Below are 288,358 nucleotides of genomic sequence, written 5' to 3'. Positions count from 1 at the left end.
TTTCTAAATTCAATTATAACAAGTTTATAAGACTATAGAACTAATCATGGGGAAAATCATTTAGGAAATATAAGCAGAAGAAAAGCTATGGTGCTTCTTGAAGTTCAAGTTCACTTTGCAAAGATTTCTGTTATTAAAAGTCATACAAACTGGGGAGAAAAAAAGAAAAACAGGCAAAGAAAAGGTAAGGGCAACTCACTTGCCATTCCCATTGGAGAATGGAAGCTATTTGCAAACTAAAATGTTGGGATGCTTTAATTTAGGCTGTGTTATCCTATTTCAATACATCATTAATGGACTAGATCCATTGAGCTCAGCACTTAGACTGTGTTTAATATTTCCCAATCAAATGCATTTTGGCCATAGTCATAGCTGCCAACTATGAAATAGATTACCTTGTTCTGTTTTGATAGCTGACATAACAGGAACGAAACATGAGCAATCCATAGTTATTTTGGTCATTTCATCAACCATGTGATTCCTCCATTGTGGAGCAATTGTCAATTATCGCAGCTGAAAGAAGACTGAAATCCTCATAGAATGGTTGCTTCCAAACTATCACATACAGCAAGTTCAATTTTTCTGTACCTGCTTTCTGTAAAATGTGAGGCACATAACATTACTTTCCATTGCTGGAGGCATATTAAGAGTGCCCTTTCATCAAGCTTTCTAACAGAATTTCTCAGAGCCTGCCCAGGGCTGTATCCAGTTCTCTTTTCATGATATAGAAAACGTTCTATTAGTAGAACAAAGATGATAAAATTTCTTGCACTTTTCCTAATTTTTGAGTAATAAGCATCTGTGTTATTAATTATTTTTCCGGTTCCCAAGTTTCAAGTCTCTTGCTTCATGATCCCTTTGTAAACTTGGGGTATGGCCAGCTCGTCTGCTAGATTATAGGAGTTCAGGGAACCAACCATTTCTCACATGTCTCCTATTGATCAGAGAGCCTGACACAGCACCTTGAACTCAGAGGACAGTCCAATTTTTGTTGGATGATTGGATGGACTTAAAACCTGGTCTGATTTTCACCAGAGAGTTCCAACTAATTGAAAAAGTAAGAATGATGATACTTGGCTAATTGAGTGACTATAGGATTATCTGGGATGAATAGCTTTGCTCAAATGAAATAACACCAGAGACCTCTCATTTCCCATCAGAATAGAGCACAAGACATTAAGGTACCCCAAACTACGATGGCTTATTATATTTATATGTATTAGGATAACCTGAGGACTCATTCTCTGTGTTTGGCTCTATAAACTAGGTTCTATTTGGGGAGGCCTTTTAATCAGGGATAAGAATTATGCTTAGAAGATTGTTTGACTCCTCATTTTAAACAATGTAAAAATATTCAGGTGACTACAGTGGTAACAAATCTCCATGATTATATTATGCACAATCAATTGTATAAACTCCAAGGATGTCAGTGAAGAGAATACCAAGTAACATCCTATAAACATACAGCTGCCTGCGTTGATGAGAAATTTGCCAGTTCCATTTTCTCACAGACTTTCATTTATGATTCTGCCTTATAGTATCTGCATCTAACACAAGCAGTCATAAACATTTTGGAATCTTGACATTATATTACATGTAACGTTTTTCCTATCAAGCTAGAACTTTAACATACTAAGGGTTCTGATAATTCCTGCAATTAAGAAAACTGTTTGCCTAGGTAACTTAATCCTCAAGTATATTCAACTTAGAAACCTTTTGTTTACTTTTTTTTTTTTTTTTTGCTGTACGCGGGCCTCTCACTGTAGTGGCCTCTCCCGTTGCGGAGCACAGGCTCCAGACGTGCAGGCTTAGCGGCCATGGCTCACGGGCCCAGCCGCTCCGCGGCATGTGGGATCTTCCCAGACCGGAGCACGAACCCGTATCCCCTGCATTGGCAGGCGGACTCTCAACCACTGCGCCACCAGGGAAGCCCTACTTTTTTTACATTTTTTAAAAAATAGCAGTTATGAAGTATTATTCTAGGAAATTTTGTGCAATGCCTATTCTATACCAAGCCCTGTACTCTGTGCTGGTGACACAGGATTGCATAAGATAGACAAGGTTCTGACAAGGTCTTACACTCCAGCAGGGAGAGCCAGACAATAAGAACACAAGAAAGTCCTGTTAAGGAAGTTCTCAATGCTACCCAGAGTGAAATGAGAAAGAGTGAAATGAGAAAGAGTGAAGGGGGAGTGGGACAGTGAAGACATATGTCTTCATTGGAAGACATCCTATGTCTTCATAGGAAGACACTATGTCTACCTTAGAAAAGGACTCTCTCAGGAAGCCACCTACCATTGAACAGACTTTGGGATAGATTTCCAGACAACCTACTGTTGAACTGAAAAAAAGAAAAGCACAATGTGAGAGTTGTGTGTTAAGTTTTATTGGGAGAAAAATGAGGATTATAGTCTAGGAGACAGCATTTCAGACAGCTCTGAGAAATTGCTTTGAAGAGGTAGGGGGTGGGGAGGTCAGTATATATGTGATTTTGGTGAAGGGGGGAGTCCATGCAATCAAGGACACATTTCTGCAGAAGGTTTCTGCTAGTCACAAGGAGCAGATGTTACTATGAAGGATTTTAGTGCTTTTCTAGATCCGAGGAGATGCAAGAGTTGGGCTCATAAAATCTTCTCCTGAAAATATCTAACTATCTGAAGGCCTGTTTTGCCAGTTTTCCCACAGCACGGAGTGCCTCATTCCTGGTCTCCACCCTGAACTCCTATCAGGGGGTGTTGAAGGTAAGTAGTTTCAGCAGCTTGTGATTTAATCCTTGTAGAGGTAGATGACCAGTGCCAAACTTTAGCTAGCACTACCTAAGGAAATGTTCCAGATGCATCTTTTAAAATAAAGTATAAACCTGGCTGCAAACCCCTGTAATTCATTGGAAGATAGCGAATGTTCTATATGAAGAATATACCAGGAGGAGTCCAATAATGTTAGGAATACTGTGTTCTGCGATAAAGGGCAGTGTTCGAACTTGCGTTTCCTGGAATTTTGTATGCCCCCCTTACCCGAAGGCCCTATGTGAAATGGCTTTCTTCCTTCCTCCACCCACTCAAATGCTTTAAAGCTTAAATGAGTTCCAACTCCCTTATTTATTTATTTTATTTTTATTTTTATTTTTTATTTTTTGGCTGCATTGGGTCTTCATTGCTGCGCGTGGGTTTTCTCTAGTTGCGGCAAGCGGGGTCTACTCTTCGTTGTGGTTCACAGGCTTCTCATTGTGATGGCTTCTCTTGTTGCAGAGCACAGGCTCTAGGCACGTGGGCTTCAGTAGTTGTGGCACGCAGACTCAGTAATTGTGTTTCGCAGGCTCTGGAGCACAGGATCAGTAGTTGTGGCACACAGGCTTAGTTGCTCTTCCACGGCATGTGGGATCTTCCTGGACCAGCGCTCGAACCCACATCCCCTGCATTGGCAGGTAGATTCTTAACCACCACACCACCAGGGAAGTCCCCAACTCCCTTATGATTTTCCAATTTTCTGTAGCATTTATAATGTGTGCTGTGTAATTTAAGGCTCAGTTAGTCTTACACTGTAGTTTGCCCTTGCTTTCGCAGCCAGTTTATAAACCTTTCTATAGACGTGCCTGCTGCATCTCCTAGCAGGATCAGCAAAATACTCGGTGAAGGACCAAATAGTAAACATTTAGGTTTAGCAGGCCACATACAGTCTCTGCTCCTTTTTTTTTTTTCTTTTTTCCTTTTTTAACAGCCCTTTAAAGATGTAAAAAAAAAATTATTCTTAGCTCACAGCCCACACAAAAAACAACCCATGGACTGGATTTGACTCACGGCCATTGTTTATTGACCACTGTCTAGATTATTCTAGAACATTCTCTAGAACAATTTCTGTGACAGTTTTCTAAGAGTAAGGCTTACTTAGGCAAAAATTCAGGACTTAGACATGCTCACATAGAGTTACACACACACACACACAAACAAGTACATACTCACACACCTGCCATAGAAGAATTCAACATGAAGAAACAGATGGCACAGTGGTTCTTAGCCTTGACTAGACATTAGAATCATCTGAGAAACTCTTTAAAAACACCCAGGCTCAGGACCCACCACAAACAAGTTGAATCAGAATGTCTGGATGGGAGCCCAGGCATCTGTATTTCTTGAAGTGCACCAGGTGATTCTATTTTGCAGCTTGGTTAAGAACCAGTGCTTTAGAGTTGTGACTCTCAAGCATTACCTTACATTAGTCACCTGTGCTTGGTAAAACTCAGGTTGGTACTCCACCCCCAGAGTTTCTGATTAGGTAGGTCTGGGGTGGGGTCCTAGGGTTTTTTTCTAATGATTTCCCAGGTGATCCTGATGTTTCTGGTCTGGTGTCTACATTTTGAGAACCATTGTCATAGAGAATGGAAAAGTGATCCAGGTGAAAGCTTTCCTATAGGTGGGATTTTTTTGGTTTGCTTTGTTGATTGGGCTGTTAGTGGGTATTTTAGTTCGTTTTTTTAATTTTTCCTCAGGTTTCTAGGGTTCGAGTAAAAGAAAGGTAAGCGAGCAATTTGGAGGCAGGGACCATGTGAAGGTGCAGAATAAATTCTTAATAAATATTTGTTTAATTTAGGACAAGGAAAGGGCTAATAAGAATAGGAGAGGGAAATAGCTTTGCTCTCTTAATGGAGAAAGAAGAAATCCTGAGTGAATGGCAATAACACTTCCAACCTGCTTTGAACATATCTCCCAATAACATAGAGAATGCCTACAATTGCAGTTGCAAGAAAACCAGGAAAGCCAACAATAGCAGTCAATTTAGTTGATCATATACCCTTGGGTGCAGTATTGTGGGGATCCCAACCAAAAGAGAAAATATACCAATCTTCAAGAAAGTCAATGCCATGAATACTGGCAAAAATGCATTCTCATTTGAAATGTTCAGGTGTGAGAGTCTTACATGCACATGCAGACTTCATTTAACAAGAAAAGAAGCCCAGAAATGATAAGTTTCAGATACTTCTCTCATCGTCCCCTGTAAGAGAACCTGATAAAATTGTGTTTCTCAAAGTGTGGTCCTTGCATCAGCTATGTTGCTATCATCTAGGAGCTGGTTAAAAACAAGGTTTTGTTATGACTTCAGTGGGCCATAGGTACCCTTGTCTTCATGGACCTCTTCCTCCATAATGAAAATTGAAAAATATATTTTTATGATTATGTTAATATAAAGACAGATATATTAATATTATATATGAAAATGTTTCTTCAACCTAAAAGTTCAATTTTTTCTTCTGATTTTTAAAGAAATTAAAACACTGTCTTGAGCCCCTAAGAATGTACCTAGTGGACTAGTGGCCATTGGTGAGAAACACAGAATCTTAGGCTCTAACCCAGAGTTACCAAATCAGAATCCACATTGTAACAAAATCCCCGAGTGACTCAGTAGCACATTAAAGCTTGAGAAGCATTGTTTGTAAAGTTCACCAAGGTTAACAAACAAACAAAGGAAAAGTAATTCTGAATTTTTTATATTTTCTGAATCCTAAAAATATGCTACCATGTGCTCTGTGCTACCACAGTCAGCTGTGCATCTCCAGAATTCCCATCAGCCTTGGGGCTGTGCTGTCTAAAATTATGCAGAGCTCTATATCAGGGCAGACACAAATAGTGTGAAGGGAATCATATCAAGGTTCTTATACTTTAAAATCACTGAGAAACTGCAGAAGTATGGGATTCTAACAGCCTCTCAATATTTCTGACTGCCCAAAATAGTTCACAGAAACCACTTGAAATCCTGACATTATTTGCTTATATTACTGATGATTATGGACATTATTGCATGATAATACACGTGATTATATATTTGTGTATGAGTTGAGGCACCCATTCCCCACTGGCCCTAGAATGGACTAGGGTTATATAATAGATCTAAGCATTTTCACACTATTTTTCCAATAACATTCATAAACACAATGGAAAAAAACAAAAAAAAACCAAAAGAAACACTACATTTGTGTTGAAATATAGCTTCACATCTGAGAGACAAAATAGCCACTCAGTAGTATGGAATTTATCACCAGTATTTGGGACAGCTATTCTAAAGTTCCTCTATCTTAATGATTCTCAAACACTTTTAGTGGTGAAATTCTTTTAAAATTTAAACATTAAAAAGTAAACAGAAATTAACTCGAAATAGGTTATAGACCTAAATGTAAAACACAAAGCTATAAAACATGTAGAAGATAGAATAGGAGTGAATCTAGGTGACTTGGATTCAGTGAGGGGTCTTTAGATACAACACCAAAAGCATGTACTAGGAAAGAATAAATTTATGTTAGACTTCATTAAAATTTAAAATGTCTGCTCTGTAAAAGACACTGTTAAAAAAACGAAAAGATAAGTCATGAACAGGGAGAAAATATTTGAAAAACACATCTCTGATAAAGGATTGTTATATGAAATACACGAAGAACTCAAAACTCAACATTAAGATAATAAACAATCTAATTTAAAAATGAGCAAAAAGTCTCAACAGGCACCTCACTGAAGAAGGTAGACAGATGGCAAATAAGTATATGAAAAAAATGCTTAACATCATATGTCATTAGGGAATTGCAAATTAGAACAGCAATTAGATACAACTATATTCCTATTAGAATGACTAAAACCCAAAACACTGGCAACACCAAGTGCTGACTAAGATGTAGAGCAACAGGAAGTCTCATTCCCTGCTGGTGGAAATGCAAATGGTACAGTCACTCTGGAAGAAAATTTGACAATCTCCTTCAAAGCTAACCACAGTCTTATGATACAATCCAGTAACAGCACTCCCAGGTATTTATTAAAATAAGTTGAAAACTTATGTTCACACAAAAATTTATACATGAATATTCACAGCAACATTATTCATAATCACCAAAAATTGGAGACCATTAAGATGTCCTTCAATAAGTAAATGGGTAAACTGTGATACATCTATACAATGGAATATTATTCAGTGTTAAAAAGAAATGAGCTACCAAGCCATACAAAATCATGGAGAAACCTTAAATGCATATTGCTAAGTGAAAGAAGCCAATGTGAAAAGGCTGTATACTTATGATTCTAACTATTTGATCTTCTGGAAAAGGTTTTACTGCTCGGTGAAAGATTATTGGTTGCCAGAGGTTTAAGGGGAGGACAGGAGGGATAGATAGGTGGAACTCAAGGAATTTTTAGAGCAGTACTACTATTCTATATGATACTGTAATGGTGGGTGCATTTGCATCCACCCTGAAAAATGACATTATACATTTGTCAAAATTCTTAGAACTATACAACAGGAAGAGTGAACTCTAATGTAAACTATGCATCTTAGTTAATATGTATCAATATTTGTTCATCAGTTTATAACAAATGTACCACACTAATGCTAATAATAGAGGAAGATGTTAATAATATAGAGATGTTAATAATAGGGGAAATTGTGTATAGGAGGAAAGAGAGTATATGGGGACTTTCTGTATTTTCTGCCCAATTTTTTATAAACCCAAAACAGCTCTAAAATATAAAGTCTACTCATTAAAAAAATAAAATAACACAGCACTGCTCTACAGGACAGGGGAACGGAAGGCTCAGAATCTTCCCCCATAATTTTTCACAGAAGCCATCACTCTATGCAGACTGCTGAACTCATCAAATTTTTTATAACAAACAAAAAAAAAAAAAGTGAAAATTACCTTAAGTGAATCCCAGACTTCAGTCTTGACAAGTTCTGGACCTGGACTGCATATACAACTGTTGTGCAAGAAACCTGGGTGAATGCTGCAAGAGTATCATAGCCACTACATACTAGGAAAAATATCAACCATTTTTCATTATTTAATCTTCACAATAATCTGTGAGTTGGGTTGTAATATATCCTCCCACAGGAAAAAAAAAAAACCTTCAGAGAGAGAATGTGATTTCCTCAAAGTTACATAGTAAATTATCCTGAGTCAAGTTTCAAACTGACTGATTGCATACCTCTACTTGGGCTCTTTCCATTGTGCAACATTCTTCTCAACTCTGTGAGAATTCTCTTTAGCCCTAACCCCTGATTTTTGGTGTGTGATATTTTACTTTGGTACAATGTACTCAAAACATTTTTCCAGCAAGATATTTACATGTCTTCTTCAAAAATTAGCATTCTCCTGACTGGCTTGTTTGTTGGTAATACATCCAAATGCCAACTTGACAACTTCCAAACATGCCCCTGCTGCAATCAAACATAACCTACATTTTGTTCTTTTAGGGTATGAGCAGCAGCAGGCCACACCTATCATGGGAACAAGATATGGTCAAGATTAAAACAAGTCAAAGATCTCTGTTGGGGATCCAAAATGGTAGCATACTTTCAAAGAAAGAAGTGAGTAAAGATATGAGCAGTAATATCCAGAAGACAAGCAAAAAAAAAAAACAACAAAACACCAGGAACCAAGAGATACACCCACAGCATGCGATGAACAATCCAGAAATATACAGAGATAAAGATGAAGATAGAACTCCAGTCAGTAGGAAGATACACTGAATTATTGTGAGATGCTGAGCTAGGCTGCCTCATCCCTGGAGCTTTTATTATGCTTCCTAAAATGAGTTAGTTTACAGGTTGAAATATATGGCTTTGTGCTAAGCACTATGCCATTTGACAGATGAGAAAAGTGTGACTCCAAAAGCTTACACAACTTTCTGATGATAAGTATGAGCAGAGACTCAAATGCAAATGATTCCCAAATTGGTGATCCCAGCCACTATAACATGCTACCTTGCTACTAAATATTAGGTGGTGATAAATTACTACTCTTGCATTTTTTAAAATATCTGTTTCATTCATTTTAGCAATATTATTGGCCATAGTTCATATGGAATGGCCCTTCAATGAAGCTTTAAGCATGAGAAAAGCATGGCAGGGTTGCATGGTGGTTCCAGGCTAGTCAAGCCTTTATTTGATGCATTAGAGACTTGCCAGCAAGGCCAACCACTCTGGCAGCCCTAATCTGTTCCCCTTTTGTGCCCCCAGCACCAAGTACTGGGGCTGCCTAGAACTTAGAAAGTGTTTAACAGATGCTTGATTAAGGAATGATAAAGTATATTATTAGCATTATAGATGAGAATGAACTCAAAGTCAAACATACTTGTGTTCAAACCTTGGTTCCACCTCAGTCAAGTTAGAGTCTCACTGAGCTTCAATTTCGTCATCCATAACATGGGCCATCATAATATCTACCTCACATTACTGGAATGATTAAAAAGAGATTAGACACTTAAAGCATTAAGTACGGTGCCTGCTGTATAGAAGATAATAAACAGTAACACTTGTTTCATCTTATTTCCTATGCATACCGCAAAAAAAAAAAAAAAAAGCAAACTTGCCCACTTAATAGCCTAGAGTTTACAGTAGTTTTAACCTTGAAATATATCCTTCTAAAGTTGATATTAATAGATCTATCTTATTTAGGGTATTAATTGTGAAATATAGGAGATGACTTTCTCAATGAATGGTAAACTAAGTAGCAAAAGTTATCTTCTTTGCAAATTAGAATCCCTATCTCACAAATCTGGTATCTGTTCATCCTTTGAATTCCGCTAATCCTCATTTCTTCAGGTTGTGGCCGTTTTATGAAAGTCACAGCAAAAAACAGAGCTCCGATTTGTCAGTTACACTTCATAGATATGAGGGCGCACAGATAAAATCTATTAGGTCAGCAGGGCACCCATTAATGCCCCAGGGGCAGTAATTAAATCCGGATGGAAAAATAACGACAAATATTTCCCCAAAACAGAACCAGATGTTTTGGCAACGGGATGAATGCTCAAACCTGAAAAACTCCACATGCCATGGACAAAGGCTCTTCAGAAGCAGCCCTTCTGTGAACCGTGAGCTGCACACCGTCTCAGCCTGCCGGCAATGTTAGATAACAGCAAAAAAGGCATCCCTCGTGCTTAACTTCAGTCCATCAGAGGCACAAACAGACAATTGGAAGAACCGTCAATTTATTAAAAGCACCTCTAATAATGAAGCCAAACGCAAACACATTTATATTTCCACCTGTGAGGCCACAATCAATTCACAGTGGCGATCCAACTTAGTCATGCTTCATATATCATCTTTCTAGGTAGCTTACACAGGATACAATTTCCGAATTAATAGGCAATAAAAATATCAATTATTGCCATATTCATTTAGTGTTCAATTAACAAATGAAAACTTAAAATGCATTTGCATGGCTGGCCAAAGGTGACCTGAGGGACCCCTAAATAACCAATATCATTTTAATTTTTATTTCTATCTTTATTTTTTTAATTTATTTCTTTTATTTCTTTTATTTTTGGCTGTGTTGGGTCTTTGTTCCTGCATGCAGGCTTTTCTCTTGCTGCAGTGAGCAGGGGCTTCTCTTCGTTGCGGTGCGTGGGCTTCTCACTGTGGTGGCTTCTCTTGTTGCGGAGCATGGGCTCTAGGCGCGGGTTTCGGTAGTTGTGGTGCACGGGCTTAGTGGCTCTGCGGCATGTGGGATCTTCCAGGACCAGGGCTGGAACCCGTGTTCCCTGCATTGGCAGGTGAATTCTTAACCACTGTGCCACCAGGGAAGCCCTATTTCTATCTTTAGAGTGTTGCTTTTTTTTTTTTTTTTTCCCTAGCTTGCTTCCCTTAAGAAGTCCACTCTGGCCTGTTTCCTCTCTCAGCACATCATTTAGATATGTTGACAAAATGTTTTCCAGTGAGGCAGAGCTCACTCTTGTCCTGGCATGTATATCTACTATGAAGTTATCATGATACCGTGTCATGAAATGAGATGAGAAAAGTTATTTGATCCGTGGAGACTTAATAATGGTGGCACTGGTTTCCATCAGCAAGGCCAGCAGCAGAGTGTAAGAGGAGACCACAATCAGCCAGACTTTAATTCAGTGCAGCGTGCCGCCTTGAACATCAAGAAGACAGAAATAAGAAGCTGGCTAGCCACTGAATCCGTGCAGTACTGTGGAGTATAGCAGAGTGACACCGACTACCATCTCCTTAGGCTGGTGAATTCCATTCTGTCAAGTCAATTGCTACCCTGGTACCTCTCTTATTAGCGTTAATTTATCTCCAGTGTTAAGGAGGTTAATGACACTATTATTTTCTCTGCTACTGAGCTTTACTGCATGTCTGCATGATGATATTCCGAGTAACCTCGCCAGAGGAAGGAATCACAGAGAAAAACCTATCTGAACAATAAATAACCTTTAAAAATAATGTGTCCTTCAGAGAGAGGAAATAAAGCAGTATAATGTTAATTGTGGAGACTACGGAGGAAACATTTTTCATTCGTCAAAAGAGACAGTATAATGGTCGCACACTCCCTAAACACAGTATCACACGAAATCCTACATTAAGAACTGAAGTTATACTTTCAAGAAGTTCCCATCAATTTGAACTGAAATTCACTAAGGTAAGAGTTAGAGATATTTTCTAATTCTTTTTGTTCTATTTTTCTGTCAAATACTCCTTCATAGACCTGAGCCTTCCATGGTGAAGAGGCACAGGTAGGAAACACACTGCCTTAACTCTCTTGCTACCAGCAAACCATATATTCTAAATGCTAGATTTCCTCCCGTGATCAGCTGAATGATACTTCTGCCTTCCCTCTCCCATCCCCACCCCCTACCCTCAGCTCATGATTTGTATTGTGATTTGCTGACCTGTTAATAGCTAACTTTCTAAAATGTATGTGTATAAGGGTCCACGGAATTATAAACACAATTTGGAATGTTAATTTAAAATTATCATCTAATATAATGAGAGCGATAGGTTGGAGTCCTCTGTGGCTCTGTGATTTGATGATTCTCATTGAAAACACTGTTCTTGAAATTCTGTGGGAGATAATCAGTTCATTATTATATAGTTAGACTTCTTTTTTTCCTTGTAAAACCCTGACCCTTTAGCATGATTTTAAATTCCACCCACAGAGAGAAAAATATCTGCTATTCATGAAATTTACCAACTGACAAGTTCCCAAGTACTACATAGCAAATGATTCCTAACATAAACAGCAGTAAAATGTGAATAAAAATGTTAAATCACCTCTCCGCCTTTTAATATTCTCTCACTTGAGGAGCAATGTTGAGCTAGCTGAAGCAAGTGTTTAAATGGTTACATGGAGGCTTATATGTGCTTGCCGATGGAGAATATACATGGGACTTCACCACGTCAGGTCTAAGCCATTGCTGAAGTCAGATTCAACTCTTTCAGATATCTGTTCTTTTAGAAAAAGCAGATCGCTTCTTTCTTGCACCTCTTCGCTCTCTCTTGCCTTGCATTACCTGTACTTCTTCTCTTTCAGAGGTCCTTTCCACTAAGAATCCATAGTTGAATCACCTTGTGAGCGTTACACTATAAAGTTAGTAGGAAAAAACAAAGATGAACTGAAATGCTGATGCTGAGAAGTCAGCTGGGTTTACTCACTACCCAAGTGATTTTCTCCTTTTCACCACCTTTGCAGAATACAATTCAAACTTACATATGCTTTCTCAACACTATAAAATATTTTATGTCACGGACTTCTGGGATTACTCTTAAATAGTCGAAGTTATAAATATTAGCTCTATGAATCAGTAGCCACATACAGACATACATATGTATATATAATTTTTCCCCTTTTGACAGACAACTCTTTGAGTCATCTATTTCTTATTATCTCTTCCTTATGGACAATTTTTCTCACCACATAAGGAAATTAACAGCAGTCATAATGGATGAGGAAAAGGCTTGGCCAATGTTAATTCAATATCTACCTGGTGCTTTAGACTCATGAACTCTTATGACAACGAGAAGAGTATATACACTCACCCCCTGTGACCACAAAAGGACACTAAAACTTAGAGAAGCTGGGTAATTGTAGGGATTGCACAGCTGTGAGTGCCAATGGAAATGACTTCAAGGCTTTTGTGTTCTTTTTACTACACCTCTCCGCCTCTCAATTTTGTGCATCTTGAATTGCTGTGCCCCAGCCTGGGAAATAACTAACATCTCCAGGCTAAACTTTAGTCTAGACAACAAGTATTTCATCCATTTTGACATTAACCCTGAGCACCTAAAGGAGTGTGTTTGGGTTGTGAATCAATGTGTTTTGAAAACTATTCACATGTCCCTAGTAAAAATTAGAGATACAAAGAGTAACTTAATCATGTCCATTAGTACTATGTTTTGTATGGTAGATTATTTCCTACTGGACTATTTCATAAATATGCTACTGGTTGCAACCACAGACAACCACTTGAGCTAATTTAAATCCTCATGACTTGGAAGGGTACTGCTAAACAAATTCAAAAGAGAAGCTAAAGAATCAGGATCAGGAAAGAGAAAGGAAGCGAGGGAGGCTGGAGATAAGAAATAATCTGGGAAGAGCCTTGTCACCACTCACTGCACAGCTCTGCCACCACCGAGTGCAGACCCCAAGGTGCCCACCACTCTGCTGGCTACGCTGTCTCTAAGCAAGCTCACCCAGTTGACATTCAGAGTTCTGGGTGAGGGAATCAGACTGGCTGAGCCTAGTCACCTGCCCCTCCTTCCATCTGGCCTCCATGGGATGGGGAGAAATTGCATACATTCTGTAGTAAAGTAGTGACCCAACCAGAGTCATGTAGCAGAGACTCACCAAAGCCAGAAAGGGGGTTCTTCTGCAAAGCAGGCAAAAAAAAAGCCAAAGCAAGTATCCACTTCAAGTAGCCTTGAAAGACTCTTCCAAATGGTTCTATTCACCATAAATTATATTCATTTATATGTATTTGAGTGACAACATAGGGAAATGAATAGTGCTTTCTTTAATTCCCGAGTCTCTGAGTTTTGTTTTTTTTCTTTGTTTTAAATATATCAATCAAATACTTGTTTTTCACCAATATTACAAGTGACCAGTGTGATATGAGAAAGAGTCTCATAAGAGTTCAATTTATACCTCTTTTCATTATTGCAACTTGGAAACATGAAAAAATATTGCTCTTGGAAAAATTAGTACCCAGGAGGGAGCTGTGATCTGATGCAGCTGAAGTTAAGAGTCCTGCTTTCCAACCCGTGTTCTAACACCTACTCTGTCTGAACTCTACTCCCATTACTGCTCTGAGCCCATCTCCCTCATTAGTGAATTTGGGCTAGTAATACCCTGGCAGGATGTCTCTGAGGATGAAATGGGGTAGAACCCAGCAGATAGTAAGCACTCAATGTTTATTAAATCTATGTTTATCTTTTTGCAGAATTGCATCCAATGGTTATAAGCTATTAATCATCAAAATTTCTTCCCATAACTACTTTATGCTCTAAAGAGCAACTCGATATCCTAAGTATTCTAAACTGGCAGTTCAGAATAGGGTTACCTTTACTGGGTTTTAGAACTTTTAAACCACAACTATAAATCACATTCATCTCAAACCTTTATATTATTGAGATTCTCTCTGAAGGAACTCATTTTGCCCTGGGGTTCTTCATCAATTGATAAACCATCCTGGTCAGAATTCCAAGTGTGTTTGTAGCATTTGAATAAGATAATGGAGAAGGGCTCAGGCACAGAGAAGTGTAAAGCATACTTCCTGCCCTCTTGGGAACTTATGATTTAGTTGAGAAGCAATGGACAAAAGCAGACATGTATACACCCACACCATTAGTAAGTTAGTTACACATTTGAGTACACTAACCAACAGGGCTATTTGAACTCAAGGACTCAATGATCATTAGTCTAGCATAAGCAGGAAAGAGGAAGGTTAGAATTTACAGAAAATGTTAATTCTTGAAAAGACAGTTAAAGGAAGAGTAAAATTTGAATCAGAGAAGAGAGAGAGTTTAGCCAAGTAATATAGGATAAGCTACAGTAGGATGGAATAGGAGTGTTTTAGTGTGTGCTAGAGAAAACTTTTTTTCAATTTATGGAGCTTTCAGTGAACCAGAGAAATCCATGGAGGTCCCCATTTCTCACTTCTGGAGTGAATTTCCCATCTTCTTCTTTTATACCTGAAAATTAGTTTGATGTGTCATCTGGTGCCATAACATTCTTGGTAACCTCTCTCATCTTGAATTAATATATTGATCATAACCATCAAACTATTTTTGAGTCATATTACTACACTTTATATAAATTCTCTATTCCTGTTCATGAATGTATGTCTTAAATTGTCCATTTTTTAAAAATTATTTCCCCCTTAATGGTTCTAGGGTCCCTGGAGACTTTCCATGCCTCCTTCCCCGAGGACTTTTCTAAGTCTCTGAGCTTCCTCATCAATATAGAGCAGAAAAAGAGTATTCCAAAGGGACACTTACATTTACAGTATTGAAAGCAGCTCAGGGACTTTAATTTAGATGCCAAGGGGTTCTTAACAAAATCATTTTGTGAGCCTCTGTTTGAAATGTTATTTTTATGATGCCAGCTATGGTAATTGTGCTGTCCCTGAAGTATTAGAACTAGGTGGTTAATTTCCACGGTGATTCAGGCCATCATTGTTAGACTAGGTGTTTATTGCCCTGATCGCATCAGACGACTGCTGATTGTTTTTCTCAGTAGAATCATAAATGTTTTTCCTTCTCTTGGGGCATTTTATTTTCCTCTCTTGGAATGTCTACTTATCTTTAGACTCATGGTACTTGAAGTCTACCTTTATCCTCAATCCTGCTGATAGTCCCACTGAATGGGCTTGGGATCCCTGGGTAGACTGACTTACTGAGTATTAATTCCAGATTTCTCAACATCTCAGTTGAGAATTTATCTTCATACTATTTACATCGCTTTACCTTTAAAAAATTGGTTTTGTGAAGTAATTTTGCCAGTACCACCCCTGGGGTTAATGAAATTATGCAACTTCTGTTCTAATGGATTTAATTAAGACTTTCTGGGAATTTGTTACAATAGCAAAGGAGCACTTAAAAAGACAGCCCAGACTTACTCTCCTGGTCACCGAGCAAATGTATATATGACAGTTGTCGGAGATGCTCTTAGATGAGACCAGATCTCCATCAAGGTTTACTGTGTTAATACTGGTGATGGATGCTCTGAGACTCAGACAGGTGGCCTTGTTCACTAACAATCTCATTTAATGAACCCGAAGGATACTGGAGTAAAAGTCCTATATTCATAATTCAATTTGCTCATGGCCTCCAATATGCATGGAACAATAACTGAAACGAGCAAAATAGACGTCACAGAAAGAAGAAAACGGGTTGCTTTTTTATGTTGTCTATCTATTATTAATTTTTATTGAAGTATAGTTGATTTACAATGTCATGTTAGTTTCAGGTATATAGCACAGTGATTCAGTTATACATATATATGTATATACATCTATTCTTTTTCAGATTCTATTCCCTTATAGGTTATTACAAAATATTGAGTATAGGTCCCTGTGCTATACAGTAGGTCCTTGTTGGTTATCTACTTTATGAATAGTAGTGTGTATATGTTAATCCTATCCTCCTAATTTATCCTTCCCACCCCTCTCCTTTGATAACCATAAGTTTGTTTTCTATGTCTGTGGGTCTATTTCTGTTTTTTAAATAAGTTCATTTGTATCTTTTTTTTTTTCAGATTCCACATATAAGTGATATCGTATGATATTTGTCTTTCTCTGTTGGCCTTACTTCACTTAAGTATGACAATCTCTAGTCCCATCCATGTTGCTGCAAATGGCATAATTTTTTAAATACCTTTCCACAGAATCCTGTGACCTTTTTTGTGGTTTATGCTAAAGAGCTAATCTCCTCAAAGACTGGCCATCAACCACATATGGGTGGAAGGAGGAAAGTCTTGCCTGCCTTATATTATTTTATTCATTGTTTTCACTTAGCAAGCATAAATTGAAGGCTTATTGTGGTTCAGTCAAGCTACATTCTGGCCTTTTCAAATTGTAGAAGAAAAATACAAATGAAGAGAAAGAGGGATGGAGTTTGGGGGAGACGCTTGCATATCAAATGCTTGCACATCAACACCCACCTCCTTAAAATTTTATTTAAATGACACTTTGAGTAGCCCAGGTGTATTAGTTCTCTATTGCTGTATAACAAATTACACCACAACTTATTTATCTCCCAGTCCCTGCATGTCAGGAATCCAGTTGAGGTTTAGCTGGGTGCCTCTGTCTCAAGGTGTCTCAAGAGGTTGCAGTCTTATCTAAGGTTTGACTTGGGGAGGATCTGCTCCAAGCTCACTCACCTGGTGTTGACAGTCCTCAGTTCTTTGCTAGCTGTTGGACTGAGGGCCTCAGTTTCTTGTTAGCTGTTGGCTAAAGACCCACCTCACTCAATTCCTTGTCATATATGCCTCTCCACAGCCATATCATAACGTGGCAGCTGGCTTCCTTCAGAGCAAGAATGCAAGAGAGAATGTTGAAGATGAAAGCCATGGTCTTTTTGTAACCTGACCTAGGAAATGACATCTCATCACTTTTGCCATATTCTGTTTGTTAGAGTCAATAGATCCAGCGCACACCCAAGGAGTCATGAATACTAGAGAGTGAGGATTATTGGGGCACATCTGAGAGGCTATCTGCCGCACCTACCTATAGGCCTGCAGATGTTAAGACCATTTTCTTGCCAATGAAGAGATAAAGATTAGAAGTAAAGTTCTCAAAGTGTTCAACTGGGTTGAGGTGTTCATATGTGGAAGTGTCCACTGTCCTGGTCTTCCCAAGATAGTCATGATTTAAGCCTGTTGTCCTGGTGTGACTATGAATAAATGCCCCATTCACTTTCAAAATTGCCCAAATTTGAAAGATAAATTATATCAGAGCTATTCAATTAAACTTTCTGTACTGATGAAAATATTCTATATCTGTGCTGCTCAATATGTAGAAATGTACAACTACTGAACACTTGAAATATATCTAGTACAATTGAGCAACTGAATTTTAAACTTTTATTTTATTTTAATTAATTTAAATGTAAATAGCCACATGTAGTTAGTGACTACTGTATTGGACAGTGTAATACTGTGTGGTTACTCCAAGGATAGCCCTCTTTAATGGGCTAGAGAATCTGAGATTGAAAACTGTTCAGTTTGATCCCCTTCTGCTCAATGCAGCAATCTAGAGCACATCACTTTAACTCTCTAGACATCAAATGAGGAACACTCATGTATAAAAGGAAGTCAAACTTCTCAGAAGCTTTGATTTCACCTCTTATCCTCACTTTCTCTCTTGCCATTTCAGTTACTCTGGTCAGGATGCTGTCCTCTGCCACTCTCTCTCCACAAACCTGCTCTTTTTAAATTTATGGATGACCTCTAATTTGACATATCCCATAGGTTTTTTTAAAATTTTTACTTTACATTGGATTATAGTTGATTTACAATGTTGTGTTAGCTTCAGGTGTACAGCAAAGTGATTCGGTTATACATATACATATATCTATTCTTTTTCAAATTCTTTTCCCATTTAGGTTACTACAGAAAATTGAGCAGTGCTATACATTAGGTCCTTGCTGGTTCCTTGCTGGTTAGCTTTTTTTTTTTTTTTTTTTTTTTTTGCGGTACATGGGCCTCTCACTGTTGTGCCCTCTCCCTTTGCGGAGCACAAGCTCCAGAGGCGCAGGCTCAGCGGCCATGGCTCACGGGCCCAGAAGCTCCGTGGCACATGGGATCTTCCTGGACTGGGGCACGAACCCGTGTCCCCTGCATCGGCAGGCGGACTCTCAACCACTGCGCCACCAGGGAAGCCCTGGTTATCTATTTTAAATATAGTAGCGTTGGGCTTCCCTGGTGGCGCAGTGGTTAAGAATCCGCCTGCCAATGCAAGGGACACAAGTTCCATGCCTGGCCCGGGAATATCCCCCTTGCCACATAGCAGCTAAGCCCATGAGCCACAGCTACTGAAGCCCATGTGCCTAGAGCCCATGCTCTGCAACAAGAGAAGCCACCACAATGAGAAGCCCGTGCACTGCAACGAAGAGTAGTCCCTGCTCGCTGCAACTAGAGAAAGCCCGTGCACAGCAACAAAGACCCAACACAGCCAAAAAATAAATAAATACAGTAGTGTTTATATGTCAATCCCAAACTCCCAATTAAGGTTTTTAAGTCTCATCTTTCTAAATTTCTGATTATTCCTGGTTTTTGAAGCATTTTTCTCATATCTATGACATCAATCTCTATTAGTTTTCTCATCTCTCTGGTTGGTATTTCTCAGTCTCCTTTATTTTATCTCTTCTTTTTCTTCCTATCCTCTAAATTCAGCAATCTGGAAGGATTATGTCAATTTTAACTTAAGGGCATATCTCAGATCAATTCAATTATTTCTGTCTCTACTACATTAAGCGTAATCCAAGCCATCATCAACTTATTCATCATTGGAATCATAATTGGTCTGGTGGCTTCTGGTCTTGCTTTTTCCCATTCAGCAGACAGTGATCTTTATAAAACACAAGTAAAATCACCTTCACTCCACTTCTTAAAACCATTAGAAATGGCCTGAAAACACCACATTATCCAGCTCCAGGCTTCCTAGACCTTTATCTCATGCCATTCTTCCTGACCTCCAGCCAAAGAGGACTTCTTTGAGTTCCTCAAATATACCAAACACTTCTCTGGACCAGTGTCTTTGCCTGGTCTGTTTCCTCTACTTGGAATATCATTCCTTGACTTGGGTAACTCCTCTTTTTTTCACTGTGCCAAGTCTTAACTTGTAAAATCACTCCTTATAAGATCATCCCAAACAAATTCAGAACATCCTTGTCTTTTCTTATATAACATTTATTGTAACTTAATAGGTTTATTCATTTAACGTATGAACTTCTAGACTATAAACTATTAGTTAAGGATTTTGTCTGTTTTGTTTCACATTGTACAAAATGTCGAACACAGTGCCTGGCACATACTAAGTACTCAATAAATATTTGTTGATTGAATAATTTCCTTCCATAACGTAGTGCATCATCTGGCATTTGTCTCAGCAACAGTTTGAAATTCCTCTGAGGCTAGTTTGATGTTAAATGCTCTTTGATGATTCATCTGGGTACTCAACTCAAGCCCTTTCTAATCTGTTTTAAATTTTTGGCAGTTCTTATGTTTGGAGAGTTGATGAAGTTTTTCTGGTGTCTAGGAGGATAAAAAGGACAGAACAAAGGAATTCGAACTGGGTATAGTCAGACTGTGTCCATGGTTTTGTGCTTTAAGATCATGTTCCCAGCTCCAAGAGTATAACCAAGCAGCTGATAAGAATAATGTGCTGAATACCTGGTGAGCTCTTAACTCAGCCTTCAAATCCAACTGTCTCTTGTTACATCCCTGGCCATCCCTTTCCAGGCTGGACTTCTGTCCTTGATGTTTTTGGCTTCCTGAACAGTTTTATTGATTGGCTTGAATATAGACCTTGCTCTTTTGTATTTCATATGTGGTTAATTTTAACCTAATAAAAGGATACACAGCCTACTTTGTCATCTTCTCTGCCTCTCTCCACCCTTCCTTGCCTCCCTCCCATCACATCCTAGTAGGTTGCTTTTGTGGGCAGCCTTGATTTGTTTTGGTATGACCAAGGCTTGCCTTCCCTCTCTCAATCTCAAAAGGTGATGTAATCAGTGCCTGCAGAATTCTTCCTTACTTATATAAGGCTTTTGGTTTCAATGATTCACAGAAAAAACTAATTCTGCTGCAAAATCTGAGTAATAAACCATCAATATTAGAGGTGTTGGGAAGGAGACTGATTCTGGCAGTTGATGGCACTCTCCAGAGAATCTGAGCCCTCTATATTTGTGGCATCCTCTGATCACTCTTAAACATTTGCTATAGTTCATGTCACATGAACTCAATGTTTCACTTTCTCAGAAAGTCTCTGAGATTCTTCTCTTAATCTTTCTGTCTGCAAAGGCTGACTCAAAGACTCTAAACAAGACAAGTCCACTGCTTTATTGTTATAATTTCTCATAGTTTAGAGGATGTTTCCAGAACAAATCTTCCATTCTCTTTTTATAATCTACTATTGTAAAACTACATTTCTGTAAAAACATATCCATATGCATATTCATTAAAAATTCCTTTAATACAAAAGTATACCAGGATACAGTCTCTCTTACTCAATACTACTATTAATGTGCTTTACAATTCCCTGCCCTTCTGAGGCCTCTGCCCTTTAGCAAACGCGACTATGTTGAGATGTCAAATATATTAGCGTGTGACCTTGAACAACTCATTAAACTTCCTGAATCTCAGTTTCTGTATCAATGAGGTGGACATAAATAGTACCAGCTGCCTTGATGTGTTATGTAACAGGACATGGGCACCAACTGAGAGAGAGATTGGAAAACTATGCCAGCTTCTCTTATGTCCAGGGATAGTGATCAAATCACCTTGGAGCAGACCTTGTTTATTCAAGGAAGAGTCTCCTAAATGTCTGATTTGTAGTTATACAAATGTAGGGTGAATAGATTCCTACTGTCTAAGACCAAAAGTGTAACAAAATCTTGACTCTGTCAAGACTGCATTTTCTGGAGACCTCTGATATGAAAAGCTGGTCATTGTGGAGAAGCAGAACAATTTGCATAAGGATTCTAGGGTCTTTGGGAAAGGATAATCCAAGACCCACAATCCATACTCATGGTGATGTGACATAAAAAAGATGTGTTGGGATGGACCAGGGTAGTACTCAAGAGTCAGGGTCAGGGAAGAGAGGATGTCAGGCTGACACAGTGGTGGACTTTGGGACACAAGAGCTAAGCAATGAAGTATGAGCTAAGGAGCTCCAAACTTGTACCCAAATTGGGTCACTGCTGTGTCCTGGGAAAGGACAGAGAGAGTCAACAGCTGAAGCAGGCAAGCCTTACCATGGATGTTCATGATGAGTCTTTAAAAGGAACACTCTGGGGCTCCAAGAAACAACAGATCTGGTTCTCATGTTCTCTTCCTCTCCTCTTCTTTTTCCTCCTCCTCCTCCTCCTTCTCTGCCTCCTACTCTCTTTGACACTGTAAAAAACATGAAATCGCTATCAAATAAATAGGCTACAGCATCCTTGGAAAATCCTGAGGTGGTCGGCTTCATAAAGAAAGTACTAGATTTTATATGCATAGTTCAGGTAAGCAAAGAAGCAAATGATTTAAAAACATATAGAGAGGACTATATTTATACCTTGAGCCAGTAGAGAAGATCATATTATTTATAACAGTGAAAGAGTTTTGTAAATAACAATACTCTGTAGAAAACATGAGTGTTTTCCCCAGCTTTTGCCTGTGACAGCTTCCTGAGGTCCAGTATATTCCAAAATTAGCCTAGATCATCTGAAGGGGCTGTCAGAAATCAACCAATATCTAAAATAAAAATGAGTCTTCAAAAAAGAAAAAAAAAAGAATCTTTCAAGAAGTATTTAGAGCTCTGCTTAACTCTGCAATAAGATGGTGTTAAGGGGATATTTGACACATCAACTTTAGACTAAAGGATACCATAAACTAACCAGCTCAGAATTTGCACAACAAAAGCTAAGGCAAGGCCTTTGTAATTTCCCAGTTCTCGTGTAAATAGTAGAAAATAGTAGAGAACAACCAAGATACCACTGACCCCTGGGTCCTGTACCTTACCTCTGTTGGGAAGTGGCTGCCATCTCCTATGTGTCCAGGAAAGAGATTCAACTTTGGGACCTGGGGATTTCCACTCTTAGCCAAGTTTTTGGCCTTCAGCTAGCTCCCCAGCTTTCTTCCCAAAACTGTACCACAGAGACCACCATCCTTAGCCAAGCTCCTCTGGCCACACTTCAGACGAGGTCTCTTCCTTAGGCATTCATTATGCAGCCCAGCCCATTCCTCTCCATACAGCAACATAACTTGTGTCTCCTTTTTATGTTGTGTTTTCATTGTTTCCTTTCCTTGCAAAACAACATAACGACCCAACTACTCTTCTCTACCATTTTCCACACCCATGGTCCTCTGTTATACCTACTCCCAAATTCCAGCTTCTAAAAGCAATTTCCTGTACCTACAAAGTGTTCTGAAATTGTCAACTTGGTCTTCTCACTATAGCCTATAAAAGTGCCTGGTATATATCATGGACTCCATAAATATTTTTTAAATTAACTATTTTTCTTAATGAACCCAGTGTCTAAGATGTTGAATTGTTTTAAGCCATTTAAGAATATTCAGCCTTGCTGTGATACCAGTCATCTTCTTCAGAAACATTTACTGACTTCATCCTTCTTACTTTTTAGCTGCACCTCATATTTCTATTATTATCAATAATAATGATTGCTAAATATTGTTCATTGATTTATTTATTTACATGCCACCTGGTTATTTGTTCCTACCAAAGAACGTAAGAAGACTTAACAAGAATATCTAAAATATAGCAATATGACATAAATTTAAATTAAGTGAAAAAAACAAGTCAAGAAAACAAGAGTACAGAAGTACTATGGGTTTTGAAATAAAGTGAATACAAAGCCATATCATAAGGACCTATCCAGCTGCTCTGGGTAAATCATTAATTTGACTTGCAAGTTCCTATCTACCAGCCCCAAAGGTAAACCCAATCACTTTAACAATTCATAGTGTTTTAAGAAGAAAACAAAGAAGTAACTCAGAAGAAACAATTGTTTGTTATGTTGAGATCAGAGACGAATGTCTCCCTTGGGAGCCATTGAAGAGTCCAGTGTCATGCAGTGAACCACATCCCCACAGCACGCTTAAAGGGGGTACACAGAAATTTAATAGGACTATTTGAACAGCATTCCCCAGTGAAAGCCCACAGCATCTTTCCCAAGGACAATGGAGTATAAACATCTTGACAAGCCCCAGTATAAATGATATGGTGCAGACACACAGATCTTGGGTGATCTAACTTAATCCAGAAGTAAATATAAATTTCTAGAAGAACATGCATAAAGATACAGTGCATCACTTCTGAGAAATGTTCCTTAGAGATTGCTTTTCTCAGCTGAGTTTTAATTTAGAATTGGGTGCCGACCGCTACCAAATGAGAAACCAGTCACTTGTCAGGTATTGTTTAGTTATACAGGATCCTCAGATTAACCCACATAGTGGTTTTTATTATTCATATTATGTTAATGAGGGACCTGAGGCTCTGAGAAGTTAAATAACTAGTCCAAGGCCACCATAGCTAGAGAGTAAGGTGATAGGGATTTGAAACCCAAGGCTTGGTTCCAAACTCAACTCACTTTTTTTTAATTATGAAAATTCTTAAACATTCATAAAGACATAGAGATTAATGTAACAAATGGCCATATATTCACCACTGAGATTTGACAGATATTAACATTTTCCCGCGGTCTAGCCAATACCCTGAGCTGCCTCCTCTGAGTGCCTCTTTGGTGTCTAAGAGACGGAAACAGACTAACCAAATGAACTATGGATTCTTTCTAACTGCACCAGCAGAGAGATTTTCTAGCTGCCTTCCCTTATAAATCTCTAACTACACCAAATGGCTTCGGCTGCATTATTTAAAACACATTATGCCTTTTTTCCTTTGGCTTACCTGCAAGCACAGTTGGGGACTAAAACATTAATACTGCCCTGGAGAAAAAAAGACTCAGCTTTTGGTTCATCTGCCAACTTCTGATGAGGGTAAGTATCCATTGCCCCACATCCACCCGCAAAGAATCCCTTGCAACTCAAAACAATGCATGATTGGCCATTTTTTCCCTTCAATTTGGCTGAAGGTGAATAAGACATGATGGGAGAATATCTATTACAAGGGTGTCATTTTCTAAGGAGGTGAATACTTTCATCTAAATCCAATAGTGAAATTTTTAATTTAAGAAGTTAGGTCCCAGAGGAAGATGGCGGAAGAGTAAGATGCGGAGATCACCTTCCTCCCCACAGATACATCAGAAATTCATCTACACGTGGAACAACTCCTACAGAACACCTACTGAACGCTGACAGAAGACCTCAGACCCCCCAAAAGGCAAGAAACTCCCCACATACCTGGGTAGGACAAAAGAAAAAAGAATAAACAGAGACAAAAGGATAGGGACGGGACCTGCACCAGTGGGAGGGAGCCGTGAAGGAGGAAAGGTTTCCACACACTACAAGCCCCTTCGCGGGCAGAGACTGCAGGTGGCGGAGGGGGAAAGCTTCGGAGTAGCGGAGGAGAGCACAGCAACAGGGGTGTGGAGGGCAAAGCGGAGAGATTCCGGCACAGAGGATGGGTGCCCTCAGGCACACACCAGCCCGAGAGGCTTGTCTGCTCGGCCGCCGGGGCGGGCGGGGCTGGGAGCTGAGGCTCGGGTATCTGGTTTCAGTCGGAGCGCAGGGAGAGGACTGGGGCTGGCGGCAGGAAGAGAGCCTGAAGGGGTTAGTGCACCACGGCTAGCCCGGAGGGAGTCCGGGGAAAGGGTCTGGAGCTGCCGAAGAGGCCAGAGGCTTTTTCTTCCCTTTTGTTTCCTGGTGCGCGAGGAGAGGGCATTAAGAGAGCTGCTTAAAGAAGCACCAGAGACGGGCGCGACCCGCGGCTAAAGGCGCGGACCCCGGAGACGGGCGTGGGACGCTGGGGCTGCTGCTGCCGCCAACACAAGGCCTGTGTGCGAGCGCAGGTCACTGTTCACCCCGCCACTGCTGGGTTCCAGGGACCCAGGGACGGCTTTCCCGGGAAAGCGCACGGAGTGCCTCGGTCTGGTGCAACGTCACGCCGGCCTCTGCCGCCGCAGGCCCGCCCCACACTGCGCGCCCCTCCCTCCCTTCTGCCTCAGTGAGCCAGAGCCCCCGAATCAGAGGCTCCTTTAAACCTGTCCTGTCTGAGCGAAGGACGGACGCCCTCCGGCGACCTACGCGCAGAGGCGGGGCCAGGTCCAAGGCTGAGACACGGGAGCTGTGAGAGCAGAGACGAGACAGGGAAATCTCTCCGTGCAGCCTCGGAGGCAGCGGATTAAAGCTCCACGGTCCACTTGATGTGCCCTGCGTCTGTGGAGTGCATGAATGGACAGCGAATCATCCCAAATTGAGGAAGTGGACCTTGAGGACAAGATTTAAGACTTTCCCCCCTTTTCCTCTTTTTACAACGAATTATCCCAAATTAAGGAGGTGGACTTAGCAAGATTTCAGACTTCTCGCCGTTTTCCTCTTTTTACAACCAAGTATCCCAAATTGAGGAGGTGGACTTGGAGAGCAAGATTTTTGATTTTTCCCCCTGCTCTCTTTTTGTGAATGTGTATGTGTATTCTTCTGGGTAAGATTCTCTCTGTACAGCTTTGCTTCCACCATATGTCCCAGGGTTCTATCTGTCCGTTTTTTTTTTCAAGAATTACATTTTAATTTTAATAACGCTACTATATTTCATACTTTATCCTATTTTACTTTACCTGCTCTTTCCTTTTTTCCTACCTTCCCTTCCTCCCTCCCTCCCTCCGCCCCTCCTTTCCTTCTTTCTCTCTTTCTTTCCTCCCTCCCTCCCTCCCTCCCTTCTTCCTTTCACTCTTTCTTTTTCTTTCCTTCCTCCCTCCCTCCCTCCCTCCCTCCTGTCTTTCTTTCCTTCCTCCCTCCCTCCCACCGCTCTTCCTTTCACTTTCTTTTTCTTTCTTTCCTCCCTCCCTCCCTCCTGTCTTTCTTTCTTTCTTTCTTTCTTTCTTTCCTTCCTCCCTCCCTCCCTCCCTTCTTCCATTCACTCTTCCTTTTTCTTTCATTCCTCCCTCCCTCCTTTCTTTCTTCCTTCCTTCCTTCCTTCCTTTCTTTCTCTTTTTCTTTTTTCTACTAATTCTTTCTTGCTACATTTTCTCCCTTTTATTCCGAGCTGGGTAGATGAAAGACTCTTGGTGCTACAGCCAGGAGTCAGTGCTGTGCCTCTGAAGTGGGAGAGCCAACTTCAGGACACGGGTCCAGAAGAGACCTCCCAGCTCCACATAATATCAAGCAGTGAAAATCTCCCAGAGATCTCCATCTCACCACCAGCACCCAGCTTCAGTCAACGACCAGCAAGCTAGAGTGCTGTTCACCCTATGCCAAGCAACTAGCAAGGCAGGAACACTACCCCACCCATTAGCAGAGAGGCTGCCTAAAAACATAATAAGGCCACAGGCACCCCAAAACCCACCACCAGACGTGGACCTGGCCACCAGAAAGACAAGATCGAGCCTCAACCATCAGAACACCGGCACTAGTCCCCCCAACCAGGAAGCCTACACAACCTACTGAAACAACCTTAGCCACTGGGCACAGACACCAAAAACAACAGGAACTACGAATCTGCAGCCTGCAAAAAGGAGACCCCAAACATAGTAACATAAGTAAAATGAGAAGACAGAAAAACACACAGCAGGTGAAGGAGCAAGATAAAAACCTACCAGACCTAACAAATGAAGAGGTAACAGGCAGTCTACCTGAAAAAGAATTCACAATAATGATAGTAAAGCTGATCCAAGATTCTATTTCCAAGATGCAAAATCTTGGAAATAGAATAGACAAAATGCAAGAAACAGTTAACAAGGACCTAGAAGAACTAAAGATGAATCAAGCATCGATTAAAAACACAATAAATGAAATGAAAAATACTCTAGATGGGATCAATAGCAGAATAACTGAGGCAGAAGAACGGATAAGTGAGGTGGAAGATAAAATAGTGGAAATAACTGATGCAGAGCAAAATAAAGAAAAAAGAATGAAAAGAACAGAGGACAGTCTCAGAGACCTCTGGGACAACATTAAACGCACCAACATTCGAATTATAGGGGTTCCAGAAGAAGAAGAGAAAAAGAAAGGGACTGAGAAAATATTTGAAGAGATTATAGTTGAAAACTTCCCTAATATGGGAAAGGAAATAGTTAATCAAGTCCAGGAGGCACAGAGAGTCCCATACAGAATAAATCCAAGGAGAAATACACCAAGACACATATTAATCAAACTGTCAAAAATTAAACACAAAGAAATCATATTAAAAGCAGCAATGGAAAAACAACAAATAACACACAAGGGAATCCCCATCAGGTTAACAGCTGACCTCTCAGCAGAAACTCTACAAGCCAGAAGGGAGTGGCAGGACATAATTAAAGTGATGAAGGAGAGAAACTTGCAACCAAGATTACTCTACCCAGCAAGGATCTCATTCAGATTTGATGGAGAAATTAAAACGTTTACAGACAAGCAAAAGCTGAGAGAGTTCAGCACCACCAAACCAGCTTTACAACAAATGCTAAAGGAACTTCTCTAGGCAAGAAACACAACAGAAGGAAAAGACCTACAATAATGAACCCAAAGCAATTAAGGAAATGGGAATAGGAACATACATATCAATAATTACCTTAAATGTAAATGGACTAAATGCTCCCACCAAAAGACACAGATTGGCTGAATGGATACAAAGACAAGACCCATATATATGCTGACAACAAGAGACTCACTTCAGACCTAGAGACACATACAGTTTGAAAGTAAGGGGATGCAAAAAGATATTCCATGCAAATGGAAATCAAAAGAAAGCTGGAGTAGCAATTCTCATATCAGACAAAATAGACTTTAAAATAAAGACGATTAGAAGAGACAAAGAAGGACACTACATAATGATCAAGGGATCGATCCAAGAAGAAGATATAACAATTGTAAATATTTATGCACCCAACATAGGAGCACCTCAATACATAAGGCAAATACTAACAGCCATAAAAGGGGAAATCGACAGTAACACACTCATAGGAGGGGACTTTAATACCCCACATTCACCAATGGACAGATCATCCAAAATGAAAATAAATAAGGAAACACAAGCTTTAAATGATACATTAAACAAGATGGACTTCATTGATATTTATAAGACATTCCATCCAAAAACAACAAAATACACAATTTTCTCAAGTGCTCATGGAACATTCTCCAGGATAGATCATATCTTGGGTCACAAATCAAGCCTTGGTAAATTTAAGAAAATTGAAATTGTATCAAGTATCTTTTCTGACCACAATGCTATGAGACTAGACATCAATTACAGGAAAAGATCTGTAAAAAATACAAACACATGGAGTCTAAACAATACACTACTCCATAACGAAGTGATCACTGAAGAAATCAAAGAGGAAATAAAAAAATACCTAGTAACAAATGACAATGTAGACACGACGACCCAAAATTTATAGGACACAGCAAAAGCAGTTCTAAGGAGGAAGTTTATAGCAATACAATCCCACCTTAAGAAACAGGAAACATCTCGAGCAAACAACCTGACCCTGCACCTAAAGCAATTAGAGAAAGAAGAACAAAAACCCCCAAAGTTAGCAGAACGAAAGAAATCATAGAGATCAGATCAGAAATAAATGAAAAAGAAATGAAGGAAACAATAGCAAAGATCAATAAAACTAAAAGCTGGTTCTTTGAGAAGATAAACAAAATTGACAAACCATTAGCAAGACTCATCAAGAAAAAAAGGGAGAAGACTCAAATCAATAGAGTTAGAAATGAGAAAGGGGAAGTAACAACGGACACTGCAGAAATACAAAAGATCATGAGAGATTACTACAAGCAACTCTATGCCAATAAAATGGACAACCTGGAAGAAATGGACAAATTCTTAGAAATGCACAACCTGCCAAGACTGAATCAGGAAGAAATAGAAAATATGAATAGACCAATCACAAGCACTGAAATTGAAACTGTGATTAAAAATCTTCCAACAAACAAAAGCCCAGGACCAGATGGCTTCAGAGGCGAATTCTATCAAACATTTAGAGAAGAGCTAACACCCATCCTTCTCAAACTCTTCCAAAATAGAGCAGAGGGAGGAGCACTCCCAAACTCATTGTACGAGGCCACCATCACCTTGATACCAAAACCAGGCAAGGATGTCACAAAGAAAGAAAACTACAGGCCAAAATCACTGATGAACATAGATGCAAAAATCCTCAACAAAATACTAGCAAACAGAATCCAACAGCACATTAAAAGGATCATACACCATGATCAAGTGGGGTTTATTCCAGGAATGCAAGGATTCTTCAATATACGCAAATCAATCAATGTGATACACCATATTAACAAATTGAAGGAGAAAAACCATATGATCATCTCAATAGATGCAGAGAAACCTTTCGACAAAATTCAACACCCATTTATGATAAAAACCCTGCAGAAAGTAGGCATAGAGGGAACTTTCCTCAACATAATAAAGGCCATATATGACAAACCCACAGCTAACATCGTCCTCAATGGTGAAAAACTGAAACCATTTCCACTAAGATCAGGAACAAGATAAGGCTGCCCACTCTCACCACTCTTATTCAACTTAGTTTTGGAAGTTTTAGCCACAGCAATCAGAGAAGAAAAGGAAATAAAAGGAATCCAAATTGGAGAAGAAGAAGTAAAGCTGTCACTGTTTGCAGATGACATGATACTATACATAGAGAATCCTAAAGATGCTACCAGAAAACTACTAGAGCTAATCAATGAATTTGGTAAAGTAGCAGAATACAAAATTAATGCACAGAAATCTCTGGCATTCCTGTACACTAATGATGAAAAATCTGAAAATGAAATCAAGAAAACACTCCTATTTACCATTGCAACAAAAAGAATAAAATATCTAGGAATAAAACTACCTAAGAAGACAAAAAACCTGTATGCAGAAAATTATAAGACACTGATGAAAGAAATTAAAGATGATACAAATAGATGGAGAGATATACCATGCTCCTGGATTGGAAGAATCAATATTGTCAAAATGACTCTACTACCCAAAGCAATCTACAGATTCAATGCAATCCCTATCAAACTACCACTGGCATTCTTCACAGAACTAGAAGAAAAAGTTTCAAAATTTGTTTGGAAAAACAAAGGACCCCGAATAGCCAAAGCAATCTTGAGAACGAAAAACGGAGCTGGAAGAATCAGGCTCCCTGACTTCAGACTATACTACAAAGCTACAGTAATCAAGACGGTGTGGTACTGGCACAAAAACAGAAAGATAGACCAATGGAACAGGATAGAAAGCCCAGAGATATACCCACGCACATATGGTCACCTTATCTTTGATAAAGGAGGCAGGAATGTACAGTGGAGAAAGGACAGCCTCTTCAATAAGTGGTGCTGGGAAAACTGGACAGGGACATGTAAAAGTATGAGATTAGATCACTCCCTAACACCATACACAAAAATAAGCTCCAAATGGATTAAAGACCAAAATGTAAGGCCAGTAACTATCAAACTCTTAGAGGAAAACATAGGCAGAACATTCTATGACATAAATCACAGCAAGATCCTTTTGGACCCACCTCCTAGAGAAATGGAAATAAAGACAAAGATAAAGAAATGGGACCTAATGAAACTTCAAAGCTTTTGCACAGCAAAGGAATCCATAAACAAGACCAAAAGACAACCCTCAGAATGGGAGAAAATATTTGCAAATGAAGCAACTGACAAAGGATTAATCTCCAAAATTTATAAACAGCTCATGCAGCTCAATAGCAAAAAAACAAACAACCCAATCCAAAAATGGGCAGAAGACTTAAATCGGCATTTCTCCAAAGAAGATATACAGACTGCCAACAAACACATGAAAGAATGCTCAACATCATTAATCATTAGAGAAATGCAAATCAAAACTACAATGAGATATCATCTCACACCAGTCAGAATGGCCATCATCAAAAAATCTAGAAACAATAAATGCTGGAGAGGGTGTGGAGAAAAGGGAACACTCTTGCACGGCTGGTGGGAATGTGAATTGGTACAGCCACTATGGAGAACAGTATGGAGGTTCCTTAAATATCTACAAATAGAACTACCATATGACACAGCAATCCCACTACTAGGCATATACCCTGAGAAAACCATAATTCAAAAAGAGACATGTACCAAAATATTCATTGCAGCTCTATTCACAATAGCCTGGAGATGGAAACAACCTAATTGTCCATCATCAGATGAATGGATAAAGAAGATGTGGCACATATATACAATGGAATATTACTCAGCCATAAAAAGAAACGAAACTGAGCTATTTGTAATGAGGTGGATAGACCTAGAGTCTGTCATACAGAGTGAAGTAAGTCAGAAAGAGAAAGACAAATACTGAATGCTAACACATATATATGGAATTTTTTAAAAAAGTCATGAAGAACCTAGGGGTAAAGCGGGAATAAAGACACAGACCTACTTGAGAATGGACTTGAGGATATGGGGAGGGGGAAGGGTAAGCTGTGACAAAGCGAAAGAGAGGCATGGACATATATACACTACCAAACGTAAGGTAGATAGATAGTGGGAAGCAGCCGCAGAGCACAGGGAGATCAGCTCGGTGCTTTGTGACTGCCTGGAGGGGTGGGATGGGGAGGGTGGGAGGGAGGGAGATGCATGAGGGAAGGGATGTGGGAACAGATGTATATGTATGACTGATTCACTTTGTTATAAAGCAGAAACTAATAAAAAGATTTAAAAAATAAAATAAAATAAAAAAAGAAAAATGGGGGAAATTTGTTCCTGGGAATCCTGCATTAGGTAAGAGAATAAAGATTGATTATCACCCAAAAAAAAAAATAAAGATGTTAAAGTAGGTAAGAGGAATTTTTCAATATAAAATTGTTACTATAGAAGAATGAAGTTGGACCTTTACCTAAAACTATATACAAAAATTAACTCAAAGTGGGTTAAAAACTTAAACATAAGAGTTTCAGTTTTGCAAGATGAGAAAGTTCTAGAGATCTGTTGCACAACAATGTGAATATATATAACACTGTTGAACTGTACACTAAAAGTGGTTAAGGTGGTAAATTCTATTAAAAAAATTTAAGTGTTGTAGCTAAGAAAAAAAGGACATTAAAGTGGATTCAAGATCTCACAGTCATGAGTTAAGTGCTGATTTGAAATACATTTCTCATCTTCTTCCACATCTTGTTTCGTGTAGACATTCTGGGCAGCCACAAAAAGTAAAAGAATTTTTCTATACCAAAAATGGCCAGAATTTGGGAAATAAGAGTGAAAATGGCTTTAGTTGGTAGACCCCTTAAGTCACTTTTTAATACTCTGCTGAGAGACTAAAGACTGTTCTAGTGAAGAGCAGTAGAAGACACTGACAAAAATACACATTTGTATACCTTCTCTTCAAATAGTTGGTATGAAACTGGACAAGTAACCTATTTATTTGTTACTACATTTAAAATTTTTTTTTTTACTTCTTTATTTTTTTTATTTTTTATTTTTTTTGCTTTATAACAAATTTAATGAGTTATACATATACATATGTTCCCATATCCCCTCCCTTTTGCGTCTCCCTCCCACCCTCCCTATCCCACCCCTCCAGGCGGTCACAAAGCACCGAGCTGATCTCCCTGTGCTATGCGGCTGCTTCCCACTAGCTATCTACCTTACGTTTGGTAGTGTATATATGTCCATGCCACTCTTTCACTTTGTCACAGCTTACCCTTCCCCCTCCCCATATCCTCAAGTCCATTCTCTAGTAGGTCTGTGTCTTTATTCCTGTCTTACCCCTATGTTCTTCATGACATTTTTTTTCTTAAATTCCATATATATGTGTCAGCATACGGTATTTGTCTTTCTCTTTCTGACTTACTTCACTCTGTATGACAGACTCTAGGTCTATCCACCTCATTACAAATAGCTCAGTTTCATTTCTTTTTATGGCTGAGTAATATTCCATTGTATATATGTGCCACATCTTCTTTATCCATTCATCCGATGATGGACACTTAGGTTGTTTCCAGCTCCGGGCTATTGTGAATAGAGCTGCAATGAACATTTTGGTACATGTCTCTTTCTGAATTATGGTTTTCTCAGGGTATATGCCCAGTAGTGGGATTGCTGGGTCATATGGTAGTTCTATTTGTAGTTTCTTAAGGAACCTCCATACCGTTCTCCACAGTGGCTGTACCAATTCACATTCCCACCAGCAGTGCAAGAGTGTTCCCTTTTTTCCACACCCTCTCCAGCATTTATTGTTTCTAGATTTTTTGATGATGGCCATTCTGACTGGTGTGAGATGATATCTCATTGTAGTTTTGATTTGCATTTCTCTAATGAGTAAAGATGTTGAGCATCCTTTCATGTGTTTGTTGGCAGTCTGTATATCTTCTGTGGAGAAATGTCTATTTAGGTCTTCTGCCCATTTTTGGATTGGGCTGTATGTTTTTTTGTTATTGAGCTGCATGAGCTGCTTATAAATTTTGGAGATTAATCCTTTGTCAGTTGCTTCATTTGCAAATATTTTCTCCCATTCTGAGGGTTGCCTTTTGGTCTTGTTTATGGTTTCCTTTGCTGTGCAAAAGCTTTTAAGTTTCATTAGGTCCCATGTGTTTATTTTTGTCTTTATTTCCATTTCTCTAGGAGGTGGGTCAAAAAGGATCTTGCTGTGATTTATGTCATAGAGTGTTCTGCCTATGTTTTCCTCTAAGAGTTTGATAGTGTCTGGCCTTACATTTAGGTCTTTAATCCATTTGGAGCTTATTTTTGTGTATGGTGTTAGGGAGTGATCTAATCTCATACTTTTACATGTCCCTATCCAGTTTTCCCAGCACCACTTATTGAAGAGACTATCCTTTCTCCACTGTACATTCCTGCCTCCTTTATCAAAGATAAGGTGACCATATGTCCGTGGGTTTATCTCTGGGCTTTCTATCCTGTTCCATTGATCTATCTTTCTGTTTTTGTGCCAGTACCATACTGTCTTGATTACTGTAGCCTTGTAGTATAGTCTGAAGTCAGGGAGCCTGATTCCTCCAGCTCCATTTTTCGTTCTCAAGATTGCTTTGGCTATTCGGGGTCTTTTGTGTTTCCATACAAATTGTGAAATTTTTTGCTCTAGTTCTGTGAAAAATGCCAGTGGTAGTTTGATAGGGATTGCATTGAATCTGTAGATTGCTTTGGGTAGTAGAGTCATTTTCACAATGTTGATTCTTCCAATCCAAGAACATGGTACATCTCTCCATCTATTTGTATCATCTTTAATTTCTTTCATCAGTGTCTTATAATTTTCTGCATACAGGTCTTTTGTCTCCTTAGGTAGGTTTATTCCTAGGTATTTTATTCTTTTTGTTGCAATGGCAAATGGGAGTGTTTCCTTGATTTCACTTTCAGATTTTTCATCATTAGTATATAGGAATGCCAGAGATTTCTGTGCATTAATTTTGTATCCTGCAACTTTACCAAATTCATTGATTAGCAATAGTAGTTTTCTGGTAGCATCTTTAGGATTCTCTATGTAGAGTATCATGTCATCTGCAAACAGTGACAGCTTTACTTCTTCTTTTCCGATTTGGATTCCTTTTATTTCCTTTTTTTCTCTGATTGCTGTGGCTAAAACTTCCAAAACTAGGTTGAATAAGAGTGGTGAGAGTGGGCAGCCTTATCTTGTTCCTGATCTTAGTGGAAATGGTTTCAGTTTTTCACCATTGAGGACGATGCTGGCTGTGGGTTTGTCATATATGGCCTTTATTATGTTGAGGAAAGTTCCCTCTATGCCTACTTTCTGCAGGGTTTTTATCATAAATGGGTGTTGAATTTTGTCTAAAGCTTTCTCTGCATCTATTGAGATGATCATATGGTTTTTCTCCTTCAATTTGTTAATATGGTGTATCACATTGATTGATTTGCGTATATTGAAGAATCCTTGCATTCCTGGAATAAACACCACTTGATCATGGTGTATGATCCTTTTAATGTGCTGTTGGATTCTGTTTGCTAGTATTTTGTTGAGGATTTTTGCATCTATGTTCATCAGTGATATTGGCCTGTAGTTTTCTTTCTTTGTGACATCCTTGTTTGGTTTTGGTATCAAGGTGATGGTGGCCTCGTACAATGAGTTTGGGAGTGTTCCTCCCTCTGCTATCTTTTGGAAGAGTTTGAGAAGGATAGGTGTTAACTCTTCTCTAAATGCTTGATAGAGTTCGCCTGTAAAGCCATCTGGTCCTGGGCTTTTGTTTGTTGGAAGATTTTTTATCACAGTTTCAATTTCAGTGCTTGTGATTGGTCTGTTCATATTTTCTATTTCTTCCTGATTCAGTCTTGGCAGGTTGTGCATTTCTAAGAATTTGTCCATTTCTTCCAGGTTGTCCATTTTATTGGCATAGAGTTGCTTGTAGTAATCTCTCATGATCTTTTGTATTTCTGCAGTGTCAGTTGTTACTTCTCCTTTTTCATTTCTAATTCTATTGATTTGAGTCTTCTCCCTTTTTTTCTTGATGAGTCTGGCTAATGGTTTGTCTATTTTGTTTATCTTCTCAAAGAACCAGCTTTTAGGTTTATTGATCTTTGCTATCATTTCCTTCATTTCTTTTTCATTTATTTCTGATCTGATTTTTATGATTTCTTTCCTTCTGCTAACTTTGGGATGTTTTTGTTCTTCTCTCTCTAATTGCTTTAGGTGCAAGGTTAGGTTGTTTATTCGAGATGTTTCCTGTTTCTTAAGGTGGGATTTTATTGCTATAAACTTCCCTCTTAGAACTGCTTTTGCTGCATCCCATAGTTTTGGGTCGTCGTGTCTCCATTGTCATTTGTTTCTAGGTATTTTTTAATTTCCTCTTTGATTTCTTCAGTGATCACTTCGTTATTAAGTAGTGTATTGTTTAGCCTCCATGTGTTTGTATTTTTTACAGCTCTTTTCCTGTAATTGATATCCAGTCTCATAGCATTGTGGTCGGAAAAGATACTTGATACAATTTCAATTTTCTTAAATTTACCAAGGCTTGATTTGTGACCCAAGATATGATCTATCCTGGAGAATGTTCCATGAGCACTTGAGAAAAATGTGTATTCTGTTGTTTTTGGATGGAATGTCCTATAAATATCAATGAAGTCCATCTTCTTTAATGTATCATTTAAAGCTTGTGTTTCCTTATTTATTTTCATTTTGGATGGTCTGTCCATTGGTGAAAGTGGGGTGTTAAAGTCCCCTACTATGATTGTGTTACTGTCGATTTCTCCTTTTATGGCTGTTAGTATTTGCCTTATGTATTGAGGTGCTCCTATGTTGGGTGCATAAATATTTACAATTGTTATAGCTTCTTCTTGGATCGACCCCTTGATCATTATGTAGTGTCCTTCTTTGTCTTTTCTAGTAGTCTTTATTTTAAAGTCTATTTTGTCTGATATGAGAATTGCTACTCCAGCTTTCTTTTGGTTTCCATTTGCATGGAATATCTTTTTCCATCCCCTTACTTTCAGTCTGTATGTGTCTCTAGGTCTGAAGTGGGTCTCTTGTAGACAGTATATATATGGGTCTTGTTTTTGTATCCATTCAGCCAATCTGTGTCTTTTGGTGGGAGCATTTAGTCCATTTACATTTAAGGTAATTATCGATATGTATGTTCCTATTCCCATTTTCTTAATTGTTTTGGGTTCGTTATTGTAGGTCTTTTCCTTCTGTTGTGTTTCTTGCTTAGAGAAGTTCCTTTAGCATTTGTTGTAAAGCTGGTTTGGTGGTGCTGAACTCTCTCAGCTTTTGCTTGTCTGTAAACGTTTTAATTTCTCCATCAAATCTGAATGAGATCCTTGCTGGGTAGAGTAGTCTTGGTTGCAGGTTTTTCTCCTTCATCACTTTAATTATGTCCTGCCACTCCCTTCTGGCTTGTAGAGTTTCTGCTGAGAGATCAGCTGTTATCCTGATGGGGATTCCCTTGTGTGTTACTTGTTGTTTTTGCCTTGCTGCTTTTAATATGATTTCTTTGTGTTTAATTTTTGACAGTTTGATTAATATGTGTCTTGGGGTATTTCTCCTTGGATTTATTCTGTATGGGACTCTCTGTGCCTCCTGGACTTGATTAACTATTTCCTTTCCCATATTAGGGGAGTTTTCAACTATAATCTCTTCAAATATTTTCTCAGTCCCTTTCTTTTTCTCTTCTTCTTCTGGAACCCCTATAATTCGAATGTTGGTGTGTTTAATGTTGTCCCAGAGGTCTCTGAGACTGTCCTCTGTTCTTTTCATTCTTTTTTCTTTATTTTGCTCTGCAGCAGTTATTTCCACTAGTTTATCTTCCACCTCACTTATCCGTTCTTCTGCCTCAGTTATTCTGCTATTGATCCCATCTAGAGTATTTTTTATTTCATTTATTGTGTTTTTAATCGATGCTTGATTCATCTTTAGTTCTTCAAGGTCCTTGTTAACTGTTTCTTGCATTTTGTCTATTCTATTTCCAAGATTTTGGATCTGGGAAATAGAATCTTGGATCATCTTTACCATCATTATTCTGAATTCTTTTTCAGGTAGACTGCCTATTACCTCTTCATTTGTTAGGTCTGGTGGGTTTTTATCTTGCTCCTTCTCCTGCTGTGTGTTTTTCTGTCTTCTCATTTTGCTTATGTTACTGTGTTTGGGGTCTCCTTTTTGCAGGCTGCAGATTCGTAGTTCCCGTTGTTTTTGGTGTCTGTCCCCAGTGGCTAAGGTTGGTTTAGTGGGTTGTGTGGGCTTCCTGGTGGAGGGGACTAGTGCCTGTGTTCTGGTGGATGAGGCTGGATCTTGTCTTTCTGGTGGGCAGGTCCATGTCTGGTGGTGTGTTTTGGGGTGTCTGCGGACTTTTTATGATTTTAGGCCACCTCTCTGCTAATGGGTGGCGTTGTGTTCCTGTCTTGCTAGTTGTTTGGCATAGGGTGTCCAGCACTGTAGCTTGCTGGTCGTTGAGTGAAGCTGGGTGCTGGTGTTGAGATGGAGATCTCTGGAAGATTTTCGCTGTTTGATATTATGTGGAGCTGGGAGGTCTCTTGTGGACCAGTGTCCTGAGGTTGGCTCTCCCACCTCAGAGGCACAGCACTGACTCCTGGCTCCTCAATTTGGGATGATTTGTTGTCTATTCATGTATTCCACAGATGCAGGGTACATCAAGTTGATTATGGAGCTTTAATCCGCTTCTTCTGAGGCTGCTGGGAGAGGTTTCCCTTTCTCTTCTTTGTTCTCACAGCTCCTGGGTCTCAGCTTTGGATTTGGCCCCGCCTCTGCGTGTAGGTCGCCGGAGGGCGTCTGTTCTTCGCTCAGACAGGAAAGGGTCAAAGGAGCAGCCTCTTCGGGGACTCTGGCTCACTCAGGCCGGGCGGGAGGGAGGGTCATGGAGTGCGGGGCGAGCCTGCAGCGGCAGAGGTCGGCGTGACATTGCACCAGCCCGAGGCGCGCCGTGCGTTCTCCCAGGGAAGCCGCCCCTGGATCCCGGGACCCCGGCAGTGGCGGGCTGCACAGGCTCCCGGAAGGGCGGTGTGGACAGTGACCTGTGCTCGCACACAGGCTTCTTGGCGGCGGCAGCAGCAGCCCCAGCGTCCCACGCCCGTCACTGGGCTCCGCGCTTTCAGTCGCGACTCGCGCCCGTCTGTGGAGCCCCTTTAAGGAGCGCTCTTAATCCGCTCTCCTTGCGCACCAGGAAACCAAGAGGGAAGAAAAAGTCTCTTGCCTCTTCGGCAGCTCCAGAGTTTTCCCGGACTCCCTTCCGGCTAGCTGTGGCACACTAGCCCCCCTCAGGCTGAGTTCTCGCCGCCAGCCCCAGTCCTCTCCCTGCGCTCTGACCGAAGCCCGAGCCTCAGCTTCCACCGCCGCCCGCCCCCGCGGGCGAGCAGACAAGCCTCTCGGGCTGTTGAGTGCCGCTCGGCACCGATCCTCTGTGCGGGAATCTCTCCGCTTTGCCCTACCCAGGTTTGTGGGGAGTTTCTTGCCTTTTGGGAGGTCTGGGGTCTTCTGCCAGCGTTCGGTAGGTGTTCTGTAGGAGTTGTTCCACGTGTAGCTGTATTTCTGGTGTATCCGTGGGGAGGAAGGTAATCTCCGCGTCTTACTCTTCCGCCATCTTACCCGGAAGTCCCTACATTTAAAATTTTTAAATGGTATAGCTTTATTCTCATAACTTTCATTTCGACTATTATGTCTAAGTCACCATAAAATTAAAAACTTGTGAATACAATTAAATTTGAGTTAGTGGTCCTGAGTTCCAAATTTCCTACTTTTGGCATCCAGATACTAACAAGAAATATCAACAGCAATCTCCGAACAAGTCAATTTGTTCATCAAGTTGTGTGTACTAACTTGTCTCAACAAATATTTGAAGTCTTTTTTTTCTTCAGCCAAATTTTAAAGACTGGCACTTAGTTCGAATTTTTAAAAGATTTTTAAAAGCTCTCCCAAAGTTTGCTTATGTGACCTTAAATAATTTTCTTTTAGACACTTTTTGCTTCCCAAGCAGGCAGTAACTGCTTAGACTTTGCACCTAGGAATGATATAGAGTGGCAGCCAGACATATCATGCCTGTGTCTACTGAACCAGAGACGTAAAACCATTATATTGATCACTTGGACAAAAAAAATCCACACTTCTTTGTGATCATGTGTTTCCTGAAAATGTCAATTAGGAATCATAAATATTTGCAATTAGGAAGCCCTTAGTGATCTTAAAGATTGATTTTCCTTCATTTTATTTTAGAATTGTACATTGAGGCCAGAAAGTTTAAGTGGTATGTACCAAATCCCATGACATGTCCATGGCAGTCAGCACTTAAAATAAGCCCCTTGACTCCACAATCACTCCACAGACCCTGCATTGGGTGTCTGAATTTCATAGATGATACTTCTGTTTTCCCCTTCTCCTCCCCCCATTCCTCTTTCTCGTCCTCTTCTTCTTCTTCTTAAATTTTGTACTTTACCCTGTGTATGGAGACAGAGCTTCAGCTCTGGTTTAACTCATTGAAATGACTTTTTGTAGCTGTTCAAAAAGAATAAATCTTCTATTTGTTTTAATAGTCAGGTTTGTTCCTCGCATTCTCACTGAAGCAGCCACTACTTTCCTTTCTTTCTTTGACCCAATAAAAAGATAGTAAAACCAAGCCAAATATTTTTAATACCTTCCCTCCCCAAAAGTACACATATGTACACACACACACACACACACACAAAACACCCACACTGGGGCAACAAAACCAATCACTGGAAGGCAATACAATAAAGGAGATAGAGAGAGTCTTCTGAGAAGGCTAGTAAAAGTCTTATTTCATCACCAAGTTCACACTCCTGAACTCTGGTTGATCTTGTCCTGAAATCCTCCTACCATTCCTTAGTGCCCCAGCTCTGACTGGACATTGGATATGGAGCAGGAATCTGTCCATTAAGGACACTGTGCCTGTAATCAAACACTAAGCCAATATTATCTCAGAGTGTACATAGGGTATCACTTTCTTGCTCTTCTTAAGTATTCATAGCTAAATGATTTATGGGCACACAAATGGATATAATGTCCCATAATATATAACAGGACTAATATTTAATGTGTTTCTTTTTTACTTTGTTTGAATAAAATCTCCCAAAATACTTTTAGCAAATGATCATTAATTACATGCATTGTCAAATGCTCCCGGGTTCTAATAAGCAGGCCTCAGAATTTACAGTCCCCAGCTCTCTGCTAGAGGCCATAAATCCGATGTGGGTGACAGTACTCAATAAAGTGGCACCATCACCGGAACAGAAGCCTCAAATAATTCACATTTGGATACACCATGAATTTTTTTGTCTTTCCAGTGCCTATAACCCAAGCAGAAAATATCCTTTCCAGGATGTTATTTCAAGGAACTTCCCAAATTATCTGAGTTGTCTTTTTTTTTTTTAATAGGACTTTATGGCCCACAAGGGCTAAATATGGCTATAAGCCTGTGGATTTTATCAACTGCATCTTTGGGATAGATGGACTGCCTGGGACAGAAATGAAAACCACAGTGGTTTTGGGGGGAATATTTATCAACAAATATATTTTCCAAAAAAATAAAGATTTTAAAGGGAAAATGTTTAAATAGAGTTGTGACTTCATAGTTAATTTACTTAATCTTCAATGTCTTTGCCAATCCATTATGCACTTGGGATGTCAGAGGGGGTCTACAAATTACCAAGTTGTTTGAAGTTTGCTGCTTTCTGAAGTGGCTTTGGTCATTTATTTTCATAGAAATGTTATTTCTTCAACTTACAAGGTATGTAATAGCAAGGTCTTTTGAGACAGCTGTCTGAAAAGAAAATGATTAGCCATGTTTCTGAAGAAAGATGACTTGTTCTTTGTATGAAGTCCTCCAAGGAACATTTAGCATTTTAAGAACATGAAAAAAACAAAGTTCAATGTTCAATGTCTGTAAGAGATGTCCAGGCAAAAAGAGAGAAATGCAGAGAAAAGAAATGGAAGGATGCACTGTTTTGATCTGAGGTAAGGAAGAAAAAATGCAGTTTACTTAGTCTGGAATTGTTTTTTATCTGAAGGTCTCCAAATACTTTAGATTAAAAAAGAGAGATGGAAGAAGGTGTTATTGTCTCATTATTTGAATATCAGACTGAGGATTAAAGAAGTATTTGGACCTTCAATTTAAGCTAGAATTAAAGATTGGGTGTAGCAATCTAGATACTAGGGTAAGTGAAGAATAATATCAATATTTTTTTCCTTCTGGAAAATCTGTCCTATAGAGGTTTAAAGTATCCAACTAAGAACAGGAAAAGTCCTATACTCCCCTGATTTTTAAATGTTGGGAAAATGCAGAACAGAAATTAACAGGTGAACATTACCTAGAGATTTCATCTAGAAGATACACATCTAGTCAACCTCCAGATCCAAACTAACACACAATGTAACACAGCCACAAAAAAGGGAAACACATGCAATGCAGCAAAAGGGGGGGAAAAAGGGGAAATTCCACCTGTCCAAAAACTTTAAAGAAAATGAATGCAATAAAGAGTAAGAGAAACAAATTTAAGAATCCTAGATCCAAATATCACAATTTGCAGTTGGGGAAACGGCACTCGTGGGGTACGGAACACAGGTTTCTTGATTCTCTGGCCATTATACAAAGCTAAACCTTCGTTAAGCTACACCTTCGTAAAGCTACATTGTACTGCAAACCAGAAATAATCTTGGTCCTTATGTCAAGACTGCCGACCTTTGGCTAGAACCCAGCCTTCCAGCTTCTCTTTCCTGAACAACAGGCCTTTCCTGGTTTCGTTCAGATATAGTTTTCTATGCTGGTATCAACTCCATCCTTAAAGAAGAGACTCTTATCCCTGAAACTGAAGAAGCCCATCTAACCGACAAGATACAGTTTATGCATATTTGCTGCAAAGACATGAAAAAACCTCCCCATTGTGACAAAGACAGGCTATTCCTCCCACCCCAGGAAAGCAGTCTGCTCTGGTTTCCAGGACAGACAAACCTCTTTCTTGCAGCAGGCAAGGCTGTATTACCATGGCCTCATCTTCAAGTCATTTGTCATTATCTGCTACTCCCTTTCTGTTTTTCTTACTAGAGATCAAAATAAGTCATTCTCTCATTCTTTGAAATTCCATCTATTGTTCAGCCTTCTCTGGGCCCATTCAGGGCAGCTTTGGGATCTTTTAAGGAACCTGCTTTTAGAGTCTGTCTCTGCTAATCTGTCTGCATCACTGTCTTAACATTTTGCTTGGTTTCAGAGGGATCGTGTTAAAGTTATTTGGTACAGTAAGTCTTAAGGCACTGCCACCATTGTTTTTCAAAAAACATTTTTTTTTTCTGAGCTCTTTGAAGGTAGAAGCTATTTATTTGGGTTTGAGGTTGTACTTTTAGAATGGGAAGAGGGGTTATGGGGGTCAGATGTCCCCATTAAGGAAGGAATTGCAACATTAAAAAAGAGCACCAGGGTAGAATTTATTATTTTCTGAGTGATTCACCTTTCAGGAAGGAAATATTTGCCTCTCCCCAGCAGAGAGAAATTGTTTCACAATGTTGACAATTGAAACTAAGGTAGAGAAACAAGATTAAAACTAGACATCTCTGAATTTAGATATCTCAAGTAGATTTTTTTCTTTTGATTCATACATTAACGATCAAGAGGTATATTGGGGCATGAGATGGGTCATAAATAACTTCTACAGAACAGAGGATAACCAATTGTGAAGGTGAGGAAGGTACTTTAAAATCAGGGTTTTCTCTACCTTACCTGTGAAGCAGAAAAAACCCCTTTTGGTATAAACTTCAAATAGTGATATCTGCCTGCAAAACCTGAAAATGTCAATTTGTTTAGAAGGATAAGATCAGAGCAATAATTCAGCCCCTATCATGTGCTCCCCTAAAGTAGGGACTCACTAACAGGAGCATCTCAATATTTTGGCAAGTAATCACATCTGGCAATTGCATTAAACTACGAGTTTTTCATTTGAAAATGGATCCAGATGTTTCAGGAGAATTTGTATTGGATCTGAAAGAATCTGGATTTTTTTTTGGCAAAGTGCTATTTTGTAGACTGCTATCAGATCCTTGAGCTCCATCTACATGAAAGGGCTCAGATTTTGTTTCTATGTGATTTAAACACATTGGCAAGGCAAAATGCTTTTGCAATGTATGTGCTCCATCCTGATGGGTCTGGAGACCGTTGCTCTGATGGCTCCTACAGGCCACCCATTAAAAAAAAGGGACCAAAAAAAAAAAGAAAGGGACCATCCCTAGAGTTAATGCCAAGTGTAAACTTTTACTACTTTATTAGATACTATGTCCTCACAAAAACTGGCTCTACCCCACTGAACTAAACCAAAAGACACTTAGATGAATCAGAAAGACCCAAGAAAGTGTTCTATTACATCCCACTTTTCATCTTGGGAACAGATTATACTACAATGACTCTAACCAATAAAATATCCAGTACTTTAAAAGCTCCCTAGTAAAGCAGATTATATAATCATTATTGTTAATCCAATCTAATTCTTACAAACCCTCAATGAAAAGGAAATTGGGTTTATTTGGAGTTACTGAGTATTAACAGCCCACCCTCCCTATACTATGGTTTCTGGCTTATTCCAGGAAACAAGGGAAGTACTTACGCTGCTCACACTTTATCTTTCCTAACCTTTAGGCCCAGGTGATCCTACAGCCCAAGACATATGGGTAGAGAAGCTGGTTCTGGGTTAATCTGATCTCATTGCCAGCCTGACTTCCATTCTACTTTTGATGGATCCAAATTAGACTCCCATTTACAAGGTGTGTGGCTTTGGGCAAATCATATAATCAATCATTGTTTCTTCATCTGGAAATGGTGATTATAATAGTGCATGCTCAATGGATTGTTTTTGGAAGCAAATGAGATTATTTATGTAAAGTTCTTACCATGGTAAGTGTTCCAAAATTGCCACCTGTAATTATGTGTGTGCTTAAAACTACCCTCACTTACTTTACCTTCCACTTCTGATACCTTTCACTCAGAGCTTTAGACTCTTGACCACAAAACAGAGATTCCCTATAAAGCCATTTCAGAATAAGTGATGCAGTCCCGGAATTAAGTCGTGGGAAACTTGACATGACCCTGTACCCAACCACATGGGGTTAACTTTTACATTCCGGATATCTCCCTTAGTTCTCAGAACAAATCTATAATGTGAACACGCACACCCACAGACTTGCAGGCAGCTGTACTTTAAATTAGACTGCGGATTGCTCAGAAGACTTTCGGGCCTATAGATCACTTTGAGAAACTCAAAGGAAAGCTCATGAGATTCAGCTCTACAAAGATGGGCATGATGGTCACGGCTGCAACCGGACATATTTGAAACATTAAGGGTTTTGGATGTGAACTGAATCAATTTTCTCTCTAATTGTATAATGCTGTAAAGGAGCAAAGTCTGTTACTATCTTCTGCACTATATTATCAGAGCCATATATCTTAGAAATAATAAAATAAAACTCCCCATTACCAATAGCAATAATTTAGGACCCGTCCAATGTTCCCTATAGATAATGCATCTGGTTTAAAATCACCTTAAGAAATAGCTGATGGCTGCTTCAACCCTGTCAGACGACTCTAATTTTCTTTTATGACAGTGTCAGACTTGTTATAATGCAGGAAAGTAATCTGTGTAATATAGATGCTTGATGCCTACACGTATTACATGATCAGCAAATTTAACGTGAAAAGGTAGTATCTCGAGTGGGTGCAGAAACAGCAGAAGGTAATTAGAATGCAGCCATCACCAAGAGAAACTAAGAAGAGAGAATTTACAATGTCCTAGGGCCGGAGCAGCCTCTGTTTCAGTGGGGGGAGTGGAAGTACATATATCAACAGGTACTGGAGAGTTCATTAAATATTCAAATATCTGCGCCCCAGTCCTCGAACCACTGAATCAAATGTCCCTAAGTGATTCTTATGCATACTCAAAATTGGGAATTACTACTATCGGGCTTTATTCCCTAGTGAGAAAAGTCTAAGAAATAGGGGATTTTAGCGTGTGCTGAGTTTAAACTAGAATGTACTTTACCTTTTCGTCAAGGGAGGAAGACATGGGAGACACCAAGGTTCTTCCAGAACACGAGGGAGCTACCTCCTGCCCATCTCTGCCCCTCTGCAACCTCGTCCTCTGAGGCTTGCCAGGCTCCGAGTTAGTGTGAGGAACAGGATTTTCAGGTATAATTTCAAGGCAGTGTAAAGTGATGGGAGAAGCTTTGGGCTCAGAGACACGGAGTCAGAGTGGAAGTTCCCATTCTTCTGTGTGGCCTTGGATAACTGATTGACTTATGAGCTTCAGTTTTCTCACTGATAATATATAAATAATCATAATGGTTTTTTTAAAAAAATATATTTTATTGAAGTATAGTTGATTTACAATGTTGTGTTAGAATTTCTACTGTACAGCAAAGTGATTCAGTTATACATATATATATATATATATATATTCTTTTTCATATTCTTTTCCATTATGGTTTATCACAGGATACTGAATACAGTTCCTTGTGCTATACAGTAGGACCTTGTTGTTTGTCCATTCTATATGTAATAGTTCGCATCTGCTAATCCCAGACTCCCAATCCATCCCCCCACCCCCCTTGGCACATATAGGTTCTTTCATTGTTTTATGTTCAGTTCACATCCAAAACCTTTAGTGTTTCAAATGTGTCTGGTTGCAGTCTTGACCATCATGCTTATCTTTGTAGAGTTGATTCTCATGAGCTTTCCTTTGAGTTTCTTAAAGTGACCTGTAGGCTCAAAAGTATTCTGGGCCACATGCAGTCTAATCTAAAGTACAGCTCCCTGTAAGTCTATATGAATACCTAATTTGGGTGTGTGTGTTTGTGTTTGTGTGTGTGTTAATATATTATAAAGCAATAAACAAACAAACAAACATTAAATTGTAACCACAAAAATATCTGGGAAAGTTTTCTGAGACTGTTTCTTATGAGAAATATAAATGGAATGCCTACATAATATAACACATAATGACATATATATATATATGTGTGTGTGAGATATATAGATATAGATTAAGATGTAGATATAGATACAGCTATAGCTATAGATATAGATATGCAGGTAGATGTTTAACTAGCTCTTTGGGGGGAAAAGCACTGGTTTGTAATGTTTGCCAATTTCCATGGTGTAAGTATTCCCACAAAGGCTGATTTAAATCTACCGATGTGACTGGATACACACAATCTGCTTTCCTGAGCTGGCAGGCTCTAACACATACGTGCTATATCTACTTCTCTCAGTTTTTCTTTGTCAAAGAGAAGGCTTTAGCTGACCTCAAAGGTGTTTCAACATTTAACATTATGCTTTCTCTATTTACATACATACACTATAATTAATTGATATAGCCTGAGTAGGAAAGTAGGTGGTCCACAGTGCTTTAATCCTACTGAACGTAAAAAGTTTATCAAAACAGAGATTTAAAGGCCACCACACCAATTTAGGGCTTTGGAATCCACTGCTTCTCCTAAGGTTTCTCATCTCATGTGCCTGCAGAAATGGATTATCTACTGGGATATTTATCATTGCAATCACTTATTCCCATAGGATCTGCATATTTTTACATAATTTTTTTCTTCAAAATGGTTTCCTTTGTTTCAGATGTTAAAATAAGACATTTTATTCCATGCCCCATCAAAAAGAAAAGGGGGAAAAAAGTTAATTGTACCTGAACTGAAGTGTAACTATGGCCTTATTAAAGAGGTGTAGTTATAGGCTATTGATCTCAGCACACAGGAAAAGCTTGTCATGTAAAGTCAAGGGGTTAATGTAATTACAAGAATGGGCAGCAGGATCAGCTGTAGCCAGAAGTGGCAAATAACTAAAAGCTACTTTAGAGACACATACTGTTGTCAAAGCATAAATAATTCATCCTAGCATTCGAGAAGAAATTACTCCTCTCTTCCAGCGTATTATTCAGCCATTAAAATCTTGTCTTCTAAAGACTTTTGATGTAGTCATATTTTCAGTTCTAAGTCATTCCGAGGCCTGCCGTCTTCATTAGGCCTCATACTGTGTAGTTTTCAAAGTATTAGAGAGGACGTGAAATAGATCCACGATTTGTTTAATAACCACAGCGCAGTTCAGATAAGAGGGAAGAAGCTGGGAGGATTTAGGCTGCACCTAGTAGCTAAGTAGGGATGACGATGAAGCAACGTGGGGTAGAATCCTTAATTCTTGAGCTGGACCATGTTCCATTCATTCTAGTTCCCGGCTGGAACCAAATCCTTGCTGATTCAATGCCTAAAACGTTTCTCTAGTGCCAAAGAAGTAAAAGAGGCATGAGAAGTAGCAGTGGGTCCTACACCCTTCTTGTAAGTATTCACACATCAACTTCTCACTTACTCTGTTAAAAGTACTCTGGTAATGTGGTTTGGAAATTGAATCTGCTTTTTTGTGTGTGCTTGTGATTGTTTTTCTTTCAATCTGTGTGATTAGAAACAAAGTTTTGCACCTCTATGGCCAATTGATACCTGCCGGCCTCTCAGAATCAATAGCCGACTGCCATCTATCTCTATAGTGATTACAACTGTTATTTCTACCTGTGTGCTCAGCATGTAAAAGGTGGTACATAAAACTAACAGAAGAAGGAATATAAACCTGAAATCATAGAACCAAAATTGACCTTAGAGAGACCAGTGTTAGTTTCACCCCCTAATCCATTCTCTACCTTTCTCTGCCCTGCCCTGGGCCCCAGGAGTATGAGGCCTGGATCCTTGACCTTCTGGCTCCTATTTGAGCATCAGCCAATGAGAGAACCTGCAGATCGAAGAACAGGAAGAGAAAGGTGGGAATATTTTTTCACTGCTTGCTCCCTCCCTGCTGGGGTTGGGATGTGGAGGTGGCCGTGGTCTCTATAGCTTCTTTTCAGTGACACTTTTTTCACATCTCTGATCCCTTTCAGGTTTGGTAGCAATTTTATCATCCCTTGCTCCCATAGACCATGAAGAGATTACCACCACTGAAAGTCTTGGGGTGTTTCAGCATCATTGGTTAGCTCTTTATCAATAGTACTTTTATTGAAGTCTTCAAATATTCCAGCTTAATGTGCTGTACATTTTCTTCAAGGAGCAAGAGGACATCTCCTTCTTAGTAGATTTCCTACAAGAAATCCCTTCTCTACAGTTCTTAAGGCATCATAACAGTGGCTAAAACCATGATAAAAAGACTTAGAGAAAGTCATGTCAAAATAAGACCCTGAAGCACTCAGCATCAGACGCTGAGAAAATGTCTTTTGGATATTCTAGGTCATACTACCAAACACTTGGTTATCCTCTAACCACTCCTGACATCAGACCAACTCCCTCCCCACCCATGTGAGAGCTAGACCTTGCCTCTGCTTAAATGCCAAGAAGCCTAATCTCCCCACCAGGGGAAATAACTGCATATCCCACCACTGGGTGAGCCCCACTAATGAGACCCAACTCACTGCATATTTCAACTCCTTGTATATGCCTCATTGTGCACACTGAATACTGTTTATTTCCACCATTAAGGGGTTTCTTTCTGCTTTTAAACTAAAACTATGTTCCTCTGGATTGTTTCTGACTTAAATTTGTAATGAAATAATATAATCTTTATTATAAGGAAGGAATATAAATTATTTATTTAAAATGGCTGAGACATTCCCATCCGTAGAGCTTACAAGTAGGGGTGTCCTGGGCAGTAAAGACTACAGCAGTAATGCTGAGGTTCACGTCAAACTCTGCCTAGCTACTCTCCATAGCACTAGCCAGTATTTCTACTTAGTATTGGCACATAGAAGTCATCCTTGATTTCATTTTTTCTCACCCCCATGCCAGATCCATAAGCCTATTATACCATTTTCACCTCAAAAATATATCCTAAATCTCTTTCTATTTCTGTCATCCTTAATATCTGATGAAACCTACCATCCTCTCTCACTGGGATTAATATTAATGTAATAACCTCACTTCCTCCATTCTTGCCTCCCACTAATCCCCTTTGTACATAGAGTAGCTAGTGTGACATTTCTAAAATATACATCAGATTGCATCATCCTTCCCCATTAAACCCTCCAATGGCTCCCATGATCTACAAGAATTCTATGTAAACTTGCAGTTTCCTTTCCTTGTTCCCCGACTCATGACATGCTAGTCTTGCCAGCCTTCTTTCTAAACCTCAAACGCAGTCCCTTCCCCCCTTACAGTCTTTTTGTCCCTCTGCCCAGAACAATCAGCCCGCAGTTTTACTAGGATGCCTATATCCTATGCAGATCTCGACTCAGATGTCACCCCCTTAGGGAGAACTTTGTAACCACACTCTAGTGCCCCACCTTTGAGCTGTGTTCCATCACATCGTACTATGTGATTTTCTGCCAATATTTATCACTGTCTGAAATATATCATTTGTTTATTTATACTGTTTTCACCTTGAGAATGTGAGCTCTGTGAGATCAGGAATCGTGTCTGTATTGTTTATTCCTTTCTCTGAAGTCCCTAGAACGACACCGACCCATAGCAAGGACTCAAAAAGCTTTTGTTGAATTTGATTCCCCTGTCTACTGCAATGGAGTAGTGAGGCAAAATGGTGTGGCCTCATGGTTAGTTTTTTCCAAATAGTATCAATTTGCTCTTCACCTTGTGCTCACATTATTTTGTGTCCCTCCTAGAAAACATCAGCCAATCCTTAACCTGCTCTGTTCACGGGTAGAAAATTCTAGAACTTGTGTAACATAAGATTGTTCTCATTTTCAATGAATGTTTCACAAGGGATTTTTAAAGTGTTGATTCTTATGTATATGACTAACCTACTTGCCAAGTAAAGAACACAGAATTTAAAAATACAGAAATGGCACAAAATAAAGGAGAGGTAATGAAAACCAAAAAAATAAATAAATAAAACAACCGAGATGCCAGTACTTCCCAGGATGAGCAAATCCACCAGTCCAGTGCAGAGGAGCTATAAGAGTGCTGCCTCTGTCTGAAAACTTCAAAACCAAAGGTTACTGTGTAAGATAAGACATCTTCTGAGCTTGCTCTCTACTCATACAAACTTTATCTCAGCAGCCAATGGGGGGAAGTTTTCTCTGAATCAGAGATGTATTTATTAGTCCTTGAGCAAGTTATGTAACCCGGCTGAGGCTCACTGCCCTTATCTGAAAATAAAAAGGGTGCTAATACTTGCCTCCCCTGTACAAGATTGAGGTGAGTCAGATGATCCAGTGTATGTATAAGTGCTTTGTGATGAATCAGTTGATGCACAAATGCTCACCATTGCAATCAGTGCTGCAATGAGAGAGAAAGAAAGGTGATTTACAGACACAAGTGGTAGAAAACTACACTGAGCATTACAAGGCATACAAAGAGTATTCCCCTAGTGCTGAACATATAGAGAGAAAACAGGGAGGAGAACATATCTTTGAGGAGGGGTAAGAGCTGGGAGAGCTTGGTCTAGAAGGTTTTCATAGAGAAGATGAGACTTGAACAAAGACCTGAGGAAGGAGGGAGTCCTCATGTAGCATACAGAAAGAAGAAAGGATGATTTGAGGGAAGTAACCACTACCAGAGGTCAGAGATTTTTCAAAAAGTGAAGCAGAAACAGGTATAGGGAAGTGCCAGGCAGGTTTGTCTGACAGGAGGATAAAAGCCGGGGGTGTAACAAGAGATGACAAAAATGAAATTAGAGAGGGACCAAATGGTGGGAGGGCTTAGAGATGGTGAGTAGGTCTGGAGGCAGGCAAGGGCATGATCAAAATAATATCTGAGACCACTGAGAGTCCTTCTCCCGTAGCAAATGAAAAAGTGTGCCTGAATTAAGGGAGCAGGGAGAGCCCCACTGTACTTTGTCAAGTCAGGTCACATCTGGAGAGCTGGGTTTTGTCCCCAGTGCCACATTTTTCAAAGGACATTGACTTGAAAACACCTAGAGGAGGCTGACCAGACTGGAGAAGTGAAGGAAACGTATATCCTGCAGGGAAGAATCAAAGGGTCTGGTTACATGTAAACCAGAAAAGTCAAGAAAAGAGAAGTAACCTTTTCTGTTTGGGTTGATCTCAGCTGACTTCAAGAGATTAAGGAAAATTTAAAACATAGGAGACACCACATGATTGAGAAGTCAGAGGTGCATGGGAATGTCCACTTACCTGGAAGCCAGAAGACTTGGATTTAGTTCCAACATTACCCCAACTTGTGGGTGCATTACTCACTTTCCAAGTCCTTAGTTAATTCATGTGTTTTTTAAAAATCTGATTAGACTAGAAAATCTCTAATATGTTCACCTAGCTGGCTAGGGCAGAGGCACAAGACATTGTCTATTGTGTTAAGTCTAGTAGTTACTTAAGTTCCCAGAAATATTGATTAATTTCCTGATCCTCATTTGGACTTACCTAAAAGAATGCAAACCAGAACACCAGAAATGGGAGGAGTTTGGAACTTCCCCATTGGTCCAGTGGTTAAGACTCCTCCTTCCAATGCAGGCAGCATGGGTTCAATCCCTGGTCAGGGAACTAAGATGCTGCATGCTACGTGGTGCAGGCAAAAAAATTTTTTAAAAGAAAGAAAGAAATGGAAGGAGTTTGTTCTAGTGCAAATTGGGCAAAATAATAAACAGAGTATTGAAATCCAATTACCCAAGAGATCCTACCAGAGTCATAGATAAGGAAAAACTCACTGAGAGTGTGGCTTAGAGGGAGGGTAGGTGAGAAGCCAGAGAAAGATGCCACTTCTGTTCAAGCTGTGTTCAAAGAAACTTTGTGTTCTGGACTGAAGTTTTTTGCTCCCTCCCTCCACAATTCATATGCGGAAACCCTACACCTGATGATGGTATTTGGAAGTGGGGCCTTTGGGAGGCAATTAGATTTAAATGAGGTCATGAGGGTGGGATTAGCAGCCTTAAAAGGAGAGGAAGAGAGACCAGAGCTGTCTTTCTCTCTCTCTGCCAGGTGAGGACATAGCGAGAAGCCTACGCTTTACAAGCCAGGAAGAGGGCTCTTTCTAAGAACCCATCCATGCTGGAACCCTGATCTTGGACTTCCAGCCTCCTGACCCGTGAGAAATAAATTTCTGCTGTTTAAGGCAGCCAGTCTGTAGTATTTTCTTAGAGCAGCTCGAGCTAAGACATCTAGTGTTTCTGGATGCTAAATGTCATTACTTCTCAGAAAAAATAAAAAATCAGAAGAGTTCCATGGCCAAATTAATCTGGGAAATGGCAGATTCAACAAAATAAAAGAGCTTTCTTTACTGAAGGATTTCTCAGCACCTTTAATTTGTTCAGGTGTCTGGTGATTCCACAAGGACATTGTGCAAAACAGTTTCTTTCTTTCTTTTATTTTTTTAAACCACAAAGGTGACCTTCCTCCTTACAACACCCACCACCTCTCCCTGCAAGCATTTTAGGGGAAGAAGTGTTTATCAAATTCCACTTTACAAAAACCCTGGAGAGCCCAGCCCCTGGGTTGGATGATATCCTGGAGTTCAACTCACCCGGTGGAAACAAAGATCCCTAAATCAATCCTTAAACACTAATTAAGCACCTGCTGTTTGTCACTTGCTGCATCGGATACAGAGACTAAAACCTACGGTCACTATTCCCAGAAATTTTCAAGATACTAAGAAAATAAAACTTGCACACATAAAAAGATAAATGCTCTGTAAGACTCATTTGCCAAGTGTCAAAAGGAGCAGACTGCTGTGGTCTCTGAGTCCTGCAGGAGCCCGGGAAGCTCTTCATAACTTGGGCAGCCAAGGGAGCGCTTCTCCAGGAGGGGATTTGGGTACCCTTCCTGGAAAGACGAGCAGAACCAGACTGGTTTATAAGAGTCAGGCATTCAGTAGAGAAAGTAGTATGATCAAAGGACCAGGCAAACACCAGGGATACGGGGGGGACATTAAAGAGATGAGTCCAAAGCTAAAAGTTCTGGAATAGAAGGGAATAATGCAGGGTGACAGGGGAGCTGATTAAAAAGAGACTCAAATACAAAATGCAGTGCATCCAGCCCCTGTCCTATAAGCAAAGGCAAGCTGCTAAAGTTCTATAGCAAGTGTGTGACAAGGTCAGAACACTCATGTCACCTTCAACTTCGCAGAAACAGACTGAAGGTGCCAACTCCTCATTAGTCCCCATTTCAAGGCAAAGAACTTTTATTTCTGGAGCAAAACATTCACTCGGTTTCAGAAGGAATTCAGGGAGAGGGGTGAAGATTGCGTTTCTGTTTTCTCTCTTCTTCTGGCAAATAAGCAATTCTTCTGGTGAAGGAAAGCATGCGGTGGACTATTTTTAGCCTCCTGCCAGTGGCCCCCCATGATAGAAGACATAGATGTGTTGTTCTATGCCAGCTCTGCACACTTTTTAAGTAAACATTCTAAAAACAATACAATAAACTTATAGAACCAGTAGAGACAAGCTGTGGATTACAAAGTGATATAAAGTTTTTCCTCATTCATTCTGGATGTTTCTTTGAATTTTAGCCAAGAAAAAGCCACCATTGTGTCTAAAGGAAGGAGCCATCTTCCAGGGTATGGGAACTGGATTGCAACACTCAGGACACTTTCCTTGCTCATCAAAGAGCAGGTCAGGGTGACCAGGAGTGGTGGTATTTCATGGACCCTCCTCGTGTTCAGCTCAGAGTTGAGGATGGGGATGGAAATGGAGCAGAGAGAGAAAGGTGTAGAGAGTATGGCCCTGCATCATCACTCCCCAGCCTTATTCTTCCTCATCCTGCCCCATCCCAGTTGGCCTCACCTACCACCTGTTCACTGATACCGTAGGACCATCAAGAAAGTAATCATGCCCCAAGGGGCTCTTTCTCCCACAAGTCTTTCTTAGGTGAGGGAGTGGAGGAGAGGGACCATCTAGGCTGTGAGATAATAGAAAATATATATTGGTCTCTGCTCCCTGTTCCTGACCCAGAACCCCTGAAACCCTTGTAATTTCCTGGGTGATAGGACTGTCTTTTGTTCTAATGAGGTGACTCTTAGTGGGCTACTGGTTGGCTCCTGGAGGAGGGCTGGTCACTGGAAAGAAACCATGATTAGAAGCTTGGAATTTTCAGCCCCTCCCCTCATTCCCTTGAGAAGGGAGAAGGGCTGAAAATGAAGTTAATTGTCCATCATGCCTACCTGATGAAGCCTCACGTAAAAATCTCCATCATATGGGGTCTGGGAGCCTCCCAGTTGGTGAACGTATTCACGTACTGGGAGAATGATGCACCCCAACTCCTTGTGGGCAGAAGCTCCTGCGCCTGGAACCCTCCCAGAGGGTCTATCTGGCTGTTTATCTGTATCCTTAATCATATCCTTTAATAAACTGGTAAACATAAATAAGCATTTCCCTGAGTTCTGTGAGCCTCTCTAGTAAATTAATCAAACCTGAGCAGGGGGTCATGGGAAACTGATTTGTAGCCAAGTTGGATAGCAGTTGTGGGTAACCTGGGGACCTACTGCTTGCGACTGGCATCTGGAGTGGGGAGCAGTCTTGTGGGACTGAGCCCTTAACCTGTGGGATCTGACGTTATCTCCAAGTAGATGGTGCCAGAAATGAATTAAATTGCAGGACACCCAGCTTATTGGTGGGAGAAAACCTCCACACATCCGGGGACCACAGGTATCAGAAGTGAAGGGTTCTATGTGAGCAGTAAAGGAGACACACAGGAAAGAAGGATACGGGAGGAAAGAACTAGGTTGCCCCCTACATAGTAGGGAAGAACTGGGTTTTTCCTGATACAGGTATCAAATCCTTACTCTTAAGACTAGATCCCTTGGTTACTAGTTCAGGTATGTTTTCAAGAGTTACTTTAGACATCTATTTTTCTTTTCCTATGAATATCTCTAAGTACTGCTTCAGATAAAATACCATGCATCCATATTGGGAAGATTTCTCTTTTTCAATTTATATTTTTTATTATGAAGATCTGCACTCCCTATATACTTTAGTTAACCTAAGATTTAGGAGATCTTTCTACTGGTATGTTTTGTCATAAATAAAAGACACAAAAACAAAGGACCAACATTGCTAGGCAAGTAAAATATCAGACATTCTGAAATTATTTTCCAGGCTTCAGTGCTGACCCCCTACAAAACCTACAGTTCTATTGAGTGCAAGTTAAAAACCACTGCTGCCTTAGCCTCTGACTACTCCTTCTTAGAAGTGTTGCCAGCCTCCCCACCCAGAGAGGAGAGCCGTCCTGGCAAAGGCATGTGCTTAGCATTGTGAATGAATGCAACTGGATGGAAAATAAGCAAAAATGATATCCCTCTAGAACAGAGAACAGACCATGGGTCGAACATTCAGTTGTCACTTCCCCCTTTTTAAATGAAACGGCCATCAGCTCTCCCCTTTGGAAGGAAAAGCCTGAGAGTCAAGCACTTCGCTTTTTTGGGTTTTGCTTACTCTAAATAATGCAATCAATCCAGCCTTTCCCTGGAAGAGGACATGGGAGGACAATATCCAATCTCATCACCAGTCCAGCGGGCTCTATCAAGCCAGAGCCTGACGCTCCCCTGAAAGCTCATTTATGGAAAAATACAATCAAGCCGGTCTCTAAGGGGCTGCCCACTGGGGAACTTCTGTGTCGTTGCCTTGAGGAGAAAGAAATTCACCTTGAGCTGCAATAAACTGACATTCTCTCCCTGATGTTATGCACCTGATTGAATGCAACAAAAAATAAATCCAAGCTGCCCAGAATCTATCCGCTGACGGTTACGTTGGAGCAAGGAGGTAGGCAAGATGATGTTATATCGTTATGACACATGGCAATCATCTTCCTAAGATGATGAATCAAGAGACACACTATTCAGGGCCTCCCTGGTGGCGCAGTGGTTGAGAGTCCGCCTGCCGATGCAGGGAACACGGGTTCGTGCCCCGGTCCGGGAAGATCCCACAAGCCGCGGAGCGGCTGGGCCCGTGAGCCATAGCTGCTGAGCCTGCGCATCCAGAGCCTGTGCTCCACAACGGGAGAGGCTCACGTACCGCAAAAAAAAAAAAAAAATAAAAGAGACACACTATTCAGCCTATGAGAAACAAGAGTCTATGAACCAGGGAAGGAAACCAGTGGCTCATTATCATTTCAAATCACATACTGAGCAGGGGTTTGAGGAGATGCAGCACAAGGATTCCTGCCCTCTCTATAAGGGCTTGACAGAGTGAAATAAATCTGCCCATTGAAGACACCAAGCAGTCCCCATGGGCAAGGGAGTGGGGGAGGGCACTTAGACCACCTGAAGTTCCTGAAGCATCTTCAAGGCTAGTCAACTACGGGAGAACCCACATGGAAGATGATAAAGATTGGAGTGGCTGCTGGTAACTGTGGTAAGCCCTCTTCCCTGTGAGCGCACAGGCAAGGTGTCAGCTGTGTGTTGAGTAGGCAGGACAATAGATACTGAGCCCCAGGTCCTGACGCTTCACAATTCTTTCTGACCATGGTTGGGCTCTGACCTCGCTCAAAGGTGGATTCGTAGGGCAGATGATTTGGGAACCTGCAGGAGTTGGCCACCATCTGGGAAAGCCAACATGTTAAAGCACAGAGAGCAAGTCACCAAAAATAAATGAGAAGGAAAGTGGAGAGTGGAGGCTAGCAGACCAGCTCCCAGCCACCTGGAACGGTTGTGGACAGAGTGACCAAGTGACGTAGAGCCCACACAGGGACCCTCACTATCAATAATTATACAACCAGAGAAAACTGAGACTGCTCTGACAAACCAGGATGGAGTGTCGCTCTAGTTGTGGGCAATATCAGGAGAGAAAATGAGAGTAACTTCATTTTAAATCTTCTCTCCCTGAGGAGTGTCTATGCCTATTTCCCCATCCAACTCTGGAGTCTGGGAAAAGAGTAGAAGATCCTACTCCAATTGGGCAGTGTCTCAGGTCAAGGTCAGCCCTACAGGGATGGCGACTCCTTAGCAAATGGTGTGACACCAAAGGCACTCCTAACTGGAGACAGAAAGATTGGGCCAGAAGGACCTGGGCTTGGGTCCAGATTCTGGCACTTCCTTAACTTCTTTAAGCCCCATCCAGTTTTCTCACATGTAAAATAAGAAGTAGAGACTTCTGTGTGGGGTGACTAGGAAGATTCAACAAGAGAATATAGGCTTAGAAATATCACTGCAGCTCACCAGGCATCAGGTACTCTTCTAACTCCATGTATGATTTACCTGTATTTATGTGTATTGTTCCTTTCAAGGCAGAGCGTCCAGCAGAGAAAAAGTTTTCAAAATGTACTAATTATTAACTTCTATGATTTTGTCACTTCTTTCTTGGCTTACAAATTACACTATTATGGGAAGCATGAAGAATAAAATTGGAGTAGGCACATGAAAAATACTCAACATCGCTAATTACTAGAGAAATACAAATCAAAACTACAGTGGGGTATCACCTCACATGGGTCAGAATGACCATCATTCAAAATTCTATAAACAATAACTGCTGGAGAGGGTGTAGAGAAAAGGGAACCCTCCTACGCTGTCGGTGGGAATGTAAATTGGTGCAGCAACTATGGAGAACAGTATGGAGGTTCCTTCAAAAACTAAAAATAGAGCTGCCATATGATCTAGCAATTCCACTCCTGAGCATATATCCAAAAAGATGAAAACACTTAAGTCAAAAAGATACGTAAACCCCAATGTCCCTAGTAGCACTATTTACAATAGCTAAGCCATCGAAGCAAACTAAATGTCCAGCAATGGATGAATGGATAAAGAAGATGTGGTATATATACACAATAGAATATTACTCAGCCATGAAAAAGAATGAAATAATGCTATTTGCAGCAACATGGATGGACCTAGAGATTATCATACTAAGAGAAGTAAGTCAGGTAGAGAAAGACAAATATTACATGATATCGCTTATGTGTGGAATCTAAAAAAAAAAAGATACAAATGAACTTATTTACAAAACAGATATAGACTCACAGACATAGAAAACAAACTTCTGGTTACCAAAGAGGAAGAGGAGGGGAGGTAGAGGGATAAATTAGGTGTTAGGGATTAGCAGATACAAACTACTATATATAAAATAGATAAACAACAAGGACCTACTGTATAACACAGGGAACTATATTCAGTATCCTGTGATAAACCATAATGGAAAAGAATCTGAAAAAGAATATATATATATATGTGTGTGTATATAATATATATATATATCTGAATCTTTTTGCTGTACACATGAAACTAACACAACTACACCTCAATCAAAAAACAAAAAAAAAGAAAGGATACAATTAGAGCCAAATATAGTTGACGTCACTGCCCTAGAGGCCTCCCAATTAGACAATAAATACAGACTCTGTTAAGTCACGTGGAGGAAAACAATGCAGGCAGTATGAGACAGGATCACAGAGTGAATCTACTTTAGATGATATGTTCAGGGAAGACCTCACGAGGAGGTAGCACCTCCCTGCTGGGTCCTGAATGGCAAGGAGGAAACAGCCCTCTGAGAGCAGGGCAAGGGCATTCCAGGGGCAGGGAAGGTGTGGGGGCAAAGCCCCTGACCCAGGCAAGGACTTGGCACATTTGGGGACCCTGGGGGAACGTGGAAGAGAAGGGAAGAAGAGGAGAAAGACAGAGGGCAAAAGACTGCCTTGAGTAAGGCTCCAACAGTGAGTAGTGGCCATGCCACGTAGGGCCTTGGTAACCATTCATTCAATAAATACTTATGTGTGCCTACTATGTGCTCTTCTAGGTACCAAATGTTTGAATTTAACAGAAGGGTAATGAAAAGCCATTGAAGAGTTTCAAGCCTGGAAGAAGCATGATCTAATTACATTTGAAAAGTATCATTCTGATTGCCCAGTGGAAAAATCAGTGAGGAAGGAGGGGAAAGCAGTTGAAGGGGGCAATTAGGAAGCTCATTCTGTAATTCAGGAAATGGTGGATGATGGCCTGGACTGGGGCCATCTTGATAGAGCTGCAAAGAAGTGGCTGAACTGATAACATACTTGGAGATGTGCTGATAGGACTTGGTGATACTGAGTGTGGAGAGAAAGAAGGATGGTATGAAGAATAATTCTACTCTGATACTTGGACCCTCTGGATGAATAAAGACTGGGAGAGGGCCAGGCTTGAGAAAAAAAGTAAAAATGCTGTTTGGATTTGTAAATTTTCAGATATTTGTCAGATATACTAGATAACTCAAGTAGGCAGGTCTCTGTATGGCTGTGAAGCCCAGCGGCGAGGTGTACATAATTAGGTGTAGTTGAAATATATATGATATTTAAAGATAAGGATAGATGCAATTATATGGAAAACTTGTAGAAAAAGAAAGGGCAAAATGTGTTAAAAACATTAATTTCCCCATCCCCTCACTGACCCTGAGAATTACTTTAAAAATAATGTTTGATCTTTGGCAAAAAGAAGGCATCTCATTATCAGCAACTTGATTTTTTATTACCTGCCTGTATAAGGTCTTCTCCCATATTTCTATTAAGAGAGTCATATTTTTGATTCATGAATATGCTTTTTATATTGAGGATATTTACTTTTACTACTTATGTTGCAAATCTCAGTTTGTCACTTGTCTTTTAAAATTCTTTTTGAGATTGAGTTTGTTTCCACCCTTTTTTCAGTAGTATAATTTTTGTGTTTTTGGTAGAGAAATTTAGACTTTTTCTTCATGGTTCTGCCTTTGGTATAATGTTTAGAAAGTCCTTGTTCACTACCAAGGTTTTAGAATAAAAATATAGAGCCATAGAAGTTTATTCCAGTGTTGTTTATAATAATATATTTTTAAAAACCAGAAAGCCTAAGAGTATATCAAAAATTGATTTGTTAAATATGTGACTTTACATAATAGAATGCTTTTCAGGTGTTAAAAATAATATGTGCCTCTATTTACTGACTATTCCGTCTACTAAATATTTAGTGAAAAAAATATAAAATATCATTGTAGAATGATTCCATTTTTGGAAAACATTTTGTATTAACCACTATATTTCTATCTACTACTGTTTCTATAATTTGAAAAGTAATCATTTTATTTATGTATATTTTTTCTCAATTAATTCTTGAGCTTGTATATTCTCTTTATATGTTACCTACTCAAAATCATAAATAATCTCTTACTGATGTGTATAAAATTTAATTAATTAACTGTAATTAGTCAAGTAATTGATTAATTTTATATACATTAATAAGAGATCATTTATAATTTTAAAAACATATTACTACTAATGATGCCCATCATTTATTTAGCATATAATATGTGCCAGAATTTGGCACACGCATACATCAGTTTAGAAGGATAGAGAACTAGCAACAAATATTTCAATGAACACAGAATGAAGTTATCACTGCCTTTCACCTAATTGGCAAGTCGGAAATTTGACTGTTGACTCTTTTTCATAAAACTCTTCCAGCTCTTTTCCTGGAAGTCATCAGGCTGGGAGCTTTCCTCCCTTCCATGGCCAGGGGCAAACATTTCAAATAATCCAGTATTGACCTTGACAGCCTCCTACCCGCCTTTTTTGCTCCACTCCACACACCTCTAGATACCCAGAACCAGCAAGCAACCCCCAGCCTCAGATTCTATTACCTACAGAGACCTCCTCTACCTTCCCTCCAGCCAGAGTTCTCTCCAACAAATCCCCTCCTTACCCTGCAGGGGTCTTATTTCTTTAGCACAGCTGGTTTTATCTAGGAATCATACGGAAGACAATCTGATTCAATTAGTTTACTCTGAAGTATTAATAACTGACAGTCTTTTGATCTTCCAGGAATTATTTGCATTGAAAATAAAATTAAGATGTAAAAGGGGAGGGAAGCCTACAACAAAAATGACTCTTAATGGTGGAATGTTAACTAGTATGGCCAATTAAAGGGAAGAAACCCAGGCAGATGCCTGTGGACTGTCCTGCTTTGGCTAAGGGTCTAGCAGGAGGGAAGGGCAAGAAGGCAAATGTGTGTGTATAGGGGGGAGGGTTGGGGGAGAGGGGATGGGAGGACCATTTTCTTTATGATGCTGTTGATTTTTGCAATGTCTTCCTTGTCTACCTACACTTTGAAACCTATAGATCCTCTAAAATCTCCACATTTGGTCTTGTCTTATTTTGTCATGTTTTTCTGTAGACCTCTTTTCCCACTTCAGTGGCAGTGAGATCTCTGGAAATAGAGAGGACCCACAAGGGGAGTGGGCTCCTGGTCCCTGATTGTGCTCCCATGGGGAAAGTCAAGGAGATGTACCCCAAACCATTTCACCCATTTGCACTCTACATCCAACCTCATATTTCCTGTCTCCAAAGAGTCTCACCAGATCCTAAGTAGGCCAGGCCTTGAGAAAACTGAGAAACCACACTGTCTTTGTCCAAAGAAATGGAGACCCAGGGCTGACATTTTTTCTTCCATTAACATTCAAGTATTTTAATGAACACCAGATTTTACTATTTGTTCCTAGGGGAGGATATTTGAGTTTTCTGTGGCTTACTTTATTTTTAATACTTAAAAATCTTTTCCCTCAATGAGGCATAACCATAATTGTGTTTGTAAGAAGTAGGCTGTATTCGGTTAGTGGAACTCTTTTATAAATGTGGTGACAAAAATTAACTTTATGTTCCTTTTGTAAAGTGCTTTTCTCTTTTTTTTCATTTAATTTATCAAGATCTGAAGGTTTTTAAAGACAACCCAGGTGCTGTAATGTGTGAATACCAATGCATAATAACTTATAAGAAGCCATCTAAGCAGGTATATATAAGGAAAAACTCATGTGCAATAGGAAGGGTATTCAAATTGCTCCATCTAACCACAAAGAAGAGCAAATCATCCCCAAAGCATAAAGTGGTTTAAAGAAAGGGAATTGAGAACTAAATTTGAAGCTGACATCTTGACAGTCTCATGACCTAGTTTCAGGCACAAAGCTATACAAGAGTGACAAATGAGGAAAAAGAAGAAGAGGCAGACAGAAGGAGCCAGAAAAAAAGAAGAAAAAGAAAAAAAAAGTGTGATGCCATGGAGGGAGGAGAAGAAAAGGCATCAGAAAACAATTAAGAATAAAGTATATTTTACATCAACTATACTTAAATTAAAAAAAAGAACGAAATACTATAACACAATATAGCAGACAGACTGACTGCCTTAAAGCTGTTCTTTGACAGGTGATCAAAACATGGAATAAAGATTACACATTTAAATATTTATAATATTTATTATTTATTATAATATTCAAATATTTATAATATTTATTATTATATTTATGAATAGAAATTTACACTTTTCAGTACACTAGTGTCCAATTCTCTGTCTGCCAAAACAGCAATCCAGTGAAAACTGCAGGAGGGGAGATAAGTTTTATCTCATCTACTTTTTCCAACTTTTTAGATGATTAATACCAGGCATCCCAAATATATGAAGATTTTTTTATGACGTATGGGTAGATATCCCATTGAAGAACATGAATTTCCCAGAACACTGATCCAGAATTTATGGTTGTTGGATCTTCTTAAATCTCTGCCTTTCTTTTGACAAGGAGATGATTTCCAAACTTTTCACTCTCACTACCTCTGGGTGTAAAAGACAACATAAGGACCGCAAAATAACCAGAGGAAAAAAGAAGACTACAGCACTGACTGGGGTTTGTAACAGTCTGTATCTCAGCTTTCAGCCCAAGCCCAGTCCCCCACTACTTTTAAGTACATAATGGTTTATCAGAAAAGTATTACTTTTAGTTCCATTTACTTTTGTAGGCAATCTTTTTGTGTGTCAGTGAGCCTTCTACTCAGTATCTATATGGCATCAACCAACTGGATGATGAAATCTGAAGAATGCTCTTTTAGGTGGGTATTTTTAAAACATTTAGATGTTTGTTGATATATGTCTGTATTGGGTTTCAATTTAAGATACTCCTTTTGGTGGGAATATTGCTAGAAGGAATGTTCCAAGATGGTCAAACTTAGCTCAGGACAGATCCCCTGGGGACATAGATTTATAGGAAATTAAAAGATTGATTGAAAAGAATCAGGTGCATGTTATAGAATTAATTATATGCAGTTTTCTAGCAAACATACATATGTATAGAAAATTGCTAATAATACATAGATATATCTACTGTGTACACTTGCTTGTTATTTACTGATATGTTTTCTCGTTAACAAGTTCCTAGGTCCCACCCTGGGTTATTAGGGAACATGGTGGTAATCAATATTTTCAGAATGCTCAGAAGATTCTATTGCAGATGGTGCTGAGACCACGTTTTGAACCCCCAACTTTGATAATTGCAAAGTTCAAAAGTGAACATATGCAGTTTTTTACCCCTACTACTTAGAGTTCAACAGCAGCATTTTTACTTCACCAGTGCTTGAATGGAGAAGCTATGAGGCTCAAACATGGTGGTAAAATAACTCAATGAAATCTCCTACCCTAAAGAACCCACTGGAGTTTAAGGCTTGGATTTTGATGAGAGTAGAATTGGTTGGATCCCTCTTCTCAAGAATCTGCTTGTTTCTAATTGACATAGATAAAAAGGAGATCCGCTGGGGGGAACCAAGATTACATTCTGTTCTTATTAGAGATTCAAACATGCATCCCTGATTCTTAGAATAACCCAGATTATAGGAAAGACAAGAAAAGTCGTGGAGGTGACCTCACAAGGATGAGAGTGCATATATCAGGCAGATAACATTAGGTCTGAGGGTCATAGAAGAGAGCAAAGAAATGCCCCTAGTAGAGTGTGCAGGTGGTCCTGAAGCCCAGCCTGGTATAGCCACCCAGCAGCGTGTGCATCATAGAATGGAGGAGGATGCATAGGCAGCTACCCTTCTATAAACAGAAGGGGTGGGTCTCCCAGACATCATGCATGGTACCACAGCAGCAACCAGATGACAGAAGGTAAGTCTTGCCTCAATGGGGCAAGTTCACAGCATCCTCCAGATTTGGGCTGTAGGGAATTGGCACTGGGTATTACAGCTTGTGGGGCAGCAACACCCAGGACTGAGGTATGGACTTTATAAACAATCCTGGGAAACCTTAGATATGTTAGGGGAGTGGGAGACTTACACAGACTGTATCTCTTGACATCAATCAGGTAAGGTTTTGGAGCCAATGAAAATTGGGGATTCAAATCAATATAACCCACTCATAATCCCACATAGAGAAGGAGAGAACGGTGGGTTAACTGGTTCCATTCGTACTGGTTGGTGCTTTTTTCTTTCTTTTTTTTTTTTTTTTTTTTTAGCTATTATACAAATCTGCCTAACAAAGGAAATCCTAAAGACAATTTTTCTGAGTGACGACTTTGAATGATCAAAATTCCTTCTGTTAATAGTCTCCAATTTATGCCTCAGAGATGGAAGGGTTGTTTTTTAAAAAAATATATGCTAAGACTTAGGGTGAAAAATATATATGTACCTTCCAGGTTAAGAGTTACCTAGCACACTGTCATTACTCAAATGCCCATTCTTCTGGTGATGCTTTCCCCATTGCTTTAGCAGGGCTAAGGATGGCAGGGACCTTTGACGTTTCAGGTTTGTGAACACTGCATGTGGATTTCATTGTGGAAACCCAGCTCTAGGCCTTCTACATTCAGGCTTTGAGAAGCAGCCTCTCAATGGATCAATCCAATGCTTAATTTCAAATTCCATTTAATGTCCTCCCAAGGTGTTTTCAAAATGAACGAACTGAGTTTTCATTTGTGTATAACTTGAGCTTTTTAAAAGGTTAAGATAAGATTTGTCATAACAAAAATGAAGCACTGGTTAAGATCAATATTCTGTCTGGGGCTCAACACACTTTTTCTGTAAAGAGCCAGTAAGTAAATATTTTGGGCTATGTGTGCCATACAGTTTCTGTCACAGCTACCCAACTCTACCATTGGACCATGAAATAAACAATGATGATATATAAACAAAGGGGTGTGGCAGTGTTCCAATAAAACTTTATTTACAAAAACAAGCAACCAGCCTACAGGTCACAGGTTGTTGACTCCTGTTCTAGGCTCTCATGTTCTGTCACAGATATCTTTGTTTTGCTTTGTTTTGTTGTGTTTAAAACAACAATAGCCGTCTTTAGACGTGAGTAGAGAAGAGACAATAGATTTCAGAAGATGGATACAGCCATTAGAACTGTGAAATGTCTAACTCTGTACAAAAGCATCAGATTGCTAAACAAACAACAAATTAAGTTAGTTTAGTAAACAAACACTTCCCCATGTTAAGAAAAAAATATCACAAAGGAGAAAACATATACCATGGTAAACTCTTGGTATGAAGAACCTACAATAAGGATCTGGTAAATGTGTAGCCTAATTTTAAGACCACATCCATGCACACAGTGAAAAGCATGATGCTGTATAAAAACCATAAAGGAATTACCTTACTATGTGGATTGATGAATATTTGAAATGTATCGCTACATAAAGTCCCAACTAGCCAGGTAAGCAACAAAGCTGTGTCTCTTGACTGCTGATTAAGCCCATAAATTCTTGGGAATGTTAGGCATAAACAGCAAAAGCCAAAGAGCGAAGCCAAAAAAAAAAAAAAAAAAACTGCAACCCTCTTACTTTGCTCTGGTCTCTTTCCATGGTAACCACTCTCAAAGCCATGAAAGGGCAGAAGAGAAACTTGCCTGTTAAAGAAGCCGATGGTTTTTCATTAGCAAATGTCATTTCCAAAGATAATATGTTGATTTAAACTTTCAACTTTCTTCAGGAAATATTTTTTATAGGTCTACATTTGAGTCAAGCCTCTCTTTCAAGAAATGAATAGCAAGCGGGGGGAGGGGATGTGACTGTTTTGTGGTTTCTATCATAATATAAACATAAATTCCTCTTGCAATTCTCCACTTTGTAGATCAGAAAACTAGCTTTATTCCAACTGGAAAAATAAAATCATGAATTCCTAGCAGCTTGTCTGGTAGGGATTCAGTAGTTTCTTTGACTTCTATGTGCAACTAGAAAGAAATCCCTTTGGCACTGGTTTCTTTTGTAAAAATTGTACTTAAATTTCAAAGAAAGAATGTTTGATATTCTTTTCTGTCCATCTTCCTACCTCTTTATTAAAGTTGAACTTATCATTAATATGCAGTAGAATTATCTTTTTCAGATGTACAGTTCTATGAATTTTAACACATGCGTACATTCAAGTAAACACTACAATAATCAGGATACAAAACAGCTCTTGCACACCCGAAAATTCCCTCATGCTGTTTCTTTACAATCACTCCTTCCTCCACCTCTACTCCCTGGCAACCTCTGATCTGTTCTCTGTCACTATAGTTTTAGCCTTTTGAGACTTCCTATAAAAAGAATCACTCAGTATGCAATCTTTTGAAATTGCTGTCTTTTTTCACTCATTATAGTGGTTTTGAGATCCAGCCAAGCTCTTCCATGTGTCAGCAGTCCATTCCTTTTTATTGCTGAGTAGTTTTCCATTATATTGATGTATCATGTATTGTTTACTCATGCATTGAAAGATAGTTGGAGTTTTTCTAGGGTTTGGTAATGATGAATAGAACTGCTGTAAACATTCACATATAGGTTTTTATAAGAACATAAATTTTCCTTTCACTTAGGTAAATTCCTAAGAATGGGATGCTGAATCATATGAGAACTGTATCTTTTGTTTCCAAAGTGGCTGTACCATTTTGCATCCCCAACAGCAATGTATGAGAGTTCCAGTTGCTCCGCATCCTCACCAGCATCTGGTGTTGTAGGTTTTTTTTTTTTTTTTTTTTTTTTTACGTCATTTGAATTGGTGTGTAGTAGTAGCTCATCATCTTTCTTTCAAAAAAATTAATTTTCTCTTTCTGGTCTTCTATCTTATACTCTCACTAAAAACCATATCTTCTAACTCCCATTCTGTTCTAGGTACTATAGAATCTATGCCCTAAGGAAGATCGCACTTACTCCTTCAACTTTCTTTTCTCTATCTTTGGTGACTCCAAGCTAACTGTAGATACAGTTTCTATTTTAGAAGAAACAAACTCATTTGATTAGGTCATTGTAGTAAGTTGTTAATAGAGAGTGAATCACCCACTTTGGAGCAACACTCCTACTTGCCAGGAGTAAGCCATGTTGATTCAGGTGTGTGTGGTGTATTTTAAGAGCAGAGCCGGATTGTTCCAGCAAGGTAATGCACCTACAAATTAAATTAAGGCTTGACATCTAAAGGAGATTCTTAACAAGTACAATGCATCTCCCTGTATGTTGACAATCTATATAATAATAGGGTTACACAAGTCCCTGAACATCAGAAGGGACAAACTTGTCTCTGCATATCTAATATTTGGGTGAAGATTCTGTGGGCTAATTAACAATGGTAATGATAAGAGGATGTAATTGGAGATTTCAGTGCAAGGATTCATTTTGAAAACTGCCAAGGCAGAGAGAGTGGAGAGAAAAGTGGTGAGAGGGATGGTGCTGAGTGACCAGACAGGAAATGATGCTAACCTTGGTCTGGATCCACTTCCTTGGTTATCCATTCTCTTAAAGTGGGTAGCACTAGGGGAGCCTACAAATGAACATAAAGTAATGGGGAAGAGAGGAGCTTTGCAGAAGTGTGGAGGTGAGAATGGGAAAACTGATGTTATGAGAACGTGCATGGGGTATTTTAAAGAAACTTTTCGCATTTTATTCATTTGAGGTTTTCAAGATTGTAAGTCACATATGATTTTAAAAAATAGTTTTAAAGAAGATCTCAAAGCTACTATACTGAATGAAAGCTTAAGATAACTTGGAGAAAGGAAGAAGGAAGAAGGGAAGCTTGTTGGAAGGCTCTTGAAATAATCTTGGCCTAAAATTGTGATGCAGCAGAATCTGCTTTGTCTCTCATGTCCAGTCAATCTCAAATTCCTCTCTATTCCCTTCTTTACGTTCATATGAGCCTTACTTTGAGCAGCACTCTGATTCTTCACTCTTAGGTTAATAATGGTTCCATACTGACTAAATTATTCTCTCCTGCAGAATGTTTGGAACAAGTATCTCCTGTAGACAGCATACATATGGATAACTTTTAGAAGGGCAGAGGCTTAAAAATTTTTATCAAGAATGTTTTCAGTGTAAACTTTTTGTTTCATACTTTATTATTTCCCATTAAAAGAGAGATTCAAGTTCAATGACATATGTGTCAGCAGAGCTCCTAAACTACTCTTCAATGAATATATTTCAACAGGCCCTCCCAAAACCCTTAGAATACACTAAAGACCTTTCTTGGGACTACTTTTTCTTGAATTTGAAGAGAGGGAGCAGCTAGAATCTGGACATTTCCAGGGTCAGAACCCCAAGAACTGCATAAATAAAGTCTGTGAAAATGGCTAAACTCAAACTTCAAGAATTTAGCACAGGCCTTGCAGGCGGTAGTTAAAGTATACTTAGTAAATTGAATTGCATCACACCATTTTATCTGACATAACATTTTTTTCTGCTCCACTTTCTTCCTTACTAGAAGACCAAGTAAAAATGAGCAGTTAGAGAGAAAAGGTTTTTGAAAGAGAAAAACACTAACCAACTAGATGTAGAAATTTTAAATGGCTATAAAACTCTTGACTTGTGGAGACATAATTTTTGTGGAATCTTATGATGAAGCACTGCATGGCATGTGTATAAAACTCTCTGGGTGGTAAGTTTGATGATACAAAATCAAGCTTACCTTTATTTAGAGTTCAGAGAGAAAGTTTCCATCAGAAAGTCTTCTGATTGGCTGCCACTGTCAATTTTTTGTTCACTCTTATTTTCTATCTCTAGCTAGAGGCAATACAGAAGGAGACAAATCTTTGAATCACCTTGTCTTCTGTAGGCCCTGCTTAATTGCATGCATTTGGCTAACAATTTACTATATAAAAGTACCAGAAAGTCCGATAAGGTTAATACTACTTTCTAAGTATTACTTGGCAGTACCAGCCTTCACCCATTCAATTATTCCATCAATCTGTAACTCAATCATTCTGCATTTTCTGAACAAATCTGCCTATCTAACTGATTAAAAACCAAGAAACCCAAAGTAATGTCTCTGATAAGAAATGTGTTAGCATGGCCTTTTAAAAAATATCTGAACATAAATCTAATCTCATCATTTTGGAGGTAGGATGGCAGGCTTAGATGTTTTTTTTTTAATAAAATATTCTAAGATGAGTGAGCAAGATACTACAGTAAGGCATACATAATATCCATCCACAGTTCATCTCTCCATCTGGAGCGGATATCACATGCAGGGCTTCCATACAAGATAACCTAACCAGTACCAGACTGACCTGACCAACCCCCATTGGTAATGATATCTAGTTTTCCTACTTACTGGGCAGTATGTTTTTAATTGACCACATTTTTAAAAGCTTCTACAGGATCAGTTCTATCATTTTCAGTGTTATGGCTACAAATTTTTTTTAAAAAAGCTCCTTTTTGGAAAATCACAGCATTTCTCATTATGTTTCTATTGTCAGAATCTGAGTTTGACATTTAAAAGAGTTACAGAAAACTATACCCACCTCATGCATTTTCCCCTTTTCCTTTTCCCATTTGTCTCATATAATCATACATCTGCATATAATCCATCAAAAAGATAATTAAATGTAACCCTGGGAAAAGCCAGGGTAAGTGTAATTTCACAAATATTTACAGGCTTTGTCTGAGGCTTTGCATATGGACATTTACCATTTTCATTTGTGCCAAGTTTTGGTTATATCTGGAGGATGACCGGATGCTAAAAGAAGAATTAAGGAGACACGGGTTCTAACTGAGCCTGCTACTCACTTGAGACGTGACCTTAGGCAGAAAACATCTTGAATCCCAGCTGCTATTTCTATAAATGTTAAGGTGAGAGGGAGACAACCCCTCCAGGTAATCGTCCATTCTCCTTCCACCAGCAGTAGTCTGAGACTCCAAAGATAAATTTCTTTTTGTTGTCACCAGTCAGCCTGTAATTATTTGCATGTTTAACAAACAAGTCAAGACAGTTAGAAGCACAGTTTCATGGCTCCATGTTTTCCCTTGTGCTCCAGCTCCTGCTGTGCCTGCATAATTTCCAAGCATAGTTTGTCAACCGTAGAGGGCTACCTATACGAAATCCCACACTTCGCTCTTTGAGGTTGCTGAGTTCATCCTTTTCCTTCCCCGCTGCCTCCATTTCATAACCTCTACAATAGCCAGGTGGCCTCGTCTAAATCACGTAGGGTTAATTAGTCGCTGTTTATTTGTAAGCTTCAGTACTCTCTGCTTCTAACCTCTGCTTCTTGTATTCAGTGTTTAGCATCAATCACTGCTCACCGTTGCCTCTGATGAGGTAGATTGGTCACTGCAGCAAGGTTTCAGGCAAATTTTAAGTCAGTTTTCTTCATTTTGTCACATTGAACAAAACTTTGTTGAATAATGACTGAATTTGGTTAGGGAGAATTTATAGGCTCATGTAAAGTCCATGGTTTCTACTAAATTTAGTGTTAAATTTTATCTCTTAATGTTATTTACTACCATTGCATGGACATAATAGTGGTAAAGAAAGACAATACAGTATTTTATAGAGTTCTTTTACTATCAGCTGCAATGAATGACTGCCTAATAATTGGGCCCTAAATTTTACCTTGGCATCTCCAACAGGAAAGAAAACTGTAAGATTGATCCTTAAAAGATTTTTATCATAGAAAAACAAACACATTTCACCCTTCTCCAAAGAGCTGTGAGGCATCTTGGCTGCACCCTGGATGGGGGAGGGTCTTGTCCAGTTTCCCAAGTGTAGTTTAGTTAAGGTGTATTCCAAGAGACACATGTAAAGATGAACCTCAAGAAACTTTAGTCCTGTCCATCATAAATGTGGCTCAGGGTGGCAATCCAAAAGGATCTCATTCTCTACTCCCAAGAAATATGGGGCTGGAGTCCTCCCAAAAGGAGAGAGTGGAAGAGAGAGAATAAATACTAGAGGTATTAGCTTGGCCAAAAAGTTCATTCGGATTTTTCCATAACGTCTTATGGGAAAACCCAAACGAGCATTTTCGCCACCCCAAATATTTCTAACACTACAAAAATGGCATTTAAATTGATGTCATTATCTGCCATTTCAATTTCAGACAATAGCTGAAAATATTTTCAGCTACCCCACCCACTACTCCCAGGTAAAACACCATTTTATCAAAAGTTGATGTATTTATTATTTGCTCTATGTCTTGTGTTACTAGAAAGAAGCTTGAACTCCAAAGAATCAGTTCTGAACTAGCAGCCAATAGTGATTCCATGCCTCCTTTCAGAGAGCCTCAGCCACAGCCCAGGAATTCAAACACAAGTGGAAGTAGGAACTCGGCTTGTCTCAACATCAATAAACATGTCTTTATAATGAAAGACAAGACTTGTTTGCCAGAACTGGAAGGAAAACATATCTGTTTTGTGTACTGCAGAAAACTGGTCCATGGACAGTGTCACGAAATGAAGGCAGAGGCCTTTCAAGCCAGAAAGAAAGGTCTAATGAGACCCGAGGTTGCTGGCGGTGCGAGGGTCGCCTGATTTTACCAAATGTTCTCAGATGCTGCCTTCAAAAGATTATCTGTTTTTTATCCACCCCTGATTGTCCCTTTTCAGCTCGTCCTGACACCTATTTAAATTTTGCCAGTCAAATTTCTGGGGATTGATACCAAATCAAGACAGACTGATTGACGCTGATTTGGAGTTTATAAAAGGCAGGAAGAGTGCATAAGTTTTCCATATGATTTTTTTTTTTTTTTTTTTTTTTTGCGGTACGTGGGCCTCTCACTGTTGTGGCCTCTCCCGTTGCGGAGCACAGGCTCCGGATGCATAGGCTCAGTGGCCATGGCTCACGGGCCCAGCTGCTCTGCAGCATGTGGGATCTTCCCGGACCGGGGCACGAACCCGTGTCCCCTGCATCGGCAGGTGGACTTTCCACCACTGCATCACCAGGGAAGCCCTCCATATGATCTTTTATAGAAAAAAATTTGAACCTGGATATGTTCATTGATAAGTGAAATCTTGAGGTATATTTATTTATGTTTGTCAGTTCCTTAAAGAGAAAGGAAGAGAGAGGGGAGAGAGAAAGAGAAGTTGATTGCCTTTGGAGCATGAGTTTCATAAAACCTCTCTAAAATGGGGCAAAATGAGTTGTTTCAAAAAACCAAAATGATAATGTCCCTAAACTATCTTGGTAAGCTTAGTTGGCTGGTATAAGAGAAAATAATTTAATTAGGAAAAGGAACTAGGAAATTGCATTAATTTAGTGAATTAAGTATGAAAATGAATGTGAAAAAAAAACCAAATGTACATCTGCCAGAGGCATTTTTCTATTCATTCTTTTTTCCCCTTTTGGCATTCTGGAGAGTTTACATGAGCTGAGTAGGAAGGGCTTGTCTTGTTAGAAACAAGAGCCTAAGCTACATAGCCACAGTGAGCTTATTCCTTTTGCCCCGTTGCTATAGACAGTCTCAACGTTAACATTCAACTATTCTGTATTACCCTCTTTTATTAGAAGCATGAAAAGCAGATGCCACATCCTGAACTCAAGAGAGCAATCATTTGAATGTCCCAGGGTGTGGAATAACTTGTCCTATAACAGGAACAAGTTATAGGACAGCAGGTGTAATGGTTAGAGCACAGGCTTTGGGAACACAACATCCTAATTTAAATTCTGGCTCAGGCACTACTCTCTGGTTGAACTTGGGGAAAATGTTTTCAGTTACATAATGGGAATAATAAGTCCCATCTCAGAAGGCCATTGGGAGGACTAAACCAAAATCAATTTGATCACTCGTAAGCTGTTACGTGGTATCTGGCACACGTGCTAGGCCCTGAGTTTGGTGATACTAGTGGGATGTGTATCATTTTATGTCATTTTAGACAGGGGAGGCAGTCAGAGATTCTACTCTAATCCTCTCATTTCCATCCTACTAGTATAATGATTGAATGCTTCTCTTCCAGCCATTGTTTAGAAGCAAACAGAGAAATCTTGCTCCCTTGGTCATGAAAAAAAAAAAAAGAACTGTTATTGGAGGTGCCCAGGAGAAGCAACAAGAATATAGTAAATATAATAATGACTGAAATAAGAGGAATCGAAACAGGAATAAAGTTTTTCCTTTGTTCTAACTTAAAATAATGAAAAATAAACACCAGAGGCAGATTTCTCTTGAAGACAAAGATAGTCAAATTTCTGAGCCCTCATTTCCTAAACACCTTCTAAAGTAATATTTACTTTCAGGTTGAATTTTGTATTATCTTCCCTAAGGAGGGTCCTCAGAATCATATCAGCTTCAAGCTGCATAAGACCTGGGTCCACCCTTGTGAAAGTGGTTTCTAGTTACATTTTCTCATATTCCTCCAGCTCTTCTTCCATACTAAACTTTTTATTTAAACTTTGAATGTGAAATTTGGAATCTGATGTGCAAAACAAACAGAAGGAAAGTGATCATCTTATTAACTGGCAAAACTCTCGCACTCCGAAAGCACTGACATATGTTCACTCAGCAGCAGAACAGTACATCACATTTGGGTAATGCTTGCTCAATTATAGAGCATCATTTGAAAACTTCTTAACTGATAAATAGCATATACATTAATGAGCAGACAAACCATAAGTGAATAGCGGGTGGATGATTAGAAATTGAAGACATCCTTGCAACAAGGATCCATGTCTAATTAAATAAGCAACATTACCAACTTCCCAGAAAGCCCCCTACGCTCTGTCATTCATTTATTTTCTCAATTTCTTTAATCTGAGAAACTTCAAACCTTCAAAGAAATGAAATAATACAATTACCAAGGCACACGTTTTAGCTAGATTCATCCACCTCAACCGTTAACATGTAGCCACATTCCTCTTGCTCCTGCAGTCTCCCTCCCATCACCTCTCTCATTTATCCATTTGAGAAACATCATACCAACTCACTCCTAAAAATTTCATGCATTCCCTAAGAGCAGGACATTCTCCTCTACAACCGCATTACCATTCTTACAATAAAATAAATGTTGATTCAGTGACACCATCTAATATCTAGTCCACATTCAAATTTCCCAATGTCCCCAAAGTTCCTTTTTAATTTTTTTCTCCATCCACGATATAATCACTGTTTCTGTATTGCTTCTGTTTGTCATGGCTCTTTGGTCTTCTTTACTCTTGAACAGTCTCAGAACTATTTCTGCCTTTGGGACGTTGAAAGCACAAAATACCTTACGAAGTGTCCTAGAGCTGAGTTTTGAAAGTGAGTCTCCTGACTTTACTCTTGTTCATGTTTATCATGTCTACTCTTAAGTGTGGCTACCTCAGATGTCCCAGGCAAGACCAGCTACATAATTTTGGAAACAGAGCAAAATTAAAATTCAAGACGTCTTGTTAAAAAGCAGGGGGAGAATGCTGTTTAAGATACTAAAATATAAAGCTTCTATCTTTTTTTTTATTAGTTTCTTCTTTATAACAAAGTGAATCAGTCATACATATATATCTGTTCCCACATCCCTTCCCTCATGCATTTCCCTCCCTCCCACCCTCCCCATCCCACCACTCTAGGCGGTCACATAGCACCGAGCTGATCTCCCTGTGCTCTGCGGCTGCTTCCCACTATCTATCTACCTTACGTTTGGTAGTGTATATATGTCCATGCCTCTCTTTCGCTTTGTCACAGCTTACCCTTCACCCTCCCCATATCCTCAAGTCCATTCTCAAGTAGGTCTGTGTCTTTATTCCCGTTTTACCCCTAGGTTCTTCATGACATTTTTTTTTTAATTCCATATATATGTGTTAGCATATGGTATTTGTCTTTCTCTTTCTGACTTACTTCACTCTGTATGACAGACTCTAGGTCTATCCACCTCATTACAAATAGCTCAGTTTCGTTTCTTTTTATGGCTGAGTAATATTCCATTGTATATATGTGCCACATCTTCTTTATCCATTCATCCAATGATGGACACTTAGGTTGTTTCCATCTCCGGGCTATTGTGAATAGAGCTGCAATGAACATTTTGGTACATGTCTCTTTTTGAATTATGGTTTTCTCAGGGTATATGACTAGTAGTGGGATTGCTGGGTCATATGGTAGTTCTATTTTTAGTTTTTTAAGGAACCTCCATACTGTTCTCCATAGTGGCTGTACCAATTCACATTCCCACCAGCAGTTCAAGAGTGTTCCCTTTTCTCCACACCCTCTCCAGCATTTATTGTTTCTAGATTTCTTGATGATGGCCATTCTGACTGGTGTGAGATGATATCTCATTGTAGTTTTGATTTGCATTTCTCTAATGATTAATGATGTTGAGCATTCTTTCATGTGTTTGTTGGCAGTCTGTATATCTTCTTTGGAGAAATGCCTATTGAAGTCTTCTGCCCATTTTTGGATTGGGTTGTTTGTTTTTTTGCTATTGAGCTGCATGAGCTGTTTATAAATTTTGGAGATTAATCCTTTGTCAGTTGCTTCATTTGCAAATAATTTCTCCCATTCTGAGGATTGTCTTTTGTTCTTCTTTATGGTTTCCTTTGCTGTGCAAAAGCTTTGAAGTTTCATTGGGTCCCATTTGTTTATCTTTGTTTTTAGTTCCATTTCTCTAGGAGGTGGGTCCAAAAGGATCTTGCTGTGATTTATGTCATAGAGTGTTCTGCCTATGTTTTCCTCTAAGAGTTTGATAGTGTCTGGCCTTACATTTAGGTCTTTAATCCATTTTGAGCTTATTTTTGTGTATGGTGTTAGGGAATGATCTAATCTCATACTTTTACATGTCCCTGTCCAGTTTTCCCAGCACCACTTATTGAAGAGGCTGTCCTTTCTCCACTGTACATTCCTGCCTCCTTTATCAAAGATAAGGTGACCATATGTGCGTGGGTTTATCTCTGGGCTTTCTATCCTGTTCCATTGATCTATCTTTCTGTTTTTGTGCCAGTACCATACTGTCTTGATTACTGTAGCTTTGTAGTAGAGTCTGAAGTCAGGGAGCCTGATTCCTCCAGCTCCGTTTTTCGTTCTCAAGATTGCTTTGGCTATTCAGGGTCCTTTGTTTTTCCAAACAAATTTTGAAATTTTTTGTTCTAGTTCTGTGAAAAATGCCAGTGGGAGTTTGATAGGGATTTCATTGAATCTGTAGATTGCTTTGGGTAGTAGAGTCATTTTGACAATATTGATTCTTCCAATCCAGGAGCATGGTATATCTCTCCATCTATTTGTATCCTCTTTAATTTCTTTCATCAGTGTCTTATAATTTTCTGCATACAGGTCTTTTGTCTCCTTAGGTAGGTTTATTCCTAGATATTTTATTCTTTTTGTTGCAATGGTAAATGGGAGTGTTTTCTTGATTTCATTTTCAGATTTTTCATCATTAGTGTACAGGAATGCCAGAGATTTCTGTGCATTAATTTTGTATCCGGCTACTTTACCAAATTCATTGATTAGCTCTAGTTGTTTTCTGGTAGCATCTTTAGGATTCTCTATGTATAGTATCATGTCATCTGCAAACAGTGACACCTTCACTTCTTCTTTTCTGATTTGGATTCCTTTTATTTCCTTTTCTACTCTGATTGCTGTGGCTAAAACTTCCAAAACTAAGTTGAATAAGAGTGGTGAGAGTGGGCAGCCTTGTCTTGTTCCTGATCTTAGTGGAAATGGTTTCAGTTTTTCACCATTGAGGACGATGTTGGCTGTGGGTTTGTCATATATGGCCTTTATTATGTTGAGGAAAGTTCCCTCTATGCCTTCTTAATGCAGGGTTTTTATCATAAATGGGTGTTGAATTTCTTCGAAAGCTTTCTCTGCATCTATTGAGATGATCATATGGATTTTCTCCTTCAACTCATTAATATGGTGTATCACACTGATTGATTTGCGTATATTGAAGAATCCTTGCATTCCTGGAATAAACACCACTTGATCATGGTGTATGATCCTTTTAATGTGCTGTTGGATTCTGTTTGCTAGTATTTTGTTGAGGATTTTTGCATCTATGTTCATCAGTGATTTTGGCCTGTAGTTTTCTTTCTTTGTGACATCCTTGCCTGGTTTTGGTATCAAGGTGATGGTGGCCTCGTACAATGATTTTGGGAGTGCTGCTCCCTCTGCTCTATTTTGGAAGAGTTTGAGAAGGATGGGTGTTAGCTCTTCTCTAAATGTTTGATAGAATTCGCCTGTGAAGCCATCTGGTCCTGGGCTTTTGTTTGATGGAAGATTTTTAATCACAGTTTCAATTTCAGTGCTTGTGATTGGTCTATTCATATTTGCTATTTCTTCGTGAGTCAGTCTTGGTACGTTGTGCATTTCTAAGAATTTGTCCATTTCTTCCAGGTTGTCCATTTTATTGGCATAGAGTTGCTTGTAGTAATCTCTCATGATCTTTTGTATTTCTGCAGTGTCAGTTGTTACTTCTCCTTTTTCATTTCTAATTCTATTGATTTGAGTCTTCTCCCTTTTTTTCTTGATGAGTCTGGCTAATGGTTTGTCTATTTTGTTTATCTTCTCAAAGAACCAGCTTTTAGGTTTATTGATCTTTGCTATCATTTCCTTCATTTCTTTTTCATTTATTTCTGATCTGATCTTTATAATTTCTTTCCTTCTGCTAACTTTGGGGTTTTTTGTTCTTTTTTCTCTAATTGCTTTAGGTGCAGGGTCAGGTTGTTTGCTCGAGATGTTTCCTGTTTCTTAAGGTGGGATTGTATTGCTATAAACTTCCCCCTTAGAACTGCTTTTTCTGTGTCCCATAGGTTTTGGGTCGTCGTGTTTCCATTGTCATTCGTTTCTAGGTATTTTTTTATTTCCTCTTTGATTTCTTCAGTGATCACTTCGTTATTGAGTAGTGTATTGTTTAGCCTCCATGTGTTTGTATTTTTTACAGATCTTTTCCTGTAATTGATGTCTAGTCTCATAGCATTGTGGTCGGAAAAGATACTTGATACAATTTCAATTTTCTTAAATTTACCAAGGTTTGATTTGTGACCCAAGATATGATCTATCCTGGAGAATGTTCCATGAGCACTTGAGAAAAATGTGTATTCTGTTGTTTTTGGATGGAATGTCCTATAAATATCAATTAAGTCCATCTTCTTTAATGTATCATTTAAAGCTTGTGTTTCCTTATTTATTTTCATTTTGGATGATCTGTCCATTGGTGAAAGTGGGGTGTTAAAGTCCCCTACTATGAGTGTGTTACTGTCGATTTCCCCTTTTATGGCTGTTAGTATTTGCCTTATGTATTGAGGTGCTCCTATGTTGGGTGCATAAATATTTACAATTGTTATAGCTTCTTCTTGGATCGATCCCTTGATCATTATGTCGTGTCCTTCTTTGTCTCTTCTAATCGTCTTTATTTTAAAGTCTATTTTGTCTGATATAAGAATTGCTATTCCAGCTTTCTTTTGGTTTCCATTTGCATGGAATATCTTTTTCCATCCCCTTACTTTCAATCTGTATGTGTCTCTAGGTCTGAAGTGGGTCTCTTGTAGACAGTATATATATGGGTTTGTTTTTGTATCCATTCAGCCAATCTGTGTCTTTTGGTGGGAGCATTTAGTCCATTTACATTTAAGGTAATTATTGATATGTATGTTCCTATTCCCATTTCCTTAATTGCTTTGGGTTCGTTATTGTAGGTATAGTCCTTCTGTTGTGTTTCTTGCCTAGAGAAGTTCCTTTAGCATTTGTTGTAAAGCTGGTTTGGTGGTGCTGAACTCTCTCAGCTTTTGCTTGTCTGTAAACGTTTTAATTTCTCCATCAAATCTGAATGAGATCCTTGCTGGGTAGAGTAATCTTGGTTGCAGGTTTCTCTCCTTCATCACTGTAATTATGTCCTGCCACTCCCTTCTGGCTTGTAGAGTTTCTGCTGAGAGATCAGCTGTTAACCTGATGGGGATTCCCTTGTGTGTTATTTGTTGTTTTTCCCTTGCTGCTTTTAATATGATTTCTTTGTGTTTAATTTTTGACAGTTTGATTAATATGTGTCTTGGCGTATTTCTCCTTGGATTTATTCTGTATGGGACTCTCTGTGCCTCCTGGACTTGATTAACTATTTCCTTTCCCATATTAGGGATGTTTTCAACTATAATCTCTTCAAATATTTTCTCAGTCCCTTTCTTTTTCTCTTCTTCTTCTGGAACCCCTATAATTCGAATGTTGGTGTGTTTAATGTTGTCCCAGAGGTCTCTGAGACTGTCCTCTGTTCTTTTCATTCTTTTTTCTTTATTTTGCTCTGCATCAGTTATTTCCACTCTTTTATCTTCCACCTCACTTATCCGTTCTTCTGCCTTTGTTATTCTGCTATTGATCCCATCTAGAGTATTTTTCATTTCATTTATTGTGCTTTTAATCGATGCTTGATTCATCTTTAGTTCTTCTAGGTCCTTGTTTCTTGCAATTTGTCTACTCTATTTCCAAGATTTTGGATCTTGGAAATAGAATCTTGGATCATCTTTACTACCATTATTCTGAATTCTTTTTCAGGTAGACTGCCTATTACCTCTTCATTTGTTAGGTCTGGTAGGTTTTTATCTTGCTCCTTCACCTGCTGTGTGTTTTTCTGTCTTCTCATTTTGCTTATGTTACTGTGTTTGGGGTCTCCTTTTTGCAGGCTGCAGATTCGTAGTTCCCGTTGTTTTTGGTGTCTGTCCCCAGTGGCTAAGGTTGTTTCAGTAGGTTGTGTAGGCTTCCTGGTGGGGGGGACTAGTGCCTGTGTTCTGGTGGTTGAGGCTCGATCTTGTCTTTCTGGTGGACAGGTCCACGTCTGGTGGTGTGTTTTGGGGTGCCTGTGGCCTTATTATGTTTTTAGGTAGCCTCTCTGCTAATGGGTTGGGTTGTGTTCCTGCCTTGCTAGTTGCTTGGCATAGGGTGACAAGCACTGTAGCTTGCTGGTCGTTGACTGAAGCTGGGTGCTGGTGTTGAGATGGAGTTCTCTGGGAGATTTTCGGTGCTTGATATTATGTGGAGCTGGGAGGTCTCTTGTGGACCCGTGTCCTGAAGTTGGCTCTCCCACTTCAGAGGCACAGCCGTGACTCCTGGATGCAGCACCAAGAGCCTTTCATCTACCCGGCTTAGAATAAAAGGGAGAAAAAGTAGAAAGAAAGAATTAGTAGAAGAAAGAAAGAGAGAGAGAAAGAAAGGAAGAAGGCAAGAAAGGAAGGAAACAAGGAAGTAAGAAAGAAAGAAAGGAGGGAGGGAGGGAAGGAGGATGGAAGGAAAGAAAGAAAGAAGGGAGAGAGGGAGGAATGAAAGAAAAAGGAAGAGTGAATGGAAGAAGGGAGGGAGGGAGGGAGGAAGGAAGGAAAGAAAGAAAGAAAGAAAGAAAGAAAGAAAGAAAGACAGACAGGAGGGAGGGAGGGAGGAAGGAATGAAAAAGAAAGTGAAAGGAAGAGGGGTGGGAGGGAGGGAGGAAGGAAAGAAAGACAGGAGGTAGGTAGGGAGGGAGTAAGGAAAGAAAAAGAAAGAGTGAAAGGAAGAAGGGAAGGAGCGAGGGAGGAAGGAAAGAAAGAGAGAAAGAAGGAAAGGAGGGGCAGAGGGAGGGAGGGAGGAAGGGAAAGTAGGAAAAAAAGAGCAGGTAAAGTAAAATAGAATAAAGTATGAAATATAGTAGCGTTATTAAAATTAAAAAGTAATTATTGAAAAAAAAACGGGGCTTCCCTGGTGGCGCAGTGGTTGAGAGTCCGCCTGCCGATGCAGGAGACATTGGTTCGTGCCCCGGTCCGGGAGGATCCCTTATGCCACGGAGCGGCTGGGCCCGTGAACCCTGGCCGCTGAGCCTGCACGTCCGGAGCCTGTGCTCCGCAACAGGAGAGTCCACAATAGTGAGAGGCCAGCATACCGCAAAAAGAAAAAAAAGAAAAAAAGAAAGAAAAACGGACAGATAGAACCCTGGGACATATGGTGGAAGCAAAGCTATACAGAGAGAATCTTACACAGAAGAATACACATACACATTCACAAAAAGAGAGCAGGGGGAAAAATCAAAAATCTTGCTCTCCAAGTCCACCTCCTCAATTTGGGATACTTCCTTGTAAAAAGAGGTAAAGGGCGAGAAGTCTGAAATCTTGCTAAGTCCACCTCCTTAATTTGGGATAATTCGTTGTAAAAAGAGGAAAAGGGGGGAAAGTCTTAAATCTTGTCCTCAAAGTCCACCTCCTCAATTTGGGATGATTCGCTGTCCATTCATGCACTCCACAGACGCAGGGCACATCAAGCGGACCGTGGAGCTTTAATCCGCTGCCTCCGAGGCTGCACAGAGAGATTTCCCTGTCTCTTCTCTGCTCTCACAGCTCCCGGGTCTCAGCCTTGGACCTGGTCCCGCCTCTGCGCGTAGGTCGCTGGAGGGCGTCCGTTCTTCGCTCAGACAGGACGGGTTTAAAGGAGCCGCTGATTCGGGGGCTCTGGCTCACTCAGGCAGAGGGGAGGGAGGGGCGCGCAGTGTGGGGCGGGCCTGCGGCGGCAGAGGCCAGCGTGACGTTGCACCAGCCCGAGGCGCTCCGTGCCCTTTCCCGGGAAAGCCGTCCCCGGTTTCCGGGACCCCGGCAGTGGCGGGGTGCACAGGACCCCCGGAAGGCGGGGCAGACAGTGACCCGCGCTCGCACACAGGCCCCGCGGCGGCGGCGGCAGCAGCAGCAGCCCCAGCGTCCCACGCCCGTCTCCGGGGTCCGCGCCTTTAGCCGCGGCTCGCGCCCGTCTCCGGCGCTTCCCAAAGCAGCCCTCTTAATGCCCTCTCCTCGCGCACCAGGAAACAAAAGGGAAGAAAAAGTCTCTTGCCTCTTCGGCAGCTCCAGACCCTTTCCCCGGACTCCCTCCTGGCTAGCCGTGGTGCACTAACCCCTTCAGGCTCTCTTCCTGCCGCCAGCCCCAGTCCTCTCCCTGCGCTCCGACTGAAACCCGATACCCGAGCCTCAGCTCTCAGCCCCGCCCACCCCGGCGGCCGAGCAGACAAGCCTCTCAGGCTGGTGTGTGCCTGAGGGCACCGATCCTCTGTGCCGGATTCTCTCCGCTTTGCCCTCCACACCCCTGTTGCTGTGCTCTCCTCCGCTACTCCGAAGCTTTCCCCCTCCGCCACCTGCAGTCTCTGCCCGCGAAGGGGCTTGTAGTGTGTGGAAACCTTTCCTCCTTCACGGCTCCCTCCCACTGGTGCAGGTCCCGTCCCTATCCTTTTGTCTCTGTTTATTCTTTTTTCTTTTGCCCTACCCAGGTATGTGGGTAGTCTCTTGCCTTTTGGGGGGTCTGAGGTCTTCTGTCAGCGTTCAGTAGGTGTTCTGTAGGAGTTGTTCCACGTGTAGACGAATTTCTGATGTATCTGTGGGGAGGAAGGTGATCTCCGCATCTTACTCTTCCGCCATCTTCCCAGGGTCTAAAGCTTCTATCTTTAAAAATATTTTATTACTATGAAATGTAATGGGGTAGCAGTAATACATAAAAAACAACATAAACTTATAAATTACAAAAATAAATTTTCATGTCATTTTTTTTGCAGTACACGGGCCTCTCACTGTTGTGGCCTCTCCCGTTGCCGGAGCACAGGCTCCGGACGCGCAGGCTCAGCAGCCATGGCTCACGGGCCCAGCCGCTCCGCGGCATGTGGGATCTTCCCGGACTGGGGCACAAACCCGCGTCCCCTGCATCGGCAGGTGGACTCTCAACCACTGCGCCACCAGGGAAGCCCTCATGTCATATTTTTATACAATAAATAATAATACTAATAAAGCCAATTCTTTATGAATAAGGACTACTATGGTATCTTGATCAATCATGAGATTTTTCTGGCTCTCTCTTCTGCCTATTCCTTTATTAGATCAATCAAATTTATAGTTTTAGCAACTTTGTTCTCAATCAGTATAATTGAAAGTAATCATTGTTGGCAGATGAAATGTAGCAAATGATTTTTTATAATTTTTAGCTTTGAGAAGGACTTTATGCCGATGCAACTGTTTCTATAGCTGTTGAGAGTATTTTATATGCTTCACAATACTGGGAGAAATTTTTGATAAGGCATTTTGAAATACAAATTTTAGAATATCTAGACTAATGATTCTTGAGAAACAATTTTTCTAAAAAGATTTAACTCTTTGTACAAATCCATTTGTGTAAGCCCGAATATAATTTTAAGTGTAAATTTATACGATGGCATTTAAATGTTTCCTCTGACATTTTATGTAACTTGCAGAGACAAGAAACTGAAAATGGCTTCATGGTGTGTATATAATTCAAATGCCTATTTATGCATTATACTGCTGTATCTTCAATTACAAGGAAACATTCATATAAAATTGTTTTCTTGCTAATAATTGGTTAATCCAAAGCTTCAAATGAAAGTAGCATTCTTTTCTATCAAATGTGATCATTTTAAAATTTAGTTTCTATTTCTAAGCTTCTGAATAGTTGCTTTGCAATGGTACAACTGTTTTCAAGCACAGAGATTCTAAAGTTTTTGAAGAATTCTAGTAACATCTTTATCTTTCTTTCTTTCTTTCTTTCTTTTTTTTTTTTTTTTTTTTGGCTGTGTTGGGTCTTCGTTGCTGCACGCGGGCTTTCTCTAGTTGCGGCGAGCAGGGGCTATTCTTCCTTGCAGTGCTCGGGCTTCTCACTGCGGTGGCTTCTCTTGTCGTGGAGCACGGGCTCAGTAGTTGTGGCTCACGGGCTTGTTGCTCTGCGGCATGTAGGATCTTCCCAGACCAGGGATATGAACCCGTGTTCCCTGCATTGCTAGGCAGATTCTTAACCACTGCGCCAACAGGGAAGTCTGCTAGTAACTTGTTAATATGCCTTATTGCAATGTCTATGCATACACTATTATTTTGTAGTAATTTACTGACGAAGTTTACTGCCTGAGTGCCAGTAGTTCCTGTGCTGGTTGTATATAGTCAGAAAGAATGTTCATCCCATCACTTCTTTGGGGACCCGTGGTGCCCTGGACTGCCCCAGGCATGCACGTGGACACTGGGCACCCAGGCCAATTGTACAGCACGCATGCTGCCCACTGCCTCTGTGTCCATCAGCCTAAGCCCATACATGCTGCCAACAGGTATATCTATTCTGCTCACAGGCATGCTCCATTGTCTCAACACACTTCACTTACAAAACACAAAATCAAAGATAAAAGGATTAAGAATTTCAAGACAGAATAGCAGAGCATTAAATCAAACTCAGGACTCTTCTGAGAGTGGGGCCCTGTGACTGCAGAGATCACAGACCCTTGAGGCTGGCTGGCCCCAGGGACTTGCTAGGAAATTGTTCCTAATAAGGTCAGAGGCAAGTGAGTATAGGCACACCCATCATTTCTACAACTGGGTCCACAGCCAGCCGGGCCATCAAAGACCAGTGAGAGATGTCTGCTTCCAGGAAACTCCAGCAGATTGCTGCCGTAGGGCAGAGGGTCTCACACTTGGTGTGCACCAGAGTGACATGGAGGGTGACTAAGATATGGGTTGCTGCGCCAAACCCCTGAGTTTCTGACTTCATAGGTCTGGGAGGGCCCATGAATTTGCATTTCTGGGTGATGCTGATGTAGCGACTGCACTTTGAGAACCACTGCCATAGGGTAGAGTGGCACTGGTTTGCTTGATACTCCATTTTTGCTAAGAGAGAGCCAAAACCCAGATTTTATGTAAAATCTTCCAATTCTTAAAAAATATTTGTTTGAAAGTTTTCAAACACCAAATGAAACATATGTGTATGTAGAATTTGACCTGAGTGTTCTTGGTTTATTACTCTCCTGCCAGAAATTATGCTAAATTAGATCGAAATAACACTCAAAATCTTAATGTTGAAAAGTCTAGTAGGAAACTGGGTCAGAGATACAATTTCTGAAGAACCATCACCAATGAAAGTAGACTGCATTATTTATTCTAGTAAGTTTTAGATAAAACTGCTATTATTTTCCCCCTGGACTCTAGTAAAAAAACAAAAAGTATGATGAGTAAAATGCATGGATACCTTCAGACTTATGTTATCAAAAGAAAAGGAAAACACATTACACAAATTAGGTAATGGATTTCCCACTGTGGGTAGGAGTTACAAGGTAAAATAGAGATATAGTGCCTGCCTCATTTTCGTCTGAAATGTCAAGTGCCTCTTTCACGTGAAGCCATCTCTCTCCAACACCTTCAACTCCCTTTCCTTCCAATCCCCAAACTTTCCTTTATCACAAATACCATACCATTGGCTGTGCAAATCCGATATTCAACCATTCTAATTAAGATGGGGGAGAAAGGAATGAAGGCACGTTTTTCATAAAGGGAAAAACTACAGCTGAATTCATTTTACTTAGCAGCAATTAAAACACATTTGTGAATTTATAAATATTTTGTAGCATGGTTCGGCAAGTGTTTCTAATTTGAGCGATGACAGGTGTTTGTTTAAAATAAATAGCGATCCTGGGGTCTTTTACTTAAGATTCAAAATATGTCACTGTGGAAGAATGAAATTGAATGTAAGCTATGTTTTCTCCAGAAACCAGTTGTGATAGGCCCTGTTTAGTTAACTTTGACATATGTCAGAGTAGCATGTGAAAAGCGCCTACTATGTGTCAGTGGCTAGTTCTCCTACTTGCATTTAACCTTCAGAACAATTCTGAGACATAGGTCTTTTAGCCTATGGATGAGGAAGCCGAGTTCGGAAAGGGTAAGTGACTTAGCCAAGCTCACATGTCCAAGAAGTAATAGAGATGAAATCTGAGCACAAAGCCTGGATCTTACCCATCGGGATAGTCACTGGTGATGATCCTTACCTTCGCCAACCCTAGCTCAGATGAATACCTGCAGGGGCTGTCCCATTAGAGCAATGTCAGTCTTACACGCAGCTTACAGGGATGGGTAGCTGAGGGCTTCAAGTGAACAGTGATCCAGGTGCCCTCCTGGATTTGTTTTGGGGAGATGATTGCAAGATTAAATCCTAGACTGTGAAGTCGGACTGTATTCAAATTTGATCTTTGTCACTTAGTAGTTTGTGACCTTTGGAAAGTTGCTTGGCTGCTCTAAGCCTCAGTTTCCCTCCTTGGTAAAATGAGGATGATAATAGCGCATACCCCAGGGACTGCACTGGGGATAAAATTAGATGATGAGTCGCTGGGCAGTCTACCTGGCACACTGTGGATGCTCAGTAAATCTGGGCTATTATGATGTTTCATTTAAAGGGATTTTGGGGAGCACCTCCACCTCCAAATACCTTATCTACCCAAGAGCCACTTCTGAAGTCACAACAGGATAAATTGAGCAGGTCACTGACTCCTACTCTTAAGAGTCAATTCAGGTGTCATTTCTCCCAGGAAACTTTCCCATACATTTTGTACACATTTGCCTAGCATTCTGCTTATCCGATTATACACTATAGTAAAATAAATTCTTTTCTATTATGAAGTTTACTGATTTGATGTTTGCTCTACTTAGGCTGCGCGTTCTCTGAGAACTGACCTTCTTTCTTTCTTACCCACCTAGGGGTAGATCTAGAAGCGCTGGCTCTTGCCCTAACCTGCTGGCACAGGGTCCTACCTCTGCAAAGCAGCCCCCTCTGCCTGCAAAGCATTTCTGCAAATCACCAATAACGTTGCTTTGTCTGGCAGGCACCATGGCCCTGCTGAGTTCCGTGAACTCACCTGCCTCTCCCTCTGGGTGTCACTTCCCCTGGTTCACCACAATCATCACCCCCCAAGCAGTGTAGGGACACCCTAAGTAACAAAACTGAGCAGTGATCTGTGAACAAGAGGAAAAGAATCTTCTTTGCTGTCTGGATTTTGCTTTTTCCTAGAATTTCCCTTAGTAATAGTGGAGTAGGAATGGTGGGAAAATGGGAGTGATTCACTTTAGGTAAAGGCAATACAGGGGGCATTGTCTGCAGACATTAAAAACTGGGACTCCCCTGCTGGCCCAGTGGTTAAGACTCTGCGCTCCCAATGCAGGGGGCCCAGGTTCAATCCCTAGTCAGGGAAGTAGATCCTGTATGCTTCAGTGAAGATCTAGCATGCTACAACTGAGAGCTGGTACAGCCAAATAAATAAATATTAAAAATAATAAAACTGGGCTTCCCTGGTGGCGCAGTGGTTGACAGTCCACCTGCCAATGCAGGGGACGTGGGTTCGTGCCCTAGTCCGGGAAGATCCCACATGACGCAGAGTGGCTGGGCCTGTGAGCCATGGCCGCTGAGCCTGCGCGTCTGGAGCCTGTGCTCCACAGCAGGAGAGGCCACAGCAGTGAGAGGCCCACGTACCGCAAAAAAAATAATAATAATAAAAGAAATAATAATAATAAAACCAACTAGAAGTCAATCTGCGGTTTTTTATTTTCTTTTTCTCTGGCCACACCACTCGGCTTGCAGGATCTCAGTTCCCCGACCAGGAATTGAACCCCTGGTTGAACCCAGGCCATGGGCAGTGAAAGCCCCAAATCTTAACCACGAGGCCACCAGGGAACTCCCTCAATCTGCTTTATTCTATCACTATGCACTGGCACTTCCAACAGTGCTAAACTAGTCCTTCCTGAAAAGCATCTTTAGTAGAGCTAAGTTCTAAACAACGGCTGCCGTCGTTGTAGAGTTTTAATAATAATAAAACAATGACTATTTTAAGAGGAGGTAAGGAAAAAGAAGCAGTTAAGTCTAAAATGTTGACTCAGTTTTCCTTCCTTACCAAGTGGTGACCGGGAGTGAAGCAACATTTTATAGACTCTACCATTTTGAATCCTAAGGGTATTTGGTGCTTTGATCTTTCAATAGGGCAGAAAGTTGAAACTCAGCAAACAAGAATTTAAGTAAGACTTCCAGAGTTCTATGGAGACTGCCAGCTGTGGGCCTCCCTGTTGTTTGGACTGTAGCACCACCCACTGCCTTCAGAGTGCCTCCTGACACCCCGCCGCACCCTCGGGAAATTCAGGGAGGCCCACGAAAATCCAAGGACTCCTGGTAAGATGGTCTTTGCTGCAGCCATGCCACCACCCACCTCACCCCTACCACCTGACCAAGAACAAGTCTAAGAAAAGGCTATGACAAGAGTTTAGTATTCACCTTCATCTAAAAGGCCATCATGATCAGTCAAGCCAATTATGCTTTTTTTTTTTTTTTTTTGCGGTACGCAGGCCCCTCACTGTTGTGGTCTCTCCCGTTGCGGAGCACAGGCTCCGGACGCGCAGGCTCAGCGGCCATGACTCACAGGCCCAGCCGCTCCACAGCATGTGGGATCTTCCCGGACTGGGTCACGAACCCGTGTCCCCTGCATCGGCAGTGAGACTCTCAACCACTGCGCCACCAGGGAAGCCCCAATTATGCTTTTAAATCAATCACTGCCAGAAGTCCAGGATTTCCAAGTTCCCATTATTACTCAGGCTTTATTCTCCTGTAGCCCTGTAATCCCCTAATCTGACCCAGTCTCCCATCACTTCTCTGCCTCACAAACCCTTTCACTCTTTGATCTGAGATTTAGAGTCTATTATCAGCCAAATTCCCATTATCTACAACACTTCCTCCAGGTGCGTCCTTTTCCTTCTTTCTCTAACAGCAGTCTGGCTGTTGTCTGACAGCACTACTGCCCCCAACAGCCTTCACCAGCAACGATGATGTTTTTCTCCTGCTCCCATGTACCCTAGGGCCTGGGCATCACGTGGTATCTTCCCAGCTCCTCTTGGCCACTTCTAAACAATTTCTCATCCCTTGTTCCTCAAACACGCAGGCCTCTTAGACCCACATCTGTCAGGCAGGACCACCAACTATCCCTCCTTGGTTTACTCAACTAACAAGTATGCAATTTGGCCTCCATATTCATTGAAAATATTAGCATCCAGCTCACTGCCTTTCTTGACAAAATTAACCCCATCCCTGTCATATTCTTGGCAGCTTCAACATCTAACAAAAGAATCTGCCCATCACTCTAGCCTCTCACTTCCAACAATCTATTCTTCAGTTCATCTTAGAGATTAACTCCTATGATCTTAACAACTTAGATTTTTATAATCCCACACCCATGGTTATGTTACTTCCACTATCTTGATTTTAAGCATTGTACACTCTGATCATCAGTTCTATCTCTCTAGCTCGCATAGTCTAACATCTGTCTCAATCCAACCATTCTTTGATCTTCATTGGAACTTCCAATCTATTGACTTTAATCTGCCTATCAGTCCCCCTAATGGGCTCATATCTTTCATTGCTCGACTTAGATTCTATGGATCACACAGTTTATATGGATCAAAATCAGAGAGAGGCTGGGTATTTCTGATTCAGAATCTCTGATGAAGTTGAAGTCAAGATGCCAGCTAGGATGATGGTTATCTAAAGGCTTGACTGGATCTGGAAGATATGCTTCTAAGTTGGGTCAGTCACATGGCTATTGGTAGGAGTCTTCAGTTCCTCACTAGGTGGACCTCTCTATAGGGCTGCTTGAGTATCTTTACAACATGGCAGCCAACTTCCCCCAGAGGAAAGGATCCAAGAATAAGCATAAACAGGAAGCCACAAGACCTTCTATAACCTCATCTTAGAAGCCACATGCCACTACGCCCACTCTATTCTGTTAGAAAACAAGCACTAAGTCCAGAGCACACCCAAAAGGAGGAAAATTATACTCCACCTCCTGAAGGGAGGAGTGTCTGTGAGTTTTGTGTACATATTTTAGAACTGCACACCACTTAACAGGTGAGGAAATTGATGTGTATAGAGGGCAAATAACTTACCTGTGGTCACATAGTCTCAAACATGATAGGATTCTACTTCTTGCTTATTTAAATTCCTGATCAGTGGATGCTTTGCCAAGTGCTAGTTCAAAGATCCAGTGTCCTTTCATTTTATGGCTCTACTATCTTCAGTGCATGGTTTCCAAGACTGGCATTTTTGTCTACATTAAGCCCTGGAAAGGGAAAGAAGATGGAGAATCAAACATGGGATGTTTTTATGGGTCAGTCTTAGGAATGACACAGCATCATTTCTGCTCACACTCCACTGGCTAGAACTCAGTCACATGGCCACAACTACCCTCAAGGAACTTGCAAAATGTAATCTAGCCATGTATTCGGGAAGAAGAGGAAATGGATTTGGTAAGAAGTTAGCCCCTGCCACACACAACCCCCATGCTCACGCTTGTAGTCACTGTGATGGGACAACATCCACATGCATGTGTTAGTAAGAAAACGATGGCAGATGGAGGAGCAGGTAGGATCATAAACTGCTTCCACAAATAGAAGTTTTGTGTCTTTTTAGGATAAAATGGCAAAACCACATGGTATACCTTCAAATTGTTTCCAATTTTCTTTTAAATGTTTGTTCAATTGTTTGTTGACTAAAACCACCACTGGACACATATATCCATTCCATTATTTGTCTAAAAATAAGTTATGTAGGCCATTCTATACATAAATATATAGTTGCAGGCAAAATATGTTCTCTTGTCTTCACAATATGGATATAAGACTCATTGGGGGCTTTATTTTGGAATTATCTAAAAAGTGAGGTTAATCTCCCACTTAATTTATGAAACAACACTATATAAAGGAAACAAATACAAATTAATCTGTACCAATGCCCCTGCTTGTTTAGAAGTTTAGCCCCACTGAAAGTCTCTCCCAGGTAGTTCTTAGATTCTCCAAGAGTAGTAGCATCTAGTGTGCACTCAGCAACAAAAACATGCCTGCTTCACTGCTCCAACGTCTTACCAAGGCACCTGGCCACTGACTATAGGCAAGAGGCCTCTGGAGAAATACTGTTCTACCATGTTCATCAATTCTCTGCTGGTGGCAACTCTAAACCCTGGGTGCCAAAGCTGCACTATGGTCTTTGGCACTGTTTGGACCAACACTCATGAATATTTCATGAACACATATCCTTACTTTCTGGCTTTACCACTTGCAGTAGATTATAATGTTGTTCAGGAAATATTTACTCACTTCCCCCTCCCTCACGACGGGAGAATGTGTCCTTCCCATGGATGTTGGTCTTAGGTATGTGATTTGTTTTAACCTCATGGTGGGTGAATGGACTTCCATACACTTTGGTCTTGAATTCAGCCATGTAACTTGTTTTTACTGAGGAGATATTAGTGTATAAGGTATATGCAGAAGTTTGAAATGTGCTTGGCATTTTAGGATAACTTGTATGCAGATTTTATGCATCCAGAGGCAAGTTTCATCCTCTTCTCTGGTCTCAAGATCAGTCCTTGAGGCTGAGCCAGGGGAGTAGACACCAATCCATCCATTACACTTTTTTTCCTCCTCCTCTGTTCCATTCAGACACTCCAGGATCAAACCAATCAAAATGAAACTGGGACCTAAATCCAGTTTGGGACTCAGCTGGGATCTCCTGGTACATTTGACCAACAGTGACCTGCCCATGTTCTTCATGAGTTAGCTTGTAGAATTTCTTAAAAATGGCATTTGGAAATAAAACTTTGGAATGAGTTTTCATTACCCCCTTAAAAATTCAGGCTTAACATTTCCTTTGAAAGAGAAGTTTACTGAAGTTTTCTCTAGGCTTTCATGAGTCATAGGTCTTTCACATAAGTGAACTCTCCCTGCAGGGTCGATGGAGTTTTTGGTGGCAAATATTTTATAAAGAAGGCATTTGTTTCAGAAATAAACATTTAATTTGGATGAATTTTAATAGCCACAGTGCTTGATTCTGATGAAAATGTTTACTAGCAGCATTTCTACTTTGGAACCATTTGTTTCTATTATTTTGACAGAAATAAAATTTGGTTGGTTGTTGTTTGAGATGTGAAATGGTTTTGTAAGCATTTCAGCTTGAGGCCCAGGCAGGCAGTCACAATAATTCTTCTCCAGATAAATGGGAACCACCATTTTTCTATTCATTACTTCAATAAGGAAGTTTAACCAGTGAAAGGATTTGCAAAACACTGCATCATAAAAACCCTAAAGAAAATTCAACAAAAGTTAGACACTGTAAATATTTTTGCAAAGGTCTGGGCAATCTTTTCTTTCTATAAATACTTGTCTGCACAGTAAGAGAAATGAAAAGTCAAAAGAGAAAACTGTGTTGTCTCATTTATAGTTTGGAACAGCAAATATTGAATTCAGCGGAGGGTTATTATATGCCTTATGAGTTGTACATAAGGTGGAAAAGTAGGGTAAATTTCCTGTCAGCATATTAAGCAACATAAAAGTGAATTCTGTAATTAAATCATTTTTTAATCATCAAAATTGAAAATAAGAGAAAACAACTTTTGAAGAAGTCCAGGGTCAATCGGCTAAATAAACTAAAGTCATTCAGTCAACTAGCATTGATTGGATTTTAGCAAGATGAAATTGACTTTGCTCCATCTCCACCCACTTCACAAACTAATTTAAAAAGCACATTAGTGACATCTTCAATCAACTAAGGAAGATAAGTGGGCTTCAAAGCAATCAACTACAAAACTCTGTCAAGAATAGCAATAGATCCTCAAAGAACTTTGGAGAGATTTCTGGAAGTTACTCACGTCAATCAGAAAAACAAAAACTCAGAGCCATGCGCTTGTATTTTGGGGGGACTTTTTTGGACAATGTGGCCGACTTATAAGAAAGAAAACCACACACCAGTAGGGCATATATTAGCTTCCAAGATCTCACTCAACTTCAGTCCACCTAAATTCCCATCAAGCAAGAGTAATAACAATGCTTGGATCAGAAGGGCTTGAAGGGTCATTGGGCAAATCATTTAAGATGTCTGGACATGTACAGGCTCGTATAGTCCTTAAATGGAATAGAGGATTATTAGATTACCTTTTGCAAGGAACAGTGACTGCAGGTCAGTAAAAGACCTTGCATTGTGAGTACCTCATTCTTTTTACCATTCAAAACACCACAGATCATTCTGCTCATTTTTTGAATAAAGGAATGAATAAAAGAAGCACTTTGAGCTTATTTAATAGCACAAGAAATGTTCTCTTCTCTCTATGTGCTTTCAGTCTCAAAGTACTGAAAGTTTAATTTTTTAATGAAAGATATCTACCTATTCAAAGCTCTGTGCTATTGACAATTCTAGGAAAAAAGATTCAGGAAATGTCTGAAAATAGAAATTTCTTTTCTTTAACTCTTGGATAATATAAAAAGAAGAAACAAAAGGAAAGGAGGGAAAAAAGAAAGAAAAGACAGAATGACACCAGAGACTATACATGTCTAATATAGTGTTAAGTTTTCATGTCATTCTTATTGATGTTTAGTGATAGCCATTGCATCTCTCTCTCTCTCTTCCTCTCTCTCTCTTTCTCTATCCTAGGTGTCTTTTTAAATTTATGTCTGCATACTCTATTTAGAGTTATTGTTATTTTATACATGTGAAAATATTTCTAAACCTCTCAAAAAATAATAAACTTCCATGAAATACCTTGACACAATGATTGTGGGGCTGCATAGGGGATAACGCATACAGCGAGGGTAATATGAGCCACTCAGGCTGCCTCAGAACAGAAGCCAGGTACCAACTAGCATGAAAGTACTTAAATATACAACTGCTACAGAAATACCAGTGCATATCTACTAAATAAAGGCAGTGCTGGCTGCCTTTCTTTTCTGTGTCTGTGTATAAACATTCCGGAATTCAGAAACTCATACACAGGAACCAAGAAATTTAAATTATACATTGAAATTTAGAGCAGAAAGACAGAGCTTAGGAAGCACAAATCCTGGTTTTAGAATAAGGAGTCATGAGTGACATACTTGCACTCATAAAGCTCTTTGTGTCAGAGTTCAGGCTAGATGGAATACCTTTTAAACTATACAGTATTCTTTTTCAACAGCTCAAGGAGAGAGTACCTATTACACTAAGTAGATTTTCTATCACATTGGTCAACAGCTTGGGGAAAATCAATTTCAGGCCATAGACCAGAGAATTAAAAGTCTTACTTAAGAAGTGAAATATTACCGGTTCTTACAAAAATTACAAATTTCCCCTACACCCCACTCCCCATCAAGACATTTGGACAGATAATAATGATAGGCAATTTATACCAAAAGAATGGTTGAAACAGATGGAAAGCAATACTTTCACAGGTTTGCTTTGTGGAAATACCACAGGAAATTAACCAGTGAGCCACGTTTCTCTTCACTTCTATTTCACTCCTTCAGGAGGCAGGCATGATGGTCTTATAGGAAGAACAGCATCTTCGGTGGCAGATGGATACGGCACAAATCTCAGTGTGGCCATTTCATAAGTAGGTAAAACCTGAATTAAATTCTTGGTATTATAGCTGTAAAATAGGAGTAATAATACTTGCAACCTGTTTGTTGTGGAAATTAAACAAGAAATCTATGTATAACTCATAAGTCATCAGCCTCACGTGCCTGTGGCTACAAAATGATGTTGCATTTTCTTCTCAAGCCCAGACTATTATGATCTGAACCCTTTACAGCTAACTCCTGGCACAGAAAACCTCCTCAAAGTTTTCTGGGTATTTCCCAGCATCCTACCTTCCACATGGTCTAGAACAAACCTGTCAGTTTCCTCCCCTTGCATCTTCTCCTGTGCTGCTGACAATCCTCATGATAACACTTCCCTTCTGGGCAGCTATTTTTGACCACAGGCCCCCACTGCTCCTCCCTGATTTGATCATGAGCTTACTGCTGAACCCAATTTCCCACATTACAACCGGGAAAGGATTAGGGAAGATGTGATTTACTCTCAACTAAGGTTTAGGGTTACAGGGAATAACTCACAACTGCTAGCATCCCACATGCCCAAAATCTACCTTAGCTCCACTTATTAGGTCAACACCCATTCTACCTTCCAGCCTGCCTCCTTGCACAAGGGCTCACTAATTCTCACCACTGGAAATGCTCCAAACACTCCCATATCTAGAGTCCGGGACAACCTTCACTTCCCCACCTGGGGACCCATAAAAGAAAAGTGTCCTCTCCACCAGTCCAAGGGCTAGCTCATGTCCAGCTCTAGAACTGCCTACTTCCAGGAAAATTGATAGTGATTAACCTTTCATCCAGGGCAAAATTACCACCCATCATGTGTGGTCTGGCCAGATGGCTCAACTATGACATTCCTTAGAGTCAACAGGATATTTTCCAAAGTCTGGTATATTCAGTCTCAAATAACAACACATGCAGGAGAAGAGTTACTCAGTCCAAGTTGCTAAGACACACCCAGCATTTAAAAAATTTTTTTCGAAGTATTTTTTCCAAAATGAAGTACAAAAACATGACAAAGTACACACCACTCTTGTCTTGGCCTGGTCTCACATTCTAATCTCATGTGAGCAAGGCTCAGTGACACACACACACACAGGATCTAATAAGAAAAATGAAATGGATTTAGAGATAAATCATAGCCCAAACCTAAAATAAGAAACTTCTTACAAACCCATAAGTAGTAGACTTTCAGTTTAAAAAGACTCCAGTCTCCTATGATATATAGTAATACTTGTGTCTATTGTTATTTATAATTATAATTAGTATTAGTAGGATGAAGTAGTAGTTTGTAATATCCAAACTAAGAAAATGAAGGTCAGACACTAAATCTTAGGTGATAGTACTGGGGGCATATATATTATATGACTAAGGTTGTAAGGCATGAAGGTAAGGAGTTACCATTTCTTAAGTGTCTATTACCACGTACCTGGCCACTTAACAACTATTTACTTTCACACAGCAACCTTAAATGTTAGATATCAGTCCCATTTTACAGATGAGGAAAGTATGCAAGTTACCTAAGATGACCCTGGTAGTGAATGGTGAGGCTAGAATTCATGTCCAGTCTATTTAACACAAAAGCCAATGATCTTTCTAATCTTCTCAACACATTATTCCATCTGTCCAATACCTACACAGACAATGCCTGATGATGAAAGATGGTGACACTGAACATGAGAAAAATGAAGACAAAGAGTTTTGATAGCTTTATGATGATTCGCATATTTAGTACAAGAATATGTATTAAGGGTAATGACAGAGGATTCTTTCTTTCCTTGAATTTCAAAGCAGCAAAAACACATCACGAAGTTTTATTCTTTCATTCATTCAAGTAATTCAACCAGCATTAATTAAACAGCTACCATGTGGAGAGTCATGGTAGCAGGCCTGAAGATATGGACAAGAAAAATTAAAGATTCCTAAGAATCTGTTCATCTTAGGGTCTAGTGGGGGAAACCAACAAGAAAATCAATAAGTACTTGGCATTGTTAAAAACACTGTCAGCAAGGTAGGCTCAAGGTGATGTGAGGAATCACACGGCTGAGACTGAGAGGATGAAGAAGACCTTCTGTGAGGCACTGACTCAGGATCTTGAAGGATGATGGGCATTAACCAGGTGGACATGGTCTATAAAAAGAATAGGCAGCACAGGGGAGGCACTAAGGCATGAAAACGCTTGGTGCATTTGGAAAACTGTAGTAGTCTCAAACTACTGTACTTTGAGAAACCTGTAGTAGGTCTCTTTGAAACTTGGACAAGTGGTGCTTGTACCCTGAGGCTTAGTTTCTTCATGTGTGAATCAGAAATAATAAAAGTACTTTTTTTTGTAGACCTGGATGTTTTATTTGAGCTAAAGTAAATTTGCACTTAGCACAGTTCTTGGGTCCTTAGTACAGGCTCCATAAATTTTAGCTCTTGTGATCACGGAGAACTTTGCAGGTCACGGAGGATATGCCTTTGGTTAATAGCACCCGAAAATCATCTGGGTCAAACTTACTTAACAATAAGGGGAGACTTTCTAGACTTCTGATATGAAAAGTGCAGGAGTCAGCCAAGGCTTCAGGCATGATTCAGTCAGAGGGCCAGCCAGTGGGAAGCTGGTAAGTGTTTAACAACCAGATCTGTAAGCTAGGAGGAGGAGAAGGAGGAAGAGGAAAAAGAAAGAGGAGGAAAAGGGGAAGGAGAAAAAGAAGAAGCAGCCCTGATTTTTAGTGTTTACAGATTTCCGTGGCATGAATACTTGCACTGTGGCCAATTTTAAGCTACCAACATGCTGACCGGCTCACAAGTTTCCTGAAAATTTAACAATTGGCTCTCGTGAGCTGGTTGGTGCTAGCCGGCTCCAGGAGACCACTGGATCCAGCTCTGTTTCTTTGAGATTCTTTTCACCTATGTGTGTCACTTTCATACCGAAGGTGACTTTTCTTATGATGCCAGAATGGCTGCCAGAGGAAATGGTACATTTTGTTCATGCAGGAGTGGGGTAGGGTTTCAGATAGGTGGTTTCCCACCCTATGGAAAAGGAGTCTCAAGTTTCACTTTGATTGGACCTCCTCTGAACCAATCCTTGTGTCAAGGGTTTATTGTGATTCAGACCCACTAGGGTAACTATAGCTGGGGATGGGTCAGTCCCACTCACATGACATAAAGAGAGGACATGTGTTGTCAAGTTAGGTGCTATTAGGAAGAGAACCAAGGGGGAGTGAATTCTGGTTGAACTACCAGCAAAAGCCCAAGACACAGCCTGGGGAGTTTATACCTTATTGCTAGGATGATGCAAAAATCCTGGGGAGACAAATCATTGGAAATGTAGTCTCCCAATATCAGATGCCAATCCTTATTTTAAAAACTTATCGAAAAAGCACTGTTTCTAGCATCATTATATCAGGGGAAAATGTGTATTACGTTAGCTCAGGTTTTCACATCAGATATTTTATAAACAGCCAGGACCTAAGCTTTAAAGAGGCAATTTACAAGGATCTTCTCATCTTACAAACGAGAATTTGTTTTAATTGTCCAAGTTTCTGACCATTTCGAGGGGGAAAAAAAGATGAACTCAATTAAACTTTAACTGAATAGTAAATGCTGGGTGATTCTATTGTGTCATCTACAAGATAATGCGTAAGCAAGAAGAACCTACAGGGCAATTAGCCCCCTGAGAGATTCTAATATTTCAATAAGTCATGGAAATAAATTCTGGGCAATTTAAAGAATAAAAACTCTATTAATTGTAATGTTCTCTTGCCCATATAAAAAACTGTGCATGTGTGTCTTCTTGCCTTTTTCTATCAAGTAGTTCCTGAACTTCTTTGCAACTTTCCAGCCCCTCACATTTGCCTCTGGCTGATTTTAAATTATGCTAATTGAAAGAGGGAAAAATGCTGGTAATGGAATAAAATAGAATGCTATTTCTTATAGCATCTGGTGCAATCTGAGCCATTTAAAAGTGCATCTTATGGAACAGAGATCTGAATAAGCAATGCCAGTCTGATTACAAACAACATGGGTTTCATTAGAATACGTCAATCTGATTGCTAGGTAGTGATACACTGCAGATTACTAAGCCGTAATTGCCTCTTACATATTATGGGTATAATATATAGTTTCTCTGGGTGCATGTTAAAGACACTTTCTCTCATGGCTATCTTTTCCAGCTCTACACAAAGCAATGTCTATGTTCTACTAAGTTGATTTTAACTAGGTCCTTAGGTCCTAATTCTATTTTCTTCTAAGCATTCATCAAGTTTTCCACAGCAGTGCTGTAAACAAAGAATTATATCTAGGACGATTGCCTGAAACAAGATATGTCAGGGGTCTATTACCCATTCAGCTGGGAGCAGTCAGTGGCTCAAGGCACTTCCTCCAAAGGGAAAGGGTAAAATCATTGAGGCCAAAGCCCATAATATAGCTACGAGTCCTAATTAGGTTGTTTATTTAAGTGTGTGGTACATTTTTTCATTGTCAAAATCCATTTGGTCCTTTACTATGACTAGGAGAATTCAGACATTAAGCCCAGGTCATGACTGCTTCACACTGGTCACTTCATGACTTAAAACCTCCTATATGGGCTCCGAAATCAGGACTCAACAGTCATACTCTCCAGTAGCACAGTCTCTCCAACCTATGCTCCTGCATCACATGCTCTACCCCAGCCAGTTCATTGCAGCCCCTAGACCACCAATGAACAAAAGGCAAATCTCCGTGCAGCTGCAAATCCAGGTAAGTCCTTGGACTCTGCCTTGGGGTGTGGAGGTAGATGCACCATGGGCTGGGAGTCAAGCAACAGGACATCAGAGTTGTGCAATGTGGTGTGCATCTGTGGGCCTCTCCCTCCTTCAGTTTTCTCATCTGAATCCCCAGAGAATAGATGTCCAAATTGTGTTGCAGAGAACTTTCATTCTGTGGAGATGTTAAAAGGGTTTCATTATCAAATGTATTTGGAAAATGCTCAAAGTAGCAAAATTGGTCCCTTTCCCACAGGACTTCTCAGAGCCTTTAATGTATTAATGTATTAAAATGTTTTATGAATCTCCAAAAGGGAGTAGTGAAATGTATCACTGTTTTCCAATCCTATTTGACCATAGAAACCTTCTGACCCCAACCTACCATCTATTCAATAATACTCATTAATATCTTATCAACCTAATGTTTTATCTAAATACCTACTCTCTATTGTGTCACATTTGGACAACATGGCTTATTCACGTGGTCTAACTGGCCTATGTAGACATCCATATTTGCAGCTCTGGTTTTCCTTAGAATTGATGACTCTGAATTCTCACAAGACCCTGACAAAGTAGGCTCCCATTTTAAAGATGAGTAAACTGAGTTTCAGGGCAGTTAAGTGATTTGCCCAAGGTCACAAAGGTAGTGAGTAGCCAAGGCAGGGTCCACATCAAATCTGTGCACGTTTTTATTCCATCATGCTTAGCCTTTACTTCGGTTAATTTTTCTCTCGTCTTTGGACCCTGTGAAGCAGTCATGACCTGGGCTTAATGTTTGAATTCTCCTAGTGATAGCAAAGGACCAAATGGATTTTGACAATGAAAAAATGTACCACACACTTAAATCAACAACCTAATTAAGACTCTTAGCTTTTTTTTTCTATTTGGTTAATAACTAGCCTCTTTGTCACAGGTCATCATCAAATGAAGAATGGCATTTGAGAAACGCTGTCCATGGTTTTTATGCTTAGAACATGAAAATGATAATTAAAGAAAATCACCCCTTCCCCCCCCACTATATATCTCAGGTGGTATCTTAGCAATAATAGCTTACACTCTGCTTTTAGTGAAAAGTAGACTTTGAAAATTAATTCTCACAAAACAAAGTGTGTAGGTGAACATTGTGCTTAAGGTATAGTTTGTTTCACTAGAGTTTATCAAAAATAATTAACATGACAAATCTGTCGAAAGTAAGCCATCTGGCACCAGAATAGGCAAGTGGTGTTTAGGGAAGAATGCACCGACGGATATACTGCTCACAATGGTCTGTAACATCATCATCAAACTGGAACATACCCATCGGACAAATTGATTAATAAGCTAGAAGGGAGCAAACCGGGTTCATCACATGGTATGGCAGTGGGAGTAGAGGCGACAAGCAATCTCTGGAGTCCAACTATTTGTCTTTAAATCCCAAATTCCAACACTTATTAGCAAGGTGGCCTTGGACTAGCTGTCTAATCAACTTATGCCTTAGTGTTTTCATCTATAAAATGGGTGTAAGGGTGCTTCTGTCATAGGCTGTTGTATTTAAATAAACAGAGTTTAGTACGTGGTTGGCACGCAGTTAAGTGTTTACAAATGTTTAAAGGAATGAAATCCTCTAAGCCTGCACTTTGTCTCTAATTCTGAAGATGTCTCAGAATAAGTCTTCAGGGTCATGTCCATCTGATAGGCATCAAGGGGTTAAGGTGGTGTGGTTTTACACACTCTAGTTGTGTCTTTATTTGGAGGAAAAAATAACACCTCAAATCTGTTGCTTACGTCAGGATTTATTCTATGCTCCCCACCCTCCTTTTCTCCTAGGGAAATTGAGTGGCTAAGGCAATTTAAACCCTAAGAGGCAGGTACTTTTGTGTATAAACCTAAGGTTGTGTGTAGCCAAAGTGTAGAGATCTGTGATGCAGAAAGGAAAATGCAATCCCTAAAGCATCTAGATAGACAAGGATGAGAAAGCAAACGTTGTAACAAGTCTGCTGATGCTTGTCTGCATCTCTGGGAAATGACCATGGGACACGTTTATGGGAGATCAGGCAAAGCTTACAGATGCACTTCACTTCTACAGGAAGTTTCCCTGACCTCCCCTAGGTGCATGGGGCTGCTGTACTTGTGATAGAGCCTGGCTAACTACTATAAGCATTTTAGTTCTTTTTCCTGTGCACACTTCCCAGCCTCCAAACAGGTTAGGCCTATGTGATTGGGTTCTGGTCAATGAAGAAGGGAAGTAGGAATATAATCTCTTTCCAAGCCTGGCCTTAAAGCCTCAAGACAATCTTCCACATTCTTTTCCCATTACACGTTGCCTTGGACACCACACGTGGCAGCCTCACAGGAGGGGAAGAGCTTGGATTCCTGAGTCACTGCTTGGAAAATTGCCAGGAAGATCCTCTGAATCTTCTCCAGGCTGTGATGTGAGCTGGAAATAAAACTTTAGTGTTTTCACCACTGAGAATATAGGGTCAGAAGCTAGCTTGCACTACACTGAAATAAATCTCATAATTATTAAGATTACATGTGGCAATTTTGACACCAGTCTATCAGCTCATTCTAGAAAATGTAGGGGAAAATACCGACAATGTGACAGTTAATTTTATGTGTCAAACTGATTGGCCATGGGGTGCCCAGGTTAAACATCATTTCTGGGTGTGCCTGTGAGGGTGTTTTCAGTTGAGATTAGCATTTGAATCAGTGGACTCAGCAGATTGCCCTCCCCACTGTGGGTCCGAATCATCCAGTATGTTAGGATATAAATGGAGGAACCCCCACCCTGCCCCTTTTTCCCTGCCTCACTGTTTGAGCTGAGACATTTCATCTCATTTTCTCCTGCCCTTGGATAAGGATTTACACCATTGGCTTGACTGGTTCTCAGGCCTTTGGACTTGGGCTGAATTACACCTCTGGCCTTCCTGGGTATCCAGTTTGCAGATTGTGGAACTTTTCATTCTCCATAATTTTGTGAGCCATTTCCTCATAAAGAGGGTCTTTATATACTTATATCTTTATATCTCCATATATAGATATACATCTCCTATTAGTTATTTCTCTGGAGAATCACAGTTGCTTTTCCATCTTGCTGAACAAATCTGGGAGAAAATGTCAAGCCTAGTCTCCTTCCAATCACAAATACGTTGTCAACTACTCTACATATCAATATAGCTGATTCTAGAGAGGTGTTTCAGTAAGAAATAAACACGAAATAACCAGACGTAACCCAGATTCTTTTCATTTCAAGGCCCATGTTTTAAAATGTCCCTGGTAACACTAAAAAGCATGCCCTACTCTCTGAAGCTAGCTGCACTTAAGTGCTTTAATTTATTATAGTAAGTCTTCAAGTCTGACTTCCAATTAACAAGGGCTTAGCCAATGGTAGTTTATTGAATGAAATAATATGTGGAGAGCATCCATTCTTAAAACTGTGGCCTTTAATATTTTCGTATCCTACACCAATTTAAGATTTGATAAAATTTATGAACTTTCTCCCCATCAAACCACACATATAACTATTAACAACTGCACCATGTTTTAGGAAAACTTTTTGACACCTTGGAGCTCCAGTGGTGTATCGTCAAGGGTCCGTGGATCCTGGATTAAAAGCTCATGGTAGGGACGCGTAGCTAGCCACTTGGATCAGTAGCAACGGTGTTAGAGAGGTGCAGAACTGGGAATGTTAAAGATAGCTTGTATCCTCAGAAGAGCTACTGTTTGTTGAGTTCTGGCTAGATGCTAGACATTGTGCTGACAGTTGAATATAGTCTTCATAAAAGCTCTTGGCATTGTAATTGCCATTCTACAAAGAAATGGGCACAGGGAAATTAAGAAACTTGCCCTAGATTGTATGATGAGTAAGAGGTGGAGACTGAATTCTAAGCAAAGTTCAGTCTTAATTACAGTGGGATACAGGATCTCACGGAATCTAAGTTAGATTTGCTAATACGTTGTTCTCAAGGGCGAGGACCATTTAGAAATCAATACTTTTTATTCTCTAAATAAGCAAAATTAGAATTGAAGATGTTGTGTTCTAACCAAATGACAACAAGTGATTAATTTAGAAACACCATGCATGTGGCAAAAGTTGTTGAAAAGAGACAACTAGATTCCACGTTTGTATACGGCAACTACTTTATTATTTTCAAATGCAAACTCTTTGCATTTAGTTTGCTATTTTACAATTTTACAAACTAGGTATAAAAGGCCATAAATAAATGACATAAGTTATGTGTACCTAAAATTCATGAAGGGAAAAAAAAATACCTTGACAAATTAAAACAAAATAGAAAAATCTAACTCAAGAGATCGCTCAAATTTTGGAACATGTCTGAACCAAGCATTGTTCTGTTAATTTCTTCTTCAGTATGAACTAAATTATAATATGCCTTATACATTCTAATTTTAACCACAATCCTTGCATATTCCAACATGCTTGGAATGATACAAAAAATAAATGCACTCTTCAGTGTGTACCAATGCTTGATGTTGTTTGGAGAATGTTAAAGAAGTGAAAATATTGCTTCTAGAACCTTCCTTTACTTGTCAGAATTTAAGTGTCTTCAGACAAATATTGAGGCTATAAGTGTGTATGGATTAATACACATATCCTTCACAGATTGAATACAAGAGGTCTCAAAAACACACACCAGCAGTGTAGTGAGCATAACTTTTCTTTAAAATAACTTTTTAAAACACACCGAAACATTTCATTCTTAAGATTGTTAAAAATAATTTGGGGCCAGCGAACACATGGTGAAGCTACTTGATTTGGTGCAGGGGAACAGCTTAATGCTGCCTAATGATTTAGCATCTGAGTATGACTTAGCATCTGAGCTCACTAGGGCAGCATTCATTCCTGGGGCTAAATACAGCACCTTAAGTTGGTCTCCTGCCCTGACCTCCAGGGAAAGAAAACCCACTCAGAGATTCAACCTCATTTCTTTATACATATTTTTTCAGGCATCAATGCATAGGCACATCCCTTTAGAAATACATTAAAGTCCCCAAAAAGGGGTGAATTAACTTTGTCACTCTGGCATAGTTATGAGAATACAATGCCATACACCCTGTCAGAATGTAATAAATATTTATTGATGATTTTCTCTACTTATCCAACAATATAAGGTTTGGAATCTTTTTTTCCCCCATTTTTCCCTGATTTGATGTTATAGCTTATATAAATGGCCACAGTTTCTGCAACCATAGCTTAGAATAAGCAAGGCAGCCACTCTGATTATGAAAAATGGCAGTATGTTGGCTGGATTTTGGTATACATTATCAGATCAAAACTGAATCTTCACACACTGGACCTCAGATTCCAGAGGGCTGATGCACTTTTGAGGGTCATAGAAGTTACCTGCATATTCATAACAGTCGAACTTTCCGTGTAAATTGGGAACCTGAAGTTGCTTGAGGCCATTTCATCCCTACTATGCTAACCTCAAGAGTCGCTGGCATGTATTTTTCTGTGATATTGGGAGACAAAGTATTAATCCAGGACACAACATCTCAAAGCCGACACACGCGTCTACGTTCATCTCCGAAAGTATATGAATTGCATATATTTGTTCGCATTCAACACGTCCATTTATGCAGGAAAACAAAGGCTACTTGTATTCCATTTGGGGTTACTAGACAAATTCCATCCCCTTCTCTCCCTCCACCAAGGAACTGGTGATCCAGGTGAGGAGTTCAATCAGAATTCGTGATTTTGATGATGGGTTGTCACCTGAATGGATTTATATTCTAAAATCACTCCACCGCTAAGGTGAAAATGCCTCTGTCCAAAGCTGTAGGATGACTTACTAAGGTTAGCGTGGCTGCTACAAAATACACTTATAGATACAGGACATTTAACACTTCCGGGTTGTCCTTCTAAGGGGATGGGGCATGGTTTCCAGGCCCACTATCTCACGTGGCTCTTCATCTCAGAACTGGTGGCAAACCAGACCTCTCCACATGTAGCATTCCGCAACATTCACAGGCAGTTCTAAGCATGAGGTTATATACTCACACACACGTACACACGCATACATACACACACACCTATGTACACACATCAAAAGAGATAGTCAGCTCATATTTAGTCTAGGAAAAAAATATATTTATATCACTGCGATGGCACACCCTGGGTAAAACGTTACTTTAGCAATGCATATCGTAGGCAGCTCACGGGAACTGGCTTTGTTTTGTGTGGTGGCACCGGACCTGGTGTCCATGGTAAAACCTGTAGCCTTCGGTCACTTGCTGCCACACCAATGCAGCAGGGACATACAGAAATGAGATATGGAAATACATATAAATAAAACCAAAGGAGTTGGGGAACAGGGGCTCTGCAGAGCTGGTGCTGCCAGACAGGACATTCCTCAGTGCAATTGGAGAACAGATGCTGAAGCTTGAATGTTTGCCATTTCTTTCACCGGGAAAGGGGATTTGAAAGTCAGAAATGTGTTCCTTTCAGGAATGAGTGTTGTTTCATCAGTGTCTTTGCTCCAGAACTGGCATAGTAGAAGCAGAAGAAACACGTTTAGAAGGAACTGAGGAGGGTGTGTTCTGTTTGCTTCTGTGGGCTTTGTAATCAAAAGGAAGGACTGTGAGGCCAAGATAGCAGAATGTACTCCCTGGAGAGAAAAGAACAAGACTTCAGACAAAACATCAACCTATCTCGCCAGCCAGTTGTCAACCCGTATAAGTACAGAGAAGGCAGGATGGCTCGGTATGGAGTCCAGGGAGAAGATCATAAATTCTTACTTTCCTCCTCTGAAAAAATGATAACTATAATAATAAAAATGTTTATTAACAGCTTCATTATTATAACTCAGAGTAAGATACTATTCGTATCCCTATTATATGGATGAGGATATGGAAATGGAGAGAGGTTAAAAAACCTGCTTGTGTTTGTACGTTCTGAAGTAGCAGAGCTGGGATTAGAATCCATACAGTCCAAGTGTACAGCCAAGCTTTACCCACTATGGAAACAGCCTTTCTTTGAAATAAAAATTCTGAACTGTTATGGTTCATTTGTGCAAGAAGGGCTTAGAGCTGCTGAAAGGATGCAGGTTGTACTACTCTAAAAAGTCAGTTGTTCCAAAGAGGGAAATTGTGTATTTTAGGGACACATCTGGAAACATCCCAATCCACCAATATTCAACAATATGATTGAAAAAATGCCAGCTATGAAATAAAAAGCATTGGATGTTTTTCGTAAAGAGAAAGTAACTTCTAACAAATGGGAGTATCTAATTAGTAAAGGATCCGTGCAATCTGCATATAACAGGTAGAGAGAGGAAACCCGGGGCCATGGGCACAGTGAGGGAGGTCTTGGGGACTGAAGTCCACCAAGAGACAGTTGCCGCCGCCCCATCAGCTTAGATTCTAACAAGGCTGGCACAATGCAATGGAACCATTGTCCTCTCATTCATCAAATAATCAACTCAGGCCAAAAGAAGCAACTCTTCTTCTTTCCTTTTGATAACTTTCCATCAAGATTGCTCTTGGACTATATCTTCCACCACAGTGTCCGTGTTTAGCAGTTGGTGGCCTCAAGCGTAGAGCAAAAATTCAGACCAAAGTGCATCTTATTACAGATAATTTTCCTTATTTTATCAAATCAATTTATCTGCTTGTTTTGTATATGTGCATTGTTTATTGTGTGAGGGAGATAAATCTAATTTAGTTTCTTGGAGGTAAATGACCATTACTTAAACCTGTAGAAAATACTTTAGTCTACTTGGAGAAAGTAATAAGGTTTTTGTATAAAATATTTGGATAGACATTACTTCTTAAGCAATTTAAAATTATAAATGTGGGTAAGGACATAACTACCAAGGTCTTCAGGTAGTCACTTGTCAACATCATTCATTTTTGACAATTATGAAAAAAAATTAAAGAAAAAGGATCAGATCTATTTTTCCAACTCTTTCTTCTCTGGAAATCAGTAACTCTATCGAACATAGTTTTTTAAACCTGAATGTGCAGGGCTTCCATCAGACAGACATGTATTTACATGAAGGACAAAGTGAACACAAACTTGACCTTAAAGACCCTGAAGGAGAATAACCAACTCCATATGGATATGCACACTTTTTGAAGGTGATTTTCTTTTGCTACTTAGAGGAGAAAGGGTCATCTCAAAAACACGTTTGCCCCGTTTGTGTCTGCCAACTCCCTTCTTCACTAAATGCCTGGATATAAATATATTTGTAATGTTCAGTGGCTATTTGGATACTCGGTGCATATATGAAAAAAGTGTGGGAATGTGGAGGCTTATATCTAGTTGATGTCAGAATAAAAGGGAGAAAAATAAACCTTTTCTTCCTTGAATTCAAGCAACCCCTTTATCGTGAGGAATTGCTTGAACAGAGACCAGACAAAGCATGTGGTCTGTGTGGGATCAGGAGTGAAAGATGTGACTTTCATGGTGACTAAATAAACAACAGCTTTGTTCCTTTGAGTCAGTCATGAAGACATCAAAGTGTTTTTATCATCCAGTTCTTTTCATTGCAATGGGGTCTTGTACATTTCACTCTTCCCAATTATAAAATAACAATGTCATACATTTCAAGGCTAGATAATACAGGAGTGATTTGATAGGTCTACCACCTTCTGTATAGATACACATCTATCCCCAAACCCTCATACATCCATTGAAAGTGAAGAAGCTTCATCTGGATGGTTCCCTACCACTGAACTTTTCATCCCGCTCTGGCCTGCTGCAATAAAACGTTTGGGTTCACAAGTGAAAGATGGGTGAATAACACTTGGGAAACCTTGGAGGAAGAGTACTCCTTTCTTCTGTGAAGTTCAGTGTGTTCTACATAGGAGTAGTTCATATACACAACAACACCATGTGTTAGGAAAGGTGTTATTGTTAAAGTGTCATTATCGCTGATTTACAGGTGGAGGAACTGAGTATAAAGAAACACAGAGTGAACTTCCCACTGTCAACAACTCAGTTGGTTTTGGAATCCAAGCTGTCTGGATGCCAGAGTCTGGCTCCACACCCTGGGAAACAATACAAATTCCTATTGTCCTCACATCTCTCTTTCAACGTGCATGACTTCCTGGAAGCAGTGGAGTTCCACTTTTACTGCTATTGGATATTATTTTAGACACATAGAAAGCCTTTTTTTTGGTCTTTCCATTGGCCTGGGCTCTAACTCAGACAATGTGTAAAAATTAAGATTCAGAAAGCAACCTTTGAATGAATTGCATATTCCACCTTTTCCTCAGTTCTCAACTGAATATTTCATTTGCAGAGATACCTGCTAAGATGTAACAAATCCACTCCAACACAGTACATAGCATTAACGTGTTAGGACATCTTAGAATTGACACACTCTCTTTTTAAAAACATTCTGCTTTGACTATGTTCAATGTTTAGAAAAATACCTCAAGTCTTAAGCTGCTGATTGTAAGAAAGCAAAACTTTTAATTATTCAATGTGTGCAAGGTAACATTCTCTTTTTACTCACAAGATAACACTATAATGCTACCTTATTTGAATTGGACTGTGGGAACTGAAAACAGAATATCCCACAGCTTTACAGAAGGAAAAAAAATAATTTTTTTTAAAAGCAAGTGAACCTCCCCAAGATTTGTCAACTTTTAACATGAATATCCAGAACTCCCTGACTTCAGCAAAAGCGGTGATAAAACAGAAATTCTTGGAGTAGTTTAAAAAACAAATTTCACATTCCTTCTGAACAGAAAAGTTTTCACAACTAATGTTGCAAAAAGGTTTTTACTAAACTGTCATGATTTGACAGCATCAAATTTAACATTTCTTGCTCTATAAGGATAAAACCAAGTGGGGGAGAAAGGTCATTAAAATCAGCCAAGCTCTTCTTTAAAAGTGATAAAAATGGAAGAGTTAAAAAAGTTAAAATTTGTCCAGTCAAAAAAGTTAGGCTATTTGCTTCTAGGAATAAACAGAGTCATTTAAATTCACATGTTTTAAGAAGAAAATCCGGGATTAAAATAGAAGTACCTAAGGCTAATGGGCTTGATGGATGAAAAGACTATTTTTTTAGTAGGTCACTTTCTGATAATGAGTCAGTCAAGGTGTCTTCCAAGTCTCACCATTGACATCTAGGTAAATCCTCCTTGGCTGACCCAGTTAGGTACAGGGGCTACTGGAGCAGGATAGGAACACTCCTGGGCATGTATCCGGAAGAACCACACTTTGAAAAGATACCTGCACCCAACGTTCATAGCAGCACTATTTACAATAGCCAAGACATGGAAGCAACCTAAATGTCCATCGATAAAGAAACGGATAAAGAAGATGTGGTGTGTGTGTGTGTGTATATATATATATATATATATATATATGTATATATGTATGGTATGTATATATATATATACACACACACAGTGGAATATTACTTAGCCATAAAGAGAATAAAATAACGCCATTTGCAGCAATATGGATGGACGTAGAGATTATCATACTAAGTGAAGTAAGTCAGAGAAAGACAAATACCATATGATATTGCTTATATGTGGAATCTAGAACAATGATACAAATGAACTTATTTATAAAACAGAAACAGACTCACAGACTTCAAAAACAAACTTATGGTTACCAAAGGGGAAAGGGGTGGGGGAGGGATAAATTAGGAGGCTGGGATTAACATATACACACTACTGTATATAAAACAGATAACCAACAAGGACCTACTGTAGAGCACAGGGAACTCTACTCAGTATTCTGTAATAACCTCTGTGGGAAAAGAATCTGAAAAACGGTGGATATATGTATATGTATAACTGAATCACTTTGCTGTACACCTGAAACTAACACAACATTTTAATCAACTATACTCCAATATAAAATAAAAATTAAATTAAAAATAAAAGAAGGAAAAAAAAAAAAGAAAATGAAACTCATGGAAAGACCCTCCAGTACTCCTTAACCGAAGCAAATTCTCCAAAGAATGGGGCATGTGCATGACCCAACAAGGTTAGAGGTTACTACCCAGTACCCAAAAGATGCTCAGTAAGCATCTGTGGCAGGAATGAAGGGCACCAAAGGACAAGAGGACCCTCATAGTATGAAAGAAAGCACAGCCAGTGGAGGTCTAGATGCCATCCTGACCTCATATAGTTCCTATTTCACTTCCTCCTGGAAGAACAGCAGAGAAGCCATACTGCTTTGGGTCTCCTCTCCCAATGTCAAGAGGGCTGAAATATTTTAAAAAAACCTAAACTACCTGATAGCCATGAAAGATATTTACTGCTTAGTGTTTCAAATAAGAAAGTTTCAAAAAAAAGCTTTCATTGGAGAAGGACTCATTGCTGGTTCTTTTGCCTTACCTTGTAGATTTGGGTTTGCTTCTTTAAAGGAGGAAAGTATGAAACTTCCCTACACAAGATTGTCACAATCCACTATCCATAAGGTAGTTATGATAAGTTTGTAGAGTCCCCAGATAAGACTTATATGGCACAGCCTCGGGCCCAAAGAAACAGACCTCGTTTGTCCAGGTAGGGGGTATGGTGCTTGGGTTTTATTATTATTATTATTATTATTATTATTATTATTATTATTATTATTATTATTATTATTTTAAAATCCACTTTCCTTTTCTCTCCAGCCCCGCGTGTCTGCATAATCCACCAGGTGGCCCGAGCACCAAGCGGCAACAATGATGAGTCACATGACGTTCACCTAGGTTTTATCCCCGGTACGAACCAAGCCTTAAAAGTTTAACTGAGTCCTTCAAAAATGGGCATGGTCTTCATTCCAGTGAAAGAAGGATGGACTGTAATTTATGCCACAAACAAAACACTACGGTTGTAATTCCAAATGGAGAGAAGATCAAGGATGTCTTGGAGAAGCTCAGCGTCTGGCAGCAAATACGGCATTGAAACAGGAGGTGGTGTTCTATTTATATAGGTACATGTATTTTACAAATTGGTGATGGATGGATGGACTTCTGAGAAACAATTTGTTCCAGGTCTAATTCAAATGAAGGTTGTCATTTCTGTAAGCCCCACAGTTTCAGCCATCTGTACACCAAGCAACGCTGCAGATACTTTTTTTCTTTAATTTCAGAGGGCGAAGACGAAGTAAAAAAAGTGCAGTTCTTCAATTAAAGTGCATGGATGAGGTAAACTAATTTCAAGAGTCTTGAGTTTATTCAATACTGGCTCAGACTGGAACCATTCTGCCGTGTATCTGCTGCATTTGGGTTCTCATTGCCTGGACACTGCTCAAGATCTTATTCTGGTGTGTGATAGCTGTGATGCCAATTCTGGCCAGGTCGCTGTAAGTACAGGGAGAAAAAAGTGGGAGAGGAGAATGTGATGAGGGCTGAGAATCTCTTTTCTGGGCTTCATGCAGACATGCATTTGAATCAGCCACAATTAATACAGCACAACAAGGCAGGTGTATTAAAATGTTTAATTAAGCAGCTGAATGCAACAATATAGGTGCTTTATAGAGGCTGTGCAAAATTACACTCAGTCAATCAAAATGAAAGGCATTCCAGTTTTCTTTTCTTTTAAAAAATGAGTAGGATGATTATGCAGCTCAAAGCAAAAGAAGCAAAATACTATGAAATCTAGATTTACCCTTTTGTGTTACATCGCTGAGTACTTACTCCTGGTTCATGTGCACTACAGCCTCTAGTGTGGTATAACCAGCAGCAGTGAAGTTATCCTTATACCGGTCCATTTTAATGGCCTGGAGCCAATCACCCACCGATACCATGGCGGAGAATTCAGGGGAGCTTGGATCCAACAAGGCAGTGTTAGGTCTGGAAATGGAACGCGAAAGTGTAGACAGACAAGAATTATTAGAGAGACAGCCTGACTCAGAAGTCAAATGGTCTAAGACAGGCGAGGGGAACCGAAGCACCAAGAACGGGCTTCAGATGGAATCACCAACGTCAAATGTCATCATGTGATTTTTCACCCCTAATTTCATAAAGCTGCAAAAGCATGTCTCAATCACCCTATTTGTTCTTAACTTCATTTCCCACATTTGTTTTATGTGGACCTCTTAATGCATTAAGGATCAGAGCAGGTCTAACATCCTAGCCTGGGGTAAAGAATGGGGGAGCCCTTGTGGCTGAAACCAGCTCAGTCTTTGAAGGAAGGGTCCAGTCCCTGCCAGCACTGAATATCATAGACTTTAGTTCAGCAACTATGGAAACCCTAGTGAAGGATGCGTAAGGAAAACTGTGAGCTTGTAACCCGCCAGACTTGATGGAAGCAGAGAAAACAGCAAGAGTTCAAGTCCGGCATGCTTCCAGCCAGGTTTGCAGGCAGGCTCAGTGCATTCAAACAAACTTGGGACAGCAGGGAGTTAATCCTCTCTTTAATCAATGCAGCCTGACCAGCACGTGTGCCAAGACTGGCAGGAAGAATGGCCACTTTGATCACTGTTTGGATTGTGGAATGTGCTTCTCGTTTTCCCTTGCTGGGGCTCCTAAAAGAATCATTTCAACAAATTCCAAGCCCTTCTTATTAACTTATTTATTAGTTGATGCATTTCTCAGGCCAGGTGTTTTACATTAGATCACTGTCAAGAGGGACTAGAGTTCAAGGCAAGTATTCTGTCATCCCTCTCGACACTGATACAGAATAAATAATCTATTTATGGAAAGTATTTCTTAAGAGAATTATAGTCATCTTCATCTCAAACTACATAATAATCATAAGGTAGACATTAACAGGGTATTTTATACCACCTTTATTATAATTACCTGTATAGCAACCTTGCTACTTGTTAAGTTCTATTTTCTTGAACTCCCTTTCCCTAGAAATTATAGAATGTGGTTGATCTTAACATTTTGACCTGATTTTCACCCTGAGACTATGCTGCTTGAATACGAACATCTAAATCAGAATTATATCATCACTACTGAATTTTCAACCAAAAAAATCCTTTTCTTGTAAAAACAAAATTAAGTCCCTCTAGTGGCTTAACTTTCTACATAGTAGAATTAATCAAATCCATTTTTCATTTTCATTGTTACCTAAATTATCTTGATTTGCATTACTTCTTTTTTTATATCGATATGTTAACAAAGACTTGCTTTATCAATCAGTTTTGTGTCCAAATAATAGCTTGTCTTTGTGACCTTTCTTTTTTTGTCCATTATTTCAATTAAATCCAATTTTCTGAGTAAAATTCTGCAGATTTTTATGGTAAGAATCATCAAGATTTCATTCTTTTCCCAATTTTGAGCCAATAACAAACACTACCACATAGAATTTTAGACATTAGTGTTGAATGTTTACCAGGAATATTAACGAACAAAAACCAAAAGTTTGCATTTACTTCTAACTTTAAGCCAAAGCATTAAAAGGGCCACATGGAGGTTCTAGGTACCTGACAAGGTCAAAATGACCTTAGAATGAAAATACCCTTACTCAGTATGGATGAACTCTAAGGGTCATTCTCAAGCTTGTTCTGGAAGTCTTTGTGTTCTTTGTGGAACACTGTGACATTTGCCTAATTTTGTGCTGAATCACATACCATGTTATACTACCTTCCATTATCAGCAAGCAGTAAGAAGCATCAAAGCTCTTAAGTCCCATCAATGAGAAAAATCTAGAAGTGAGAAAAGTGTGTCCAACAACTCAATTTGTTCTGTACTTTGGTGCAAAGCACACATTATACAATGTTAGCAACTAAAGAGTTTATACCAGCAGGAGAAGCCCCAAGTACCAAAGAACCTTCAGACAAAATAACGTGGCATCCGGAGCTGGAGATAAAAAGCTGGAGGAATTTTACCTTGGAATAAAAGAAACTAGCTACACCTGGAAAAGAGGCCTTACTGCCATCTATTTTCACCCTCTTGGAGAAGAGAAGAACCAAAAATAGACCAGAAATGATGAGGGATTTTATTTTAGGTTATATAGCTACCAGTGGCAGAAGTGAGATGTGAATTCAGCCCAGTGTTATTTCAGGAGAGCATGGTCATTAACTCTTTGTATGGTGGCTAGTGGTACAGGATCTGAAAGTCTAAGAGAACACAGGGTATCTCTGCTGTTCACTCCCAATTCTTTTCCTCACATATTGTAATGGTAAGCGTATTCCTTCTCCTCTAATCTGTAGGCTAAGTTTTCAAGAAAAAGACTGCAGAAGAGCATCCTAGTGCCGGCCAAGACTGGAAGGGCTTGGATACTATGGGCAAAATGTCTTCCTACTTTTAACTCAGGGTCTTGATGAAAGAGAAGACTTTGAGAAACACAGATCTGGAGATGAGTAGAGGCCTCTCTTCCTGCGGGCCTGAATCACCTAATCCTATTATGCCTGTCTTCTTAAACCATTTAACTCCTAACAATGGTCAATGGGACTGGTATCTAGGTATTAGGTAAAGCCCAATTTCCAGGTAGAAAAAGGTCCTACTGAATTAATTATAAGACCTGCAGTATCTTTATCTTCTTTCTGGACTGAAATGCTTCTTTTTGCTCTTTTCAATGAAGTAACTACCTATTTTACAGGTTATTCAATCATTTTAGTTTTTAAAACTCTTCTCAAATATTCATCTGCATGCTTTGTAACTTGATCAGTTTTTATCTTGGTCCTGTTTCCTTCCCCTCTTGAAAGACTCAGAAAAGAGCAACTTTAAGAACTGAAACCCAGGAATCTCTTGCTACAATTCACACTTTATTAAGTCGATTTAAAGATGTCTTCGAATTCTTATTTTTTGCTAACTCCATGTTCCTTCCCCTTTCAAAATATAGCATCTAGTAACCTGACCATCTTCCAAAAGTACATTTCATCCATCTTCCTAAGTTTTCAGGTCCAGCCTCACAAAATAATCACTTGAGCTGTTCCTTTGTCATTGTTGTTGTTTTAAATTTGTTTTTCTGACTTCTGTTTGAGGCCTGACAAGTACTAGGGTCTTCAAAATGGTGAAAAGAACTACCATAAATACTCAAGGAGGAAGAAGCCACCCAGGTTGCAGACAGCTGTGAAGTGGCCTCTGACTAGAAGGCAGGAATTAAACTGAGTCACCACTTGCCTGCCATCTCTGATGTATTCTTTCATACATCAGTATTAAGTAAGCACGGCTGACCTGGAGCTCTCGGTCCCCGTCCTCTTCAAGCTGTTGGGATTGCGGATGAGTTTGTCCAACATGTTGACAATCTGCCCAAATTTAGGCCTGTCGCTTCTCTCCTTCTGCCAACAGTCTAGCATCAGCTGGTGGAGTGCAATGGGGCAGTCCATTGGAGGGGGCAGCCGATAGCCTTCCTCGATGGCCTTAATCACCTATCAAAAAAGCAAAACAAAACCAAAAACCCAGAATGGTATGTTAAGCTGCCAGGAAAGCTGTTGTTAGAGGTTCACCCTCCTGCTCAGCAAGTTTCCTGTCCATTAAGCTGCCAGCAAGCTTGAGCATGGGAATGGCTCCAATTCTTTCACAGAAGCCAGAGCTGGACCTGAGTATTGCTGGCAACAGGGCAGGGAAGCCAGCTGTTGCTATGAGGGGTTCTCAAATGGTAGACAATGCCCATCTGAAACTCCAAAGTGAAGAAGCATCAATGTTCCAAAGTGGTTAGAACCTAATCAGATCAACCACATGGTGTTGGCCTGGCCCCGAGAGACCACAGGGCGACGACCCTCTCATTCTTCTATCAGCTAAACACTCTTAGCAAAAGAGACCCTAGCTTAGTGTTAAAGGCATTCCTTAGGAAGCATTAATAGTTGCCTACGAAACAAAAGTCCCTTTGCGTCACTTTAAGCCTCTGTATTCTTGCTCAGACAGCTGGTGGGTCAATACCAGAGACCAACTTCCAGACCTTCCAATCCAGAAGACACTACCTCTCTCAGAAATAGCACATTCCTCAACCCCTCCAGATGTGCAGCCATTTTTAGTTTTGGAAGACCAAAATATACCAGTTTACCAATTCTGTGTCTCTTTCTTGGTCTCAGTTGGCTGTCAACTGACCCTGTTAAAGGTGCTCAAAACTAGATTTAAAATTTTAAAAATAATTAATAATCCTTAGGGCATTTATATTTTAAAGAGGACCCTTACACATCTAAGGAAAGAAGTGGTAATGGTAGGTGATAATTGCCTCCTGCCCAGAGCGGTCCTCCTGCCTGATAAGCCATAAATCATTCCACAGGCTTTCTTCTAATTCTAATTTTTCTAATCTATCTTCACAGGTATTACAGCATTTCTTATTGGCTTTTCTCTAAACCCCCCTTCTTCAGGATGTGAATTCCAATAACACAATATGATATGACTCATGCCAAATTTAAAAAGGGGAATTACTTCTTAATTTCTTGGCTACTCATAAGCTGGGTTTACGGGTATCCTATGAGATTCTGGAGGTGATTTTCTTTGGGGATTTTTAAAGTTTTCATTGTTTTAAATCAGTCCTTTTTCTACCCCTACTAAAATGACAGCTCCTAGTGAGACCACCACTGGCTGCAGCCATCTTAGTGATCATGACAGAGTCCCCCTGAGGTGGGTCTATTACTGCTCAATGACTGGCCTTCAAGAGAAAATAATCAATTCAGTTGGGCCCAGTTTATATGTACCAGTATAACTGTGGTTCTTTTAACCAGGATACTGTTTCAGTTTAACAATCATCTTGTGATTTATTAAGCCCTCTGAACCCTTTTCTCCCATGTATTTTTTGCCAACCTCCTACTGTATTAGTATTAATTTACTTCTCCTTCTAAAGTAGACTTCTATATGCTATCTAACTGAATGTGATTCTATGTATTTCTGGCAATGACATTAGGTCAGTTTGATCCTCTGACTTTCTTTTATCTTTCCAGGTGCATGGTGCTGACTCTAGATTTGATGAAAACATTTTACATTGAATTGATGAGAATGCAAGCAACACTGGGCTGATGCCAGGTTAACACAATTTGTTACAAACCCTCAGACTGCTTAGTATTCTTTCATTAGTTCCCTATCCACTGCCAGCTTGGAAGATGGCTTGTGGGTTAACAAAGCATATTTTCTCAGTTTACTGCTGAATGCTTTGGGGGGGAAGGCCGAGGATTAAAATAGACAAAAAACTTGATAAATTTGACATATTCTTAACAGTTACTTTGACTCCATTCACCATATGCCAAATGAATTCTACCCATGGAAGTAATTCTCCAGTTACATTTCCTGTAGATTCCTGTTCTACACAGACTCCAACAGAGACAAATACACGTGAATGATAGATCAATATTATTTGTGGGAGAGAACTGGCTTCAGATGCTTTTTCATGGATAAAGGCAGACAACTGAAAGTTTAAACCAACAAAATTATTTTAATATAATATAGAAGCTGTCAAAGCTACAGGTCTGAAAATATTTAGGGCGGGAAAACTGACAACATCTTTAGATATTCTGCTCTTATGAGCATTTGGCCACCACTCTCAAATGATATAAAAAAAAGCTTAAATATCCAATAATTGAATAAGTAAATACAGGCACTCCTCCTTCTTCTAGGTTGTTGGTCTTTGTTCCTCTGAATGTCTCTAACTCAAAACCAAATGTTACTATACAAGAAAGGTACTTGATGGTGTCTGCATAATCACATCAAACAATAGATTACACACTGTTCACTCCCATAGTCTGTCTCCAGCCTGTAATTATCTATCAGTTATGCTAGCTGCTGTTTTTCTTGCTATTTGCTATGAACTTTCCTTTATAATTTATAGATACTACAGTGTCAACACTACCGTTCCTCTTATTCTGATTAGAGAATTCTTTTTGCCCCACTGGACACAGAATGCATTAGCTTCTGTATTGCTCTAAACATTCTTCTACTGATAAGGCAACATCCTATTTCTTGAGTGCACCTGGTTTTTCACTTAATTGTCAAGGTTTTGCAACATCCTGTTGTTTCAGGACAAGGCAGATGATCAGGTAACATTCCACATCAGAGAAATTTTTTTTAAAAAATTTTTTTGTAAAATACAATTTTTATTGATAAATTGAATACCACACATTCGTAAACACACTCTATGATAATATTTTACCTCTCATATAAAAAAATTAGGAAAGTTCAAGAAATGGCTATTTGTTCTGATTTCCAACCCTTCTAGAACTAACTAACACCTTCCCAGAATTAGCTAATAAGTGTTCTAGGAAGATCCCCCCGGTCTAGGTTTGTTTTTTTCCTTTCTCACTGGAAATGTTTGTAATTAAATTCTATTACTCTGGAATCTTATTAGTGTCATTATTGAATGCTTTTCTAAAATTGGAGGCATTGTGGATACTCCCTTACAAAGTAGTCCAGATGGTACATTTAAAGGGATGTGTATAATTTACAAAGGGCCATTTAGTGAAGCTTTATTTTAGAGTCCTCAAGGGGCAAGCTCTAATTACAACTTTGCCAGCTTTAAAATATTCACTAATTTTCTTCCAATAAACCTTTCATGTCAGTTTCATCTCATGTGAAATTTGTGTTTTTCAGATATCCTTGCATTTTCTTAAAATTCAAGGTTTAATTTTATTTCAGTATGGGTTTGAAAGTTAACAAAGTAAAAGTACTGTTCCATATCACTAATCGATCAAGCTATGCACATATCTATCTATCTTCCATATTATAACATTAAGGCTTTGTAATTTTGGTCCTCAAAATCCAGGACAGTAAGTTTTAGCTAGATTACTAGACACACCTGTATTAAGAATTTTAAGTTTAATGTATCATTTCAAGCTCAACACTTACTCCATCATACATTAATGCAAAGACATATATTTCAGAACATAAAGACTTACATCTTGATTGGACATATCCCAATAGGGTCTCTCTCCATACGACATCACTTCCCACATGACGATCCCGTAGCTCCATACATCACTTGCTGATGTGAATTTACGATAGGCAATTGCTTCTGGCGCAGTCCACCGGATAGGAATCTTGCCACCCTGTGAACATCCAAACTCTAGGTTATCCCCCAAGTACACTGACGTGCCATTTTAGTTTCTGAATGTTGTTACTGTTTGCTAAGCAGGGCAACAGCATTCCTGAGACAGCTTTCCAAACAATAACAGGATATTTGTTTATTCTAACTAAAATCTTCCAGGTTGAGACAGTTCTCATATGTTTTCTTTAGTCACAGGGAAGTAAGCAACTAATATGTTTAATTATTTTTTAAAAAGCCTACCTATTATCTAAGCTCTATTTAAGGCAATACTGTAGAAGAAAGGACATTTTAGGTTTTACAAAATACACGTTATCCGTGGTATATAACAATGGATGTGCAGCTGACAGTAATTTTAAATTCTTGTTAGATTCTCTCACCCAGCAGCACAAAGGCAGTACTTAATACTGCTTTGGAAATCATGACCTAAAAAAGTTAAATATGAACATTTCTATCCATCCCACTGTCATCCAACTCCTATAGAGCACGAGAAACATGACCAACGTAGCTAGAAGATAATAGGCTAAACAGACTCTTGGAGGAAGTCAAATAATACCAGATGCTAGAACCATTATTAATTTTAATGGCAGGAGGGCCAGATTTTGATTATTATTTACTTTTCTAAAAAAACCCTGCAAAAATGGTAAAGCAATTGAATATTACCCAAGAAAAGTTTAAACGTCTCAGATGTCTCTTGTTTGATTATGCTTATGTGCAAGGTATTTTTAATGGAGCTTCAAATTTCTTAGGGTTCCATCTGGGGAAATGAATTCAACTTCAATTCAGACCCTTAAGCTGTTCAAGAGGACATAATTTAAAAGTTTGCTTTATTAGAGCTACTAAACAGGGCAGTAAATTGTACTGCAAATTGCATTGATTCACTGCAGTTTACTCTGACAATACACTGTATTACATTTATGTTTGTTCCATACAGCAAGACACTTGTGCTGCCTTCTGCTTTCCTTAAATATTTTGGCTATATAAATGTATCATTCTAGAAGCTTCCTTTTACTTTCCTTTCTCCAACTACTGGGGAAAAATAAAAAGTCTTTAGCATGGACAAGGATGTATTCTTTCCTGAATGAATGGACTTTGAATTCAGAAGAGGGTATGTGTAGGAATCAACACTACAGCCAAAGAAACTGAACACTACCAGAAAACACACACACACACACATACACACACCCCCAACAAACTATACCAAAAAACCCCAATGCTTACCATTGTAGATGCAAAATGGTGAGCATTAAAAGAAGAAAATGGCTGGTCTACTTCATGTTGATTTTAACAGTGTTAGCCCTAATGGACAATAACTTTTATGATTCTGTGTTTATTCCATTAGTATCTTATATTCAGATTGTCCGGCTAAGATAGCATAGCCATTAACTGTATACTGATAACTCTTAACTGTGCCTTAATCCTGGCTTATCTACCAGTAGTAAAACGCAGACCATTAGATACTGGGAAACCTTGCGTAGTGTAAATGTTTTATAAATCCTGTATATACATTCTCAGATTCGGTAGGCAGCCGACTAGAAATATTGTTCTGTCCTGTTTAAAATATGAGTTTTTTTTAAATAATAAAAAGGAACCAAGTAGAAAATCTAAAACAAACAAGAAGAAAGGAAGGAAGGAAGTTAGGTTAAGTGTGAAAAAATACAATAATAAGTGACGCTCTAACTTGTGGCTTTGTAAAGTGGTCACACAACTAGAGGCTGTTTCAAAATCCCTCTTGGAAACATGGTTTAAAAATGGATGCATGGCTATGACGGGGCTCTGAAGGATGAGGAAACTTGTAAAAATCACAAAGGTTTAAACGTCAAAGTGAGAGGAACAGTTTCATCAGAGTCAAAGACCAGAGGTCACAAATCTTTCTTACCCTGGTGGTATAAGCTGCTTCTGGATCATCCTCTAGCACTCGGGACATGCCAAAATCAGACACTTTGCAGACCAAGTTGCTATTGACCAGAATGTTCCGTGCAGCCAGATCTCGATGCACGTAGCTCATATCAGATAAATACTTCATCCCAGACCCGATGCCACGAAGCATGCCCACCAGCTGAATGACCGTAAATCTGCCATCATTCTTCTGCAGAGGAAAGAAATAAGGGACAATCTCATTAGCATTAGGCCAAATTAATTTTCACCAAGCATTTATTACGTGGATCTTTTTTGATATCTGTATCCGGTGTGCAGTGAAACTCAATAGGATTTCCGGGCCTTTTTGACCAAAGCCACTAATTCATGAGTAGAGTATATCCTAGGAGCTGGGTTTGCTTCCTGTAATAGATGGAAATTATCCAACTGTAATGAATCTATGACTTAAACAGCCCCACGATCCAAGAATAAATCAAATACTACCCTCCTTGTACGTGGATTATTGAAGAGCCTTTAAAAATCACATCATTCTCTATTTCTCCTCTTCTTCCTTTGCCTCATTAGAAAAACGTCCATGAATACAACCAAACAGAACAAATACTCGAAGTCTGTTAGAGTTTTCTAAATACCAACATTCTTGGGTTTAATATAAAGTAGTCACATACCCTGAGGAATGCATCCAAGGAGCCATTCTCCATGTACTCTGTTATGATCATTACTGGTTTACCTAGAGTTTCCAGAAAGAAAAACACAAAACCCTTGATGAGCACTGCAGTTAATGAGATAAAAATGGGCTGTGCACAATTTTCCTGCCAGGACACCTGTCTTGTGCGATCTAATTTAATTAAAACAAGCCAAGCTTATGCCTCAGCTGTGGGGAGCTAGGAATGAAATATTAAAAGGACGAGTAGGTTTAAATTCCATCTGGAAGGTTAACCCTTTGGGTGGCTTGTTGACAACGTCTTTAATAAAGTGGCCTCTGGTATCCAGGGAGCACATTGATGGGTATTTGCTCTCTCAAGCAAATGGAGAAGAAGATAAATGGCCTGTTTAAAGGAGAAAAAAATCTTTAAGACAATTAATTAATTCTGTCCCCAGAAGAGCCACTTGTGCAATGCTAAAGGAATCAATGAACAGAGAAACTTTTTTTTTTGTTACCTATTTAGAGGAACCCAAGGTTCTGGGAGCTATGTTGGATACTACATTACCCAGACTCATCTTAAAGCTCAAGCATGTACCATCTTAGCTTTTCCCCCTCCCTCACTCAGGTCAGGGGCTATATCCTTTCTTTTCCCTTTTCCTATCTATAAATAAACTCAGTCTATTTGCTTCCTTAAGCTGCCAACCTCAGCAGCAGCAACAGCAAAATCACAGAAAAGGGTCAATAAGTGATTCATCCTAGGCAGCAAATTTAATTCAGGACTAGAACCTTTGTGTGCCCTTCTCCCTTTTCTAAGCAAAGAAATCAGAATGATTTTAAGGTTTTGAGAGAAGTGGGAAACACTTTCATTTCACTTTGGTTTTCTTTCTGAGGACCTTAGGAAATAAGGACCATTCTTTAGTTTCTTAATCCCTGGCAATGGACTCAAGGTCTGAAATTCCTTCTTTCTAAAGGGTATTTGTGGCAGCGGGGTGTAAATCTTCGATATTTTACTCAGGCAAGGGGTAAAGCCAAGAGAACAGAAGAGTTCCTGTGAGGAAAATAAAATGTTAGTTTGAAAAATCAAAAATATTCATTGCTGTCCTTGTGGACTGTTTGGACAGAGACATCCAGTCAGGGAAAATGGGCTGGGCTGTGCCACTGCCGGAAAGCCCCCAGAATTATTCTAAACGAGTACATTTCCCACCCAGAGCCCCTATCAGATGAGACTCTGTACTGGTGTGGGGAAAGGAGAAATGTCTTCATTTCAGAGGCACAATTTTAGAAGAGCAGACGTTTTTAATTTCACTGAAGTCTCATTTATCCATTTGTTCTTCGATTGAACATTTGGTACCGTGCCCAAGAAATCTTTCTGAGGCAAACGTGCTGGATTAGAAAACACCACCACGAACATTTAATTTTCAAGTGATGAATGAAAGCAGGCAGAAAAAGCAGGAATCTCGGCATAGACCAAAGGATGGGTCAAAACCACTTCTAATCTCTTTCCCCTCGGCTGGAGGGAGTGGTCCCCGTATACCTTTCCATCCTCCATCAATATTATTAGGAAGCCTTTAGTCCTCAGGCTCATTTACCCTCTGCATCTGTGACCACATAGAACAAATGCATCTAAATGAGTTTTAATGAACCTGCCTCAATCAAATGATACTTTGTCAATTCATGAGAAGGGGTGACTCCCCTGATGGTGCATTAACACCTACTTCCATTTCACCAGATCCCTCTGGAAATGTGGGGAAGCAAGGAGAAGATCCGCGGGCTAGTGGCGAGAATTTATAGTCTCCCTGTCCATTTACAAAGTTACTCAAGGAACTCCAGTCATGAATTCAGACTCTCCCACTCTTTCACCCTCACACCTCCTTAGTCTGTCGGCACTATCTTCACAATTATTCTCCATTTTTTTGTTTATGAAAAGTATCCATTTGTCAGAATCTTTATGAGCTCTACAAGAGAAATAAAGATGAATGTCTCCATAAGCACAGAAGGGCTTATGAAATGGGTCCAGGTTGGGCTCCAGGGTAGAGACAGACCCTTTCCCAGAACAGGCAGGGAGGCAATGGGGAGGGGAAAGGTCGGGGGTAAGGGGATGGCTCCTCTGGTGGAAATTTTAAACCATTTTAATTCAGTGACAAGTGCATTATGCAAATGCATCCAGTCGTTTGTAACAGTTACAGCTGTAATAGCCACGGGTTTTAGAGGTGCGGTGGGACTTTAACACAAAGATCCCGTTTCTTCGCTCTTCTGCAGAGGTGCTACAAAAATCACTGTCTGCCCCAGGAAAAACACCCCAAGCTGAACAGAGCCTCCTTTTGAGAAAATGGACCTGCAGAAGTATTTAAAGGGAATGTTATCTTTTAATTAATGTAGTGAAGGGCTCTGGGCAGCTCCAAAGGCCACAGGCCACAGAAAAAAATATCCTGTCTGTAAAACTCATCTTAAAAAGCAAATAGAGCTATTCTATGCTAATTATAGCCTTCACCTTAGGTGAAAAATTATATACCTTTAGCACCAAAGTTCCTTTTTGAAAGGATTCCAAAGATGGGGAAAGATGTACTTTTTAAGACATAATAATGTCAGTTAACACTTAGCTTTTTTTTTTTTAATTTGCTAAATAAGCATTATGCCAAACAGGCTAAATATTCTATTCCATTTTTATCTCTATTTTACAGATGAGGAAACTGAGAACTTGAGCAACTAGTCAAGGCTTCATAATTTACTAGCAGTAGATGATGTGTAAATCTTTGGTCACTAGGCCAAAGGTGCTCAAAGTGTGGTTCCAGGGACTATAGCTTGATTGACCTTGAGCTCTTCAGAAATGTGAACTCATGGGCTCCCACTCACTAAATCAAACCTCTGAAGATGAGGTCCAGGAAAGTGTTTTAATGAGTTTTCCAGAATTCTGATGTATGTTTAAGTTTGAGGACCTCTAAATTAGTGTATATCTGCTCTCACTTTTTAGTAATTTCCAAATTTTCCCTGCCTAAAGATTGTGTACCCTTGTGTCTTACTGCCCCCTTAGCCCCAGACCTAACATCCAACGTTTACACCTCCACTTCACCCACTGCGGCAGCCACTCTGCACCGGTTGATGGAGGACGCTTTTCCCAGGCACCTGGAATCTAATGGCACTTTGGCTGTCCTGGACACATAGCCCCAGGCTTACAAGATCCTTGACTTGTAGTAACTGTATTAGGTACTAAGGCTTCTGGAACAGAGCCACCTTCAATAGTAACCATTTCAGCTGCCCTGTCCATGTGGTGCTTTATAAGTTGGTCTTAGCCAGTCTTACAGGTGTATTCAGGGTCTGCTTCACAAAATGCATCTGTTGAGCTGTGTCGTATTTTAACTGAAGCGTGGTTCACGGGCTGAGCGAATGCTAATGGACTAAAAAAGGAAGGTGCAACCAGGTGTTACTGGAAATAGGTGCTGAACTGCAACTACAGCTGCCATAAATCAGGCAGAGCAGACAAGCAAATCCCCCAATATAATAGATTACCAAGATGCACTCCCTGCATCTGGAACCGAAGCTTCGAACATAAGGTGTGGTGAGGTTTTGTTGTGTTTTATATGAAAAGTACTTAAAATTTATTTTGCTTACCATCTGCTTGCACCTATCCTGTGACAATCAGTTTGGTCTAGCAAAGATTCGAAAGATGGCAAGGCACACCAAAAATCTGCAGTATTAATTTCGCTAAAATCTCACACAAGCTGCCTTGGAAATAGGGTATCAGCCTACACCATACACCCATTTAGAAATGACTACAAGATTAATGACTTGTCCTGCAATGATTTCCTCCTATTAGCAATCAGTGGGTCTGCTCCATCTGTCATTTCCCTGGAAAGAAAATGTGTGTTTAATTTGCCAGTAACTTCTAACTTGGCTTTGTAAAGGGAGCGACGCACATACATTTGGTGACAACGCCTTCCAAGTGAATGATATTTGGGTGGTCAAACTGTCCCATGATGCTGGCCTCACTCAGGAAGTCCCTCCTCTGTTTGTCTGTATAACCAGCTTTCAATGTCTTGATAGCCACGTAGATTTCTCTTTTGCCAGGCACTTTGAGACGCCCACTGCATACTTCACCAAATTCACCTTTGAGAGAGAAAAAGAATTGACTCTGAACCAGAAACACGTTCAAGGAGAAGGAATAACAGCCAATAGCTAACATTTGTTGAGTGCTTATTATACACTAGGCACTGTGCTGGTGTTTTATGTAGATCAAGGAAATTTCAGGTACACAGATATTTACATATACAGGCACATACACTACATTCTAATGCATTTATATAATCCACATACATATATTTAATATCCACAAAGAAAATAGGCTTATAGACACAGACACTTACCAACTCCTATGACTTTTTCAATCTTAATGCAGGATGCATCGATTTCTTTGGCAAATTCTCGAACTGCTTGGTTGGGATCTTCATACGTAAAGGGATCCACGTAAGTTCTAACACCTGAGTAATAAACACACAAAAGGTTGGCGGAACACTTCTCAGGAACCACTAATAAACTGAAGTTCTCTGGGTCTAAAAATATTCAGCACAGAAAAAAAATTTCTTAGCATGAGAAAAATACTTAGTGTAGACATAGGAAAATATTTAAATTCTTGCTCTGGTTTTCGTTAGTGGGTAAACAAGAATTGTTTGCTACTTAAGAGGCTGTAGCTCTACTGAGTTCCTGGAATGTCTTCACACTTCAGGGATGAAATTTTAAAAACAACCTATACCGTGGAAGAAAAGAGAGTCTCTATAAGGAAATTTGGAATGTGTTATCTAAATATTGCTGTCCCAAATGCTGGAGAGGGTGTGGAGAAAAGGGAACCCTCTTGCACTGTTGGTGGGAATGTAAATTGATACAGCCACTATGGAGAACAGTATGGAGGTTCCTTAAAAAACTAAAAATAGAACTACCATACGACCCAGCAATCCCACTACTGGGCATATACCCTGAGAAAACCATAATTCAAAAAGACACATGCACCCCAGTATTCATTGCAGCACTATTTACAATAGCCAGGTCATGGAAACAACCTAAATGTCCATTGACAGACGAATGGATAAAGAAGATGTGGTACATATATACAATGGAATATTACTCAGCCATAAAAAGGAACGAAATTGGGTCATTTGTAGAGATGTGGGTGAATCTAGAGACTGTCATACAGAGTGAAGTAAGTCAGAAAGAGAAAAACAAATATCACATATTAACGCATATAGGTGGAACATAGAAAAATGGTACAGATGAACTGGTTTGCAGGGCAGAAATTGAGACACGGATGTAGAGAACAAATGTATGGACACCAAGGGGGGAAAGAGGTGGGGGGGTGATGGTAGTGGTGGGATGAATTGGGAGATTGGGATTGACATGTATACACTAATATGTATAAAATGGATAACTAATAAGAACTTGCTGTATTAAAAAATAAATAAAATAAAATTCAAAAATTCAAAAAAAAAAACTAAACACAATTAAAAAAATAATAAATAAATATTGTTGTCCCAATCAGTTGCTCACATCCTACCCACCATCTCCAGCTTTCTTCCCTTAGGGAAGATGATAGAAACTTTCTCAAATGACCTGTGTTACAAGATATCATCTTTTGCCTCATATCTGGACCAAAAATTGACAACAATTAACAACAATTAAGAAACTAAGATTAAACTTAGGTTAAGTGGACGAGAGGGATAGTAACTGCTATTTGATTTGAAAATACAAACTCTGTATTGGAGTTACACTTTTATTCTGTTTTGGAAAGAAAGTGCTGTAAGAAAAGACATTGAATTTCACCTGGAAATTTTGGCGAGTCAATGGTTTAAATACTAGGAAGGGTAATTCGGCCACACCCCATAGTCACTGGTAAACTGAATTTGGAATGTGAGCTCTGGGGCAGCCAGAGATGTCCGGGACAAGATGCATTAGAGATTACTGGGAACTTTCCACTGGCATTCACACCCCGCCTCTCCCTGCTCGAGCTCCTGGGGCTTTGGGGCGTTGAGAGGTGTAGGATACCGGTTGGCCCAAACCCTTTGATTTTCCAAGACTGTCAGTTTTGTCCTCATCTCAAAAAAATGCATCATTTTTGTTTTTAAAAATATATACCACATGCAAATGAGAAAGTGTGGTTTTAGAAAGGAAACAAGATGAACAAATGGAAAATTATCAGACACTCCATGACCCTTCATCACTTCACATGCTCTAGCCAAGAAAACCTTTCTCAGGATTATTCTTCCAGCTCTTCTACCTCCCTGTGCTAATAAGGTAGCTATTAACCACTCGGTGTTATTTAGATATAAATCAGTTAAAATTAAATAAAATTTAAAATTCACTTCCTCATTCACACTAACTACTTTTCAAGTATTCAGCGGTGCTTGTGGCCCCTTGGTTAATGCATTGGATGGTGTAGATAAAGACCACTGCAATCACCTCAGAAAGTTCTCATGGATAGTACTCCTGGAGAGACACCAACCACTGTCCATTCCAGAGTCTTCTATCTTGTTCAAGTCATTCAGAGCCGATTCTTTGAATTTAGTCTTTGACTCCACTTGGACTATCAAAATAACTAAACTCCACTAAAGAAATATTGATAGTCCTGAATTCCACAGCACATATTCTGTGGTGTGTTCAATTTCTTATTCTATTGTCTCCAAAATGTTTACCTTATAATAAGAGAAAAATTGTTACCTTCTAAATCCTGCCACCCAGCTACAAAAATGAGCCAGCTAGACCAATACTTTTTCAGGTTGGAGGATAAAATAAGGAAAAAGAAGCATCTAAGGAAATTACCCAAACTCCATCTTTAATTTCACTTAAAAAAAAAATACCAATCACCTATTTCAGTTTGAAACCCTGAAGTACATTATTTGGGTAATTTCATGAAAGGAATATAATATTAATAGCCATGTGAATATTATTTAGACATTTCTAAACTGAAAACACGAGACATGCTCTAAAAATAAAATTACTTTTAATCCAGTTTTCTGTACCTTGGTTCAAATGTTTCTCTTCATCTGCTTCTTGTTTTGCTTTACTGTATTTACTCCGTCTATTAAAAGATAAAAAACAATATTTTCAAAAGCTGTAAACCACAAGTTCTCTACTACCATAATATAAGTCAGGCAGATATGTAATGCACATTTCACAGATGAGAAAACTGAGGTTTATGGGAGGTGAAATAACAGGGTATGTAACTTGTCACCACAGAGTCTCTGCTCATAACCACAGTATTAAACTGAGGTGATACAGCAAATATTTTATAATACAATTATAATTTTAAATCCCCAGGAGAAATTTATTGTATTGAAAATAGATTAGAAGTTTACTGGCTAATTTCCCCACATACATACTCTGAATTAAAATAAGTTTCCCTAGGTGAATTCTGCATACATCAAAGGCAATCGTAGTCAGTATGTGATAAGTAATAGTAAGCCCTGTTGCTTTCACCACAATAACTACTACCACAAAAAAACTCATTATCCTATTATATGATATTCTTAAAACAATAGTTTTGTGGTTATTGGCTTCAGCTGCTGCATACAAATTCCTAAATGATTAACGACAATTTAAAAGGTAAACATTTGCTTCGTACTGGATTACATTCCTTAAGAGTTTGTAGAAAACTTGCAGCAGTAAAAATAAGGATTCAGGACTTCCCTGGTGGCCCAGTGGTTAAGAATCCGCCTTCCAATGCAGGGGACTTGGGTTCAGTACCTGGTCAGGGAGCTAAGATTCCACATGCCGCGGGGCAACTAAGCCTGTGTGCTCTAGAGCCCGCGGGCCACAACTACTGACCCCGTGCGCTCAGGAGCCCATGCGCCATAACTAGAGAGAAGCCGGCGCACAGCAACAGAAGATCCCACGTGTCACAACGAAGATCCCGCAATTAAGACCCCATGCAGCCAAATAAAAACAAAACAAAAAATAAGTTTCCATTTGTCGCCTAATTCTTTTCTACCAAAAACAGTGTATGGTCCCACAGTTGGCCTTCTGCTCTCCGTGTCCCATAGGAGTGAGATCAGGCTTGGTTATAAAAAGTCTTGGGAAAAAGAAATCTTGAATATATATAATTCTTGAATCAGTAATCTTGATACATTATACATAGACACATATATATGTGTCTATGTGTATGTATGTTAAATTGGAAAATCAATTCAGTCCATATTAAAACTCTGTAAAGTTGGAAGATGAGACCATATTAGTGAATAAAATATGTACATGTATGTTTTTGGTCAAAAATGTGAAGTTTATATTGCACTTTATAATCATCTTGTAATTTTCTTAGAGCTTTAAAGATGAGGTCAGTCAAGACTCTTATATATGAGGAAACAGGCTTTGTGGTGACAAGAGTCCCTGGAGGCCACAGGGGGTCGCAGCAGTGTGGTCCTGTCTGAATCTGATAACCTGAACCCCTGCCCTTTGAACAAGTCAAGAAGGGCAGGATGGTCATGGAAAAGAGAGAGGGCCATGCAGTGTCACCAGAGAGCAGCCCAGTCACAGTCACGTGTCCCAGCCCCTCACCCACATTCCTCTCCTAATTGTCAGCAACGCAGGAACCAGCTCTGCAAGCAGACCCTCAGAGCCTACAGATGTTCCTCTGTGTGTATAATTCCCTTGCAAATAATAATACTTGGCATTTTTACACTGCATTTAACTTTTCAAAGTGCTCTCATCACATATATTATCTCTTCCCCTAAATGTTTGCAAAGCAGGAACCAGCTCAGTAAACAGAGGCCTCAGTTACTACAGTTCACTTCGAAGTGTGAGTCATTCAGTCCCAAATAATAGCTTGCATTTTTACTTTGTATTTAACTTTTAAAAGAGCCTTCACGTATAACATTTCATGGCATCTTCTCAACAACCCTATGAAAGCAATCAGGCAGACAGACACATGTTCAGTCCCATTGTACAGATGAGAACATGGAGGCAGGAGGGCAAGTCATTTACCCACGACCCTCCTAGCAAATACAGGAGGAGTGTGTCTGCCCCGTCCAGCTCACTACCTCACATGCCTCTCCCAGAGTGGATGAAGTTATATGATGATAGCTGGTGAGAGTTAATTATAAGTTATAGCACATTTTATATGAGTAAATCCACTTAAATTGGATTCCACTTGCTCTCAAAATCCATTGCTTCATCAAAGAAGCTAAACAGGTTTAAACATCCAGAAACCAAACATTTGTATGAAAGATGTAGTCCTCTCCAAAACTCCCCTTCCCCTCTCCTTTTAAAGGAAATATAAGAGTGTTAGGTCAGGGACTATGAAAATAGCATTTTATGTCAGGGAAATGCGTGCCTAGGTCCCAAGGGTGTGATAGGGTCCTGCCAGCCCGGGAGATTGTATCTTATCAGAGCTCCTAAAAGCATTATCTAAAATTACAAGTATATATTTTAAACCACTTTAGATCTCGAATACTGATTTGAATTTCTTTCCTTTAAAGAAGAAAAAAATGCATCGAGCAGGGAAGCTTTTGTCCCAACTTTAAATTGTCAGAGTTCATCAAAAACCCTTGTAGATACCAAAAGAAAGGAGCATCCTCAAGCAGCCCAGGAGTGCCATTTTCCATCAACATATTCATGAAATCTGTGCAAAGCCAGAGGAAATGTAAAATGGCAGGGATCATTACAAGGCTGACCTGCCCATCCCCTCCTCAGGCTTCTGAACATAGAAGGAGGAAGTAAATTAGAGGAGAAAGTGTATTTTTTTTTCTATAAAACTCTATATGTTTATTCCCTCCCCGCCAATGTTTTATGTTTGTTTGTTTGTTTCCGGTATGCGGGCTTCCTCACTGTTGTGGCCTCTCCCGTTGTGGAGCACAGGCTCCGGACACGCAGGCTCAGCGTCCATGGCTCACGGGCCAAGCCGCTCCGCGGCATGTGGGATCCTCCCAGACCGGGGCACGAACCCGTGTCCCCTGCATCGGCAGGCGGGCTCTCAACCACTGCGCCACCAGAGAAGCCCTGTTTTATGTTTTTGATGTCACAGTTTACATATTTTTATCTTGTGTATCTCTTAGCAAAGTATTGTAGTTATAGCTGTTTTTACTACTCATGTCTTTTAATCTTCATACACGCTTTGTAAGTAATTAGCCTTACAACTTTAAATTATTCTGATTTTTACTGCATATTTACCTTTACCAGTGAGATTTATACTTTCATATGTTCTCCTGCAACTAATTAACACCCTCTTGTTTCAGCTTAAATAAGTCCTTTTAACATTTCTTGTAAGGCCAGTCTAGGGGTAATGAGCTCCATTAGCTTTTGCTTGTCTGGAAAACTCTCTCTCCTTCAACTCTGAAGGACAGCTTTTCTGGTAGAGGTGTATTTTTATTTTCATTTTTTTTTTACATCTTTATTGGAGTATAATTGCTTTACAGTGGTGTGTTAGTTTCTGCTTTATAACAAAAGTGAATCAGTTATACATATACATCTGTTCCCATATCTCTTCCCTCTTGCGTCTCCCTCCCTCCCACACTCCCTATAAAGAAACTTTACTTGGAGTGTTACTTGGAGGAGAAGACCCCGGTAGAGTACAGGGAATGCTGACAAAGAAACACAGGGATTACTGTTCAAAAGCTAATTGTAGCCTATTAGCTACTTAATAATACCTTTAAAACTAAAAAGCCTGAGTCCTGCTCTACCTTTGTCACCTGATGACCCTTTCTCCTTTGGCTCAGGGTGGGACAATGTGCTCGTTATTGTCCAGAGAAAAGAAAGCCTATGGAAGCTTAGCGTTGGGTCAGCCAGCCCAGAGGAAACCACATCGCCTAAAAGAGTGTTAAATTGACATCCAAGGCAGATCACCTGAATAACAGAAGGAAACCTTTGTGGAAGGTTTTCTAATTATTGAGATGTGGGCAAGCTGATTAAAAAAAGGGGGGAAGGAGGGGAGTGGTTTGTGAGTGAATGCTCCAGAAGGAAACATGGAACCTTTTAACTGCAGGAGGTAAAGGGACTCCTCTGCAGGTGAAACTTTGAAAGCCTGTGACTAAGCTCGCCTCTGTCAAAGGGAGGCGGAATCAGGGTATTAACAGACATTGTCCAGGGACAGCATGAGACCCCAGCCCTGCCCTCCCAACCAATGTGTTGTTCCTGGCACCCTGACTACCCGATAAAATCAACAAAATAGTGGAGCAAAGCGTGACAGGGGCCAGCGCGCACCCCACTTTTACTAAAATACTGACTTCCCTGATCAAGTCGATGGATTTGATTGATGGGGCTCACTGTTCCAAAACTAATTAGCAAAAGGTAAGTAATTTATTCAGCTAAAGTGCAGATTAAAGAAGATAAAGCAATGTAATAACTAGCATAGCTCCAGGAGGACACTTTCCAGCATTTAACGGCATCACCTATGAAGATTCATCGAAGTTATTCTTCTTTTTCCCCTTCCTTAGGCTGTCATGGTTCTTGCACCAAATGATGGCTAAATGTTCTTCATGAGCAACATCTTGACATGGGTGGGATTGAACCACACGAGTGCACACAGGTTGTTTAGAAATGTTCCCGCAGTACCATCTGCCAACTAATGGTAGGAATTTACATGACTTCATCAGAGCCAATTTAGGCTAACATTTAAGTGTATTCATTCTTATGTGACCATAATATTACAATTAGGACACCGGGGAAGATAGAGTCTGAATGGTGACTGTTTTAGCATTATGGGAACAGTTTCAGCTCCAAAGTGGAAAATCGTAACCTTCCAAAGAAGATAAAACTAACTTGCAAGGTCTGACTTTATAGCATGTGTTAGATTGTACATCAAATCACACATCACACATGGTACCAACATCATGAAGAAGACTCCTGAAGCTCTGGTTTGCTACAATTGTCAATGCTAATTTTTTTTTTTTTTTTTTTTTTTGTGGTACGAGGGCCTCTCATTGTTGTGGCCTCTCCCATTAGGGAGCACAGGCTCCGGATGCGCAGGCTCAGCGGCCATGGCTCACGGGCCCAGCCGCTCCGCGGCATGTGGGATCTTCCCAGACCGGGGCACGAACCCGCGTCTCCTGCATCGGCAGGTAGACTCTCAACCAGTGCGCCACCAGGGAAGCCCATCAATGCTAACTTTTTTTTTTTTTTTTTTTTTTTGCGGAAGGCGGGCCTCTCACTGTTGTGGCCTCTCCCCTTGCGGAGCACAGGCTCCGGATCACAGGCTCAGTGGCCATGGCTCACGGGCCTAGCCGCTCTGCGGCATGTGGGATCTTCCCAGATCGGGGCACAAACCCGTGTCCCCTGCATCGGCAGGCGGACTCTCAACCACTGCGCCACCAGGGAAGCCCCCAATGCTAACTTTTGATGTAGGTCAATGTTCTCAGTCCAGAAGACATTAAAATAATCTATCTAGGCCAGTACTGGAAGTCAGGAGAGATGGACTCCTGTCTTGATCAGGCAACTAACTAGCTGTGTGACCTTGGTGCAGTAAACTGTTTCACCTCCTGTCCAGGCCTCAAGTTCCTAATATACAAGATGCCAGTAGTTTCCTACCTTGAGCCGTATGTGTACCTCCTTCACAAATTTTGCAATAGTCATTTCATTTTTTTCTTAAAATCAATTAATTCACTTCTTTAATTCAAGTAAAAGGGGTACTTTATAACCCTAACATAAATGGAAACCCGGCAGCACCAGAGATCATCAGAAGGTCAGTAGAAATGCCACCTATGGCTGGTTATCAGGCAGTACTTGTCTCTGGTCACCAAACTGTCCTTTAGAAAAGAGGAACTCATCTTGCATTCTAGTTCTTTCTTAAAAGCGTTTCTCATACATACTGAACAATAAAATACTATTTGGGGAAGACACACTGGCCTAAAGCAACCTGAATTAATACTATTTAGGATGCTTGGAGGTAAACTGATAAAATCATTAATATAAAAGGGGGAGGTATTTGTCAGAGGAATTTAACATAGTTGATCACTAAGTTCATTAGTCCTGAGGTTATGACCTTATCATTGCATTTTATGATGTCATTGTTAATGGTCAAAAATCACTTTTAAAAGCAATAAAGTGGTTACACTGGAGATCACAAATGTGAACCTACAGGAGTATAAGGAAATGGTGCCATGTTGCCAACAGAATGTGCTTATGCAGTTTAGGAAGACTTCTAGAGACAGCATTACATAAATACAAGAAATGTTGCACCTTAAACCACCCAGATGGCTGGTACAATTACATTCTCTGAAAAGCTGACAGAATCCTTAAATTATAACGTATGTGATAAGTGACACAGGAAGACACTGATCAAAGATGCCTATAAAAAATGTAAGTTAATTTCCTCAACATAATGTGGATGGAAAAAACATACAATAAATCTAAGTCAATGTATTCTGTATATTATTTTAAATATATAAAGAAAATTTATAAATTTAGGAATTTCATTCTTTCACTGAGATCCCCAAATGTTTACAATTCCAAGTTGGACAAAAGAAAAAAAGTAGATCTTTTCATTGGAAAAATTAAAGATCACTCTGACTTGCCTAAAGCTCATACTTCTCCATATAAAGTAAACATAATAAAATAAACAATTGCTGTAAAAAAAAAAGCAATCCAGCAAGATACTAGCTGTGAGCCTGAGGCCATTTCCTCTTTCTTAAATGACAAATTAGCAAACAGATTTGCCTTTGAAGTAATCGGAAGGACTGAAACTTTTCTCACTGTGTGGATCTCTGCCCATCTACCTCTTAAAACAATCTCCCATGTCATCAGCAGTGTGGGGAATCACCCTATAAGGGGTCCGTCCCTCGCATCCATTCTGCCGTCAACTATCCATGGCTCTATGAGGCAAGAAGCAGCCCCATCATTTTCCAGGCTAGGATGTTTCATCTGTTGCTTTCCCAGATGGCTGGCTACAGGGTGGTGAGATGATTTTAGGAGTACCATTTACCATCTTTCATTTGTACTCTCACTAAAAGCATGGACCAGACTTTTGTCTGCACTACCTGTCTCTTCTCTTCTCACCTGTTCTTGTCCCATCTAAACATCTGCGGTCCGTTACGACAGAGCACACAGCCTACTTGTGGAGAAGAATCAGCTGAGTGTGCACTGGCTGCGCAAAGCCTGTCAGCTACCTGGCTCCAGGCAGCCTTTCCATGACAGCTTTATGTCCGACACTAAAGAAGAATCAATAGGAGGCCAAGGGGTTGACATTTCATTTTCTAAGAAGTGATCCATTGAGGACCAATCACCAAGCAGTGTTTATCAGCCTTGGGAAGTAACATTTTTTTTTTAATGGGGGAGAAGGGACAAGATCATGGCTGGGTAACTTGACAGGCTCAGTTCTCTAAGGTGGGGACTCATAATTGGAAATCCGATCAATCCTGCCTTATATAATAAAGTGATCAATAAAAGCAGAAAGGAAATTAAGTCATCAGGCTTGCGATGTTATTTTCTATAGCTACACCTTTTTTTTGTTTGTTTGTTTGTTTTGTTTTTTTGCGGTACGCGGGCCTCTCACTGTTGTGGCCTCTCCCGTTGCGGAGCACAGGCTCCGGACGCACAGGCTCGGTGGCCATGGCTCACGGGCCCAGCTGCTCCGCGGCATGTGGGATCTTCCTGCACCGGGGCACGAACCCGTGTCCCCTGCATCGGCAGGTGGACTCTCAACCACTGCGCCACCAGGGAAGCCCCTATAGCTACACCTTTTAATAAACTTGTCTTCCTGTATTACATTTTCATCTGCTTTTCTTTTTTTTTCTTTTGTCAAAGAAGAACATCTGAAAAAAAAACTTATTATAACGAGCTGACTTATTTCTTTTTTTGTTGTTGTTGTTTTGCAGTATGCGGGCCTCTCACTGTTGTGGCCTCTCCCGTTGTGGAGCACAGGCTCTGGAAGCGCAGGCTCCATGGCCATGGCTCACGGGCCCAGCCGCTCCGCGGCATGTGGGATCTTCCCGGACCGGGGCACGAACCCGTGTCCCCTGCATCGGCAGGCGGACTCTCAACCACTGAGCCACCAGGGAAGCCCGAGATGACTTATTTCTAATTACTCCTGTCTGACTGCTGTATTTAGGATAACTTAAAATACAAAAAACAAGCAAAAAAAGTAACTCTAAAGGAAAGACAGACTACAACTAGAGAATGCCTCCAACCAACATCTTGGTTGAGATTCGAGACGAGACCCACTTTCTGTAAACAAGTGTTCTCTCAAATGGTTCTGAACATTCTGGGGTGCTGGATTTCAGTCAAATATTTTTTGCAGTGGCAGTTATTAATAATTTTTTCCTTAGTTTTAAACTTTTAAACAACTTTATTTTCTGATGACACAAGTTGTTTATATACACTGTAAAAATTTCAAATGTAGAACTACGTAATAATGAAAGCAAAAGCCCATGTAAATCTATACACTCCTCATACCACTCCCTCCTCCTGGCTATCAGATGGATATAGATTAATGCCTATAGTTCCCATGTGTTTATGAGCCTGGCATGTGTACATGCACAAAGTCAAACAGCAATGAATAAGAAAGAGGTCCATCTTGATTGACTTCCAAAATCAAAAGCCAGGAAAGGAAAGAACTCTGGGAATTCAGATTCTGTTCAGGCCAAGTTGAAGTTTCCAAAGCCTGAGCTGTACTATTATATAGGGTACAGGGGGCATGTCTAGATGTATGTTTGTGTGTGTGTATTACAGCAACAGGGATGAGTGTTTGTGGTGGATTTAACTCCTTCAAGACGAAATTCACTGCTCTAATCCAACAGACTTTGAACCAAAAAGAACAAACATAATGACAAATGTAGGTGCCCACACACAATAAGGAGTTGTGCTGTACTGTGTGATAGAGATCATGATTGATCTCTATATACCAGGACATTCTGGAGAGTGAGAGTAGAGACATGATATTAATAAATACGGGTGACAACTGAAACCATCCAGGCAAACTAAGATATATGGTCATCACCTTAATTATAATGTACCACAAAGTGAGAGAAAATCATGGTGGCTTGCCCAGGTCAGTGGAAATAGCCAGAGGCTATGCTGTGACATCAATGAGCTCACCAACTGATGAGCCAGGAAAAGACAGTGCAACAGACAGTGGCTTGAGATCCAAGCACGGCTATTGGGGGTCCAGTAACAGATCTACCACTAAAGCAATATAGTGAATCCAGACAAGGACGATACCTTTCTGAGTATCAGTTTCCTCTTCTATGACATGAAAAGATTTATATTTAAGAGGATCATTTTGACATCCCCAGGTTCTGCTTTTTTCTTAAAAGCCCCACCTTGTAAAACAGTTGATGGCATGGGGGGTGGGGGTGGTAAAGGTTGGAGAAGGGGATGATTCTCACACGTGAGACAAAGAGGACCTAGATGTGGACACACATTGAAGATGAGCAGCTGTCCCCTCAAACCCCCTCCCCACCCAGTCTTCTGGAAGCTCCAGGCAGTGTTAATAATTGATGGAGGCAATGATAATAAGAAAAACTGGATCAAAAGAATATGCTATCAAGCTCAGGGGTTGGCAAAGTATGGCCCTCAGCCAAATCCAGCTCACCACCTGTTTTTGTAAATAAAGTTTTATTGTAACACACACACACAAAAGAATATGCTGTCAAGCTCTTTCTATGTCTCTCTTTTCTAGACTGTTTTTTAAGTATCAAGTTAGAGCGTAAACTCTCATAGAATAAGTAATTGCTGTTTTAGATCCATTTCCAAGAACAATGCCATGCCCACGAAGTGCTCAAAGGATACTCTCTGGAAATGTTGATGGCTTTTCCTAAGGGAAGATGGAATGCCCACTTCCTTGCTTTGGTTACTGTCATTATGAACCAATATCATGTTGAAGTACTCTCTGTGTGACAGATTATCTACTTTGCCTATCAAAACTCTCCTGTCAATAACTCTTAGAGGCAGATATTTTATTATCCCTATTTTACAAAAAAGAAATAATGACTCAAAGAGGTGAAGTAACACAGTTGACAAATAGCAGAGCTCAAATTTGAGGTCTGTTTTATATGGCTTTTTTTTTTGGCCTTTGGCAGTCAGTTCAGGCTTAAGAGAGGTATAAATGTAACACCTTACGGCCTAGAATATCTAGAAAGTTCCCAATGGCCTGCTTTTCAGCTTAGTTTCCTGCAATCAGTTGGGTCTTTCCAGGACTCTCAGTGGTAAGGGCTGCCAACAGGGTCCAGCCGGAAGCTCTAGCAGCGGGGTGGGGAGATCAAAGCAAAGAGGAGGGAGCTTGTCCTGCAAATGCCATGTTTATGATGCTAATCAAAAGCCTCAGCTTTGTGTGGAGGAGACAAAAAGCTCCCTCACAAAAACTGGGAAGGGGGTCAGGGGCAGTGAGTGGCTTAAGTGCTTACCTCCTGCTGATGACAAAAGCGGCGATGAGAATAACCACTAGCACCACGCTGCCGGAGACGGAGACCAGCAGGACGGTGGAGTTGGCCCCGTCTCCAATGATCCGGGAAGGCACTGGCAAAGACAGTTACACAAGGATCACCTTGGGCAAGGTCCTAAGAGCTAGAACTTCTGACTGTCACAAGTTTCAACTCTCTGAAGCCATTTGAAATGCTCACAGCCTATTTTGCTCTACGTTAAGTATTCACACAACAGCATCTTCTAAGACAGTCTTAATGAGACAAAGACATTCTTTTTTATAATTGTATGAAGAACTCCAACCAGAAGACTCTTATTAAATCCTATGGTAAACATTTCTACTCATTGCTTTTTCTTCTTTTCTTTTCCAGTCTCAGCCCAAACTCTTACTTAAGGATCTGATGAATTCCTTAGTGAGATAAACACCTGGAAATTTCCAAAAGGACAAGAAGTTTTGAATGACCCCTCCACTGCATCCTCACACCCCATCTATAAAAAACCTGTCTATGATTGCCCAGCTCAAAAGCCACTTCCTCCTTGAAGACTTCCAGGATAATCGCAAAGGATGTCAAACCCCTTCAGATTTTATTCTAGAGTACTTTCTTTCTTTTTTCATTCATATTCTATTTAATAATTTGTGAATAAAATTACTTTCTAGAACTAACGTAGAAAATTCTGCCCCACCAGCTCCTTATCCAGTAGGCTCGATTTTGGTTTGTTAATTATGGAGGGGAGATGTCTTATGTAAATTGCTTATTCATAGGTATGCCCTCTATTAACATTTTGATTCAATCATCCAGTTGGTCCAGCTCACAATGTTAAAAGATTGATGTAGTTGTCTAGAGGGGCTTTTAAAAAAACTGATCTGACTTGATTTGAACAGATTCCTAGAAATAAATAGGAGAGAAAAAAAAATTGGTACCTTCTCTAATCTTCCCAGGGAGAAAACTCCTTAGCTTAATGTAAGATAGTTATGCAACTGTCCATTAGTCAGTTTGGCAATCCCAGTTTTCATGGTTTATGGAAGGCTCAACACAGGAGAAAGATAGACATTTTTCAATCATATGAAAAGACAGATCAGATACCGTTATGAAAAATGTTTTTCTCTAAATAGCAAGAGGTGTGCTAAGTTACAGACACTGGCTATCTAGTTTCAAGCAATAGTCTTTGCAACAAAATGTTTGCCTAACCAAAAATGTGTATAGCTTCTTAGTTCACCATAATGGGATTTGCCCTGGATTGTACAAAGAATCTCAGAACTCGTTACCTGTGTTGGTTGTGACCTCCAGGGGCTCGCTGAAATCTCCATAGCCAGCTGCTGTCCTGGCTCGGACATGGAAAACATAGGAAGTCAGAGGGTTCAGGCCTTTGATATCCGTGTTCCTGGCAGCCGTCCTAACAATCCGATAGCTTCGTTCATTCTGATCCTACATTACGAGAGGATAAAATTAAGGAAGGTGGCAAAATAAATCTCCCACTTACTCCCATACAGTATTAAAGCAGCCAAGCCAGTCCACTCAGAGGTTGAAAGTAAATGGAGATTGATAAACTCTAAACACTATATTCAGTTCAATGTTAGAAGTACTATTGTTACTTAGATGTTGAAAGAAATGTGGAGTTCAGGTATGATCGCTATTGACACTGACCATATCCAGATCTTTACCCATAATCTTTTTTTGAAAAGAACATTAGATGATGGTTGATGGCTTTTCTCACTCCACACCCAGCAATTTCACAGAAATAACTACTGCAAGAAGGTCCCTTTTCTTTTTCTATTTTCCATTCTAGAAAATGTCAAAAATGTTATAATCTGGTTTCAAAAAAAAAAAATCCTGTCCCCTTTCTGCTTTTAATAAGGAAGCCAATAAGTGATTACCTTTAAAAAGAAAGAGAAGATAATTGTTCATTTTCTAGACAACCTTGAATGCAAATAGCTCTCTTCAGAATGCTGTCCTTTAAGAGACAAGTTATTTGTAAAAAATAATGTCTTTCTATAACTTTAAGAGGCCGAAGAATGTAACTTTCTTTCCTTGATTTTCTATTAAGTCATCAAAATCCACACCTTGATTCTGAATAGCAGTGATCTACTTAAACAGATCACTATTTCAACTTTTATGAGTCACTCTTCCTGATAGAAGGTTTATAGATAAGACATTCTTAGCTTAGCTATCTTGATTTGCAGGACTAGAAAGAAAACATATAGTTATATTAGAACATAACGTATTTTTTCTCTTTTTTAAGATTAGCAACTTAATACATAAAATTCATAATTGGATTTGATTGGGAAGCAAAATGCATTTGGTTTTGAGATTTACTAGTATTCCAGGACTTATAACTGACCAAAACTATAGAGAGAAAGAAAGGAAGGAAGGAAGGAAGGAGGGAAGCAAAGAGGGGTTGGGGGGAAGAAAGGAGAAGAACCTTGCTTATTCAAGTAATACCTTCTCATAATACTTGACTTCATACTCTAAGATCACCCCATTGGGCCGGTCTGGTTCCAGCCAAGCCAGAGCAACACTGTATCTTGTAACTTCTTTAGCCTGGACCAAAGCAATGGATGAGGGTGCTAGTGGGAAAAAAAAAAAAAAAAGATATCTTACTTTAGGGGGAAAAATTGGTGGCATCAGTCAATAATATCATCTTATTTTAGAAAACTGTGAAGGATTGTCTTGTCTTCCGCCAGATCCCTGTTTTCCTCTTCCCTAGTACAAAAGCATACCATTTTATGGTTCTTTCCAATATTTTTTTGTATATGGTTTGTCTTAAAAAGACAATCTCTGAAGTAGTCTGGTAAGTCCATGGGCCTTACAGTATCACCTCTATAGCACCTGCAGCCATTCCTCAGAAAGGCCGTAGGTATAGAGGATGCTATCTGCTTGTTTGTTTTTTTGCAAGCCATGAAAACCTTTGGAAAATCTCCTCTTAAGCTCAGAGCAACTGCATTTCATCCTACCTCCAAAGAATTGAGTGTCGTGTTATTGGTCTTTAATTTTAGACGAGAGACTTTGCAACTCTTCCAAGGGTACTGTAGGGAATGCCAGAAGGCAAACAATTTACATACTTTCCAATATAAATAAAAGTATTGCTTAATTACAGTAAGAGTTTCCAGTTTGAACACAACCAGGCAAATAATGAAGAACACAAATAAAGCCATGATAGTCTCTCTGGACATATATGGCATTTTGCAACTCTTTTACAAGAGTTGAAATATTGCTTTTGCCTGCTGAGTAGCAAACCTTCTTCTTTCCACTGAGAAAGACACAAAAGCCGTCCTCCCCCGGCTGTATTATCAGGGTTGGGGAGCAGAAACTTTTGTCAACCCAGGCTACCTAACCCTTGCTTCTCCACTGTGGTGGTTGCATCTCCAGCCACCCGTTATCAAGCTCTGTGGTGACCAACAATGGCACAAATGTGCCATCTCCAGGAAGAAGAGGGAGCGTTCACGAAATCTGTGATCTTATCTAACCAAGCTGCTATAGAACCAGATATTAGAGGTTTTCCTTAATTGAATGTATATTCTTATTCATTCTCAAATTGTGAATATATATATGAAAACAAACGTCCAAAAGTGGCCACTGAGGAACAACAGAGTAGTGCTGGGTTATCCTCCTGCTCTTCCCCGACACACACAACTGCCAAATCCTAACTCAGAGGAAGAAAAAGAAAGTAAAATAAATTATCTGAAAATGGAATGGGACTCACTGCAAACCCTCTGATCGCATCTGACAGGTATGCTGGTGGCAAGGGATGCAACCAGATACACCAAAGTTACATGTCACACAATGGAATCTTCCTGCTAAAGCTAATCCAGCAGAGAGCACCTCTTGGGGGGGACCATCTGACAGCCTGGCATCTCTGTTAGGGGTGCCTTGAGATGGTAACACACAGGCACACACACGCACACACACACACACACACACACACTCTCTTCCCTATTTCTCCTTCTCCTTTTCCCCCCACCCCCGCCCCCAAAGCTATTCCAGATTGGATCTCAGGCATAAACACAAGTGAAGTTTCGATACAGTAAACACATACATCCTCCATCAAAGGCAACCCCAATGTTAGTAATAGCAAACTGAGTGAACAGAGAGACACGCAGCAGACATATGAAAGCCACTGAACACCTGAGGATAATGAGAACCGGAAATGTGCTCATTAGCTGTGTTAAGGCTCCCCGGCAGCCCCCCACATTTTCTCTCTCTCTTTCTTTATTGGTTGACACAGAGCCATTGTCCAGCACAATGCAAGCAGTGACTTTCTTAAACATAGAGGGAGCAAGGAGGCTAGGAAGGTTGCCTGGCTGTGAAAAGCCATTTCACTCCAGTTAATAAATATACGGCCTAACAGAGCACTTTAGCATCCACTCCATAAAAAGGGGCTCTCCCAACTCTCATGTTCAGGATTGGGAAATGAAGTAGAAAAGTGAGGCCGTTAGAAAGAAAGCAGGAGGGAGGAAAATCATAAAGTTCTAAAATGAACTGACACTCAGAAATGTTCTGGATCAGATCCTGATCAGACAGATTTCTCGGGAAAGAATTGTCTGGCTGCCCTTGGAGTGAGCGCACTGATGAACTAAGACGGTTTCTCTCTGGTTGGGTTATCCCTAAATTATTGCATGTGGGAAGTGAACCTGATTCCCACTTCAGGACCTGGAGCGGCAGTGCTCCTGTGGCCGTTCAAAGGGCATATGAGCTCCACCGAGGGCTCACAAAATCTCAGACAGGCAGTTAACAATATCATCGTGGTAACTAATCGGATATTCCTAATGCAGCCCTACTTGGAAAATTCATAGGCACGAACATGAAAATAAACCGAGAGCATATGCTTACTCAGCTGTTATAAAAATGGAGGAAAATGAGATTAAAGAGGAAAGGAGAATAAATCATTGTAATTTATAAAAAGTATGATGCTGTGTGTGGCTGTAAAGTCTGAATTCTTTCCAAACAGCTCTTTTTCAGAAGAGCATTTTTATCAGGCCATAGTGACAGAAGCAACCCATGACCAAGTGAGATTGAGAATCAGACCTAAAACTGGGACGCACGTTATAGTCAATAGGTCAGTTATTCCTCCCCCTGGAGAAGAGCTTCTTAACTTCTTTGGCAAGAAAAACACTAGTTTGGGAAAAACTGGGCTTTGCCACACTGCCACTTTGGTGAGAAGATGCCCTCCATGTTACAAGCCGCATAAGGGTTCTTTCCTCGCCTTTCCTACCCTGCTTCCAATACAGCCTCCAACTCTACATTTAGAAGCCATCGCCATGCCTTGTGTGCCTTGCCTGTGGCTCATTTCGCTAGAGGAGGCATTTGGCAATGGCATTTCTCAATCATTTCCCTCCCCCAGTGGTTCCCAAGCATCAGTCTTCTCATGCCACCCAAGTAATTGCTGCCACATCCCTCTGCAACTTGGACTATGATTTAAATAACAATTTTCTGAAGATGACATACTTTATTTCTCGAAAGAAAACTTCCCTCTAGAGTTATCACGTGCAATGAATGGCAGGTAACCATACAAATAAAATTAATATATACTTTAAAGAATATGTAATAATAGTATAATTAATACAATGTAAAAAAAAATACATAAATGCTCTTGCCTCTCTAGGCTTTGCCAAAAAAAGAGATTAGCCAGTGTTAGAGAAGCATTAAGGATAATCCTGACACCAATTTGAGATTCTGACCTTAGAGAAATCAGAAGTGAGAGAGAATGGAAAAGGAACTAACTTTCACACAGAGCAACTCAGTATTACATAACGTCCCATCTGGGTCTCCCCTAAAATCATCTCTGACGCCAGCACTGGTATGTTTCCACACTTTGGTAAACACGGCCAAACCCTACTCCGTTTAGAAGTGTTTTGGATCCTGAGTCCCAGTACCTCAGGGCTCTGCCCTTTGCCAACAGAATTAGAAGAGGAGATAAAAGACTAATAAAATAACAGATTGAACACTCGTCGCAGATACGTGGTTTAATAGGAGCTTTGACAAATCAGTGCCTTAGTTCAAAAGAAGGCTTCTCATCATACGGGAATTTTGGTCCACATAAAAAGACCAAGCAGGGCTTCCCTGGTGGCGCAGTGGTTGAGAGTCCGCCTGCCGATGCAGGGGACACGGGTTTGTGCCCCGGTCCAGGAGGATCCCACGTGCCGCGGAGCGGCTGGGCCCGTGAGCCATGGCCGCTGGGCCTGCGCGTCCGGAGCCTGTGCTCCGCAACGGGAGAGGCCACAACAGTGAGAGGCCCACGTACTGCAAAAAAAAAAAGACCAAGCAGAAGAAAGGTCCTGCTTGCCTCCCAGTTTACATTCCCAAACCTTATGGAGACTTGGCTCTTCCTCCAACCACAAACTTAATGAGCACCAATGGAACACGGCTAAGATGCAAACGGGCAAACAAAGCTAAATTAAATACAATCTTTGGTATCCAATTAAGTGCCATCTTATCCTTTAGCCTCTTAACTGAAAAAAAAAAAAAAAAAGACAGAATTTTTTAATAGTCTTACAGAGAAGACACTCTTCAGTGTCAACCCAGAGAATCCATTTTCTAGAACTCAAGAAACAGTTCCTGCTAACCTTCTTATCCAAGTTTCATCATGGCAATAGGGAGAAGAGGCTTCCTCATTATACTGTGTCTTCAGACACATAATACACCTGCAGAAGAGTGAGAGAAGCTGGGAGGAAGCTGAGGGTTGATGTAGGTATGCTCATTGTAGGAAAAAGGCACATCTTAGACTGAAAGGCATTCCTCCCTACCCACAGACTTCCTTCATAAAAGAGATGTTTGCTTTAAGGAAACTTTTGTGTCCCTGGACATAAGCAGCAGGCTGCCTTAAATGGCTAGAATTTTGACATAACACACAACCAGAAGAGCTGGTCGTGCTAGTTGACAGCAGTGTGGTTAGAGAATCGTGATGGATGGATGCAAAAATCACAAAGGCAAGAACTCCTAAAGGGTAGTTTCTAAAGAAAGATTTGTGATTTAATTCAAATCAGCCCTTAATTTTCAATTTTTTAGAGAATTTTCAATGTCCATTTTCCTGCCCTGAGATGCAGATGTCTGAGACCACCTTTTCCTATTACTCTCAAGGGGATTTCAGTAGTTTTGAATCCAAAACATGGCCTCCATTTCCTCTTCTTTTTACTTACAAATCATGCTGACACATCAATCATCATTCAATCATTCTACAAATGTCCTTTAAGCCTTTGCTTGAGGAACTTAAAGTAGAGCTAAACAGGCATTTATGTTTTAAAACTTAGACAGTACTTGACTAAACAGACAGTAACTGGGATAAGAAGCCAGAATGTAGAGGAGTGCATTGTGGATTACAGAAAGAACCATGGAGGATTGGGACTAAGGTTGGGGAAGTGTGGTCCAGATTGATTTGTTGGGGCAAACAAGAAGCAGAAAGGGGAGAGGATGGCTGATCACAGCTGCACTGCTGCACATGTGACTGGAAAGTTCAGGAAATCACTAGCACCTTGGTTCTGTGAGGGCAGAGGGCTCATCTAGGACACATGAAATGAGGTAAAGATGAAAAAGCATCCTGATCCACGCGGAGTAGTCTTCATTTTACTAATTTGATGGGAAAAAATCAATGAATTTAAAAAGGATTTTGGATAAGAATCCAGGTTTGAAATTTACTAGCTGCCATCTTGGACAAGTTACTCAAGTTTCCTTGCCTCCATTCTCCCATCTGTAAAACACCTTCCTTTCAGATACAAGCATGTAGGCTATTAGAATGCACAACCTATAAGCACAAGACTTATCTCTATATGCCCGCTATTCAAGATCTTGTATGGCATACAGTGGGTGCGCAATAAATTTGTCAAATGAATAAAGGTGAACTAAATGTTTAAATAGACCTAAAAAAACTCTTTGTAGCCAGCACAATGTTTTCTAAATATAAAGTATCAGAAGTAAGTCATCCCCAAAACAACTTTATATCTGCACCTGTTTCAGATGACCTTTTGTGGGTTTGGTGTTGCTATTTAGGTTAACTACGATATTGACAATCAGGGGTGAAGCAAATGACAATTCTAATTTTAAATGGAGTCTCTGTTTCCTAAGGGTTTTTTGGCGCTTCTGAACTTTTGTCGAACACACAGGCTGTAAAATGTCATTCAAAAGTAAGTTAACATTAAAACTAGTTTTCACTGCACCTGTTACAGACAGCATTTTGAGAAACTGCTCTTTCCCTGGACGAGGGCGTTGACAATATGTTCGGTATTATTCCTCTGTATCTGGAGGGCATATGCAAATAGTTTTCCGGACTTCCTGACTACAAAGGTGAGTGGTGTTGAGATTCCCTTCAAGTTAGAATCCTAAATCCAGAAAGAGCCCCAAGCAGCCCCCTAGTTTGACAAGACCAGCGTTATCTCTAAAGACTCATTAGTGTAAGCAAAGTCACCACCAGGGGCAGCCCTTCGTACAGCATATATCCTTGAAATCCCACAGAAAGTACATCATTGTTGAAGTGTCTGGGTAACCAAGTAGAGTGCCCCCTGCAGTCAGGGTAGGGACAGCAAGATTAAGAGTGTGAAACAGGCAAGTAAAATGGTAGGAAAATATCACTTTTTAAAGATGGAGCAAAAACTCAAGAGGATAAAAGGAAACTTTTACCGAAGCTTGAGGCTGAATGATCTGAGCTTTCCACTAGGAAGCCAAGATAAATTCTCTCCCCATCAGATAATTCTGTATTCAAAATAATACGTACCCTTGAGAAACTGAGAATGCTTTCCCCATAGAATCCGCATTGGCTATGTACCTGTGATTATTTTTGGTTTGAGAGCAGACCACAGAGCATCCAGAAGGCACAGGTGGGTTTTATCTCTATGTGTGTTTTGGATAAACAGAAATAGCATAGATTCGGGGCTCCATCACGACTTTCTAACAGTCGTGCGTCTCACAATGAAGAATTACAGGAGGTGCTTTGATGTCAAACAGAGGTGGTTCCTTTTAGGAAAATGGTAAATTTCACCTTCTTTGGTTCAAAGCTCAGCAGTTCTAACCACTCCCCACCGATGTGAATGCTGCAATTTTCTTTTATTCACTTCCTCAATGACTTGCCATCAAACACCTACAAGTCATTTTACTGCAGCAGTTTGGTCCTTGTGACACCCCAATAGGATGAAGAGAAAAAGAGACATGGAGAAAAGAAAGGGAGGAAGGAGTCACTATAGTCCTTCACTTGTGGGCTGTAAAACTGTCTTCTTGGGTCCTGCATCACAAGCGTTGAATTATAAAGAGTTTGGGGGACCTTGGGTGGGGAACACAGATGAAAAAGACCCACTGCATTTCATTACTGGCTCAAATTAGCGGGGGGAAAGGAATAAGGCAGGAAATAAACAGATGCAACAAAAGGTCTCCAGCCTGTGGACAAGGAAGGTGAAAATGGCCCTTTATGGACCTTAAGAAACCTAAAGCCAAGGATGCCAGTGGTTCTCAAACCCATCGTTTGAAGGGACGACGTCTTTAACCTCAGCAGGGTTTTGTTTCCCTCCCCAGGATCTGAATTGAAAGAGGTGATGTTTACTTAAGGGGTCTTTCCCTGATAGGAAAAATAAACCCACAGTTTATACATAGCTCTACTTAATGCAAATAGCATACTTAGATTGAATTATTTGGAGCTTAAGATGGTCTTTGTTCCCTCTTTCTTTCTCATTTCAACGCCACAGCTCTGATTTGCTCTTTATCAAAGGTTGGTGCATTTTAAAATGCTGTCAAGCGTCAAAATTAAATGCTTCAGAGCACTAATGATATCCTTGTGATTAAGGGTTTTGCCATCGCAGAGATGCTAAGAACTCGGGTGCTAATATTAATTGCTGTCTTCCACATCGCACCAAAGGGAGGACAGGGTTCTTCCTCTGAGCTTTGTACTTCCTATGGCACCAAACACCACTGAGCAACTTTTTTTTACTATTTTTTACTATGATATTGCAGTAGTTCACAGCACTCAACAGTGCACAGAGTGCTTTCCTAGACACAGGATCTTGTTTGCACTACATTCAATCAATCAGCTGGATTAGCCCTCTGCTAATCCTTAGATAAAAATCACTAAAAGACTCAATCCCTATCCACCCTCCCTGAATACAACACTGATGTTGTAAGAACTCAGCTCTGCACCCCATAGCTTTTAGCTGCTGGACCATTAATAAGTACCGAAGCATATTTTCTCATAGTCAAGAAGTGAAATTGTTTTTAAAACAAACAGAAAAAAGGTATGGAAAAACCTGATTATTCTCAAATTGATATGGAATTATTTTCCTATTCAACAAGAGACGTGGAGCCAAATTCTCAACTAAAGTCTTCAGGAGACTGAATTAAATGAAGTTCATTTATATTTAAATATGGAAATATTAATATTAAGCTTATACTTAAAATGTATGAGGGATGCACTTTTTTTCCCCATAAAATGATTTCCAAGGTCAGTACATACAGAATCTATTTTAAACAAATATTGTAACATAAAGCAGGGTACAGTAACATTTACCAAAAGATACAACAGACCTGTGCTTCCAGTGAGGGACAGAATCTGATCTGGGGACATTAATGGTGCTTTAACTAAGTGATCCAAGAGCAAGACTTTGCAAGCGTTTAACTCAGACTCTTATTTCTGCAGAGAAATGGGTGGCAGATTATCTCAGGCAAATTCTTTACAGAGAGCTATCACCCACATTTTAAATAAAGGAATATGATGCAATTCTTAGCCTTTACATTAAGTGTTCGCATACAGAAGTTGAAGGTCTTGGGATAGGCCTCTGTGGCTAACTGCCCCAAAATGGGAGTTTCCTTCCCATAAATGTTTCTGGGATGGAGCTGCTTAGACAAGGTCTACATTTCCTAGATCTCTTCACATGTAGGATGGTTCACGTCCCTGAGTTCTGGGTGTGGGTTGGAGTAGTGAATCCCCTTCTAGATCTATCACATAAATAGCTCCCTTGGGACTCTCCATCCTCTCTAACCCACAATCTGCCAGCTCCATGTTGGTGCTCAGGTCCATCTTGGAAGCTCCCCATAGACCCTTCCCCTCTTCACCACCAAGTGGATGTGACTTGAGCAGGAAACAATTTTCTATCGTGTTAACTTGCTAACTGACATTTGGGGTGACAGCAGCCCATTCAGGTAAAGTGGAGCCATTCAGGGAAAAAAGGGGCATCTTCATCTACAGATGGTCCGAGACTTACGATGACTGTGGTTCTACTTGCTATTTTTCGACTTTATGATAGCATGAAAACAATGCGCATTCAGTCGAAACCATACTTCGAATTTTGGATTTTGATCTTTTCCCGGGCTAGCAGACGTACTCAGAAAATCGTTCTGATTTTCACTTTCAGTATTCAATAAATTCAACGCTTTATTATAAAATAGGCTTTGTGTTAGATGATCTCTGCCCAACCTAAGTGTTCTGAGCACATCTGAGGTGGGCGAGGCTAAGCTATGATGTTTGATGGGTTAGGTGTATTTAGTGTATTTTCAACTTACAATGAATTTACTGGGGAGTAACCCCATTATAAGCAGAGGAAGAGCTGCAATAACATCTTCATACAATAACTAACTAAAATAAAGTGTAGGAGTACCGTTGCCTGCAGAAGATTGAGCTGCACTTGAAAGCTGCCTGAATGGTCTCCCTCTTGGAAACTCCAGCTCCTGGGCACCCACAGCAAGCAGAGAGCCACTAGTTTGTGAGACACTGGCCGAGTGCTGCCCTGGGGGGTCAAAAATGCCAGGAACAGACTGTGCAGCTTTGCAGGGACACAAGACACAAGCACAGCCCCAGATCTTCTAACAGTGACTGAATTCCGCAGAATCACGAAATGTTGGGCAGAAAGATTCAGCTGAGCTTGCTTTAAAGGGAAATGGGAAAAGACAGCAGTGTTCTCAAAATGGCTTGGTTTAGTTTTGTTTTTAGAAAAGAGTTTAGCCTTCGTTGAATAGCTGACAGCTCATGCAGGTAAAGACTTGGGCCATGTGAATCAGAGCTAAACAGAGAAGAATGGGCAGATGAGCAAAAATATGCTTTTGGCCTCCTCTGCAAGGCACTTTCACACACTTAACATCATTTAATCCTTGCAACTCTCTTAAGTCCACAGTTATCATTAGCACCTTTGATTTTCTATTTGGAAACTCCTGCAGCACAAGGAAATGAAATGATTTGATCAAAGCTATAAAATGAGATTTTTAAACCCAAGTCTGCCTGACTCAAAAGTATGTGATCCTCTCTCCATATCACGTCTGTAAACACACACACTCAACCAGTGTTTATGAAGTAACTAGTAAGTGCCAAGCACTGTTTTCAATCTCTTGTATGGATTAATTCATATAATCCTCACAAATACCCTCTGAGGCAATGTACTATTATTATTTCCATTTTATAGATTAGAAAAACAAGGTAAAGAAAGTTTGAACAACTTACCCCAAGTTATAGCTTGTAAGTGATGAATTCAAAGGTCAGGTCCTAGAGCCCACATTTTCAACCACTGATCTATAAAAGCCTCTAGTCTCTCCCCTTCTTTCACTGATAAGAAATTAGAGATTTGAAGGCTAAATGGCCTCTTCCTCCACAGCGTCAGCTGCATCAGTAACAGAGCAAATGTTAGTCTGCTATATGTTAGGTTCAGGGCCATCTATGTACATTGTTGGTTGCCAGAAATCCAGAGATAAATTAGACATGATCCCCATTAATAGACAAAGTGTAAAGCTTTGGTGATGAATCATCTCAGAACTACCTACAGAGCTAAGAAGAGAATCACCTGAAACTGAAAATTTAATTACAAAATAAAATAATAGTATTTGGAGTTAAGGAAGAAGTGGGGGGCAAAAGGCAGGCAGGCTTCTGGAAGGTTGGCAATGTTCTTCTATTCTTTGACCTGGTTGCTGGTCACAGAGATGTTTGCTTTGCGATAATTCATTGACAATACGTTTGTCTTGTCTATTTTTATGTATGTGTATATATTTTTCAATAAAAAGGTTAAAGAACAAATAAAAGTGTTAGCTAAGAGTATAAAAGATGGAATATTAAAATTAATAATAGCAAGACCCATTCACAATTTTTAGTTAACCCTCTGGGGTAAAAAAATCTGAAAGTGCCATGAAAGATGCAAGTTTTTGCAAATTAGGGCTCTTATAACTATTTAATCGCTATATTTAATACCTGAGCCATACAGCAATTGCTGCTTTCCGCAGTAAGGAAAATGCATTCTTTAAATGCCTGTTTTTCTTTTCAAAATAACTCTCTTGAATTAGCATTCCTACATGGATAGCCATTCCATTAGTGTAGAATTACAAGTGAGTGATGTCTCAATGTGAAACCAAGGCCACACCCCCCAGAATTAACTGGGAATGACTCAGGGGGAACCCGAGTGTCTCTGATGCAATACAAGTGTGTCTTCTGTTTCGTCTGAGAGCTGCTTGTTTTACTTTCTCTTTGCTTACTAAGAAATCTGTTGGCAGGTTCTGACAAGGATAGTCCAACACTTGCCAACAGAAACATGGCAGGATTCAGTGTGTATTTCCTGTTAAGTAAGAATGCCAGTTTGAGGCAAACAGGAAAACAAGTCTTTCCACTGGAAGGGGATTTTAAAGAATTTGTCTGAGCAAGACAACCTTTTTAAGATAAGAGAACAGGGTAAATCTAGCAACAACAGAAAAAAATTAAATAAATATTTTTCCTCTGAACGCCTCTAGGAAGATGAATCTTCTCATGGCGCCTCAGTATGTTGGAAAGTATCTTGTATAAACTCTTAGTTGAAATTGTTTTATGTGTCTTGCTTAGAATGAAGAGCCCTAGGCAATATAGCCCCCTCCATGACCAACAATGCCCTCTGAAATTAATCTGGAATATGAAGGATGGTGTCAAGGAAAAGTTTTCTCCTATTGAGCAGAAATACAGCATAGAGAGCGGAAAAGGATTAGCTGCTGTGAACCAAGGCTTCTGTTCCTTTAGCTGTCAGCTCCACTGGAGAGCTTCAGGCATTCCAAATCTGGAAAATAAAAGCTGTGCTGTGGGCTTCAGGTTCTTTTGTTACTCAGACAGTTGCTAATCGTCCTGCTGTGTTAGGAACCAATGAGACAATGCTGTAACATTTAGCTTTCTGACATCCAAGGCATCTAGATCAGTCCCCAATTAAAGATGTATTAATCACAAAGACTCTAAAAGCCAGGATGATAGATGCACCCAGTAAATCTTTGCTCTTGCCTTTTACTTTCACACTCAGGTTTCTACATTTACAGGCAGAAATGCTTAAAAGCCTACTCTAGAAACTGACCAATAAAAAGCCTTGTCATTACTCTCTATCAGATGCTTGACGATTTCCTATGCCTGAAAAGCCTTTCAGAAAGAGGTAAGACATTGATCATTCTGCTAAAAGAGGCTGTCTGCTTCAATAAATAGATCCACTGAGGCTGTTTTCATCTCGACTTTTAAGTGTGATAACTAAATCAGGAGTATGGCTTTGCCGCTTGCTACAGGGATATCCAAATTGTCTGCGTAGTTAAAAAAAAAAAGCCCTTAGATAAACCTAAGAAAATTCAAGGAACAAAATATTAATAATGCTAATACTAATAATACTAAGAATCTCCTCCAAGTCAGGCCAAGTCACCCTCAGGTCATGGCCCCAGTGACAGTGAATAAATTATGATTCAGATACCTGGAACAACAGAAAAGGGTATGTGTTGGATGAAGCCCCTTGAATTCTGTGCTTTGAAATTTATGTTAATTAAAGCCTCAAAGTTACTTCTTCACATTGGTTTCCATTTCACAGGGCCATTGAAGATAGCCTTATTAAATTCTCCATCAAAGGGTATCATCCATATTGTTTGCTGTGAATAAGTGACCTGGTAACCAACCCCAAAACAAACAAAGAAAACAATTACAAAATAAAAGCAGGTAGCCTGACTGATACTATCATACAGGCCAAGAATCCAATTTCTTTTTTTCATCCTTATATAAAATTTTCATAGGAGGCATCTAATTACTCTAATACAAAATAAAGAGAAAAAGCCTCAACACATGAGGCTCATGTAACCTCAGAAAAACAGCATTTGCCATTCTGAGTTATGGCAAATCTATTGAAATTAGATTCCTATTTTCTATTTCTGAGGTTAATGGAACCCGTAAGAGACAAGTACAATATTTGCAAGGTGCCAGGTTGGTGCCAGCTCGAGGTACTGAATTCCTTGGCTTTCAGTGGAGCCTGAATATATCATGAATAACTCCTTCCCCATCACCGTCTCAGTGACAGTCCACTGTCTTCCAAGTTGAAAGATAGGAAGTCAATTAGTGTCACTTATGATGTGAACACCTGTCGACTAAGACCTGGACTGGGACCAATTCCATTACCATAGCCATTCAATGGCTGCCAGATGGTCAGGCCTTGGACCACTTACGGTGTATTCCAGATACAAGAAGATGACCTAAAGACAGAAAGGTCCAGAGTCCCATTAGTCATCTCTTGATGACTAATCATCATCCATCTCCTGATGACTAGTCATCATCCAATTCCCCATCACATATAGAGTTGGAACAGGATACCTATTCTTCCTAATGGTTATTTTAAAAGACCTCATGAGCTGCTCAAAAAAAAAGAAAAAAAAAAGTCATGGCGACCCTAAATTGAGTATATAAGCTCCATAAATGGTAAGCATTTTCACCAGCCATTGTTATTTTTATCTTTGAAATTACTTTTTAGTAACTCATCTTTCTTTCTGTTATTGCATTTTGAAACACATAGGCAGAAAAGAGAAAAAAACAGAGATGAAAAATATCTGACAAAGAATAAAGTGGAGCATGAAATTATAGGCTACAGATGATCACTGACAGGATGAGATAGGCAGAGGAAACATTCCAATACAATTTTGGTTGCAAACCTATGTGTTGTATGATACTCGGAACTTTTCCAAGTCCAAATGTTGTTTGGCTGAAAGAAAAATGGCTAAATACTGAGAAGTGATGGCCATGGGTGGTGAAGTAGAAGGTTACAAGTAGAAAGAGAGACAGAGAGAGAAACAGGAAGAAGACCAATCAGGTGAAGTACTGAGGCTCTCCATCTTATTTTCAGTTTGATTTCACTATATGGAAGTCTGGGAAAGTTCTGAACACAGAGAATCATACTCAGGGGACAATATCCACGAACCATAGCATGCTGAGGAACTGGGGTTTAAGACTACCTAAGGAAGCCTTCGTTTTATTTGTAGCCAAACCTTACTCGTTCAGTTTCTTGCTGGCTATATAGACAAGCACAAAGAACTGACTGGTAAGGGGAGAGTAGAGATACAGAGACCTTGGGGTTAAATTACAACCAGCATGTTTTAAAAATGCTTCATATAGGACTTCCCTGGTGGCACAGTGGTTGAGAGTCTGCCTGCCAATGCAGGGGACACGGGTTCGTGCCCCAGTCCGGGAAGATCCCACATGCCGCGGAGCGGCTGGGCCCGTGAGCCATGGCCACTGGGCCTGTGCGTCCGGAGCCTGTGCTCCGCAACGCGAGAGGCCACAGCAGTGAGAGGCCCAGGTACCGCAAAAAAAAAAAAAAAAGCTTCAATATATAAACCGTCACCACATGCTAGGCTCTCAAAAAATGTAGCAATGAAATGGTATTCTTGCAGCCCTCCTATTTGAAACTCTATCTTTTTGGCAATTCTTTTGAAAGCTACGATAGAGGTTAAACAAAAGGAGCATAATTTAAGAGAAGGGATTTTAAGCTTGGGAATTGCCAACCAAAGAATTAATTTTTTTTTAATTTGGGGGTATCAGCCAGAAACTAAACTGTATGTGCCAGAGTTTAAACTCCTATAGGCATTATAAGACTGAGGCTGAGAACAACCAAGATGTGAAATTTTAAAATGTTATTAAGGCCAATAGATGTCTCCAAGTGGGTCTGTGCTTGAGAATCCAAGATGACTTTTGTAGTCATAAAGAATAACAAAGAATGTATTAGGAAAGTTATAACTGTTTTAGGACCTGATTATTTTTAAAACTAGGAGGTTCACAGCATCTCACTGGGGCCTTTCTAACACAACTTGCTGAAGTGTAAAATTCAGTATTACTAGCTCCAACCAGGAATCAATCTGTAAATATCGGAAGGACCTCATTAGATCAACATTTCACCCAGAAGTAGTCCCACAGCGTGGTCTCTAAGAAAGATGTTGGAGCAGGGGTCCATTACACCATGAGCAGTTTTATGAATGTTATTTCGTGTGTGTTCTAAAATAGGAAGGAAGGAAGAAAAGAGAAAGAGTGAAAGCCATCCTCCAAAGAACTCATACACTTAAGGTTATACCCTTGAAGAGTTAACAGTGAGATGCTTCCCATCTATCCATCTCCCCAAACGATACACTTTTACATTATATCAAGATTCCTTAAATATATTACCAGCCTCTTAGAGCCACACCTTAATGAGTTGACTAATCAGCACTGATGTATACAAGGAGGGCTGTGAATAAAACTTAGGCTTTTTAAAATCTATGACCACTGTTCTGGTTATAAAGACATTCAATGCTCGTACGGCAAGGTTCTGCTGTATTTGTACTTCTCGCTTTCAATGGAAAACGACGCAAGAAGGGTCCTGATTATATACTGTAATGGCAATCCTACCCCTATTTTTTTTTTTTTTTTTTTTGCGGTACGCGGGCCTCTCACTGTTGTGGCCTCTCCCATTGCGGAACACAGGTTCCGGACGTGCAGGCTCAGCGGCCATGGCTCACGGGCCCAGCCGCTCCGCAGCATGTGGGATCTTCCCGGACCGGGGCACGAACCCGTGTCCCCTGCACCAGCAGGCGGACTCCCAACCACTGCGCCACCAGGGAAGCCCCCTACCCCTATTTTAAATGGGGTAAATGAGATGATGTTAGTTAGGGGCTCCCCAACTCCAGGGTCTGGTCCCCGCTACAGGTCCGTGGCCTGTTAGGAACCGGGCCACACAACAGGAGGTGGGCGGCGGGCTAGCAAACGAAGCTTCATCTGCTACTTCCCATGATCGCACGCATTACCTCCTGAACCATCCCCCCTACCCTCAATCCCCTGTGGAAAAATTGTCTTCCACGAAACCAGTCCCTGGTGCCAAAAAAGGTTGGGGGCCGCTGATGTTAGCAACAAGAACTCCCAAGCCTCCAAAAGCATCCTCCTAGAAAGTTTCCTAAAACCTTGCTCTCCTGAAGCCCTGTAGAATCGGGATGGAATTCAGTGGGTTTCAATGCAAGTAAGGGCTCCGCCAGCAACGCTTAGGATAACCTGCAACTTTCATGTATATATATATTAAAAAAAGTCCTTGATTATCTTGGAGAGGGGAAGGAACACTCGATTAAGCTTTCAGGTAGTTGCATATTCAAAATCCCTGGCCTGTTTATATGTTTGCCCTGGCTTTGATAAAGGGACATGGAAGAAGCTGTGCTCTCATCCACCTTCACGCTATTAGGCTCAAAATACACACTTATTATGTGTGTATTTAAAAAAAAGCGGGGGGTGGAATTCAGGAGGCAGACTTATAGCTTGCAGTACCTTACCTAGACAACACCAACTCTCCAGGGAGCCATTGTGAGCTTGCCCCTTTCAGTGCTTGTTCCAATGGATGGATCTTATCCAAGCATGTTACACACAGCAAACCTGCTGGAGGCGGGTCCCTATTTAGCACCCACTGTGAAGCTGAAGCTACACATTGAAGTTGCATTTGTATGCACACACCACCGACAAAAGGTTCCTAGATAAGAAACTTTTAAATTCAGCTACCTCCCAGCCTTCATCAAAGAGGCTTTTTTGACCAAACTGCCTGAGAAATTCATGTACATAGATTATCGTTTAGAAGATGCCAGGCAAAAAGGTGTGGCCCACCCTTCCTCTTGTTCTTCCTCTCCCGTTCCCTTCCAAGAAGGGTGGCAAATCCCTACCATTTTCCCCATAAGATATTTTAGATAGATTATGTTTTAGAGAGTAGCTCCTGTGCTTTGTCATAAAGCACATAAAGCACAGGAGAACCACAGAAGAGCTCCTCGAGGGTGGGCTGACCAATCTATCAGAATAGGGAAAGAAGGAATTTAACGTCAGAGATGTTTCTTCAGCTATGGGTCTATATTGGCAGTCATTCGACTGACTGTTCAGCTAGATTCCAGCACTCTGGGGTACCAACCTTCACATGTATGACCAAAATCATTAGTGACCTTTCCCAATGAAAGCCACGGTATTCATGAGGCAAGTGATGTGTGGCACCATCTCTCTGTTTCTGTTACTGCAGTTTTGGGGGCAACCAAGGGAAACTTGTCCATTCTTCTGGCACAAGCTAAGGAGGAAAGCATTTGTGTGTGTGTGCGTGCGCGCGCGCGTGTGTGTGTGCCCACCTGTGTGCGTGGGGGGGGGGTGAAAGGTAGAGGGGGACGATCTATTAAAAAAAGATTTTTAATACTCATAGAAATAGCTACGTAACGTATGCCTATCTTGACAGATTTAAAGTGTAAAACCTAAAAGAAATCCTCACGAGTCTTTACCTGAAGGCAACACAGAAAATGCTCTCTTCTTGTATACCAGCATGAAAACAATACATGGACACTGAGTTTCAGAGAAGGCTCTGTACAGCAGGGACAGCTGTTTTAATAGCCTCTGCAGATTTAAGATCTCTCAATGCAGGATTAGTCCTGCAGCACGGCTCTTGGTTTCCCCCGTGTTTAAAGAAAAAAACTCTTTAAAGACATCAGTATGGGGTTAGTGAAACTTTGATAGAAGTTTCTCTGGATCTTTTTGTTGATGTTTAGTTGCAAACTGGACCCCAGAGAGTCTCTTCTGGCTCCTCTGAGGAGACCGTCATTCATTCAGCCAGCTGGAGTGAAAACTAGACAATTTAGAAGCTCATCCAGAACCTTTGCTAGCCCTGCACTATCCATTTCTCATCTCAGTACTTATTTTTCAAATCTCTCGAAGGCTTCTCCGTAGGGTGTAAAAGTTGGCCGTCGTGTCCGAAGGAACAAGCATTAACACTAAGGAATGAAAAGCAAATCAGCATTAAGACTGTCAAGCGTTTAGGGTGAACGCTGGTGAACTGATTTCCCTTCTCACAAATGGACATGTGTGTATACTTATGTAGGAGTGAAGGGAAAAGAATTAGGAAGAATAATGCTCTCAGTTCTGGGCGTATAAATAAAACTCATTTTCTTAGAGTGAAATGTTCACCTCTTTAAAAATGCAACCCAGTTTTTACTTATATGCAGTAATTACTACTAGGCTCTACAGACATACTATTTGTCTGTGCTGTTCAGTCAACCTTGAAGCTGGATAATTTAGTGGGTTCTTTTGGAAGGCTTTTTATTTTTTTTCCCCACCAGGACTTGTGGCACCCACCCTGAATACAAATTCTTGGACCCTGGTGCCACGCACAAGAAGCTGTACCATTGTCTATCTACCGGTTTATTTTATTCTTCATCATGATCATAATTAGTGAGCATGCGTAATAATTATCAGGGTGGCAACAATATTCCATAGGCATGAACTTATTATATATATAAAGTTAGAATCAAGAGACTGTTCTCTTTTAAAAAAAAAATTGTACTGCATATTTTTAAAATGTATATTTCCTAGGCATTACGAAATTAAACCAGGAGCCCATGGCTGGATCAGAGCTGTTAATGAGAAAACCACAGCCTGGCTTCTCTGAAGCCCACTGTGTGCTTGTTTAGGCCTATAATGACCCCGGCACAGAAAGGACTCTCCAACCAGCTTCCACCTTAGAGGTCCTAACAATTGCATACCAGCCGTTGAGGATGTACAAACAACTTTTCAGCAAAATTTCTCAATGGAATTGCTTACAATTTGTTTGAAGAATTTTAAAATGTGTCTTTAGAAAGATTTCTAACTTAAAGATTTCACTAGTTTCATCATGTGTTTTCCCTTTACATTTCTTAGGAGTAAGAAAAAAAAAATCACTTATTTGAGATCAAAGGCAAAGGAGACATCATCTCAGTGAGGGAGCAACCTTAAAAAGCAGCACAGATGATTATTTAAAAAATGCTGCCAGCATCTAGGAACCATACAGCAGTGCTAAGAATGCATGTTTTCAAGAGAACCGGAACACTGCCCCCTCAGAACAGTCCCTCGAGCATGTGCCACATTATATATTTAAACCTGAATGTTATAAAGCAGAAACTAACACACCATTGTAAAGCAATTATACTCCAATAAAGATGTTTAAAAAAAAAACACAACAAAAACCTGAGTGTCATTGGGAAAAGATTTGTGGTACAAGAAACTAAAGGCGTGTTTGAAATCCTAATTATTTTTGTGAAATCTTGTTCATAGAGTCAAAACCTCTAGAAAGAAGCTGTCTTGCTAAATATCAAAATTGTTTCCAAAGTGAGATGAACCTAAATGTCAATCCGCCCCATCCTTTGCTGGGGTAGTTTCTGACAAATGACACCAGCATTTCAACCTCTTCTCGTTGGTCCTTTCCAACTAGAGGGGTAACAATTTGAAGTAAGATTTCCAAATAATGAGTTTAAACTTTTTTAAGGCAATGTTAATTGGATACCTGCTAGAAGCTGGGCATGTGATTTCACATTTGATCTTCACTATAAACCTGTGAGGATTAAATAGGCTGATGTGATGTGGGTAATGGTTAAGAACATGGACCCTAAAGCCAGTTACCTCCCAGCTCAAGGATTGGCTCTGGCCCAGGGCCTGATTTTGTAAATAACGTTTTATTGGGACACAGCCACACCCATTTACATATTGTCTATGGCGGCTTTTGCTTTAAAATGCAGAGTTGCATGCTGCAATGTCATCCTCTTTGATTTAGTACTCCAGAGCAGGGAATGGCAAACTTTTTCTGGAGAGATCTAGATGGTGAATATGTCTGTTGTGCAGGCAACTCTGCCAAAGGAACTCCACTCTGCTGTGGTTCTGGGAAAGCAGTCTTAGGCAACACATACACACAGATAAGTGGGCCTTTATTCCAATAAAACTTCTTTACAGACACTGACATTTGAATTTTATATAATTTCCACATCTCACAAAATATTATTTTTTGATTATTTCCAGCCCTTTAGAAATAGAAAAAAAAACATTCTTAGGGGGTTTCAAAGCAGGGGATCAGGATTTGGGCTCTGGTTTGCCAACCCCTGCTCTAAAGCACTAACAGAAGCCAGATATTTGTCCCTCAAAAATATCAACAGATATTTCCTCGATCTCCTCCTTCCTGTTTAAGCTTATAGGAAATCCAGATCCTTCACATCTCATTTGGGTTTAGCAACCTGTTACCATTCTGCTTGTGCTTTCTGCTTGTTAATTTGATCTCATACCACACTTGAGGCCCATCCAGCGCTGTCCCTCCCCACCAGCTATAGGCCAGAACCGCTCCAGTATCACCCTTGCACTACATGACCTTTCCTATTAAGCCAAACTGGACTTCTTGCAATCTCTACTTTCTTCTTGTTTCTTTGTACGTTTAGGCATAATTACACAATAGTCCCATGCAACTAAGAGGCAGGATTTTATATATTGAACCTAAGGAAGCTTGCATGGGCCCTTTCCAAAGCTTGATTCTTCATCTGATATGTGTAGATTTGTAGGTCTTTTCCTGAAATCACACAAAAATTGTCTAAGCTTCAGACTCCACCAAACCTGCCCCACTCTACCATGCCTGGAGCACACTGCTTAACACAATTGCTCTAAGATGTTTCCCTTTCTTCCAACATCTCCTTGAAGCTGTCCTCTTACCACCTAGAAGACAAGTAGCAATTATACCCAGTGGGGATGAGAATTCCCACCGTTCCCCTTTATCCCACTCAAATAACATAATATGTCTAATTAAAAGACAGCCAAGAAAGAGAGAACGGGAACTTACCAGTTGAGTAACAAAAGACAGAATGCCTCTTGTACTGAGTTATTTTCTTTTCTCTTCACATTATTTTGGTTTTATTAACTTTATCACTACTTGACAAAGATCATTCACTGATTGTTTTTACTGTAAATAAATGTGTTAATCAACAGACGGGTATTGAATATCTATGCTGTGTGGTGGCATTACAATGTGGTTCCTGCCACTCTATCCTCAGTGTGGCATTTTCTTGCAGTTTTCTTAATGGTCCATCCTAGGGAACAAGGCCAGTCTGACAAGCAGCACCGATTCATCTGATGACAAAGCAACCAGGATTCTTCACAAGAGGCCCCAGAGAGCCTTTTATAACTGTCTATCCTCTGAGAATAGTGTTGCGAGCCCTGTGCTCCCAGCATGGAGAGATGGAACCAAACAAAGACAGGTCGGGGATGGAACTCTGAGAAGGTGGGCATTGCTATGACGTCATAAGATCTGGTTTTCAAGCATGGCACTAGAGCAGAGTTTCTCCATCTTGCACTATGGACTTTTCACACCAGATGCTTCTTTGTTGTGGGGCGGTCCTGTGCGTTCTAGGATGTTTAGCAGCATCCCTGGACTTCACCCGGTAGACGCAATAGCACTGCCCCTCCTCCTAGTTTTGACAACCAAAAATGTCTCCCAACGTTGCCAAATGAATGGGGAGGGGTGTGGAACACCTATCCTAGAAGTACAGCTCGGAAGGATGGAGGAGAGGCAGGATTCAGATGCGTTCTGATAATTCTGCTGAAGCATTTTTGGAAGGTTTTCCCACTCTTGGAATTGCCTTAAGAGCCAGTTTCTGAACAACATATGGAAATGAAGCCCTACTTCAAGCCCATGCTTCACTGCTCATGGCTATATTCCTGGAATCACATAATTTTAAAATTGGAAAAGATCTTAGAGATTAGCTAGGTTCAAATAATTATGTAACCCACTGAATATCTGAACTTGTCCAAACCCAGCGTGTTAAAGATGTTTTGTCACTAGGACATGACATCCGTGCTAAAGAGAGATTATCAGACGTATTTCATTGTAAAGCATCTAGAACAGCATCATATGCAAAGTAAAAGTCAAAATGTTAGAGTTGTCCTGGGTGCAACTTGGGGTAAGTAGAGAATATCAGCCATAGGGGTTCATCATGATTTAAAACAAACAAAAGAACCTAGAGTATGGTCCAGCCCCAGAGCTGGGAGACAGGTGCTGGGGGAGGTTTAGGAGGTGCAGAGTGAAAACTGGTTCAATGATATTAAGCTCTACTGCCGGCTGCCATCACAGCATTTTTAGCAAAAAGTCACAGTTTTGTTGCTTGGTCAGGAAAACCTTGTTTCATTTATACAGCATTTCTCTCTCCTAGACACACATCCTGCATTCATTTCCCTGAGATGGTCCACTTAAGTAAAAGTAAACTGAAGGAAAGTCATCTAGAAAACAAATCACCCAGCGGTCTGCTTATTCATTTTTCATAAGCATCAAAACCATCTCTTCCTGGGGCTTCCCTGGTGGTGCAGTGGTTGAGAGTCCACCTGCCGATGCAGGGGACGTGGGTTCGTGCCCCGGTCCGGGAAGATCCCACATGCCGCGGAGCGGCTGGGCCCGTGAGCCATGGCCGCTGAGCCTGCGCGTCCGGAGCCTGTGCTCCGCAACGGGAGAGGCCGCAACAGTGAGAGGCCCGTGTACCGCAAAAAAAAAAAATCTCTTCCTAAACAAAAGACGGAACAAACACCATCTCTTCCAAAACAAAAGATGGAAGATGGAGGAATGAAAAAGAGTTTTCAAGGGATTCTCATTTTGTTCCGTCTGGACTGCAATGGAGGAAAGTAAGTGTAGGGAGAACATCCATTTTCCTTGTCTGATGTTTTCCTCTGGGGCTACTTCTGCTGAAGCCTCCCCATCCTCGCCTTCTCCTCACCTCTACTTCATGCTCTTGGCCTGCGGTGTGGGTGGAGGCTTAGGAAGAGGATCTGGGAGACGTCGTAGGTCCTCAGCTCAACCCTCGCTGCTCCCTCCCTCCCTGCCTCCTAAAGCATCCAGAGTGACCTGAGCAGAGCAGGCTCTGTCCTGGCAAGGAGCCTGCAGTCAGCCAGCTGGGTTACACTGTCCCTGGGTGACACTGGGGCCGTGTCACCAGAGCCAGCCCTTTTGGCTATAGATACAAAGCTCACATCCTTTCATCAGCTGTTCAGCAATAAAGCTGGCACTCTGAACTCCCTTTGTCTTGTCTTGTGTGTCAGTTGGGTTTGAACTCAGAAGGGGAGGAAAAGGGTGTTATTAGCTCCTTAAGATACCAACTGTAAGATTGGGGTTAGAATGGTTTAAATAACCGCGTGAGAACACTGGCCCATTCACACCGCATCCCACAACTACATGATCGAAGCCCAGTTAGACCCCCATCTCCAGGCTCAGATACTCAAGAGTCTGGTCTCACAAATGCGGAGATGCCAAGCTGACTACAGGAATGCTATTAAGTACCTCATAATTTTAAAAGAAAGCAACTTTCTCCTTTTGGGGCAAGGATTCTCCCCAAGTTCAAGTGCTGGCTCTGATACGAGCTTAGGTGAGTTTCACCTTCACGGGGCTGTTCAACTGTGACGGTCTCAGAGGTGGTGATGATAAAACCAGGAATTCTAGGTTTTGTGTTTGTTTTTAAATATGTTACCACCGGTGAGAGAAAGAACCCTGTGAAAACAGAGCAAAAATGCAGAGCCGTGAAACTTGGTGGCCTCCAGGTGGTTAAAGCTACCATTCATTTATTCTATGTATTCCTTATAGAGTGAGACATCATTGCCTATAGAGGACCCTAAGGAATTTAATTTAATGAAATGATCAGAACAACAGCAATTAGAATATAATTGTGTGTACGTAAATATGGATAGGGGAACTTTGATAGAGTTTATGGTTGCTACATTCATCCAGAATTTTGGCCTACATTATTAATCTGCACTACTATGAAGAAAAGGTTTGTTAGTCAAAGACAAACCATCCTGATGATTTTGAATTACTGAACTCCAAATCGCTGTGGGATCATGAGACGGCACTGTGCACACATACGACTCTCTGCTAAGCAGGAGCCTTCTGGCCGGCCACATAGGAGGTCTCCTTATTGAAAGATTTATTTTTAATTTTGAACAGCTTCCCAGCATTACCCTTTACGAAAATTAAAATAAGGAGCTGGAATTTTGTCCTATTCAGCAAACCTCCTGGCAGGACTGCTCGCCGTGTCAGAGAAAACACCTCATTGTGTCAGAGGAATTCCCTGTCCACCATTTCCCTAGATCTAGAAGAATTACACCTACTTTTTAAATAAAACTTTGACTTTGTTTCCTTCCCAGGCGTAATGTTTTTGCACATTTTCTTCTTCTGGAGGATTTTTGGCCTGTCTTCCTTGTGTTCTTTGTGCCTTCTGGCTTGGTAGGGGTTGACATAATCCCTTCCGGCTTGAATCTTTAAATATACAGAGTCAGAGAAGTCTCCCCACAAAATCTGTGGGAGCCAAGCCTGTCCTCAGTACATCTCCCGGAGGCTACCCTCCACCAAAGAGAATGACTTCACCTTGTACAGCTGAGGCTTCAAAGGTCCATTCCTAGTTTTAATTCCATGAAGAACACAAAGTAGTGTTGTACTGGAAGATAGCTGGAAGAATACAGGGGGGCTGAACATAAGAATATTGATTGAATCATAAACCAGATTCTCTAGGGGTGCAAAGACCATTCTGCACCTTCTTGAATCCCTGTAACTCAGAGACACTCAACATCCTAGGTTTCCCAGGACCTATGTGCAATATTTCCATTGCTTCTTCCAAAAGACGACTAATAAAAAGCTGGCATTCACAGAGTCCTTGTGATGCTATTAAAACCTCCTAAATTGGGCTTCCCTTGTGGCACAATGATTAGGAATCTGCCGGCCAAAACAGTGGACACAGGTTCGAGCCCTGGTCCGGGAAGATCCCACATGCAACTGAGCCCATGAGCCATGGCTGCTGAGCCTGTGCTCTACAGCTATGAGCCACAACTGCTGAGCCCACATGCCACAACTACTGAAGCCCGTGCACCTAGAGCCCGTGCTCCACAACAAGGGAAGCCACCGCAATGAGAAGCCCACATGCAGCAACGAAGACCCAAAGCAGCCAAAAATAGATAAATTAATTAATTAAATAAATTGATTAAAAAAATAATTTAAAAAAACCCCAAAAACCTCCTAAATCATACTAGCCTTTGTAGAGAAATAAAAGCGATGACCACAACAGTGTTCACATCCTAGAAGTGCAGAAATAAAAGGCAAAAACATAAGCAGAGGATCTGTTCACACTACATATTTTTAAAGACTGGTCACATCTGTGTAACTGAAACTACCTTCTGGGAAGATTTGTCAGTCTAGCACCAATTCAAAATCTTCCCTCAGTCTTAACTTTTTATTTATTCTAGAGAGTTCAGGGAAAAGTGGAAAAAGAATGACTTTGGATTGGGATACTGGAATACTTCTCACTATGGAGTCAATTAGTACAGATATATTTTACTTAACTATTGAGTGCACTTACTGAAACATTCACCTAAGGGAGAAGTGCAGTAAGAGGGGATAGGATTGTTGGCAATTTATGATCCTTTTCTGATGAAGTGGGTTGTTCTTAAGAGCTTCACAAAAGGATAAACCACAGTCCTTTTTTCCTCCTCCCCTTTAAATCCCCAGAAATAAATAACACGGAGGTGGCAATGTGAAACATGTGGTAGAAATCCAGAATGGAAAATTATCATGAGAAAGTGTGGAAACTTCTTTGGGGGAAGAATGGGAGTAAGTGGGTCAGGAACAGAGCCTAGAAATCTAGATTCTAATTCACACTTTGGAATATCTGATATTCAAGATTGGATAACAGTTCTGCAATTACCTCAGCAGAAACTCTCCATGAACAGAAAATGCTCTCCAGTCATCTGAATTAGAAGAGGAAAGCGATGCAGGAAACAAGGTAAATTAACTCTCCTCCTCCACCTGTCAAGTGTGAATTTAACTATGAAAGTGGCTACAAAAGTAGCATGTGTTTGAAGGAACATTTTGTCAACCACACAGAGCAAGCTACCCATTAAACCATTCATCGTTCACAGGCTTACCACCTGGTGATTCCAATAAAGACCGATGTCAATTACTTTTTAATTTTTAAAATAAAAAAACAAGATCAAAACTACATCCACTAATGCTGTTGTTGGAAAATACAGCAAATGCCAATAGAGCACTCTGTGTTGGTAAAAATCAACTTTATATTCCTAAATAATATGTAAATGCGCTGATATCCGACCATGACCTTGTGATTAAAATGGCCAAGACCCATCCCTTACAAGAGAAGTCTAGCATGGAGTGACCCAACCCAATGTCATCTGTTTTCAACCAGACACTGTCTTAGCCTTCATTTAATCTCCACCACCTAGTACAATGCATGTTACACAGTTGGTATCCAAAAAAATATCTGCTGAATGAATAAACATCCTTCTAAGTATCTTTTGTATTATAATGCAGCTCACAGGTTTATGATTAGATCCCTGTAGTTCTTCTTCAACTGGAGAACTTTAGCATCCTTCATGGATATCAACACAAGCTCTTTCTCCATAAATGTTTAGATAAACGATAAAGAGGAGCCAATCCCTACCTGCTTGGTTGGTGGTCACAGTGACGGACACAGATTGGTCTGGGCTAGGGTTATACTTGGACACGCCATTCACTGCCCAGATTTCAAACGTGTAGTTGGTATGAGCCAGGAGGTCAGTGATGGAGACCTTGGTGGACTTCAGTCCGTTCTGCTGTGGGGTGTAGTGGACCCCACTTCCGCAGGGTCGGCACTTGCTAGAGTCACCTGTTCCACATTTCTTGCACACGACATTGTAGGAAATATCCTGGCGGCCACCCGTGTTCTGAGGACTGCTCCATTCCAAGTTCACTGAAGTCTCGTTGACATTTGAAATCAAGTTTAGAGGAGCAGATGGTGGACCTGGAAAAAGAAAAAAACAAAACAAAACATACTATCACATCAAGAACTGAAACTAGCCTCTGGAATCTCTTGGAGCTTATATTCTTCTCTGCAGCTACAAGAAGCAAGATGGTCCTGTTTGGCAAAGAAAGCCAAAAGCAAATCAAGCCAGCAAAAATCTTTTAAAAGAGCAATATGATAGGGAATTCCCTGGCAGTCCAGTGTTTAGGAGTCCATGCTTCCTCTGCAGCGGGCATAAGTTTGGTCCCTGGTCGGGGAATTAAGATCCCACAAGCCGTGCAGCTGAAAAAAAAAGAGCAATATGATTGCAGGCTGTATGTGTGAGTGTCATTCTCCTTCCTGAACAAACAAATGTAGCATTGACTGTCACTCTGAGACTTGAAACAACTCTATATCAAATGGGCTCCAAGCCTGACTTGCCCTCTGAAGTGGCCAGGCTTTTTTTCTCATAACTTATCTAGTCTTAATCTAATCATCTGAAAGATGGGTATACGAATGTGTTTCTAATTCCCAGGGCTGTTGTGGGACTCTGGTAAATTAATAGTTATATACCACTTCTGAAGATAAATGATGATTCCTAAGTACAGTGCGTCACCAATATGGAATAAAAATAACTGCACTGTATAGATACACCTCTTCAGTCTGACATGGCAGTTGAGAGTTAAGCTGTTTATGGGTAATTAAGTAGGAACTGGTTTAACCTGGTTGCAGAGACGTCGAAGGTACAGTTGTTGAGAAATCTCAACTCCAGGGCAGGGATTGTGCAAAGACTCCCAAGACCCCATGTCCTGTCCTTCAACTGACCAGGGCTGCACCAGGCTCTTCTTATGATACACATTTCCACTGACATCAAAGGTTTCCAAAATATGTCTGGTGGCAGTGGCTGTTTTGAAACAGAACAACCGATTGCAAACAACATAAATGGTTGGTTTAAAAATAGTAACAATAAATAAGACCACAGACTCACGATGAACCATCTCGATTCTTGCTGTAGATTAGTCTCTATGCCAAGATGTTGTGACACAAACTGTCTTCAGGGAGAAGAATCAGGGTGAAACAGAAAAGGGGGAATTTTTCTAGTCTGAGCTGATTCCAAAGGTCTAAAAGATACCTGCTGCACTCTAAGAAAAAGTATTGACTCACTGCAACAATTGGAAAGTTCTCTCTTTTCTTTCCTCTTTCTCATTTTGGTGTTCCAAGAAAAAAGCCAAAGCAAGTTTCAGTGACAATCTGAGGCTTCTTGCTTACTGTTTCTATTCTACTTCTAATATATTTGTAATGACTGCTTTCAGGGAAATGTGTCCACGTTCCCCAGAAAAAGGAGCTTAACCGGAAGCCTGCATGAGATCAGGAGAAGCTTCACCTAGTCAACCATAACGGAATATAATGTTCCAGACTAGCCATTGCCAGAGAATTGGAAGAGGTAACTTTCACGAATAAGGAGTCATATTCAGTATTTATTACTTAGTTCACAGTGATGAATGGCTAAAGGATTTTGGTAGTAATATTGAATAAGGGTAATTCACTCTCCTTTTCTCTTTATACAAATTAATTGAAGCCTTTATTTTAACAAGGTATGCAGGACCTCCCAATCTCCCTGGGAGACTAATTACTGACAACCTCTCTCTTAGTGTTAAGACCTGGTCCCCATCCTGAGAACTTTAAAGGAAAGACAGTGCTGTAAATTTGCGTTAAAGGTAAGATTGCCCCCACAGAAGTCCTCAGAAAGAAAGCACAAATTTCCTTCTTGTTTAGATTCCAAATTTATATCTGTGGTCCTTAGTAGAGTGATGGAAAACAACAGGATTAAGTAAATGTTTTTTTGAATACATGATTAGAGCTATTTGAAATCACAGACTCCTAGAGCCAGATAAGATGTTAAAGATCATTTGGCTAAATAGTCTTATTTTATAGATGAGGAAATTGAGAGCCAGAAAGCAGAGCTGACAATACTGAAAGTTCCTGCAACCTAATTAGTGACAGAGTCCAACTAAAATCCCACACTCTGGGGTTATTTCCACATTAAAGGTAAAATAACAACAAAATCAGTAGCTTCAGCCAAAGTTTGAGAGGTAAAGATAGGAAAAGGGAAGGTGTATCTTCAATCCTGTTCAAATTCTGTAGATGTTTCTTTCCATCATAGTGAAATTGATTGCTAGTCTGCCACTGAAGTTGACCACAGCTTGGTTCATAAAATGAGTCAAGCCACTGGTTCTTATTTTGCTGTGACTTTCAGGGTTAAATAAGAGTGACTCTCAAATCCATTAACCTCCTTGCCAAGGTTCCTAGTCCACTTTCACATGGGAAAATGTGACACAGTGAATCAAGCACAGAAGCAAAAAGTCAGTAATTAGTATGTAGGACGGGGCATTGCAGTGTCTAAACAGAGAAGAAATGGAGCAGAAAACTAAATGGTCACAGGACTCAGAGATATAACGCTGCCACGTGAAAAAAAATACAAAGATGCTGCAGGGTTTCAAAATGGAGGGCTGGCATGAAAACAAGATGCAGTGCGGAAGAGCCTTCTTCCTTGGGTCAGTGATTCTTAAAGAATCTACCCTGGGGCAAATGCTCAAGGGAAGACAGAGAACTAATAAGCAAGTTCAAGTTCAATGCTGCCTCCATGAATGGTTTGGTGAATAGTACTGCATATGTTTTGTTTTGTTGCCATATAGGGAGTGATGGTTACACGGGGGCATAGCAGCAGCTTACAAACTGGACTATAACCAGAGAATTGAGGTGGGGGGAAGGAAAAATAGAAATGTGCACCCAGTATGATTATTATTTTGGCCTGCATAAACGTGGGAAAGCACACTTGCTTTATAAATTAAAATCACAATGGTGGTTGTATTGTATTTGAGTTTTTTCTTTTTAAAATATTTTTGCCAATTAAAAGATGGTAAACACATCACGTGTGTTTCCATGTATAGGGAAGGGCCATCTCTTCCTCAGAAAAGAAAGTATCCTCTTCTCAAGAAAATTTTAAAAAAGCATGGCCTTTAATACAGCCAAGTCAATCTGGGCCCAATGGTCATACTTAACAGCAGCATCTTAAAATAATTACCTGTAGAGACGACTAGAGAGAATAATACAGGCAACATGAGTAACACTGAGTTTTCTCAATAAACACAAGGCATTCAGAAGGAAAAAAAACTTTACTCTTAGATTATCTTGTCCTCTTTTTTTAAAGTATTGAAACCCAGCAGGACTCTGTAGGGCCTTCCTTGGGACAGATCCCCATGGCCCCTGTCTCTTGTTTGTGGAAAAGCTTTAGCCTCCTAGGCCTTCCCCAAGTTCCAAAGAGCAAATTTAATCAGAGAAGTGGGAATATGCAGAAACAAAGGAAAACAGTCAAGCAAGACAAAATAATAAGAGTTTAGCCATAAAACAAAGTCAAGGACCTTTAATTCCTCCTCAAGGGGCTGCAGATAATATCCTGAACCATAGCCTTGACTTGTTCTGCAGATACTAAAACCCCCATCAGGTAAAAGAAGTTAATTGCATGCTGACACAAGCACTAGACCCCAGGCCAGTTGGAACCAGAAGGTCGATGACTGAGATTCCCGAAATATCACCCTGTTACCTCACCATCAACCAATCAGAGAATTGAGCACGAGCTGATCACATACCTTGAGACTCTCTCCCTCACACTGTCTTTAGAAACCCTTCCCTGAAAGTCATCAGAGAGTTCCAGTCTTTTGAGCATTAGCTGTCCATTCTCCTCACTTGGGGCCTGGCAATAAATGCTGTACTTTCCTTCACCACAACCTTGTGTCAGTAGATTGATTTTGCCACAGGTCAGGTGAGCAGGCCCAAGCTTGGTTATAGCATCATATCTAGATACTTAGGAACAATTAAATTTATGACAAATGCTTGCCTTTCTCATCAGAAATATGTCCACCTCTAAATGTCTCCAATTTCAAATATGAGATATATAACTAATAGGGATAATCGTACCATTTAATTTTCTCCATATTGACATCGTATGTACCAAGCATACACCAACATCAGGTAGCTGCAGGTCATTGTGAATTATAGGGTTTTATGTCTTCCCAAACTGCCCACTACTAGCCTCAATGTAGGACTGGCAGTAATCCTGCTTATGAGATTATTCCATATTTCAGGGCATTATTTCTATTTCCTACTCTGTCTGGAACATGTAAAGGGGTCTTGCTAATCAGACACCCAGTACATATCTGTTTCTATCACAGTCTGTGTGCTCCTCAAGAGAAGAATTGATGTCTTCCTCATTTCCCAGTATCTCCTATGATTCCTAGTTCAGAGCAAGCTGAATAAACTTTTGAGGAGTCATGAATGACTGGATGGAAAACTAACAAGGTCCTCTAATGCATCTTCTGCCCATCTACCTACAATGTTATTTTAAGCCTGTGAATTAATGCAAGCTTCTCTGAGATAAGGCTGTACTAGCCAGCTTTTCACATACTGATTCATTACCATTAAGCCCTGTAAAGGAGTATCTCCGTGTAGCTAGTTTAATTCAAGTTCCTCTTTTCTACATTTTAAAAATACTTTGGAACAAGTAGGGAGGGCTATGTATCATATAGAGATGGTTTCTTCTGTTAGGAAGGACTGTGGAATCATTCAATCACTCAACAAATATTTATTGTGTCCAGTATTTGTCACCTGCTCTAGAGGAGGGAGGAAAAAGAAATCTTCTGATTCATTTTGATACTTTCCTGGATAGTTGAAGGAAGGGGCAGGAAATCAAAGGGGGAAGGAAGAGACTAAAGGAAGTTAAATATGGGCCATGTGAGCGTCAGGAGGATGGAAAGGCAAGTACTCTTTCCTCTCTTGTTTTTATAGCTCGACAACCAGCCAGTATGGCTGGAAATTTAAAATGTGGGCTGTATCAACTGAAGTTTTGTTAATTTGGGATTGGTTATTATGACTTTTCTTCCTCCATCTTGACTTCAGGGAATGATTCCTTCAGGCATGAAGCTATGGAAAACTTTATCTCTGAGGACAGTTAATTTTAATGGTTTCATGGGCCTTTTCCTTATTAGCCTTTATAGAAGTATGGTTTTTCTTTTAATTTTACTTTTATGAGCAAAATTAAGACATTTTAAAATACAAATCAATCAAATACTGAAGTATATTTAAGGGGATAATAAAAATCCTTCCTGTACATTTTTGGTTTTATTTGTAAAACCTGCTTGATATTCACATATAAACCTAAGGTTCTCTCTTCCTGCATCAAAGAATGGGGCTAACGTGCTAAACTATTTTAAAGTTCTCATGTTTAGAATGTCTTTCACATTTTTAACATAATTTAGTTGCATGGGTAATAGCTTAACTACTAGAACAAGAAGTCAAAGGCAATAACCCTTAACTTACTAACCCTTTAGAACAACATTCAACAAACCTCTGTAAAGGGTCAGATAGTCAATATTTTAGCCTTTATGGGCTATATGGTCTCTGTAGCAACTGTTCAACTCTGCATGGTCCCTTGAAAGCGATCATAGACAATACCTAAACAAATGCATATGACTGTGTCCCAAGAAAATTTTATTTGCAAAAACAAGGGCAGCTGAATTTGACCCTCAGACCATAGTTTCCCAAGCTCTGCTACAGGGACTTTGACAGGAGCAAAGCACCCTCTTTCCAGAAAGATGATCACTCATAATTTTGCACATAATTCTAGGGACTTCAAGCATACTCTGAACTAATCTAGGGAGATCACACCCCTGATTTACACACTTATACAGGTCAGGTAACAACTCTGGCTTCTGAAGTCCAAGTTACACCTACTTTCTTTGATTAAGGAAGGAATAAAATACAGAATAGTATGGCCTATTTTTTGGGTTTCTCATTGCTCTGACAGAAATAGCCTCTGTATTCCTTGCCACTGTGGATAAATTTAATGAACATCCATTTGCTTCACTAGTGTGAAAGACTTTCTGTATCGCACAGCAGGTACTGGTGGAAGGTGCTACAATGGGTAATTATTATTTTCTAGTGGGATGTCAACGTGCATTCAGTTGACAGGAGTTTGACAGTATGAAGTCCCCAAGAAACTGTAGCCAAATTACAGCAGAAGCAAAGGACTATCGTATCATATCATGTTATATCATAAAAGAAATCTTGATCTTCCTTAACCTATCATGTGCTTTCCTCTGGGAAAGGACAAGCTTTCAGAAATGAACCACACACTATCTAGAGAAATTAAATGAATGTGACATTTAAGAAGGGCAATATTCCAAGCATCAAAGAAAATTCCAGTAATTCCACAAATCATAATTCTTCCCTCCCATGTATTAGACTAAAGTGTAATTCCTGGGTAATTTAGAAAACATACTTGATGGCTTATGCCAGGATTTAAAGTAGCCCATTTAGGACAACCTGATGTTTTATAAATACACATGAAATCTGTAGGAGCCTTAATAAAATGGTTCAAAAAGTATCAGCCAACAGTAAATCCAAAGTCAAAAATACCCCATTGAGAACTTGGAGTTATAAACCACCCCATGGAAAGTCTAGGTCAGGATAATTGCACCTTATGTACCCCATTCCAAAGTCACAAGTCAGGTAAAATTCACTTCTTTATTCTTAGAGCAAGTAACTGAAATTTCAGCAAATGATGGAACCCACTTTGAGAAATGCATTTAAAAGTAGGTTCTGCAAAAGAGTTTAAATCTATATGGACACAAGGTGAAAAGTGCCACATAAACCTGAAATTTCTGTTACTTACAACAACTGGAATTAAAGTGCCAACAGACTCCAGGACCAAAGAGTAAAAATAAGTCAAGTTTAAAACTCACATTGTCAGTAAAACTTTAAACATGCAACTCAAATTCTTTAGACTTGGTAGTTGTGCCTGGAATTCTGTCCCCTGGCTTCTTCAATAGCAGCCTCTTCCCTGCCTCCCCCGCCCCCTGGGGTGGGGGGGTGTCTCAGCTCAAATCTCACCTGACCACTCTCCGCAAAGTGAAATTCTTCCCTTTCCTCTATTTTAACCCTGTCTCATGAACATTTTTTTTCTTTCTTGTGAGAATTTTACATTATCTTGTTTATTATTCCCATTAAAACAGAAGCTCTATGAGAACAGGAATCTTTTATCTTTTCTGATTTATGAGCATCTTCCAGCCCTTAGAAAAATGCCAAATGTGTAGTAGATGTTTACTAAATATCTGCTGAACAAGTGAATGAATGATGATTCTTTAAGCCCAGTCAGGCTCAATCCTCAGAAGCATCACAGCCACAGCACTTGGGTATATTACATCGCAAAAGGCAAAGGTGATGGGGGAGGAAAAAACGGCAATTACATGCTAAAAGCTTTAAAAAAAAGTCTGCAACCAGGGCTAGGAGATAGCTGCTAGGAAACCAAAGTAGCCAGGCTCAAGTATAAAGCAGCTTCCAAAGCTATCACACACTTTTAATACTTAGCTGATTTTTAATCACCGTTTTAAAATTCAACGCCTGTGCCATGAAATTAATTCTGGATATGGAAGAAACATTCCCCCAGAGCATGGGCAGAAACATAATTCTTAAATGATCAATTTCTTGAAGCGCTACTGTCATGCTACTAAAATGCCGAGGCACCCAGGACAAGACAGAGCTTCCGAGGAAGAGGCACCTCGGGTCTTGAGTTCCATTTCGTAAGGCTTCATTAATCATGTACAACTTTTGGACTGTCAATAAGACTTCAGTGCCTTAGCTGTAAAACCCTCTAACCCTTCAGATAAGCCTTTGTTAATCTCTCTCCAGCTGAAAGACAGGTTATAAGACAGAATAAACAGTTGGGGTGTGTTAAGTTTTGACTCTGAAACAAAGCCCATGCATCCCCCCTGACAGTTATATATGTGTCACTACTAATTGCCTTCTCTCAGACTTTGCTGCCCTGGGTGAGTTTACATGAAGACTGCTGCTGGGACACCTCTTCCAAGATGTATGCACAGTGCATAACCTTTTATAGCGGCAGTTTATGTGTTTAACAATGAATAGAGTCAAAGCAGAACTGTCCATTATTAAAAAAAACAGAACCATTCCAACACATCAATCACTTATTACTGTCACGAAAAATTCTTGGTTTCCTGTAGAGGTAACTCCTTGCTGAAATTTTGCTACCACCTATTTTTTCGGTATATCTATTTTTCCTATTCTACACCCAGGAACCATCTGTCTTTTCTTTACTAGGTTAATTGCAGTTGGAGTTTCTTTATTTTAAGATGACTAGTTTATGGCTGAAGTGCTTTATACAGTTAACTCTCAGTTATACAGGAAGAAGTTACAGTATGAAAGACCACGAAAAGTAATTTTTTAAAGAAATTTTTAAGTATTTTGCTTTAGAATTAGCTAGCTTGTGAATTCATCTCTTGCAAAGTCCTTTTTCATCCTTTATCTCATTTAATCCCCATAATAAAATCTGGAAGAAAAGTATTTGTTACCCCAAGCAATCTGATGACCAAAAACTAAGATATGAAAAGTGAAGCAACTCACCCAAATTCACACAGCCCATATGTGCAAAGATAGGATCAGAAAGCCTGATTCAAAGGCTAAAACGACCCCCTTCCCAGAGATACGGACAATTCAAAGGAAAAATGAAGCATATCTACGAATTCTTTGTGGACCCAGCTGGAGTGTTCTCACATTTCTCCTGGCTGCTCTGCCCTCCAGGCTACAGTTTGCTGGCATTACCTCCTGGATGGTGCTCTTGTCTTAGCTGAGATGTCCCCTCTGCCTGGTTCCTACATTCCACTCAAGAGTAGGAGTTTTTGTTAAAGATGCTTTCCTGGGTGGAAGGTCACGGGAGGGTGGGGGGCAATTCTATCTATGCAACAGGCCTCTCCCCTCAGTCCATCTTCTGCCGAGCTGTAGATGGCATGTAGAGCAAGAGTCAGCTATGACAGGAAAATCAAAATGCTGATAGCAGAGAAGGCATCCACTTCTCACCCCAGGGGATCTCAGGAAAGTGTCTAATTGACCTTGTTTCACAGAAGCATGCTGTGCACAGCCACTGTAGGACTTCCATGAGTCGTGTCAAAAGTGCTATCCAGAAATGACGGGGCTCGGGTGATAACAAGCCATTCTTAATTATTCATGGTGGTGGAAAAATTGTAATAACCTGGCTAAATGACGCTGGCAGAAGAGTCAAGTCTTTCACTTGGGCACACATTCGTGTTCCTCAAACATATGCATTTTTCGGCTGAATCCACACTGTGCTATTAATCCCAATAAAATGTCCACATGGGACTGCTTATCTATATAAAGCTAGAATAAGGTTGGAGGATAATGCAGAGGCTAAAGTAGCATTTTTGAAAAATAACTTAATGAGCTGATGTCTGATCTTTATTGAATATCTTAGAACTTTTAAAATTTTACCAAATGGCAAGCAATCAGCCTGGGGTCTGTCTAGTGCTTTCCATTAAGCACACTTGATGCTTTCTTCCCCTTATACCCTTAATTGTCTTTAGACAAGAATCATGCACTTGGGTTCCTTAGAGGTAATTGTTTCTATTCAGTCAAAATGCTGAAAGATAACTTAAAAGGAAGAAACAAGGATGTGGTTTACTCACTAACTGATGTCAGACCTTGAACTAGAGATCTAACTAAAGATGCAGCCTAAAAATGGAATGGGTGGAAGGCTGCATCTGAATCATGAAAATGTCTTTGGTTGTTTTGATCAGTTTTTATGGTCCAGAGGACAGGCACATTTGGTGGCCTATCAACTGGCTTAACAGGCAGTGGGACCGTATGTTCTGCCTTAAAAACTATGTCACATAATCTGGAAAAGGGGGAGTTGGTGTCTTAATTGAGTTTTTGTCCTATGGAATGCAGTATGAAACTACACTCTAATATTGCAAATTTTATAAATCACATGAAATAACCAAACCTTAGATTCAAGAATTTCATAAAAATGTTCTCAAGAAAGGATTGATAACATAGACAATAAAATGTTAAGTGGTTAGGGATCAACCAATGGATCTTCTGAAACACTTTCATGAACAAAACTTTAGGAATCTTTGGCCTTTATTCTCACTCTTCCACTAACTAGTCTGTCACCACAGCCAATTACACTCTCATTGATCAATTTCACAGAATGTCCTTGCTTCCATCATTATATTATTAGTTACTTGCAGTTCCAAAGCAAAAAGAAATATGCTTCTGGGTGGGGAAGAAATGTAGTTTACTTGAAACCGAAGGCTACCTTTTATCCTATGGTTTATAACATCAAAGTCTCCTGTTGGACATCCCTTCCAAAATCCCTTAGCTGGACTGTTAAGCATGAAAATCTTCGGGGTAGAGATGAACATCAGGGGAACCTTCAAGGGCTTGTTGGAAAATGGATATGAGATTTCCAAAATTAAAGCACTTAAAAAAAGAAAAAAGGGGGCTTCCCTGGTGGCCCAGTGGTTGAGAGTCCGCCTGCCGATGCAGGGGACACGGGTTCGTGCCCCAGTCCGGGAAGATCCCACATGCCGCGGAGCGGCTGGACCCGTGAGCCATGGCCGCTGAGCCTGCGCGTCCGGAGCCTGTGCTCCGCAACGGGAGAGGCCACAACAGTGAGAGGCCTGCGTACCGCAAAAAAAAAAATAAGAAAAAAAAAAGAAAGAAAAAAGTCTCTCTCTTCTCCTGACCTTGGAAACAAGTAAGGACGATGTTATTTTAATTTGCATTCAAATGTTAACAACGCAGTCACACAGCACCACTGGGATCCACGTTGGGTTTCCACTGAAGATTGCTCATCATTTCATTATGGTTCATTATGTTGATAACTGTCAGAAAGCATTAGAAGGGAGGGCTTTGAGTAATAGAAGTGAAATGGTAATTTTAAAACAATACATTTTCTAGAGGAAATACAGTGGTGTGATAAATTCAATTAGAAAAGGCAAATGTAAAGACAAAGTAAGTGATGCTTTGCTGTTTGGAGCTAGGCTGTTTCTATTGCTTGATAACCTAAACCTGCAGAAAGCTTTCTCACATCAGGACCTTTCGTCATAGATCTTGGTAAATTTGCCCTCATTAGCACTGAGCTCCTCCAGTACAAATTATCTTAAAAGCTGCAATTTTGGAATATTTTAGGCCACATCTAAGTATCAATCAATCATTCTTTGTTTGTTTGGCATAGCTGACTGAATTATTCAAGGCCGTTTACTTACAGACAGATGTGTGAAGGCCCTTCAAAGTTAGCAATCTAAAATAATAATCTCTGATTTACAGAGTGCCCCCAATCATGAGGCTCTAATAAGTTTCATCAAACAAGTTAAACAAAGAGGACCCAACAGCACAAGGACAGATTTCCAATTGAAAAGTATGGAAAACTACTCCCGTAATAGTGCTCAGAAGTAAAAGAGGCAAAATAACAAATCAGTTATTTCTTTCCAGATATACAAAGACAATTTGCTTTTTCACAAGGCATTTTTTCCAGTACATTTTGAAACACAATGAAGGATTGGAAAGTTACCTTAAATGTAATACAGGTTCGGTCTTCCAAAGGGGGAAAAGAACACCGACTAGAATCATTGAACGAGCAACTTATGACTAAGGCATCAAGGTCTTCCTGCACTGGTCTCCCAGCACTGCTGATCGCCAGACTACGTTCCCCGACTACAAGGAAAGGTAAAGGGAAGGGGAAAGAGACCTGGAGGGGAGGGGTTGGTGATCATCAGAGTTAAAGGACATTGATTTCATTGATAAAAATCACACTGACTGGTCGGAATGGCCATCATTAAAATGTGTACAAATAATAAATGCTGGAGCAGGTGTGGCGAAAAAGGAGCCCTCCTACACTGTTGGGGGGAATGTAAATCAGTGAAGCCGCTATGGAGAACAGTATGGGAGCTCCTTAAAAAACCAAAAATAGAGTTCCTGTATGATCCGGCAATCCCACTCCTAGGCATATATCCAGAAAGGACGAAATCTCTAAGTCATAAAGATATGTGCTCCCCACGTTCACAGCAGCACTATTCACAATAGCCAAGATATGGAAGCAACATAAATGTCCATCCATAGATGAATGGATAAAGAAGATGTGGTATATATATTCAATGGAATATTACTCAGCCATAAAAAAGAATGAAATGCTATTTGTAGCAACATGGATGGACCTAGAGATTATCATACTAAGTGAAGTAAGTCAGAGAAAGACAAACATCATGTAGTATCACTTATATGTGGAAGCTTAAAAAAATGATACAAATGAACTTATTTACAACACAGAAATAGACTCACAGACATAGAAAACAAACTTATGTTTACCAAAGGGCAAAGGAGAGGAGAGGGATAAATTGGGAATTTGGGATTAACAGATACACACTACTATACATAAAATAGATAAACAACAGGGACCTACTGTATAGCACAGGAAACTATATTCAATATCTCGTAATAACCTCTAACGGAAAAGAATCTGAAAAAGAATACACACACACACACACACACACACACACACACACATATATATAACTGAATCACTTTGCTGTACACCTAAAACACTGTAAATCAACTATACTCCAATTTTTAAAAATCACATTGACATTTCTTCTAAGAAATGGTTCATGAAATCAAAATCCCTTCATCAGCTTAGATGGCATCCTTGTATGTAGGGAGGCCTGCGTGTCTGCCTTGCTGGCAACGTCTCCAAAAACCCTGTTGACTTTCTTGACTGATGTCTGTGCCTAAAGGGAACACTGACATTTCCACTGTTTGGCTGTAACCTAGTAACATAGTAGAGACTCCACGGTGCCTGTGTTTGATTATGCAACTCCAAACCAGGTTGGATTTTCTTCATCTGGGAGACAAATGAAGTACTCGATTTCCATTAAGGGAGAATGTTCAGAACCCTTGAAATCTCTCTCTAGAGTCAACAATGAGCTGAAGAAATGGCCTGAAAGTGACAAGGACAGAAGAGAGGGTCTCCCATCACATGCGATCCATCAGGGAGGCTCTAAATTCCTACTGGCTAAAGGTGGTCCCCAGACCAGCACCATCAGCAGTATCTGGGGACTTGTTAAAAATGCAGAACGTCGGGGCTTCCCTGGTGGCGCAGTGGTTGAGAGTCCGCCTGCCGGTGCAGGGGACACGGGTTCATGCCTCGGTCCGGGAGGATCCTGCGTGCCACGGAGCGGCTGGGCCCGTGAGCCATGGCCGCTGAGCCTGCGCGTCCGGAGCCTGTGCTCCACAGTGGGAGAGGCCACAGCAGTGAGAGGCCCGCATACCGCAAAAAAAAAAAAAAAAATGCAGAACGTCAAGCCTGACATCTCCTACCAATCCCTAGGTGTCTTTTGCGTGATTCTACGCACATTCATGTTTAAGAAGCATTGTTCTTACTCTCTATTCTAACAGGTACAGATTATTTTCTTGAAAATGTTCACAGGATGCCGCCATTGAAAACTGCCTGTCTTTCTCACAGCCATTTATGCTAACCTAAGCTAACCAGAAGCTCCATCCAAAGTCCTCCTAGAGATAAAGTTTATTCTCCATTAAATTCTCTGAAGTTCTCCAGCAATGCCGACGGTGTGAAGAACTTCTTAGGCATTTCCCTTCTAAATTAGCCAATGCTGCTTGTATTCCTGGTCTAATCGTTCTCCAAGTGAACAAAAACCTGATTTTACAAGCCAGTAGAGCAGAGTCTCTCTTTGGCTAGAAGAATGAGTCTCAGAGAGTGTGTTTTATTTCTTCATTAGTGTGCCGTCACAGTGAGCGATCACTAAACTCAGGGCTGCATAAGAATGTTGGGGTTAAAGACAGCATAATGAACAAAGAAGTCCCTGATTATCATGGCTGTCAGCGCAAGGGAATTGGGTTTGTCACCTGGCTTAACCAACTGGGAAGAACTGATTAGAGGCTGGAATCACTTTGAAAGGATCCCTGATGTTTATGTTCCTTTCCATCCCCATATCTTGTCAAGAGAAGCCGATAAAGCTGGGGGTGGGGTGAGGGGGAAGGGCTTCATTTTCTGGGTTATTTGATCAAGGGGTTCTCTGAGAAACTCCCACTGTCTTCTCTATTGAAAAATCTACCACCGCACTGTCCAATGGAACTTTCTGTGATCATAGAAATATTCTATAGCAGTGCTGTTCAGTATGGTCACCACTAGTCACATGTGGCTATTGAGCCCTGAAATGTGGCCATGAAAACAGTCATGTGTGCCTCGTGGCTACCGTCTTGGACAATGCAGGTCCACTGTATTCACCAGGATGGAAGAAATCTAGAAGGAGAGCCGTAGGTTAGAATAGATTCTAATTCTGCTATTTAATTTACTAGTCTATCTGTTACTATCTGTTATAGATTACCCCTATCTCAAAGAGGTCTTAAAGAGTCTTGTGTAGTTAATATTTATTAAACTAAAAAATAAAACTTAAAAATTCAACTCTGTAGAGAAGTGGTCTCAACCTTGTCTGTAAAGTAGGATTATGGGGGCAACTTTTGAAAATACTGATGCCTCAGTCCTACCCCCCAGAGTTTCTGGAGTACAGTACAGCCATTGGTAATTTAATCATGTAGTCAAATAAGACAATCCCTTTAGAGGGGCAGTGAGATGCACCAGCTGTCTGCTGTGGAGGTCGTTTGGGGAAGGAAGTGACCAGCTGGGAATAAAAGAAGAGAACAAACATTCGTAAGATCCCTACCATGTGCCAGACCTTTGCAAATATCTTCTTGTTTAATTCTTTTTTAAAAAAAAAATTATTTATTTATTTGGCTGCTCCGGGTCTTAGTTGCAGCACGCGGGATCTTCATTGCCACATGCGGGATCTTTAGCTGAGGCATGTGGGCTCTTTTAGTTGCAGCATGCGGGATCTAGTTCCCTGACCAGGTATTGAACCCAGACCCCCTGCACTGGGAGCACAGAGTCTTAACCACTGGACCACCAGGGAAGTCCCTTCTTGTTTAATTCTTAAAACCACCTCACAGGTAGATAATGAGAATCCCATTTTACAGATCAGTAAACTGAGGCTTGGAGAGATTAAATAGCCTCTCAAGTGTGTGGTATTAACATCAGCACTGTGTTTCCTCTTAACTCAGAGTTGGAGAGATACAATAAATGCAATGATCTTGTTAGGAAAGTATTAAGGATCACATATTGCTTTGGTATTTTCATGGGTCTCTTGTCAATGACACAAAAAGCCACCTCTCTTACGTTGTTGAAAACAATCTCTGAAAAATGCAAAAGTTACTTTCATGTTAAAACTTTCAGGTCTGTCCATAGGCTAAAATCAATATTTTCTTTCTCTCATTTGCGTAGTCAAGGTAAAGCTAATAATTTCCTCTTACAGAAACATACAACTCCAAGGGTTCAGAAACCACTTTTACACATATGGTAAACATACCAGTAACTCAGGCATGTGGCAACCTTTGGGGTCTCCCTAAACTCCCACATAGCAAGCTGCAAGAATTAAGTGATTGGCCCATGGCCCCCTAGAATGCTAGATAACAGATCAGAATCATAAGACTAAAAATACCTGGGAGAAAAAGCCAGGTTGTCTTGCCATCAGAGGTGAATTTTATGAGGTTCACAATCAAGCCCCAGCCTAGAGAAGACTTATCTGTGTGGAAAGTAGGTGTTGGACTGCATGATGCAAATTGAGGCCAATTATCACACTGTCCTCCCACTATATTTCCCTTTGAGCTTGCTATTATGCCCTAAAATCACAACTGGAGAAATGTTGGTAGTGGGTGTGGACAGAGGAGGAGAGTTTATTATGAAGCTAATTGCACACAATGGAACATAAGAGAAGAATACTTAGATTGGAAAAGAAACAGGCTGGGACTTGAGCATATCAAATATACGTGGCATCCAGAGAAAGTACCTAGTCTATGGAAGGAACAGAAAAAGAAGATGAGGAAATCTTTGTCCAGTTATGTTTACAGCTAAGCCTGGCCCTAATATACTCCTTCCCTCTGGAAATTTGTGCATGAGCTAAGGAAGAGGGCAAGACTGCCTCCCAATAAATAGAAACTTCTGGTGTTGCAGCACCATCACCAAGATGGGGTGGAGCCCTGGTCACGACCCCTAACATCTCTGAGCTGGCAGTTACATCATCTCTAAAATAAAGATAATGTCTGGGCTTCCCTGGTGGCGCAGTGGTTGAGAGTCCGCCTGCCGATGCAGGGGACACGGGTTCGTGCCCTGGTCCAGGAAAATCCTACATGCCGCAGAGCGGCTGGGCCCGTGAGCCATGGCCGCTGAGCCTGCGCATCCGGAGCCTGTGCTCCGCAATGGGAGAGGCCACAACAGTGAGAGGCCTACGTACCGCAGGGGGAAAAAAAAAAAAGATAATGTCTATCTTGTAGATTGTTATCATATGAGCCCTATGATAAAGTTAATCAAAAGTGCCTAATGCATTACCTGGGTATAATGATAAAATGGTTGTTGTAGTTATTATGACAATAATTATTATCCTCTCTGGTTATGAAATGAACTCTGGAGGGTACAGCAATTTCAGTACAAATTTGGGATGGCCCTGAAGTTTCTCCGCTCACTCCTTTTAAAGGTGGTCCTTGACTGGGCTAGACAGTGGCCCCCCAGCTGATCCAACTGACTCCAAACCAGAAACAAAACTGCTATTTGCAATGATGTTTACAGGCCAGCCAAGATGGAATGTACGGTAGTTAAGGAACAAAATAACAAAAGTCCTAATGACAGTAAAAGCTAACATCTGTCAAGTAGCATGATTTTATGCATTTTACATAGTATGTAAATAACATGAGGGTACTGAGTAGCAACAACCATGAGGGAGGTACTATTATTAGTCCATTCTACAGATGAGGAGACTAAGACTTAAAAGGCTAAATAGTCATTTGGGTACTAAATGGTGGGCTGGGAAACAAAGCCAAAACCTGCAGAAAGCTCCTGTGCCTGGCCACTCAGCTCTGAACCTCCAAACACAGGCTCAGTCAATGAGAACACAGGGGTGGAATACCCGGGCCCACCACTCCCTGCTCTGGTCAAGGTCATAGCCATTGCAGGGTGTATGAATCCCAGAGTATGCATGAAAGGAGTGTCAACCCCCAGAAACACTGTCCATATAAAGTGTGAGAAAGGAGTTCTCTATTTCCCTGCATACCGTGGTGCCAACCCCATCCATTCCTTAACCCAGCATGTGTTCAGTGTCTATCATTAAACAAGCATTTATTAGGATCCAGGTCTAAATGTTATGAACACAAAACTATGAGGAAAAAAGGAAGAAGGGTAACGACATTGCAAGCTATGACATCCGTGCACAGAACTGAAACCACTTGCCCACACGTGATCCCATCCTATACCTGTTTCCCTTGCAGCTGTCACACTTCCCCAAGAGTCCCAGATGAAACGGTAAAGCCGTTTATAAATTCCAGTCTCAGCTCTAATTACGCTGTGTCAGACAACCCATGAATGTTCAATCTCTGCTCCACCAAGTCTGTTGGCAGCTGTGCATTTTGAAGGCGACAAAGTCAGTGAGAAAGAGCCTTTCCTTTCCTGAGGATTGCCCCTGCTCTGACTGAGAAAAGACGCATGTTTCATTTCATTTGCCCCCTGCACAGCTATCCTGGGAGAAGGCCTAGCAGTGCCCTGCTAGGTGGAAATGAAAGCTGTTGGCATCAAAGAAACGGGAGATGAGCATACAACTTACGGGTGCAGGGCATGGAGGCAGCATCGTTGTCGGCTCTGAAAAAGCCTCGGTCACAGGTGCACGATGTGGCTCCTTCCCAGACAGAATAGCTGTGTGGTGGACACTTGGCACAGCTGGCATCCGTGGACAGGGCCTTGTAATATCCAATTTTGCAAGCTAAAGGAAAGCAGAAAAAAAAAATCAACATAAACCCCTGATAACATAGCAAAGCGAAATGTTACCTCCTTGATTCAGAAGAAAGGAGACATTTTTGCTAATCACTAGTGAGCATCTGGCTTGAGATGCAGGAAGAACAACCCAAAACATTTGTTGATAACAGTCACTCTTTCAGAGCCATTAACATCACGGTCAGGTGGCAAAGCCCTGTGGAAAAAAATTTCTTAAAACTGGTTGTGTCAATAAAAGCACACCTAAAGTTTACCCAGAGCTTCCTACATGCTTATATGCATGATGCCGTTTGATTCTTACGGCGCCCCTTTTCCACAGGCACTGTTACTAGTCTTACCTTGGAAATGAGGAATACCAGCTTTGAGCGGTAAACTGTCGGCACCAGACCATGCATCTGGTAAATGTCAGGGACCAGCTTTGACTGCAAGTGTTTGGCCCCCAAAGCCTGTACTCTTGGCCCCATGCTATGGAATCTGACAGCATGGTTTTGAACCAAATAGTTGGAAGTGTATCCCAGCGCCAACAAAAAATTGGTAGGTGATTATTTCCTAATTACGCTCAGCTACAGAAAGAACCAAAGTGAAAGACCAACAGAAGCAACCAAGCATAAAAGAAAAGAGCTGGTAAGACATGGATCATGATTTCAGGGGAAAGTAATATAAAACTACCCACAGTAGATTCTGGAATATAATATGTTCAGGTTTTTTTTTTGCGTTCATTTTCAAATTCATAAAACCCTCATGTTTCCCCCTTCCTCCATTTTTCCAACACCGCCCTCCCTCTGCACACACAGCCCAAGTGGCTGGTGGAGAGAACATGGGCCATACAGTTCCTTATGCACCTGACACGCTTTCCATGACCTCATCTTTACAAACATCGCACTGACACCGAGGACTGCTTTGACTAATGTGGAAAGACTCAATAATTCTGGGAAATCTCACCATAAATAATAATTAATGGCGTCTTTCTCTCCCTTTTTTTTCTCCCCTATGCCCTTCAAGATCATCTCCCAAATCTGTCTCAACCTCAAATAAAAATTGACTGACACCATCCATATTAAACCCACAGTGACAAGGCCATTAAAAATAAAGTTATTTTATAAGACCAGAGGTACCATAAAAATGCTACAGTTACCCACAATTTTTCCAGTATGATTCACTCTCAATTTTCTCCATTTATCACACACTTTGGGTATTTCTAAACTATCAAAAATATCAGCTGGGAGAAGGGCCTTTTCCATCAGCGTGACCACCGCAAGAGACCAACCGCGCCAGCAATCAGCAGATTTTACTCAAACCAGTGGATAAAAAGAGATCCACAGAACTATGTGATTCTCTGAGGAGATGTGGCCACGTTCCCTGTCTCGTTACTCATCCATCAAGCATCCGTACGGCTTCAAGGTGAAGTCTGTTCCCCCGTCCAGCACATCCTGTTGGTATTTTCTTAATCATGCTCTGGTAACGGCAGGCGGAAATGGAGTTCAGCAGAAGCTCCAGAAAAGCACGCAGTTACTTCACCATTATTAACTAGAGTTGCTTACGGAATTTCCTTTAACGAGCCAAAACTTTATGGCGTGTGGAGCACCGACAATAAAAGCGCTCGGAGATCAATCTCTCCCTTATTTGCTTTTGTCTGTCACTGGACCGGAGCATCTTAGAAAAACAAGTTGCTCCAATGACTATGACTGAGATTTATGTGTCTCAAGTTTATACATCATATCATTAGCTAAGGTTCAACATGCAAGGTGCTTCTTGGTCATGCTTAAGATGGCCCTAGGGTTTCGATTAAAATCAAAAACTGTGGCTTTGGTAGGAAGAAGCACCGAGGGTCAGACCCGTTCTTCCCACTTCAAACACAATGAGTCCTTGAACTTGACACAAACCCACTGGGTCTCGTGTCTCACTCAGTCAGTCACAGCCCACAAAGGCAACTTGTGGAAACCTGGTCGCTCGGGGCTGGGACGGCCAAAAAGGGATAAATTGCTTTTATTTTTTCACAGCTGGATGTTGGAGGAAAACTTTCCACGTTCCTGCCTAATCCTTGCGCACCTTCGTTTCATCAGGAATCAAAATGTAAAAACTCACAGTGGGAGTGGGAGATTGACAACAAAATTGGCCTATGACTGATTCATTGCCATGTGAAAACAGAACACATTCAAAAACTTGTTAAGAAAAGAAAACAGCATTGCTATTTCCTCCACTTCTATTCCAATCAGACTACTTCCAGTTAAAGAATTGGATTCCTAGTTCACAAAAATCAAATTGAAGGATATCTTGAATTTCCTAAAGTTCAAAAATTAGTTGTGTATATACATGTTTATTTAAGGGAAAAGTGAATTTTCAATTTTATACTTCTTTTCTGTTTCCTTGAAGCTAGTATATTAATGTTACCAAGAGTAAGTATTTGTGAATTCATTTGGAGAATACAGAGTTTTATATCTATTTGGGAAATTGAAGGCTGCTGTTCTTTAAACACACTATTTTTACTCTCTTTTCCTCTTGCTTTTACAAGCGCAAGCAGAAAATACAACATTGTCATTGTGCTCTTCTCAGCAACCCTCTCTACCCTTCACACATTCTTGTGTCTTCAACTACATTAAGACCATGTTATTAATATTTCAGGATTCTTAGAAAGGATCTCTCAAAATACAGTAGTGGTTTTTCATGCACACAGCCATTTTGCTGCCTACATTCAAAATGACCTTCTAAATTGATGGCTAAGTACATTTCTTTGCTCTGAGTGGTTCACAGCCTTGCAGCGTTTGGTGCATGAATGTGTAAGTACATCCCATATTTAATCACCATTTATTTGCATCTTAAAATCTTCACTACATCTTTCATTCTAAACAAACCCCCCATGAAACGTGTATAGCAAGCACTGACACGTGTTACGATTTTCCGTCCTTCTCTTTTGGGTGAAAACCATTACACTGTAGTTTTGAATGACAGTGACTCGGTAAGCAAGTTTGGAGAGAACCAAACTGCACACCCAAGACATGCCTTCCTTCTGCCCTGCTGCTGGTGAGGGTTCACGAGATGGGGTACAGAGAAGGAGTGCCTTACTTGACCTATCAAATATGCCATTGTGGGAAGATTAATTCACATGTGGCATGCAAAACTCTGAATTCTTTTCCTTTAGCTTTGCCTGAATTAGTTCTTTCTGCTGAATTTAAATAAAAGAAGATAGGGGCTTCCCTGGTGGCACAGTGGTTGAGAGTCCGCCTGCCGATGCAGGGGACACGGGTTCGTGCCCCGGTCCGGGAAGATCCCACATGCCACGGAGCAGCTGGGCCCGTGAGCCGTGGCCGCTGAGCCTGCGCGTCTGGAGCCTGTGCTCCGCAACAGGAGAGGCCACAACAGTGAGAGGCCCACGTACCGCAAAGAAAAAAAAAAAAGATAAATGAAGACAAAGAAGAGATAGAAAAACTTTTGTTTCATTGGCTCACCCACTACTATAATGAGGTTGATTTTAGGATAGTCTTCTGTAGAAGTTTCTTTGTGGAATATTTAAATATAACTACTTTTGGTTAAAAACAAAAACAAAATGGTTCTTAAGGCAAGGTAGTATCTTCAGGATTTCTTGGTGTATAGATGATTTGCATGAGGTGTAATGCCCAATTTCAGGAACTAGCGAAACCTACTCTTAAAAGATATTATATATATAGATGTTTGGTCATTTTTCTCCTTTTTAGAGAAATACAGAAAGATTGATCGCACCTGACTGCCTTTATAGTTCATGTTTAAACTAATTTAGTTTGTAAAAATAGCTACTAATAATATCAGTTGTGATGATACATCAAATATTCATTGAGCATTTATGGTGTTTACATGCAAATGAAAAAACTGAGGGTTTTAAGTAACTTGCCCAAGGTCACACAGCTAAGTGGTGGAGTCAGCATTAAGACTGACTTCTAGCAAAATGTGACACTGATATAAATGAGTGGTGGGGAAGTACGGGTGGTCCCAACTTCCATTTGTCCCTCCAGCCCACCAGGTTGCTGCCTCGGTCAACCACATGTCTGTGACCCACTTTCCAGGTCTACGCTGTCCAGAGTAACTACTGGCCACAAGTGGGCCCTGAGCGCTTGAAACGGGAGTGGTCAGAATTGAGACAAACTGTAAATGTGAAATACACAGGAGATTTCAAAGACTTAGTACTCAAAAAGGAGAACTATATTATTAATAATTTTTATATTGATTACATATTGAAGCAACATTTTGGATATACTGAGTTAAATAAAATACCATTAAATTTAATTTCACCTTTGAAACTTTACATTTTTTAACGTGGCTACTAAAAACCTTAAAATCATCTGTGTGACTTGCACTGTATTTCTATTGAACAATGCTATGCTAAAGTCTGGACTCTTAAGTCGCACACACGCGCGTGTGTGTGTGTGTTCATGTGTGACCACACACAGGCACTCTTGCAAATGCTGGGTGCTGACAGTGATGGGGGATGGACCTTTGCTCAAATTTACCCCGAGCCCACCTCTGGGAGGCTGATTCACTTCTATTTAAGCACTGCTCTCAGGCAGCTGGCTAATTTGAGAAAACCTAATTTGTGCTAAAGTACTAACAAATAAACATTAATGTGTTAAAAATTACCTTCCTTGGTAACAAATTTGCATTTTAATTTGGAGTCTCCAGAAGGTTAAAGATGAAATTCCAACAGTGGCTCCCTTGGGGCAATCTGAGCCATTTATGCAAACTGGTCCAGGGGGAACATTTGGCTCTCAGAGGCCTGTGGGTCTCTCTACCCTCATCATGTGGGTAGGATACTGGGCACACACTTCCAGACGGGTACTATGGGGAACTCTGTCTTTGGTGTACTGGATATACAGTATTTTCAGTATGCTTAGGAATTTATTTTAGAAATATCAGTTACGTAATGGCCATTATCAAATTAGTTTTTGATTAACTGTTCACTTGCTAGACTGTATATTATATGAATAACATAAGAGGTTTTCCTAAGGGGAAAACAATCTGTCAAAGAGAATTTCTTGGGGCTTCCCTGGCGGTCCAGTGGTTAAGACTCCGTGCTCCCAATGCGAGGGACACAGGTTTGATCCCTGCTCAGGGAACTAAGATCCCGCATGCTGCATGGTGAGGCCAAAAAAAAATTTTTTTTTAATTAAAAAAAATTAAATGTATAAAAAAATTAAAATAAAAAATAAAATGAGGTCTCTAAAGAAGGTTTCTGCTTTCAGGTTTTTGCAGAAATGTGCAATCCCCAGCCATCTTTGGGGAAGTTGTGAACATCAACAAATCCCCCATAGTACAGATGGGAAAACTGAGGCAGAAAGGTTAACGGTCTGCCCAAGGCAGGGTTGGTTTTCTAACCCAGGCAGTGTAGCTTAACCTATAAATCAGGCTTATAGACCTCCTCATGCTTTTTGAAATCTACAGGGTAAAGATGGACAATTGTTATAGGGAAACAGGGCTCTGCTTTGGGACCATCGACTATTCCTTTCATAAATAGCAAAACACTGGCAAAACCACACTGTGCCAGTCACCTGCATTCCACGACTGGTTTTCCTGATATGTGTTGGGAAAAAAAAAAATGGAAATTGAGTTTTTTAAGGAACCTTAGAGATCATCTAATTCAAGGGCGAGCAAACATTTCTGTAAAGCACTAGGTAGTAAAAAATTTAGGCTTTGCAGGCCAAGAGGAAGACCAAGGATATTAAGAAGGTAATTACATAACAAGCTAAAATTCTAAGAAATTTCTACAAATTTTTTATTGATGAAATTCAGAATATAATAGTAACAATTAAGTGCTATTTATTAATGAGAAGAATGGAATTCCTATCTGGAGGGATAATATTTCACTCAATTGGAGTTCAAAAAAAGTGTGCCTTATTATCAAATTGATTGCAAATGTCATCTATAAAAATCATTCTTAGCTCTCAGACCATAAAAAACAGATGTCAGGCCTGGGGGTCATACTTTGCCAATATTAAATCTAGTCCAACACACTCATTTTCAAGATGAATGACTTGCCCACCATTCCTCTAGAGCATGCCAGGATCAAGTGTGGAATCTAAGGTTCCTTGATCTCTGTTACCCTGCAGTGTCTCCCTGAGTTCCAAGCAGTTACTAATCAGAGAAGTGATGGAATGCAGAAACAAAGGAAAAGCAGTTAAGCAAGATAGCTTGAACAATAGTTCAGAGATAAAACAGAGCCCTAGTTCCTCCTCAAGGGCTATACATGACAATCGGATAGACGTCTCTGAGTTCTGTAGGAACTATGACCCCCACCCAGGTGGTAAACAGTAACTACAATGAGACCCCAGACTAGTTGGAATCAGAAAGTTGACGATTAAGATTCCTGGAACACCACCCTGTTACCTCATCACTAACCAATCAGAAGAAAGTCATATATCCTGCAGCAGTCACCCCAAACGTTGCCTTTAAAAACCCTTCCCTGAAAGCCAATTTAAAGTGAATGTACATATTATAGTACTGAGTCAAATTAGTTTTCCGGTAAGATGGTTGGTGGAAAGTTTACTCTTTTGCAGCAATGGTAATAAAGTGATGTAGCCTGACTTGGGGGCTGATGTACTTATTAGGTGAGACAATACCTACGCAGTGAAACACAGTGTCCGGTCTGTATTAACTACTCACTAAAAGGGTAACATATTATTACCACAGTGGGATATAACAGGCTGCAAAGGTGCAGATAATCCATATATTTTTAAAAAATAATAAATAAAATTCAAGTTTTTGTTTTATTTTTGAACAGAACTGGATATAATTTCAAAAACACTATGAGATAACGTGTTCATTGTTTTATTTCCTTTGTTAACATGATGTGAAAAACCCTGGATTGAATTCTGTCTCATAGCATCGGCAACTTATTTAGTGATCATACACAAGATAGGTTTCAGGTAAAGTTTTATTTTTATCTTAAAAATATGTAAGAACATTTTTAAAATTAAGTAAATTATTGGGTTGGGTTTTGAGGTTTCTGTTTTCCATCAATAGTTTATGATGCAGACCATCTCCTTCAGCAAACCACTGTTCCAACCTATTCTCTGCCCTCCAGCTCCTTATATTGTTTCCACTCTTATCTTGGAACTAGCTTCCATAAAAAATAGACAAAGGGGAAGAAAATGACAGAAAAAAATCTACACCGAAAACTGACTTGCTCTTTCAAGAACAGAATGCAGTATAATTCCATAAATAGGTAGGTAATTCTAAAATGTCAGATGCAGACAGTTTTCACATAAGATACAGTACATCCTCTAGAAGCAAGTTCACATAAAGCCTGCTAAATTTAAATTAACTCCATAAAAATTATTAAACACAAGTAAAAAGAATGCAATGGAGAAATAACTTATTATTTTTCCCTGCTTGCCTCAAAAACACACAGTCTAATTATTTGAGGAGCTATTTCTCTTTGGTAAACTTGGAGGGAGTCAACATGAACAGAAGAAATTCCAAAGACAAAGTTCAACTAAACATGGAAAAGAATAAAATGAATTAGTAGATTCAGAATATTAATAAGGCATAATTCCATTGCCAGAAACTGCTTTAAAAAAGCCTTCCTCTGTATATATGTAAAGGTACTGACCTGAATGTAGGTTGCTAGCTCCAATCTCTGGCTACATCAGTTTGGGATTCTCTCTCATGGGGGAAGTTTTAAGAGCTCCAACAAAGGCAATTAGGTTTCCAAATTTAGATGTAAGTGACTTGACAGATAGGACAAATAAAGGGCATCAGTATTTTTGAAAGAGACAGAATCTATTCTGATCTAAAGCCCAGAGGTTGCTACCAGAATTGACCACAGTGAGGCTAGAAACTTTAACTTAGTTTGATCTTTACAATTTTCTCTAAGATGGGAGTTAACGTGAATTTATAATAAATCAGAATAGAGCATTGCTAGAAACAAATAAGTTACTTCAATTTTATAGGGGGTAACAATTTTAAAATAGAAGGCAGCACAACAAACTGTAATCTCTCTCTCTCTCTCTCTCTCTCTCTCTCTCTCTCTCTCTATATATATATATATATATATATATATATTTAATATGTAGTTTGTTAAATAAAGATTCTTTATTCTTACCTCTAACCCTTGTTCTTATGCTCTCATTTAGGAAACTGAAAATTTGCTATATTAAAAAAAAGAAATCATGGATTTCAATATTGCCTTGAAAAACAATGAGACTATTTCAAGGAAACAATTTAATCCCCAGAGCTCTACAAATTTTGTGGTTCTTTTCCTTTTATTTCATACTAAATTTCACATATCAATGACCGTGACTTTCTTTGATAAAATTTGAGATTAATGATTGATTTTTTTCAATTTATTGATCGTATTGAAGATATAAATTTGCATAGGTTGAGCAGAACTTAATTGAATGATTTATAATAATGTTTTTAAGGCTTTGACAAAATTTATCTGCTTTTCTAATATGTAAAAGTTTATATTAGGAAAGGAAACAAATGTAAGTTAAAAATCACAAATGTCTACAATATAAAGAAAAACAAATACTTTAAGATGAGCTAAACATACAAAGTGTTTAATCATGGCTTTAAAAACTTTTTTTTATTATTGTTTTTTTTTTTTTTTTTGGCTGTGCCATGCAGCTTGTGGGATCTAAGTTCCCCGACCAGGGATTGAAGAACCTGGACCCTGGCAGTGAAAACGCCGAGTCCTAACCACTGGACTGCCAGGGAATTTCCTAATCATGTTTTTAAAAACACCTAATCCCTGCCTTGAACTTGAATATAAAATTACCGAAAATAGGGGCTTCCCTGGTGGCGCAGTGGTTGAGAATCTGCCTGCTAATGCAGGGGACACAGGTTCGAGCCCTGGTCTGGGAGGATCCCACATGCCGCGGAGCAACTAGGCCCATGAGCCACAACTACTGAGCCTGCACATCTGGAACCTGTGCTCCGCAACAAGAGAGGCCACGATAGTGAGAGGCCCGCCCACTGCGATGAAGAGTGGCCCCCGCTTGCCATAACTAGAGAAAGCCCTCGCACAGAAACGAAGACCCAACACAGCAAAAATAAATAAATAAACTCCTACCTCCAACATCTTAAAAAGAAAAAAAATTACTGAAAATATATGGGAACATAATAAGTGCAGCTATATAGGCTCCATCCTCACCACTGACAGTACATTAATCACAGTGATGGCATGCAACTCTGAAGCCATTAACACCGAACTTGATTACCCCTGACATTTCAGAGGGACCAACTTTCCAATGAGTTGTGCTATCGCCTTCTTCGGCCTCTGATCTTTGGGGTACATAAAGACTAGTGGTTCATTACACATCCACTGATTTCAAATAAGAGGTCAGAGCACTGAATAAAGGAAACAGCTACGTTTTTTCCCACTCCTCACACTCTGAATTTAATACTTGAATCCATGTGGTCAGCATCATTACGTAAAGAGATCATCCACTAGCAGGTATGCACACCTTTTCATTCATTTGGACATTCATGTTTTAGCAAACATTTATTAAGCATGATTATAATGTTTTTGTTAAGTCTTTATAGTAACAATGATAGCAAGTATTCATTGAGCACATCCTAAGCCCTAAGAAATCTGGGAAATGTTGCCTTCAGGAAGGGAGTAGACTGCTGCCCCCACTCCCATCTTAAGGACGCTGTCTGGCAGGGGTACCTGAAGGCTTCTATGGGGACCTTTCTGACGTACCTAACCCAAGGCTATCTGCTTATTTTTTTTGGCCGCGCCTTGCAAGCATGCAGGATGTTAGTTCCCCAACCAGGGATGGAACCTGCGGCCCCTGCAGTGGAAGCAAGGAGTTTTAACCACTGGACCACCAGGGAAGTCCCAAGACTGTCTGCATATAGAAGGAACGGAGTAGAAAGATGGCATCTGTAAGAACAGGTGACCCCTGAGTAGAATGTTCCTGAAGGAAAAAGAGTTTGGCCAGGAAGCTGATTCTACCCAGAAGAAAATAAAACAAGAGTTAGTGATTGCCAGCCAGGAACAGATCACGGAAGTGGGCACTCTGGGTATTTACCAGCTGATTTCGACAAGGCCCCTCTTTTTAGGGAGATCACAGCCCAGGTGGATGTTCTCTTCTTAACTCTAGGTACATCCTATACTTGCTGTTTCTCCATTTAAAAGTAAACATTGTAAAGACTGGGAATGAATGAAATATATTCTGAAGCCAGGGCCAGACCAAGAGAAACACATGTTAAACAACTATTTGATTAACTCTGGCAGTGTCGCTGGTCATTGTCATCCAAACGACTTTACAGCCTGAGTTGTCACAAATCACGATTTATGTGGCTGAAATGACTACAGTAATAACTGCTCAGTGCCCCCCTCTTCTTTTTTGTTATGTTGATGGGGCCCAAGGAGATCAGAAGAAGAAAAAGAAGCTTTAAAAGACTCACTGCTAAGGTTATTAGGGATGCATTACAATTCTCTGCTGAGGTTTTGATCATGGGCCCCTTCACTGTTTACTTTTTGAATATTATCGTACTGAGAATTTTTGGAGAGAGTTTTAAAATTCTGAGTACTCATGATGAAAAGGGGATTTATGTTGAACGGATATGAGCAGGGTAAACATTTGTTTTGCTTTTGGTATTGCATTAGTGGATTAGTGATTTTATATAACTATCTGCCAGCATTTAATATTACATGTGTTTGACTATTCCAACACTGCTCATGTCTGAGGAGAACAACAAAAAATTCCTAAGTAGGGGCTTCCCCGGTGGCGCAGTGGTTGAGAGTCTGCCTGCCGATGCAGGGGACGCGGGTTCGTGACCCGGTCCGGGAAGATCCCACATGCCGCGGAGCGGCTGGGCCCGTGAGCCATGGCTGCTGAGCCTGCGCGTCTGGAGCCTGTGCTCCGCAACGGGAGAGGCCACAACAGTGAGAGGCCCGCGTACTGCAAAAAAAAAAAAATTCCCAAGGAGCTCCTTGAAGCGTCCTAGTCTAGACCAAATGAAATTCATGGGGCACGTGCACCATCTGTTTGGTGTTGTATAGAGGCAATCTGAGAGATCAGAGCAAGAACCAGCAGACCAAACATTTGAGATCACTCATGACTTCACTATTATATAAAATAGTGCGAGTACCAACTCACTCTCTCCCACTGACTCAGTTACACTCCTGCAAGCTTCAGGGGTGGGGTGGGTTTGATCCTTTATCTAGCGCATTTTCAGCCCATCAGGCTGACAGATCATGGTCCCAAGAAATCAGTTTAAAGCTAGCAGGAATATGCAACGTGACACTGAGAGCCCATGGGCACCCACCTTGACAAGGATGGACTAGCAACTGGTCAGGGTTTACCTGTGAGCTTTCCACAGGACCCCTTGGACAAAAGGGAGGCTGGGGAGGTGCACATTCATAGATCTGAGCTCCACAGCACTAGGACAATTTCTTTGCTTTCACCGGATCTCCTCTAATAAAAGCACAAAGGGCAGGGCTCTAGGATGGTCCTTACAGTATGGCAGGTGGGGCCGGTCCCTCCCTCAGGGGCTCTCCTGCTGAAAGTGCTTTGGCAGCATCAGCTTTCTCTGTCAGCAGTTTGAATTCATGGGAAAGGGCAAGATGCCAAAAGTGCTTGCAGGTGAATTCTTTGTCCCTTTCAAGTGCATCTGACTTACACTGATGACTTATACAGGTGTTTATCTTTTGTTGGGAAAGATTATCAGTTAGGTCAGTAAATCTTTTCCAGGTATAAATTATAAATCACAAACAGGGATGCCAGGGGGAAATATCAAGTCATAATCTGTGCATTTGTATCTCATCCCAGATATCAAACACAAGCAATCACGATGAAAATTGATATTAATAAAAACAAAAACAAGACCATGATACTGACAAGTTCCCACAGTGTTGGGTCATATGAAGGGAGAGTGGAACAACTCTTGTTCGTAAAATATAGATGGGGTGACAGTGAGAGCCACTTAAAGCCAGCAGGAGAACAAATCAGGCTTATTGCCAAACACAAAAGAAGTGAATTTCACTAACGTAACCTAAATTCATCTCAGATGTACAAATATCTTTACTGGCCCAAAACAAGTTTCTGAACTAACCTTCAAAAATGATTATAAGCAGCATGGGAAATTGAAAACGTTCTTTAGGATTCTATTTACAAGATTGTAACCAACCTGGATTTTGGAAAATGGTTTAATTTCTTTGCTAATTACACTTACTTTCTGTATATCACAAAGCAGTTGAAAAACCTTAAAAGTCCTTCCACAAAGCTGTCAAAAGTAGATCAGTTTTGTGCCTGGAAAGCTGAGACCATGAGAAGACCTGTATTTTATTTATTAGAATAGAAAACTTTTTCCTAGCCCTGAGGTGGGATCATTTTGAATGAGGTTCAGATTTGAAGAAGTAAAAAAAAAAAAGGATGAAGTCATAAATCATCCTCCCGGAGGAGAAAAAAAAGAAAGCATTAAAAAAATTTGGCAGGTGGATGATCATCTCCATGAACAAAATGAAGCTTTTTTCCTCAAGGCTATGTCAAGGTTACACTTGGTATGTCAGAATTCATTCCTAGCATATGTGTAAGTGCAGGAAGTGAATCCAGAGGCCAGGCTCTGTGGGGACCAGAGCTGGGTTCTAGTCCCAATATTTACCAACTGAAGGTCTCTGGGCCTCTGTTTCCTCTCAGGACACCAGACTACATAATTTATAAAATCTCTTTTTAAACTTCTAAAATTCTGGTCTATACTCCTCCCAGGATGTGATAGACTCAATGATTCTGAAAGAGCTAACATGTTTTAATAAACATTAAAGTCATTTATGGTTTGGTTCAAAGGCTATTCAGCAAATGACTCCAGTACATTTACCTTCCCTTCCAGGCCTGGTGTGGGCTCACCCACAGAACTCAGGACCTGAGCTCGACCACTTACCAGCCATGGGTCTGAGTTACGGGCTTATCAAAACAACCCACTCTCCCATAAATTCATAACTTTAAACTCTTTGGGCCTCTCACTGTTGCGGCCTCTCCCGTTGCGGAGCACAGGCTCCAGATGTGCAGGCTCAGCGGCCATGGCTCACGGGCCCAGCCGCTCTGCGGCATGTGGTATCTTCCTGGACCAGGGCACAAACCCGCGTCCCCTGCATCGGCAGGCGGACTCTCAACCACTGCGCCACCAGGGAAGCCCATAACTTTAAACTCTTTATTGAACTTTCTCTTACCTGTCTTAGCAGAGATTTCTGAGTGTTCCTATGCTCCTTTTGCCACTTACTAAAATCAGAAAAGAGAACGAAGAAAACAAATGTCTTTTCTCTATGGCATCAAGGCTCACTCACTCCACATGTACAGTTGAGCAGCTGCATATGCCTGGCAGAGGGAGGGGATGACAGAGAGGGCATCTGTACTTTGGAAGAGCACACACTCCAGTGGCTCAGGTATAATTACAAGAGAGCAAAGTGGTAACATGAAAGACACTGGGGAAAGGGCTTAGAGCCCGTGCTTAGGGAAGGCCTTTTATAGGTGACCCATGAGCTGGGCTCTGAACTAAGAAAGGGCCAGCAAATGTGAAGACTTATGTGAGAAAAGCATTCCAGGAGAAAAAGGAAGTTGCAAAGGCCCCTGAGGAGGTGTGCATCCGTTCGAGAAGAGCTGTCTCTAGGGAAGGCTTGAGGAGGAAAGCCAACACTGAGCTCCAAGAGACCAGCAGGGTAGAGATTTTTCAAAAGATCACTTTGGGTGCTGGTGGAAGATGGGTGGTAGGAAGTGTACCAGTAGAAGCAGGGTCACCAGTGAGGAGGCTGTTGAGGGAGACCAAGAAGAGACGATGGTGACCTGGACCAGGGTGGGGATAGAGGAGCAGGGATCAGAGCTTGGGTTCCAAGTAAATGACATAAAGGACTCGCTTTGCTCTTCAGTGAGGTCACAAAATATTCCTGGATGTGGACTTAAGATACCAGACAAGTGACACGAGGAGAAAATGCTGGTTTTCCCCTTGGCTGTGTCCTTTGAAATGAGTCGTCTCTAGATGTACCTGAGCAGACTGGGCCAACACTCCCACGGCTGGTGACAGAACACCTCCCACCAACACAACCGTCTCTACGAGGCTGGTAACCAGGCCCCGGTTTCCGACCACTTACATACAGCAGCCACACCTTGATGGCAGCTGCATGACAGCACCCACTGACAAGGAGCCTGCCTGAGGGCCGGATTCCTGAGCACGATGCAAACCGGAACCAGGAGTGCAACTGACAAGAATGTGTCAACAGCAACCGAAGTGAAGGAAGAGCCATTAGCTTTTTTTTTTTTTGCGGTACACGGGCCACTCACTGCTGTGGCCTCTCCCGCCGCGGAGCACAGGCTCCGGACGCACAGGCTCAGCGGCCATGGCTCACAGGCCCAACTGCTTCACAGCATGTGGGATCTTCCCGGACCGGGGCACAAACCCGTGTCCCCTGCATCGGCAGGCGGACTCTCAACCACTGTGCCACCAGGGAAGCCCCGCCATTAGCTTTTGAGTTGACATTAGGTTGCTGTTGGTGTGGGCAGGCTCTGTTGGTTTTCAAGTGGGGTCTTTACTTTCCTGTTTCCACACAGAGCTGACGTTGACCTAATTGGGAGACCGCAGATAGCTAGCTGGTTTCCAGAAAACTGAAAAAATCAGAGTAGAATTTTCAGATTTGGTACCATTCATACCCTCTTTTCCTGATAGTCCCTGTGATCATATAGCTCAGTTCTTAGCCTACAGTGCAAAACAGTCGTCTTCAGCTTATAAGAAAAGAAGGGACTCCTGGGATGCCGGTACCAGCCACAAGGAAAGCCTCACTCTTACAGACCCTCTCCTCAACCCTGCCTTCGGCACAAGTATATCGTTCAGTAATGAACTGTGTGTTTAGAGGTTCCCGGCCCATCTCCCCCTGTAGAATGCATCTCTTGATCAGCAGCAGTAGTAAATGTGCCTATCCTGTTTGCGATGAAATCTCCAGCACTGCGTATAGCATCTTGGTAGCTGTTCATGATATATTGGTAGGCTGGATAAATGGACGGATGAATTGCCTGTAGCATCTAAACCTTGATGACCAGCTCTAGAAGGCTGGACACATGACCAGACCAGCCCTGGCTCTGTGAACCAAGCTTTACAAAGATCATTTTGGGTTCCCTTTCCTGTTCCTATGTTTCTTGGCCACTGGGACTCAGATTTCCCTTCAAACAGCCTTGCAACTTTACAGGCTGTGCTGAAAGTTGCTAAAGGAGAAAGAATACAATCCCAACGCAGGCAGGCAAGAAGGTTTTGCTGGTAATACTTAAAGGGTGGGGGGAGTGGAGAGGCAAAATGTGAATGCTCTCTGCTTGTGAGCCGCTGGCACTCAAAGGAGTAGGAAGCCCATGGTTCAGGTCACCCAACGGAAAATAAATCCAGAGGGCTGACTAGTTTTGAAAAGCTGAACTATTTAGATATGAGAAACTGGGGGAGAAAAGAGCAGTACAGGTTGGAGTGGGTGGGGCTGGTGAGGGAAGAAATAAGTCCTATCAAAGGCAGCCTTGGGACCTCGGGCAGATAGGATGAGAGATAAGTCTCTTTGCTGAGTTAGTCACATCCACCTACATACAAGTCTCTTGGCAAAGTTTCCTTTACTAACAAAGCAGGTGCATGTTTTAAACAAAACAGTGCAGCGTCACAGCTAGGGTGCCTATAAATGTAGTTTCAAATAAAAAGAAATCAAAGAGGGTAGACTATAACAAAACATGACCCATGGTTTGAGAATATGAGAATACTAAGATTATTAGGGTCCTATGGCCACAAAGGAAACCCGTTTCCTCAACGTACTTGAAATGATGCAGTTTCTGATCAAGGATGTTTGGACCTTGAGTCACAGACTGCAGAGTTGATATTAACCCCAACACCCTGTGAGGTGGAAAACAGATGGTGATTCAGAGCAAGAATCCGAGGGAAGAGAGAGGTGGAGAACAGGAAGGGACATCAAGAAAACATTTCCTTTTCTTCAGCTCTTCAGGCTCATCCAACAGAACTTCATTCTTCTGCTCCAGCTATAAAGACATTCCACTTAGGAGACTGGTCCTGGATGGTATTAATGCTGCTGGCATTGCCACTCGAAGTTAATACTACAGCTAACTAGCCCCTAGGAAAGGAGCCTCTCAGGGTTTAAGGATAAAAAAACATGAAAAGACCTGGGCATAGTGGTAGAACAACCAAAGTAAACTTTCAAAGGCAAGGCAAGGATAGCAGTCTAAACTCCCAGCCCAAGTAAACAAAAGCAGGTTACCTCCAGCACAACCTAGAGCTCCAGCCATGCCCTACCTAGCTCTTCGACCGAGATCTTTCTATTTCCCCTGTAGTTTCTCAGTTTTTCTGTCTCTCTCCCTTGCTCTAGTTTTTGCTTCCACTTTCTTCACTGGCCATTACCTGGATTTAAGCGTAATTTTTAAATACCCATTTTGTGTAATAAAGAAAATACAATGTCCACACTGATTGTGTCATGCCTGTGTTTAAAATCTTTCAAGGGGCCCCATTGTGTACTCCATCAAATTCGAACAGAAGAGTAGAGACACTCAAAAGCCTCATAACCACCCCCAATTGTTCCTCAGATATCCTACATTTCAATCAAACTAGACCGTGTAGCATTTGTTCTCACTTGAATGGTTCACAAGTTCTCAGTCACTTCCGAATAATAAAATCTTAACCTCTCCTCTGCAGAACAAAAACGTGTTGCCTGTGATTTCAGTAAACAAGGAATGTTGCCCACCATCAAGCCATCAACCCCCGATGACAGTGTACCCTGTGGGGAGTTCAGGATGGAGAAAAACAGGATACTAACCCTAAATAGTTAAGATATATATATATTTAAGGAATAGTTTCAATAAGCCCAGACTTTTGCATATTCCCATACATAGAGGAGCACTACATCGTTAACATAAGATGTCTGTTTTTTGTGATGAGCAGTACCCTTTTGACGTTCAACTATGTGGTTGTATTTTTTGTTGTTGTTTTTTGTTTTCCAACAAAAACTCCTATATATACTGGCTCCTCCTTACCTCTTCAGAAGTTCCTCACTCTCCTGGGCTATAGTCCTCAGTAAGGTCTCCGAATAAAACATAACTCACAACATTTAGGTTGTGTGTTTTTCTTCGGTGGGCACTTCCAAGCCTAAATAAAATCAGCCACCACCTCTTCTGTGAAGCATTACTACGTTGGGGAATCAGACCTCACATTTACTTTGTGCGTACTGCACTCCTTTATCTTCATGCTTATTTACACATATACTTATTTCCCTGTTATCCAGCAAGCAATTGGTAAACCCAGAAGACAGGACTTATCCTAGACACACACACACACACACACACAAAAAAAAAAACACCTATCTTGATTATAACAGATGGGAGTTCTAAACTTCCTAGTCAAGTGTTTTGAGATTTTCAATTCTGATTTCTCTTCCCCCAAATCTAATTATTGAAAGCTCATGTAATCTCTGATTTTTCTATTTCCTATGCATTTGTGACTCTGAACAAAGGAAAGTCAGTAATCCTTGAAATCCACGTTCCATGATATGACATCATAACATTTGATGAAACCCCCCAACAGTTGCACTTTCAGTATGCATTATTTGAAAAATTCTACAATGACAAAAGGTTACTACACATTCGATAACTCTTTAAAATACATTTGCATTTTATTAACTAGAGTAGCACCTACATGTATTTGAAAAATAGAGATTATGAGAGACAGGTTATTCCATATACAGCAAGGTTTGGCCTGGTCCGTACAGTGCTAACCAGGGACATTTGGCAATAATTCCTTCCCTATTCTCAGCCCCACAGACTCTGTGACCTTCAACTGTGAATATCAATCAAGTAGCCATTGCTTGGCCTAACTTCAAGCAGCTAACTTTACTTCCAAACTTGCCCTTGAATGAGGAAAGGAAGAACGGTCTACCCAAGACCAAACCAATAGTTCTAATTAGATGTTGCAGGATGTAGAAAAAGTGGAATTGAAACTCGCCATAAAGTTTCCAGACCAAATACCTGAGAGAAGAGACACCATAACCAAAATAGGGACTAGAAGAAGAGGAGTTGATTTTGGAAGGAAGAGCATGAGGTCAGCTAGGTGGTCACTGAATTCAAGACCTTTAAATTGAGATGTTCAGGAAGCAATTGGAAATACAGGTCTGGAGGTCAGCACAATTAGAGACAGAGATTTGGAAAATATCTGCAAAGAACACGAGAATCACAGGAGTGGAGAAGCTGTAGATTCAGAAAAAGTTCAGGAAGGAATCTTGTAAATACCATCTTTCAAAGACAGCTGGAAAAAAGGCAGCATAGACAACAGAACAGAGCAAGAAGGGAACTTGAATTTATTGGCCACCACCAGGCACTAGGCCACGCACTTTAAATATGTGATCACATTTAACCATCACCAATTGCTCTTGACCTAGGCATTGCCGGTTATGCCCACCATGCATGAAAGGCACCTGAGAATTTCAGTGTCCACTGCTACAGATCAAATGCTACATTCACTGTGGAAGAACCAGGAGGGTGCATGAAAAAAGCTAAAGGAGATCAGAATTTCAAACAGTCAAGGTGATTAATAAGGAGGAAGAGGCCTAGGAAGGGACAGATTGTCAATGTCAAAGACGCCTGTATTCTTTGAGAACAGTATCAGGGGAGTGATGTGGGAGCAGCTAAATTGTAAGATTGGTCCAGTTTATAGAGCACAACAAGTCAAAAAGTGAGCTAACCAAACCTATGCAATGAGCAGTCTAGAAATTACATAAAGACAATAGGTTACTGTTACAACAAAGCTCCCTATTACAGGGATTTAAACCCAATCAACACACCCAATAAACACCCACTCCAGAACATGGCTCTAGCAGGGTCTCCCACACTTCATAGACTTATGTTCCATTTTCAGGAGTTTTATCTTCTGAAAGTTCAATCATTTTCTTAATTTCTTAACTCAAAAGCCAATATCCCTTGCCATAAATTGAAGGTGATAATCAAAATAAAATTCGAATTGTTACATTATTTTAAAACTGTGCATTACTGCCTAGAATTTGAGAACCTCAGTATCACCAATATGCTTCCAAAAAGATACATTTCAGTTGAGAAAACCAAGGCACCCAAACAGTGCTTGACTTGCAGAGGCAATAAAATATTTATTAAGTGGTGGATGGAAGGTCAAATGCAGAGAGAATGGCTCCAGAGCAAAGGCTCTAGCCACTCCTGTGTGCCTCCTGCCAGGTACTACCCTCCCTCCTTAGCACCAGAACTCCCCAAGAGTTTAAGTATTAAACCCACCAGATTCTGTCTGAGTGCATTTTCATGCCAGGCTTCTGAGTGGAAGAAAGAAAAATGAAACTTGAGAAAGCATAAGCATGTGCAGATAGTCAATAAGGCAAGTGGTAAATGAAATGATCATTCCTCAGGTGTTTGCCTATCTTTGCAGGTGTTTTTCTACAATGAGAATGAGAATGCAGGACAATGGTCAGTCCATGTTAAATCTTAATATAGCTGTAAGTCATCATGACCCACTGAAGATAGACTTATAACCAGTTTTATATAAGGATGAATGTTACCTGGGAAGTACAATTGTCAATTCCTAATGAAGCCTATGTCAAATGAATAGGCAAACTAAAAAAGATAAGTATAGTTCTAGAGAGTGGTCTTTCAGAATTTCCCAAATGCTTAACCGTCTACATAAAATTTAACTATATCTTAATGACTTAAGCCAGAAAGATACAACATATAAGAAATTTGTACTTGGACTTCTCAATACTTTCAACACCTCAAGGGTCCATTCAGATTAGTAAACACAACCTAAATCTGTTGCCACATAACTGATCTTTCTTAGCATCCCAAACCTAGATTTGATTTGATCACATTTTAACAGCTATTGCCAATGAATTACTAGGAACATGCTCATATTTAAGGTATTTGTTCCCCCAATTCAGATTTAAAATAAAATTTTTCAAATAATGGTTATGACTTTATAACTCTTTAAATTCCCCTGACTGTACTATGTGTTGTCTCATTCACCTGGGGTAAGTGTGAAAGAGGGAGAAGAAATAGGGTAAATTTCATACAAATATGTAATTTTACAGCCTTCTGAAAGAGCTCGCTAATTTCAATACTCAGCAAATTACATGCCCATGATAGAAATTTCTATTTCATAAAAGAATGTGATAAAAATTGATGATGTAAACTAGAACCATCTGTCAAGTAACGTGGCATTCACAATGGCCTCAGGGCAAAGCAGCTGCAAGACATTTGTCCCCTACAATGTGTACACAGAGAGGACATCCATTATGCTGTGTGAAACTTACCATTTAGGTGGATGAAAATTGGTGCTAGGCTCCATGTACGACATATATATTAAGTTAAAAGGTTCATTTTCTGACTTGTGGTCTGGATATCAGGACTGTGGAGGTAAACAAGTTATCATATGCTCCCTAAATTACCTTTCAGTGAAACAAGATAAGGGGGTGAGAAAGGGATGTGTCCTCTATTTAGCTCCACTAGTTCTGGCGGTGGGGATACCCGTGCTCCCGGCTCCACCATGTTCCCTCAGGGCGGGTAGGACGGCTCAGGGGTTAGGCACACAACTGGAAGTCAGACAGACCAGAATGATGCAGCTGACGCTCGACAGTGAGATGTGAGACTTAACCCCCAGCTGTGATTTCCTCAGTGAAACTGGGACAACATTGTGTGAGAAATAATGGAAAACTGCCCACCAAGTACATAGCATAGCGCTCAAAATACACTGTTTACCACGCTGCTCTGAGGTCCTTAGCAGGAAACATAAACGTGGCACCTATATCCTCTCTACAGAAGTGCTTCTTCCTGAAATTGACATTCCCTGAAAAAACATTGCCAAGGAAAGAGGCTACCAGTGGGGAAGGAAGAAGAAACCTATCGCGTACGTTTAGGTTCTGTGTCCCCAAAATGCTGAAGTGCATGATCCTCTTTACGACTCAGAATTAGATACTGTTTTCCCTATTTTATTTTCTAGATGAGAAAATGGAGGTTCAGGCAGAGGTTCCAACTAGTTAAAAATGGCCAAAGTGAAAGTCAAATTGAGGTTTTCCACATTCTAAAAATAATTATAACTAATATTTATTGAATGAGTACGGCTCACTTGGGTAATCTTACTATACTTAAGATGACCTGATAAATAAAGAAACACATGACCTCTATTTTAAATTAAAGAAACTGAGGCATGTAGAGTTAAGGAAATGCTAGATTGCTTGTCGGTAATAAATTTCAGAGTCAGTATTTGAACCAAGAAGTGTAATTCCAGAACTATGCATGCCTCAAAAGCTTGTCTTTCCCTTGTGTGCTCAGGGAATAATAATAGGATCCAGGGTCAAGAAAAATTCACACCCACCACACACACACACATACCTACCACATACATACACATAAACACACCCACACACACCCACCATACACACACACACACCATACACATACACACTACACACACACACATTTAAAATGAGGAAAAGCATTAAAGTCATAGTCTACTAATCTGTCTTAGAACAACATAAGAAAAAAAATGGTGTGGAAATCTGGTAACTTCAACATGTCCCCATCTTCTCTTGGTTCAGAGGATTCTTATTAACAAACATGTTCAACTCTTCAATGACAAAGTGTCTCTGATTAACGTCTATACTCACAGGCCCACCAGCCTAGTCTCTCAATGAAAAATGTTAAGAGGGAGGGAACAGGAAAGGAGAACCACTCCTCTATGACACTGGGAAGAGGTAGCTGAAATGAACAGACGTGTCTTCGAAAGACACCCTGGACAGAACTTGGTAGTGTCCAGATTTAGGACAAGGACTCAGCCCCACAGGATGAAGGGGGTCACAGTTCAAAGTACAGCCCTGACCCTCCACCTTCCACCTTCATCCCCACCTAGAAGTGAACAGCCCAGCATGGTGGCCCCAGCACAGGAAGGGAGGCCCACCTGGGTCTCCTCCGCACTCATGGAACCTGGAGGCCCACGCTGCCTCAGGACCACTTGTCAAATCCTTCCAGAGGAGTCAAGGCAAAGTTGGCATGGGTCGGTCCTAAAGATATTAATGGCTTATCCTTATCCCACAACAGCCCTAGGAGTTAGATACTATTGTTATTTCCATTTTATCTAAGAGGAAATTGAAACATAAAATAAAGATGAAGTAACTTGCGTAGCTAAGTACTGGATGGGACAGGGTATAGACTGAGGCAATCTGACTCCAGAGCTCTCGCAGGTGCCCTGCACACTCCTTCTTTTAGTATTCCCCCCATTCCAGAAGCTCAGGAGCAGAGACAAAGAAATTCTTTCACAGATTACAGGTGTTTGGACATCCTTCCCAGCTCCCACCCCAACCCAATGTCTCCCTCTTTCCCCTCACACATGAAACACAAACCTTATCTGTTGTTTAAAACACAGAGCTCTGCCTGTCCGGTTCACCCTTGTGTAAATGCAGCAAGATTCCTGATATGGAGGCCTGTAATCCCACAGCAAAAGTCTGATAAGGGTCTCTTAGGTGAGAGAGCAAACATATTAGCTTTACAGGAGAATGCACTTATTGAGTTAAAAATACGCAGATGAGAAAAGGAAGAGTGACCACAGTGAAATAGCAAAGAAAATCATCCTAATTCCAGGCTGGATAACCACCTTCACAGAAAGTCCACATTAACCATTAAATGCATTAACAACAGCAACAATAAAATCAGATCAGACAATTAAACCTTTTACCTGCACACCCACCTACAACTCCCAGCCACCTTTGGTCACTTTATTCTTATTCCCTTTGAATCACCACGGCCAGGTCCGACCACCTTTTTTATTAGAATAATATTATCTGATTCTTGCAGTGCTTGCTTACAATTCATCTTCACAAACAGTACCTCGTATAATGAACTGAATCATCAATACAACCCAGAAAAGCTGGAGTTCTCCCATTTCCCAGGTTAGAAAATAGAGCTTCAGGGAGGTTGCCAGCCAGCAGAGCAGGAAGCTGATCTTCTGATTCTAAATCCAGCGCTGCTCCCATTTCACCATTTTTGGTGCCTCTGATGGCCACTTCCACACCCTTCCTCCTCTATCCCAGCTCTCTGGTCCTATGTTCTTCTGTGTCATCCCCAAATATGCTACAGCTCAACATTTCAAACAGTTTTCAAACGCTCACACAACTAAAGGCATGCTCTTAGCCTTGGTCAGATACGCCCCTCTGATAGAACCGGATCAAGAATCGAATTAGCTTGTGCAGTCTCAAATAAATTATAAGCAGAGAGCATTAAAAACAGTCTGTCCATATGCACCCCCGCCTCCACCAAAACAAAAGAAGAAAAAAAAAATACCTCAAGAATATACATAATCTAGTAAGAGTGGGTCTCTCTGAATGATAGGATTGTGGGTAATTTTCTTCACGCAATACTTTACTTTCTAAATTTTCTATAATTAATATATATCACACGCTGACATCAGGGAAAAATGACTTAAAAACTGTTAAGCAATGAAAACACTGAGATGTCGGGTCAATTGAGGAAGGAAGGAAAGGGATTTATTTTGCTGCGTCCTGAGGGGGCTGTGGAGAAGGTGGAGTGAAGGTGGCGGCCACCATCCGCAGAGCACATGGGGGTAACTGAGTGGACGGCTTCCTCTCTCCACCGGGGACTGTGACTTCTGCGAAACAGCCGCCCCTCCCTAAGGACCACCAGCCCTTCCCACATCTAAACACAACACGCTGACTTGGACCAACAGAGAATGCCTATCCTCTAAAACAAGTTTAAAGATTGTTTGGATCTGAGGAGAGAGGGAGGTGATTATCCTGTAGGCAGAGCTAATTACTTTGACCTAATGCTTTGAGATCCCCCTGGTATCAAACCTCTGACTCAGAAGCATCTCAGAGGTCATCACACCTGATCTTGAAGCCCAGACTTAAGAGCAAAATTTGAGTTGCTGCCGAAAGGCATAACCTCTTCAACTTTCAGTGATTCCGCATTCATATTACTGAAGGTGGTAGAAACTTTGGTCGTCAACCGTGATGGTTTCTAGGCATGACACACGGAGCTTTTGGACCCAAATCCAACAACCGTTTTCCTTCAGTTGGCAAACCTGCAAGTACGGTTTCCTCAACGTGAAGACAGAGCACTAGAAACGGAAAAGGTGTTTTAACCTGAGCATTATTTTCACATGAGGAAATCTGACCTCCCACAAAACCACTCATGAAAAGGGTGAAAAACGGATTCAAAAAGTGAAAGGAGGGCCTTCCCTGGTGGTGCAGTGGTTAAGAATCCACCTGCCAATGCAGGGGACACGGGTTTGAGCCCTGGTCTGGTAAGACCCCACATGCCGCAGAGCAACTAAGCCCGTGCACCACAACTACTGAGCCTGTGCTCTAGAGCCCATGAGCCTCATCTACTGAAACCCTCACACCTACAGCCCGTGCTCCGCAACAAGAGAAGCCACTGCAATGAGAAGCCCGCACACAGCAACAAAGAGTAGCCCCGCTCACCACAACTAGAGAAAGCCTGCGTGCAGCAACAAAGACCCAATGCAGCCAAAAATAAAATAAATAGGGCTTCCCTAGTGGCGCAGTGGTTTAGAGTCCGCCTGCCAATGCAGGGGACACGGGTTCATGCCCCGGTCCGGGAAGATCCCACATGCCATGGAGCGGCTGGGCCCGTGAGCCATGGCCGCTGAGCCTGCGCGTCTGGAGCCTGTGCTCCGCAACAGGAGTAGGCCGCAACGGTGAGAGGCCCGTATACCACACACACACAAAAATAAATAAATAAAATAAAAGAAAGAAAGAAAGAAAGAAAGTGAAAGGATTTCAAGTGCGATATTAGCTAAATGTCAAAATAATAACCAAAGCAGACAGACCAGCAGGAGCAGGTAATAAATCAAAACAATTGTGGGAAACGGACCTCATTAGGTTTGTAAAAGGAACACTGCTGCACAAACTGGTTATTAGCACAAGGCTCTCTCTCCCTCCCTCTTTTTTTTTCTCTTTGAAAAAAAAAACAAATTGGGACGAGACCCAAATCTTTAATACATAATTTCTTTCCTTACTGTACATGTCTCAGCAAGTCGCCATCAGCTATTTATTATTAAGGATCTATATAAACATTAAGGCCAGGAGACTGACTCATGCAGAAGAACAGGAAGAGAAAGGATTTGATCACACTGTTACTTTCAACTACCTTTGTGTTCAGCATCATCCATCAGAGAGGAGATGGCCGTTAACAAACAGTGAAGCCTTTGAGCGCAGTTGGAAGCAAATTCTAAAATAAAACAACACAGCAGCGGGTAACCACGGATGGACTGATAGACTTAGGGATGGGCGAATACCTGTGCCTGGTATGGGATGAGTGGTGACTCTGTAACATAGTGGAATCCTGCAGGGGTACTGGGACACGTGGACCCCTGGGCATCCTTCTCAGGAGAGCTGCTGGGCTCGGCATCCTTAAACATGTGGGCTGAGGGCTTGATGCATATGATTTGGGAATGGGGGACAGGGGAAATTCTGTTCTCCAGCTCTGCTGGGTACATCCGTAGCCCTGTGGGAGCCAGTAAGGGAAGAATTACAGCAGGACGTTGCAGTGGGCAGGAAGGCAGTTCTTTTTGTTGTCCACTCCTCCATTGTGCTGTGGGTAACTGTGATTCTCTAAGCCCCTACCGCCACCCCCAAGTACCCTGGAAGTCCTTCAAATACTAGCTATAAGTGGCTGAAGACAGAATGACACCTCCAAGGCCTGGGAACTAACTTATAAGTGTTAATTTAGAGTCACATAATCAGCCCATGTACCCAGCTACAATCAAGTTAAGAAAAGCATCAGTTAAGATACAACTGCTTCAATTGCAGCAAATAAGTATGTTCTAAGATGACTCAAGAAAGCAAGGTCAAGAAAAAATTACTACTAGAAAAGTCCAACAAGGGTTTCTAAACCTGTTTAGTATTAAAACTGCAAAATTAGAAAAGTAATGTTCAACTCTCTATTAGATAAGCTTGCAAGACCAAATCTAGTTAGAAAGTGTTTATACTGGGGGGTGTATTACTCTAGTATAGATAAATAGATTAACCATTTCAATGCCTCTGAAACACCAATCATTTCTTACATTCTTCAAAGCATTAGACTTGTTTCTGTTTGCAAAAGCCATGTGTACTTTTTAAGCTTAAAGAGCCAGTATGGCTTAGACTCAAAATCCTCTTTTAAAGAACTTGTATAATTTTTATAAAATTCTTGGAAGTCTTCAGGCAGGAATTTCAAAGTAATCACACATGGAAGTAAAAAATAATAATAATAAAGATATTCTAATTCAACATTGAACCATGATAGAAAGGAAAAATATAAAAATCTACCTCTTGTACAAATAAGCACATTTGCCTTCCAACTCAGGGCTGATTTTTAATGATATCCTTTTTCTTCATTGATGTATGTGAAAAGCTTTTTTCTTTTCTTGTTTTTAAAGAACAAAAGTAATATAAATAGGATCACGTTATATCCATCTATCTGTATCACACCTATATCTGGTCTAAACAATTTTTATGTAGCTAGATACAGTATAGACAAAAACATTTGATCTAGATGTCTGTTTTATTTTTACTTTTTACATCGCAGCTATTCAAACCCAAACAGAATTTTGTATCTGTGCCAAGGCCAGGGCTTAATGGTCCTCTCAGGGAAGCAGAGACTGAAGACAAATGTCTGCTGAATGAAGGTAAGGATAAATGAGAGACCATGTGCAGAATTTCCCAGTGAAAATGTGTCAGGGAAATTCCCTGGTGGTCCAGTGGTTAGGACTCAGAGCTTCCACTGGAGAGGGCCTGTGTTCGATCCCAGGTCAGGGAACTAAGATCCCACAAGCAGCATGGTACAGCCAAAAACAAAACAAAACAAAACAAAACAAAAAAGGAAAATGTGTCAGAAGAAAGAACCTCTAGCGACCATCATTGACCCTTTTTCTTTCTCAAGGTGTGGCCAATGCTCTTTCAAAGTGGGACACTGCTGAGACAAACCAGCTTCATTAAGGTGTTTGCAAGGTAAATTTCAAACATTGTTACAGAGATAGTTAAAAGTATCCTATTGAAAGATGGGAAAAATCCCATCTGTTGAGATTTCACAATGAGTTCTGATTGTTGGCCACCTTTAACTTGCCAAGTAGACATGATTTACCCAAATCCCTTCTCATTCTAAGGGCAGGTTATTAATTTCCAGTTCCTGCTCAAGGAACCAAAACTTTGAGCCAATCTATGAGCTTCAAGAAAACCAGGGGAAAAGTAAAGTAGTCATGTCAAAATTGCCTGTTACATTTTATTTGAGCCACACAAATGGCCTTGGCATGGAAACTATAAAGGAGTTTCACTGAACAATATACATGTGTTATAGTAAACTCATTATTTATCCTATCATCTGGCAGCTCTACTTCTCAAAACACTGGCATTTTTTGTTCAAAACGTGTTACAACATATCATAAGCCTGGCCGGTCTTCTTTTGACTTGGTTTCTCTCTCAGTTTGTGGCCCTTTGCTAAATGTTTGAATGAGGAAATGGAGGAAAGATAGTCACCTGCCCCCCACCCCCAGTTGTATCAATAAAGGACACAGAGGTACACTTGATTAAGGGGGTTGATGACTCTGAAAGAAGAAAACTGATGTGCTCAAAGCATAGGCTCATAGGTGTGTCCCTGAAAGAAAAATGTTGAAACCCTGGTCGACACCCATCTGTAACTCTAAAATTCAACGTAGCTTCTAGACACACAGGTTATAGGGCACTGAATGAGTTCCAGTTTATGGAGTTTCAAAAAATATGGAATAATGATGGCACCTGGGACTGTACCTCTTCTGAGAAAATCAATCTGACTTCAAATGCATCCAGACTTTTAGTTTGGTATCTATTTTGTCAGAACTACACCTGTGAGGTAGGACTGAGATGGTAAAGACTGCAGACATCATTTCTTCTCTATGAAAACCAGAACAGCCTTCTACAAGTTACTGCACCCCACTTCCAGACGCTTCACCAACTTGGAAGCCATACTATGTATAAGAGAGTCAGCAGGCCTACTAGAGAATGGACTTGAGGATATGGGGAGGCGGAAGGGTAAGCTGTGACAAAGCGAAAGAGAGGCATGGACATATATACACTACCAAACGTAAGGTAGATAGCTAGTGGGAAGCAGCCGCATAGCACAGGGAGATCAGCTCGGTGCTTTGTGACCACCTGGAGGGGTGGGATAGGGAGGGTGGGAGGGAGGGAGACGCCAGAGGGAGGGGATATGGGAACATATGTATATGTATAACTGATTCATTTTGTTATAAAGCAGAAACTAACACACCATTGTTAAGCAATTATACTCCAATAAAGATGTAAAATAAATAAATAAATAAAAATAAAAACTAAAAAAAAAAAAAAAGAGAGTCAGCAGGGCCAGAGAAGAGCGGGGGCCAAAGCCCTCCTGAGATCACCTTTTCCCACACCTTTGCGGCACAGTGTGTGTTTCATACCAAGTAAATAAAATATCCCTAAGAGGAGCCCCAGTAAAGGCACCATTCTCTCCTGGTGATTATTTGGTCTGTCCAATCTGGATGGGCAGAGACTAGATGGCAAATGTCACCCCAACTACTTCTCCTGAAGGAGAATATTAGCGGAGATCCTTTACACTGAGATCTTTCTAAGGATAACTAAAAGGAAGATTTGAGAATTGCCCACATGCGCAAAGAGAAGTTTCAAAAAATATGGAATAATGATGGCACCTGGGACTGTGCCTCTTCCGAGAAATTCATTCTTGAATAAAGAATGAATTTGTGCAAAAACAGACCTCTAGTGAATAAACAAATCATTGACATTCCAGGTACCCACCAGTGGTTTGAAAAAATGTCTCTGCCCTGGTCTCAGCTCTGGTGCTGGTACTGATTCTACTTCCATTTGTTGATCTTCTTGGCTAATCGACATCCAGCCCTGCTCTACAAAGTTCTCCTTTTAACCAGAATGCTAGGCTGACTCCAGAAAATTCGGAGACTCTTTATCTGCAAATGCTCTAACACTGGCATGTAGGAAGGATCTCCCTCCCAGAAAACTGTCTCTTGCCTGATAGCCTGAAATGGCCTTCTTCACTGGTCTGGCTGCAGGGGTAGGGTTGAGTGAATTTCCCTACCTTTTTTAAAGGAAGAGAACAAACAATCAGCAAGCTATGATTCTCCCTGGAACCCAAGGTCAATCTGTTGGTTCCTGTTTAAAAGTCTTAATATTTGATAACTTTTTGATTGGCTCTTCTTTATTCTACTAGGGCTGCCACATTTAGTTGATAATTTTATGCCTAAATCCAAACTGAACAGCCCTTCACTTCTGTGTAGTTGTCCTTCCAACTACTTTTTCCCCCAAGAAACAGTCTCCATAAAAAAGAGGTAAATAACTCACAATTCTCCAGTAGACAGAACTGCTCTTTGCTTGAGCATCTACATGATTTAATTTTTGTATTAATCAGAAAGAATATTATTTACAGCATCCAACCAAAACAGTGTGGTATTGGCTAATTTCTGTCTATCTGAACTTGACCTCATGGGCCTAGAAGGGTGTAGGCTCCATCCACAATTTTAACCAGAACCACCTGGGAGTTTGTTAACAATTTAGATCACAAACTCAAAACTCTTGAGATGTGACCTTAAACACGTACATTTGTAGCAAGAACCCCAAATGATTCTAATGTATAAAACTCATTTTCAGAACCACTGGGGTTCAACATCAGAGAGAAAAGCTTCAAAACAATCGCATTCCACCAACTTATTTTATGCCATTCCTACACCTAAAAAAAAAATGAACAGCCATGTGTTAACCTTTTAGAACAGTTCCAAATTCCAAATTGAATAAACATCATCATCATTTGTTTACTGTCCTAAACTACCCATCTACAAAGCAATAAAACAATCATGCCAAATCAAGGGCACTTTGTTTTTTTGCTCTTCAAACAACTGATTTGTCATTTTCTCCTTTTGCTTAAATTAAGCAAATTATCCTTTAACTATAACCTTCAGGTCAACTTTACTGGGAGGCTTTCCTTATCTTTCTTCTGCATGCCTTAATAGTAGAACAAAGATTTCGGTAAACATTACAAATCTTCATAACGACAAAACATTCTCTTTGGTTGGATGAAATATCTAGAATGTTCCAAGATCAATGGTTCTCAATGGCCAGAAGAGAGCAGGCAATCAAGGACTATATGATAAATGAGCCTGGTGGAAGAGACCAAATCTCTTCTCTGCTCTTCAAATTCTTCCAAAAATCCAGTCTCCTCAGCCCCAGGGTGTGACAGCTAATTCCCTGTTCTTAGCTCAAGGGGCATTCATTCCTCTTGTACCACCTTTACTATCTAAGTTTTATCAAGTTCCTCTTCTCCCTGGAAGCCTTTCCAGATAACTCCAGCCAACATAGATTTCTTTTTTTCCCCCTGATCTCCAGAGAACCAGCACTTAATATCCTATCACACATTTTGACACTTAAGAGTTAAAAGGCATCCTGTAAAAGACTTATTCCAGCTAATTATTTTCTAGATGAGGAAATTGATGTGGGAAAAGTAAGGAACTTCTCCATGATCAGATAATTGGATACTTTCAGAACAGAGATTAGAAGCTCAGTGTTTCCACCCTAAAGTACTCCTTCTCAAGAAATTGTAGGCCTTTTGGGAGCTTGAGCTTTAGATGAGAAATTATTTTAAATAAATGTACTGGTGGTTTACCCTTTCATTGAAAGCTGCCCATTACATTCCTTGGCTAAGGTTGCTCTGCAGTAGACCCTTGACATTCTTTAAAGACATTTCCCCAAACCCCCATTAGTTCCTAAATTAGAAAATCCCTATTATAAAACATAATTTGGTCAAATCCCTTACCTCTAAAAGGATTTCTATATCCCCTGTTTAGGAGGATTGAAAGCATAATGTGAAAAACAGATACACTGAAAGGAAGCATAGAATCCTGGTTAAGACTATAAATCAGTAGCCGGACTTCTCAGGTTGAGTCCAGACCCATTTACTAGCTGTGTGGGTTTGGCTTTGGACAAGTTGCTTTGCTTCTCTAGGCCTTAGTTTCCTCATCTATGAAAAAGGGAATAATGACAGTCACTACTTCACCAGGCTGTAGTGCTACAAAGAAATACTGCAAGAGGGCTTCCCTGGTGATGCAGTGGTTGAGAGTCCGCCTGCCGATGCAGGGGACACGGGTTCGTGCCCCGGTCTGGGAGGATCCCACATGTCGCGGGGCGGCTGGGCCCGTGAGCCATGGCCGCTGAGCCTGTGCGTCCGGAGTCTGTGCTCTGCAACAGGAGAGGCCACAACAGTGAGAGGCCCGCGTACCGCAAAAAAAAAAAAAAAAAAAAAAGAAATACTGCAAGAAAAGAAAAGAGGTTAACATAGAACCAAATTCTCACCAGGTAAGTGACCTTAACACAAATTATTTAAAGTAATGCCAGAAAGTTAAATAATAATAAACAAGATAAACTGCTATATGTTCAAGGGCCTATAATTGCATTTGTGAACTGCTGTTAACATTCATCCATGCAAGCTTCCATTCACTCGCTCATTCATTTCAATAGCAAGTTCCAGGATTCTGAGGATTCGAGAGGGAACAAATTAGACTTGACTTCTTAGAGGTCACATTGCGACTGACAGCTAAACCCCAGAATGCTGGAGACCTACCACACCCTTATCCTACTAATGCTCCAAATACTTCTTTTGAGGCTGCATTCAAAGTAAGATTACTCATGAAAAGAGTCTGTTACATTGCAATCACTCATTGTTCTTGAATTAAAAAATATGTATTACACAGCATGATTGATCTTCTCATCTATCAACAACCTTGTCTATAAATTATGTGATTTCCAAAAATGAAATCCACCTTAAAGCGCAGAATTGTCCAGTACTAAGCACATTTGAAAAAAAGACATTAGACATTTTTTTTTTTCTTTTTTGCGGTACGCGGGCCTCTCACTGTTGTGGCCTCTCCCGTTGCGGAGCACAGGCTCTGGACGCACAGGCTCAGCGGCCATGGCTCACAGGCCCAGCCGCTCCGCGGCATGTGGGATCTTCCCGAACCGGGGCACGAATCCATGTCCCCTGCATCGGCAGGCGGACTCTCAACCACTGCGCCACCAGGGAAGCCCTGACATTAGACATTTTTAAAAAGACGGTTCCAAAAACATTTCAAAGTCATGGCAGCATTATACTAATCCTATAAAACTGTCAGGGTGACCAGTTCAAGGACTCATTTGCATAAAAGTCTCTATGGGCTCTTTGGATAAAATCATGATGTACTTGAGAGTTACACAGACTTTTGTGTAAGTACACTGCTCAGCAACACTGAGTGTCTAGCATACAGCAAGTACAAAACGAGTAATTTATTGAATTGAGCTAAGAGCCTAAAACGTACTAGAATGAAATAGATGTGTGAGTAGGGTTATAAGTCTTCTATTCTAAGACACAAATGAAAATCTCCTTAGGGATACATCTCTACCTGTAATTTATCTTTACATTATTCTTATATGTAATATTATTTTTGGCATGTTAATGTATTGTCAAAGAATTCCAATCTAGTGACATGGCAAAAGCTGTATTTCATTTTGGAATGTAAAAAGTGTGAAAATCAATTGAATTATATATCAATGACATGCAATAATGGCAACCAGGATATTCTGGGTAATGTCACTTTTCCGAAATGATTAGCAGCCTAGAGCTATTAGATTAATTACTAGAGTTTTATTCTTACTTTTATAATCATTTGGATTTGCTGAAGGGAGATAAAGACTCAAAGCTCTTATTCTCCCCCGCAAAAAAGAAAGAGTGATTTGCCAGGATCCGCATAATTCAGATGATTAACTTCTTTTCTTGGCACTTGACTAAACCTCTGAGTTTATGCTGGCAAATAAAATACGTGCTGAAAGTTGAAGTCACTCTTTGATCTAGTAAATCAACCCACAGAAAATTTACCCTCAATTTCACTTTTTAAATTTATGACATATCCAGTATTATAACAAGATGGTGAAAAATAGTACTTTCTTACTGAAAATACATGATACACTCTGTGAGCATGCTTCAAAAATCAATGGGCCTCTTATAAATAAACAAAACTGCAGTGACATTTTTCTTTTTACATTTGTTTATTCATTCATTTCAGTGACCACATATGGAGTACCAGAACAGAAGAGAACTCAGTGTACTATATTTTAGGCACTAGAAAGGATGCAAAGATAAATGGAATATATATTTAGGCCTGGGAGAACATAGATTCTGATACTGAACTGTCGTATACAGTTATATAGGCTGTTCACTGAACGAGGGCATCAAACTGAAGGGGAAAGTGGGGTCTGAAATGCAGCTGAAATTCTGCTCACCAAGCTCAGGGCCCTGAAACAGGACCATAACAACCCAGTAGTAGTAGTAGTAGTAGTAGTAGTAGTAGTAGTATTAGTTGTGTAACGGGGAAGAGCCAAATATGACTACATGTTGGATCTGTTTCTTTTATTTAACCTTTGCTTTCCACAGCTTTTGTTCACTAAAAGGATATTGTCGGGCTTCCCTGGTGGCGCAGTGGTTGAGGGCCCGCCTGCCAATGCAGGGGACACGGGTTCATGCCCCGGTCCGGGAAGATCCCACATGCCGCGGAGCGGCTGGGCCTGTGAGCCATGGCCGTTGAGCCTGCGCGTCCAGAGCCTGTGCTCCGCAACGGGAGAGGCCACAACAGCGCAAGGCCCACATACCGCAAAAAAAATAAAAAATAAAAAAATAAATAAATAAATAAATAAAAAGGATACTGTCTATACATAATGGCCTGCCTTGGGGAACCCTGCCCCTCCGCATGAATGTTAAACCAAAGTACCTTTGTTCAGGGAAACATCCAGACCCTGTCCACCTGTGGATGGCCGCAAGAAAGAAGAAATTTAACACATCCCCTCCCCTAGACTGGCCATTCCAGGGGATATTTACAAAACTTATGGCCTTTTAACTTCACTTCCTTATCTCCTCCCCCTCTCTGTGTTATAAAGGAAACTGGCATCCAAACCCCGATAAGATGGTTATTTTTGAGACTTTAGTCTGCCGTCTTCTCTGTCTGCAGGCTTTCCGGATAAAGTCGTCTTCCCTGCCTCAACATCTCGTCTCCGATTCATTGGCCTGTCATGTGGTGAGCAGAGCGAGCCTGGACTCAGTAACAGTCGTAGTAGCAGTAGTAGCAGTAGTAGTAGTAGTAGTAGTAGTAGTAGTAGTGGTAATATTTATTGAGCAGGTACTATGTTCCAGGCATGGTTCAGGTGCTTTGCAAGTACTTACATGGCTAATCCAAACAACCACCTGTGGAGGAGGTACTATTACTGTCTGAATTTTTTCTTTTTTTTTGCGGTACGCGGGCCTCTCACTGTCATGGCCCCTCCCATTGCAGAGCACAGGCTCCGGATGCGCAGGCTCAGTGGCCATGGCTCACGGGCCCAGCCGCTCCGCGCGTGTGGGATCTTCCCGGACTGGGGCATGAACCCGCATCCCCTGCATCGGCTGGCGGACTCTCAACCACTGCGCCACCAGGGAAGCCCCTGTCTGCATTTTATATACAAGTAAACTAAGCACAGAGAAACAAATTGACTTGCCAGAAGTCAAACAGCTAATAAGTAGTAGGGAGTTTACTCACTAATACTCTGTGCCCTAAAAAGTAAGAATATGTTAATAGAAAGTATCAGTGACATTAAAGAATGCAATCAATAAAGACCTAAATGTAAGACTGCACACTATAAAACTCTTAGAGGAAAACATAGGAAGAACACTGACATAAATCACAGCAAGATCTTTTTTGACCCACCTCCTAGAGAAATGGAACTAAAAACAAAAATAAACAAATGGGACCTAATGAAACTTTAAAGCTTTTGCGCAGCAAAGGAAACTATAAACAAGACGAAAAGACAAACCTCAGAATGGCAGAAAATAATTGCAAATGAATCAATGGACAAAGGATTAATCTCCAAAATATATAAACAGCTCATGTAGCTCAATATTAAAAAAAAAAACAACCCAATCAAAAAATGGGCAGAAGACCTAAATAGACATTTCTCCAAAGAAGATATACAGATGGCCAAGAAGCACATGAAAAGCTGCTCAACATAACTAATTATTAGAGAAATGTGAATCAAAACTACAATGAGGTATCACCTCACACCAGTTAGAATGGGCATCCTCAGAAAATCTACAAACAACAAATGCTGGAGAGGGTGTGGAGAAAAGGGAACCCTCTTCCACTGTTGGTGGGAATGTAAATTGATACAGCCACTATGGAGAACAGTATGGAGGTTCCTTAAAAAGCTAAAAATAGAACTACCATATGACCCAGCAATCCCACTACTGGGCATATACCCAGAGAAAACCATAATTCAAAAAGACACATGTACCCCAATGTTCATTGCAGCACTATTTACAATAGCCAAGTCATGGAAGCAGCCTAAATGCCCATCGACAGAGAAATGGATAAAGATGTGGTACATATATACAATGGAATATTACTCAGCCATAAAAAGGAACGAAATTGGGTCATTTGTAGAGACGTGGATGGACCTAGAGACTGTCATACAGAGTGAAATCAGAAAGAGAAAAACAAATATCGTATATTAACGCATATATGTGGAATCGAGAAAAATGGTACAGATGAACCAGTTTGCATGGCAGAAATAGAGACACAGATGTAGAGAATAAAAGTATGGAACCAAGGGGTGGAAGTGGCGGGGAGGGTGGTGGTGGTGAATTGGGAGACTGGAATTGACATGTAGACACTAATATGTATAAAATAGATAACTAGTAAGAACCTGCTGTATTAAAAAAAAAAGGAATGCAATCAAAACTCTCAGGAGAGTTTAAAGGGAAAAGAAAATGCTGCTTGAGAGGGCCTCGAAGAATGTGTCTAATAGTGACAGGCAGGAAAGCACGTGGCACAGGGGAAACGGTGTGGGCAAAAGCCCTGGAAGCTGGATTCTTAGAGCAGTGAAGCAACATTAAAGAAAGAGCTTGTACCTCCTTTCCCTGCAGGGTCATAGGTAAAAGCCAGGGGTGATTTCAGAGTAGGAGTGTCACATGATCAACACTCAGGTTTAGGAAGATTTATAATCCCAGCCTATATCCCATTATAATTATATAATCCCACCTATATCATAATGGCTAGATAGGTTTGGAGGAGGGGAACAGAGAGAAGAGGGAAGACAATTGTCAATTTTGCCTAAACACTACTTCATTTATTAGCACTTGTCCATTTTTACAAGATACTTTTCTTAATTAATAAACTCAATATAGTCTCTCTAGTCAAGCAAAATATCCAGCCAGGGCTCTTGTGATCACTCAAGTTTCCATGTGCAAAACAAAACAAATATACATCCAGCTGGTGAAACATTGTATCCAGTGAATCAAACCTTTCTTAGTTGTCTTAATATCTGACAGAAATAGACAGGATTGATATGTAATTTAAATAATTTGGCCAATACAATTTAAATTACCAAACAGCCACTTCTGATTAACATGTTATTATTTTTTCCCTCCTTTTGTATGGATATGACCTTTTTAAAATGTGATTTTACATTCAATGCACATACAGCAAGCCTTCCATACCAATCAGTGCTCTCAGCATAGGATCAGAAAAATAAATGAGAGAATTTTTACTGAACCTGTGATAGGTAGAGGCATTTACTGTTGAATTACAAAAATCTCAAAATTATAAGGGATAAGAGCAGTTATTCCAGTCCTTCTCTCCAGTGAGGGACTTGCTGAAGCTTCTCTTACTAAAGACTCCCTCTAGTTTCTGCTTAAACGCTTTCCATGGCATAGAGCTGCTTGTCTTTGAAGTGTTGGCTGTTCAAACATGTAAAACTTCACTGACACAGGCAGCAGAGGGAGATGAATCTGAGGAGACTAGATCTAAAGAAAGTGACGTAGGGCCAAATTAGTGTCCGAAATAGCATGGAGAACTAAGTCTTGATTTGGGACAACATCAAATTCTCAGGACTCCCAGTCAGAGAGAGGGTCCTAAGAAGGTACCACCCTAGAAGTCAGGTAGGCGACCCACATTCAAGTTCCTGATGATTCAGAACAAGATTCTGTGGAATTGAGAAACAGGGTGTAACATCCTAGGGGAAGGGATCGGCAAGCTCATTCACAGAGGATTTTGGGGTTACAGTCAAAGGTGCTGGTCCCATTGGGGATCTGGAATGCCAAGCTGCAAAGAGAAAGGAGTAGCTGGAATTTCTGGGCCAATAAAGTATGTGGGAAGCTGCAACATCACAGGCACATAGATGACAATATTCACTCCAAGCAGGACAGGAATGCAGCCTACAACAGCAAAACAAATCACCCACTCAGCAAGTAGGTGATTCTGAGGTTATTAATGAAGCACTTCCTTGCTCTGCACTGGCAGGAAAAAGGAAAAGACAAGTGCCACGAGGCAGAGAAACACCATTCTACACTTAGACAGGGACAGCAAGAAACCAGAAGACGGGTACGAGGATGATCCCAAATGTGACTTCCGGTTTCCTTTTCTTGTTTTCCAAATGCTCTGCAATGAACAGGATGAGTTTCATGAATAAAATGTGAGAATTCATTTAATAGGGAAAAATAAATTTAAAAATAACATGGCTTTATTTTTCATATTGGTAAGAGATGAGTTGCCCAAAGAAGAATGAATAGTTTAGGTATGAGGACATGCGTGCAAGGTTTCACTGTCCTTAGAGATGGTACTCTATTTTCAAATGACAAGATCTTCCAGCTAAGAGCCAATATGTACAGGATTCCTTCACTGAGAAAGATGGAGGCAAAAGGAGTCTAGGAAGTGGGAAAGAAAGGATGCAATGTTCTTCTATATTCCATTCATGCAATTGGAGAAATAACTTGCAAGATGTTTAATTCATTTTAAAAAGGGGAAGGTGCAAAACTGAACTGCATAATTAATATTCCATGGTGAGTAAGTGGGTACTGGGAGATAAGTGCAGAGAATGCTAGTATAGGCACTTGGATGACCCAGTTTAAAGGTGTTAAATCTCTGGAGTGTAGCAAGATGAATTTTAAGGCCACAGAAACAATTGATTACACAGCAATCAATGCATTTAACTCATAAAAAAGAAGAATCAGCCAACCCTTCAGGAATTTGAATTGCTGGTTTCCGTGTGTGTAGTTATTTTAAAGCCCACTCATAATCCAGGAAGTCATTTTCCTTTCCAGTTGGTGAAGCCCTGAAGGCATTCTTTAAAACTATAAGACAACAGTATCTAAGAGATTATATAAAACAACCAGCCTCATCAAGCTCACTTTAACAATGTCTTTATGAAAGGCAGTGATTCTCTGAGTTTTAAGAGCAGTGATGTTCCTTAGATAGTGGGAGGGAAAATTTACAGTAGATTTAGAGGCAATAATGTTTATCAGGTGACTAAACTATGTTATCATTTATAGTAAAGGCTATCCTTTATATGAAAGGGTTCCTGCTAATAGCTATCACATAGCCAATGAATCCTACATTTGTTTAAAATAAAGCTTAAAAGTTAATTGCTTTTTTTTAGGATGAAAAGAAAGGGTTTGTTGGCAAAAACCTTAAAGGAAGTTTTCTAACGTGCACGTGCTAATGAGTAAAACTACCTCCACTTTGGAGTGCACTTCATTAATGAGTGTTGCATGGAAATTGTCATATGAAGTCACTAGAGGTTTGCTATTTCTCGTTGTTTCAAGCTTAAGTAAGCATGTATCTCAAAACTGAGTCTTTTCCAATAAATATCAAAGCCTCTATCTAAAGCTGCACATTTTTCAAACCTACAATTATTAAAAAATAATTAAGCCTATATTTTAAGATGTTCCTGTAAGGATATTCAGGGCAATGTTATTAAAAGCACCACACTAAAAGCAACCTAAAAGCCCTAAAACAGAGGGTGGGTGAAGAAACGGAGGTACATCCAAGCAACAGAAATCTCTGTCACCTTTAAAAATGATGTTATCAAGTTATATGTATTGATCTGGAAAGACTTTTTATCATCATGCTATACGATCAATAACTCAGTGAGTGTGTGTGGCAATGTGTGCGTCAAAGAAAGTTTGGAAGCATAGAAACCAAAACAATAAGTATGACTCTCATTATGTGGTGACATTATAGATGATTGTGCCAGTCTTTTTACTTGCCAATGGTATTACCTCATTTTTCTACAAAAAACAGGAATGTCTCATGATTTTTTTCTCACCCCAATAACCTTGTGATTCATCAGTTCCCTTCAACATGGCTTAAAACCATATTTTCATACTCCAATAAGTAGGGTTTCCCATGGTATACTTAGCTGCTATAAACACAATAAAACCAGAGTACAATTAACATGAGAAATCTATGTTTTGGTCAAATGAAGTATTAATCAGCTGAAATATTTTAAAAATGAAATATTAAAGTATCTTCTTTAACCAAAGACATAATAGATATATTAAAAAATGTAACATGTATACAAATCAGACTAATTATACTGCAAAATTAAAAGTAGTAACAGTACCCCCATTTCACAGATGAGGAATAGAAGAAACTAGAGGGATTAAGTGATTTGCACAAGATCCACACTCCTGGAAGAGACCTAGTCACCCCACCCTGTGCCCAAGCCCTAGGCCACCAAACCACACTGTCTTCACGAAAACCCCACAAAGGCATAAATAAATAAATAAATAAAACTCGAAGATATGAAGGCAGAAACCTTGACAGAAAGGCTAAGTTTTAATGATCAAGGAGAAAGGCATTTTTCATCTCCTGTGATGGAATGAATTGTATAGTGATTCTAGTCTTAGACTAAGGAAATCCTTGTTTTTCTACAAGGTCAAATTCAGAAATGAAAAGCAAGTAAAACTATGGTCATCCTTCCCTTCCTGGACCACTACCCTCATCCTTTCTTATATTCTACATATAACAAGTATAAACTAAACTAATCCTCAATCCTGCCAGGTCAAACCACCCTCCCTTAAAAATTACCTCATCGCCTAGGATTTCCTTAATCTAAGAATAGAATCACTAAGCATTGTTGCACCAAACCTACAACCCTGAAGTTACTCAAAGCATTCCCTTTCACACACACCCTAGATCCCAATGGCCACTGAGTCCACCAGTGGACCAATGCACCAATACTATGTCCAAATTGCCAAAAACCTTCCTTTACATCTCACCTCCAGCAGCACTCAGCATCTCCCTCTTCCAGGTCCTCACACTTCACTTATCACACATCATAAATATTTTTACTGGGCTGCCTGCTCCCTTAGACTGCAAACTCTTTTGCCAAGGAAATAGTGCACAAAAAGGCATGGAGACCTCAGAATGTATTGAAGCGGACAAAAAGTCAGAGCATATCCGAGGATTTCAAGCTTTTATGGGGGTGGGGGGCAAACAGTTTACTGAAACCCCAATGATTGCAGTCAAGGACCAAGTTTGATCTCATATCAAAAGCCTAATTTGGGGAGTAGACTTGAGTATATAGGACTTAGTTCTCCAAGGCCAACTTCAAAGGTATGTAGATGCTACTTCACCCTGGCTGCCCACATCTTTTCTGGGATTATCCTCCCTTTGACACAGTCAAGAAGGCAAGACTCTGAAATTCCGTATTTCAGGAGCCAGTCTTTTTATCTTTTTAATTATTTTTTTCTTTCTTTTTTACTTTTTTTTTCACTTTTTTTTAGTTGAATGTTTAATTTTTTTAAAGTATAGTTGATTTACAAGGTTGTGTTAGTTTCAAATGTACAGCAAAGTGATTCAGTTATATATATGTATATATATTATTTTTCAGATTCTTTTCCATTATAAGTTATTACTAGATATTGAATATAGTTCTCTGTGCTATACAGTAGGTCCTTGTTGTTTATCTGTTTTATATATAGTAGTATGTATCTGTAAAATCCCTCTCTCCCCACCCCCTACCCCTGGTAACAACAAATCTGTTTTTCCATAAGTTTGTTTGTTTGAAGTATAACTGACCTAGAACTCTATGTTAGTTCCTGGTGAACAGCATAGCAATATTTCTATACATTACAAAATGATCACCACGATGTCTACTTACCATCTGTCACCGTGCAAAGATATTACATTATTACTGACTATATTCCCCACACTGTACATTTCATCCCCGTGACTCATTTAGTTTGTAACTGAAGTTTGTACCTCTTTATTAATTTATTACATACTTTATTAATATGAGCCTCAGTTTTCTCATCTGTAATATGAGAAGCATGAACTAAATAAAGGATTTCTAAGGTCATTAGGGCTTGAATATTCTTCAACACTCAGAAGAGAGATAGCTCACTTCACAAAGCCACTGTACGGAAGAGGGTTCTCGCTCCTATTAGCAGCAGAACCCAAACTAGTCCATCCTGCCATCAGGCTGAGGAGGGAGAACAAAATAGCCATCCAATATGTCTTTGTTGTTTATAGGACTAGAAAGGAATCTTTTGGAAAAGTAACTACTCAGCTTGGGCAAACACATTATGCTTCCTATGTGAAACATTTGTCTATAGAAGACTAGTGTTCAGTTAAAGTAATGACCTCTTTTATTAATTAGGGTTGTGATGCAAGCAAGAGAAAACCTGATTCTAAATGACTTAGCCCCCCACAAAAAGAATTTTTGAGACTTCCATAATAGAACAATTCAGGATGTAGCTGGTTTTAGGTGCTGAAAGGTGAACCATTTCCACTGAAGCCACTAGGTAGCAACACAATGGGGGGAAAGTAGAATGGCTGTGTGGATGCCGAAGGAATCACATATACCACCATTTGCAATGTTTAGCTCACATTTTTTCTCCTTTTGCTTTACTGCAGAAATGAATTGAATCACAAATGATTCTGTTGCCATTTCTTTTTCTGCATACCTTTGCAAATAAATACTCTACCTGAACCAGCATAAAAGCACAAGCCAACATTTAGATTATGAAAAGTTCATCCTCCTTTTTAGATTGATTTTCCTTCTAAATAGCTCTGGATTTATTGTACAGCATTTGAGAAATCAAAAAAGTTCTCATTTGGTTCAGCTGTCCTCCAGTTAAGAGGAGATGATGTTCTGTCTTATGTAAACTCGGATCTATGCTTATAACCTCCCTCTGTGCTGTGATTCAGAGTCAAAATAAGAATAATTTGTTCAGTAACACACTCTACGACAAGGTCTTCAGCTTTAATAATTGCAAAGTCACATTTTGCTCTTTGCCAGGCCATTTGAAAGAATACAAAGGCCACCCATTGGCAGATGAGTGTTTTACAAATCTTGGAGTAAATACAGGGTGCTCTTTACATAAGTTTATAACTCAGGCATTTAAAATGTTCTTCTTACCTTGTAAGAATACAAGGCAGTTTCCATATTTTTAGTTACCTTGGTGAGACATTTCTTGATTTCTAACACTTCTTACCCAGGGAAAGTATGGTATAGAGTTGGCAACTTGGAGGCTGGAGCCAGCCTACCTGGTTTCAAATCGTTTTAAGTAGTCTGCATAACCTTGGGCACCTTTCCATGTCTCAGCCTTCCCAACTGTAAAATGGGGATAATAACACTACCTGCCTTATAAGGCTGTTTTAGGATTAAATAAGTCAGTAGGGAACCTGGTTGTTGGTCATCATTACAGATGCTTTTATAACATGTGAGCAATTTCTTCCAGAAGACATTCCCCCTCTCCTTTAATTGGTGCCTATTGGGGAAACAGATGATGATGCTATGGTGTACGCTTAGATTTAAGGAAAATAAAAACAGAGAGGTTGATAGCCAGGAGTGTTTGAAAAGCTTCTCCATCTTTTCTATGCTACAAGATCCTAGACCTGGGACTTCCCTGGTGGTCAAGTGGCTAAGACGCCGTGCTCCCAATGCAGGGGGCTGTGGTTCAATCCCTGGTTGGGGAACTAGATCCTACATGCCGCAACGAAGATCCCACGTGCTACAACTAAGACCCAGCGTAGCCAAATAAATAAATATTAAAAAAAAAAAAAGATCCTAGACCTGGATTACCTATCCTATAGGAAATATGAAACATTTGTAACAGGGGACCAAATACCCTACTATCTTAGAATCTTAACAGTTGTAAGTTATCTTATAGTTTGTCTAGTTTAGAAGCTTGCAATTGAGATTAGTAAACATACCTGAGGCAGCTGGACACGTGAGGGGAGGTTTTGGCCTGTCACATTGACTGCAGGATGACGTAGGCATTTACTGCCCAAGGACTACTCAGGACACCAAATGCCTTGCAAAGTGCATACCCACCGTGCACAGGATGGACCCGCAGTGCTTGGTAAATATTACACTCAGGGAAGAATCATCCTGCCCAAAATGACAATGTGTTTTAAGGAACACAGGGTCTCCATTCTCTTACTGGAAGGATACAGTTAGATGCCCTGGGGTCATCCAGCCAGTGTGAACACCAGCTCCAAAGGGGAACTCATCCTCTCAAAAGGCATCACATTCCACTCTTGTCTAGTTCAAAATATTAGATGGGTCTTTCCTTATACTGAGGCGACATCTGTCCTCTGGTCCTCGTGTAGCTTGCATGAGGCCCACAGAATCATTTGAAATGAAAAAAATGAAGCTTACCAATCCTCAAAACCAATATAAAATATTGACAGATTATGATGTCAAAGTTGCAGCTCTAAGGAACACCAGATGTTTCTAGAACAGGGAATCTGTCACTTCAAGTTCTTTCTCTCTCAATTAAAAAAAAAAAAAAGAGCAAAGCACCAGAGCTCAGAGGAGCTGCATCCACATTCACTCTGCAGTGAAATGCAGCTTTTCCTAATGAGATATTAAATATCGTCTCAACTAGATCCTCATTAACAGCCAGGATCCTGATTTATGACTAGCTCAACCATACCTATGCATTAACTCCAGGTTGAACGATCCTATTGCCTTTAACTTATATGTTTAAGATCTACACAAGTAATGAGAAATCTCAGTGATGTAATTACAAAGGAGAGCAATGTGGCATCTGTGCTTTCCGCCCTGAAGTCAACAGAGGCTGGGAATAGCCCAGATCAGAGTCAGAGAGCACATCTAACTATGGAATGGAAGAGTCACTTATGTGACTAGAAAAGCAAGTGAATGAGGTTCCAGAGCCAGTTTCCTGGTTGGGGTTGTTGCATTTTTTTATTGAAGTCTAGCAAATATACAGAAAAGTGCCCATATCCTAAGTGCACAGTCTAGAGCCAGTTTTAATGGCGAAATCTTTCAAACTTGGAGAGTAAGGCTAGATCCCCTGCACACTAACTTTCCCAATGTTAATTAAAAAATGGAAAACTATCGTGATTAACTTTATGACTCAATTATAATCCTAAAACCTGATAAGAATAGGAGGGGAGAAAGAGAGAGAGATACAGTTAGAGAGAAAGAGAAAAAGGGAATATATAGGTTAATATCAATTGGTTATTTATTAAAAATTCAAAATAAAAATAATACAAATTTCTACATTTTACTGAGCACTGAATAGATGTCACTTCCTAGTAAGGCTTACATACATTGCCTTATTTAATCCTAAGGCTACCCATGGGGTAGGTATCATTATTCTCCTGTTACAGAGGAGAAAACAAAAGCGCTAAAGTTGAGTACCTAGAGCCCATTGTCACATTGTAAATAAAGCTGAGATTAAAATTAAATTCTTATTCCAAAATCCTGGCTCTTCATCACCATTTTCGATTAACAAATAGAATTTAAGGAACTATTTTTCAAAATTTACTGCCACCTAATAGGATTTTTGCAAAGAGAGTTTACGAATTATTTTCAGAAAAATCTACTAATATATTCAATCCCATAAACACAGCAAGTCAGAAAGGTCACATAGCTAAAAGAGATACTTGAAGTCATTGCAAAATTCAAAAGCCCTTCTTCCTTAGAAATGTTTAAAAATTGGAAATATGATATGAAGACAATATATCTCATAGCATACTTAAATTATGCCCTCTAAAATTGAGCATAAAATAAAGGTGCTTACAATCTACACTATTATTCTTCTCTGGCCTGAAAATTCTGGCCAATTTTGTAAGATAGAAATCATAAATAAGAGGTTTAATTTTTTTCTTAAAAGGAAAAATATATGATTGCTTGCACCGAAAACTCTTAGTTCTCTAGAAAACCTAGAGCATTAACTGAAAACCTATTAGTATTCACAAGGCAGTTCAAGAAAAAGATTGGATACAAGATAAACATAGAAAAATCAATAGCTTTCCTGTAGATCAGTGATAACCAGCTAGAAAATATAATGGGAAATACTGGGAAAACTCAATAGGTTTTTTCAATCATTATCTGTAGTAGGATTCAACGATCCTTTTGAGGGGGGTAGGGGTTATTTTTAGTATATCTATTTTTTAAAGTTGCAATAATAGTTGTGATTTTTATAAGGTCAAACATTACTTCTCTTCAGTAAATGACTTTGTTTCTCTAGAAGAAAAGGAAAGATCTGATAATGGTTCAGTACAATTGCTGAAAGTGCAAAATTCTTGCCATATCAAGTACCCATTTAAAAATTACTGAAATAGTTATAGCCACAACATTTTGTAAATGAGGATCCCAGAATCCTTCCTGAAGTTTAGAAAAAAGTATGTACTGGGCTTTGTTTAGCTCAGTACAGTAGCCATTTTTTGTCCTGTGGAGGATAACTTCCTAAAGCAAGACCATTTGGGCCCCTCAGGTGGGAAGTTTCAAACTTTTTAAAAACTTTTCTTTTTAGTCATGCAAAGACAAGTTCTCATTTTTCCATCAACAGGAGTTCCTTGGTGCAAAATTACCTGCACTTTTATATTGTTTTACTGTAGCCCTGCATTAGTGCTAACTGAAAACTCTAGGATAAACAGAGGCAGTTCCTAAAGCAAACACTTTAAAAGAAACCTGAATGTTCAAAATATTACTTTCAGCTGCACATCTTTGCTGGCACCTAGTTAGAGACCAGAGTAATGAAATCTCAATTTCTCCCATTTGTTAATTAGCACCTTTGCATCTTAAGTACTAGAAGTGTTACAGTGTTAATTACCTACAAGTCCGCTCTCAAAAATCAGTGGCTGCTTATGTTTTTTTTCTAATGCATGGCTTTACACAACCCTTAAAAAGCCAACCTATAAAATAGTCTTCCATGTGCATAGGCTAAATGTTACAAAATGTAGTATTTAACAGCTAAAGGTGAGTTCAAGTCAACTAGTGCCCCTGTATTGATCTCTTATTTCTCCCAACACTTTTCTTCTAATCCTCTCCATAATTACATGAACTGCTAGAGCTTTCCTGAAGCTGTCAATGCCTCTTGCATCCATTTTCAAATGGCCAGCAGAGAAGTTGTCTGGGCACTAGATCAAACCGTCAATGTTCCCTACTCAGGGCAATCGACAATCCTCTTGAAGTCTCCTGGCACATCTGTCAAGAGCCTCCTAGGGTTCTTCAAAACTCTTCCCCCTCAGAAGAGAGCAGGAGGGTGGAGGAAGCAGAAAGGTATTGACCCATTCTTTTAACATGCTAATTGGCCTGGGGGCTGCTTCAGTCAGTGCCAAGCTGGACACTTCAAAAGGAAACTGTTTTTCAAAGTGGAGATGTCTTTTTCAAACACTTAATACTGAAAACAAATGAATCTAAGCATCAAGGTCACAGTGCAATGTGAAGGAGGTTGGCCAAATAGAAATGGGATAGGGATATACACAAAGGTGGCCTTTGCATCAATTCATTGATAGTAACAGAAAGTTTGAAAGATACTTTAAACTTCTACAGCCTGTGTGTCCAACATGAACAATTAAGATATAACCTATTGAGTAGCTTACATCAATCCTTAGGAGAAAAATTAACACTGATATAATTAAACTGATATTAATTAAATTAATGTAAATTTAAATTTACATTAAATTAAATGTAAAATATTAATAACATGTTGATGAATGCTTGGACATCTCCATAAATGGTGAAAATGGGAATAAAATTGTTTGCTTAATTATACCTCTAATTGGCAACACACCATGAAGCCTGGACTGAAAAAAAAAAATGGAGGGTGGGTAAGAGCACCACTATTAAAGGATCTTTGTCTACCACCTTTGTTATCAGTTTATTATTTCATCCATGAAACACACAGTACAGATAAGACTACAAGACATAATTAAATGTGTAAAGATTGCAAAGTATTGTTAAGTTGGTAAAATTAATTCATCAAATGTGATGATATGCTCAGTTTTCAGGTCATGTATTTCTGGGGATATATTGTTAGCTGTGAATGGTTATTAACGGAAAAAGCTATATAAAAGAGACAGCAGCTCTGGTAATGAAGAAGCCGCTGTGGAAGGCAAGAGCTGGGAAACTCAGCATTTCAAATCAGGGAAGTTCTTAAGGACAAAAGCCCATGAGAAAAGCACTCCTGACTTAGCTGCATCTTAACTAATCATGAGTTTGGCCCATATTTACCTGCCATGGTATTATGAGAGGAAATCAGTATTCTGTTAACCTCTGACCCCTCGGATCTGCAGCTGACAAAGGACCGATCTGGAGGCCTGGGAGAACCTCGCCAAATGTCAAACAGCAGGGAAGCGATTGTTACGGAGGAAACAGTTGGCTTGGGCGCAGCCAGCTTCATTGGGGCAGACTGCTATTCACAGAAACAAGCCATGAAGAGATAACGCCATAAAATATGAACCAAATGGAACCTTTTTTGCCTTGCTTCTAAATTGTTAGCTTTATGGGACTTCATGCTGAACAGTATGAAAAAAATCCAATTTGCTCTGAAGCGCATTAGTCTGTCTAACATCCTAATTATTGTTTACATTGCCATTTGCCTTCTATTAAGAATTGAATAATTACCCAGCACTTCATAGTTTAAAAATACAAGCAAACAGGATTATCTGGGTAATTAAGAAACTGTACCATAGCTTTGTACTGCTGTGGAAAATATCTGTACACGTAGGGGAAATGATAATTATCAATCAACTTACTTCAAATGGTATTTTCAGGATTTTGAGCAATTGGAGATCTGTAACTTATTAAGAAGAGGTTAGTAAGATCACCTTTGAGAAGTGTGGGTCTGTTTAAATCCATTCTTCGAAACAAGAGCCAGATAAGCAGCTGAATTTTCTCATCCACTAATGACACGAGAGAATATACCAAGTACAGAGCCTTCTGCTGTTCTTTAATCCTAATAATCCATCCCAAATGGACTTTGAACAGCATCATCAAATTTTGTCAGGCCATGTGGAGCTGAACCAAAGCTCTTCTACATTTAGATGTTGTTTTAGCTGACCCAGCCCTTCCACCTAATTACACTGCAAAGTCTGGCTATTCTGCCCTGTGGATCAGTTCGAACTCAAAACTAATTGAACTTCAAAAACATTTCATGCCCAATCCTCTTCTTCTAGTTTATAGAATACATATGATCACGGCCTTCTGAAGACAGGGCTGTTTTCAAGCAGAAAGTGAAGTTTGTTGGGTTAACTATAAGTGTGCTCGCATTACCATTCTAAAGGAATAAAGCAAAGGTTAAGTAAATTTGGAGACACTGGGTGGGGTGGGAAGACAGGAATTCAAAAGGCAACATTCAACCCAAAGCGAATATACATATAGAATAAGGAACAGAATTATAGTCACTATGCCTTTGAAAGAAATTTATCTCGGACGTAAGTGAAAATAAGAGATTTTAATCATGATTCTAGATATGAAGACGGTTGTGTTCATTCATAGATTGAAGGACACTAACACAATGAAAATACCCATGGTGATTTGTACATTATACGCTTTCAGTATCTATTTGTTGAATGAGTGAATAGGTTCCAGACCACTAGTGACCTAAAGCCTCTTTTTGGAATTGCCTGAGATCTTAACAAATCTTTCTCCAAGAATTTTATCTTTTACTTGACCATTTTTTAAGCCCTTTGTTGGGCCACTTCTAAACATTCCTAGCATAATCCGAATAGTGCCATCTCCTCCCTCCTCAGAAAGAACAGCAAGATTCCAGCTGAAACTGTCACTAAACAGGCAAGCCAAGAGATTCACCAAGACTAGGTTCCTTTCCAACGTTCACAATAAAATGAGCAGCGGGACCGTGGGTTGTTTTGCACGGGGCAAGGGGCCCGGGGAGTGACAACCAGCCACACTGGGTCGGGGGGAGCGGGGAGGGTGCGGAGTTGTGCACAAAAAGGGCCCTGTGCAAATACCCCACTCTCCGCCTACACCCCCAATCTCTGGAAGCATTCAAATCAAAACCGAATTAATTTGCATGGTGTCTAAATCATTGGGTTCTGCATAAACAGAAGGAGATTTTGGCTGGAGTTTCCAAAGGAAGCCCTCTAGCCTTTGTGAAAGGGGGAAATGGGTGTGCTGTTTTGCATGAGGGCGCATACAGAATATGCAAATGAGGAATCTGCTGCCTGCAAAAGCAACCCTAGGCGGACAGCTGACGACCCGCATTCACGCAGAAAACGCTCCGTGTCTCCAAAGGGAGTTGTCAGCGGTACCAACCCGATTGTTTCCCCAGAAGCCCAAATAGACTCTGAATATTCATAAAATGTCCATTTAGTCATGGGACTATTAATTACCCTCCAGATCATGGGACCCAGTGACCTCACCTGCTCTCCTCCTCCCAAAACAGCTCAGAGGTACCAGCTGGAAGGGGGCACAGTGAGAAAGGTTTTAGGCCCTAAGTGAAAAAGATACAGTCTCTCAGGGTCCAGGGGCCAGCTGAGGCCTTCTTTAATCATTCCTTCTCACAAGCACAGTAAAACTTAAGAGAGCACTGAGGCATGTTATTGGACACAGATAAACCATTTTTAAAAAGCTAAGCGCTACAAATTGCTGCCTAATTTTATAGAAACATCTAAAGGGTTGAATAAATGCCATCCTTCTAAGCTACCTAAATCTCCCAGATTCTGAAAGTTTCCAGAGCTTTCTTATTTTACTTTAATTTTAAAGTGTCTACAGAAGACAGAAGTGCACTCCCTGTACCTGCCAGAAAAACAAAAAGCTGATGGACCAGTGCAGCGGTTCTCAAACTTTTTTGTCTCATGACCCTTTTACACATTCTTTAAAAAACTGGGGATGCCAAAGTGCTTTTGTTTATGTGGGTTAAAGCTACCAATATTTACCATTAGAAACTGAAACTGAGAGGAACTTATCTAAAAGTATCGATAATAAGCCCATTACATGTTAACACAATTAATATGTTTTAATGAAAAAAATTACTATATTTTCTAAAACGAAATTAGTGAGAAGAGTGACATCGTTAATGCCTGGCTTAACAGAGGACAGCTGGATTCTCATACTTGCTTCTCTATTCAATTTGATGAGATGAGCTATCACGTATCAGCCTCTGGAAAACTCCATTCATGAGAAAAGGGGAGGGAAAAGGCGAATGACATATTAGCATTAAAGTTTTGACCTTGCAGACCACATGAAAGGGTCTTGGGGAACCCAGCTGGAACACACTTTGAGAATCACTGCAGTAGGCTGGAGAACAGAGGATTTGATCAATGCAGATAAGAACAGCCATTTCATACCATCCCCTACCCTTGCATATGTCAACACTGCCCTCACCTCCCCCCCCAAAAAATCTACTTCAAACCCTAAACCGGTTTCCATTGTTGGACAGACAATGACCTAATAGGCCATACTGTCACCATATTTCTATCGAACAACAATAAAATTAACAATAATATTTTCCACTTCATTAGTGCTTAATCATTCTAGGCACTGTGCTAAACCCTTTGTACATGCATGCTGATATGTATGTGTCATACATAATAACATACCATTGTCAGCAATTTGCAGATGTAAACTTGAGGTTAGGGAGGTTAAGTTGGTGACCATGATTGCACACCTGGTTAAGCAGCACACCTAGAAACTAAACTCAAGTCTCAAACTTCAAAGGCAGGTCTTAGCCATTTTGTACTAATAACTATGTTAACTCATGGGCTGCAGAGATTTTTGAACATTCAGATCATAGAGATGGTTCATAAACATGATGAAAATAGTTAAGAACCAACTGAAGTAGGAATTACAAAAAAGGACCTCATTAATATGTTAGTCACATGCAAAGATTCTGATATATCATGTTGACTCCATGAAACATTACTCCACCAAATAAATGTTTAATATGAAACAGGCCACAATACCTTATGCATTTATTTATTCATTCATTCAATGAACATTTAATGAGACTCCACTATGTTCCTTAATTGTCAGTGGTCTTACTTGTCTGGTTATCCTAGACTGACCTCCTCCACATACATGCTCATAGTCAAGAAGTTTTACTAAATTCACTTGTCCAAGATAAAGCCAGAAAAATAACAAAGCAAAGTTAATCCAATTTTTTTAAATGTACATGTATGATTTACAAATTAAAGTGTTCATTTAAAAATATTACCAGTAAAAACTAAGACACCCTAACTATCAACCAACAAGGGAAAAAGTTAAAGTATGATATGTTCATACTACAGAATATTAATTATCAATTATGAAGGATGAAAAAAAGTTATATTCTCTAATATGGAATGATATCCATGACAAACAGTCAAGCATCTTAAAAACAAGATGACAAGAAGATGATTCCATTTCTATAATTTTTTAAAATACATGAATATAGATATATTTGCATTATCTGCCAAATCATAAAGACTGGTAACTCAGAAATAAGTTGGAGTAAGAGTTTGAAGCATACAGTTCTTTGATAATGTTAAATTCATTAATTAAATGTAAAAAAAAATTGCCCCCCAAAAACCTAAGTATTAAAATTCAATGATGTGAAAGTCAAACATGTATCATGACCACCTCTGTTTCACGCTGTAGTAAATGAAAAGCCATTTAATCTGTCTTTCTCCTAAAGACTCAAGTCTTAACAGAATAATTATGTCTTAATTCATTTTTGAAAAGTACAAGGAAGTTCAGTCAGATTAAAATAAATCATCAAATCTTAAATATCGGATTCAAAAATCCCTGAGATAGTTCCTACATGGTGCTTTGGTGAATCCAAAATAGAGACCATTGCCTGATTCACACTCACAAAAGAAGCCCGGTCACACATAGAAGGGAAAATAAAAAGTATAACGGAGAAAGGACAATAATTAAACCCTGCTCTTCTCAGAGGTAAAGATCATGTCTTTCAATGATCACAGCCATGCTTCAAAGCCAGAGATAAAAGCAGCCATGTGACTTAAGCAATTGATTCTTAAAGACATGATTCAAAGGTAGAAGAAAAATTTCAGAAGTGGAAAGGATATAACAGTATCTCTCTGAACTATATTTTAAATGCTTTCTTTCCAGTACTGTGTTCTCCTACGGTCCTTCTATAATATATTAGGAAAACAAAGTAATAATTTTTGTTTAATCACAGCCCTCTCCCTCTTTTCAGTGCACAGATATGAAATATTTCTATTTTACAGCCATCAAAGCATTTCTATATCGTTCTTTCTCAAAAGAGCTTTTAATAAGATACCTTTTGCTGATATGAAGGCATCATATATGTAATGATAGATAATATAGGTCCTAGATATATAGGACCCCAAACAATTTACAGCAAAATTATGTATTTATGTAAGGTTTAATTCCTACCTAGCTTAATTTTGTCACAGCTATTATTTGTGATTATTTGGCCTTAAGTGACTCCATAAGAATGTTTTCGTTTCATTAGTATTATTTTTATACATGCTCTCTGAAAATATTGCTTATTAATCTTTCACAAAGAGTAAATCTGTGACTTCCCTTTCACTGTTCAGCTCTTTAATTAAGCAAAAAATAAGTTAATAAAGAATCTTTTCCTCTTCCTCCTGCTTAATATTTCTGAGGTAATAAAAAAACCCTGTAAAACATCTGGAACATTCCCTCCTGGGGGGGTATGTGTAGGGGGAGGGGGGACATGTCTGAGGAGGATTTTGTTTCCTTTTTCCTACTAACCAGCACAGTTACTTATCCGCTGCACCCAATCAAACTACTGCTAACATCAGCCAGACATTCTCCTGGAGAAGACAAATGAGTGGCTTACACTCTTTTTTGTCCTCCTGAGACTGAGCCAGATCATTCCAGAAAATGGTATTCAAGAGCAGCATGAACTTGCAGCTGCTGCAGAGGGCATGCCTGCCCTCACCCGGCCGCTCTTGACACTTTGGACGCGGCTACTCACCTCCGTCTGCATTTGCATGTACTGCTTGGAGGTAAGAACTCCAAGAGGAAGTGTAGTCCTGTCCCCAAGGTCCCTTGAGGACTCCGGCTGATGACCAGGGTTATATTCAAACAACAGCACACCCCAGGCCCCCACCCGCCCTGGCCATTTTTGCCCAAGGATCTTTTGTCAAACATTTAAGATCTTAATCAATCTTCACTCTGACCTCCCAGACCCCAAGGAAGATGGATGAGGAAGTAGGTGACCTTTCACCTGTTCTTCTATTTGTCCTGCCACAGCAGACTCATTGAAAAGACAATTGGGGAGGAACCTGCTGCCAGAGTTCTGAAGACTTGCCCATTCTCCTTTATATCCTTTCTTAAGCTCCCTTTACGCCCTGGTCTTTCTTATCCCACTTCCAAATCACTTTTCTTTCACTCAGAAGAAAGTTCTCCTTCCTGTAGGGGAGGGAAAAAAAAATGACACTCTCCAAATATCATTTTCAAATGAATGTTATTCTTTGTTAGGGCAAAGGCAATGCTTCCTATCTTTGTCCTTGACTTCTAAGAGCGGTTGTAAGATGGACTTCCCTTTTACCATTTTAACTCGACACTCTTAAAATTCAACAGTTATGACCTTGGTAAGAGCTGAGTGATAAAGGAAACGTTAGCATTAACATCAGATTAATGCTTTATGATCTAAAAGGTGATTTTTACTAATTTTACATCACTATGTCCTCATAGCAAGTCTCTAAGCTAAGTACAATTATTATCAACCCATTTTATAGATGAACAAACCAAGGCTCAGAGGGCTTAAGAAACATGCTCAAGGTCTTTCAGCTAAGTGACCAAACTGAGACACATTTCCTTGTGTCGATGTTCTTTCTGCTCTTCCTAGATAATCCCGATACTCCAGTAATGATGGCACGGATGGAGGAAACCATTTTCATTACTCTTAAGATGTTTACAGTCTTGAGTTATCCCTAAAAATTCTCACTCAAATTTGGAATTTTAGAATTCTTGTCATTCAAGTTTTTTCTTCCTCCCTAAATTCATCAGAGATTCTTACCTGGTAGTCTTAAATACAAGCAAAGTGCAAGGTTTTGTGCAAAAAGTGTCTTCTTGAAAGATTTAATCATTTTACAAGTAGCAAAGAAAACACCTGGGTAGCAAGAGTGCAGAGAACAAAGATTCTCAAAAATAGCTTAATCAACCTTCCCCTTCCATTAAATATCTCACCTTGTGTTAGGAACAGTTTGCTCAAAAATGGACTGGACCTAAAACATGAAGCCTCACCCTTTCCATGGACCACATGATGAGGAACTGGATTCCCAAGGTTATTTCCATAAAGCCAACCACTACCATGTTCAATTGCCTTTACATTCACTTCCCCCTCCATCTTTTTCTCTTTTCCTTCTAATTTGGGTTGTAAAAATGTCAAGGAGTCTCACAGTGCAGCAATGTATGAGTTACTGGGCTCTGTGACAATTGGAAATCAATGACGTTAGATACAGAGAAATGTACTAATGCCAGAAGCATGAACATTTGAGCAAGAAATGGAAGACAATGGTGTGTGTTTTAAAATATATATAAGAATCTTGAAATGTAAAGATGTTCAAGTCCTGTCTTACAAAAACCAAAAAGGCAGAATAATTTACTCTAAAATGTGATGCAATGTCACTGCCCTATTCATTTCACTCTTCCTGCTATGATGATAGTAATTTCAGTGCCAGTAACAATGCACTCACATATTTTCTAATGTTAATACCAGAATCTACTTCAGGGTTTCCATTTGGTACAGCTTACCTAGTAGTTGCCAAGTCAAGAGTTAACAAAATGGCAAGAAATCAACCTTTGTAAAAACAAAACAAAACAAAAAAACCCTTGAAATTCCAACCTTTAGATTTTCAAGTTCACAAGTTTACCTTTTGACTCTAGGTCAACAGAAAAGTTTGCCAGCCTTTATTCTGTTTTACTTTTCAATGCAATTAAAACACAGTCATTGTTAGCTATGCCTAGAAATAACTATAGCAGATCAAGAATGACACTTATGAACTCTGAAAGGAGAAATGCATAACTCTATGACACCAAACTACCCCAAATGCAACTTTCTTTAGGTTATAACTGTTGATTTCCAATCAGTCAAGTGGATTGCTCCATAGTTAATCCCACCCTGTCATTAAGATGGTTGAAATGCCAGACAAATTGTTTGGCAGTCAGTTATTTCGGGCTCTTTAATTGCCAAATCAGATGAACCATGTGGCAATGTAGTCTACAGTTCAACAATCACCCTGAGAAAAGATTAATCTGATCTGTTCCAGAGATGGGACCAAGAGTTACACGCTTTAGTAGTAACCATAATAAGACTGGCAGCAGCAGACTATTAATAACCACTGAAAATAAATACCAAGCAAAAATACAAATCTTGGAATGACTGCTTTTTTTTTAAGCCTTAATCCACACATGACATGAGCAATCCATATAAATACGGATTACTCCCAGCCCTTCCTCAAACGCAAAGCTGATATAAAGAAAACAAGTTTGCAAACTCCCCAGAAAGACGAAATAAGGGAAGAGGGAAGTGCAGACACAGAACTTTAGGTGAGAGGAAAAAAAAAAAGTCACCCTAGTAATATGATAAACAGTAATTAACATGATTTTAAAAATCTGGATTTCTTCAGAAACTCAATAATCAAAATGGATTACAATTTACTATTGCCTCTGACCACAGATCGAATAAGAAGACTTTTCCTAGCTCTTTATCACATCCGCAGGGAAATCAAGAGGTCTTTCATCAAGATTCATTTCACTTGGAAACCCTATCAATGGGCGCTCAGTGGAACATAAGGCACTTGAAACCTTGTCACTCCACTTTGCTGGGCCATGTCTACACTGATCCACAAGGCAGGAAAAACTGGACTTTCCTCACACAGCTCAATTTTAATCAGCAGGAGGAAACTGGAACAACAAATCCTAATTCCACATTTAAATCATTCATGTACACATCCATACGAGGAGAGATGTTTACGGACAGGAGAACCATGGTTCGAAAATGTGTCGGCCCTCTTTAAGTAAGGATCAATCAAGGCCTTTCTTCAGCTTGTTCATTTACATTTCAGAGGGCACATCAAGCCGGTTCAGATCTAAGTGCCTGTTAGCAAATGTGTTTGGCCTTCTGCTGATTACAGCAGCATCATTTATTTTGTCAGTATTAGAATCGTCTTAGCTTTGCCACCTGGAGCTGTAGCACTTACTCATTAGACCCCTCTGTCCCACCACATCCCACAGGGACTGCTAATTACTGGCTTTACTCCATTTAGTCTCATCTCTGATTTAATTATGTGCACTAAGCCCTAATGAAAAGTACAAGATGGCTCTCCTTACCTTGGCATTCTCCATTCCGCTCTTCATGCCCGGCATGGCATAGGCAGTTGCCAATGGGTACCAGCCATTCACCATCTGCCCCGCAGTACATTTTTGGCACATCCTTCTCTTCTGAGTTGTTGACACAGGAGCCTCGAACTTCCACCAGGGAAGACGTATCGGCGCCTGTGATGGTGTCTGGAAACTGAGCCAGATTGCGAACGGTGAGCGGACACTTCTTGTAGAACACTCGGACAGAAACCAAGGCGATGCAGGCCCCTACATCCTGAAACGCCAGATAGAACCCCTTTTTGCTCAATGGCCCTACATCCCGGATTTCCGTGTTCAGCTTCATGATTCGGTCGCCAATGTCCACTTGGGTGAAGCTCTCGTCGGCGGCGATGGTGTCAATTTTGGCAAACTGGCTCTCTCGGATAAAACGCTCCTTGTCGTTGTCTGATTCATAGTAGTACAGGTTAAACGTCTCCTTGCAAGTGCCCATGACACCCGGAAGACTGTTGCAGTCCCTCAAGGTGAACTTGATCTCAATGTACACCCTCTGAGCCCCTTCTCGGGTGATCCAATCAGTTCGCAGCCAATTATTCTGGCTGGGCTCCATCACGTTGCAGACTTGGTAGGTTCGGATTGGCGTATTTTTTTCATCCATGATACTCACTTCCTCCCACTGCAAAGATCCAAAGGAAATGCATTGATTACAAAAATTTCATCATACCGTGATTTATCAGTTCTATTTTACCCTCATAGGACAGTGATGATTTTTGTTGCAATAAGAAAGAAAGCTACCTAGCACTAATTCCTCACCAAGATGATATTATATTGGGAAAGTATTTTAATTTTCACTCTTTTGCCTCAGATCCAGAGGTTTTGCTGGATTGATTGCTTTGAGTTCTCAGCAGTTCCTCGTCCGTGGTGGTCTAACAACCTCAAATTCACCTATTACAACTGCTACAATTTCAAGTGACAACAGTTCAAACTTACTCATAAATGAATAGACTAGGATGTGTATTGTTTCAACAACTGAGCAGAGACCTGCAAATTAAGAGCAGGAAGTGCAGAGTCTGCCAAAGGAAGACAATTATCAGTCAATTAGTGGTGCTCCTGTCAGAACTTTGCTCTCTAATACCTAAAAAAAAAGTCTTTTTTTTTTTTTTTTTTTTTTTTTTTTTTGGCGATGTCACTACTCTTTAAAGGGGTAAAGAAAATCTCACCATTCTGGTTTTGGTAAGCCTGGGAAGATAGAGAGTAAACTTTATGGTCAGATTTCTCAAATACACTGTCATTTATAATGGTAGAACACTTTCCAAAAAGATGTATTCACTCAAAAAGTGTGTATACTGTTCTTATTTTTAAAACAAAGTAAACACGAATGCACACGTGCATTGCTTCTAAATAGTCTGTGGATATTGAGAATAAAATAGTAAGTGGTACTTATGAGTGAAAGCCCAAGAAAATTAAAGAAGGGTAGTAGGGTTTTCTTTCAATCTACTTCTTAACACAGAGATTCTCATAGTGGGATAATCTGAGTTCAGCAAAATTCACTGTGACTAGCGTTGTAGTTTCATTCTCGCTGTGGCTTTTAAAATAATCCTAAAAGCAGCAAGATAATTTGGGGCTCCTACCAGACTGATAGGCAGCCTCCAATTCTTCATTAATATCTACAGTAATGCCTTTATATAGATCTGGTATAAATCAGCTTAAGTATCTAACACATGAATATAATTAGAAGAAAAAAGATAGTTTAAAAAAATTTGTATTCTATGATGGCTATATTTAAAACTCCATTCAAGCCAATGAAGTACATAGAATCATAACATATCTTTTAACAGGTTTCCCATCTGTGCATTGGAAAACTATTAATGGATGGAAATGTTACTATGTGAAGGGCCATAATGCATAAAATTCTGTATCCCTTTCATCTGCCACCATTATGAAAGTTTTAGAACTGGGAGAGTTAAGTGCCCTGTGGTGATTAAAATTTCTTTTTATCCACTAAGCAATAAATCACCAGTAATTTACTTATTTGGGGGAAATTCATGTAAATCCAAAAATAGATCCCCACCTTCAAAAAAACCTACTCAGCATGCTTCTCATCTCAGAACAAAGGAAATATGGAAAAACACATTTATCAATGTAAATGAAAGCACATAGGGATATCTCCACAGTTCATACACATAATTCGGGTCTAATTCGAATTTTCCAGCCCGAACTTAATTGTCTAAACACATTGATCAATTCAGCAGAACAATGACAATTCTCCCCTTAGTTTTGCATTTTACAATCAGTGTCAGAAACTCAGTATACTCCTTTAAATGAACACTGAAAAGAAATTAGGTTTTTGCTACAATGTTGCTATCAGAAACCATCATTTTCCATTATTTTCATGTTCTGCTTAGCTGTTCTGATAGAAAAATGAAAGGACAGTGACTACAATTCATTTTTGACCCAGTGGTGTTATCAAATAAGGTTTCTTTTTCTTTTTAAAAATAACAACAACAACAAACAAATAAATGTCATTATTGGTCAAAATTATAATCTCAAATTTCCAGCCAAGAAAGATGTGAACTGTTCTAACAATAAGTAGAGATTTCAGAATAATCAAAAGATTCAAATATGCTTTTACACTCAGAAAGACTTCTTTAAAGCCAATCCACCCCCTACTTGTTAGATATCCAATTTACCCCTTCATTCTAGGCCCAAAGTCTTCTTTATTACAAAATCTAGAAATTAATTAAACTTTATAATTTGGCACATAATTTCTCAATGGCTGCTATGTATTTTGGAAGGACTAATTCTATTATACACAAATAAAATTTCATTTCTTATGTTTCATAACAATATTTAAAACATTACACGCATGGTATTTAAGGAAAAGGAAGGAGTACATTCTATATTCAGAAGTCCACATTCTGCCCATAAAAGGTTCTGGGTTGTGTACACTCAGCTATGCACAGTATTTTTTTTTTTTTAAGGGACATGGAGACAACCAAAAGAAGTTTTGTGTCTAGAAAAAGTGACCAGGTGCTCTTTCAACAGTTCTCTGGGAGCTGGGGTGGGGGGAGGGAGATGTCTGTAGCATATTAAGTTGCAATAAAAGCTTCCCAGAAACTAGATAGACCATGAACTGTACTTGAAAATGTGTTACTCCTTGCTTTTCAATAGGTCACATGTATATTTAGTGTAACAAGTCAGGTCCCAAATCATACTAGATGTATCCTCTCTTCAAACTTGGGAACAGCCAGTAAGAAAAATAAGGCTCATTAATTTTTTTAATGCAAGTACTGATACCTTCCATCCTCAGTTTTGCCAGCAGTTCTAATACATTCAGCCTACAGAGCAATACCTCTGATGTAGCATGGGAAAGCCTCCTTGAATCAGTGACCTTTCCAGGGTATAGGATTAACAAGAGTCTGACTCTCACAAGATAAAGCTGTACCTTTCTTCACATTCAAAGGATGAGGGCAATTGCCTGCAATCAGCGGTGAATACAGCCTGTCTACACTGCCAGAGGCCTGCCAATCATTCTCCCTCCCTTTAAAAAAAAATGGTTTTGAGGGCAAACTAGAATTTTTCAGCAGAGACCCAACCAACTTCAGTCAAGTTCAGGCAGAAAAACAGGAAGGCAGGACAATCTCCATTTTATTTCAAATGGATGACAAGACTTGCTTTGGAAAAAGCCTAAAATTTTCCATTCTTGCCTTGTCTTATTTTTGAAGCCCATCTTCTATAACAGTTTCTGTGAATCTTTATTTTTTTCAATCCTTTATTGTTTATTCAATGGCCAGGTGTGAAGCGCCATACTGGGTGCTGGCATTACAATTTTTGCCTGATAAAGACTCCTAATCTTTCACCCCCCCATTGCTTTTAATCAAATGACTCAGTCATAGACTATCAAGCATGTAAAGGTAGGATGATATGCTTAATTTTTAAAGGATTTGAGAGTTTCAATTTGGCAGATGCCAGAGTTACACATTGTACTGATTTCTTTCCAAAGCTGATTCATTCTGACTTATTATTAAGGGGGGAGGATGGGGTAGGAGAATGTGGCTATTGACCTAATTCTATTCTCATGGCAAATTCAAGAAGAAATGAACAATGATGCACTCTCATACTCTATAATCCAGCCTCCCCAATCCCCAAAGATCCAAGATTCCAAATACTTTAACTTTCACATTTAGTAACAACAATGCCAAACTTGGGGCTTTTTTTTTTTTTTTTTTCTGCATAGATGTTGCCCTTGGTACAAGTTCATAAGGCTTTCTCTCAGCGTGCAAGTGAAAAGCAGCTGATTTAAGATTGTCATAGCAAGTTACAGAGCCCCCCGCTGCTCACACACAGAACTAAACCTGCTCCTGGTACAATTAGAAATGTTCTCTCCCTGGTATTTTTATTTATTCATTTTCCTCCTCTGGAAATAGAACAATTGCTCTAAAATTAACTCTGTCAGGACTTCATGGCTATCACAGCAATAGGCATAAATACTAATTTGGTCCCCAGTTCGCATTTCTTGTTGGTGTTTTAGTCTTAAATAGGCATCTAAGGCAATGCCTCCACCAATCTCCTAGTTTTGAAACCCCTTTTTGCCCTTTTGGATTCCAGTTCTTCCATGACAGAGCTATCCAAAGGGAGTATAGGATTTCTCCAACAAAGCGTAATTCACTTCATAGGCCATGGCGGAAATCTGACCCCCGGCCACAATCAACAAGAATCACGTCATTAGGACTCTCAGAAAGTTGCTAATCACTCCTTTTTACCCTGTGGATCAGAGAGCAATTCGGAACTTACCCCTCCTTCCAGAGGGCTTGCTATCCACCCAAGTTCTCCCTGAACAGATCTGGAATCCAGTAAAGTAACTGCAAAAAACCAAAGAAAAATAGATTAATTTTCAATTGCAAAAAGCCAATACTACAAAAAACCATTTGCCTGAGCGTTTCCATATGTGCCGAGGGTGTGCATATCCAACTCTGATCAAAACCTAAACCCGGTCTCACTTATGTAAATAATCATTACTCACTCGATCTTCTCCCCTCTTTAAATCTGCAGGTTCTTATTTATTTAACTTGCTTAGCATTTAAAATTCCATCCCAGGACTCAGTTGATTCTTTTTCTAAAAAGGATGAATTGAGAATCTCAAGTACAATCCAAAAAATAAATATATCTATGTAGGGCAGTTACACTCCCAAGCAAAATCTGCATTCATCTCTGTCTGGTATCTACTAGAGTTATTTGTTTTTGCAAGTTTCAGATGACCGCATAACTCATCATCATGGTGACAGAGCCACAAGTGAATTCTATCAGAGAGTACTCAAAAGGGTCATGAAAAGGCTCTCTCCCCTATCATTTTTTTTTTTTTCCTCCACCACCAAATAAATAGGCCCTGGATGTGGTATCCGCTGCTTTTTTAAATATCAAAGTTTCAGAAGGGGGAAATGGCAGACGTGTGGAATTAGAATGCAAATACACTTAAGTATTCTCTTTGGCCTTTTTGAAGACAATCGGAGACTCCTTCCCCCAAGAGGAAATCACTGGTTTAAATTTTAGTTATGGAGGACTGCCTAATAGATTTAGTATGCTTGTGCTACACCTAAGAGTATGCATCCAAGCTTGTGGGGACCGGGAGGGCGGCTATGCAGCGGTCGCACCCCGCCCACGCTGGAACAGTCCTAGGCACCGAGAACACTGAAAACGACGCAATGAATTCCTAAACTCTCCACATTGTCTTTCCCACCGAGACCTGCAGGCCTGGGGGTCGAAAGGCCCATCTCAAAGGAACCACTGGATTATTAATTTGATCAGGGAGGCTGGCTCTTCAGGCTGGGGGAGGGGTGGGAAATGGGAAACCTTCATCCTTGCTCGTGCGCACCCCAACTCTCAGTCTCGCCCCCCCCGGCCCCTGAATTCTACCCACCTCTCCTCTCATTTCACCCCGACGTCCAAGTAGTTAAAAATGAGCCTCTTTCCCCTGATTTTCCCGAGAAACCTGAATTCCTAGGGTCTGTTAATTATTTTAAAATGTAGAGCCTTCCCTGGGTCGCTCCCGCCCGGAGTTGCGCCCCGCCCCCCTTCTGTCCTCTCGGTCCCTAGAGAAAAGCCCGCTACATCCATTTGGATTTATGTAAGGTGGATTAGGGACACAAAGGGAACAATAAGACCCAATTTACAAAAAAAGGAAGGGAGTAGAAAGGGAGGGTAAAAGGGAGAAAAGAAAACGTGATGGGAATAAAAAGCAACAAAATGAATTAATTTTTAAGGGGGAGGAGGGGTCGGAGAGGGGGTGACCCCCCTCCTTTCTACATCAGCCTACAGCTCCATCACCGCCTTTTTTGTCTAAGGCTCCCAAGTTTTGCTCCCAAAAGAAAAAACAAGGGGAAAAAAGGAAAAAAAATCTCTGCGTTTGGTGCAGAGAGGTCTTGGGGGACGTCCTAACAAGAGTGCGAAGTAGTCAGGAGAACGCGGGATCTACGATCCCGCTCAGAGGAACGACCCCGGGGACCGAGGGGCAGCAGGGACCGAGATGGCCCACGTCGGTAGGAGAGAGGAGATCGAAAGGGTGACAGAGCGCCTCTTTCCTCCCAAGCCTTGTCTGCCGGCAGGTGTGTGAATCTCTGGGAGGTTGCGTCTAGCGAGCTCTTGGTACCGCTTGCCCAGCCAAGGCTAAGTTGGTTTTTGGCTCCCTCCTTCGGAACAGGGAAAATGATAGATTGTACGGGGATGGATGCACGGATCCTGGAGAGATGGACAGACGGATGGATGGATGGATGGATGGATGGATGGATGGGAGGGTGGGAAGGTGAAGGAGTCGGCGAGCCAGTTGCGTGCAGACTCGAGCGCGAGCATCGCCGGAACATAAGCGCACACAATCGGGGCACTCGAGCACAGGCACACAATTGTCCGCGTCGACGCGGGCACCCGCGCACCCACAGACACCCATATGCGCGCGCGCGCGCATACCCACACGCACACGCAACTCGCCTTTCTCTGAGATCATCAGAAACTAAATGATAAACCCCCACCTCCCCGACACAGACACACACACACACACACACACAGCCCTCCAGCACGTCCAAACAGACGCACATAAAACTGAGCACCCACACTGATCCAGTTGGTTCGGCACGTTCCCTTCAAACTAACCCGGTGTACAGTTCTAGGGGCAAAAAGCTAAAACTCGAGTACGTTCAGCTTGCCGGCGGGTTCCCAAGGTCTGCGGGGTGACATGAGGAGCTTGGTGTCCCCTAGGCCAGCAATCGCACCCCGACGGCGCGGGGGCCCGGTTGGGAGAAAGGTATCTGACGCCGGGTGCTAGCAATCAGGTCACCAGCGACCGGCGAGCGGCGCCACGACCGCTGCGCGGTGGAGGCCCGGCAGCCAGGTCCCGGGAAGCGCAGGGCTCGGGAAACTTTGCAGAAACCAGAGCTCGCAAAGCTTTCGCAAGAACCCGAGAGCACCGCCATACCCTCAAGGAGCTCCAGGCTTCCGTTCCCCCTCGACCTGGGCTGAGTGGGTAAGTGGTGGTAGGAGGAGGTCCACAAAATTTATTTATTTATTTGTTTTCTTGGCGTTGTCTCCCGTGCATCCCCTCGGGGCACCTCGGGCTGCCCTCGCCGGTGGATGCCGATAAACTTTGTCCTTTCGCTACAAACTTGGGCAACCTCGCCACACGCACAGGTCACCGCCCCGAGGCAGGCTGCCCGGCCGCTCCGCGCCTTCCCTTCGCTGTTCCCCCCGCTCCAGACCCCTTTCTCCGGAGTCAAGGCGACCGCTCGCGCTGGGATCCCCCTGCACCCTCCGGCCTCGCGCTCCCGGGGACCATTCACCCGCCGATCTTCGCCTCTGTGTCCCAGACCGCAGAAAGGCCGCCCCGTTCTTACCTTCATTCGCGGGATACACCCTGGAACCGGTGACAGCGTCGCAAATCCCAAACAGAAACGAAAAGAGGAGGAAATAAAAAATCCCAGCCATGGTTCGCCGGTGCTAACGCTGCTCCTGCTGCTTCTATCCCAGTGGAATAAATGCTTAAGTTAGGAGTGCAGCAGGCTGAAGACATTGCCAAGGGGGTGGGCCCGGCCCGTGACGTGACCCGCCAGTCAGGGGCCCGCAGCCAATAGTAGCGCAGAAGGGGTTGCCTTGCTCCGCCCCCGATGAGCAGAGCCCGCCCCTATGCCCCTCCCACTCTGGGCTCGGCTGGGCGCTAGGTCTCCCCGGGATTAAGGGGGCGAGTTCTGCCGCGTCCCTCCCCTGCTGGAATGAGGCCGCGGGTCCCCTGGTCGCATCTCAGCGGTCCAGCCCCTGGACGGCGGAAGGAGCTTCGAAAGACTCTGAATTGGTTGGGGGAAGTCCGAGGAAAGGTTGGGAACCCGCTCTTACGCCTCGGGCGGTTTGAGATGGAGGAAAATGCTCTTTTATTTCAATAAAAAAGTATCAAGTTGACCTGCCTCTTTGCTGTTGCTCTTTTCTGAGGGTCGAAGTGTTCGCCTCCCGCGCGCCCCGACTCAGGCTACACGTTCACTCCTGCGCGCGGCCGCGGCCACTCTCTGCTACCTGGCCCCTGGCCCCGTTTTGTGTCTTTGTGGTGCATCTCCATATGAAATGCTCTTTGGGGAGAGTTCTGTGGCTTGATTACTGCTTTTTTCCCAGGCTCCCAGCTGCCTGGAGAGCGGTACCTAATCAGTCCCGAACGTCGAGTGCAGCCCTCGGCCCGTCTCCAGAGACTGAACGAAAGACTTTCTAGCAACGGAGAAGCCCCCTCAGGCCCCATCTCCGCGCTCAGCCGTTGAGGGAAAGGCGCTTCCACCTCCCCGGCCCCGGGACAGGACTCCCCACCCCGGCAAGGCGCCCCGAGACGGCCTTGTCTGCCGGGAACCAACTGTGTGTTCCCCGTGGGGAGTCCCTGGAACCGGGCCTAGCAAGTTCGGGGCCCGGGGGGTAGAAGCGAAGAGCTGAAGTGGAAGTGCGGGGACCTGCCGCAAACCCGAGCTCGGGGGCTGCCCGGAGCGGTTGCTGCCGCCCTGCGCTCCCGTCGCTCCCCTGCGCTGGTCCGGACAGCTCTCGCCTCCCCAGGAGACGGTGGTGAGCGACAGGACCCGCAGAAATCCGCGCAGCCGCCCCCGCCGAGGTGCTGCGGGTGTCACTGTGGGCCTCCTGGGGGCCCAGGCAGCACTGGTCCCTGGTTTGTCCCCTGATGCCCCGGACGCGGGCTCAGCCAACTGAGCGTTGCCCAGAGACCGCAACGCAGCAGGCGGCCCGGGACCCGGCCCCCGACGTGACTCGGTGAATTTCTCCGGACGTTTGAAGACGCCCTGATTCCTGACGAGGCCTCCCTCCTTCCCTCCTCCTCCCAAACCGCCCCTCTTCTGGCTCCCCACGGGGTAGGGCCAGGTTTTCCTCCTGGGCCTTGGTCCCAGCGGGAAGGCGACCGCGGAGAGATGGAAGCGCCTTTCCCTCTCCGGCAGGAGCTCATCGTGAACCAACCGCGCCACCTGCCGGCCAGAAAAGGGAGTGCGAGGCCCGCGCGGAAGGGCGAGCGGACAAAGACCGCACCACGCAGTCCGCAGAGAGTAGGTGTGTCCGTGGGGTATCTTTTCATCCACCCGCCCCTCTCCGGAGCACCAAGGCCACCCCTGCGGAGTGGTGGCGGGTGACCGTGGAGAGGGCCCGGGAGTCCTGTCGCACTTCTCGCCAGCTGGATTGCAGAAGACGAAATCAGAAAGTGTTTCAAGGAGAAACTCTTAGTATCCCAGGGGTTGCCTGAGTAGCTGCCATCCCTGAAATAGAAATCCTAGAGAAAGAACGAAGGGTGTAGGGCGGTGTGGAGGAGAGAGCAGATCGCGGCCACGGTTTCAGGTCACTGGCCTCCGTAGCACATCGTGTCTACTCCACTTGTGCAAATTCAGACCCGGACTAATGAGATGGGCAACTTTTACTTGAGCCTGCTTGGCGAGGCGCTGGGCAGTAGCTGTGTGAGTCGGTGGCCTAGAGGGACAGCTTGTGCGGCTCCAGACTTTCTGACTTCTCCGTGAAAGACCTGCTGAAATGTCACAGTCTGAGGAAGTGGATTTCAGTTATTGTAGCTACTGATTTTACACAAGTAAAAAGGGGGAAAGAAATGCACGTGGGGGATGTATATGTACGTGTGCGTATAAATTATTTAAAATAACTGCACGAAGTCCTTCTAAGGAATGCATTTCTACGTTCTTTCATGTGTCTCCCGGAGGTTTATTGAAAAAGGAGATGAATATTGGTCCCTGTCATTCTGTACACAGACTCAGCGGAGAAAAAGAGCAATCCGAATTATTTTTAAAACGTTTTTAAACAATGGTTGCTGGTTGCCTCTGTGCAAGATTTGAGTGCTGCGTGTATGGGTGGTTGAAATGGGAAATTGACTGGCTACCTCCTTAGAAACAGTAAAGTTTCTAAAACATGAACCATCTACCACCACCACCCCCCTCCGGTATATGCACACTGATTATTAAAGTCTTTCTAGCCACAGCTGCCTGAAAGCAAGGCTTCACTTGCTAGGGGACATTCAGTGATGTCCATCCCCTTTTTTCTTCCCATTTCCCTTTTCAGGACCCAAAGCAGCCCAATAATCTGGAGACCCAAGAGGCAGGAAATGCTAACTTGGGAAAACTGAACTATAACTTCCTCTTTATAGCATTTCTGGGCTGAAGATCAGAAATGAGCTGTTGAATAGTGAAGTATTTAGGATGAAAGTATACAATAGCTTGGATTCCCGTAGAAACATTCCAATAAAAAAAGAAAAAAAAAAGAAAGGAAAAGAATAAAGGAATGAATAGATAAAACAGAATTGGGAAATTTGGGTATATTTTTAAGTGCCGAATAATAAGACTCGTGAATTCATTATACTATTCTTTCTATGCTTATGTGTGTTCAGTGTTTTCCGTAATAAAAGTTATAGTAGAAAAAAACAAGAAATGAGATGCTGAAAATTCCTCTGTCCACTGTGACAACCTAGAGGAAAAGTGTTCTAATCCAACAGACACGATTCCTCCTTAAAAACAGGACAAAAATGAAAAAAAAAAATGATGGTGGTCCTGGTCCACCATCTATGCAAACACCCTACTTTATTGGAAAACGCCTTGGAATTTTCAGACGTTTGAGAGTATTTGCAACAAATCAGTCACTCAGTGAAGTCAAAAGCATACAATAGAATACCACACAAAAAGCACCTAAAATCACCTACTTTTAGTATAAATTAGCTTGACTCTTTAATAAAACTAGGCTCCCAACTGCTGTGTGAAATTGAGAGTATTTTCAATCCAATAAGAGATATGTCAAAACATATATGCTTATAAGCTTAATGAAAATAATAATTCAATAATTTGAAATTCTTGGTATAATTTTTCTTTTTGTACAGTGCCTACCATAAAATCTTGAGCTACAAAGTACATTTTAGATGCTTATGTGAATTAAGGTTGAATTTCAAAAGTATCTCTAATTTTTAAAGACATTTCAAAATAACACCAAGTATCTTAGGAGTTTCTGCGTCTAAACGGAGGACCAATTTTACCAAAGTAAAAAGAACCTTGGACCTTTGGACAAAAAAAACAACAATAAAGCAAGGGCATGGAAGACTAGAGAAAAGGTTAGAATGAGAACAGGAATCCACTCTGCCTTTTACTAGACACTCTGCCAGATTTTCTAGCTAGTGTAGCTGGACTTCCCTGGACCTTGGCCTCTTTATTAATAAATGGAGTCTCCAACAGTGCTCCAATGACTCCCTGTCATTGCCAGAACCAGGATTTTCAAGACTGACATCCCTAGTTTAACATTCTAACAGTTCTTTTACTAGCTGGGTGTCTTTGTGTAAGTTACTTAACCTCTCTGAGATATGGTTTTCTTATCTGTGAATTGTAGATAGTTATGTGATTCTTCTAAAACTGGAATAAGTTTTGTAGAGCACGCAGTATGGTGTCTGGCTCATGATCAGTAGCTATTATTACTTTCAAATAATATCTCATTAATAACTATTAATATTTTTTAAATGCACAATCATTTGTTCAGCTTGAAAATTCCCTTCCATGAGGAAACCAATCTCTGTGATTCACCTTTTGCTCTCCATGAGAGGAGAAGGCTTTATTTCACCCACTCCTGGAGTAGGTAGGGGAAATAAATTCTAAGTGCTTCCCTTTTTTCATTGTTGATTTATTACAGCTCACACTAAACTCTTATATCCCTACATGATTTCAGTGGGATTTGAACCTAGGGATTGTAACTGTCTTCAAATATAATAGTTTCAAAAATAATTAAATGAAACGAGGTGTAAGGAATAAAAAATGTCACCACCAAGTCAAGATATTGGTGATAATGAATAACCAAAGCTCTAATGAAATATCAACTTCTGTCAGAAAAATGCCCCTAAACTTAACTACCACCTGAAATATAATGACCTGAAACTATAGTTGGTGGGCTTCTTAAAGCTTCCAGGAAACTTTGTTGGAGATTTTGTCTTTTGATGTCAAGGCTTTGCTGCTATTTCTTATGCAAATAAGAAGCAGGCCACTTGTTAGCCCTTTACACCTCAGTGGGAAAGAGAGCCACAGGAACTCAGGTCTTGACCAGTCAGATGGGTGAGATACTAAGACACAGGAAAAGATCTTCAGAATCCCTGAGGAAAAGGACAAGAAAATAAGGATGGGGATCTCAGGGGTCAAGACTTTTCTGAAAGTCTGTCTGGTGCTATATCTGAATTTTTGTTCAACTCAAACATTATTCAAGTGCCTACTATGTGCCAAAGACCACGTGATTAAGATGTGAATGTTGTCTTTTCAGCCCTGGGCAGGCACGACACCCACCGCATGGGGGTGGGGGAACCGAACAGAAACCACCGGGAAACTTTTGTTCTCCTGGGAGCTGTGGAGAGGGAGGTGGAACGAGAGGAAGACACCCACCCAGTTCAATCCTGCAGCAACTCTAGATATCCAGAACTAAACATTTGGCAGAGACAATGCACCTTTCTTCAGGAGAATTCAGAGGAGATCACTTGCATCTGTTTTTGGCTGCCCTGGGAACATGAGTCAAACATCAAAACTATTTGATTTTTCAGGCACGAAAGCCAGGTCTGCGAAGAAATGTAGAATGCTTTTTACTTGGAACCCTTTGATACAACACCTAGCAAATGGTGTTCACTCATTCCTACTCAAAATGCCAATATAAAGCTGCAAGTTACAGCCACTATTTTGGCTATTAAATATTTTAATATTTAATAGCTATGTCGATTTATGATTATTAAAGAGCTTTGGAATTACAGTTGTTTTATGATGAAAAACTAATGATAATATATATGGGGATGACATAAACTGGAACTTTTTTTTTTTTAGCCCCGTTAAAAGAGAAGTAATTATCTGGTTAGAGAACCAATTTCTAGAAGCACAGCAACAGCCACTCCTCCTTTTTATTTTTTCTTTCTGAAAAACCATATGTAATTGCAGTGAAATGCTGTAAGAAAAATAATAGGATTGTGAACCTGATTTATAATTTAGTGCATAATGAGAATGGAAGTTTAGAAATGTAACTTTCCTTTCCCCTATCATAGTCTAAAGCATTTACAGAGTGCTTGTACCTCCAACATTTATTTTGTAATTTCAAAGATCTCTGAATATTCTAAAAATGTCTTAAATGACAGATATGTACTGTGGACAAAAAATTGTTGCCTGCCATTTCAATAAACAAAGAACACTGTTCACCATCAAGGCATCAGCCACGGCAGCTGTCCCCAACGGTGCACCCTGAGGGGAATTCGGGATGCAGAAAAACAGGATACTGGCCCTAGATAGTTAAGATGCATATCAAATAAATAATTTCAACATGCCCAGAATCTTGCATCTTTCCATACATAGAAAAGCAATCAAATGATTAACTTGAGATATCTGGTTTTTGTGATTAGCAGTAATCTTTTGATGCTGGATTACATGTTTTGTTTTTTTGGTGTGTGTGTGTTTTTTTTGCTTTTTTTTTTTTAGCAAAAGCTCCTGTATATCCTGGCTCCTCTCTTACCTCCTTGGAACAGTTCCTCAGAGCTTTCTGAGAGGCTGCTTTCCCGGCCTATAGTCCTCGGTAATGCCCCGGCTAAAACATAATTCTCAACTTTTAGTTTGTGTGTTCCTTTCAGTCAGCAGTAAAATATAAATTCTTTAAATGTTTATTTAATGAATGGAACATTATAAGCATATTTATAGAGGAAATATTGCTTTTGAAATTATGTTTATATTTTACTTCTTTAACCTAATCATTTATTTCAATTAGTAAATAAGGAAAGCTTTTTGCCTGCAAAAGATTATGCCTTTTGACTGTTTATTCAAAAGGACTAAAGAGGAAACTCAGCCAAAACTCCAAGAAACATAGTATAGGCTTTTTTTTTTTTCTGAATTACAATACTACTTGAGTCCCAATGTAAATCAGTAAAACCTTATTAAAATCAATTGAACGTAAATAAATTCCCTATATAAAGAAATAAAGTGAGGTTCATAAACATGCTTTAGTTAGAACTGGCATTATTTGGACATAGAATGTTTAAAAACAATGAAAAATTCATATAAAATAAATGCTAACTCAGGAGTCTATGCACAAACCTACATCATACAACTTTAAAATATATTAAGCAGCCCTCTTTTACTTAGTTATATGTGGAATTACTTTTTCTTAGATCATGCCTATATCTGCACAAATAAACTGGCTGAAATTCAGACCAATAATGAGTTATTTGAAGTAGGGAGGTGAAAAGAAATTCAGTTAGTAACGGATCATTTGACTCAAACTGACATTTAAAGTATATCAGTTGGACCATTTGGCTTTTTTCTTATTCAATTCTATGTGTATGCAGCCCAGGTTTTCTTTTGATGGGGCAGGCAGAGAAGAAGTTAAAAACTAGGCGTTAAAATGCAGAGAATGGTAGTCCGATGCCATTTATTATTTAAATTTGTGACTCTATTAACACAGCCTTTTAAGAAGAACATCCTGAAACATTTCTAGCTGGATTGGAAACTGAGTCATCCCAGTTTGGGATAAATCTTTCTTCTATATAGAATATTTGTACCTGATAAATATTATAAGATTTATCTCCTGAGACTTGATGTTCCACTCTGACATTCAGGATTAACATGTGGGTTTGGATATATGGCCTGACTTTTAAGTCTCTATCTCTTGCAGCTCTGAATTAAAACAAATTTGAACCAAAACATGCACAGGTGATTATAAGAGATATTTCAACACGCATTAACTTTAAGAGTGAGGTCCCATTGCAGAAGCTTTAACCTGCCTAGTTATATTACATAGACACCTCTCAGAGATAATTTGTCATCAGCAGGAAATTAATCAAGTCTGTTCCATTAAATGGTCAGTTTACTGCAGCTCAGTAAAGCTGGGGGCAGGGGGCGGAATGAATTGGGAGATTGGGACTGACATGTATACACTGTTGATACTATGTATAAAATAGATAACTAACAAGAATTTACTGTGTAGCACAGGGAACTCTACTCAATGCTCTGTGGTGACCTAAATGGGAAAGCAATCCAAAAAAGAGGGGATATATGTATACGTATAGTTGATTCACTCTGCTGTACAGTAGAAACTAACATAATATTGTAAAGCAACTATACTCCAATAAAAATTAAAAAAAAAAACAAAACTGGGCTGCATATCCTCCGTGTCTCATTATGTTTTCATCTGAAACTTTTATAGTTTTCAATCAGATTATTATTATTTAAATACTTTGATAAATGCCCAGTTGTGCCTATACTGCTTAGCAGGGCTCCCTGGTTAAGTGACTCCAAGAACTAAAGTTACAATGCAGAAATCACCACACAGTTGAATTGCCAAGGCAAAGAGGAAATTCAGGATGCTCTGGGTCTTGCCATTTATAGTTTTCTTTAGCAATACAGTTATTTTGCCACTTTACAATATGTATTTATGTGTTATAGCTATCCATCTATTTATAAACTTGGGTACTTGTTTTAAAACCTGACTTCGATTAAAAATAAAACTAGGCGGCTTTAAAGCTTCTCAAGGCTGCTAAGGCTGGAAGGGTCTGTGGTTTAGAAGCTTCCTCTTGCTGTATTCTGATTGAATCTGCTGAGCTCTCTGTTTTTTCCATGTCCACCTACACACAGCTGCCCATCTCCCGGCAACCTTTTTGCTGTCAGTCAAGTGACAGCCTTGGATGGAAGCTTTGTGCGCCAAGGCATCCTGAGGCCCAGCACTACATTTAGGTAGAAAAGGGTGGGGGGGCACATAACTAATTCTTCTTCAAAAGCTGGTGACGAGAGCCTACCAGAGGGAGGGTTTGATCCACAGTCCTTCAGAAACTGCTTTCTCAAACACAGGCAAAAATGCAAACACATATATATACCAAACTCCCACATCTGTAGCCCAACAATGTGATGTAATAATCACCCTGGGAAGGCAAGCATTCCAAGGCTTGTTGATGCAAAGAATAAAGCTCCCTTGCTGAATCTTTTTGGGGACTGGTGCCCAAGAATAGTCCTAGTTTCTCTCCTAGTTTGAGTGATCAGAGGTTCTAGCTTCCCCTTTCTCAGATTGATTGATTCTTAGCTGACCTGTAAGTACTAATATCTCTTCATAAAATTACTTGGGAACATTTGTTTTTGCTAATTGGAAAGTAGCTGGAGGAATGTTACGCTTGAGACTTTGCATGGATTGCATCTTGTATAATGTAATGTCTTAATATTGGAAGGAGGTTGCATTCTACAATGTGAAGCCCCGCTATTGAGATGTTTCTATTTGTACAGTAGATTACTCCTCTGAAAAGTCAGATAGGTCACTAGCACAAATTAAAATTCCAATCTCTAGAAAGAGAGACTGGATTAAGATGTAAGCCTCGTTTTAATTACTTTGTTTTTATTTGGTGCCATCTGCATTCTGATTATGAGTCTCTAAAGCTGAACATCATATTTCCTGATCTGCTAAAGTTGCAGGGTCTTTAAACAAAATGTTCCAAGTTTACTCTAAAATCACTAGGAGCCCCGATATTCTCTAAAAATAAACAGATTAATTTTCGCCTTGTCACAGGAAATAAAATATATTTGCCTCTGTTTCAATTAAGGTACATACTACCTAAAATATTTAATACATTATAACATGGTAATATATTATAGCTTACTTTTTTGCATTAGCTGTACTCAAGTTTTACTTTTACTATGTTTCTATTTTTTGTCTTCTTGGAGATAAGAAGATACAAAAGTAAAACACATGAAAGGTATAAATTTGAATATTATAGCTTATCATCTTGTGTAAATTATCTGTTTTGCTGTGGGTCTGGGAGCACTGTCGCTTATAACATTTGGGTTTCTGGTCTACCAGGCAAAAGGCAAGCAGTAGTTTTTCAGGGGCAAGAGTGTAACCAATAAACCTGAGCAAATAACTTTATAACCCTGGAGCTTACTTGGGATGTAAACACAGATGGTTGGCAAATCCATGGGGAATGTTGAGCAAATGTTTGATTCACCAATGCCTTAAACCTGTTGAGTGCAAAGCTAATAATTACCACGGAAATAATTTTGTGATTCTTTTTTTCTGAACACAGCTAATCTTCAAAAACAGTGCTTCTTTTGGTACTTAGTATAAAAAAATAGAACAAATCTAAATGTAAAGAATTCTGGAAAAATATACACACATGAAACTAAGAGTTGTAAAGATAGAAAAGCCTTAAACTTTTAGAATTAAAGCCATATTATTGATTATTCTCTGTTTACACAAATCCTTCTTCAAAGATAATTTACCTATTTATAATTCTGTAATATGTTTTGCTCTTCATGTTCTGATGAAATTCACATGCATAATTTAAATCTAACATCACTTAGAGTTCAACTTTTTTGCCAATTGATTAATTTTCAAACTGATGAAATTGGTGAGAACAAATGAAGTAGTACTCGGAATTAATATTTTAAAGCTCTTGGAAACCTCCAATAAATTATACTTGGTTGTGGATAGAAATGGGTTTTCAATAAATTGTCTTCTTTGTAAGATAATTGGTCTTTAGAATTCAATTTGGGTTGGTTTGGTGTATTTTAATACAAAGTGTTCTTGGAGATTATCTGTACAAATACGCATATATATAGGCACAAACACACAAGCCTAGAAATACTCTTGGCAAGCCACTGAGGTTAATTATCTCTATAAAGAATATGCTTTCGAGTAATACCATCTTGCCTTCTAACTCAGAATAAAAGCAGTTTATATAGGGGAAAGGGGGAAGGATGGTTGATTAAAGAAAAAAAATAAACTCCTTAAAAATTGGCATCTGTATAAAATTGCCTCTTGAAACTTCAAAATAAGTTATTGATTTTCTCTTTCAAGTCCATATTATTGAATTTCTCCTTAATTCTTTCTTCACCATGGAAAACATACATTTTTCCATTTATGTTCAGGGTATTTAATTTGGGAAATAACCATAAAAAATGGATTTCAGTAGGTAGTCATATTGTGTGTGGACAGGTGTTTTCCTTTAGGTATATTCATCAATGAATCAGGTTGTAATTAACCGATGCTATAAAATTGAACTAGCTGATGGTGAAAATTTTCCCAAAATTTTGGGAGGTTTGCTTCTTTTCTGTGACCACATAGGATTTCCATTGACTTTCTTTATGGGGCCCATTACTTATAGCCATTTGGGGAATAAATGCAGATTTTTCATACAATTACTTGCTTGCTGCCAAACCAAAATGGATGGCCTTGGGTTACACCGTATTGAACAAATGTGCCCACTTCCCTAAACAGAGTATCTAACTACATTCCCCATTATATCTGCAGTCCACTTTTGATTTCAGGAGCTTGAAGCCTGTCCCCCAAAGTCACCAGCATTAGCTTCTTTTTTTAGCTGATTATTTGCCTGCCCCCAACACAGAGAGAAATAAAACCCAAAACAAACACAAATGGCTTAGCTATTTGTTAGCAAGTGTGCTTAAAAGTTAGATGGTTTAGAAGATTCAAATTCGTGATTAAAATGAGGTTCAGAGAAACTAATGCTTTTTCATTTCTTTCCCTGTTCTCACTTTTTGTCAGGAATCAAAGAAAATTTAGAATTGTCTGACCTTTCAAAAATATTATCAGAATTAAGCATTGTATAAAAACCTATTTCTTCATGGATGTGACATAGAAAGATTTAATGGTGAAAGGTTTGACCATTTGAGAGTAACCTTGACTGCCCATGACATGTGATTTGTAACTTTATTGAGACCCAAATTCAAATTGTGCATCTATGGCTAAAGCAGGAGAGAGAATCATTTAGTTAAAAGACCCTAACTGTCCATCTGATATTCAACCTCATCTCAGCTCTTATGTTTTCTGTTCTTCTTCTCACACACAGTAACTCTCTTTACATTTATCACATTCTAGGAGGGAAATGTATGCCCTGGTGAGAGCCTCAGTTTCTTCATCTGTAAAATGGGACTAATAATAGTGCCCACTTCAGGATTGTTATAGGAATTCAGTGAGATACTCTATATTCAGCCATAGGCATAGTGCCTGGCACAAAATAATTGTTTGTTGTTAATATTATTGTACCTTAATTTGGTGAGGTGCTAGATAACTGCAGTAAATCATTTTTTAAAAGTTGGACCATACATTTTTATTATTTATGTAATTGTCTGAAAGATGTTTTTAAATAGCCTCACAAGTACTTTTTCACCAAAAATTTACTGTTTCCATTTGTTATTAGTCTTAAATTCAGAGGTAGACTCACTGTTAGTCCATGGGGAATTGTCTTCCTGTGTACCATCTCTTGCAGAGATTAATCTGTTTTTATATGTAGATATTTTACATGGTGAGCACACACACACACAAACTGCTTCTTTGCTTGGCTACCACAAAGTGTGAGTCTTGATTTCTTTCCTATACCTGATATTTACATGGAAGTAAAGATATCAGTCAAAATTTCTTTCTCCCAAACACAGATGACAAAATCTTAACTAATGGAATGTAGATTCTATGTATAATTTAGCAAAGAAGAGCATAAAAATCAAACAATTTATCTCAGGGTACTATAAAACATGTTAAACAGTGAAAGAAACGCCATATTAAGAAAGCAAGAATCTTAGATTCTGGATTGTCTGATATTGGACAAGTAATCACATCTCTTTAAGCCTCAGTTTTCAATCTAGAGCATCTTGACCTAGATGATTGTAAGGATCATCTTCCTTTCAATTCTAAAATAATATAATCCTGGTTCTACCAATTTTCACACTTCCTCCTTGAGGAAGAATAAAGCTTCATATTCAGTCACTTCAAAGTAATTATCCGCTATTCATAAGCAAAGCAAACATCAAATGGTTCATATGCAACTTGATGTTTTTGTATGTAAATCCTAATTTCTGTTAAAGTTCTATAAGAACAGTTAAAATCTATTTTGCATTTTATATAAAAAAGCTCTATTTTCTAAAATTACATGTTTAAAAATTCAAACCTATTAAAGAAATATATGAAATGCTCTGTATATTTAACTTTTGTTATAATGTTAACCTTTATTGTGCTGATGAATGCAATCTTATGAATTCATAACTCTCACAGTTAGAGGGTCTTCATAAATAAAACAACACACTTAGATCTGCATTTTTCAAATAGCAAGGCAACAAGCAAACCAACAGATGGATGCATTTTTAATTAGTCAATCTATTGCTATCTTTTGGTTAGAAAATTTTCTTGTGGGTGGTAACAAATCTTTTATTGAGAGCAAAAATAAGGACAATCTCAGAATGACAGGTTTCCTAAAAGAATTTATATTTCAATACTTTGATAACCTATTCAGGTTTTGTAAAGTGATAAATTAAACTAAATTATTGGTGGAAAAACAAATCAAACAAAATAATTTGAGGTTATTGTAAATCTGAGACATGAATAAAATTACCATCAGAATCTAGCTTCTTTCATGTTTACTGATTTTAACTGAATTAAGTAAGCAGCCAGTATGATCTAATTCAATTCAAGGCTGTTTTTGCAATATTGTAAGGAAATAATCTACAATATTATGCTTCAATTTTTAATTTGCATTATACTGACAAATAACTTTAGAAAAAGATGCCCTTTGTTTTGGAAAAATTGTTATAAAAATGAGAAGATAATATTTATCAAAAGAAGCCAGATGCAAAACTGTGAAAAGTTTTTAGAGATTATATTGGGTGGTTCCCAATTTTAAAGGCTGTCTTTTTATAAAAAGAAAAAAACAGTCTATCAGATTATCTCTTCATATGCACATAGTAAAGGCAATGGAGAAATGGAGTAATTATTTCCATAATTCAGGCACTTAAAACTTTCTTCTGAAATATCCAAATGATTGATATGATAATTTTGACTGAATTAGTCAAATTACTCTTTCACAGTTTGCCTTCTCATTACACTAGTAGATACAGTCTAAGTGTGGATGTAACATTTATAAATGCAGAAGACTAAACTCATAGCTTACAATACCTTTCAAGATTCATTCAATTATATATAATCACTTACTTTTTGGCAACATAGATAGTAACAATTTATCAACCTCTTCTTCAAAAGCACCTGTTTAGAACTTCTTTCTCTGGGACACTTTAGCCTGGCTATACAAAAGATTTCAACCTGCAACGCTAGACCATTATAACCATACAACTATTGCCAGCATCTGTGGCATATACACACATGAAATATAGGTAACAATGTAAACACTGGGCTTAGAATTAAATGAATAATGAGTTTAACAATATTTTACCAGGCCATTTAATAGTGTCAAGATATTACATGTTTCTGCAGAGGCTACCAAAAAAAAAAAAAAAGAGAGAGAGAGAGAGAGAGAATCAGTCCTAAATTAGAAATTCACTGGATTGTTTCTATAGAAAATCTAATGACAATTTGTATAATTTTTTCATTTTAATTGACTACATTTTTACATCTTTATAAGTCAGAAACATACTATAAGTACAGATGGGAGAAAAACAAGTATACAAAATTTCTAAATGATCTACTAGTAAATCCAGGTATAGAAACAAAGAGAGTCTCTTGGAATCTAGTCTCATTATCTTGATGAAAGTTATTTAGAAAACGAGGTGTACCTTTTGCCTTCAGAAAATGAATTAAGAACATAATTGTTGATCATGTCTGGGGAAAAATGCTTTGACATCATTAATAATAAAAGAAAGAAGGCAAAAGGCCTATTTGGCTTAATTTTCCTTCTTTTCAATGAGATGAAGAGATAACTTTCAAACTGGAAAGAGAAGGAAAAAAAGATTAAAAATTTAAGCAGTCAACAATTAGTCTCTACATTAGATGCCAGGCTACCATGATAACCAAGGCAGATACAGTTTCCCCAGGATGAGGGAAAGAAAGAAGAAAAGAAAGAGCAACTTTAAATAACTATAAATCTCCAAGTACAGTTCACCTCTTCCCCAGGAAAATAAAATAACTTACAGGTATGATTGTGGAATTGTGGCTGATAACCTTTAAGACACCTTGAGAATGGATGGAATATGGAAAAAGTGGCAAGCTGCAAATGGTGTCTTGTTATCTGAAAAGTTAAAATGTTGAACTACGGAAATTATAAACCAGTAAGATCAATAATGAAGTCTGGCAAAATGTCCTAACAGATTGTTAAAGATACAGCTTGGGAACATGTAGAGAAGGAAGAGGTGATCACTAGGCATCAGAATTGTTTCACTGAATTCAAATCATACTTCAATGTCTAGAGGATTTCTGGCCATTGTAGATGCACAATAAATAGTTACTGACTGCAATTGTTTTCTGGTAGAATAGTTTGACCAGATAACACCACAGTGCATACGGATTTTAGAAAAACAGTTGACAAAGTCTCTTTATTAATGGACAAGGTGGCTCCGTCTAGTTCAATACATTTATCAGTGAGTAAGATGACATCGAAAGCAAGTTTATCATGTCTTTGACTGGCACACGACTGAGAAGCACAGCTAATTTACTGAGCAAGAACCAGACAAAATTACCTTGTAATAAAGCGCACAAGTAAGATTTTACGGAGGTAAACATAAAGCCCTGGGTTTCAATTTTTAAAAGATCAATTATTTAAGTGTTGGATAAAGAAGTTATGACTTCATAACAGTTTATATGAAAAAATATCTATTAGGTTGAGCAGACAAGAAGTTCAACATGTGTCAACAATGGGACAGAGGAGGTGATGAAACAAATGTAGTCTTAGGCTGTGTCGGGAAGAAGAGATGGAATAATCTTACTGTTTCTACACAGTGTGCACCACATCTGGAGTTGGATGTCCTCTTCTGGATCTCTCATTTTTACAGGGACATTGACAAATGGCAAAAGTCTGGAGGAGGGCAACAAGGATGGTTGAGCCTCGAGGCCACGACTTATGAGAAATTGTTGAGGGGAGTGGCTAATGTTTAACAAAGAAGCTTAGCTTAGCAGACCATGACAGCTGTCTTCAAGTAAATGGAGGGCTGTCATGTGGATGAGAAGCACCCTTACTCTATTTTTTTTCCAAGGGCAGAGCTAAGATTAGTGGGTAGCTTTTATGAAGGAAGCAGATTTCTTGCCAATGTAAAGAAAAGCATTCTTATAATTTGAGTTCTTCTCTATCTTATATTCTGTAAAGTAGGGGCCCCAGGGAAAGACTCAAGCAGAGCCTGGTTAGCCATCCATCAGCATTGCTTTAAGAGGGAATTCCTGCGTTAATGGGAAAACCGAATTCTTTAACCTCTAAGAGTATTTATGAAATGATGGCTAAAACAAGCAAATTGCTAGGCAATCCAGAAAGAATTAGGTATGGAAATTCTGCATGGATTCCAGCTATTGTAAATGTCTGTAAGGATTAAGAAGGTAGTACTAATCAGAGAGGAGGTTTAGAAGAGAAATCTATCATCTAGGACAGTGTTGTCCATAAAACTATAATATGGAACATATATGTGAGTCACATATGTAACTTTAAATGTTTTAGTAGCCATTTTATAAAATAAAAAAGCTAATAATATATTTTATTTGACCCCATATATCTGAAATATTACCATTTCAATATACAATCCAAATTTAAAAATTTATTGAGATAATTTACACTCTTTTTTTCATATTAAGTCTTTAAAGACCTTTGTGTATATTACAGTTACATATGGCACATCTCAATTTCAACTAATCCCGTTTCAAGGGCTCAAAAGCCACATGTGGCAAGCGGGAGCTTAAATCCCTAAGCATGGCTAGTTAAAATAAAATAAGTTTTTAGTAAAATCAGGAAGAACTGTACAGGTTACCAAGACACTCCAAAGACACAGCCAAAATAAAGAGGGTAAAGCTGCGGAATGTTTTCTTCTGGCAACCACAAGAGTGATAAGGGCCAGGAGTACAGGTGGAGTTTGACCAAACAGCCGAGAATCCATTTGAGGCTGAACTGCACCTGCCCCACTCCTGGTTGCTCTGGCAACCACACTCCCTCCCCATGCTAATGACATTATAATGAGAACATCCACATGCAAATGAATTAAACAGTAATTACAGGCAGATCCTCACTTGTTCTAATAGCTCCACTTACGGTGGGGGGGTGGTGGTGGTGGTTGAGAGAGGACTTGGGGAGAGTTTGATACTGCACAGAGGAGATAGCAAAAGGAAAGGATCTCAGTTATGAAATCAAATGGTATCTGGAGCCTGTACACCAGGCAATAAAGTCACGTAGTTACAGATCCACATTTCCCGTTTTCCCTGCTCTTACCATCACTCGGGGAGAGAGAGACCACCCAGGGGAAAGAGGGCAAAGAACAGGGAAACAGCAGCAACTTCACAAGGAAGGCCAGGTTTAGGGAGAAATGCTAACACCTCCCCCAACCCCTCAGCAATTTCAAAATAAATTGCTTATGAACTGTTCCACCTCTCAACCCACCCATGGGGAGCTACAGTGAAAAACGTTGAAACTCTGGGAAGAGATAAAAAGAAGAAAGCCTGTCCTTTATTCTTCAGTCTGGTTTGCTCTTAATTGCTTTTTACAGTTTCCCCAAGTAGATCAGAGCCATGTATTAATTAACAGTGAACATGTTGAATACTGAACCTCAGAAACTTGATAACCCTGGCAACAAGGAGAACTTGGCTGATGTGGGAACAGTGAATATACTGAGGCTTTGCATCTTGTAGGAACTTTTAGGTTTCCAGAATCTTTTAAGGCCTCTTGGGAAAAAAAAAATATATATATATATATATATATATATATATACACACACATACACATAAAGAAAAATCTGGTTGCTATTTTCAGAAAATATTCAGCAACTTATTAAACAATTAGATGTGTATTAAAGGTGTATCACTTTGACCACCACACCAATAAGAATAACATTACTAGCAGTATACATCAGTAATAGCCTGCAAATGTGGGTTTATAAAGGAATAATAGAACACTCTTCTCTTTCTTTTGGAATAATAAAGAATATTATAGTGCTTACTACATGCTGGGGACTATTCTAAGTTACACAGCAACTCTATAAGGTAAGCTTTATTGTTAGCCCATTTTACAGATGAGGAAATAAAGTAACTTGCCTAAGCTCAGAAGTGGCAGAGACAAGAACTGATTCCGTTAGCTTGGCTCCAGAATTCTCTGATACATTACAAAATGTCTAGGATAGAATCTTCAAAAATATAAACCAGTTTTTGTTAATGGTTAATTTTTATTGACAACAAAATAATCAACTATTTTGCTGTCTATTCGATAGATCTACTAATCTAGTGTAATTATTTATTTAGTTATCACATTTAGAGCAAAAGATGGAATAAAGGATAGGCCAATCTGGCAGAATGGAAAGTTCACACAGAGCATAAAAGGAAGGTGGTGGTAAGGGCTGGACTGTGAAGGAATGTTAAGACAAAGAGGCTCCAGAAAGTTGCCATTGAAAATCTTTGATGTGGGAGAAACAGTATTAGCAGTATTTAGCAGTAGAGTGTCCGGATAGGAGGGAAAAGAGTCTTGAGCTACTGAGAGCAGTGAAACTATTATTTTTTTTTACCCATGTGCTTGCATGCAAATACTGCTGTAATAGGAATGAAGAAAATAATCAATGAACAGAAATTTCCAAGGAAAAAACCCAAGTGAAACTCTGGATATTGAATGGAGTGGGAAACCTGAGGAAAACAGAAAAGAAGAGTAACAACTCAGGATTAAATGCAGGACCTTCTGTCGGAGTGAGTAGGTGACAGAAATGGGGATGTTTCAGTGGCAATTAGATTAGGGCAGACTTTCAGCTTGGACTTTTTTGATATTTTGAGCCAGAGAATTCTTTGTTATGGGGGGGCTGTCTTTTGGACCTCAGGGTGTTCAGCATTACACTTGACCTCTATCCACTAGGTGCCAGTAGCAGCTCTTCCCGGTGTGACAGTGTCTTCAGATATTGCTAAATGTTCCCAGGAGGTGGGGGGACGGGCAGCGGCAAAATCACCCTCCACTGAGAACCACTGGTTGAGGGAAATAGAGTGTGAGTTTAGTAGGCTTTGAGGCAGTAGTGGGACGATCCGGTGAAAATATCCAGGAGACCTGGGAAGGGCATAATTGAAATTCCAGAGAGAGAGAAGAGCTCAGTATGAAGATTTTTTATTATCTCTCAAAGAAGCAATAGTAGATGATACTTCTGGTGATGGTTTAGAACAACAATAACAAAACAAAACAAAACCCCACAGAGCTCTGGAGTAAGCAGAACTTGAAAGAGGGAAAAACACCAATAAAGGAAACAAAGGCAGGATCCTGAGGTGAGGAGAAGGAAGCTAGGTTGGTTAATGTGAGCATCTCAAGGGATGGAGCTGGGTGGAGGAAGCGCTGGGCCATGGTTCCAGGAGTGGCTGAGCAGCCACTGCGAAAGGTGCGGTTGGTTAGGATGATGAGTAGGTCTCCATGTGTGCGTGTATGAGTGTGTGTGTGTGTGTGTGTGTGTGTGTGTGTGTGAGTTGGAGGGGGCTGATGGTGGTGGTGGTGTAGAAATTAGATTTCATAAAGTTAAGGAATGAGTAGGTGGTGATGAAGAGATGAGAGCAATGAGTCTGGATTATTTTTTGAAGAACTCTGGCACTGACAGCTACAGGAGAACTAGGGCACCTTGGAAAATGGCAAGGATGAAAGACTTTTCTTTTTAGGATATGAAATAATAGAGAAAGTTTTCAGGCAGGCAGCCAGGAACTATCAAGAGACAACAGAGGGGCCAGGGAATCGCAGAAAGATCACGGGCCCCAGTTTGATCCTTCAAGCAAGAAGGCAGAACTTCTGGGATGAACATCCCTCTGTAAACTCCCAAGAAACTAGAAACTCTTCCTAGAAACTCCCAAGAGCAAGAGGTAGAACAGAAAACAAAGCTGCAAATTTACTTCTTGGTGAAACTGGGAAACCAACTCCAAAATATTTACTTTGTAAGAGAAAGGGGCTTTTCACCATATGCCTTTCATACTTTTTGATGTTTGACTCATATAAATGTATTATTAGTTTTTGCAAAAAATTAAATACTTTTGCTTAAAGAAAGGCAAGAGCTGGAAAATAAAAAATGCTTTTGTGGTTTTCTCTCAAAGAGAGAATTCTAGAATGGCATTGTGCATGGTTTTAAAGACACATTATCTGTGGGTGTGGGGCTATACAAAATTGGTCTTTTGCCAACTGTCTCAGTTGTTTGGATGTTGAAGTTAAACAAACATAGTGTCATAAATAAGTGTGCTGAAGGGGAGTAGCTTACATAATTGGTAAGAAAAGTAGATTTTAAGTTTTTGGAATCATCCATTTTTTTTAGTTTGTTCAAAGTATAATCCCAAGTCCCCTAGAAGAAAGACTTTTTAACAACTGAAGTCTCTCATTATGGAAATTTACCTTCCATTTTTATCAACATTTTCATCTATCTATGTATTTGGAGCTAACTAGAATTAGAGGTGTTTACTACATACAAAAATTTCAGATTGTTTTAATTCAGTTTAAATTATTCTAAAAGTACACACACTCACTGAAACTTTTAAAATAGTGTATATGCAAGAAAATCTCCCCATTCATCACTGTAGTTGCTTACCATCAGCAAATCTAATGTAGGCATTAATAATGCATCCTTTTTGGCAAACACGAACATTATATAAAATTCAGGAATCTAAGTATCGACTACAACATGCTGAACTTGGTTTCATTTAATTGATTTTAAGGGCCTTTATTTCATGAGTCATGGAATAATACCTTGAGGATTTTAGAAATTTTAATCATAAAGCTTTATTATGTTTTATCTATAACCTCCTTTCCTACTCCTTTTCAGCTGCTCTGTGGAAAAGTACTTATTGAAAATGATCTACTGAAAAAGATTATTTGTGCAATGCATACTAAAATACTCTGCATAAAGCACTTCATTTGAATGAAGAAATATTTTACATTACAACTGATGTTAGAAGATCATAATTACACACGTGAAAAGTCTTCTTGGTGTTCTTCTTTTATCTATTTCCAAAAGAACACGTGTATTTCATATATATTCTAACATTTGCATGTAGTTTTTTGAGTGCCAGCCACTATGTGAAGTGCTAAGACTGCTGTAGGGAGCAAGTAGCAAAGTCCCTGTCCTCTTAGAGGCCACTTCTAGTCGGGGAGAGGGACAATAAAGCAAGTGAGCAAATCACATCATGCAATAAGTGATAAAGGTGATGGCAGTGGCATGGACATATATACACTACCAAATGTAAAATAGATAGTGGGAAGTGGGAAGTAGCCGCATGGCACAGGGAGATCAGCTTGGTGCTTTGTGACCACCTAGAAGGGCGGGATGGGGGGCTGGGAGGGAGGGGATATGGGGATATATGTATATGTATAGCTGATTCACTTTGTTATACAGCAGAAACTAACACAACATTGTAGAGCAATTATACTCCAATAAAGATGTTAAAAAAAAAAAAAGGTGATGGCAGCTGAAGGTGGAGGCACATTGCAGCTACAGGAATAAGATATCAGAGAAGGTCGCTCAGATGAGGTAGTATATCCACATACGGACTGTGTTCTCTGGTATGCCCACAGTGTTTACATACGCAATGTATAAATTACATTTTCATACATATCTTTATGCTGAGTTAAACCCTTACTCATCCAAGTTAGAATGTCAGTCTCCAAGTGTCTGATCAAAAAGGAAGAGATATTTAAAATGTCAATTAATTTATCAATATTTTAGCATAGTCTCTTACTTGCATTGGATCTGGTTATTTAAATTGTGGTTTAATTCTAACAAGAAAACATTGTTTATAGGAAACATATAGTGAATAAATTCTTTTGTCCTTAGGTTTGTATTTTTTTTGACTTGGATTTTAAGAACTGGGTTATATATGGTATTTTTATTGTACCTTGAATAACATCAATTTGCTCTTAATACTTAGTAATAATCACGTGCTTAATTTTGCTTTGTTACTTTTCCCAACCTACATTTTGGTTCACAATTTATAAATGAGAACTAAATCAGAATTTTCTCACAAACAGAGTAAGAACTTGTCATTTCCACCAGGTAATCTCTACCATTAGTATACATGATAAATATGAAATATTTTTATTGCATCAATGCCCCAAAATAAAAGTTGTTTCAGGCTGCAATACAATATTAACATTGTACCAACTTCTGGAACTCAAGCAAGGAATATATTCAGGAATGTATACAATAACTTGACCACAATATAAATTAACTCTTTGTGTGTATATGGAAAATATTAGAAGGAACAAGAATAATAAAAATCTAGGAAGAAAGTAATTAATATGGGCATATTCAAAGGATGTGAGAATAGTGATGAAAACACTGTACTATGGGATTTTCCCTGATAAACTTGAAGTGCCAGCTTCAGGATATGGTTGGTATTTTCATAGGGTTGTTTCCAAAAACAACAATGCATTCAGTCAGCAAAAGTCCCAATTATTGTACACTCAGACAAGTTATTGTCTTAGAGAACTGTCCTTTATTCGTAGTTTTATGTATTCCTATGATTTAGTAACAAATACACCTAGATTCACCTGCAAATGGGCTATTTATACTATGGTATAAACAAGCCTAGAACATGAAGTGTGGGCACAATTTTTAGGGTTTGAACCTGTAAAATTATTCTGAACAAGCATAGGACTTTCAGGTTACTAATATCCTCAATTCAAGTGACAAAATTGAACTGCTTAGCTTTATATTTCTTTGATATGGTCCAAGTCAATAATTTCAAACCTTGTTTTTTTCACTCTGCATGTTGTCTTCAGTTTTCTTATACAGCCTTTGGAAATATTGAAAACAAAAACAGAAGCAAAACCTTTTAAAACCAACTGATTAGTCATCAAGCAACTAGTAAGTGTTTAATATGGAATTGGGCCCTGTGAAGACCAAAGGGACACCACTATCCATGGCCTCTGCACTTGGAGAGCTTGTAATTTTTTTGGAAGATGAGATAAAAAACAAATAGTTTAAGAAGTTAAAACAAGAGAATATAATATAAATTTAATTATAACACATTACAATGTCAGATGTGTGTGTCTTCATGCCATTTCATACTTTGAAATTAAACGAAAAACACTTGGATGTGAGGACAGGTTGTCATCATACTGTGATATGGAGACATAGCTTATTTGTTTTTCTTGCTCATCTTAACCCCAATCCATATTTTGTATATTTGAGATAATTACTTTAAAGTAAGATAAGGAAAACTGAAAGAAGTGGAAGTGAACCTGGGCCTAATCTCTGTGTCTCTGAGCAGCTGTCCCAATGAGTGCTTCTGAGCACCCATGTGTCCTTGCCTGGCCCATGTTGTCCTGGCCTTCTTGGAACAGCATGGTAGTGTTAACCCAGTTTATGAGATCCAGAAACATCTGGTGGCGTTGGCATCCTTGTTCAGCTCTGATTGTCACTCCCTGTCACCAGATGAATTGCCCTGAGTGGTTGTTGAGGTGTGTGATAATAAAGCCTGTATTAGCAAACGTTGGTGTGGGGTGGGCAGGGGCATTCCTGGGCCTCCCCATGCAGTACAGCAAGAAAGGGGAGGTGGCAGGATGCACAAAAGTGCTGATGCCAGAAGGCCTGACACGCTGCAGGCGGTACGTGACATCTAGTGGCTTTTGGCTGTTCTTGGATGTGATGTGTGTCAGAGTCATGATGGATGACTTTCAGCTCTTTCCCATTAAATCATATCGGTAAGAAATCGCCTCTTCCTCAAATGTCTTTTTGTTCCCCCACCCCTGAGCTGCAGATGGCGTCTACCCACGCATCCCCATTGTGGGAGGCCTACAGAGGACCTGCCATTCTTCTGGATATCCTGCTCACGGTTGAACTGCTAGCATTCAATTAAGACTCGAAATTATGGCTTTGGGCAGTTTAACCTCTTTTATCACAGAGTAATGGTAGTTTCTGTGGCCATTTAGGAATTTCCAGACTTACCACTTATTTATTTCATTAAGATCTGAAAGGAGAGAATCAGTGGATAAGATAAAGGCAATGGTTTTTATCTACTCACTGCAGAATGAAACTCTTCTTTACAAAGAAAAAAATATTCTCTTCGTGAATAAACCCATTTGTATACGTACATGAATGTATGTATACAACACCATATGAAGTGATCTCTCAATTGCAAAATTCAACCTAGGCATACTCATATTAGGTGCAAAGGTTAAACATACATGAATTGATAGTAGGCCAAAGTAATAGCTTCTTCTTTTTTTTTTCCCTTTAGCTCAGTGACATAGATTTTACATGTCTAATTTATGTAACAAATATTTTTTACTTATGAAAAGCTGCAATAATGAGTAATGAATAATGTGGAAAGGGGCAGACTGATATATAGCCTTTCCTGTTTCTTTCTTATGATTGTTCCAAGCATTGTATAAAAGAGAATACTGGGCTTCCCTGTTGGCGCAGTGGTTGACAGTCCACCTGCCGATGCAGGGGACGCAGGTTCGTGCCTCGGTCCGGGAAGATCCCACATGCTGCGGAGCGACTGGGCCCGTGAGCCATGGCTGCCGAGCCTGCGCGTCTGGAGCCTGTGCTCTGCAACGGGAGGGGCCACAACAGTGAGAGGCCTGCGTACAGCAAAAAAAAAAAAAAAAAAAAAAAAAAGAAAGAGAATACCAGCTGTAGTTATGGATAAATCAGTGAATGAGCATAAGAATTTTTCTGAAGTAGGGAAAAAAATCAACATGTTATCTGGGTTGCTCCCAGGTTCAACATAACCTCCATGACATGTGCATTGTGTGGGTGGTCCAGAAAACTCAAATCGAATATTCCAGAATAATGTGCAAATATTTGTGCATTGAAGTGACATTAGTTAGAGAGGGTAAGAGCCTGGAAAGCTCAGATTAATTTTAAATAATCAGTCTCAGACTCCAGAGAACAGGTAAATTGGGTTTAGAGGGTAGGATCAAGGCACATACCTTGATGATTATCAATGGAATGTTAGAATTCCCAGGAAGGGTTCCTTGTGTGAACAGATAAAGAATCAAATGACTCTTGGAAAAGTCAGCATCAGGAGGAACACTCAGTTAAAGAAAGAGATAAGAAAGCCATCAAAATAGGAGAGTTAATAAAAAAGAGACAGGAATTTAGTTAAATAGCTGAGGAAAAAGACGAAAAGAATCGTGGATGTAATAAATACAAGGCTCTGGGCCATTGACTGAGAAGACTAATGGTTTTTGAAGGCTGACCTAGTTAAATGATAATCCTTATCTACACCAAGTATGATGGGAAAATAATAATATCTAACACTTCAGCGCTTACTATGTGCCACTCTTCTAAGTGTTCTGCATGTATCAAGCAACCTTTTGAATCTATTAATATATAATTTAATATGGTGTGTTTTGTGGCCTCCCATGTATGTGCATTCTCCTAAGGCACTGTTTCCCAAATTACCAAATCATATGATTCTCTGGGTGCTATTTAAATATATAGGTTCCTAGGGCCCTCCCACAGAGGTCTAAGCTGGGCTAAGAGCCTTTACTCTTAATAAGTAACCAGATAATTTGTTTTATGCTCAGAACATTTTGGAAAACACTGAGTTAAGGAAAAATGAAAAGTTTTCTAGATTATTTGTTTACATTTTAAGATAATATTTCCACGTTCAGAAGTAAGCCTAGCAAAAATTTATACTTTGCATATATATTATTGGGCAGTGGACACAATACATATCTTTGAATGATTGTGTGAACACCTTGGATTATAGAATATTACTAAAGAAAGATAGTCTAAAGTTCAAGGGTAGCTTGACAATGGATAAAGGAAATTTTCAAGTAAAAGTCTTGCCTGGTCTGTTTTAATTAGAATTCTTCAGAATAAATGACTTATAATGAAGACATTGCTTGTTATGAAATGGCCTAATGACTGACTGTACAGTGGGTCTTGTCAAAGTGAGTGGATCAAGGCTTGTTTCTGAGAACAAAATGGTGTCCAGTGCATCTCTCTCATTTAACTACGAGACATCTAAAAGAGGATTTTGCATTCTAACGAGATGCCACAGTATACTGCTTAGGCAAGCTCAAAGTCTTCTTTTCTATCAACTCTGAAACATCTAGAATTCTGACTTGAATTAGCAGGATTCTATGAGTCAAAAAGACTAGAAAAGAGGAGTTTTTTTCTTTTGAAATTCTGACTATAGCAATTCTCTTATTCAAAACAGTTACTTGAGCACTCTGCAAAAATCACCAGACGTCTGTCTACAGTGTTACAGGAGAAAATTGGGAGTATAAAGGTGATTGAAAATCACTTTTTTTTTTGTAAAGACCATAACTTGTAAAAATCAAATAAGTTCCAAGGTAAAAATGTTATCAGTAGTGTGCTGGGCTCTCAGAAAATCCACACACAAAGGAAAATGTAGATGTATGGGTCCATAGAGCTGCCAAGCCATTTCTGGGCATCAGACTCTTAATCACAAGAGGGATGCAAGAGTGAAATAACGGTGTGGGGAATTACTTCATCCTGACAAAAGTTTGGGCTTTAGCCCAGTTACTAAATAATGAATCCAAAAATCAAGCTGAATATTTATCAAACTTTAAATTTTCAATACACGAATTCGAAGCATCATTACAGTAAATGGGTTATGAATATGTGATTGTCACCTAAGAAAAGTTGTGATTCAATTATCCTTAAAGAAAATATAAGCTTTATCTCTTGGTAAAAATGCTCTCATGAAATCAAAGGACAAGTGGAGGGGAAGTGAGGGGACCGACTAATACAAGGTCTCTCGACTTTGGCACTGTTGATATTTTGGGTTGAATACTTCTTTTTGGGCGGGAAGTCTGACTTGTGCGTTGCAGGATGTTGAGCAGCATCCCTGGTCTCTACTTACTAGATGCCTGCTGCACTCCCCACCCAATTGTGACAATCAAAAATACCGCGGGGCTTCCCTGGTGGTGCAGTGGTTGAGAGTCCACCTGCCGATGCAGGGGACGCGGGTTCGTGCCCCGGTCCGGGAAGATCCCACATGCCACAGAGCGACTGGACCCATGAGCCATGGCCACTGAGCCTGCGCGTCCGGAGCCTGTGCTCCGCAACAGGAGAGGCCACAACAGTGAGAGGCCCGCATACCGCAAAAAAAAAAATCTCTAAACATTGCCACATGTCTCCTGGTGAGGGATGGAGGATTACCCTCAGTTGAGAACTACTACTGTTGTGTAAGCATCCCTCAGAGGAATGCTATTCCATTTTACCAGACTATTTTACTAGCTTCTCAAGAAAATGGTCCCAATGGTGTTTGTAATCAATGGTAGTACAATAATGTTCTTTTTGGCTATGGAACAGTGGCCTTTTTTTTTTTTTTTCTTATCCCAACATTTCTAAAATCCCTGAAAATGGATTCAATAGTAGCCTCCAAAGCATCCTGCTCATAGCATGCTAATATAAATAGACGGATTGGGGAAAAGAGCATTTCCCTTAGAAATTCCAGATGTTGCAGGAAGTGGGCTCACTCTTCAGTAGTCCACTCTTATCCTTCCAACAAATAGTAAAGGAATATTTTCTACTGGGAGGTGACTTCCCTTCTCTGGACACATTTTTATTTTGTTTGTTTTACCATACTTAGTGCTAAGAAGACATAAGACTCAGTGTCTCTTTAGGTTTATTTAAAATGTCTTGTATTCCCCTCCCACATATAGCCCCTTGCATAATCCACTCTACAGTAGTTTTCTTCTACTTCACAGTGCAATGAAAATCTCTGTGGCAAGAAATCCTATGTCCTTGAATAGCGCTTTGTTTTATGTAAGTGGAGGCTGCATTTTGCTTGCAGGTGAAGTAAGCCCAGGAAACTAGCCTATTAAACATGTAAAGAACTTCGGTCACAATAAAAGTCAGATAATATTCAGGATCTAGAATGATAGAAAAATACTGCTCTCCATAATAACCCTACAATATGATAAATAACCTCGAAATGAATTCTGGTACATTTGTGGAGGACGTTAGCCTCATAGAAATAGATTGCCCCAAATTTGTATTATTTTTCAGAAAAGTATTTTCAGTTATTATATCTATATTCTGAGGGCAAAAATGTGCATATCTGTTAATGTACATATTTATAGCTAAATATCATTAGGAAGCACATTGCTTCCTAAATGTTTTTTGCTACAGAGAATAAAGTTAGCACTTTTAGTGCTAACCTATTTGATCAAACTTTACCTTAAATCATAAATTTGTCCTCCCCCTAGTAGTCTAAATAGGATTATGGATTTTTTTTTTCCAATTTTATTTATTTATTTATTTTTTTGGTTGCGTTGGGTCTTCGGTGCTGCACGCGGGCTTTCTCTAGTTGCGGTGAGCCAGGGTTACTCTTCGTTGCAGTGCGTGGGCATCTCATTGCAGTGCTTCTCTTGTTGTAGAGCATGGGCGCTAGGTACAGTGGCTTCAGTAGTTGTGACACGTGGGCTCAGTAGTTGTGGCTCATGGGCTCTAGAGCACAGGCTCAGTAGTTGTGGCGCACAGGCTTAGTTGCTCCGTGGCATGTGGGATCTTCCCAGAGCAGGGATCGAACCTGTGGCTCCTGCATTGGCAGGCAGATCCTTAACCACTGTGCCACCAGGGAAGTCCCAAGTCATGGATTATTAATTTGCTTTTTCTCCTCTTGCTGAAGGTATGAGCTTGCATTTCTGACAACCATCTGCTCTCACGTGTTCCCTGCCTCGTTCTGTGTCACACGCCCTCTCCCTCTCCGTCTCTCCCCTGCACCCTGTTACTGTAGAATGGTAGAAAAGAGTTGAGTTCATTGGCTTGAATGAGATGAAAGTTCTATAAGGTCAGAGGCAGAGACATTTTTAAAAGACCGAATTACTTAAAATTACGTGCATGCAATAGGACTCTCTAAAAGATCGTCTAAGAGTCCCAAGAATTTTTTTTCCCCAAGAAATCAGCAGTTGTTATTTAGTGTAGAGTACTACTTAATATTCACTTCAATCAATGTCCCATCTCTAATGGTTGCTTCTCTGAGTGGCATCCACCCAGGGCTCCAGTGATAAATATTTAATAAAGGGAACTCCCTCTACTTTTTTTTCTTTTTCCCTTATGCATTAAATTAATTACATGATTTTAACAAGCAAAGCTGCTCTCTCAAATGGTGCTATGTCAATATTCACAATCTTGAAAACCCTCTTTGTACCTAGCTGTTTTACAGTGAAACATTTTTAAAGATTAAAGTTTTGGGGGTGGATTTGGGCAGGAAAAAAAACTATAAAATTTTGATGCTTAGCCCACAAAGTGGAAATGTTCTAATGTGCTTCCCTTCTTCAGAGTTGGTGGGCATTGCTCCATATTTGGTCATTTCAACAGTACGGCATAGAAGTTTTGCTTCCTGCAAAGGGGAAAATAAAGACATTTTACTGGCTTTGTGGAGCGCTTGATTTCCCAGAGACTTTTTTTTTCTCCTTTTCTTCTTTTTCTTTTTCTTTTGGTAGAATTCTCTGTGTGCTGAAGACATTCTGTTCTGGTGAGCTCTGCACTTCTTATTCATGGCAATTACGTTCACATCTTTGATCTTGGATGAGATCTCTTGTGCATATTTTGTTCTATTTATGTCTTTGATCTGGTTTCTTGTGATTTTTTTAAGTTTGTGTTTTTACTCGAAAGAGATTCAGCCTACAATATCTAAAAAGTAAAAAGAGGTGAAGTTTATTTTATCCATATGACATTGTTTTTTTAGGCATATGGATAAATTAGACTGTCTCTGCACCTCCTCAGTGCCTTCTTCCAGTATACTGATAATTTGTATTTTTCAGCTGTCATAAACGTGGAAATCTCAACGATCAGATGGATTGCAACGTGGTTGATCAAATTCAGCTCTACAGTTTTGCAATCTTGTTATTCCACTTGTCATAAAAGAATCAAATCGATCTTCCAATGATATGGACGGTGATATAGCTGGAGAATAGTAAGAGTATAAATTCATAGAATTCCTGCTTATGGATGGCTTGAGGAGTCTTATTTATTTGTTATTACCATGATCATTTTATTTAATATGAATTTATTTTCTTGTTTATATAACATATCATTTACACTCAGGTTTCAAGAATTCACCCAGGTAGCTTCAAGGTGATATGTAAGGGGAGATTAGGTAATCAGATAACAGCTAGTGGTCACTGTAGTGATGGCAAAGTGTTATGAATAAGGGAGCCGCACGGGACCTAGGAATGTACATGACAAAAATTGGTCACCATGGCAACATTTGAGCAGTGGGAGACAGGAGCTGAACTGAGCAACACAGAACTGCAGTGGCCTGATTGAAAAGAACTGCCTATAATTTAGCTTGACTGACTCATTATGTAATATGTTTTTTGTACTATGCAAATGACTATAGAAATGTGAGAATCCAAAATAGTCTATAAATTTAGACTGCAATAAAAAACATACACCTTTCTTTGGAAGCAAGATTAGAAATTCCAATTTGTAGCAAGCAAGCCAGAGGGTTTTTTGTTCCTAATGATCTTAGACTGTAAGCATTATCACAGGTATTTCTCTATAAAGCCACATCTATAAATAGGATTTCCATATTTTAGAGGCTTATTTACACAAATGCTAAATATCATTTTATAAAAGCAAGTAAAACCAGAATTAGAAGGCATAGAAAAGTGGCACAAATACAAGAAATTGCTAAGCTGAGTAGCTCCATGGTGAGCTTCCTCATAGAAAATATAGCTCAATACAATTTTCCTTTTAATTTCTTTCTAGCAAGTGCTTGCTCCTTGAATTATGTGGATAATTGTCTTTATTTTCCTTTTCAATTCATTTGTGTGACACAGAATTAGTTACAGAGATATAAGGGACCTCAAACATCTTTGTGACCTGGTAAACAAAAGCTGACTGGTGTTTTACAGTTTTATATTTACATAAGCTAAGGGACCTCTATCGTGTGTGGATAAGGACGACTCGAATATAACCTATTCAAAATGTTTTAGGAACAACGATACCTCAGTCTATACATCTTCTAAACATGAAGTCTATTCCTGAGATTCAGCAGTGTTGAGCATACAAGCACTTTATATATCATTTAAGCAGGATGATGAAGAATCATATAGTTTAATGGCAATATCTCTGCTAAGCTGTGCATGTGGTAATAATAATAAACTTATTAGTAGCTATAGAAATTGACCTTAAATTTACTGAGTATTATGTATATGCCAGGTGCTCTGTTGCCTCATTTAATTCTCCTAAAATTGCTGCAAGTTAGAAACAAACATTCCCCAGTTTTGCGATTGAGGCTTAGAGAGCTAAAGTAATTTGCCCAGTTACACAGATAGTAAATTTCCCTGATTAGAACCTAGGGCCCTCTGGTTCCCAAACCTTATTTTCTAAGCATGGTTCCTTTTTGCCACGTATTCAGATTACTTCTTAATAAGGCCTTTCTTCTCTATTCTTATTACTAACCCTTTTCTCTGCTCAGATAATCTCTTATCAATTAATTTCAGCCCTTCCTTGATGAGTCCCGGCTTCCAGTCCTACACCCAGACACTGGAAACTTAACTTCTTTGCTTTGTAATCTAACACTCACAAACTTGCCTCTTATAAATTTTCTAATTGTAAAGTTTTCTTCCCTTATGATAATATATCACTTAGCCTTTCCTTCTATTTTATTTGGCCAAACTAGATTAGGAAAAAGAATTTGTCTTTGTTTAAGTCTTGAATGTCCTCAATCAAGTAATGTTTGTGTATAGATATTGTGAAGGGATCAGGAAGTAAAAAAGAAGAACTAGCTAGGATTTACTAGAACTCAAAACTGACTTAGGCTGGAAGCAATGAGTCAGGGGTTTCTCTATTCTTGGTTCTGGCTCCTGTCACTCAACATTATATTTGTGATTATTTTTCCATGTTGCGTTGTGTAGCAGTAGTTTGTTATGTGCCATTTCTGTATGGTATTCCACTGTATGATCATTCTATAATTTATGTATCTTGGTTGTTTCCAGTTTGGGGCTAGTGTGAATATTCTAGTATGTATCTTTTAAGAAATATATGCACACATTTCTTTAGGTGCTACAGTTGGTGGGACATGGGAGAGGCATCTGATCAACTCTTGGCAGTAAATACTACCTTAGTGTTTTCAAACACGATTGTACCATTTCCCTTACTACCAGCAAACAACATAGGAAAATTCCACTTGTTTTACATCTTCACCAGCACTTGGTGTTGTCAAAGGTTTTAATTTTAGCCACTCAGAAGTTGTGAGGTGATATTGTTTTTGATCACTGAGACTAAGCATCCTTTCACATGTATGTGGTCCGTATGGATATCTTCTTTTATAAGGCACCTTTTCAAGTATCTTGCCCATTTTTTTATTTGGCCATCTGTCTTTCCCTTATTGGTTTTTAGAAGTGTTCATTTTAAGTCATAAGTCAATGCATTGATAAATTATATACATGGGAAACTGTTCACTCTTTTTCTCTTTTTCCGTTCTTTCCAGATCTTTATCTATTTTCTTCTTTTATGGCATTTGAGTATTAGTTAAAATACAATCTAGTCTACCATTATAAAAATCCCAAAATGCAGTGGCTTAAATATGGTAGAAATTATATCTTTCTCATGTAACAGTCTAAATAGCCTAGGATGTTGCGAAGCTCAGCTGTGTTGGGAACCAAGTCTCCAATGAAATATCTGAAATCTTGAAGGTATTGCTTTTGTCCTGAAGGTAGATTCATCAACATTTTCACACTTAGACTCAGGGGTAAAAGGAAGAGGGGCAGGCTTCTTCAACTTTATGGATAGGGCTCAAAGATTACACACCTCAACTGACATCTCATTATCCAGATTCTAGCTTTATGGCCAAACCTCCCCACTAGCATAAAGGCTGGAAATATACTCTTAATCTGATGCTGGTTTTACCTCTCTAAAGCCTCTATTCTGTGGAATAAGGGGAGAAAGAATATTGTTGATTGACTGCAGTCTTTGCCATCACTCAATTGCCAGGTCTCTAATCCCTGAATTTAGAGATAGAAAGATTTCTCAAGTAGGCACCTCCAGTGTGTTTCTTTCAGATTACAAGACTGGGATCTGAAAAGTACTTGATACCAGCCCCCTCCCCCGAGGTAGTAGTCCCCAACAGGGATAGCATTTCAAAAGTTTTCCCCTAATAGATTAAGAGCTTGCATAAAATTTTCACATGGAAACAAATTTAGATATATTTAGATTGCCAATTAAGGTCACACCATTTATAAACCAGTGAGTGACTGTGTTTGGTGGTTTGTACTAGTTTTTTTTTTTTTTTTTTTGGCTGCGTTAAGTCTTCGTTGCTGCACGCAAGCTTTCTCTAGTTTCAGCGATTGGGGGCTACTCTTCGTTGTGGTGCACGGGCTCCTCATTGTGGTGGCTTCTCTTGTTATAGAGCATGGGCTCAGTAGTTGTGGCACACAGGCTTAGTTGCTCCGCGGCATGTGGGATCTTCCCGGACCAGGGATCAAACCGTGTCCCCTGCATTGGCAGGTGGATTCTTAACTACTGTGCCACCAGGGAAGTCCCTGTACTAGTTTTTTAGGGCTGATGTAACAAATACCACAGCCTAGGTGGCTTAAACCTCAGAAATTTATTTTCTCACAATTCTGGAGGTTAGCAATCCAAGATTAAGGTGTCAGACAAATTGTTTTCTTCTGAGGCCTCTCTTCTTGGCTTGTAGATGGACTTCTCCCTGTGTCTTCACATGGTCTTTTCTCTATATGTATCTGTGCCCTAATCATTTCTTCTTATAAGGACAACAGTCATACAAAATTAGATCCACCTTGGTGACCTAATTTAACTTAATTACCTATTTAAAACTCTGTCTCTAAATGCAGTCACATTTTGAGGTATAAGAGGTTAAGGTTTTAACATATGAATTTGGAGAGTGACATAATTCAGCCCAAAACAGGTGTGGAAAGGATTATTTGATTGTGGTGATGTAACTATCTACACAAATAAATCTTAACCAAAGAAAAAGAAAGTTTTGTGAGACTTTTCAGGCTAGCAATTTTCAACTGTGTTATTTTAACAATTTCTAAAGTTTCCAGAGAGAGACATCAGCAAGATGACCAAATAAGACATCCCTCACTTATATCACCCCACCCAAACAATTTGGCATCTGTCCATAGACAAAGGTGCCTTTGTGGCAGCTCAGAGCTCCAGGTAAGAGTGAGACCTGGTGTAGTCCATGAATGAGGAGAGCAGTTTTGAGAAGACAGGCCCACATCAGGCAGCTGACCTGCCAACTGTGGTCCCAGCTATAGACCTGAAAACAGCTCTCTGCCTCTGAGGGCTCAGTTACAGGCCCTTTTGGCTTTGGTCTGTCACCAGCACCATATGCCTGGGACCCAGGAGGAGTTTCCACCCACCCATGTGTCAGGTAAAAGGCACGCAGACCTCGGTCCTGGCTGTGGACACAGAAGTGCCTCATGAACTTGCTCCAGCCCCTCTCCCCTCTGGGACCACCTGGAGAACACTGTCTCAGACAATCATCCATGAATGAGAGAGCCTTTGTGGAAGTCTCTTCCAGCAGAGAAGTCCTAGCACCCTGTTGTGGAAAAAATCAAGATGGGATGCATCAGGCAGGGTGAGAGGAACAGTTTGACTTAACCTGCATCACCGCTTCCCCAAGGTGGCACAGCTCAGTGCCAAGAGAGCTTTTCTTGGCCCGTGATTTCTCCTGGGGGCAGGGAAGTGATACTGTATGAGTAAGCGCCTGGCTTCCCCATCTTTGTCAGACACTGCCAAAAAGGCCCATTTCCCTCTTGCCACATCCAGAGTACTGTGTTGCATGCCTGGGGGCATGAGTGGTAGGAGAACAGCAGCCATGGCTCAGAACAGAACATATCAAGTGGATGTAGATCCCACTAACCACATCAGAGACTCAATGGGGCGGCCTGCCCATGAGCCACTGGGGACACTTTGCTTACAGATCTCCCCAGCTGATCCATGGTCATCCCCAACACTCCTCACACTTTACCCATACACCTCTGCACCATGGTTGACCTCTTGTGCATGTTCCAGATGGTGGCAAGAGCAAGCTGCTGCAGATAGCTGGTAAGCACGTACAGAAAGCTGGCCCAAATATGCAGACCTGGAAGAGACCACTCTTGGGAAAGCAAAAAAGAGGTTTCAGCACATGGCCTGGCTCTGAAGGAGCTAGAGAATACAAACAGGCTCAAGATTTCTGCTACAAGAGGTAGCAAGAAGTGAGGAGCAGGTGTATCCATAGAAAGTCTGAGAAAGCCTCAGAATACCTAGCAGAGCTGATGGAAGGTATCTCTCTCCTGAAGTCAGTCAGTAAAGACTGCAGGATGTGACCACTACTTTCAGTGTGAAGACAACAATGCAAGACTTTAATAAACATGAAAAATCAAGGGAATCCTATGAAGGGAACACAGTAATTTCTAGTAACCTATCCTAAAGGCATGGAGATCTGTGTTTTACCTCACAAGGAATTCAAAATAGTTGTTTTAAGGAAGCTTGGTGAGGTACTAGAAAATACAGAAACACAATTCAATGAAATATGGAAAACAATACACAAAGAAAATTAAAAAGTTTAACAAAGAGACATAAATTGTAAAAAAGATCCAAACTGAAATTCTGGAGCTGATGAGTACAATGAATGAAAAAAAAAAAAAAAAAAAAAGAAAAGAAAAAAGAAAAACAGAGAAAATCAATATCAGAATGGATCAAGCAGAAGAAAGAATATGTGAATTGAAAGACAGTACATTTAAAATTACCCAGTCAGAGGAGAACAAAGAAAAAAGATTGAAAAGGAATGAATAAAGCCTACTTGATCTGTGGGATACCACTAAAAGAGACAATCTGTGGTTGATGGAGTCCCAGAAGGAGAAGAGAGGGAGAAGGGGGCAGAAAGCTTATTTAAAGAAATAATGGCTGGGAATTCCCAAATCTGGGAAGATATTTGAACACTCAAGTTCATGTGTCTCATAGGTCCCCAAACAAACTCAACTTAAAAATGTCTTCTCCAAGACATGTTATAATAAATAAAAAAATTATAAAATACAATAAGTAAAAATCCAAGAAACATAATAAAAAAAAAAACCCAAAAAACAAAGAGGGAATCTTAAAAGAAGCAAGAGAAAAGAAGTTTGCAATTTACAAGGGAACCCCCATAAAACTATAAGTGAATTTCCCAGTAGAAACTTTACCAGCCAAGAGGTAAGAATAATATATTCCAAGTGCTGAAAGAAAAAAAAATTGCCAACCAAAACTACTCTATGCAACAAAGTTGTCCTTCTGAAATGAGGGAGAGATAAAGACTTCCCCAGACAAACAAAAGCTGAGGGAGTTCATCACCACTAGACCTGACTTGTAAGAAATGCTGAAAAGAATCTTCAAGCTGAAATAAAAGGAGACTAATTAGTAACATGAAAACATAAAACACAGTGATAAAAGTGAGTATATAGTCAAATTCAGAATACTTTAAAACTGTAATATGGTGATGTGTTAACCACTTAACTCTAGTATAAAGGTTAAAGGACAAAAGTATTAAAAATAATTGTACCTACAATAGTTTTTAAAATAAATAATAGTATAAAAAGAAGTAAACTATTTCATTAAATATATAAAAGAGATTAAAAAGGTAGAGGTTTTTCATTTTTTTCTTTTTTTATATGATCAAAGTTGTTATCAACATAAAATAGATAGCTATATCTATAAGATGTTTTAAGCCCCATGATAACCACAAAGGGAAAATACTACAGTAGATACACAAAAGATAAAAAGAAGGAAATCAAAGCATACTCCTATTGAAAATTATCAGTTCACAAAGAAAGACAGAAATACAGGAAGAAAGGAACATGCGCCAGAAAACAATAAGATGATGTTAGTAAGCCCTCACCTATCAATAACTACTCTAAATGTAAATGGATTAAATTCTCCAGTAAAAAGGCACAAAATAGCTGAATGGAAAAAAAGAAAAAGGATGAGACCTGACTATACACTGACTACAGGAGACTTACTTTAGCTTCAAGGATACATACCGGCTCAAAATGAAGAGCTGGAAGAAGATATTACATGCAAGTGGAAACCAAAAGGCAACAAAGGTAATTATGCTTATAGCAAATAAAATAGAATTTGACTCCAAAGCTGTTACAAGAGATAAAGAGGGCCATTATATAATGATAAAGGTGTACATTCATCAAGAGAACATAACAATCATAAGTAGATATGCACTGAACATGGGAGCACTCCAAATATATTAAGCAAATACTAACAGATCTGAAGTGAAAAATAGATAAAAATACAATGATATATTGTGCTCCCTCAGAGGGACACACTGAGACCCTGAGGCAGGTGCAGGGGAAATAGCAGGCAATTCCCCAATAGGTAAATCATCCAGGCAGAAAAATCAATAAGGAAAAGGCAGATCTGAACTGTACTTTAGACCAAGTGAACCTAACAGATATGTGGAGAACATTCCATCCAAGAGTAGCAGAACACATATTCTTCTCAAGTGCAAGTGGAACATTCTCCAGGATAGATCACATATTAGGTCACAAAACAAGTGTTAGAAAATTTAAGAAGATTTAAAACATACCAAGTACCTTTTATGACCACAGTGGTATGGAAGTAGAAATCAATAGCAGGAAGAAAACTGAAAATTTCACAGTATGTGAGAATTAAATAATACACTTTTGAACAATAAATGGGTTAAAGAAGAAATAAAAAGGGAAATTAAAAAAATCTTAAAACATACAAAAATGAAAACACAATATACCAAAACTTATGTGTTGCAGCAAAAACAGTTCTAAGAGGAAAGTTTATAGTGATAAACACTTACAATAAGAATCTTATTTGGCTACAAAAAGGAAGGAAATTCTGCCATATGTGACAACAGAGAAAGACAAATACTATATGATTTCATTTACGTGTGAGATCTAAAAAAGCTAAACTCAGAACAGAGACTAGAATGGTGGTTGTCAGGGCTGGGGGGTGGGGGAGAAAGGAAAGATGTTGGTCAAAGTGTTCAAACTTCTAGTTATAAGATGAATAAGTTCTGGGAATCTAAGGTATAGCATAGTGATAATAGTTAACAACACTATATTACATGCTTGAAAATTGTTAAGAGAGTAAACTGTAAATATTCTTACTACACACACACAAAATAATTACATGAGGTGATGGAGGTGTTAACTAACCCTATCATGGTAGTAATTTTGCAATAGATACTGATACATATATCAAATCATCACCTGTACACCTTAAAGTTACTCAATGTTTCACATAATTATATCTCATTAAAGCTGGGGGAAATTTTTGTCCAACAGTTGCAAGGTTTCTCTCTTCCCTTGTGAACTTGGGTGTGAATGTTTGTGAGGCTTATCCCCTCTTACCCCATTCTTACTTAATTACTGAGGCTCTTTGTTTGTATGTTACTGAAGATTCCAATCACCAAACATTACCATGTTCCTATGCAGAAGTGCATTGCTATAGCTGATGTGAATATCAGGAACACACCTACTCTTAACTGCAGGCTTAGAAGTGAGAACAGAGGTTTCTTCTCAAACCACTCAAGCTGCCTGTTGGTTGTAGGCTTGAAGGTACTGATGGGGTTTCCTCTGGCCAGACAAAAAAGATCCAGGGCTTGTGATAAGAGCTCCTCATGCTGTGAGTATAGAAACCAGAGCAGGAACTCTGAAATGAGGCAAGTAATATGAGGGACACACTGAGACCCTGAGGCAGGTGCAGGGGAAATAGCAGGCAATGGTGGACAGGGAGAGCTGCAGTGGAGGGAGTGGC

General features: G+C 40.0%; 1 protein-coding gene across 1 annotated transcript; it reads right to left on the bottom strand.

Moving 5' to 3' along the window:
- Positions 1-111,805: 111,805 nt before the first annotated feature.
- On the bottom strand, positions 111,806-250,196 carry EPHA4 (EPH receptor A4; the record flags this gene model as incomplete). Its single annotated transcript, XM_079710441.1, has 17 exons — positions 111,806-111,920; positions 112,257-112,412; positions 115,689-115,882; positions 119,345-119,494; positions 121,370-121,579; positions 122,034-122,095; positions 125,930-126,115; positions 126,373-126,486; positions 129,016-129,074; positions 139,321-139,432; positions 140,604-140,763; positions 141,778-141,902; positions 167,788-168,126; positions 185,697-185,852; positions 242,238-242,901; positions 247,020-247,087; positions 250,106-250,196. The coding sequence occupies 17 exons, from the start codon at positions 250,194-250,196 to the stop codon at positions 111,806-111,808; spliced, it is 2,961 nt and encodes a 986-aa protein (XP_079566567.1).
- Between the last annotated feature and the right edge of the window lie 38,162 nt (positions 250,197-288,358).

This window comes from Hyperoodon ampullatus (assembly GCF_949752795.1).
Source record: "Hyperoodon ampullatus genome assembly, chromosome: 8".
Taxonomy (NCBI): Eukaryota; Metazoa; Chordata; class Mammalia; order Artiodactyla; family Ziphiidae; genus Hyperoodon; species Hyperoodon ampullatus.
The sequence above is the reverse complement of the archived record's forward strand: the minus strand, read 5'-3'. Positions and strand labels throughout refer to the sequence as shown.